Raw genomic sequence first — 272278 nt, forward strand, 5'->3', positions numbered from 1 at the left:
GGTTGGGCCCGGTTCCAGGAGAGGAAGGCCTGTGTTCGTGGCCCCTCTTCCTCGCCCACTCCTGCAGGATCCAGGGGCAGCCTGGTTTCCAAGCCCCGCCGAGCCCACGCCCGCGAGCCCACGCCCGCATGCCGTGGTCTGGAAGGCTGGTCACCCGGTGCGGCCCCCACCCCCACCCCATGCAGACCCCCCCTCCTCCCTCCAATAACAAAGCGAGCGTGGCACACAGACGACAGTGTGGGCCGAGGGGAACGCACAAGTCTTTATTAGGACAGTCTGACCATGGACAGGCCTCGCAGACATCGGCGAGTTTGCAACCTGGCGCGGAACCTCTGTCACCAGCGGGGGGCGACCTGCAGCCGGCAGCCGGCTGCAGCAGGAACTTTCAATAGACTGTAGCAAATGTCAAGGGATTTCCAGGGCGCTTGTTCTTGGACCACATGCTACCTTGGGGGGAGCGGGGAAGGAACCGGATAAGCTGCAGGGCGCTGCCAGGATCCCGGCCCCATCTGCTTCTAGAGCCTGAAGGCCACGGGGTGCGGGGACCTGGCTCCCATGCACTCTGGGCCTGACCAGGTGGGCAGCTCGCCCCAGTGGCTTCGTCCAGGGGCTTGGGGGCCACCGGAGACAAGACCCGGCCCCCTGTGCTCACCCCAGCGCAGCCTCACTGAGCATCCAGGGTGGGCTTCTGCAGCAGAGCCGCACCTCCCCAGGCTCCCCAGGACAGTGCGGGGAGAAAGGGGGAGTCCCCACCCTGGAAGCTGCATTCACAGCAAAGGACAGTGAAGCGGGGTATGCTTCTGTCCCATTGTCTGGTTCCCTGGTGGGGGCAGCACGGGCAGCCGGGGACACCGGGACCAGCTGCCTCCAGAAACCACCTCTACCGACAGACCCAGGCCCTCACCCTGGGTCCCCATCACAAATGAGCCCCGAGTTGTCAGTCTGAGGTGAAACGCCGAGAGCAGCCCAGGGTTCCGGAGCCTTCCTGTGATCCCCAGGATGGGGCCGAAGCGGGGGCTGGGGAGGAGTCGGCTCCAGCACTCCAGCACCCCAGCTCCCAGCATCTCCTGGAGCCCCTCCCGCCCTTTCATTTCTAGGCCACAGCCCCTGACTTGCAGCTCCAGGGACCAAAGCTGGGCCCCGATGACAGTAACAAGTGGACACAAAGGCCCCAGTTAAGGACCCAGGAAGTTAAGGAGCCCTGGTCGTGTGAAGAGCCTGAAGTAGATGTTTCCTGGTTGTGACATTATTCACTGGAACCCAAACAACTTTTCTGCCTCTTTACACATCTGGGTTTCCAAAGCGGCTGCCTCTCTTCCAGGCACAGATACACCCTCCACAGGGATGGGGGCAGAGGCAGGGGCCTGTGGGGACACCTGGGTCACTCAGCCCGGCGGGGCCCACAGGAGTGTTTTTCCAAACAGCCTCACAGAAGGTGTGTTGAGGGATGCGTTCTTCCAACGCACAGGGGCAGGAGAGGGTCTCTGCAAAGGGAAGGGACTTACAGACTGGCACCAAGTCACACGGCCCGGGTCTCGGCTTCAATTTTCTGCTCCCCGTGTAAGCTCTCTGGGTCCTGGAGCTGGGCCACACTCTGTCGGATGGCGACCTCCGGGCCACCACCATACAGGTTGTTCAGGTAGACCCAGGTCTCCTCTGAAATCTGCCCGTAGTCGGCTCCTGCAGGGCCCAAGAGGCCACCTGGTTGAGGCTGGGCCTGTGCTAACCTGCAGGCCCCCCCTCAGTGAAGTCAGGGTCCCTGGCAGTGGGGGGGCTCCTGGAGGTCCAGGCCCCAAAAGGGAGGGATGGCAACCTTGCACCTCCCCGCACAGCTGTTAAATAGCACTCTCAGGATGCTCCAGTGGGACATCCATCCTCTGAGGACCCGGGAAGGCACATCTCTGGCTGCTGCCGTTTCTGGGGTGTGGGGTTCACGCAAAGGACAGGCAGAGGCCGGCACAGGGTATGGGTATGAGCAGCGGGGTCCCTGGGCCTGTGACTGGCGGCCTGGAAGGACCGTGGGGAGCCTGGTGGGCCTGGGAGGTCAGGGCTGGCGCCGGCGAGACTCACCCTGCTTCAGCTGGATGTGGCCACTTCCTTTGACCTGAGCGATCCTGCTGTTGTCAATGGGCCCCGGGGGCTCTGGAACAGACGTGGCTCAGGCTTAGTGCCTCTGGGCCTCTGCAGCAGCAGGAAGAGACTCCAGCCCCCCACCACGGCCCTCTACCTCTCCACAGGTAAGAGACAGCCTCAAGGTGGGACCCCTACACTGTGACCCTGGAGGGGCTGTCCGGGGCCCAAGGGGTCTGTGTAACGTCCTTACAGGGACAGGAGCTTGGGCACCAGAGGCTCATCCACAGAAGTTGAAGAGCCAGAAGGGACTCGGAGTATCCCTGGAGCCTGCAAAGGGGATTTCTGGGACATGTGCACTAGTTTCAGACCCCTCACTGCTGATGGCAGTGGCCACTCGCTGAGCACCCTTCTCCAGACCTCATGTCATCCTCGACATCACATGACTCGAGAGCTGTTTCCAGAGGCAGGGGACAGGACTGCCCAGGGAAAAGCTGGCAGGAGGCCATGCCAGGGCCCGAGGGCAAGGCTGCGACACCACAGCCAGGCGTGACCGCCTCCACATACACTAGGGAGCCCTCGGGCACCCCTGTATGGGGCTGGATGGCAGCGAGGCCCCTCTCCTTGCCCTGAGGCCAGGCTAGGACTTAGGCCCTGAAGGGCAAATGTCCCCTGCAGAGCCTGCTGGCCCTGCCGACCCTGCATGTGGGGCTTGGGGGTGGTGAGGCAGCCGCTGGCAGGCCAGAGCTTGAGCTCCGTTCTTTCTTGCCGGATCTGCGGGAGGCTGCCTCCGCCTCTGTAAGGCCAGAGGTCAGAGGACACCATGTCCATGTGCTTTCCTAAGAGTCTGAAGCCGTCTGTCCACTTAAATCTTGATTTAGGTCAAGAGACCCCACAAAGGAAAGGGCCCAGCAGGTGGAAGGCAGCCCTGTCTGGTACCATGAGGGACAGTACGTGAGGGAAGGGGCAGAGCAAGACGGCTCCTATCCTACTGCAGCAAGAAGGCCTGGCCCTGGGGCATGGGGTATGGGGTGACCTGGCCCCGGGGCGTGGGAGGCGGCAAGGGGGTGGACAGGGCCCTGGGGCCAGAAGAACACCTGTGCTCTCTGCTCCTGTAGGAGGCAGACACTTGCCTGAAGGGTGGCACCTAAAACCTGCTGGGCAGCCACAGACCCAGGGCCCCCCACTCCCCCAGCACTCCCGGCAGATCTGAAGCCTGGTGGCTCTCTTGGAGGCGGTGTGCCAGACGCATGCTCCACTCACCATTGTCCTTGCCCTTGACAAAGGCCTCCCACTCCCGAAACCACTGCATGCTGATGCAGTAGATGACGCTGGGAGACTCCTCCGCCTGGAAGGCTTTGTTCAGCTGGGCGGCCACCAGGGGGAGCAGAAGGGAGGGTCAGCTCCAGGGCCCCAACACCCCTGCCCTCCCCCCTCCCCTCCTCCCTTAGAAAACACCGGATCCTCAAGGAGCTCCCAGACAAGCTCAAAGAAACCTCTCCCGTGGTCCCGCAGGTAACATGTTGGTGAATCTCTTGAACTGAGATTACAGGCAGGCATGGTTCCCTCCACTTAACAGGACACACTGATCTGCTCCCTCATTAACTATACTGACGCATCCTTTTCTCAGGGGCACAAAGCTCCACGTTTCCAACGGTCTTTTACCCACGCTCCACTACTGACTGAATGGCGGGTGGTCCCAGGTCACCCGGTTCTGAGCAGCCCCAGGCCCAGGCGGGGTCATGCTCAGGACCCCCCACCCACCCTGGCCTCACACACACCTACTTCCAGTGCAGAAGCCCCTTTCCTAAATGGGATCATCCTGGGTCCTGTTTTGCCACTTGCTTTTTTCACTTAATATACCTGCCCTGTTGGTTTGTAGAACCCCATGGTTCTCACTGGGGCGTGGTGGGGACACTAACTGTCCTATCACACACAGGACAGTCCCCACGATAAAGAATCCCCCAGCCCCAAACAGCAGCACTCTGCTCTTTCCACAGTGGCTTAATAGCACACCAAGCAGAGAGACCTCAGCCTCCTGAACCCGACCCTCCTGCCAGTAAAATCTGAAATGCCTGGTCACTGTTCTCCCACAAGACAGGCCCTGCAAAGAGAGCCTGACTGCACATGGCTCTTTGGCCCCCAAATCCCCATGTGTCCCCAACAGAGGCTGCAGGCATGACACCCTCCCGCACCCACACACACCTTAATGAAGGTGTCGATCTCGATCTGCCTGCGCTTAGCCAGTGCCTCGATCTCTACCTGGCAGATGGAGCACACGTACAGATGGTTCACAGCAGGGCCGCCCCCAAACCTGCACCCAGAGGGAGGGCAGGGAGAGAGAGGGAGAGAGAGACACAGCCCTTGAGGGGAGCGTTCCAGTAGGGGAGGCCTTAGAGCTGGCCAAGAACCTCCAGCCAGGTGGTGAGTTTCTCCTCCTTCTTTTCCTTCTCCTCCTCCTCCTCCTCCTTCTCCTCCTCCATGGCTCCTAGATGCTGCCACCCGCCCCCCGCCCCCCGGGCAGCTCTGGGTGCTCTGTGCACAGCCTGTTTGCCTTTCTGTCTTCCTCACTAGACTGGCAAGGGGACCTGCGTGCTGGTGTGCCCCAGCGTCCAGCACAGTGCCTGCCCCAGGGCAGCTGTGTCACAAATATTTGTTTAAAGGCCAAAGGACAGATGAGCATTCTCGTTTCCTCTCCGGGCTACTGGGCATGAGCTGCTGTGGCCAAGAGCCCACATTCACAGGGAGGCAGAAGGTTGTCTTGTCTGCAGATAGGAGGGTGGATGCTCATGGGATATGGGGACACAGCTCTCTGTGGGGCTCTGACCCGCACCCCCCCCCCCCCCCCCCCCCGCCAACTGACAACCAGGCTGAGTCTGCACCTGACCCGCCAGAGGAGGTGGCAAAGCCTGTCCTAGGAGGGGCCCTCCCAACCTGTCTGGCCACTCTCCCGGCATGATGCATCCTGTCTGCCCATCTGCAGAGCCACCTGGGCCTAGGCAGGTCCTCAACACGAGAGCCACATGCTTCTGGTCGTGAGGGACTTGAACCTTCTGGAAGACCCACGGCCACAGAGCCTGGGCCGCCCCGAGCCGGCACTCCCAGGACTAGCTGGAAGGGGAACTTGCTTGCTTTTGCTTGGGCCGGTCTCTCTCCCTCCCGACTGTGAGGATCCCAGGGACGCCCGCACGTGTCTCATTTGCTGCAGTCACATGCTGCTTTGCTGCCTGGGCGGGGGTGGGAGGGTGGGGACCATGGTGGCATTTGCTCCCCAGCTTCCCTCTCTACCCCACTGATGTCTGGCTAGGACAGGAGCCGGCACGACACCCTACCTGTTGTAGAGGTGCTCCCATACGTTCTGGGGCAGGATCACTACCAGGTCATCGATGTAGTGGTATTTGTGGGGCGGGATGCCTGTGGAGGGAGGCATAGGGATGGAGGGCTGGGGGGCTCGGCCGCCCGTCCCACACCCCAATCCCAGAGGAAGCGCCCTCACCTCCATGGGAGCAGAGGAAGGTGTGATTCGTGATGGGCCCTGGCTCAGCAAACGTGTTGAACTTGTTGAGCCATTCTCGAGACACGTAGAACCGCAGTAGGCTGGGCTCCCGCATGGCAGCCAGGGACACCACTTGCTGCCGCTCCCGCACAGCCTCCTCACTGCTCTTCCTGCAGCAGGGGATGGGACAGGGGTGGGGCACAGGTAGGCAGAGCAAGGGGTACGGCAGGGTAGAGCAGAGATGGGGCAAGGATGGGACAGGGGTGGGACAGGGGTGGGGCAGGAAAATCAGGAGCTGCTGTGTTCAGACTCTCTCCATGCTGGGGCACCAGCCACACCTGCCAGGGGCGTGTCTGGAGCCACCTATCACTGCCCTCCCCAACCCCTCAGCGACCCAGCAGCATCCCAGCAGCCTTGCCACCCCTGCCAGAGTTCTGGCCATATCACCTTCCAAAGGACCCCCACAGAAAGCCCAAACTCAACTTCCTGGGTTTCCCACTTTCCCCTCAGCCAGAAGATTCTTTCTTACAAACTGAAACCCTAACTGCCCAGGCCTAGGACCCTCCCAGGCACCACTTGCCTCCACGCACATCCAGGCCCCCAGGTCACCGGTCTGTTCCTTAGCCAGACCCAGCCCTACCACGACGGCCTGCCCAGGGTCCCACCTGTAGAAGAGAACGTAGGCCTCAGCGCTCTGCACCACCGTCTCGTGGACCTCAGTGACATACTGGTCGTCGAACTCATACCACTGCCCGTTGATCACATTTTGGCAGTAGGCGATGTAGTGGCCACCTGTGCCGGGAGAGGTAGGCTGGTCACAGATACCCTAGGGGGCGGGGATGAGGTAGGGGTGGCTGGACTCACTGCCTGCTGTGCCGTGGTGGCAGATGACTGACAGGAGATCGTAGGTGGTGATCTGTGACGTGCACTCCTTGGCAAGGAAGGGACGCAAGTCCAGTCCCTCGAGGGGGAAGGAGACATGGCTGCTGATTTTGAACGAATACATGACCTCATGCCGAAAACGCTTCAAGTGGATATACAGGATCTGGGGGAGGCGAGGGAGGTAGAGGTCATTCCAGGCAGGGCTGGCCAGGCCCTGTGGCCCCTGCTAACCAAGCAGGGTCTCAAGGCTGGACTCTGGGACCCCCACTGGCCCACTGTGGGACCCACCCAGATCTCATCAACCAGGTGAAAACAGGAAACTTAGCAGCTAGAGCCTTCCAGAGGCTGGGCCAGCTGAGGGGTCACCTCATGTCCCCTCACAGAGACGCACGTGATGGCAGGGCCACACTGACAGCACTGGCTGTAGAGACAGGCTGTCCCCGAGAGCTGCGCTGGTTGGTACAGGAAGCTGGCTGTCAGAACTCTGACAACCAGTTCTGTGGCACTGACTTTTAGACAGCTTTTTCCCACGGGCTTCCCAACCCTGCTCAGCACCACCCCCAGCACCTGCTGTCTTGGGCCAGTCTCCTTTGCTCCAGCCACACAGGCCTTCCTGGGTTTGGCCAAGCCCGTTCCTGCCTCAGAGCTTTGCCACTGGCTCCTTCCTCATTCTCCCCCCACGAGGCTGACACCAGTCCCTGGGGGCCCAGGGCTCATTCAGCCCCACTTCCACAGAAAGGTGTTCCCTGACAGGGACAGCATAGTGGCCACATCCCTCCCCACACACCTGCCTTCCTCCAAGTGGCACCCTCGGCCCACACCTGCCCCACACCTGCAGAGCATAGGAGGCACTGAGGGAGAGTCCTAAGCCACAAAGTGAAAGATGAAACCCTCCACCTGCCGGACCCTCCCCTCCCTGTAGGTCTCTCAGCCAAAGCAGTAGACTCCCCCCAGCCCTGGGCCTCTTCAGCTCAGGCTCCCTGAGGCAAAGGGGTTTCCCTCTGTCCTACACTCCACCACATGTCAGTGGCAGGCAGAGACAACGAGAGGCTGCTCTACTCACCTCGGGCAGCCGCAAGACCTTACAGTACTTCACCCCATTCCGCAGCCTGGCAGGGAAGAACGGGTGAGAAGTGGTGAGCATCCCATGTGGGGGCAACAGGGCCCAATGTTGGTCACCTTCCCAACATGGTCACCTCTGTGAGGTCAGGATCAAACTCTCTGGAGGAACCAGAGAAGTACACGGGACACAGATAGACAGTGGGGTCGGGACGGGAAGTTGGGGAGAACCCCCAGAACACACATACTTACTTTTTACACCGTTCACAGCTGTACATATTATCACCTAGGGCAGTAAATGCAGACAACAGTGAACGGTGACAGGAAATGGGAACAGAGGTGAACATAATGATTTATGCTTACGAAACATAACCCAATATGCTGCCTGCAAGAGACTCACTTCAGCTTTAAGGGCACAGAGGCTGAGAGATGGGGACAGAAGGAAACATTCCCTGCGGATGGAAACCAACAGAGCAGAGGTGGCTGTACTGATACCAAATAATAGAGACTTTCAGTCAAAATCTGTCACAAGAGACAGAGAGGGTCACTATATAGTGATAAAGGGGTAATTCAACAAGAGGAGGTAACCATTGTAAATATATGCATCCACCACCGCAGTGCCTAAATATTTAAAGCAAATATTAACACAATTGGAGGGAGAAATAGTAAGCACTACAATTAATAGTTGGGACTTTAATTCCCCACTTTCAACACCAGGCAGATCGTCCAGACAAAAAATGAATAAGGGAACCAGACTTGAATGAGTATAGACCAAATGGACCTAGCAGACATATACAGAACACTACATCTAACTGCACCAGAATGCACATTTTTTTTTTTGTTTGTTTTGTTTTGTTTTAAAGATTTTATTTATTTATTCATGAGAGACACACACAGAGAGAGAGGCAGAGACACAGGCAGAGGGAGAAGCAGGCTCCATGCAGGGAGCCCGACGTGGGACTCGATCCCAGGTCTCCAGGATCACACCCGGGGCTGAAGGCAGTGCTAAACCACTGAGCCACCAGAGCTGCCCCAGAATGCACATTTTCAAGTGCCCATGGAACATTCTTCAGAACAGCTCCAGGAGCTGGGTCACAAAACAAGCCTTAATGAATTTGGGAAGATGAATGTCATATTGAGTATCTTTTCCAACTACAGTGGTATAAAACCAGAAACCATTAACAGGAGGAAAACTTAAAAATTCACAAATAATACACGTCTCAACCACCAACAAGTCAAAGAAATCAAAAGGGAACTCAGGAAGTATCTCAAGACAAGCAAAAATGAAAACACAACATACTGGCACATATAGGATGCAGCAAAAGCAGTTCAAAGAGGGAATTTCATAGCAATAAATGCCTATATTAAGAAAAAAAGAAAGATCTCAAATGAACAACCTGATTTAGGAAATGAAAAATAAACTAAGCCCAAACTTGGCAGAAGGAAGGAAATAATAGAGATTGGAGCAGAAATAAATAAAACAGAGATGAGGAAAAGAACAGAAAAAAGGTCACTGAAACTAAGAATTGGTTTTCAGAAAAGAAAATTGAAAAAAACTTTAGCTAGATTAGCAAAATGACAGAGAGAGAGAGAGTGAAAGAGAGAGGGAGAGAGGACTCAAATAAATTATAAATGGAAGAGGACTCTTATGCCTTTTATGCCTGATGCCACAGAAACACAAAGGAGCATAAGAAGCACTTTGGCCAATTAACTGTACACCAACAAACTGGACAACCTAGCAGAAATGGATACATTCCTAGAAACATACAACTTAGCAAGACTGAATCATGAAAAAATAGAAAATCTGAATAGACCAATAATGAGTAAGGAAATTGAAGCAATAAAAAACAAAACAAGCAAACAAATAAAAAAAACCTCCCAACAAACAAAAGTCCAGGACCAGATGGTTTTGCTGGTGAATTCTACTAAACATTTAAAAAAGAACTGACACAAATCCTCAAACTCTTCCAGAAACTGAGTAGGGTGCACTTTCAAACTCATTATGAGGCCAGCAGTACCCTGATACCAAAGTGAGATAAGCACACTACAAGAAAACTATGAGCCAATATCCTGATGAATATAGATGGAAAAATTCTCAACAATATTCTAGCAAACCAAATCCAGCATCATATTAAAAGGATCACACAAAGGATGACTAAATGGAATTTAACCCTGGGAGGCAAGTATGGTCTATCATACACAAATCAGTACACATGATACTCTACATTCATAGAATAAAGGATAAAAATCATCTGATCCTCTCAACAGAAACAGAAAAGGCATTTGAGGGATGCCTGCGTGGCACTAACAAAAATAGCTGTGAGACTATAGAAAACATAGCCCAAGGTTCCTGGCTCAGAGCTCCTAAAGTCGTTATACTTTCCTAAGTGGTAAGAGTACTAGGAGCACCATTTGTTCTGATATTTGCTCTTTGACCCTGCTTCCTGACACAAAATTCCTAAGCCCCTCAGAATTCCCTAGGTGATGGCAGTTAACTTTTGGCAGTTAACTTTCATTCTAACAAGATGACCTGGGGGTGCCTGGGAGGTTCAGTGGGTTAAGCATCCAACTCTTGGTTTTGGCTCAGGTCATGATCTCATGGGTCGTGAGATTGAGCCCAGCATCGGGCTCCCTGCTCAGTGTGGAGGCTTTTGGGGATTCTTTCCCTCTTCCTCTGCCCCTCCCCTTGCTCACATGTGCACCCACTCTCTCTTTCCCTCTAAAATAAAGTTAATAAAATCCTAAAAAAAAAAAAATTAACACGATGACTCTGGATGGCTCTGGAATCAGAGCTAGTCACCAAAAAGACCAAACCATGATTAGAAATTTGAAATTTTCAGGGACACCAGGGTGGCTCAGCAGTTGAGCATCTACCTTCGGCTCAGGGCGTGATCCCAGAGTTCCAGGATCGAGTCCCCCATCAGGATCTTTGCATGGAGCCTGTTTCCCCTCTGCCTGTGTCTCTGCCTCTCTCTCTGTCATGAATATATAAATAAAATCTTTAAACAAAAAGTTTGGAATTTTCAGCCACATTCATGTTCTACACAGAGAGTTTATAACTGATCCTGCCTACATGAGGAAAAATCTCAATGGCAAGGGGTTTGGAGACCTTCCAAGTTGGTGAACATAATGGAGACAGGGAAAGTAGAGAGCTCAGAGAATGTGGAAGCTCTGTGCCCCTTCTCTATAGCTTGCCCTGTGCTTCTCTTCCATCTGGCTGTTCCTGAGTTACATCCTTTTACAATAAACCAGTAATCTAGTAAGTAACAGCTCTAGCAAATTACTCAAGCTCAAGGAGGAGGAGGACCTTCAATCTATAGCTGGTCAATCAGAAGCACAGGCGACAACCAGGACTTATGACTGGCCTCAAGTTGGGGAGGGGAAATCCTGTAGGACTGAGTCCTTAACCTGGGGGATCTGATGCTGTCTCCAGGTAGACAGTGTCACAATGGAGTTGAATTCTCAATACCCAGCTGGTGTCACGAAACTGCTTGGTATGGGAAACCACCACACATCTGGTGTCAGGAGTGTTGTAAGAGTGATAGGACAAAGACAGAGTTGTTCCTACACAATGACCAGACAAATGAGGAGATACCCTGCATTCATGGGTCAGAACAATAAATACTGTCAAAAAGTCCATATTACCCAAAGCCATCGATAGAGTCAATGGAATCCTATCAAAAGTCCAGTGATATTTTTCACAGAAATTAAAAAAAAAAAAACCTAAAATTCATATGGAACTACTAAAGATCCTAAATGGCCAAAACAATCTTGAGAAAGAACAAAGCTAGAGGCATCACAATTCCTAATTTCAGACTATAGTACAAAACTACGGTAATCAGAACAGTGTGGTACTGGTATGACAACAGACACAGACCAATGAACAGAATTGAAAGCCCAGAAATGAGGGTCCTTGAGTGGCTCAGTGGTTTAACGCCTGCCTTTGGCCCAGGGTGTGATCCTGGAGACCTGGGATCGAGTCCTGCATCAGGCTTCCTGCATGGAGCCTGCTTCTCCCTCTGCCTGTGTCTCTACCTCTCTCTCTCTGTGTCTCTCATGAATAAATAAATAAAATCTTTAAAAAAAAAAAAGAAAACAGGGAAAATGCTCTTTGACATTGGTCTTGGCAATGATTTTTCGGATAGGACACCAAAGCGTAGGCAACAAGAGCAAAAATAAACAAGCAGGACACCAAAGCGTAGGCAACAAGAGCAAAAATAAATCAAACTAAAAAGCTCTGCACAACAAAGGAAACAACTTACAAAATAAAGAAGCAACCTACAGAAATGGTGGGAAATATCCGGAAACCATATATCAGATAAGGGGTTAATATCCAGAATAAATAAGGAATTAATTCAAATCAATAGCCAAACCCTGCCCCCAGATAATCCATTCAAAAAGTGGCAGAGGACCTGAATAGACATTTTTCCAAAGAAGACAAACAAATGACCAACGGGTACATAAAAAAGATGCTCAACATCACTCATCATCAGGAGAAACTCAAATAAAAACCGTAATGAGATATTACCCCACATCTGTTAGAATACCTCTAATCAAAAAGAAATTTTTAAAAAGTGAGAGAACAGGTGCTGGCAAGGATGTGGAGAAGGGGATCTTGTGCATAACTGCTAGAATGGAAGTTGACATAGCCATCGTGGAACACAGCAGGGAGGTTCCTCAAAAAATTAAAAATAGGACCACCATACGATCCAGCAACCCCACTTCTGGGTATACATCCAAAGGAAATAAAATCAGTCTAGAAGAGACAGATGTAGACCCATGTTTGTTGCAGCATCATTCTCACAAAAGCCAAAAGGCAGATGCAACCCATGTGACCACTGAGAGTTGAACGGATAAGTAACACATGGTCTACCAGTGGAATACGACGCAGCTTTAAAAAGGAAGGAGATTCTGACACCTGCTACAACACGGATGAACCCAGAGGACATCACATTGAGTGAAACAGGCCACTCACAAAAAGACAAATACCACATGAGTTGACTTAGATGAGGTGCCTAAAGTGGTCAAGTTCTTAGAGACAGGAAGTAGGATGGTGGGCGCCAGGGGCCAGGGGAGGGAGAAAATAGAGAGGTGCTGTCACAGGGGTAGACAGTTTCCATTTTGTAGAATGAAACAGTTCTGGAGATTGATTGCACAACAATGTGAATACCATCAATGTTACTAAACTGTATCCTTAAAAATGATGAAGATGATAAATTTTAGGTTATGTGTGTTTTATCACAATTCATCTGATTTTTAAAAAGAGCTTTCCCAAAGGTTTGAAAGATGCCAAGCACTCAGAAAAATAGGAAAGGGACAGGAATGGGGAATTTCAAAATAGGAAATCAAAGAGTCAAAACACTTATGCAAACTGTCCAAGCTCATCAGTAACCAAGGAAATACAAAATGAAAGCACAGTTATCATTTCTGTCCACTAAATGGGTAAGCAAAAGAAAAACAGATGAAGCCCTAAGAGCTCCAGGTGGTGGGACTGGGCGGATATGCAGTCCCAAGCCCAGCAGGACATGGGGGCGGTGAGGGGGGCTGATACTAACAGTGAGTTCCAGAAACCAGCTGCATGCTCACCCAGCAATCCCCTACCCAGCCAGCACATACCACTTACCCTTCAGTTCATCAGCAACAAAGAAAGCAGCAAGGCAGTCTTCCAGTGTGACGACTGGCCCCCAAAACCAGCTGGGGGTACAGGATACCAAAAACCTAGGGAGACAGAAAGCAGGTGGCAGGGTACTGCCAGGGTCTGGGCGAGACAAAGACTTGGCCACTTTGGGCCCAGAGAGGCATCTCAGCCTGGTGGGTGGAATGGGCAGAGGTCTGGAGCCAAACACCTGGGCCCACCAGCCAGCAGCCCAGTGTCCTTGGGAGAGTGACATCACCTCTCCCTGAGCCTCATCTTCACATCTGTGAAGTGGCTCTGGTCGCACCGGCCCATCCTCTAGGCCGATGGGACTCCCCTGGCCATCTGCAGGCCTCGTGGCACACAGTGGGGGCTCCGGAAAGCTGCCCACCGCTCTCCCTGCCGGGCTAGGCCTGCTCTCCAGCTGCTGTCATCCTTTCTAGCTGCCGCCTGGTGACTCCCCTGACATTCCCTCCCTTCAGATAAGGCCCACCCAATCCAGGCCATCCCAGTGTGGCTGAGGAAGCTCCCGCCCCACTCAACCAACATCCGCACATCGTGTCTCCAACAGGCAGGAAGGCAGGCCTACCTCCGGATATATTCCATGATGAAGGCGAGCCAGCCCTGGGCGGCGTAGCTGTCCCCACAGGCACCCGGCTTGGCCGGCGCATTCTGGTAGATGGCCGAGTGGAGCCTAGCCAAGTCCTCCTTGCCAGGAATGGGCAGCGACAGGTCCTGGAATGTCTCCACCGTGGTGGACACCTGTGAGGTTAAAGGTCAGCCTGGGTTTCCACCTTCCAGGGTGCCGCCCTGCCCTTACCAAGCAGAGTCTGCAGCCCGAAGCCCAGCCACCAGATGGCAGGTAGAGGACAGAGGGTTGGCTCCCCAGCCCCTGGACATGGGAGCCAGGCCATCAGGGCCCTCCCCATCCAGAAAGGCAGGGGCCCCCTGGTGAAGAACCCATTCACCCACCCCAACCCATTCACCCACCCCCAACCTGGTCACCAGGGCCACTGAAGGCTGGTCTGGGCCTCTCTACTCCCAGGGCTCACCCGGTCACAGGTGAGACACTGCACGAGGCTGAGGATGGAGCCGTCGAAGATGTCAGAGATGACGCTACGGTAGCGCTGCTCCTTCCGCCTGCGGCTGCCTGCACTCAACACCTGGGCTGGGGGCACAGCACAGGACTAGGCCCAGCCCCACCAGCTAGTCTGGGGCAAGGAGTGGCACTGGGGTTTGCTTGGCGGGGACTTGGGGTCATGTCTGTGTCACATGGTGGGGTATGCAGCTCTCTCCCAGAGCCTGGAACACTGTCAGTTAAGATGGGGAGCCCCCACTCGCACCCCTGTGGATGCCCTGCTGACCCGCCCTCCCTGCCCCACCCTGCAAACCTTTCTTGAGCACGTACGATGGCCCCATCCTCACAGGGCTTGCCCGAGGAGGGCTGCTGGCCAGCTTGGTGTGGCCCTCGTGGTGATGTACGGGGCTGCAGGGACGGGAGGTGCTCCACATGTGGGCCTCGTTGTCTGGCTCTACGGGCAGACAGGAGACCATTGCTGGGCCTGGGGAGCCACTCCAGCTCCGTGGCCTGATCAGGAAGGGGACCTGCCAGCATCTACTGTGGCCCGAGGCCAGAGCCCACCAGGTGTCCTCTGCCTTTTGACCCCCGCCGCCCTGGTGCCCACCAAACCTGCAGGACACATGTCCTCGTGTCCAGTGGGGGCCACAGAGCAGGCTGAGCCACACCCCTCCTGAGTGAGTCTGCACACTACGTGGTCCTCGCCCCAGAGGGGCTCTGATGGGGGGCCCTACAGGGAGGGACAGGCCAGCGGGCCAGCACAAGTCGGTGCCTGGCACGTGGGACGTGCTGGACAAAGCGGGTGGGGATCCCCAAGCAGCTGTCTGGCACCTGGGGTCCGGCAGGGGCTGGGGGACTGCAGCGATGGTGGCTGGGCCTCCGATGGCTGGTCGTCAAGGGCAGCCATGGCCGTGTCCACGTCAGCGTCCTCGTCCACTTGCTCCGAGCTGGTGCGCTGCTGGCCCCAGGAGAACTTGCGGTCCTTCATGCGCTCCTTCTCCGAGATGGCGCGGCCCGCCTCGTCGGGGATCAGAAGCTCCGCCTCAGCCTGCGAGCCGCCCCCGCCGCGGCCCTGCCCGTCACCCTCGCCCCGGTCGCTGCTCGAGTCACAGGACAGGAACTCATCCTCTGATGGGCTCCGGTCGCCCTCCCGCTTCTCGTCTGTGTCACTCGAGTCTGAGTCCCGTGTTTCTACCAGCGCCGCGGCAGCCGCCACCACTGGCTCCTTGAGCTCCTCATGTAGCTGGTCCATCAGGCAGCACAGGAACTCCTGGGTGTCCTGGAAGCAGGGGCCGCGTCACCAGGGCTTCCCCGGCGCAGAGGAACCTGCCGCAAGCATCCCGCTGCTTCCTGCGGCCAAGGTCACCAGTGGATCCATCCTGCATGTGCAGATGCACTGGGTGGCCCTGACAGTGGCCTCCATGGCAGCTCTGTCCCAACCCCTGCTCTACTGAGGATGTTGCGGCCTCGAGAGGGTAAGTGACCCCTCCTCAGTCATGCAGCTGTGAAGTGGCAGGTCCAAGATCCCCACTGGGTCCGTGTGACTCCCCAGCTCATGCTAAGCACTTATAGCCCTGTTTCCACTCAGTGTGAAAGAGCGGAGGGGTTTGCATTCGGCCTCGGAGTCACCTTGCTGCCTACAGGAGGGGACCCTGGGAAGGATGAAGGTGACAGACCCATGTATATGTGACAGCTCAGGTAACTTTTGCAGGGGTGATGCCAGGCAGCAGGCCAGGGGCCTGCACCCTCCACCCCACCCTTCCTCCGGTCCTCCCTGCTCTCCCCACCCTTCTGCCAGTCCGTGGGCCCACTCCTTCCCTCACCATTGTGGCTTGTGTGGTATGGGGACAGGCTCTGGAGGCAGGATGGCACCCTTCCAGAGACATGAGCATGACCTATTGAAGCTGACCCTTCAGGCTGATTGGGCCTCGAATCACAGCAGTGGCACTTTTATTATGACCTCTGACTAAATCTCCACACCGAGCAGAAAGCCTGGGTGGCAAGGCTGCCCACACCTGTTCACGGAGCCCAGCCAAGAGGTGCATACACACAGGTGCTTCAGAAGGCCAGGAGCCAGTGGCGGCGGCTGGTCTCCAATGGCTGGGGTAACTGGTGCCATGCTGGGCCACTGGATTCAAGGCCCTGCCCCTCACGGTGCCCGGCATCAGCAGCAGTACCCCCTGCCCAACACCTGATCAACACCATGTTGGATCACGGAGTAGCTGCACCCAGCCAAGCCTCCCCAGCCTTCCATCAAGGGTATAAAGAGAAGGGCCTCGTTCTCTCAGTTTGGGTCAGGGAAAGGAGGGCTCTAGATGATTTTCCTCAGGCAAAATGTCCAACTCAAAGATCAGAAAAATTAATCACTAGCTTATCCTGCACTGGGGAGTTGGGGGGAGGGATTCATGGGTCCTGTGTCAGGGGCCCTGGAAGGTTTAAGAAATGGGCCATCGAGGGCAGCCCAGGTGGCTCAGCGGTTTAGCGCCACCTTCAGCCCAGGGCCTGAAACTGGGGACCTGGGATCGAGTCCCACGTCAGGCTCCCTGCATGGAGCCTGCTTCTCCCTCTGCCTGTTTCTCTGCCTCTCTCTCTCTCTCTGTGTGTCTCATGAATAAATAAAATCTTAAAAAAAAAAAAAAAAAAAAAGAAATGGGCCATCGAAATGTCATCTACTTTTCTTTCTGGTTCTTCCTTTTGATAATGGTACTGTGTTTGTTGCTAAAATCTCAAGCCCTGTGGAAACGTGACAGCATGCTCTGGTCATTAACAGAGGTCCACAGCTGCATCTACGTTTCAGACTCAGAAATATGTTCCCTGTGTTACATGTAAGAACCAGAGACAGGGATGCTTCTGGAGCCCGGTGAGTGTCAGGCAACAGCCTGCTCCATGGTGTCCTCATAGAGAGCCTGGGGAATGGCTCAGCTCGGCCTGTGTCCCACCCTGCTGCTCTGTGCTGTGTAACCTGAGCAAGCTGAAGAACCTCTCTGAGCTTCAGCTCCTTACCTATAACATGGGGGTGATGACAGGGCCCCCCTCAGGAAAGCTCTGCAAGGATAAACAGGGCTGTCCCTGTGTGGCAGGAAGTGACAACCTAATAAATGGGAGATGGTGAACTGTGATCATGGAGGACACGGTCACTTTCTAAAAAGGGTGGTGTTCGGGTAGTGCTAGCTTCTCAGTCAGGAGCCTGGTGTTCATCCAACTGAGGGTGTAGGGAGAGGAATGCCCAGCAACCCTCATCCTGGAAAGGGACGGCAGGCAGGGTAGTGGGGGCCAAGGGAGAGGATGGAAGGCATCCCTTGTCTGACCGCTGCTCTCTTCCTGGCCCCCACCTTCAGGCTGCAGGGACAGCCACCCAGACAGACCCAGCTCTACCAGCAAGCCTGCAGTGAAGCCCTAGGCCGTGTGGCATCTGACCCGGGGACCAGACCATCTGAACTATCAGCTCAGCCTGGGACCAGGGTAAACATGTGGCTGCATTCTGCTTCGTCTTGGTCCTGAGTTTATGCAATAGAAAGTATCACTGATTTCCAAAGGGTCCCCTAGATTTATAAAAACTTGTAATCAAACATCTTCCTTTAATAAAAGTGAAAGTCTGCCTGTGATTGGGGAATGAGAAAGCATGTGCCATTTTGCACGCAGTCAGACTCTGCAGCCAGCCTGCTGAGGGTCCAATCTCCCCTCCGCCATGTACCAGGCACGTGGCCAGGGCAAGTGACTCAGCCTCCATACCGTCAAGTAGAGAGAACACCCAGAGGCTACCGTGTCCTCACACACACGAACGGCTCAGGCAGTGTGAGGAGACCTGCCCTGTAATGCCGAGCTGCCCTGCTGTCTTCCATGCTGGTCTGGGCTTCAGAGTTGGCCCTGGTAATGGCCCTGGGTATCCCCTGCACAGCTCGGATGGCCTACCTGCTGAGCATAGCCTCGGAACATCGGGTTGACCAACTTGATCCCGTGAGACAGGCTGGTGGGAACCACATAGCTTGGGCTGTAGAAAGACCAGACCTGTTAGCGCAGGTGGCCCACTCGGAGCCACATGATCCCATGAGGGTTGGTAAGCAGATGGACCAGGGTGGCTGCATCAGACTCAGTGAAGTGTCTCCTGAAACTCTGGGACATCCTAACTCAGCCAGAAGTCCCTGCCAGCTCCCATATCCCCACAGTCAACAAGGAAAATGTCAAGTCACCGCTCAACCAGGCAAAGAACTCTTGACTGGCTCAGCATCATTTCCCCTTAGTCGAGGACAAGCCTACTTTAAAACTGGTTTCTTTCTGAAATACTTATGGTGTTTTTTTCTAATTTCAAAAGTAATACATGTTTATTATTGTAAAATCTAAAATTTCAGAAAAGCCCAATAAGGAAACATCACCACTAATAGCACCACCCAGAGATAAATACCATTCAGATTTCCAGATTTTGGGGCACCTGGATGGCTCAGTCGGCTGAGCGTCTGCCTTCGGCTCAGGTCACAATCCCAGAGTACTGGGATCAAGCCCCAAGTTGGGGTTCCTGCTCAGGGGGGAGTCTGATTCTCCCTCTCCCTCTGCCCCTCCTTCTCTCTCTTGTTCTGCTCTCTTTCTCCAATAAATAAATAAAATCTTAAAAAATAAAAAAGATTTCCAGATTTTTCCATATAAACAGACACAGGTAGAAAACAAACTTGGGGGGATCCCTGGGTGGCTCAGCGGTTTGACCCCTGCCTTTGGCCCGGGGTGTGATCTTAGAGACCCGGGATCAAGTCCCACATCGGGCTCCTAGCATGGAGCCTGCTTCTCCCTCTGCCTGTGTCTCTGCCTCTCTCTCTCTCTCTCTCTCTGTGTCTTTCATGAATTAATGAATAAATATAATCTTAAAAAAAAAAAAAAGAAAGAAAACAAACTTGGCTTCTAACAGAACTGGAATTATATTCCATCACACTGTTTTATCATCTGCTTTTACACATGGCATATTTATTTCTACGCTCTCATTTTAAGCTACTCCCAATTTTCCTGGAGAAACAGGTTTACTCCAAACTTCTAGTCTTTAAATTCAATTCATACTGGGATCCCTGGGTGGCGCAGCGGTTTAGCGCCTGCCTTTGGCCCAGGGTGCAACCCTGGAGACCCGGGATTGAATCGCACGTCGGGCTCCCGGTGCATGGAGCGTGTTTCTCCCTCTGCCTGTGTCTCTGCCTCTCTCTCTCTCTCTCTCTCTGTGACTATCATAAATAAATAAAAAACATTTAAAAAATAAATAAATAAATTCAATTCATACTGAACTAAGCCCCTGCCCCGTCAGCACCAGCCACCACTTGTGCGAGTCTCTCCCACATGCATGGTGGTGGCTGGGACTTGGGAGGAGTCACGGCGCATGTCTCTGGGCCTTGGTATCCATATCTGGGAAGTGGCCGCAAGCTCTAGGAAATGTCACATTCAAATTCTAGCTCCATCTTTCACATGCTGGATGACATTGAGCCAGACACATAAACCTCTCTGCACCTCAGTTCCCCCAATTTGTAAAGCAAGGTTGCCATGAGAATCACACATGTGAAGTGTGGCCAAGTACACAGCGAGGGGCCAAGAGAAAAATCCCCAGCCCCACGTACCTGCCCAAGGTCAGGGGCTCAGTCACTCACCGTCTCCTGTGCCAGACCTCAGAGACCAGCTTCTGGTAACTTTTGCACAGGGCTGGCTTCTTGTCTGTGCGCACCAAGCCTCCACACTCCAAGAAGAACTGGGTCAGTGGAGGGCTAAGGGCAAGGGAAAGAGCCGGCTCAGAAAAGGAGGGGCACGTAGCATTGGTGAGAAAGAACTGGGTAGAGAACCAAAAGCCTCTGGGGGGGAGGGGGATACTGCTGCCTCTGAGCAAGAAATGTCTGCAGATGACCTGTCATGGGGTGAAATGTGTCTCCCCAAATTCACATGTTGGAGACTTCAGAAGGTGACTGTATTTCGAGACAGGTCATTAGGTTCAAATGAGGTCCTCAGGGTGGGCCCCAGTCTGGTATGACTGGTGTCCTTACATGAGGAGGAGATGGGACATAAACATGCCCAGAGAGAAGATGGCATGAAGACACAAAGAGAAGGTCGCCATCTAGAAGTCAAGAGAGGCCACCCCGAGACACTAAACGGCCCCCTTCCCTCTCTCAGGACTGCCGAGTTGTCCACTTCAGGGCCCGTGGGGTCAGGGGATGGACGGCTGCTGCCCAGCCGTGACAGGATCCAGTACCTGCTCCTCCCACCAGCCCACTCTGTGGAAACCTTCCCCTACCTGAAGATGGGCAAACAGTAAGGGAGTTTAATCCTACCATGTGAAGACAACTACTCTGAAGATTTGAGGCTCATAGCCTTCCAGACTTTCCTAGGCACACATCCTCTCCCTCCTACACATATGCAGGTACTGAATCCTTACCAGGTGAGACGTCTGTGTACCAGGCATAGGAAATGCCCTGGCCTCGCGGAGCTAGCAGCCTATCCTAGAGAGAAACTAGGCATTTCTCCCCCAAATGGGACTGCGCCACACAAAGCTTCATGACCTCCTTCCTCCCCTCGCCATATTCTGACCCCCTCCAATTTAGTAAATACTGTCCTGCACTCACTGTAAAGCTGGCCTTTAAATGTGGACCATTGAGGGCAGCCCGGGTGGCTCAGTGGTTTAGTGCCGCCTTCAGCCCAGGGCATGATCCTGGAGACCCGGGATCGAGTCCCACATCGGGCTCCCTGCAGGGAGCCTGCTTCTCCCTCTGCCTGTGTCTCTGCCTCTCTCTCTGTCTCTCATGAATAAATAAAATCTTAAAAAAAAAAAATATGTGGACCATTGGGGCACCTGGGTGGCTCAGTCAATTGAGCGGCCAACTCTTGATTTAGGTTCAGGTCATGATCTCAGGGTCCTGGGATCAAGCCCCACATCGAGCTCCCTGCTCAGCAGGGAATCTGCTTCTCCCTCTGCCTCTGCCCCTCCTCCTGCTTATGCTCTCTCTTTCTCTCAAATAAATAAATAAAATCTTAAAAAAACTAAATGTAGACCATTAAACGGTTCCCCATAAACAACAAGATAGGAACATCCCCCCAGGGCGTGCTCCACTTCTCAGATGACCTTCCCAGGATTAATTCTGACAGGAGGGATTGCTGGGTCAAAGGGCATGTGTGTTCTAAGGGTTCTGACACACAACCGTATACATGCATCTGTGGGAAACACACACAGCACAGCCTGGGGGCTGCTGCTACTTCCAGGGCGCCGGGCGGCAGCTCCTGGCCTCCAGCTCCCAGACGATGTAACAACCTACCAGTTGGACAGGGCCTGCAAGGCAGCATTCATGTAGCAGGAGTTTCCGAGGTTCTTCATCCCCGTGAGGCCTAGGAACCAAGGCACATGGAGGACAGAAGGTGAGGGTCCTGCCCCTCCTACATGAGCTGTGGCTCCTGAGCCACCAGGCCCCAACCAGGGGAGGACATGGGAGGCTGGTGTTCCACCCCCGACATCTGCCAAGTGAGTTAATGTGCTTCCCGCTCACAACAGCTGTGGGTGCTTGAGTGTTTCAAATAGGCGGACTCCTTTGCCTTCCACCCAGCCCGGCCCACCATCCACACTGCACAGGTGAGGAGGCCCAGAGCAGAGGGGCCAGCCTGCCCACGAAGCACACAGCTGAGATGGAGGATGAGGATGGCAGGCTGCTAGGACTCAGCTGGACGGCCAGCACTCCAAGGGAAGCCACCTTGCTCTACAGGATATCGATCGAGCCACGTTTCCCTGCCCATTCGGCGCAAGGCACACCCACAGCTGAGGCCCCCCCGTCTGGCCCAACAACACCCCCTTGTTCTGGGGTCAGCTACCTCGAGGCTTCAGGTCATCATCCTCTGACTCGGACTCTCCTTCATCGGCCACAGCAATAGGGACAGCTTTCAGTGGGTGGGAGGGCAGTGGAGAGTCCTGTGTGAAAGATGTAGAGTGAGGAACACTCCTTAACACAGGTAAGGAGGTAAGGAGGGAGGGGTGGGGGTCAGAGCCCCATGCACTGCCCGGCCCCCTGCCCCTCCCCCACCACCCACAGGGGAAAAGGAAGCCCAGCCCCTAGCTACGAGCCTGCACCAGTCAGCCCATCTGAGCAGAGGACACCCCAGAAAGAGATGGCACCGACGGCCTTACCCTGGGAACGTGTATTTTATTTACAAGAATTAAAAAATAATCTTATTTGTAATAGATTTGGCAAAAAATAGAAAACAATAGCAAAAGACAACGCAACTTTCCTGAGACAATCACTCTACATCATATGCATAGACAATCATATACACGGCTATGCAGATTTTTAACTGTTAGCACACACAGGCCCCCAAATAAAATACTGTACACATACTGTCTTATAGTCTTTTCTGTAAAAAATCATAAACATCTACCATATTTGCAAACATATTCCATAAACACTCATGGAGTGCCTAGTAGGTGATGGTGGCCATGTAAATGTTGAGTCAGGGCACACACACACACACACACACACACACACATGCACAGGCCTCCCTGAGCTCCCACTCCAGCTGGCCAATCTGACAGCCAGCATACTGACCCTAGCCCGAGGCTGGCCTCCAGGCGTGGGCTTGCTGGGCCCACCACCTACAAGTGCTGCACAGGGTCCTGCTTGGAGCATCGTTAGGAGGGTTTCCAGACATTTCCCACATAGAAACATGCCGTGGTGACCACTGGGGGTTCCCGTGGGATATATCTTAGAGCTGGGGTTGCGGGGGCTCTCCACAGGCCCCAGGCCAGAGCTCCCACAAGCCCTGTACTTGCCCACAGCCTCCCCATGGCCTATGAACTCCCAAAGGGAGGCCCTTCCCAAGAGGACCTTTGTGTCCTCAACCCCCAACGTGAGACTTAGCCCAAAGTCAGGGCTCAGTACGCATTTCCTGGCACCTGAGAACACTGCCCAGGAACAGATGCCATCTGGGACCCACCAATCCCTGTTCTACCAACACCTGGGTCACAAGGCCCTGCCCTCGACATGTGTCATCACCACCTGCACTGACCCCACTGCACCCCCTTTACCTGCTCCGAGAACCTGGGTGAGGGGCCTGCTGGGTGGGCTGCCAGCCTCTGCTCCAGGAACACCTCCTTCTCACAGGCGTAACACCACACCCGGAATGTGGTCAGGTTCACCGTCAGGTTATGCTTTTTTGCCTAGAGGGCAAGATCCAAAATGAGGTTGAAGACACACTGGCCTAGTAGCAGGTGCCCTGAGGCTGCAGCAGGGCAGCCTCAGTAAAAGGCCCTGCTGGGACAGACGCCTGGAAGCTCAGAATCTGCTCATCCTCCAGCCAGGAACGCCAAGGGCCACCACTGATCAAACACATGCATATGCTATAAGCTTGCACCTGCATATCAGCACTTGCTCCTTTATAGGAACCCGGTTATGCTTATTCTTATTTTACAGACATAGCCATTGAGGCCCAGAGGGGGCAGATGGAGCTCAGAGGCTGCTGGAGCCAGGGCCTGAATTCGGGGCCAGCTACCTGCAGGGCCCACGCTCCTGGCCACAGCACTCACCTGAGCATGAATGGTGCTGTGGTCAGCGAAGGATTCTCCGCAGCCAACATAGGGGCAGGCGACCTGCAGAGAGGGAAAGGGAGAGGCTTGGGGCTGGCTCATCTCTGCCATCAGGACCCACAAGTGACTGAGGCCCTGCCACTCCATGGGACAACAGGTTTACACACCTGCAGTTCCAGCTGGACAGGATGGCTACCATAAAAGCTGCCCCTGACCTCTGAGTGAGGTGGGCAGGGTGCTCTGGGCTATAGGCCTCCTGCAAAGACCCCAGGTGGGGTCACAGCTAGATGCGGGCCAAGCTGAGGCTTGGCTATGTGGCACCCAGCACTCTCCCACACTTCCTTTTGGGGCAGTAATTAGGACCCACAAACTGGACCACAATTGTGGCCCACAGAGGGGCCTGTATGTTCCTTATGACCTCGCCTTTGGCCTTGTGCTCCCTTGTGCCGAACTGCAGGCATCCAGCCCAGTGATCAGCCTGCTTCTCCACAGATCAGCACTATACAGGCTTGTAGGACCTCTGGTCACAAAGGATGTGTCATTTTCTCCTAGGGGAGAGGGCTTCCAGAAGGCAGGACCATGTCTCACATTTCTTGCTGTCCCCCGAGGGCCCAGGCTGTACCCTGTGATCTACTTTATAACGGAGTGATAGATCCTAGAGGATGAAACCAGAGTGCCCTGGTGGCTGGCCCCTGTGTCTTCTGCAAAGACAGACTTGATCTGTGATGTCCTTACCTGCTCAGGTCAGGGTTTTTTGGGGTTTTTTTTTGTATTTGTTTTTAAAACTTTTTTTTTTTAAGATTTTATTTATTTATTTATTTATTTATTTATTTATTTATTTATTTATTTATTCATGATAGACACACACACAGAGAGAGGCAGAGACCCAGGCAGAGGGAAAAGCAGGCCCCATGTAGGGAGCCTGACATGGGACTCGATCCCAGGATTCCAGGATCATGCCCTGGGTTGAAGTCAGGCGCTTAAACCACTGAACCACCCAGGCTGCCCTTGTATTTGTTTTTAAAGAAATTTTAAGTGGCAGTCATTTTTGGCATGATTATAAAATGCAATAAATACATACTTTTAGAAAATTTGGAAAATACTACAGAATTACAGAAACAAAATGGAAACTAGCCCAAATTCCACCCCCCTACTACCCCCGACAGAAAACTGCCATGCTTAGATATCTGTTACTCTTTTTAATAAGCAATAACAATGAGACGTGACCAGATTTACTGGGCATGGTCTATGGGCCATGCACCCCGCTGAACCCATCACAGGCATCATATCTCATCAAATCTCCCCTAACCCCATGCACAAGGCAGGGACAGTTGCCCAGCATGTGGCCCCTCCTTTACAGGCTGGGAGACAAGACCCAGGCTGGCCCAGGGACAGGCTGCTACTAAGGAGAGCCAGGGCTCAGAGCCAAGCCGAGATGCCTACAGCAAGTCTCACATAGATGTGCGAGTATAGATGTTGCCTTTCGCGCAGATGGGATCATTTACACCAGGGTCTTCCACAACCTCCTGTTTTCTCTTGTTATTTGTAGTGGCTGCCAGGTGGCCAGCTGGGGGATGTGCGGTCTCTGGCGCCCTCTTGGTTTGGGCCATGCACCTGAGACATCCAGGCCCCGTGTCCCTGCCTGAGGTTTCCAGGAGTACCCACCAGAGACAGACGCTCCCAGCCCAGAGTCTAGACCAAGCTCCACACTCCCAAAGGCGACAAGGATGCCTTACCTGGAGACAGGCCCACAGGTTTGGTCCAGTAACACCACACGACTGACAGGCTCCCTGTGTGAGAGGAAGGGCCAAGAGTGAGCAGCCTGAAGGAGCCACTCCAGCCAGAGGTGCCACACACCCCCACCATTGCCAACGGTTGTACCCCAAAGCTCTCCACTTAAAGGCTTATTTTTTGCCTTGAAAAGGCTTTCACCCACCTGCCAATCTAAATGTCCTTCCTCACAGGGCACTTTACACTTTACTGTTTGAATTTTATTTCATCATGTGCTGCAAAAACATTTTCCATAAAATCATCTGAAACTTAAAGAGACCTGTTAATATGCTCTTTTATCGCGCCCTCCACTCTTCCTTTGATGACCGTGTAAGCCTTTCTCCCCATCTAGACTCTGGGCTCCATGAAAGAGGGATGGTCTTTGTCTACCCTCGTGACTTCACAGAGCCTGGTACAAACTGGGAGATCACTATGTTTGCTGACCACAGAAAACACTGAGTGCTCTGGTCTTCTGGGTGGCAGAGCCTGCTTCTTGTCTACCAGTGTCTCCCCTTCTCGCTTTAGTAACAGAATGCATGGCTCTGGGCTGAGCACACAGCCAGCCAGCCGCAGACTATTTCTCAACCTTCACTGTGGTTACCAGGCTTAGTTCTGGACACAGTGACAATGGAAGTGATATGTGCCACTTCTAGGCTGTGCATGCACACACACACACACACACACACTCACACGCGCGTGCGCCCCCCCACCCCCAATGCCTTCTCCTTCTTCCACTGGCTGGAAGGCAAATGCAAAGGCAGGAGCGGAGGCAAGCACTCTGCACTCAGAGATGAAAGCCATGTGTTAAGAATGGCAGCGCCACCCCGCCTGCCATCCCACCTAGCTCTGGACTGTTCCAGGAGAGAAAAGGAAACGTCTACCTCATTAAAGATACTGTATCTCAGGGTCTCATTACAACTTAAAATGTGCCCTAAATAATCTTGTCTGCACATGTGTCAAACAGCAATTCCCAGGTAAGCCTCCACAGTGCCCAAGGGGCCTCAATCAGTGGAGGTGGGTTCTAAGTGCCAGCTCTGACAGCAGTTACATACAGCATGGGGCTCAGTCAGAGCAAGAGGGACACCTGCTGAGGATGACCATGGCCAAGTCCTTCACACATTGCTCACATTATTCCCGCCACTCTATGCTGCACTCCTTTTGGACAGATGAGGAACTGAGGCTCTGAGGTCCTGCTGGGCTACAGAGCAGGCTTGGGAAAGGGAAGCTGGGGAGGCTGAGTCATCGAGCCCCCACCAGCAAAGCAGACCTCCTCCTCCCATGCTTCCAAGGGGAACTTCTCATTCTCATGAAGCACAGTTTATGGCTCTGTCGGGTTGAGGTGAAGAAAGTTGGAACAGAGGTTCACAGCCTGACAGGGTCTCCTGCTGAGGTTGCCATGGGCAGCAGGAGACCCATTTACTTCATGCCCTTGAAGCAGTAGCCCCTAACCTTCCTGAATTTGTTATCTCTTGTGATTTTCTGATTTCAACAATTCACTTCCATCTTCCAGGGCGTCCTTTTTGCTTCAGTCATTTGAATGACAACAGTATCAAGCACTTCTCTTTTTTTAAGTAGGCTCTGAGTCTCTGTGGGGTTCAAGCTCAAGACCACGAGATCCATAATCACGTGCTCTACTGACTGAGCCAGCCAGGCACTGGGTATGCTTGTTCTAATAGTCCAGATGATACATACACACGATACACAATTTGAAGTAGAGAATATAAATGCAGGGGGATCCCTGGGTGGCTCAGCAGTTTATCGCCTGCCTTTGGCTCAGGGCGCAGTCCTGGAGTCCCGGAATCGAGTCCCGCGTCGGGCTCCCTGCATGGAGCCTGCTTCTTCTGCCTGTGTCTCTGCCTCTCTCTGTATCTTTCATGAATAAATAAAATATTTTTTAAAAAGGAGAGAATATAAATGCAGAAAGCATCTATGTGCTGGAATAATGTAAACCATGTCCCTTCATACTTTCTTCTGATACAGATGTATATGCACATATTTAGGGCAAGGGGTGTGATTTGTAGGAAAAATAAGCTCATACTATACGTATTCCTCTGACTCATGCTTCTGCCACCTTTTTGTGGTCACCTTTCCAAGTCTGTACACAGACACCACACCTCGTCCTTTGCAATGACCACAAGGTGCTCCACCCTGTAGGCACAGCACAATTGACCCCCTCCCTTCTTGATGAATATTCAGACTGCTGCCAGTTTTCTCTTACAAATGATGCTTGATAAAGACTGCTGCATTTGTATCTTTATAACTGGTGCTTATGTCTCTGCTGGATAAACTCCCAGAAGTGGAATAGCATCTCCGAATGAACAGGAATGCCTACCTAGCCCAGCATGTGTGTGGTCTCCTTCCCTCCATCACTGTCAGCGCTGATCGCATCGGCCTGTGGTTCACCCGGCAGATGAAAATGCCATCACCTTGCTATCACCAGCAATACCCCTGGCCACTGGTGAAGTCAAGTATCTTCTTTTAGAAGTTTCTTGGCCATTTGTATCTCCTCCACTGTGACCTGTTCCTATCCCTACCTCTTCCGGTATTTTAAAAACAACCATGGTTTCATTTTGTAGATTCCTGGATGCTCAGAGAAGGGTGGAAGACACGCTCCCAGAAATACAGGCCTGAGACATCTCCAGATGTTCTCAGTCTTCCAGGTCCAGAAGCACTAACACTTCCAAAAGGCTGTATGACCCAGTCCAGATCTTCCCTCCTTGCTCCCTTCTTTGCCCTCAGGTCCCCCTATTCCTGTCTCTTCTGGAGGAAAATGCCCTTGGCTTGTCTCATTTATTCCTTTGTGCAGACTCAGAGAGAACCCAGCGTTAGTGCAATACACCACAGCCTCACTCCACCCCTCCTCCAGACCACAGAGAAGCGAGAAACTACTTCAAAAGAAGCCACAGGTACTTTGAAGACCTGATCCTGCCTGCAGGCTCAGATGAAGCCAGCTCAGGCCAAACCCAGGACCTGTGCCCGGAAAGAAGAGCTGGCAATTTGTCTAGGAATCTGACCCTGGACCCCATTCCCGGGGAGTGTGTCCTCCACATGTTCTACCCTCTGATCTGTCCTCCCCACCACCCCCTACACATAATGGCATTTCCAGGAGACCCTTCATCACAGCATCATATCCCCCACATGAGAAGAAGAGCCAGAGTGCCCACCCATGGAGGCTCAGTTATGGGGCTCATACAACGAGATACCATGCAATTCCAGGGCAAAGACCGAGAAAACTGTCTATGTACACAGGGTTGGAAGAGCTCCAGGATACACTGTCCTGTGAATAAAGCAAGTTACAAAAGTATCTGCAGTATGCTACCTTTTAGGTAATGAAGGGGGAAATGAAAAAATCAGCATATTTGTATTTAAAAAGTCTGAAAAGGAACAAAAGAAACTAAGTGGCTCCCTAAAGGTGGGACAGGGAGAGTGAGCACTAGGGTGGGAGGGGGATTTCTCGACATTGATATTTTCATATTGTTTGATTTTGAACCATAGGAAACCCCAGTCAGAGAGGCCCACCTGCGCTTTGGGCCTCTCAGGGCCCTCCTCAGGTCACAGGTGTCAAAATGCCCATGGACTCTCAAAACATGATTCATTCTCTGCCTTGGAAAGGCTCCATGCTCCCACTCTGGCAGCTAATGCACTGAGCATCGGTGGCTTCCAAATGGAGTGGGCTAAGTGATAATTAACGGCTATTAAGACACAGCCCCCGGAAACAGACGCCAGCCCTTCCATTTACACAAAAGGCTAAGCAGAGACTGTCGGGAAGCCAGATCTTCCATAAACCTTTGGAAACACCTCTACCTCAGGACTGCAGTGCCCCAGGTGTGGGCCCCAGCCCTGTAAAGCCTGACCCTTTACCTTAGATTTGAACAGCAAGTCTTCCTTGGTTACCTCCCCTATAGAGTCAAGGTGAGGACAAAAGTCCCTGGAGTCCCCCATTCTGGCCTGGTCTCACCTACAAGAAAACACAGGGAGCCTGGGTTAATGGCAGCCACTGCTGGAGGGAGGCAGGGGCTACTGGTTCACCACATTGACTTCGGTCTTGAATCCTGGCTCTGCCACATATCATCTGGTGACTCGAGGAAGCTACCTAACTTCTCTGAGCCTCAGTGTCCTTCTCTGGGAATTGGGCCTGACAGTGACATTGATCCCAACGGGTTGCTCAAGGACTCGCAAATGGCTACATGTGAAACTGGTGAAATGTGAATAAGCCCTGTGGGTTGTACCAATGTCAACTTTACTGGATGGAATGCTGTACTATAGACATATCAAAGATATGGTACCACTGGGGGAAACCGAGTGAAATGTATTTAGGACCTCCCAGCACATTTATGGCAACGCCCTGAGAGTTACTACTATTTCAAAAGAAAATGTATAAAAATGGAATTCACTTTAGCCACTCAAAACTTCAGCAGAAATCACACCCCCACCTGACTGCTGATTCTAGCTCCAAACCATTGCCACAAAAGGTCCAAACCAACCAAGGACTGAGTGGCATCAAGGTGGTTCAATCAAAGCCAGAGGGTCTGTGTCCACCACAGGAGGTTGACCCCTACCTCTCCTGGAAGGCCCCTCCCAATCAGAAATGGTCAGCCAGGGGGCAACTAGCCCAGGCTCCCAGCCAGAACAGGTGCCACGGGTGCCATCAGGTTCCAGGTAGCACATTGAGTGGTTTCCATGCATTATTTCATTACAAACCTCCCCAGCCATCTTCGAGGCAGCTGTGGTTCACCCCATTTTACAGATTAGGAAACAGGGCGTCCTTCTTAGCTCATGTCTCACAGGAAGGAGTGCTACAGCCAAGGCCCTGCCCATGTTCGCTCTCTTTTTAACTTGGGAAAATGTAAACACGCAGAAGCAGACAAAACTGCACAGCTCCCTCCCATGCACCCGTTACCTGGCTTCAACCATGAGCCATTCATGGCCAACCCTGCTTCAGCCCAACCCCCCACTTCCTCTTTTTTTTGGCAGGAGATTCCCAGATAAGACACCATTTCATCTGTGCACGTTCTTCTAAAAGATAAGGGTTTGAAAGAAGAAAAAAGATATAACCACAGTTCCGTTATTTCACCCAAAAGAATTTCTTCCTCAGTCCGTGTTTAAGGGCTACCCTGGAGACAGGAAGGTTGTGGGCCTACCTCTGTGTAAAGCGACACCCCCAGGGAGCAGCTGACATCTGCATCCTCTGTGGACAGTGGAGAGCCAACAGTGGTGGCCGCGTCAGCAGGGGTGAGTGGAGGCCTCAGGCAGGGCACCTGGGAAGACAAACCAGCTATACTTCATGCAGCTCTATTATTTTAAAATCCCTCTTTGCACCGACCAGAGGCTGAAAATTGGCCCAAATTCCTCCGGGGGCGGTGGGGGGAGGCAAGTGAATTTTTGGATATTTGGGCAACCTATAAGCTGGACAATAAAAACACACCACTACCTGGATAGCGAAAGAAGGCTTGTATAGAGCTGGCAAATAGAGCCAGCCCCACCTTGAGGGTGTGCAACCCTTCAGTAGCCACTGCTGGGCATTACTTTTATGATCCCTGAGAGCACTGACCTTTAAGGGTCTATAAGAGAGGCCAAGGGCCTCTCCAGCTACTGCTCCCTCTGGCAGCCACAGCACATTAACCCTCCAGGCAGAAGGCTCAGCCCCTCTCACGCATGCCACTGGGACCCTCAGATCATTCTTTGTGCCTCTTCCAAGGATCCTGTGCTGCTCAGAATCCCCAACCTTCAAGTCTTAAGCAACCCCAGGTTAGAGGCACAACGGAGCCCATCCATATGTCACCACTGCCCCCCACCCCACTTCCCTACTGGGCCACAGTCTCCCAGATGTGGGCAGTTCAAAACGGGAGAGGCAGTTAGAAGCTAACACTTAAAATAGTCACATGACAATGATGGGTTCAAGGTTCTAAATTCCAAGCTTCCTCACTTGAAGCCAGATTTTTAGGGTTTTGGGTTTTTGCTTTTTTTAATTTTTTTCCCCATTTCCACTGAGGTTAAGTGCACGGGGTTGGCAAGCTGCAGTACATGTGGGGGATGGGCAGAGTGGGGAGGGAGGGTCTTTGGTGTGTGCCCCATCTCTCCAGCTAGATCACAGAGCCAGCTTATGAGCTTGATGCCCAGAGCTACAAACGATGCTTAGGACAAGGATGATGGTGACAGGCCCGTCTTGATTCACATGTGCAATCAGACTACTTAAGTTCCTCCAAATCCAGATGGGGGGGAAAAGAGCCCTGTGGCCAACAACCCTCCAAATACCCTCATTGCCCCTGTCTTACAGAAGAAACAAAACTAGAGCTTAGTTAACTATAGGACTTGGCCACAGTCAATCCTTAGCTAGTAAGTCATGGGTGGGTATTTGATCAGATTATCTGGTACAGAGCCATGCTCTGAATCAGGGCTTGGCAAATCTTGTCTAGGAACTACCAGGCAGTAAATAATTTAGGCTTTGTGGGCCATGTTAATCTTTATCACACATTCTTTGTATTTTTTTAATAATGTATTAAAACAAAAAAAAATGTATTAAAACAATTTTTTAAAAAAATTCTTTGGCACCTGGGTAGCTCAGTGGTTGAGCACCTGCCTTTGGCTCAGATCGTGATCCCCGGGTCCTGGGATCAAGTCCCGCATCAGGCTCCCCACATGCTTCTCCCTCTGCCTCTCTCTCTCTGTGTCTCTCGTGAATAAATAAAATCTTTAAAAAAATTCTTAGCTTGAGAGCTCTGCAAAATAACCTGGGCTTGCTTCCATAGCTTACTGCCTCCTGTTCTAAATTACTGTGCTGTTGGGATCTCACCAAAATGAGCCTGGCTCACGGACATTCCACGTTTCACAGCAAATCACCATCTTAAATAAGGTAAATAGCAAAGAAGAGTCCAGAGGTTTAACGTGGCTCCAGATTTTTTCCAAGTAAATATTCAGGGTGTGTGCAAAGACAGAATGATAAAAGATATGTGCTGTTTATAATGGGGGGAACTGGACATAATCTAAGCTAATGACAACAGGTATCAGACAAATAATGACACACCCACACTCTGTTGTACTGTGCAGCCACTAGAAATGTAAATATTGAATCTTCCTATCCACAAAATTAAACTGGATCTAAGTATATAGAGAGATACACCATGTTTGTGGATTGGTGCACTCCATATTGAGATATCCATTCTGCCCAAATTGGTCTACAGATTCCATGCAATCTCGGTCAAAATTCCAGCAAGCTTTCTTGTAGAAATTGTCAAGCTAGTTCTAAAATGCATACAGAAAAAAGTCAAAACAATTTGGAAAAAGCACAAGGATGAAAGACTTAGACCATCTGAGTGAGGACTTTCTATAAAGATTCAATCATCAAGTCAGTGTGGCATTAACTCAAACACGGACACACAGCTCAAGAGAGTAGAAGCGAGCGTCTGGAGTTAGACCTGCACATATGTGGTCAAATGATTTCAAAAAAGGTATTGATAGCAGTGCCTGGGTGGTTCATTTAAGCATCTGCCTTCAGCTCAGGCTATGATCCTGGAGTCCTGGGTTCTAGCCCTTGCATTGGGCTCCACATTCAGTGGGCAGTCTGCTTCTCCCTCTGTCACTGCCCCTCCCGTTGCTCATTCTCTCCCCTCTCCTCTCTCTTAAATAAATAAAATCTTTTCTTTTTAAAGGTACGGATATAATTCAACAGGCAAAAGACAGTCCTTTCAATAGAGGTTCTCTATATGGGAGACAAAATTACCTTTAACCCCTACCTCACATCATACACAAAGCTTATTTAGAAATAGAACACAGACTATGTAATTGGTGGCCAATAGAGGTTTTAAAAGATCTTCTCTTTCTTCTTATTCTTTTCCAAGGTTCTCAAATAGTCGGGCTATTCCAATATACATCATTGAGATGCACAGATTGCTTTCCCATTTTCAAATTGATGTGACATCTTCCCCTAATTCTTTTTCCTCTAGTTCTTCGTTTGCTCATGGCACTGCCAGAGCTCAGCTCCAGAGTCCTTCAGTTTTTCCCCTTTTTCTCTGGCCTTCACATCAGTCATCTGCTGCATCTGCAGATCCTCCCCAAGCCACACACTCCCTTCTTCCATTTGTGCTGGAGGGCTCTGGGCATGCTGCCTGGCTCCTCCATTACCAGACCCCGCTGCTATTTCCTGCTGCTGCCCTTCTCAGAGCATACGTGATCAGTGACATCTTTCAAGGCTTATGCATGTGTTTTTATCAACATACTTCTTAGAATTGTAAAGCCCCAATGTTCACCATTCTCAACCCCGGCAGCACCCTGCCTTCCTCCAACTCTTCTGCCTCTCACTTCATTCACATGATTGCTACCTGCCATAACGAGGGCTAAACAGTCATTTGTGTTTTTGTTTTTGTTTTTGTTTTTTTTTTTAGTCCTTTGTGTTTTTTTTTTTTTAGTCCTTTGTGTTTTTAACAAGCCTTCTCTCTTCCTCACCTTCTGTTTCCATAAACTCAGTATGTTTTCTTTTTCTTTTTTTAAGATTTTTATTAATTTATTTGAGAGAGAGAGCATAAGTGGGAGGTGGGGGAGGGCAGAGGGAGAGGGAGAAAGAGAAGCAAATGCTGCACTGAGCAGGGAACCTGACGTGGGGCTTGACCCCAAGGTCTCGGGATCATGACCTGAGTCAAAGGCAGATGCGTAACTGACTGAACCATCTGGGACCCCCAATATATTTTATGTGCTTGTATTTCTTTATCTGTTTTTTTTTAAAACCATTGGCAAGCCTCTGATGTGAGTGAGCATGTCTGCTTTGGCAATAAGTGAGATGACATTCATTTTCACATAAACTCAATGTCCAACGGTTTAAGCTTATGTCCTGAAGGAGCAATGAAGTAGAGCAACACCGCACCTTTATCAGGCTTCTGATGTCCGTTCACCGGAAATTCTGCACTTAGTCTTCAAATTTACTAGCAATGTGGTCAAAAACAGGCTGCCAGCAATTACATTATGGGCTGTATCTCCAAATCCTGGGGTATCAGCTATTGTGAGCAGCAACTGAACACCATCTCCTTAAAAAAAAAAAAAAAAAAAAAAAACCCAGATGTATTTATTTGAGAGAGAGAGCATGAGCAGTGAGTGTGTGTGTGTGTGTGTGTGTGTGGGCGGTCAGAGTGAGAAGGACAAGTCAACTCCCTGCTGAGCAGAGAGCCCGATACGGGGCTTAATCTCACGACCCTGAGATCATGACCTGAGCCAAAATCAGACACTTAATGACTGAGCCACCGAGGTGCCCCAACATCACCTCCTTTGATTAAAACTCTGTACTGTTCTACCTGTGCAGTCTTTTTTACCGTGGGAAGTACCTGAATGCCCTGGAGACTACAAATCTGTGAAGAATAGGAGTTGATTAACATCCACGTTCCCAATCCAGATTAACCTATAGTCATAATGTGACAGGTAGCCCCTGTCCACCAATTTTCTGTATACTTGGTTTGGGAGCTTTGCAAATGCCACAGAGCCTTCAAGGTCCATCCATGGAGCTACCAGGGTGCTACTGCAGATGCACCTCCCTCAGTAGGGGTGGATCTGAGTGATCCCACATCCCTGATTCCCCCATGACAAGCCCTGGCATAGTCCAGGTGGCCAGTTCTGGTCTCAGACTTCACAGCAGTAAATATTTAAACTCTAGAACTTCTAGAGGAAATCATAGGAGAGAACCTTTGCAAGTCTGGAGTCCGCAATGTCTTAGGACACAAAAGGTCTTCATTATAAAAGGAAACATTGAAAAACTGAGCTTTTTCAAAATTAAACATTTTTCTTTTCAAAAGATGCCATTAAGGAAATGAAAAAGCAAACTACAGACTTGGAGAAAATGTTCACATTACATGTATCTAACAAATATCCAAAATATATACAACCAAAGGAGGATAAAGTGTTCACTTCCTCTGTGGAAGGATAAACTGTCCGATTTTGTGAAATAGGTGAAGGATTGTGCAAGTACTTCACCAGGTAAGAATGGCCAACAATCACATAAAGGCATGCTCAACATTGTTTTTTTTTTTTTTTTAAGATTTTTATTTTTATTTTTTTAAATTTTTATTTATTTATGATAGTCACAGAGAGAGAGAGAGAGAGAGGCAGAGACATAGGCAGAAGGAGAAGCAGGCTCCATGCACCGGGAGCCCAACGTGGGATTCGATCCCGGGTCTCCAGGATCACGCCCTGGGCCAAAGGCAGGCGCTAAACCGCTGCGCCACCCAGGGATCCCTCAACATTGTTTTTGAGATAACATCTCACAACACCAAGGACATCTAAAACTAATAAAATCTATAATACCAGGTGTTGCTGAAGATGTGAAAGAATTTCATGAATAGGACTGTAAAACAATGTCAAAAGCTGGAAAATAGCTTGGCAGTTTCCTACAAAGTCAAGCATATACTTGTCACATGTCCCTGCAATTCCACTGTTGGATATTTGCACAGGAGAAATGAAAACATACCTCTACACAAAGACTTGTATGCAAACATTCATAGTAACTTTATAAATTGCAAAGACCTCCCCAGGTCCAACAACAGGAGACTGAAGCCAACTAACAGTGTATTCATAGAATGACATACTACTCAGCATCAAAAAGAACCCAGGATAGGGCATCCCTGGGTGGCTCAGCCGTCTGTCTGAAGGCAGGCACTTCAGCCCAGGGCGTGATCCTGGAGTCCCTGGATCGAGCCCCACATCAGGCTCCCTGCATGAAGCCTGCTTCTCCCCCTGCCTGTGTCTGTGCTTCTCTTTCTGTGTGTCTCTCATGAATAAATAAATAAAATCTTAAGAAAAGAAAAAAAAAAAGAGCCCAGGATATACAGCAACAGGGGCAATTCCAAGCACATTAAACCGAGTCAAAGAAGTCAGTTACAAAAGAGTACATAGTCTATGATTCTCTTTATATGAAATTTCAAAACAGATAAAACTAATCTAAGGCATTAGAAACTGGGTCAGTGGTTGCCTGGGGCAGAGGGTGAGTCCATACTATAAAGAGGCAAGAGGGAACTTTCTGTGGTGTTGGAATGTTCTAGATCTTGACTGGGGTGGGATTTAGCCAGGTCTCTATACCTATGAAATCTCAGGAATTGCATCTTTAAAGTGCATGCATTTTGGTGCATGTAAATTATAGCTCAATAAAGTTGATCAAAAGTCCCTTTTTGTTTAAAGATTTTTTCTTTTACTTTATTTGTAAGTAGGCTCTGTGCCCAATGTGGGACTTGAACTCGTGACCCTGAGATTAAGATCCACATGTTCTACTGACTGAGCCACCCAGGTGCCCCCCACTTCTTGGTATACACCCCAAAGTACTCAAAGCAGGGACTTGGATATTCATACACCATGTTAATAGCAGCATTAGTCACAAGAACCAAAGGAGGAAGCAATGCAAGGGTCCGTCAAAAGACGAACAGATACAAAAAATGTGCTATATCCATACAACAGAATATTCTCTAGCTTTAAAAAGATAGAAAATTCCGACTCACACTTCAACAAAGATGAACCTTGAGGACATTATGCTAGGTAAGATGAGCCAGACACAGAGATAAATACTATACAATTCCACTTCTAGGAACTACCTAAAGGAATGAAATCTATAGAGACAGAAAGTAGAATGGTGGTTGCCAGGGAGAGGGAGGGGTCATGCTTAATGGAGACGAAATTTCAGTCTGGGAAGAAGGGAAAGTTCTGGAGATGGATGGGGGTGATGGTTGCACAACAGTGTGAATGTGCTTTAATGCCAAGAGGCTGCACACTAAAGATGACCAAGATGCTACATTTTATATGTATTTTAATGATATTTCAAAAAATTTTCAAAAATAAAAAAAATTTCTGAGGTTGCATACACACACACACACACACACACACACACACACATATTCCCCCCAAGGGCAGGGACTTGTTTTGTTCACTGCTACAGCCCAAATACCTAGAATGGCATCTAAAACAGTGACTTCTCAGTAAATACTTGTTGGATGGATCAAAAGTATAAAAAGCCATAAAACACCACCACAGAAAAATTCCACTTTGATAAACTAATCTTGCTTTGTGCCTACGATGATGTTATCATCATTCCAGGGGGATGGAATCAAAGTGATTTTTGTCTCCTTCTCTTTTGCTTGTCTGCATTTTAACAATGAACTGATGTTGCTTTTGTAATACACAATACACAACCTGATAGGTTACTTGTAAGTATCTTTAAAGTTTCCAAAATAAAAAGAAAGTCTGTCTGGCCTAGTTGGTACATAAGTTGTCCCTCCTGGGCCCTTGCTTTTCCCCAGATCCCTGAGAGAACACTGGGGAAGCTTGACCTCCATTCCCTGGGGGCTCTCCAGACCCTAAACAGGACACCTGAGGTCCATTTTAGAGAGGGGGCAGCACCTGAGTGGTCCCAAAATACCTGACAGAGGAAGTGCCTCAGCTGCTGAGTGGCTTGAAAGTCTAACCCTTCACCATGTGACTCATTCACTTGAAGATCCTCTCTTAATGCCTTTGTTTTTGTCTTATTAACTTCCGTGTTAGATTATAATTTTTCATCTCCTCCCGCCTATCCTGAAAATAGAAAAAGGCTTTTTACGTGGCTTCAATAAAATTAATATACACCTCTGTAGAAGCTGGAGAACACTGACAAACATAAAATGGCATAAAAATCACCTGGGATCCTCAGGGGTGTGGTGGTGGTGGTGGTGGTGGTTACTGTGTTAGTTACTCTTGTTCATGTGTATGAATGAAACTAGAATGTAACAGATACAGTTTGTATACAAGGTTTTTCTGTTTATATCATGTAGATTTTTCCTGTCACTAAACTTCTTTTCAACAACTTCATTTCTAATGGCTGAATAACATCTCACATACAATTTAAGCTATACCTGGGATGCTGGGGTGGCTCAGTGGTTGAGCTTCTCCCTTCGGCTCAGGGCATGATCCTGGGATGAGTTCTGCATCAGGCTCCCCGTGGTGAGCCTGCTTCTCCCTGTGCTTATGTCTCAGCCTCTTTTTCTGTGTCTCTCAAGAGTAAATAAATAAAATTTTTTAAAAAAGAAAACAATTTAAGCTACCCCTTACTTGGCTGCTTTCCTACTCTTAGCCACTTAGGATATTTGTGTGTGTGTGTGTGTGTGTGTGCGCGCGTGTGTGTGTGTGTGTTACGATTATAAAAAAGGCAGTGAGAAATATTTTGGGATATAAATCTTTGACTACATCTTTGAACCAGGAAAAATTACTGGGTCAAAATGTATGTTCTGAAGGCTCTGGATACATATTGACAAAATTCCTCCTAGATCCACTATCTAAATTTATCTGCCTACCAAGGAGCACGCCCAACAGAAAAGTTTGAAGTTGGGATCCCTAGGTGGCTCAGTGGTTTAGCACCTGCCTTTGTCCCAGGGCATGATCCTGGGGTCCTGGGATCAAGTCCCGCATCAGGCTCCCTGCATAGAGCCTGCTTCTCCCTCTGTCTGTATCTCTGCCTCTCTCTCTCCCTCTCATGAATAAATAAATAAAATATTAAAAAAAAAAGAAAAGTTTGAAGTTGATTAACATTTTTTTTCAGAGCTGATGGTTAAAAACATCAGTGTGTATGGAAGGAAAAGCTGAGTGGCAGTACCGTAAACCGTGGGTGTTTACTGTTCTGCACACAGCACCTGAAATGTCAGAAGCACCTGGTCAACAGGCCTGTGTTGCATTTATCTCCACTGCCTAGAAGCTTTCACTTCGTTTTATCTTGGTACCCAACTGGCTTGGCTTGGGGTAATGGGACACATGCCAGGTTTGGGCCCTGCCCTCATGGGCACATAGGCCTGTATTTCAACACCAGGGTAGCTGTTTGCAGCCACTGGGGATGTGATCGTTACTAGTGGCAGCCACCTTTTCCTGTGCTCATACCCCATGCTGGCTGCTTTCACATACGTTAGCCTCAGGGTTGACCCTAATTGAAGGAGGCAATGAGACAGCTAGCCCTGCGTTCAGCAACTTGCTCTGAACGCTTGGCCTCCTCTCCTGGGGCAGAGAAAGCTGCAGGAAAGAGGCCCTGGCAGGTCTGGCACAGAGCCCACCCATGTCAGGCCCCAGTGAGGCTTCCGATAGGGTTCAGCATGAGGGGAACCTGCAGCAAGGAAGGGGGGAAGTGCTCCAGCCAGGCAGACAGGCAGCACCTCTGGGCCGGGCACCAGCCACTCAGACCAGGCCTAGGGTGCCCATTACTCATCGTTTTCCTGGCAGTTCTGGCTACCTCCTCCTCCCAGCTGGGAGCCCAGTTCCTTAGGACGGGAGATGGGATGCTGCCAAGCCCCTGCCAACACGGGGACACCTACCTGCCCTGATCCTTATCATACCAGCCATCTCACACTCCACACACCTGCCCATACCCCTCAGACCCTCAGAGTATGATCCCTTTTCCTTCCTCCTGCCCTCTTCTCTCTCTCCTATTTCCAAGCAACTCCATTTCCCCTAAAGCCCAAATACATCCCTTCCATCAACCCAGTCCTAATTCCCTAGAGTTCAACATCCTCCTGACACCCAAGCAGAACCCACTGCCTTGGGAGTGGCCTTGACAAGTCTTGCTTCCCCCACACCTCCGTTCTCATTTGCCTTACTCACCTCGCCCCTGCCTAGAATGGCCCCATGCAGTGAAACTGATACTAACGGCACTCACTGAATCCTTACCGCTGTCCTGGAAGGCAGGCAACACCGGGTGCTCAATCCATCTCCACCTCCACCTCCATCACTAAAGGAGGAGAGGCTGAGGGTCAGAGAAGTGGAGTAACTGGCTGGAGGTCACACAGCTACTGAGCTGCTGATCCAGGTTTTGAACCCAGGACTGCCCTCCCTGAAGTCAGTGTTCTGAACTGTCAGCTCCACATTCTCCCAAACAGCTCCAGCCAGCCTGAAGTGGGGACGATCTTTACCTCCTCCCAGCCAAAACCCTCATTCTAAGGGCAGCTTCCTCTGGCCTCCTTCACAGGAGCCATTTCTGAGTCATGATTCACAAAGCACTTTTCTTCTCAACTTAAACTCCTGAAGTCAAGGAGAATACCTCTGAAGCCTGGCACTGCAACTTGTTCCAGGCTCTGGAAGAAGAGTCAGTTCACTGGAGAGGGCATGGGTTTGGGGCCACCTCAGGCTGGCAGTTTTGTGGGGTTAGTAGGCTGGAAGCAGTGACTGGTCCCTGGCCACTGAGAAGCCACAAACCCTGGAGTGCTCAAGTAAAAGCAGAAATATAGACTGAAAAACCCTGAAACCGCAAAGCAGGAGAGGCGCAGAGGGGTTCATGCCAAAAGTCTCATAGACAGCAAATGGCAGAACAGGGACTCCAGTGGGGAAAGAGGCTCAGAGAAGGGAAGGGTCATGCCCAGAGTCACATGGTAAATTGGCAGAGCTGGGGCTTGAACTGAGAGTCAGGACCTAGAATTCACTCTACTGTTATATCATGTTACCGACCTAACCACAAATGAGAATATATCAATTTAAATTTGCAATTCGGTCCCACCTCCTATTCGTGATTCCCTCACCTCACTCTATTTCCATACCAGTCATCACCCGCTAATATACTTTACATACTTATGTTATTAGAACCTAACGTCCATGGTGCCTGGGTGGCTCAGTTGGTTGGGCGTCTGACTCTTGATTTCTGCTCAGGTCATGATCTCAGGGTCGTGGGATAGAGAGCCCCGCCCTCAGTGTGGAGTCCTCTTGTCCCTCTTCCTCTACTCCTCCCCATTATCCCCTCCTTCCTCATGCTCTCATTTTCCCTCTCTCAAATAAATAAAATCTTAAAACAACAACAACAACAACAACAACAACCTAAAGTCCACTAGATCAGGGATCTTTCATCTCTTTTGTTCCCTGGCATACTTCAAGCACCTAGAACAGTGCCTGCTTCATATAGTAAAAGCTCAGGAAATACCTGAATAAATAAATTAGTCCAACAAAATTTTATTGAACACTTACTGCAGCCAGGCTGTGAACTGCAATGGCTTTGCTTCATCCCAAATCTACCTAGACATTAATGTTCACTGAACCCTGAAACAAGTCTGACTCCAGAAAGGAGCTGCTAGCAAACCAACCCAAAATGAGCCAAACCCATACATTTCCTTAAACCACCACTGTCAAAACCAAAACATGACACATCTCTAAAGAGAACCCAAATTTCCTGGAGGCTCCCTCTGAGAAGCACTTTCATCTCACCCCCCAAAAAGGCCCAGCAACACTTAAAGAGTCTGCAGCCCCTTTGCCCAGCCACCCACTGCCAGATTCACAACTGCCACTTTCCAAGCACTGCTTTTGCTAAACAGATCTCAGACCTGCCACAACCCAGGAGGGGAGTAGCACGGGGCACTCTGGCCCTGCCAAGCAGGGACAGCTCATTGGTACCAGGTGCTCCTGCCTGGGATGTCAGAAGAGAAGAGGGGTCTAGAAATGTCCTTGGCCTTCTGGCCCTCTCCTTAGTGCTGTCCAATACCTCCTAGTAGGAGGGTTGCTGGGTGGGCAAAATCAGAGCCACCTCTGAAAAGCGTGACGTCTGCAGACATGGAACTCCCTGGGTTCCCGCAGCAGTGCCCAGGGAGCCTCCCCTTCAGCCAGCAGGGACAGGGTGTCCAGTGATTCCCAGGTGCATCTGGGGCTCGATGAACCAGACTGCAGAAGGCAAGACTTTGAGATTTTAATATATGGCTTTTGACCAAAGCCAAAAAGCTGTTCCAAGAAGTCCTGAGTCCATCTGTCTCGGTCCAAGGAAAAAGAGCAGCAATCTCGAGAGACTGTTCCAGAGAAAAGGAAGGCATTCCAGAAGTGCTGCCCTGCTTCTGAATGGTCTTCCAGAAGAGGAAACCAAAACAGTCTCCATCAGCGCCTCCCCCCAACCAACCATCACAACAGCTACAGCAAACATTTACTGAGCTTCTACTGTGCACAACCTGCAGCAGAGGTGGGCCTGCCACTGATCCCTGTTCCACCTTCGCGCTGGGTAACCTTAGGCACCTATTGCCTTTCTGAGCCAAAGTCTCCTCGCTTGCGAAATGAAAAATAACTCGATCTACTTCATAGGATTGTGGGAGTTCACAGAGACGATGCTTAGCCCGGTGCCTGCCACACAGCAGTGCTTAGTAAGAGGCAGTGCTTTCGGGGTAAAGGACCGGCCTATACTGAGAAAGGGAAAACTATTTAAGAGGTTTCTAGAAGTCCTGTAAGCCATCCTCGATACATTTAGTTATCTCCTAAGCGGTTCGTTGATGCCTGTTTGCCTGTTTCTTTTCAAATAAACGTAATCCTCACAGCATCCTCGGGGTGGAAAGGCGGAGGGCAGGGCGACAGTCGTCGTGACAAAGGACGAAAACAAGGCCCCTGCAGGTCCGGGGAGGCGGCCGGCAAGCACACGACAAAGGGCCCTCTCTCTGCCCTCAAACCCCCCGGAGTGGGTTCGAAACCTCGGACGCAGGGATGAAGTGGCTGGAGGCCCCCACTAGCGGGGCAGTCGGCGCCAGGACCTTAATCTACCATTGCTAAGAGGCGGTCATCTTTTATCCCTAAAGAAAAAAAATGCACGTCAAGGCCCAGACCCTGGGGGAATAAGTCAGCGCCCCCAGACGCCGCACTCGCGCTTTCAACTCGTGCTGGGTCGGGCGCCGCAGAAATAGGAGATGGCGGCCCCCAGTTCCGGAGCAGCAACGAGCCCCCCAGGGTTGCAAGTGGGGCATCGGGGCCCCGAGGGCACCCCCCGGCGCCGCCGGAGGAGGGGAGAGGGCGGCAGCGGCCGGGGGTCCCGGGCTCCGCTCACCGGGCAGCGGCGTCCTGCGCACCCGGCAGGGCCAGGCCCCATCCGGCCCGCAGCCAGGCCAGGGGGGCCCCTGCCGGGAGAGGCCCGGCCCCCGAAGCAGCCGGCTGCGGCCCGGAACTCACCTGCCGTCGCAACCGCGCCGCCGCCGCCTGTCAGTTAAGCGCACCCACAGCCGCAGGGCGCAGGGCCGTGGGACCCGCGGACCGCGCCCCGCCTCCTGCCCCTCGGCCGCCCAATCGGAGAGGCGGACGCCACGGCTGGGGGCGGGGCCGGCGGGCAGTGTGGGCCGGGGGCGGGGCCAGACGAGCGTGGGGCGGGGCCGGGCGGGGCCGGCGCTGGGCTCGCTGCGCTCTGACCGCACTGCTACGCGCCGGAAGCAGCCCCGGCCCGGGCACAGGGGCGCGGCGGCGGGACCGCGGGGCCGGCGCTACCATGCCGGTCACCGGCAAGAGTTTCCGCCGGCGCCGGGCCGACTCGGAGTCGGAGGAAGATGAGCAGGACTCAGAGGAGGTTCGGTGCGTTTGGGATGGGGCTTTCAAGGGGCAAGAAGAGAGAGCCGCCCGTGGGACTCCGCCCCCGCGAGGCGCCTCTTTGTGAGCCGAGATTGTTGTCCCTTTCTGCAGACAAAAAAACTGAGGCTCCTAGGGTTGAGGCCCCCGCCGCAAGGCCGCACGGTTGGGAGAGGTGTCCCCAGGATGCACAGTGGATCTGACACCCAGTGGTTCTAAGCGCGGGGTCGTCTCCTGGACCATTGTGCCGGCCGTTCGGCATCTGGGCCGGGCACCCGTCGAAGCCGCCTTTTAAGGCTGGGTTCCGCCGAGGGTCTCTAAGTCTGTGCGTTGCCTTTTTTCAGATTAAAACTGGAAGAGACTCGCGAGGTGCAAAACTTGAGGAAGAGGCCCAACGGGGTGAGGTGGGTACCACCGGGGGACCCGGAGGAGGAGGAGGAGGAGGCGGCGGCGGTGGTGGCAGGGATACGCCCCCGCCTGGGTCGCCGTCGCGATGACCTCAGAGCCTCTTCTCTTGACACACTGTAGGGCGTCCACTGCCCTGAAAGGAGTGCAGCGTTGTTTAAAGATGTTTAATCAGGAGATGGTCTCAGCTGTGTGGTCTTGAGGTTTGCTCCAGAGCTGCAGAAACGGGTTATTAACTCGTGGTTTTATTGCACCCGATATATTAACTCATGTTTTTCTTGGACCCGATTGTGAAATGCACATTTACTGTTAGAAGTGTGGAAAATTTAGAAAAGTGTAATCAGAAAAATAATCGGCGCCCATACTTCTCCCATCCACAGGTAACCAGTGTTAGCATTCAATGTTCTGGCCAATCTGTTTTGTCTCTTTTGTAGAGATTGTGAGTGCTTTCCTTCTATGCTGTTTGCAACTCATTTTCACATTTCGGGCATTAACACTGTGGGTTATTTTTCCAGAAAAACTTTTTAGGGGCAGCATAGTATTCTGCCACGTGCATGTGCCATAATTTGTCAGTTAATCCCCTACTTAGTAGGGGCCAAAACGTAAATGATCACCAAATAAGGGTGCAATAGGTATTTTTCTACATCTGCCTTCAGCTTCATTTTGCCCAAAGGCTAATCTTATTAATGAGGTTTCCATGCCAAGATAATGTCAAATGGCCTTGTAAGAGAGTGGTACACTTCACCCTCCCCGCCCCCAACCCAGTGCTCGCGGAACTCCGTTTCATGCTTGTAGGCTTTCCCATCTGGCTTTGAGGCCCACTCCTCAGATCTTGCCTTTGCTCTAATGTTGCAAACGTACAAACTTCCTAAGTGTTTTTTCTCATATCTCGGTTGTGCCATTTCTCTCTCACTCTCACTCTCTCACTTTTCCTTTTTTGTTTTTGCTCAGTGCTGTGGCCCTGCTGGTAGGAGAGAAGGTACAAGAAGAGACTACCCTAGTGGTAAGTTGTGGGGTCCTCCTTGGGTAATGGGAAGCTGTGGCTGCTCTCCAGTGGGTGGTTGTGTTTTTTAAAAAAGAAGGCTACTGCCAATTATATAGATGCTTCCTTTTAATTGTGTTTGCTTTCTGCAGGATGATCCCTTTCAGATGAAGACAGGTGGTATGGTGGACATGAAGAAACTGAAGGAAAGAGGCAAAGATAAGTAAGTGCAGGCATCACTGAGATACACATTAACCTATAGGCCCTGCCTGGGTCTGTGTGACCCCAGAGAGCTGGGGCCTGCAGCAGCAGCTTTAGTGAGACATCCTGAAGTTTCCTTTGTGCTTTGTAAAGGGTATGTAGCTTAAAAACAAATGAAAGCAGAAACTTTTTTTTTTAAGATTTTATTTATTTTAGAGAGTGTGTGTGTGCACACACATGCGCTGGCGGAGGGGCAGAGGGAGAGGGAGGGAGAGAATCTCCAGAAGATTCTGCTGAGCATGCAGCCCAGCGGGGGACTTGATCCCACAACCCTGAGATCTGGACCTGAGCCGAAATCAAGAGTTCGATGTTCAACCAACTGAGCCCTGCTGGCACCCCAAAAGCAAAAACTCTTGAAAAGTTAGCTTAGTGTGCTACAGATACTCTCCTTTCATAAAGGTGCATTGTTTAGTGTGTTTCAAATCCATGTAGAAGTTTTTTTTTTTTATGTCCTAAAAAGAACATAAAAACACAATTATAAAAATAGTAGAAAAGTAAGAAATAGAAGTATCTACTCATTCCCCAGAGAAATCTCCAGAGGCCAACAGTTTTGCTTTCTTCTGTTTCTTCTACTTATGTATCATATATATATTTTTTCCCAACCATAAGCACTTTTTTCCCCAACCATAAGTACTTTTTTGAGCACGTTTTGCTTGTATAATATCAAATTTGGCCTCACTGAGTTGTGACTTTAAGACTGCTTCATTGCTTCTCCTTTCAGGATCAGTGAAGAGGAAGACCTCCACCTGGGGACGTCATTTTCCGCAGAAACCAACAGAAGGGATGAGGATGCCGACATGTGGGTATCAGTTTGCTGTGAGTGATTAGGGGTTGACTCCAGCCAGATAGAATCCAAAATATTTAGTCACAGATGACATTATCCAGAATTATCCAAAGGCAGCAAAGTTGGCCTGTCACCCCACCTAGGCTTTCCTAAAAATTCATTTTTTTTTTAAGATTTTTAATTTATTTCTTCATGAGAGACAGAAAGAGAGAGAGAGGCAGAGAGACACAGGCAGAGGGAGAAGCAGGCTCCATGCAGGGAGCCCGATGTGGGACTCGATCCCAGGACTCTAGGATCACGACCTGAGCCGAAGGCAGATGCTTAACCGCTGAGCCACCCAGGCATCCCCCTAAAAATTCTTTAAAAGGGTGGTTCTTGGGATTTTAGATTCCTTGACTAGTAATATTTTCCTGAACATTGTAGGAAGAAACATCGGACTTGCCCACTTTTTTGTTAACAAGACTTAAACAAATGACTACATCTACCATTATCATTCTGTCTTCAATGAGCCTTACATCTATTAACATCAATAGATTGGGAGGGCATAATGTCATAATAGAGGTTACTGCTTTAAGTTGAAAAAAGTTTGCTTGATGAAAAAATTCAAGTTATTTTTCTGTATCTCATTTTTCCATGAACTGATGAAAACTTCATGGACCATCACTGCCCTGTGGGCCAGTGTTGGGGATCACTAATTTCAAAGACATGTTTTGTGAACTTCCTGCCTCTCCCTGAGGCCTGTGGCTTTCTCATTTCAGGATGAAGTACATTGAGACAGAGCTGAAAAAGAGGAAAGGGATTGTGGAACATGAAGAACAGAAAGTCAAGCCAAAGAATGCAGAGGACTGTCTCTACGAACTTCCAGAAAACATCCGTGTTTCCTCAGCAAAGAAGACCGAAGAGATGCTTTCCAACCAGATGCTGAGCGGCATCCCCGAGGTGGACCTGGGCATCGAGTACGTTTCAGACTCCTGGTCTGGCCTCTCTCCTGCCCCTAGCCCACTGAAGAGCTCTCTGCTTTCCAGTTAAGGGGACTGTCTCCTTGGAAACTCACAAATAACAACTATATTTTCTCTGGCAGGTTGAGATGTTTGTGCCCACAGTGTCTCTGGAGGATTAGTTGGTGTTATGAGACTTAAGGGACAGTCTCCTGAAAGCAAAAGTGTGCTGTTTTGTTTCTTGAGATACAGTAGCATTATATTGGTTTCAGGTATACAACATAATGATTCGATATTTGGGTTTTTTGTTGTTGTTGTTGTTTTTATTTATGATAGTCTCACAGAGAGAGAGAGAGGCAGAGAGAGAAGCAGGCTCCATGCACCGGGAGCCCGACGTGGGATTCGATCCCGGGTCTCCAGGATCGCGCCCTGGGCCAAAGGCAGGCGCCAAACCGCTGCGCCACCCAGGGATCCCTGATTCGATATTTGTATACAAGTGTTTGCTTTTATTCTTTGTTCACAGCTCTTCAGTTCTATTCAGACCCTTGTATTCCTCTCTTTTATTCTAGCAGGAGCAATGTTGAAGGCTTACCTACCCCATGATCCTCCTTTTTATTTTTTGCAAAACCTCTGCTCTAACACAGGATTGTTATGGAAGAAATACGATGGTCAGAATCCTCTTTGGGTGCTGTAGGAAGTTGGAAGACATCTAGATTCCCTCCTCTTTTCTGGACTTCTAGCTTTGGTAAACTGTAGAGCACTGTGCTCCAAGAAAGTGGATCTCCTTATGCACTGGTGGGCTTCTAGCCTGACCATTAATTCTGTCTGAGGACCAAAGGTAAGGCAATCTAACACATGTGGTTCCTTTTTCCCCACAGTGCTAAAATAAAAAATATCATTTCCACGGAGGATGCCAAGGCCCGTCTGCTGGCAGAGCAGCAGAACAAGAAGAAAGACAGTGAGACATCTTTCGTGCCCACCAACATGGCCGTGAATTATGTGCAGCACAACCGATGTAAGCTCTGGGGAAGTAGCCCTGCCACATTGGTGTGAGGTCCCCTCGTTCCCATACTTTGTCTGACACATTCCCTGGTCTCTTTTGATCCAGTTTATCATGAGGAGCTCAATGCCCCCGTACGGAGAAACAAAGATGAGCCCAAAGCCCGACCCTTGAGAGTGGGTGACACCGAGAAGCCAGAGCCTGAGCGTGAGTGTATCAGAGGCCTAAGAGCTGCCTGGAGCAGTCATTGGGGCCCGTGGAGGCAGGGTGGACTTTGGCTGGGGTAGAGCCTGGGCTGTGGGGCCAGGGCACCTGGGTTCCACTCTGTGCTCTGGACCATGGCCATGTGCCTTCCCCTTTCCAGGCCTCGGTTTACTCATCTGTAAATGGGGATAGTAATAAAACCACACATTTGGGGTTGCTCCGAGGATTCACTGGGCTATCAAATACAATAGAGAATTAAAAAACTAGGACATTTCAATGAGCAAAAATAAATTAAAAGTTACTCACAGTTTCACCCAAAGATATGCGCTGCTAACATTTTTATGTATAACCTTCCAGACTTTAAAAAAACGTGTATAGAAACATATACTGTATACATACAATAGGATCTCATAGATTTTTACTCAGTAGTGTGCCCTCCATGTCTCTCTATGACAGTAGATAGATATTTTACTGTTGAGTGGCCATCTCATGTTCTACTGTAGGGATATACTGTAGTTCCCTCTGGCTGGACACTTAGGTTGTTTCTCATCTTTCCCTTTTATTTATTTATTTATTTTTTCATCTTTCCCTTTTCTTTTTTTTTTTTTTAATTTTTTTATTTATTTATGATAGTCACAGAGAGAGAGAGAGAGGCAGAGACATAGGCAGAGGGAGAAGCAGGCTCCATGCACCGGGAGCCTGATGTGGGATTCGATCCTGGGTCTCCAGGATCGCGCCCTGGGCCAAAGGCAGGCGCCAAACCGCTGCGCCACCCAGGGATCCCCTCATCTTTCCCTTTTAAACACTGTTTTTGCCTATATCATGTCCTTAGGCTCCAGGCCAAGAAGTCACCAAATGCTCCTCTAAAAGTGGGGTGATTTGTTCCCCCACTAGCAACATCCAGCTGTGTCCCTTTCCCTCTTGCTAACCAGCACCAGTGGGAGGAGGGGGGATGATCCTAAGGAAAAGCTGAGCAGGCTATTGTTTTCCTTTCCCTCCTACTTGGGAAATTATTTTCTGTACCATCTTGGTTGCATAGTCTTTGATTGCCAGAGTTTTGTGTTATTCACACATAGTAAGCAAGGACTTTGGTGTCACCAGACTTGGGTTCAACTCTCAACCTACTTTTGCTTTCTGAGCGACCCTGAGGAAGTCACTCTGGACAGTGATGGCAACATGCCCCTGTTCGAATTGCTGTGAAGGTTAAAAGAAGTCATATCTGAAAGTGTTAAGCACCAGGCCTTGTACATAGCCAGATTCTCACTGCAGTGAAACACCGACTGTCTGGCCACCTAGTCTGCTGCTGACATCTGCATATACCACCATACTATCACTTGACTCCACCCTATGTTAATTTTCATTCACTCAATAACAAGTATTTACTGAGGCCCTACCAGGTTCCTATTTACCAAGGTAGGCACTGGGGCTCCTGTGGGGAATGAGACGGGCTTGGTCCTAGCCTAAGCAGAGCTGAAACCCATCAGTGGCTTCCAACACGGCAAACAGCTTTTTCTCTTCCTTTGCAGGGTCCCCTCCTAACCGCAAGCGTCCTGCTAATGAGAAGGCCACTGACGACTATCACTATGAGAAGTTCAAGAAGATGAACAGACGGTACTAAGGGTGGGAGAAGGGAGAAGTTGCAGACTGGGATGTAAATAGTGTTGTCCCTCCCATACTCCCTTGACGAAATGCTTCTTGAACAGAAGTTTGCTTCTGTTCTATTTGCTAGCAGACCATTCCAAAAACAGACAGTCCTGCTGCTTACCTGCTGGATTTTTCAGGCACTGCATTTATAACCTTCTGAAACAATGTGTAGTTTCCCTATTTGGGGACAAATTCTATTCTTGTGAGCGTTATTAAATCTTGTTTGTAAATATGTTGACTTTCTCTTAATATTGGCCCTGAGTCTGGAGGAAACAGCTGTTCAGAGTGAGATAAACTCTTTAGGTTGTGCTGCTAATTATTATATATGCAATCGTGTCTTCTACTTTCAAATACCTGGAGTTCAGAGATACATCCTTCACTGTTTATGATGGATCCACCTGACAGCAGGAAAATCTAGGATGGGATCAAAGGGACACTGATATTTTTTGACTTTTACAGTCACCTGTTTTCACTAAGAAAGAGAAACAGTTTCTATCATTTTTAGGACTTAAGTATTAAATATGAAATGAATCCAACCTTCTTGTTTGTATTGTGTCTCCTTATACTAACACTAGGTAATGTGTTGTGAGCCTGGAGGTGGGGGTTGGTAGCTCAAAAGCAAAATTTGTTTACTGAGAGATTTTCTCTTCGAGTTTAAAAGACTTCGGCAGGCTCCAATCAGCTGGCTGTTGGGGGCAGTGCCCCCTGTGCTTTCATTTACCTGAGCACTTATACAAGTTGAGATGAGAAAAGAGCCAGTTTGGTTGACCTTTGGGCTGATTTTTAGAGTGGATGTTGTGGTTAGAGACTTTGGCTTGGAGTCTGAGCTGAGCCCTGTTCACAGCCTATTTTGCCCTTGGACAGATCTCTTTCCCTCTGAGCTTGTTTTCTCATCTGTAAAATGGAGACAGTGTTTTATTTTTGTATTTTTTCCTCCATTAAAATGCATGGTCAGTGAAGGCAGGAATCACATCTACCTCATTTTCTTAAATCCCCAAAGTCTAGTCCATAACCCGACACATGGGGAATCCTCAAAACCCTGAGTGAATGAGTGTAAGTAATTTTTCTGGAGAAATCTGAGGAACACGACCTCATCGAGGTGGTGAAGGTCAATAATAGTCATAAATCATGTTGCTGTATCATTCATATCATGTCATGAAAATAGCACCGTACCCACATCTAGAATGTTCCTCCCCAACGCTGTTGTCCCCAGTCTAATAATGAGAAAAACATCCCATCCCAACAGCGGGGTATCCTACAAAAAATTTGACCAACACTCCCCCAAAACTGCCAAGGTCATCAAAACCAAGGAGAGCTTGAGAAAGTCTCAGCCAAGGAGGAGACTAAGGAGACATGAGAACGAAATATAATGTATCGTGGATGGGATCCTAGCTCAGATACAGGACGTCAGGTAAAAACTTAAGGAAAACTGAACAAATTTTAGTTGTATCAATATAGGTTCATTATTTTAAATGAATATAACATACTAGTATGTTAATAAGAGAAATTACGTGGGAGGGCATACCTCGCTGTACTTACTCAACTTTTCCATATAGCTAAAATTGTTCCCAGAAAATAGGCTTACTTTTAAAATAGTGCCGCCCCCACCCCCGCGGCCTCCGGCGCTCAGGTGCTCGCCTCCCGGAAGCGGGAAGAAGGTTCCGCCCCACCCCGCACAAAGATGGCGACACGAGGAGGCCCGCCCCGCACAAAGATGGCGGCCGCGTCGGGGAGGAACCGGAAGCGCGGTCTGGCCGTAGCGCCGGTCCGCGGCAGCGCCAGAACGCGCGGGGCGGCGCGGGTCCGGGCATGAAGCTGGGCCGGGCCGTGCTGGGCCTGCTGCTGCTGGCGCCGTTGGCGGTGCGGGCGGTGGAGCCCATCAGCCTGGGACTGGCCCTGGCCGGCGTCCTCACCGGCTACATCTACCCGCGCCTCTACTGCCTCTTCACGGAGTGCTGCGGCCAGAAGCGGAGCCTCAGCCGGGAGGGTAGGGCGCGCGGGCGGCCGCGGGGCGGGGCGGGGCCGGGCCGGGGGATCGGGGGCCGCAGCCGGAGCGGCTCCCGGCCACGACTGGGGACGGGCCAGCGTTGGTCGCAGACCCGAGCAGGCGGGCTGCGGGCCGGGCCGCCTCCTCCGCCGAGAGTTTCGCTTCTTCCCAGCTGGGGCGGGAGGGGTGGTGGGAAGTGTCCGGGCGGCCCCCTCCTGCGCGGCGGGGCGGGGCGGGGCGGGGCGGGGCGGGGCGCGGCCTCCAGCCTCCAGCCTCCAGCCCCCCGCCCCCCGCGGCTCGCCGGGTGCTCCAGCAGCTTCTCCCGCCTCGCCCGCGGCCCCACGCGCCCTGTACGCGCCTCGGCCAGCTCGCGCCAGACACAGACACCCCCTCGCTGACTAGCTTTGTTTTTCCCAGCGCTGCAGAAGGATCTGGACAGCAAGCTCTTTGGACAGCATCTCGCAAAGAAAGTCATCTTAAATGCTGTGTCTGGCTTCATAAGCAACCCGAAGCCGAAGAAACCTCTCACCCTTTCTCTGCACGGGTGGACGGGCACGGGCAAAAATTTTGTCAGCAAGATCATCGCGGAGAATATTTACGAGGGAGGTCTGAACAGTGACTATGTCCACCTGTTTGTGGCCACGCTGCACTTTCCACATGCCTCCAACATCACCCTGTATAAGGCAAGAGCAGAATTTTGGAATCCTTCCTGGATGATGCAGGGTTGGGGGTTTCTTTGTTGTGGGGTAGGATTTGGGGATTGTGAGTTAGAATGAGTGAGCCCTGGGCAGCCCCGGTGGCACAGTGGTTTAGCGCCGCCTGCCTCCAGCCCGGCGGTCCCAGGCCTGGAGACCCAGGATCGAGTCCCACGTTGGGCTTCCTGCATGGAGCCTGCTTCTCCCTCTGCCTGTGTCTCTGCCTCTCTCTCTCTGTAACTATCATAAATAAATAAAAATTTTTAAAAAATTAAAAAAAAAAAGATTTATTTATTTATTCAGAGAGAGCGAGAGAGAGGCAGAGACACAGGCAGAGGGAGAAGCAGGCTCCATGCACCGGGAGCCCAATGTGGGATTCGATCCCGGGTCTCCAGGATCGTGCCCTTGGCCAAAGGCAGGCGCCAAACGGCTGCGCCACCCAGGGATCCCTAAATAAATCTTTAAAAAAAAAAAAAAAAAAAAAGAATGAGTGAGCCCTGAAGACGTCTACACGTGTGGGTTCCCCCTTTGAAAGGTGTGGAAGTTAGGAGGGTTTGACATGTATGGGGCGGTTATACCATCCAGGCTCTGCGGTGGTTGCTGAAAACGGCCCGGTATGATTCTCAGTCCAGTAAGTGGGGTTAGAGGTGAATGTCATTACGTCCAACCTAAGGAGCATCACATTTCACTCAGTGTGTAAAAGAGGACACATTTCTAGAAAGGCCTAAGGCTGTTTAGTTGAAGTGTTACAAACTGCTTTTACGGTTTAACTCACTGATTAATAACCTGGACTTTGGCGGCAGACACACCAGGTTGTGAGTCCTAACTCTCCCACCTGCCAGCTGTGTCATCTTGGGACTGAAGAAGCCTGGTGTGCACACAGGATACGTATTAACATCGCCATTTTAATGAGAAGGACCAGCAATTCAGTGACACGGCATCACTATGATATCCGCACAGCACAGGAATTATAATCAACGTGGGGCTTTGGAGTCAGGCAGGGCAGGGTTCAGATCCCAGCTCTACCACGTACTAATTTTGTAATCTTGGGCAAGATGATGAAGCTCTGTACCTCAGTCTCCTTATCTATAAAATGGGTATGATAACATGCGCTGCATGGAGTTGTGAGGAACCAAGGAGCTTGTGTGTAAAGTTCTTAGTACAGTGCTGAGCACGCAGTGAGCCTTCCGTAAACACGGCCATTGTGGAAACAGTTGTAGCGTTGACGCTTATGCCAGTTGTTTTCCATTGTACTTGCTGAGAACTTTGTGTTGGCTTTTCCCCTTTGTCACTCAAGGACCAGTTACAATTGTGGATACGTAGCAACGTGAGCGCCTGTGCCAGATCCATCTTCATATTCGATGAGATGGACAAGATGCATGCCGGCCTCATAGATGCCATCAAACCTTTCCTAGACTATTATGATCATGTGGATGGGGTTTCCTACCAGAAAGCCATCTTCATATTTCTCAGGTAAGGTCCAGGCCGGGACATGATTGAAGAACCCTGAGCCCAAGTCCGTGGGCTTCGGAACAAAGCCCAGTCCTCACTCACCGGCATTCTGTTGCAGCAATGCTGGAGCAGAAAGGATCACAGACGTGGCTTTGGACTTCTGGAGGAGTGGAAAGCAGAGGGAAGAGATCCGGCTCAAAGACATGGAGCCGGCCTTGTCTGTGTCAGCCTTCAATAACAAGAACAGTAAGTGCCCGCTTTTACTAACCTCTCTCATTCATGACTCTCTGTCACTAAGCTGTAGATCATTGGCATCACCGTGGCCCGGGAGCTGGCTAGAAATGCCACTTCTCAGTCCCTTCTTCAGACCTACTGAGGCAGAATTTCTTTTTTTTTTTTTTTTTTAATTTTTTTTTTAATTTTTATTTATTTATGATAGTCACAGAGAGAGAGAGAGATAGGCGCAGAGACACAGGCAGAGGGAGAAGCAGGCTCCATGCACCGGGAGCCCGACGTGGGATTCGATCCCGGGTCTCCAGGATCGCGCCCTGGGCCAAAGGCAGGCGCCAAACCGCTGCGCCACCCAGGGATCCCTGAGGCAGAATTTCTTGGAAGAATTTGTGTTAAGCTCCAAGTGGCTTTTATATACCCTAAAGTTTGGAAAGTGCTGTTCTAAAGAAAGAGGGACGTTCTTGATTACCAAGGTCTTAAAAACTAGTTCCTTGTTTTCTTTAGCTATATCCTATTTCTTTGTGGAAGAAAAGCAGGCAGCTGAGCAAAGAAGGGCTGCTGTAGTTGTGCCTCCAAAAGAGAGGACCTCTCAGGTCCCTTTCTTTTCTGTGTTGCCCAGGAACTGAGGTTCTGTGCACAAGAATAACAGCCAAGCAGTGGGTGGGCCCTTGTTCTGCACTGGACACCATGTAGAACGTTCTACCTGCAGATATCCTCTGATCTCCACAATAACTTTGTGGGGTAGAAACTGTCCCTGTCCCCAAGGAAACTGAGGCACAGAGGGAGCCACTTGCCCTAGGCCGCCCAGCCTGTTTGGTGTCTTTGATCCCAGAGCCTGAGCCTTTCACTGCCAAACTCCTGGTTTTCCCAGTGTACTCACACACCTTTGACCTTGAACCCTTAGAGGGAGGAAGACCCCACAATGCAGAATGATTCACCAGGTTACCTGGGAGCCATGCAGGCTGTTACCATTAAAGTCTGCTTTGTTCAGTTTCCTTCATGAGCTTAGAAAACAAAAATTCTCCTTTGAAATAAGGAATTTGTGGTATTGCAGAAATATGTGAACAGTATGGGGTGTTTTTGTTTTTTTTATTATTATTATTATTTATTCATGAGAGACACAGAGAGAGAAAATGGCAGAGACACAGGCAGAGGGAGAAGCAGGCTCCATGTAGGGAGCCCGATGTGGGACTGGATCCCAGGTCCCCAGGATCAGGCCCTGGGCCGAAGACAGCGATAAACCGCTGAGCCACCCAGGCTGCCCAGTATGGAGTGTTTTGTATCTGTTTGTGTAGCTGGAGTATTTACTCTGAAAGCCAGGATATTTTGTAACCTGTCGGATGGTTTCCTGGCATGCAAGCAGTATGAACACATGCACTAGAAGCCTTAGCCTAAATGCTGCAGCAAGATGAGGCCAGTTGCCTAGAACCCATGTGCTGGGAGGTTACAAAGGGTTCCAGAGAATAAGCTTCAGAATTGACAGACCTGGCCATTTCTGATTGTGGCCTCAGGCAGATGGCTGAACTCATTCATTCATTCATTCCACAGATGTTTATTGAGCACCTACTAGGTAACAGGCACTAGTCTAGCTGGGGATATCGCAGTGAACAAAAGCAAATCCTTATCCTCAAGGAGTTTATATCCTAATGGTAATAAATAAGGAAGGAAGTGGGTCGGATGATGGGATATGTGTATCTATGTAGAGATAGAGATATGTTTTCCTCTCCACCCCCAATAGGTAAAAAGTAAGTTAATAAAGAGGGCTTGAGGGTACTGGACTAAGGATGGGCTACAGTTTTAAATAGAGTGGTCAGGAATGGCTCACTGTGAGGGTGACATTTGAGCTGTTCCAAGGATGAGGGTGTGAGCCATGTGGATACCACAGGGAACAGCATTCCATCAGAGGGAACAGCACATGCAGGGCCCTGAGGTGGGGGTATGCCCAGGATTCCTGTGGGGGTCCAGGAGGAACAAAGGAGAAGAGGGGGTCAGATAAGAGGTGAGACTTGCACTGGCAGTACTGATCATGGAAGGCCCAGAGAGCCATTGAGAGGCTTTGGGTTTGACTCCTAATGGAGGAGGGAGCCCCTAGAGTGTTTTGAGCAAACAGTGACATGACCAGGCTTGGTTTTAAGTGAACAGACTGAAGGCAGCAGAGGCAGGGACACAGGCAGGAGCTGTCCGACAGTGTAGACAGTGTCCTTGTGCCAGCAGTGGGATCGGGCGACATGGTGTGATGAGGATGCATTTTGAAAGGAGAAACATTTAGAAGGTGCAGTCACATTTCCTGAAGGATCGGTGTGGTAATGAGAGAGCACCGAATCAGGGATCCGGCTTGCTCAGTGGAAAGGGTGGCACTGCCATTTCAGGGGACAGACTATGGAATTGCAAGTTTGTGGGGCCAGATGGGAGATGGAGACAGTTGTGGACGGTGAGCGAGGCACCCCTGTAGAGATGCAGGGTAGATGTTTGGCTGTTCAGTGGGGTTCCCCAGGGGTGCTCAGCTAAGGGTACAGATTGGGGAGTGGTCGTCTATAGGTGATTTCTCAAGAGACTGAGATCCTTGTCCTGCCAGAGCACTTCCCGTGGTGCTGTTCTGGCCGTGTGGGCTCTGCGCGGAGGTCACCTTCTCAGCTGGGCCTTGGCTGCCCACCCTGGCCAAGTAGCCTGTCCTCCTTGCCCACTCGCCCCATTTCAGTGCTCACAGCCCCGGTCACTATCTGAAATTGTGAACCGGCTTATCAGGGTGTGAATCCCTGAGGGCAGCATCCATGTCTGCCTGGCTCCATGCTCTCTCCCCAGGGTGTAGGGCTTGCCTTGCCTGACACAGCAGGCCTTCAGGAAATGAGCTGTCCCACTTGTTAGCCACTAGCGTTCTTTCCCATGGCCATACTCCACCCCATCCAGGCAGTGAGATCGTTATTGAGCACCAGTTCCATGCAAAGCACTGCTAAGAAAGGAAAGAGTATGTTTTTTGTGATTTATAAGAATAAATATGTATTAGCTCTTTGTCACCATTTCTGGTACAATTCTCCTAAAACACTCAGAATTTCCTAAGTAACAAGAGCCATAAAGAGGTCTTGATATTTATAACAAACTTGTTAACCAAACCTGAGTTTGTGTAAATAAGAGGACTTTGGGGAAGCATCTAAGGGGCATGCTCCGGTTTCCAGGGGAACCAAGCATTGTACCTGGAGGGTTGGAACTTTCAGCGCCATTCCGTGACCCCTGGGGAGAGGCCAGGGGCTGGAGGTGGAATCAGTCACCAGTGGCAATCAGGGATTTGATCAGACATGCCTATGTAACGAAGCTTCCATAAATATACAAAAGAATGGAGGTTCAGAGAGCTTCCAGATTGAACGCATGGAGGGTGGGGGGAGAGTGGTCCCCTGGGAGGGGGCATAGAAGCCTCACATCCTTTCTGCATTCCCTGCCCTCTGCGTCTCTTCCATCTGGGTGATGATGGGCTTTTACTGAACTGAATTGTAGCACACCCAGCTAGTATTGGAGAATTGCTTAAAGGTGTGAAAAAAAAAAAAAAAAAAACCCTCCACATGTCAGAATTGGTGTCAGAGTGAGACCAGAATTAAGGCACCAGAGTTAAGCAGCAAAGCGGAACAGAAACTGTTCCAAGTGTGGAAGTGCTGGGTGTGATCCAGCAGCAGGTGAGCTATTGTCAGGAGGGAGTGTGTGCTGGGTCCCCCCGGGAATCCAGGAGGGGATGTGACTGGGTCAGTGGGTGGGTGCACATAGAGCCAGCACTCATCCTTGGTGAAAACACGCAGCAAAATCTGTACCCTGTGGCCGCACCAGAGTGCTGTGTTCACACAGTATGGTGCTGAGGGTTCTAGTTCTCGGTCTCTCAATGCCCCATGTGGTTTGGATGTGCTGTGTTTTTGCACGTGCGGGCAGCGGTGCCGGTTTCTGCCCTGTTGCTGATCCAGCTGCCAAAAGTCCAGTGAGTCCGGGTTCCCCAAGTAAAGGAGTGGCTAGTCCCTCCCTGGGGACTCCCTTCTCCTTGAGCTTTCTCTGAAACCCTGCCAGCCTGGAGACCTGGTCCCCTCCGTACTGCCCTCTGCCTCTGCTTGTTCCCAGCAGCCTGGGTTCGTTTGTCTCTCTCCCGCTTCAGATCTGTAGGTCCATCCAAGAAACCTCCCCTGAGCCCGAGGCATAAGGAAGGTGCCACGTCACCTGTGCTTTACTCTCATGAAGGCATCACAGCTTGATTGTGCCCATGGACAGGTCCCAGGTTACTTCTGCCTCATTGGATCGTGGGCCCCACCTCCGTGTCTGGCGCCTAGTGGATGTGTGAGGGATGGATGGGTAGGCAGGTGGACAATGGATGAACAGCCCCTTTTTCTTTTTCCCAGGTGGCTTCTGGCATAGCAGCCTAATTGACCGAAATCTCATTGATTATTTTGTTCCCTTCCTCCCCCTGGAATATAAACACCTAAAAATGTGCATCAGAGTTGAAATGCAGTCCCGAGGCTTTGATATTGATGAGGACATTGTCACCAAAGTGGCCGACGAGATGACATTTTTCCCCAAAGAAGAGAGAGTTTTCTCTGACAAAGGCTGCAAAACCGTGTTCACCAAGTTAGATTACTACTACGATGACTGACACGGCACTGGAGTTGCTTCAAGTTGGAACACTCTGCTCTATTCCCATATCTCCCCCAGCTCCATACACTGGAAGAGGACTAAAGTGAATGCTTCCTGTGGGACAGGACAGGCATTGCCCCAGGCAGTGTTCATCCAGCAGAGCCTTGCCAGTGTCCTACCCTACAGATCGTGGACTTCGAAAGAGCCCCCAGAGCGTTCAGAGGAGGAAGCAGCTCCCAATCCACTCGGCCCAGGGCTCATGATTTTTTAAAAATCATGTTTTAATCTTAAGTGTTTCTGTTTCAAGGAAGGACGTCTAAGTTTTATTGAAAATGTGGTAACTTTATTTAAAATGGTTTTTAACATTATGAGAAACTTTTCAGGCTCTACATTGCTGGCTTTGTGTGTTTTTTTAAGTTCCTGTCACCATATCATCTAATGTTTTGTCTTTACTGCAAAAAAGCACAAGCCTGGGTCCTTGGCATGTAGTCCCTAAGATGGCATACCCGGGGACGAAGGCTGGAGCAGTGGTCAGACCTGTCACGGGATGACCATCGCGAGCAAGGGGCAAGGAAGTGTTTAAATAAAAGGACAAGTGTATAAGAGAACACTCAGGCAAGTCACAGATAAGCCTTAAATCCCCTTTCCAACTTCCAATCTCAGTAACATTGTGAACTATGGGAATGATCTTAGCAACATTGTGAACATTTGTTAGAAACAGTTTCCTTGAAAGAAAAGTCTTTCTGGGCAGTCCTGGTGGCTCAGTGGTTTAGCGCCACCTTCAGCCCAGGGCCTGATCCTGGAGACCCATGATCGAGTCCCACATCAGGCTCCCTGCATGGAGCCTGCTTCTCCCTCTGCCTGTGTCTCTCATGAATAAATAAATAAATCTTAAAAAAAAAAAAAAAAAAAGAAAAGAAAAATCTTTCCAGCTTGTCACTTGCCAGTCATTCAGCTTTGCAAAGGAAGACCCTTCTCTGCTTTCCATTCCTGAATGAGCCATGTGTTGTCTGGCAAGTTTTGCCATATTTTTAAAAACTGCACTCATTATTAGCCTTTGTAATTTTGTTTTAAAGACTTTATTTATTTAGGACATTTGGGTAGTTCAGTGGTTGAGTGGCTGCCTTTGGGTCAGGTCGTGATCCCGGGGGTCCTGGGATCAAGTCCCACATGGAGCTTGCTTCTACCTCTGCCTGTCTCTGCCTCTCTCTCTTATCATGTCTCTCAGGATCGATCTTTCTTTCTTTCTTTCTTTCTTTCTTTCTTTCTTTCTTTCTTTCTTTCTTTGACCTTTTTCCTTCTAAAAATATTTTATTTATTTGAGAGAGACATCGAGAATACAAGTGGGGGGCAAGGGGCGGGGAAGGGGAGGCAGATTGCCCACTGAGCAGGGAGCCTGACACAGGGCTTGATTCCAGGACCCTGAGATCATGACTTGAGCCAGAGGCAGACACTTAACTGAGCCACCCAGGTGCCCCATTAATTTTTGTTGTTTAATGAGAACCCCCAAAACCTCTTAGAAAAGCTTAACTGCCCCCCATCCACCCCGAGGATGCCAAGAATAGTGTTTTTTACTTACAACTTCAAACAGCTACTATTTTACAATAAAATTATAATTTGTGAATACACCTTTGAAGGAGAAAAAAGCCCTCCAGTATAGATCTTCTGTGCCTCAGCTATGAAGTAAGACCTAACCGGTGCAGTGCAGGCTGGAGTGAAGTCTAGTGTAGGGACTCTGAGGATCCCTACTTGCTCTTTGCTCCGCTGCATTGGGCTTCATGGCACTCTTGACACCCAGCTGTGGAGTCAAATCTAGAGACATAATCCCACCTGAGATGCCAGGCGGAGTATAGACCACTGTTAGGAGGCTGCACATACCTGTATGTAACATCCACGTGTGCCTGCAGGCCGAGGACCAGCTGGCACCTCGCTGCCACAGGACCCCTCTGCCTCGTGGTACCTGGCCTGCAAAGAGCCTCCTTAATCTTTTTTAATTTTTTTTTTTTTTTTTTTATGATAGTCACAGAGAGAGAGGCAGAGACACAGGCAGAGGGAGAAGCAGGCTCCATGCACCGGGAGCCCGATGTGGGACTCAAGCCCGGGTCTCCGGGATTGCGCCCTAGGCCAAAGGCAGGCGCTAAACCGCTGCGCCACCTAGGGATCCCCAGAGCCTCCTTAATCTTTAAGGGCGTCCAGGCCTCCTAAGGACAGCTGCAAGTGTTGGGTCTTTTTTTTTTTTCTTTTTTAAGATTTTTTTATTTATTCATTTGAGAGGGCGAGGGCATAAGATAGGAGGGTCAGATGGAGAGGAGGAAGCAGACTCCCTGATGAGCAGGGAACCCCATGTGGGGCTCAATCCCAGGACCCCAGGAATCATGACCCGAACCGAAGGCAGAGGCTTAACCGGCTGAGCCACACAGGTGCCCCAAGTGTGGGAAGGTTTATATAGAGCAGAAGTTGGCCTGTTGGCCTGTTCCCAGGAGTCACAGATGGGGCTAATTGTTTTGAGAGGCAGCCCCAGCACCTGAGAGCCCCTAGTTAGGGAACACAGGAGTCCCCTGACTTAATTCAGCAAGTTCAGTCTTTGTAGATGAGGCAGTACAGGGTGGAGCAGAAACTGCACCAGGCTGGGAAGCAGACCCGGAAAGTTCTGTCTCAGGACTTGAGCACCTTCAAGTGACAAATGAGGGGAAGAGGTGAGATGTTGAAGAGGGTTTGAACTTTCTAGAAAGTAGCTGGCTCATCCTCAGGCCTGGAATAGAGGGTTGGTATTAACGATTCACTCACAGGTAAGAGGCCAGGTGGAGTGCGACCGAACTGATACCTGGTTAGCTTCACTAGGACTTCACTTTACCAGTTCTAATTTTTTCGTCTGAGCCCAGCCTTGCTTGGGTTCAGAATGTCAGCAGGAAGTCATGTTTTCCCACTGCCTCAATTTCCTTCCTGTGTTAATCTTAGGAGAAAAAACTTACTAGGAAGAAGCTCCACGTGGCATTTTCATCCATGGAAATATGGTGAACCCATCACCTAATCCAATGTAACTGTGTTTGGCAATACCAGCCTTGAAGGTAAATACTGACATACAGACTACCTGCCAGCATATCCGGGGCGTGGCAAGCCTCACACCACACCCTGACAGCCTTTATCCCAAGCTCAAACTTTTCAGAGCTACCAAATAAACTAGAGGGAAAAAATGTTTGCAAGGAACGTGTCACATGATAAAATTTAGGCTTTATTTTACAGTAGGTCAATTCAAGTTCTTGTCTACCTCTTACATGGGGTGAGGGAGGCTGGGCTGTCAGCCATGACCTCTTCGGGTTACAAGTCCAAAGGTGGCCCACACGTGGTGAATTGCGTCACTATGAACAGGGAAAACCTGGTCTTGCCTGACCAGATACTCACAGGGTTACGAAAGAAAGTAACCCGGCTCCAATGTAAGAACACGTTCTAAAAATTTTAAGCCTGAACTTGGCATTTTTAAAAGACTAAATGTGACCCTCTGTAAGGCACTCCTGTGTCGTAAAGATGTGCCTTCTACATCTTACATATAAACACACTGCACATTGTTCTGTGGTCACATCACAGCTGTGACACGTAGACAACAATTCACATGGGCTGGAATCCATTTTATTTCTGGTGACCAGGGCAGTCCAGCCTGCCACTGCCATAAAGGGTGTTCTCAGCAGAGGACACCCAGGACCCGCTGCTTCACACTGACCTTGTTCAATCTATAACAGTGACCAGGTATTACCACGCATTTAACGATAAAAATGTATAGTGTTTCTGTTAAAGAGTTTCTGATAAAGGAATAGGCAATTATTCCTTTTTTGTGTATGTCCTTCACATGTTTTAAAATAAGCTATGTCCTGTATTTTTCTATTATCTGAGATTCACAAGTAAAAACATTATAAAAAAACAAACATATCCTTGAAAATTCCAGCATTTGTGGTGTACGATACTTACACTTCTTTGGCAATGCAGAATCTGCAAGCTGACCACTCAGTGGCACATGTCATCCATGAAGACTGAGTGTGTCCTATGGATTTCAAATGATTCTCTAAAGTGAGAGATGGCCCCAGGCATAAATTATTACAGACAATTCATCATGGGAACCAAGACTCAAATTCAAAACCAACAGTCCCATTCTGATTTGACTCTTAATAATGATGACAAGTGGTTGGGGGCAAATCTCGAAGTGACTGAAGTTCAGGAGAAGTGGTACAAGGAAGGCTGAGATCAAAACCAAGGGAGAGTCGGCAGAGGAATTCCAGGACCAGCCAGAGCAAAGAACAGACAGGCCTGCTGCAGAGGCCTTGGATGGAGACCCCACAGCACAGACAGACAGGTCACCTGGTCGAGAATGCTCTGTGTGCAGCCCACATCCCCACCGGACACTGTCCACCTGAAGGTGCCACCGATTTCAACTGAGATACGTCAAGCCAGTGAACACTCTCTGTGCAAAGAAACAGAGAAGGTTTTCAGTAGATGCAAACTGACTGCTCCACGGATTGCGGCAGGGCCCTTGACTCCCTGAGTTAGAGCAGCAGCTTCTGAGGTGTGGGTACTGTGGGGTCAGAACCAGCTCTACGTCTCACACAGCTTGTTTGCAAGGCACTTCCTCAAGGTCAGCAAGGAGGTGTGTGTGTGGGGGATGTGTTTTTAAAAGTTCATCTTCCACCGCAGTTAACAGACGGATTGCTGTCAGCTCCAAAACACTCAATAGATTAGTGTCTTTTCAAAATTCAACTCTTAGAAACTTCTACATCCCGAAAGTCCACAGGTGCAAATGTGCAAACCCCAAAGAGGGCTCCAAAGTGCTTCCATAAGGCAAGACTCTCGCTCAGCTCCCAGCGGCCTCTTACTCCACTTGAATGAGGTCAGTGAAAATCCAACCGTGACTGCACAGTCTTGCAGCCCTTGTCTGAGTAGATTTTCTCGCTTTTGGGGAAAAATGTCATTTCCTCTGCCACTCTGGTGACAACATCCTCATCTATGGCAGAACCACGGGCCCTCATTTCTGCCCGTACACACATCTTCACATGTCTGTACTCCAGGGGGAGGAAGGGGATAAAGTAATCGATGAGGTTCCTATCTATCAGTCCGCTGTGCCACAGGCCACCTGCAAAGCAAGACACAGCTGGGTCTTCCCATCATTGTCGCTGTCACCCAGCCAAGCTCACTGCTCTTACAGGGCCCACTCTGATCCTGATCCACAGTGCATTCTTCATGCCTATACCCCTCCAGATTCTCTTTTTCTCAAGTGTGTAACAAGCCTGGTAAAAGGACTGTCAGTTACCCCCTGCTAACTGGCTTCTATTATAGAATGCTGGAAGATTAAGTCCCTACTTCAGTGAAGACAGAGGCACATGGATTCGGTGGCTTTGTGGAAGGTTTAAAGAAAGAGGTGACTCTGCAGGGAGGGCTAGGGGGCTCCTCAGCCTGGGAGACTCACTGTGTTTATTGTTGAAGACGCCGACAGACAGCACGGGTTCCAGGTCCTTCAGCTGAATGTCTTCCCTTTTTCTTCCCGCCCGCCAAAAGTCAAGGGCAATCTTAGTTATGAGGTCCCCACCTGCATTGCTGAATTTGCCAAAGTAGCAGAGTAAGATTACATACTAAGATTCTGTGTCTGATCAAGAATCATACCTGCTCTTGGGTTTATTCTTAACTGAGGAATATTTACTAAGTGTTCCTGGAAAAGGACAAAGTAAGCATCTGCCCTTACAGAGCTTGAAATCTGCTTTTCCAGGAGCACCTGGGTGGCTCAGTCTGTTAAGCGTCTACCTTCAACTCAGGTCATAATCATGGGGTCCTGAGATGGAACCCCACATCAGGCTCTCTGCTCATTTGGGAGCCAGCTTCTCCCTCTCCCTCTGCCTGCTGCTCACCCTGCTTGTGCACCCTCTCCCTCTCAAATAAATAAATATTTTTAGAAAAAGAAATCTGCTTTTCCAGAACTTGCCGCATAATGCTGTCTTTTGATAACCCTCAGAGGCATGTGCAGGTAACAAAATCGCCTGTTACCAGCAGTATCTAATGCATTTTCTCCTGCCCACACTCCATGCCATGCCAATAATAGCAACCCCAAAGTAAAAGTCAGCAATTCACTTTTGCCAGCTACCTTTGTCCCTGGGCAACAGAATGCCAGGACCTCCTTCTAGCACCGGGAGAATGAATGGCTTCTGTGCCCCTGAGAAGCCACATCCCGCTGACCTGAGAAAGATGAAGATGGCCTTCCGGAAAGACACGCCATCAACCTGCTCGTAGTAGTCTAGAAACGGCTTGATTGCATCGATGATTCCAGGGTGCAGTTTGTCCATCTCATCAAATATGAACACAGAGCTCGCACATGCGCTCACGTTACCCCGAATCCATGCTTGTAACTGGTCCTAGACCAACCATAAAAGAAAGAGGATGCAGAGGCTCAAAGGCTGTGGCTAGGGGAGAAGCACAGCACGGTTCCTCATGCTCTGCGAGATGACAAATTCGAGCTCTCTGGGATTTCAGTAAGAGCTTGGAAAATGCCCCCTAACGTCCATTCACTGGGTAACAGCTTTTCCGGAACTTTATCTATAAAAAGTGGAAACTGGCAGATAGGTGCTAAAATGCAAAGTTGTTTTTTTTCCCCACCCTAACTCAAATGGTTTGCTAAATGTTACTTTTTAAAGGTGTAAGAGCAAGAAGCATGGATATTCATCAGTTCACTGTTAACCAGCCCATAATTTTAGCTCACTGTGGCCTGAAATCTCAAGTTCATTTTAGCAGACAGACTGAGGAATAAGAAGCTGGACTCAGGCTTGCAGTGCCCTCAAGCTGTGCCTATACCGATGCAGGGAACAAACTGAGCTGGCATTCCATGGAAAGCATTTGTTCCTATGCTTTCCTGAGACAAAGATATCCAAGCAACAAGCCCTACACCCCAACACATGAAAGGCTCCAGAGGCACCCTCATCTATTTACTGTTTTCCTAGAGATTCATGAAAGAATTCAGGAAACCAAAATTATTTCTTTTCAGCAATTTCCCAGCTCAGTTTGTGTGGCAAATAGCCACTGTCATTTCCTTGTTCAGTTCAGTTTGTTTCTTATCTAGGTCCCCACCTAACACTGGGGCTATTAACCTTTATAAGAACGAAGGCCACTGAAACAAGAACCCTACTAGACAACTTAATAGAAATTAAATGTAGAAATAATATCTCAAAAGGAAGAATGATCATAAAGGGTCAATTCTGCGAGGCTTTCATTTGACAAAAGAAAGCAAAAAAAAAAAAAAAGAAAAAAGAAAGAAAGCAACACCAAGGATTTGGATGGGAAGAACAAAGGAAATAACAGCTACTGAGGGAAAAAAAAATCCTCTAGTCTACAGTGCTAAATGCAGAGTGTTAACTACAGACACTGCATCATAGGTGGGAGGCTTTCATGAAGCCATGTCAGAACAAATCATTTAAGACTGCTCCATGTCAGGGGCACCTGGGTGGCTCAGTGGTTGAGCGTCTCCCGTTGGCTCAGGTTGTGATCCCGGAGTCCTGGGATTGAGTCTCACATCAGGTTCCCCACAGGGAGCCTGCTTCTCCCTCTGCCTATGTCTCTGCCTCAATCTATGTCTCTCATGAATAAATAAAATCTTTAAAAAAAAAAAAAAAAAGGGATCCCTGGGTGGCGCAGCGGTTTGGCGCCTGCCTTTGGCCCAGGGCGCGATCCTGGAGACCCGGGATCGAATCCCACGTCAGGCTCCCGGTGCATGGAGCCTGCTTCTCCCTCTGCCTGTGTCTCTGCCTCTCTCTCTCTCTCTCTGTGACTATCATAAATAAAAATAAAATAAAATAAAATAAAACCTTTAAAAAAATAAAATAAAAAAAAAAGACTGCTCCCCTTCCTTCATCAAGGGCTGGGACAAGAAATCTGAACACGTTCATTCATTGTAGAACGTGGTTACTCTGCAAACCCAGAGTTGGTGAGCTGGGCCCAAGTTTCTGATTTCCCACAAGGCCAGAGGGATAAGGAGCAAGTGCCCTCGCCTCTCTTGGCTCAATCTTTTAATGGAAATAAATTCACCTGTCCCACTGTATTATTTTGTAATCAAATGGAAAAAAAAAAAAAAGTCGTGGGAGAGCTCTGCAAATAGCAATACCTGTCCCACTGTATTATTTTGTAATCAAATGGAAAAAAAAAAAAAAGTCGTGGGAGAGCTCTGCAAATAGCAAAAGGTTACTGGGGGCAAGTGTGCCTTAACTCAATGGGGCCTGGGACTACTGCAGTGCAAAAAGAAGCAGCAGAGGCCGGAGTTAGTGAGCAGGTGGCCCAGACCAGTCCAAGCGGCCTGTGGATAGGATAACACGATTCTCTTGCCTGGTACAGTTTTATCTGTTGCTCGTGAGGGAAGTGCAGAGTCGAGACAAACAAGTGGACAAAGTTACTCTTCAGGCCTTTTGAGTGAAGATTTTCAGCCACAATTTGGCTGACAAAATTCTTGCCCGTGCCAGCCCAGCCATGTAAGGAAAGAGTCAGCGGTTTCTTGGGATTTTTGTTGTTCTTGAAGCCAGTCAGCGCCTTGAGAATCACCTCTGTGGCCAGATGCTGCCCAAAGAGCTTCTCCTCTAATTCCAGCTTGAGGGCTGCAGGAGCCAGCCGGAGAACAGAGAGAAAAACACACATTAAACAGGCACCAGAAAAGCAGCACTTTCCCCAGCTGGCCAAAGCGAAAGGCACATATTAGTAAGCAGTTCAGCAGGGTGCCTGCCAAACCCCAGGGCTGGCCCGGAGGCAGATGCCACTTCCACGGATGTCCTCCTTAATACTCCAGTGTCTGATAAGGAAGCTAAACGTGTTCATTCATCCAGGGATGAGCCCTCTCTTGAGTGACCTGCATGCTATTCCCCAGACACCCCTGCTGGCTTGTAAGAAAACCAAGGGCCACGTGTGGGCTTTCTGGGCAGCCGCTGCACGTCTGAAAACTACTTAATAGGACTGCCACGGTGCAGAGAGCTGGGCACGCTGCTCTCAGCTTCTTCTTACTGTACTCGCAGGGAATCCGAGGCCTGCAGGAAGGAGGCTGGGCGGAGCCCCACGACCGGGAGCATGGATCTCAGAGGGCACGGCTTCCAGGGCTGCAGTCCGGACCGAGGCCCCGTCCGTCCTCCCGCCCGCCCGAGCTCCGGGGGAGCGCCGCGCCCCTCGCGGGCCGACCCGCCCTACCCGACGCGTTGAGCCGCTGCTCCTCGAGGCAGCACTCGGCGAAGCGGCAGAACAGGTCCGTGTAGGACAGGTAGCCGGTGAGCGCCGACGCGGCCGCGATGGCGATGCCCACGCTGATGGGCTCCAGCCCCGCCACCGCGCGGGCCGCCAGCAGCAGCCCCACCGCCGCCGCACGTCCGGGCCGCGCCGCCCGCCGCATCGCCCCGCTCGCAGCCCGCCAGCCTCAGCGCCGCGCCGCCCGCTCACCGAGGCGCCGGCCGGACTTCCGGCCCCGGCACTTCCGCCCCGCAGGCCCACCCACCCCTCGGCGCGGCCGCGGCCTGGGGGCGGAGCGGGGGCGGGGCTGTGCGCCGCCATCTTTGTGCGTGGCGCGAGCGCGGTCCAGGGCCTCGGCTGTCGTGAGCCCGGCCCCGCCCCCTGGCCCCGGCCCCGCCCCTGGCCCCGGCCCCGCCCCCCGGCCCCGGCCCCGCCCTGTTCTCACCGCTCTGCGCCCTGCCTTCTCCGCGCCCCACGCCCGCCTTTGCCAGCCCTTCCCCTGGACCGTAGTGACCCTCTCCACGAATGCCCACCTGCCTGCCTCCTTGAGACAGCTGCCCTGCGCCCTGGGCACCTGGGCCCACCCCACCCCGGGAGGCACCACGACTGCGGTCCCCGGCGCACAGTCCGGCCCAAGCCCGCTGTGCCATTGCTCCTGCTGCGAGGCCCGCCCCAGCCGGTGCCCGGGGGACAGGGGGACGCGGCGGTGAAGGAGGGGGGTGGGCCCTGGCCGGCTGGAGCCCCGGGGCCGTGGAGCAGCGAAGGAAGGCTTCCGTCTACACTGGGGATCCAAGGAGTCGGTCAAGAAGTGAGGAGTGGGCCGTCTACACAGAACAGAAAGTGCAAGGGGCGCCTGGGCGGCTCAGTGGGTGAAGTCTGCCTTCCACTCAGGTCTTGATCCCGGGGAGGCCCTGCTCAGCGGGGAGCCCGCTTCTCCCTCTCCCTCTGCCTGCTGCTCCCCCTGCTTGTGTTCTCTCTGTCTGTCAAATAAACAAAAATCTTACAGAAGAAGAAGAAAGAAGGAAAAGTGCAATTGGGGGAAGTATTTCACGTGCATGAGGCTGATGAGAATGAGGATGCGGAGCCAGCAGATACTGGAATGGGAAGGCTGCAAGTGCTGTAAGGAGTCCGCCCCCTGTTCTGGGGACCATAGGGAGCCACAGAAGGTTTCGCACAGGGAGCGGCGTCTCACACAGAGATCCCTCTGGCTGTTTTGTTCAGTAAGGAAGCTGGCCCAGGCTTTGCTGAAATTAGCTGAGTTTACCCATCAGCTAACCTTTCAACAGACGTTTAATGAACACCAGCTCTGTGTCAGAATGCCATATGCTGGGGATACAGCAGGAGCAGGGCAGACAGAGACCTGTCTCCACAGAGCTCTCGGTCTGCAGTGAGGAAGCCAGACGAGCAGCAGATGGGTTACATCCAGTGTGGTCTGTGCTGTGATGTAGGATGCACAGAGGAGGCACCTCACCCGGTCTGCAGCCTGGGGAAGGCTCCCCTCCATGTCTCAGTGTAGACCTGAACAATGGAGTAACATTGCTGTGGGGTTAGATTCCATTGAATTACACTAGAAGAGCAAAGTAACAGTATCATCTTAAGATGTTGATACAATAGACAGGAAATCGGGTCTTCTGTAACCATTTAAAGTTATGATGAAAATTTTCAATGTCAGTCTAAAAATGCACAGGAGTATGTGTGAGCAAAAAACATGTGACAACCCCTTCTGGAAAGCATACCCTGCTTGGTAGTCATTGGCTCTTCATCCTTCATGTTAGCTCTGCATTGAATTTATGTAGTTGGTGCCTCCCTTCTGGATTAGCAGTGGCTAAGAAAGGACTTATGTATGGATCCAGAGCTTGGTTCTCTGGCCAGATGGCCTCCTTCCTTTCCACCATCAGCCTCTTTGTTGCCACATCTTCCCTGTCTCCCCACTCTACAATCCTAGCCTGCCCTGAGGCTCTCTGCTAGACCCCTTCTTTCTCCCTCCTCTCTCCCTGGGTGAAAGGCCCCAACTTTCTCCCTCAAGACCCTGCATCTGGCTGCACACTGGATATCTCCATTTGGCTATTCCCCAGACATGTCAGCACCCATAGAGTCAAACAGAAGCCTTAATTGTTTTCTGCAAACATGTCCCTCCCCCCATGGTCCTTATCTCAGGAAGTGGACTCATTTCCAGCAGTTGCTTAGACCCAAAGCTAGCACTTGTCCTGGATTCTTTTCTCCCCCAGCCCCCACTTCTAATCCATCAGCAGGTTGCTGACCTCACGTCCAAAACCTATCCAGAGCTCCTCAGTCACCATCTCCATCTTCTTGGCCACTCCTAGTCCAAGCCTCCATCATGGATGGCCACAGTAGCCCCCAGGGAGTCCCCTGCCTCTGCACTTGTCCTCTCTGATCCATACTCCCCATGATAAAAGGGACCGGTGGCGTTTTCACAACAAATTGGATCTTGTCACTCCTTTGCTCAACCTGTCAATGGCTTCCAAAAGCCCTTAGGAAAAAAAACACCCTTTGTATTCCGATCTCACAACCCCTTCCCTCTCCTGAGCAAGGAGACCCCTGTCCTCTCTGCCTGGACTCTTGCTTCAGAGTCTCACTTGGTAAAGAACTTTCAGGCCTCAGCTTGAAGCCCACCTGCCTCATCTAAAGGAACCCCCACTTCCACCACCAGTGGCCTACTGCCCCTATCACCCCAGTTGTGTCCTTTTCTATTGTCTATCTCTCACTCTGGACTAGAACTTCAGGAGGACAGTATCCGTGTGTTCTGTTTCTCTAATTCTCAACTGTGCCACATACACAGTAGGTGTTCAATAAATATGTTTAACATTCAAGTATCGCATACTCTCTAATAGGGCAGACTCTGATCTGAGGGCTTGGGATGCCACTATGGACTAAATGTTCTCATCCCCCAAAATTCATATTCTGAATGTGATGGTATTAGGAGGAAGGGTCTTTGGGAAGTGGCTGGGTCATGAGGATGGAGCCCTTAACAGGAAGATGTTAATAATACAGGAAATTGGGTGGGAGCTGTATAGAAATTGTCTGTACTATCTGCAGATTTTCTGTAAATCCAAAATAAAAGGTTTCCTTTCTTAAAAAAAAAAAAAAAGCAGTTTTGTGTGTGCTCCTATCTGACCATCAGTGATATTGTAAAAAATCATCATCACAGAAGCTTTAATTCTTCTTAAACTGAAGTTGGTCTGTGAAAGTGAGTAAATTGCACTTCATGGGCAGAAATGCTCAAAAGACCAAATGCAGCATATGTGAAATGGATAAACTATTTTATATCCATGAAAAGAAGGGAGGATCCCAGGTGTGGGTTGTGCAGGACACAGTGGCGGGAGCTCTGGGTCCTTGATGCTCTGGCACTGTCCTCATGAAAAGAGAATCTGATTGGCCCAACCTGGGTCAGGTATCTCGATCTTGTGTCTACTAACCATGGGCAAGGGTGTTGTTGTGCCAGAGCAGCCCCCACTTTGTACTATTTTACATATTTCTATGACATTATGTTTCCCTAAAAATGTGAATATTTCCTGACTTGTCCTTTGGTCATTTATCATGAAGTTGGACACTGGAATCCATCCATGGCAAGTGGGAAGATGGCCACAAGAGTAATGGCCTCAAAGCCCCCTCCCAAAGAGCTTGCTGGGGTCCAAGATGCATTGGAGCCCCAGGAGTGGATATAGCAGAACCCCACAGTTGCCCCCCAACTAATAACCATGCTGATACTGCTTTGCATTCCACTCCTGCTCTTTTAAAAAAGTTTAAAAGTTTTTTTTTTTTTTTTAAGATTTGATTCATTTATTTGACAGCAAGAGAAAGAGCAAGAGCACACACGAGCAAGGGGAGCAGTAGGCAGAGGGAGAAGGAGGGAGGAGGAGGGAGCCACATGCAGGGCTTGATCCCAGGACCCTGAGATCATGACCTGAGCTGAAGGCAGATACTTAACCAACTAAGCCAACACAGACACTCCAAGAAATTTTAAATTTTTTAAGTTTTATTTTTTTAAGATTTTATTTATTTATTCATGAGAAACAGAGAAAGAAGCAGAGACATAGGCAGAGGGAGAAGCAGGCTCTCTACAGGAGCCTGACATGGGACTCTATCCTAGACCCCAGGATCATGCCCTTAGTCAAAGACAGACACTCAACTGCTGAGCCACCCAGGCGTCCCTAAAATTTTTTAAGTTGTCCCATAAAATAACTTATGTAGGTTGCCTAAGTGGCTCAGCAGGTTAAGTGTCTGCCTTCACCCTGGGTCATGATCTCAAGGTCCTGGGATCAACCCCCACATTGGGCTCTCTGCTCAGGAGGAGTCTGTTTCCCCTTCTCCTTCTGCCTCTCCCCCTTGCTCCTGCTCTCTCTCAAATAAATAAATAAAATCTTTTTTTTTTTTAAGATTTTATTTATTTATTCGTGAAAGACACACAGAGAGAAAGGCAGAGACATAGGCAAACGGAGAAGCAGGCTCCAGGCAGGGAGCCTGATGTGGGACTCGACCCTGAGCAAGGGGCAGGTGCTCAACCGCTGAGCCACCCAGGCGTCCCTAAATAAATAAAATCTTAAAAAAAAATAAAACAACTTATATATTTCAAATGGACAAAAAAATACTATCATATACTGTATCTTAGGATACATTCCCTTAGAATGGGAACTTCCAATGCTCTGAGGTCTGTAAAATATACCTAGAAACTTAGCTTCTATAGAAAATGAAGACTGTGTAACTCAGATCAGGGGGAAGGTAGTGGAAGCTTATGGTTCTTTTTTATTAATTGCTGTAATACTGTCCTTCGGTGGCTGAGGGAGTTCCATATTTTTTTAAGACATCAATAGACACCAAAGCTTTTGTAGGATACCTTTGATGCTACGCGAACTCTGCCATTTTGCTGGCATTGATATGGCTCTTGGGTGGCCACTCCATTAGAACTACTACTCCATTCATATTCATTTTTGTTACAAATCTTACAAAGGGGAGTGATTCTGGGTATTTAGATCCTCGTTCTATCCTAAGGCTGTATGTTCTGTTTTCATAAATTTCCCAAGCCTGTGCTGGCTGCCATTTCATGTCACTGTAACTGGAAGCCGGCTGCCTTCTTCACCCTCCACCCATCCCCTGGCCCTCATGTTGTACCATTCCCTTTACTCTTTCTGTCATCGATCTGTTGGAGTATTGCCTTCAGTGTTTAAATTGTTGGTCAAAAGCATTCAAAAGCACCAGTTTGACTCCTACAGGCTGTCATAAGTTGAAAGAGCGACCAGAAAAGCCTTGGAAGGTGATTCTGCTGGAGGCAGGGCTCGGCCCTCTGGTTTCCCCGCGGGCTGAGATTTTCAGGACCACAGACAGCGTCCCTGGTCGCACCTATTTTTCCAGAGAGTTTTGGGTTTGACTGCCCAGAGAGGTGTCCCTACCGGATAGACTGGGTGGGGCTCGGCCGGGCTCTGGGAAGACCTGGGGAGGGAAGCACTAGAGGGTGCTCGTGAGCTGCTGGTCTGAGGACTCAGAGAGGCCCATTCAAATCTTGACTCTACCACTTACCACCGCTTCGACCTTCAGAAGGTCACAGAAAATAATGACAACCAAAAGAGCTCAAAAGCCCAGATTATTTAAAATGCCAATGTTTACATTAACCCTTGTTCTCATCCAAGTCTTATCAGTGTATATAGTGCACAGTGTTTTGTTGTGCCCAAGATTGCGAATCCGAGAAACCACCGAGGAGCCGACACCCATGCAAGTACACAAGGGTTTATTAACAAGCTCGAGCTTGGGTCCAAGTGTACCCGACACAACGGAGCAGGGACTTGGACCCCGAGGTGGGTTCCAGCTTAGTTTTATGGGCTGGTCTAGGGGAGCTCCAGAAGGGGTGGAGGAATTTCTCAAGTTCTGTTTACATTCTGATATGGGGCTTTCAAGGGCATTAAGCTCTGTTCTCATTCTAATATGAGGCTTCCTGCCACTGGCATTGAGCTGTTCTCATTCTAATATGGGGCTTAACTGAGGTAAAGTTCAGGTCTTATTCACTAGGGCCTGAGATGGCTGTACCTGTGCTAACGATGAACTTAAGGTGGAATGGCCTTAATTTTCTCGGCCTCCACAGTTTGGTGTGCTCCTTCTCTTGTTTGTTATTTTGCATACAATGATACCCATTTTGTTTCTAGGAAATCTTACAGCTATAGAACATTACATATGCTTTTATTTTTTAATTTTTTAATCTTTAGAGATTTTATTTATTCATGAGAGACACAGAAAGAGAGGCAGAGACACGGGCAGAGGGAGAAGCAGGCTCCATGCAGGGAGCCCGATGCAGGACTCCATCCCAGGACCCCAGGATCACAACCTGAGCCAAAGGCAGATGCTCAACCACTGAGCCACCCAGGTGCCCCTGCCCTGAGCTTTTTAAAGGCCCAGGTGCAGTTTGATGAGTTTTAACATCTGTATACTCTCACAAAACTATCACCACAATCAAGACTGGGACCAGCACCCCCAGAAGATTCCTCTTGTCGTTTTGTCATCCTTCCTTCTCATCCAGCCCCCCATGTCCCTCCCCTGTCAGCCACTGATTTGTTTTCTATCACTGTAGATTAGTATGCTTTTCATAGAATATTGCATGTTTTAGAAATAACATGATGTATTATTTTGTTTGTTAAATGCTTTACACTAAATGCCAGGTTCCGGGTACATTAAGTTATTATCTCATTTAATTCTAAAGCAACACTGTGGGACACCTGGGTGGCTCAACGGTTGAGCATCTGCCTTTGGTTCAGGGCATGATCCCGGAGTTCCCAGGATCCAGTCCCATGTCGGGCTTCTTGCATGGAGCCTGCTTCTCCCTTCCGCCTCTCTCTCTCTCTCTCTCTGTGTGTGTGTGTGTCTCTCATGAATAAATAAATAAAATCTTTAAAATAAATAAATAAAGCAACCCTGTGAAATAGCAGTGGAAATCTCCATTTTATAGGTGAAGTTGAGATCCAGAGAGGTTAGCTAATGTGCCTGGGATGCTTACTATAGGAGTAGAAAGTGGTGGAACCAGCATGGACACTCCACTCATCCGGAGCTCCCTTCCCCTAAGCTCCCACCCACCGATCTGCCCCTCTCTCTCCTTCACCAAGCAGGAGACAAGCTACCTAGGTTCAAATTCTGCTTCTGCTATGACCATGTGTATGACCCTGGGCAGGTTACTGAGCCTCTCCAGGTGCAGGTTCCTCATTTGTAGAATGTTTGTAACAATAGTGTCTTCTTTACAGGGTTGCCCTCAGGGTCACTTGAGATGATGAGTGTGGGGGCACCGTACTTGGCTTGGGCAGGATGACTGAATACGGGGTCATGGTGTGGGATGTAAGTGCAGCCAGACAGCCGTGCAGTGCACGACAGGAACCAGGGAGGCAGTAAGGAGGCCTTGGTGTGGGAAACAAGACTTCTGGGAAGGTATCTCCTTGATATCTTGAACTCCTGGACTGCTATTGTCTGTTCTGCTCATGTTGGAAATGTGCTCTTTTCATCTTCTAGGGGCCAAAATCTTCCTGGGCACTGTGCCTGCCTCCTCAGGATTCCCAGTGAGTAAGAAAGACTTGGTGCCACCCAGCAGGGCTCCCATCTGGTTGTGGGAGTCGGCACATCCCAGCAATTATAATTTAGCGTTGTCTGTACCATGGCAGGGGTAAATATTTCCCGTTTCCCATTTATAATCCCTTGAAACTTTTATTTTATTTTATTTGAGAGAGAGAGATCAGGAGAGAACACAAGCAGGGGAGGGGCAGAGAGAGAGGGAGAAGCATGCCCCACAAGGAGCAGGGACCCTCCCGCCCCAGTGCAGAGCTCAATCCCAGGACCCTGAGATCATGACCTGAGCCGAAGGCAGATGCTGAGCCACCCAGGCACCCCCACCCTTGAAACTTTTTTCCTCCAAGTTCTACCAATGTCACTTAAGACCAAACAATTGCCCCATGGACAGTTCTTTATGAACACAATATTATTGAAAAACACCCAAGGTGTTGCTACTGCTACTACTGAAGCTGATCTGAAGCTCTGTCTTCCTTGTGCTTACACATACCACTCCAGCTCCTCACTATAGTTCCCTGACCAAGTGCCACCTCCAGTCCCCCAGTCAACCACAGAGAGATGACCTAGGGCTGGGCTGTAGAATGACTGGCCTGGCTTGGAAACCCAGCCACACCACTGGAGGCTGTGTGTCCTCCGCACTTATTTCCAGTCAAGTCTCAGATATTTACTCATGGGTTCTCTGCAGAATGTGTTTAACCCAAAGCTGGCTTCTTCTCCCTCTGGGTCCCCCTTTTGACCTCCCATGGATGTGGGCTCAAGGTCTGCCAACCTTTTGTTAGGCAAAACATGACAGGCAAAGGAAATCTGCTGCCTAGATGGATCACGCACCTCTGAGGTCCAAACCCAACGTTAGAGAAGATGGTTCATGGATGGCATCCATAGGGGCTATCGGTGTCGAGCTAAAGAAGACTCCAGTGCTGGTTTAAGCAGCAAAAGGAACTGGATCATCAGGCTGACGGAGACTCACAGGACCTCCCCTAACATGCAGAGGTGCTCAGGGCCAAGGGAGGGACTTGAGTCATGTCCAGAGTGCCTGCCTCTCCCCCTCCTTCTTTTTCATCACCTTCCTTCTGTGCATCTGCTTCATTCTCTGCATAGCACCTGGCTTTGTGTGTGCTGTTCCAGACACCCAGAGACCACACACTCACTGACTTCTTCTCTCCTCTCCACTCACAACCCCAATTCCAAATTCTCAGGGAAGAGGTTTGATTGGCCCAGCCTGGGTCAGATGCCCCCCAATCCAGCCAGCTGTGGTCTGGGGTGGGGACAGCATCCCCTGGTATGGCCCATGCAAGTGAGGAAAGGACTGCTCCCGAAAAGGGATCCTCCTCTAGTGTGGATCTCCTGGTGCCCTCCAGCACGATCCCTATGCCTGCCAATCATTCTCACTCTGTCCAACAGCCCTGCTCAGCACCATTCCAAACCTAAGTCCTTTCATTCATTCACTCATCCAGAGGATTCTTTCTTACTCAGCCTTTGGTTCTACTCAGACCCTCAACAGATTAGATGAGGTCCACCCACATGGAGGGGGGCAATCTGCTTTACTCTTTACTCAGTTTACTGATTCAAGTGTTAATTTCACCCAGAAACTCCCTCACAAACACACCCAGAAATAATGTTTAACGAAACATATGGGCACCTCATGACCTAACTGAGCTACACATAAAATTAACCATCAGACCCTTCAAAATAGACCAAGGGTGACCCTTCTCTTTGCACCCTTCGGGCTTATGATAGTGCTTTGCACATGGTGGGGAAGGGGGTGTCTTGTCAAGAATGGCAAAGGGGCTCAGATTTCACCCTGCTTGCAAGATCCCATGCTGGCCTTCCAGCTTCATAGGGGCTGTCAAAGACATGAGCTTTCTAGGCCAGAGATGGGGACTTAATTACTCATGGCACAGATGCCAATAAATATATGTGAAATGAATGAACGGTTGGATGCTCTGCAGTTCTCAGCTACATAACCAGGAAATAGCAATCACCCCGATCTTTTTGGGGAGCAAGAGCTCCCCTCTGAAGTCAGTTAAAGAGATAAGAGAGAGGACAAGACCAGTTTGGCAATACCTGGCAAAACTGAAGATGTATGTGCCCTGTGACCCAAAAATTCCACTCTTCAAGCTTTCATCATGTTATGGCACATGAAGAAAATGAAAGAGGGACGCCTGGGTGGCTCAGCGGTTGAGTGTCTGCCTTCAGCTGAGGGCGTGATCCTGGGATCCAGGATCGAGTCCTGCATCGGGCTCCCTGGATGGAGCCTGCTTCTCCCTCTGCCCGTGTCTCTGCTTCTCTCTCTATCTCTCTCTCATGAATGAATAAATAAAATCTTAAAATGAAAAAAGAAAGTGAAAGAACGAGTACATCCCACTGGGATCAGTGGAGGGGCTGCTGGATGAGGGGACTGGGGTCAGGGCTCTGGCTGCCAATTGCCCACCTGCAGCCCATTCATAGCATGGAGTCCCAAGTCCTAATGGGACTCACACCTGTGCACAGGAAGCACACTTGAGGATATTTGTTGAGGCTCTGTTTATAATATTAAAAATTGGAAGCAAAACTAATTTTCCATCACTAGGGGAATGGATAAGCAAACCATTGTCTAGTCCTACAATGGAATATTACGTGGCAAGTAAAAATGGATGAGCTTAAACTATGTGTACAAATGTCTGTAAATCTCAGGAACTAGAGTTGAGTGAAAAAGTAGCAAAAGGATACAGCACAGCACGCCATTTATTTACATATTAAAAATGCACATGTGCTCCAACTTCAAGTTATACTACAAAGGTGTAATAAAACAGTTTGGTACTGGCACAAAAATAGACACATAGATTGATAGAATATAAAACCACAATTATATGGTGAATTAATCTTCAACAAAGGAGGAAAGAAAATGCAATGGTAAAAAGATAGTCTCTTCAACAAATGGTGCTGGGTGAACTGGACAGCTACATGCAAAAGAATGAAACTGGACCATTTTCTTATACCACATACAAAAATAAACTCAAAATGGATTAAGGACCTAAATGTGAGCCCTGAAACCATAAAAATCCTAGAAGAGAGCACAGGCAGCAATTTCTCTGACATTGGCCATAGCAATATTTTTCTAGATATGTCTCCTGAGGAGCAAAAATAAACTATTGGGACTACATCAAAATAAAAAAACGTCTGCATAGTAAAGGAAACAATCAATAAAACTAAAAGACAGCCTATAAAATGAGAGAAGATATTTGCAAATGACATATCTGATCAACGTTAGTGTCCAAAGAACTGATACAACTTGACACCCAAAAACCAAATAACCCAATTTAAAAATGGGCAGAAGACAGGACCAGACATTTCTCCAAAGAAGATATCCAGAAGGCCATCAGATACATGAAAAGATGCTATTTCAGCAGCACTCATTACCAGGGAAATGTAAATTTAAAAAAGTGAGGTATCAACTCACACCTGTCAGAATGGCCAAAATCAACAAGGCAAAAGATGACAAGTGTTGGAGATGTGGAGAAAAAGGAACCCTCATGCACTATTAGTGGGAATGCAAACTGGTGCAGCCACTATGGGAAACAGTATGGAGGCTCCTCAAAGAGCTAAAGATAGAACTATCCCTACAATCTAATAATCATACTACTGGGTATTTACCCCCAAAATATAAAAACACTAATTCAAAGGGATACAGACAGCCCTATATATGTTGCAGCATTATTTATAATAGCCGAACCACAGAAGCAGCCCAAGTGTCCATCTATTGCTGAATAGATAAGGAAGATGTGATACACACACACTGTGGAATATTATTCAGCCATAAAAAAGAATGAAATCTTGCCATTTACAACAATCTGGATGGATCTAGAGAATATTATGCTAAGCGAAATAAGTCAGAGAAAGGCAAATACTATATGATTTCACTCATGTGGAATTTAAGAAACAGAACAAACAAGCCAAGAAAAAAAGGAAACGGGGACAAACCAAGAAACAGACTCTTGACTATAGAGAACACACTGACGGTGACCAGAGGAGAGGTTGGGGTGGGGTGGGGTGGGGAAATAGGTGATGGGGTCAAAGAGAACACGCATCATGATGAGCACAGAGTAATGAATTGTTGAGTCACTATATTATACACCTGAAACTAATATAATGCTGTATGTTAACTCTACTGGAATTAAAATAAAATTGTAATAAAAAATGCACATGTGCTACACATTGTTTATGGATCCAAGTACATCTAAAATAAAAACAAAAGATGACAAGGAATTGATACACTCCAATCTCAGCATAGAGATGACTTTTGGGGAGGAAGACCAAAGGGATGGGGCTTGGAGCTTTCCTTTTATGAAAGATACAGAGAAGGGGCACCTGAGTGACTCAGTGGTTGAGCGTCTACCTTTAGTTTAGGTCGTAATCCCAGGATCCTGGGTCTGGGGTCACTGCTTCTCCCTCTGCCTGTGTCTCTGCCTCTCTCTCTGTGTTTCTCATGAATAAATAAATTAAATCTTAAAAAAAAAAGATACAGAGAGCTGAGGGAACTATGATGGTATAAAGTAGCATCTGTTACATCTGGGCTGGTCTGTTCTTTCCTTCGATGAAATAGTTCATGATTAAATACGAGAGTTAGAGTGGCCTCCAGAAAGGCAGCCTGAACACAGCTGGAGAATCTGGCAAGCTGAAGAATGCTGCTCTTTCTGCCCAGGAGGGAAGGGCTAGAAGGAGTGAATTTCCTCAAACCCTGCCTCACCTGAAGGGAGGCTGAGGGAGGCTGGTGTAGTTCCCAAGTCTGGCCACCAGATGGCGCCAGCAACCCAGAAGGGGGAAGAAGCAGCTCTCCCGAGCCCGCCGCGGAGGGAGGCGGGGGACGTATCTGAGAGCAGGAGAGGCAGGTAGAGGTAGAAACCCGCACCCAGGTAACAAAAGGCCTGCTGGCTGACGCAGCAATACCACTCAGACTTCTGACTCCTTGAAATTACCCAAGATGCAGTTCTTCGGCCTTACAGGTGTCAGGTCAGCAAGGGGTCCAGCTCCCACCCCCATGCCTGCTGGTATCATCTCCCTCCCATCCACTGAATGATCCAGAGGTGTATAGGTACCCTCTGGAAGGTGGAATGATCCGCTTTTAGTCGCAAGTGTCTGGACTTTGGCATAAAGGCCCTAAGTCCACATCCTGGCTCTGCTTCTGACCAGCTGTGTGACCTTGGCTGATTAGTCTTAACCTCTCTGGGCCTCAGTTTTCCCATCTGCCAACTGGGGGCAATAATAGTAGCTACCCCGGACTGTTATATGGGTTAAATGTGATCACACACTCGGAGCCCCGGGCACATAGTAGGCCTTTACTGAACGGAAGAAACATTAGGTACTAATGCTCACACCATTCTAAAGCAAGTCGTCCCTGGGAGCAAGGACGGGGTGTCAAGCCAGCAACACAGTGGACAAAGTTTAATGCTTTCTGGAGGGGTAAAGATATCCCCAAGCACCCAGCCGGGGAAGGAAAGTCGTTGGATGTGTGATGATCATGTACAAGGAACAGCTGGAAACCCTGCACTTCTTCGGGGCGGGAGGTGGGGGTGGTGACACCATTCTCTCCTTTCACTCCTTACACAAGTGTTTAGAAGCCAGCTTCCTGTGTAGGCCCTGGGACACAGTGGTGAGTAAGCCAGACTCTGCCCCTCCCCCCCCCCCCCCCCCCCCCCCCCCCCCCCCGCCCACCTCCCCGCCCCCGTGATGCATGGCCCAGCTGGGGCAGAGCAAATGTGTGAGGCTTTGGGGGCAAAGGATGTGAGGTTGAGGATAAGATCATGAGTCCGAATCATGAGGCCCTATATGACAGGCAGGCCTTTCAAAAAGAAATCTCTCTGAAACAAAGCAAGACAAAACAAAACAAAACAACAAAACACAATTAGTCAATATGACCCAGCCCAGTGACATTTTAAAATAACATCAGTGAGGCGTATTTGCATACCAAGTTCACCCTTTTCCTGTGTGCAATTTAGTGATTTTCAGCAAATTTACCAAGTTGTGCAACCATCCCAGTGTTAAGTCATTTTATCTCTTCAGTATGCTCCCTCTTGCACATTTTCTGTTGTTTCCTGTCCTCACCCCCAGGCAACCGCGAATCTACTTTCTATCTTCATAGCTTTGCCTTTTCTGGACATTTCACGTAAATAGGTCAATAACATATGGTCCTTGGTGTTCAGCGTCTTTCCCTGAGCACACTATTTCCAGGGGTCATCCACGTCGTAGCATGTATCTGTCGATTACTACTCTTTATTGCTGAATAGTACCCCATTATAAGGACATTTAGGTTGTGTCCCATTTCTGTCTGGTACATCAAATTTTAACCCTGGGGGTGTGGGGGGTGCCTAGGTGGGTTAATCAGTTAAGTGTCTTCCTTTGGCTCAAGTCATGATCTCAGGGTCCTAGGATAGAGCTCCTGGCTCAGCTCAACTTCCTTTGCCACTCCCCCCACTTGTGCTCACGCTCTCTCTCTCTCTCTCTCTCTCTCAAATAAATAAATAAATAAATATTTTGCAAAAAAAAAAGTTTAACCTAAGGCCAGTGAGTGGACTTCACACAATCTGTCAGTTTCTTGACACACAAAATGAGTGTGTGTGATTTTTCTGGGAGAAGTTCTATAATTTTCAGACTCTCAGAGGGTACCGTGACCATCCTCCCATATAGAGAAGCACGACTCTGGACTAAGTGAAGTTGCTTCAGTGAGGTCAGTCTAAATTAGGTGGTGTTCTTTATCATTCTGGTCAAAGAATGTGGGCCTCTGTGTGGGGACCCTGCTCAGAGTGTTTCCTGGTGGAAGCTGGAGGACAGTGGCCAGCAATGACCAAAGTGACATGATCCTGAACCAATGCCCAGGCTGCACCAGCCCAGTAAGGATGCAGGTGGGTGCTTCTGGAAGTGTGCTTGTACCAGTTCTCCCTGGGAACAGCATTAAAAAAAGAGTGTCAGGGTTGGGGATCCCTGGGTGGCTCAGCAGTTTGGCGCCTGCCTTTGGCCAGGGTGTGATCCTGGAGTCCCGGGATCAAGTCCTGCGTTGGGCTTCCTGCATGGAGCCAGCTTCTCTATCTGTGTCTTTGCCTCTCTCTCTGTGTGTCTCTCATGAATAAATAAATAAAATCTTAAAAAAAAAAAAAAAAAAAGAGTGCCAGGGTTCCCAGGCTAGCCCACCACGTATGTTCACACCCAACTGTATGCCCCAGGGTGATACAGGGGAAAGAGAGGAGAGTAAAGCTCCCAACACCATCCCAAATGCAACAAGAAAGCAAGAGCCTCCTTCTTAGAAAATTGGTAGCATTTTATTTTTGGGGAAAAATCTGAACCTACAGAAAAATAGAAAGAATACTACAGTGAATGCTCACGTGTCCTTCACATGGATCCACCCAATATGAATGCTCTGCCATTGGGCCACATCTCTATTCCTTTCGCTGACCAGTTCGAAAGCGCTTTGCAGACATCACTAAACTTTAACCCTGAATCCTTCATTGCATATTTCCTACTTTTTTTTTTTTAAGATTTTATTTATTTATTCACGAGAGACACAGAGAGAGAGGCAAAGACACAGGCAGAGGGAGAAACAGACTCCATGGAGAGAGCCTGATGGGGACTCAATCCCAGGACCCCTGGATCACGACCTGAGCCAAAGGCAGATGCTCAACCACTGAGCCACCCAGGTATCCCACATATTTCCTGTGGTTAAGGACAACTGTAAAACCATAAACCACTACCCTACACAATTTAATTTCAATATAATATTATCAATAATGCAACCCACATTCAGATTCCCCCAATTACCCCAGTACTGTCCTTTAGAGGTTTGTTTGTTTTAATCCCAAGATCTAGGGGATCCCTGGATGGCTCAGCGGTTTAGCACCTGCCTTTGGCCCAGGGCGCAGTCCTGGAGTCCTGGGATTGAGTCCCACATCGGGCTCCTGGCATGGAACCTACTTCTCTCGCCTCCTGTGTCTCTGCCTCTCTATGTTTATCATAAATAAATAAATAAATCTTAAAAAAAAAAAAAAAAACAATCCCAAGATCTAATCAAGGACTAAGTCTTGCATTTGGTTGTCATGGGAAGCCAGATTTGGAATTGAACCAAAATTAATGAAAATTGCTAGCTTGTGTGAGAAGTTGAAGGAGCCAGGCACCTGAGGGAAGAACTGTGCACAGAGCATCTCGGGGAACTCTTGGAACAGCCAGGTGGGGGCTGCTGCCCACATTTAGAGGACAGGTGGGGGGTTGTGTCCTAATCATAGAGCTGAGCTGCTATCACCCCAGTGTAGTAGAGCCTTGCTCCGAGTCCTCAGGCTTGAGAGTGGGGGAGCCCGGATTTGAACCAACTCTAGCCAACTCTGAGCACTGCGACGCTGAAGCACTGGCTTCACAGCTTGCTTTGCTGACCCTGCATCTCTGTCCCATCCGGGGTGCTGTCCTGTGCCCACTGTGCTCCACATGGCACCAACTTCCCTCCAGCCCAGCTCAGGGTTTGCAAACACCAACACCTCTGTGACAGGTGGGGGTGGGATCAGGCCGGGATGGGGGGGCATCCGAGGCGGGGAGATCGCAAGGGTAAATACAGCAGGTGGGACGCCAGGACTGAGAGCAAACCAAATGCATGATCCAGAGGCACCGCTGGGGCGAAGCCAAGACGCAGGGCCCCAGGATGCATGGTTCTGGGCACAGGGCTTGGGCCCTGGCTCCTTGCAAGGTTTCCTAGGGGTGGTAGGCGGGCATCTCTCCTCCATCTCAGACCTCACATAGGTTTTTGGAAAGACCCTGAACAACAGAGAGAAGGGTCTAACCGTGGAGATGCCTTAGGCTGCCACACATCATTTCCTTTGACTTGAGAGCTTTAAAAAATAAAAAGTACAGGGACGTCTGGGTGGCTCAGTGGTTGAGCATCTGCCTTCAGCTCAGGCCATGATCCTGGAGTTCTGCATCGGGCTCCCCACAGGGAGCCGGCTTCTCCCTCTGCCTGTGTCTCTGCCTTTCTGTGTGTGCCTCTCCTGAATAAATAAATAAATAAAATCTTAAAAAAAAAATAAAGTACCATAATGTGTGTGTGTATTTTAAAATATTTTATTTATTTATTTATTTATTTTAAAGCAGTTTATTTTATTTATTTATTTATTCATGAGAGAGAGAGAGAGAGAGAATGAGAGAGAGAGAGGCAGAGGGAGAAGCAGGCTCCACGCAGGGAGCACGACATGGGACTCGTTCCGGGTCTCCAGGACCATGCCCTGGACTGAAGGTGACGCTAAACCGCTGAGCCACCTGGGCTGCCCTAAAATATTTTTTATTTTTATTTTTTCCTAAAATATTTTTTAAATCACAGAAACAGGACATGTGAGTGAAGAAAATGAGAAAATACAAATAAACAAGCAAAAACAAACAAAAATGTCACATCGCCACCACCCAGACATGGCTGTTCAAATACCAGAGACTTCCAGATCTTTGACCAGGTAGGTGTCTACCCAGTCTAGGGCTTTGTTTTCCTTCCTGAGACCTCACACGACCAGATCACTGGATGAGGGGGTGCTGTGGATAGGAGGATGTCGGGGCCAATGTAATGATCTTGTTGTGGTTTCATCTGGGGGACTGAACAAAATATATTGTTTTATGACCTGCTGTAATCTGTCTGTAATCTGTCAGAGAGATGGGGCCAGGTGTTCCAGGGAAGCCCCAACCTCCGGATTTGTCCCTTGCTGCCTCTTGGTGTGATCTAACTTATTCCTCCATCCCTCGTATTTTCTCTAAACTGGAAGTTAAAGTAAGTCTGGATGGTGTGAAAGATGAGCCTGTGATTAAAATCTCCTACAATTCTGGGGTGCCTGGGTGGCTCAGTCAGTTGAGTTGGTTTTAATCTCGGGGTCATGATATCCAGCACCATGTCAGGCTCTGCGCTCAGCTGAGTCTGCTTGAGGATTCTTTCTCTCCCTCTCCCTCTGCCCCTCACCACTTCTCTCTCTCTCTCTCTCAAATAGGTATATAAATCTTGCTTAAAAATTTAATAAAATCTCCCACAATACAGAAGTGTGTAATTAAGGAGACATGTCAGACCCCCACCTTTCTGGTCCTTCCCCCCAGAGACACCCAGTTACTGGCTGACTGTTCCTACTTCCAGAAATTTTTCTCTGCTTTTACAAGTGGAGAGGGCAGCCCGGGTGGCTCAGCGGTTTAGCGCCGCCTTCAGTCCGGGGCATGGTCCTAGGGACCCAGGATCGAGTCCCACGTCAGGCTCCCTGCATGGAGCCTGCTTCTCCCTCTGCCTGTGTCTCTGCCTGTGTCTCTGCCTCTCTCTCTCTCTCTCTCATAAATAAATAAATAAAATCTTTTAAAAAAACAAACAAGTGGAGGGCTGTTTAGGGACGGCTGGGTAGCTCAGTGGTTGAGCATCTGGCTTTGGCTCAGGTCAGGATCCCGGAGTACCGGGATCGAGTCCCACATCGGGCACCTCTTGAGGAGCCTGCTTCTTCCTCTGCCTGTGTCTCTGCCTCTCTCTGTGTGTCTCTCATGAATAAATAAATAAATAAAATCTTTTTTTTTTTTAAGTGAAGGACTGTTTCTATGTGTGGATATTTGCTTTGGTTTGTACCAAAAAAGGATTTGACACAACAGCTATTGTTCTGGAACTTAAAAAAAAAAAATGTGACCATCAAAAAAAAAAATGTGACCATCTCTCCATGTCTTGACAGTGAACCTCTGTCAATATAACCTAACATCACACTAATTTTGCTGACTAAAGGCCATGCTTCTTTTGTGAATAAGCTGCCAGCTAGCTAGTGGCAAGTGTGGAGGACCTCAATGCAAATTCTGCTGTGGACAAAAGAGCATCTAACTTATTCAACACACTTTCCACTCCTCCCCCCACCCCTATCCCTGCCAGCTCTTCCCCTAATGCAGTCAGATGATCTTTTAAAAATCCAAGTCCTTTGGCTGCTGAAAATCCTCTTGTGGCTCCCATTGCTCTGGGGATGAAGCTCATACCTCTTGCCTGGCCCTGCTTCCCTGCCCTATACTCTTCACTGCAGGACCTTTGCACATTCTGTGCTTTCTTACCCCTCCCCCGCACCCCACCCAAGCCTTCTCTAATATAACTGTCTCTCTCTGGCTATAGAAGAAAAGCCACTACAAACAGCTGATGACTGGTTTCAGGCCAAGGCTGTGGGCAAGCATATTTCCAATGTGTGCACCCATTCAGAGTTGAATGGATCCCTCTGAACAAGAGGGCCCTTCTTCCTGTCCTGTTTCCCATCCCAGGTCGGGAGTTCCAGGGAAGAGGATGGGCAGCAATCTCCCTGTCTCCTTTGCCACCACGTGTCTAGGACCCAGAACAGGGCCTGGCACTCATAGAAGGAATGGATGAACAAATAAATGAACGCTGATAGGAATGCAAATTGAGACAACCTCATTGGCAATGGGAAGCCAAAGTCTTAAGGGCACACTTTGATCCAGAAATACGACTTGTAGGAATTCATCTGAATGCACACAGATGCTCATCTTGGCATTGTTTATCCTGGGGAATGCACTGGGAACAATTTAGATGTCCAGCGATTGGTTAAACACAAAATGGAATGCTTAATCTTTTCTTCAAGTCAGCATTTCTTCCAGGCCTTCTCCCTGCAGTAAGTGGCATCCCTTCCTACTTAGCTATTCGAGTCAGATCTGGGCCACTGGGATTTTATTTCTTTTCTTTTTTCTTTTCTTTTCTTTTCTTTTCTTTTCTTTTCTTTTCTTTTCTTTTCTTTCTTTCTTTTTTTTCATGAAATCCACCCAGATGGAGACAGAAATCTCTCAGCACCCAAGAAGTTCCTTAGGGTCCTATCCCAGTCAATCCCCCTCCTCTGCCCAGAGGTAACCACTATTCCAACTGCTACTGGCATTCTGTTTTCATCTCCCTCCCATTTCTTTTCTTTTTTTTTTTTTTAAGGATTCACCAGGTGCTTTTTTTTTTTTTAAGATTTTACTTATTTATTCATGACAGACACAGAGAGAGAGGCAGAGACACAGGCAGAAGGAGTAGCAGGCTCTGTGCAGGGAGCCCAACGTGGGACTGGATCCGGGTCTCCAGGATCATACCCCGGGCCGAAGGCGGCGCCAAACCTCTAGGCTATCAGGGCTGCCCCCTCCCTCCCGTTTCTAAACCTGACAGCCAGCCGGCCACTGACGTCTGCCACTTCTCTCTGTTCCAGTTCTCCTCGGGCTCCATCGCCTCGCATCCGGGCAACAGCACCAGCCTCCTCACTGGACCCCTCTCTGGGGGTACCTCCTCCCCCTGAGCCCCCGGATATGACAAAACACTGGCCTTGACCTCAGCAGAAGTGAGGACCTCTATCTGCCCAGCATCTGGGCATACCGACGTCAGAGGGCTGAGAGGCAGGCGGCTGAGAGACAGGCAAGAAGAAAGCGGTTGCATAAAAATGGAGAGTCTTACCACAGCCTGGGGCCTGTCCCTGCTGAGTCATGTTAGAGAGAGAGGGAGGGGAAGGCAAGAACCCAAAGCCCCTCAGACATCAAGCCGGCCCAGGCCTTGGGTGTGACATCTCTGAAGTCATCACCCATGAGTTCAGGCAGCGGCTTCTGAGAACAGGGAGGGCTGAGGCTGGCCCAGTGGAACTCCAGGCCTGGGTTGGAGAGAGGTCATGGGGTGGAGATGTGGTTGGAGAGAGGTCAGGAGGTAGACAGCTCCAAACCACTGCCAAGGTCAGGACGCCTCTGACATGAGTCATGTGTCCCTAGCACCCGGCACCATGCCTGGCACACTTTAGTGCTCAGGGGTCAGGGGTTGAAGGGATGAATGAGCCAGAAAGGCACCTCTGCTGGGTGCCCTCCCCTACTTTAATTCTATAACCCCCAGAAATAGCTGGGACCTCACACATCCCTGGTTCTCACCAGGACTCACCCTGGCATTGTGGTCACAAGCCTGCCATTTTCACAGACTCAGGTGTGTGGCTCACTCTGCAGAGCTGAGGGGTTACTGAAAGAGGGGCTTACAGTGAGGATGCTCGTGGTGCAAGGGGAACCTCTTGGACTGGGTGTGGGAACACAGATGAGGACCCCAGTGCTGGCCAGGACCAGGTACAAATTCGACATCCAGCCAGAAGGAAGAAGCATTCCCTCCCCTCCAGGATAATGTTGGGTAATTCAGAGGCCAAAAACTACTGTCCCCAGGATGGGATGAAGGGCCAGGGCCTCCCAGGACCATCACACTGGGTCACCTGGGTTCCTGGGGCCTGGTGAGGACAGCAGGGGACCTATCTGGTCCTTTCTAGGCTCTGAGTTCAGAACAATTCCAGGACACCTTCCCCCCAGCCCAGTGCCCGGGGCTGAGCACTCAGATGACAGCACAAGTGTCACCACCTGCAGCTCTGAGATGCACAGTCAAGATGGAAACCTGGTGGCCCTGAGGGAGGTCAGAGCATCCAGCTGGGCCCAGGGGTGATCAGCCTGAGGGCTCTCCACACCTGCTCTGGGGAACGGCCCCTTCCCAACCAAGTCCTCCGCCCCTGGGCTCCCTGATGGGTCTTCACCACATACACCTATCACGTATGTGTCCCTGGCACTGTGGTTTAGCACAGAAACAGATTCACTCTTCTAAACCTCGGTGTCCTCATCTTTAAAATGGGGATAATAGACCCACCTCCTAGGACTGTTATGAGAAGACACTGAGCTCATATGTATAAAGCACTGGGCACGGTGTCTGGCAGGTAAAGTTTGGCAATATCGTTACTTTGGTTATATGATAATTGTTATTTTATCACCAAGTTTTACTGCCCAGCTCACGTTCCCCGCTCCAGCTGAAGCTCTGTCTCTCAGCGGCCCTGTCCAGAAGGGGAAAAACCTGTTCTCTTTCACCAGGTCCTATGTGTGTCTTAGACAAGTTTGTGCCTGCCCAGGGAGCCGCTGCCTCTGACATGCTCGGCATGACAACCCCAGCCTCCCACCCCAGAGGCCTTTGTTGGGTCCAGGTAGTCAGAACTGTGCCCAGAGAAGAGTCTGGTAAGAAATACAGAGTGCAGAGAGGGTTGCTGGCTGCAAGGGGCTCACCTGGGCCAATACTGTGCTCCTCTGAGCCAGGGAGGATCTGGCTCTTGAGACAAGGTGAGAGCAGGGAGGCCTTCACAGTGGTGGAGTTAGAGTTGGGGAGCTGGCTTGCATAGAAAATGTTGTCTCACCCTAGAGTGCCCAGAACACAAACAGGATCCAAAAAGGCCTTCGGAGGGGCTTTGGCTCCTGGTGGAGCCCCGCACCCTGTAGAGCAGGTGTTGGACCCATGTCAACCAGCTCTGGTTAGTGGTAGTTGGCTCCTTTTGTTGTCCCGAGGGCAGAGCCCTCTGAGCATTCTGGGACAGAGGGGCTTACGGTGAGGATGCTCGTGGTACAAGGGGAACTTCTTAGACTGGGTGTGGGAACACAGGTGAGGACCCCAGCGCTGGCCAGGACCAGAAGTGGATTCACAGACGGGTTTTTCTGTCAAGGTTCTCTGCACTGCAGCTGCTGCTCAGAGCCCCCTGCCCCCCCCCGCCCCAGGGGTGCTCTGCTCAGTCTCCTCCCACGCCCATGTGCACCCTTCCATCTCTCTCCGGGTTTCTTCTGTTTACACCTGAGGAGCATCGGGCTGCCTCATCCATTGGCTGTTGGCTAGGCCTCCGCACCGGCTGCCTGTGGCCGGGTGCTCTGCACTGTCCAGTCAGCTGTGGCTGTGGCGCTCAGCCCCAGGAATTGCCTGGGCTGCTTCCTTGCTGGAGGTGTGTCTCGCTGTGTTAGTGTTGGGGGTACGGGGGACTCCTCACGGGGGCTCAGGCAGGGCTCTCGTTCTAGGCCCAGTCCCGTATACATCCACCCTCTAGCCTCCAACCAGCTAACCCGCTTCCCGGAGGACCCAGCAAAAGCCCCTCCTCCTCCCCCCAAGCTTCTCACCTGATACACACACGTCATTATGATCCTTATCCTGCTGTGAAGTAATTAGTTCTTTACCAGACTCTACGGGCCCTGGACTGATAACTTCTTGGAGCAGGGGTAGGGGACGGACCCTCACACTCGCATCTCCAGCCCCTGGGGTCTGCCTCTGGAGAGACTCGGCGTAGTTGAATCTCAGTTATTGAAACAGCAGCAGCTCTGATAGTTTATGTTTAATGCTAGGCACAATTCCACAGGCCGCCTAGATTATTTTAGTCATCCTCGAAGGAAGATCTACCATCGCGCCCATTTTAGAAATGGAGAAAGTGAGGCTCGGAGAGGGGAAGTATGGGGCTCAGTGAGGAGGCAGTGGTACCTGACAGTAACCAGGCCCTGGTTCCGGGCTCGTGCTCCTCCCTGCTCCTCAGCTGCCTAAGTGGGCATTATCACACATGGGAAGAGGAGTTTTGCTGTTCTTTCAGCAATAAATCAGGCTTTGCAGACTTGACCTATAAGTCCATTCCACCCATGGTTTGGGCACATACCTCAAGGACAGCTTTGACATCTTGATTCCCCCATCTTAGGATCTGAACTGAGGCATGCATTTCATCTGAGAGTCTGATCACATCTGTGCCCTTTGTGCCACATGTCTTAAGGAAATAAAAAACCAGAAAGTCCTAGAACACTTTATGGCACAGCAAGAGGTAAATGGCATTAGCCGGCCTCGTATGTACAGGGGTACTGTCCACGGTGGCAGCCACAACCAGATGTGGTCCTCGAGCTCCCCAAACCTGCTGAGTCCAAACGGAGATGTTCCCAGCCTGCAAAACCCATGCCGATTTTTAAAGACTTAATGCAGAAAAAAAAAAAAAATCTCATTAATAATCTAAAAGTATTAACTACATGTAAAATAGTACTTTTGGCATATTGGGTTAAATAAATTACATTATTCGAGTAGGCTGAATAATATCCCAAAGATACCAGTTTCTAATTTCTGGAACCTGTAAGTCTTACATTGTATGGAAGAGGCATCTTTCTTTGCCATTGTGATGCAGTTACAGATCTGGAGATGGGGAGATTATCCTGGATTATCCAGGTAAATGCCAAATGTGGTCACACGTGTCTTTATAAGTGAGAGGCCGAGGGAGATTTACACAGACACCCGGAGAAGAGGAGAGAGGCGTGTGGAGCCAGAGGCTGGAGTGATGTGGCCGCAAGCCAAAGAATGCTGGCATCCCCAGGAGCTGGAAGAGGCAAGGAGCAGTGTCTCCCCTTGATGCTGTGGCAGGGAGCACACTCTGCCAGCACCTTGGTTTCTGGATGTCTGGCCTCCAGAATTGTGAAAGATTACATTTCTGTTCTTTTAAGTCACAGATTTTCTGGTAACTTGTCACAGTGGCCACAGGAATCTCCTACCGTTACTGAAATTAATTTCATCTGTTTCACTTATTTTTATTTCTTTAAAGATTTTTATTTTTATTATTATTTTTTAAGATTGCATTTATTTATTCGAGACAGAGAGAAAGCACAAGCAGGAAGGAGGGGCCGAGGGAGAGAGAGAGAGAGAGAGAGGGAGAAACAGGCTCCCTGCTAAGCAGGGAGCTCCATGCAGGACTGGATCCCAGGACCCTGAGATCATGACCTGAGCCGAAGGCAGACACTTAACTAACTGAGACACCCAGGTGCCTCTGTTTCATTTTTTTTTTTAAATATGGCTATGAGAAAATTTCAAATGACCTGTGTGGCTTGCACTTGGGGTGTGCATTCTGTGTCTGCTGGACAGCACTCTCTGGAGCAACAGGAGTCCAGAAGGGCTCAGCCCCTCCTTGTTCTTCTGGAACCATAACAGGGAAGCCACTTCCCCTCTCAGGCTCCTTGTTTATAAACAAGTTGTTGAGTCAGGGCCACAGCTCCAATCTGAAGTCCTCAGGTCCCTGAGAGTCCAAGATGGAGTCTGTAGATTTATTTTCAAATCAGCAGTATCAGTTAAATGAATCTTTAGTGTTTGGCTGAATTATACAAAGGAAGCTTTCTCTGGAGATCCAACCAGGAGGTACCCATGTTCTGTGAACATGCAAACACCTCTAAAAACACAAGAAGGAGTGTGCGAGTGTCCTAGGGCTGCTGTAGCATATGTTTTAAGCCACAGACTGTGTGGCTTAAAACAAATAGAACTGTATCCTCTCATAGTCCTGAAGGCCGGAGATCTGAAATCAAGCTATTGGCTTGGGTTGGTTTCTTCTGGAGGCTCTGAGGGTGAGCTCCACTTTATGGCTCTCTTCTGGTGGCTGCCTGCAAGCCGTGGCATTCCCCAGCTTGTGGCCACATTGCTCCAACCTCTGCATGTCCGAGTCTCCCTCTGCTTCCTCTTATAGGGACACAGATCATTGGATTCAGAGTCCACTTTCAGAGGTGGTCTCATCTTGAGGTCCTCAACTTCAGTATATCTGCAAAGACCCTGTGATGCTTAATTTCATGTGTCAACTTGACTGGCCACGGGGTGCCCAGATTAAACATTACTTCTGGTGTGTTTATGAGGATGTTTCCAGATGAGATTAGCATTGGAATCAGCAGACCCAGAAGACTGCCCTCTTCGGTGTGGATGGACTTCATCCAATCTGCTGAGAGTCTGAATAGAACAAAGCGGACTGCCTCACTGTGGAGCTGGGACATCTTTTATCATTTTCTCCAGCCCTCGGACTGGGATTCACACCATCCACTCCCCTTGTTCTCAGGCCTTTGGACAGACTGCTTCGTGCACCTCCAGCTTGCAGATGGCAGAGCACGTGTGTGGGACCTCTCAGCCTCTATAATTGCACGAGTGATTGTATATGTTTGGTTTCTCTGGAGAACCCTGACTAATACAGACCCTCTTTCCAAGTAAGGCCACATTCACAGATATCATGGGTTAGGACTTGGACACAGCTCTTTGGGGGACACTATTCAGTACACTACAAGCCTGTTACTTGGTCTTTGGCAGAGGCCAGACTGCAGAGGGTGTGGGCCTCCCAACTGTGTGGTCCTGAGTTTGATCCCTCCACTCATGACCTCTTTACTATGGTTGCTTCCTCTCCCAAGAGGCTCAGGCATCTGCTCTGAAAACTGGAGGTAAGGGCGTTATGAGGACCGACCCCACCGTGTTGGTGTGAGACCAGTTATTAGTTGTGTGACTGGGTGCGTTACTCAACTGCCCCATATCTCAGCTTCCTCATCTGTGAAGGGGGAAGAATCATCATACCTACCTCAACTGGATGTTGAAGATTGTTATCATTTCCCAGAAACATCATGTGTGTTATATAAGTCTTTCTTTCTTCCTTCCTTTCCTTCTTTCTTTCTTTCTTTCTTTCTTTCATTTTTTCCTTCCCTCCTTTCTTCCTCTTTACTTTTTTTTGGTCAAGTCACCTCTACCTACAACGTGGATCTCAAACTCATGATGCTAAGATCAAGAGTCACATGTTCCACCAACTGAGCTAGCAGGTGCCCACGTACAAGTGTTGTTTAAAAAAAATAAAAATAAAAAAGTACTGCATGTTGCCTGAATCTTGGGAAGCTGCTCTTGTTCACGTTGTTATTTATGATAAAATGTTGGCATCTATTATATTAGACAGAGGTGATGAAAAGTTCTATCAAGCTTTGATGTTATTCTTTCTCTGGCTTTGAATCAGACACGCCTTCCTTACTCATCTCATGTTGAGTGACCCTGAGCTCAGAATCAGGGCCAGCTCATGTAGTCACACAGGGTCCCATGTGCCCAATTTAATGCTCCACTGTCAGCAGCTTGAAATTCCCAATAACTTTTGAACAAGGGGTTTTGCATTTTCATTTAGCATGGGGCCCCACAAATGATGTAGCCAGACCTGCTTGGCGGCACAGCTTGTCCTGTGCTTGTAGCAAGGAGGAGTCTCCGCAAGGGGTGGTGCTCCCCCTCTGGCCTGCCCATGGCCCATGGCACGCAGGGTCATGGCCCCTCTTAGAGGGACTTTTACAAACTAGGTCACGGGGGCTGGGAAAACATGGGGTCCAAGGACGAGCTGATTGGGATGGCATTTGTTTTGCCTGGAAGAGGGGATTTAGGGTCAACCTGGCGGTGTCTTCCAATTTCTAAGGGCTGGGGGGGGGGATCCCTGGGTGGCGCAGCGGTTTGGCGCCTGCCTTTGGCCCAGGGCGCGATCCTGGAGACCCGGGATCGAATCCCACATCAGGCTCCCGGTGCATGGAGCCTGCTTCTCCCTCTGCCTATGTCTCTGCCTCTCTCTCTCTCTCTCTCTCTGTGACTATCATAAAAAAAAAAAAAAAAAAAAAAATCTAAAGGCTGTGGGGAGGAGAAGCGAGCATGCATGTCCTCTGTGGCCCCAAAGGGCAGCTCCAGCTCAGCATGAGTAAAAAGTTCTTTCTGCACAGGAGTTGTGCAAGAAAGGGAATAGCTGACTTGACTTCAAACCTCAACTCTGCCTGGGAGTGAGGAGCCCAGGCTCTGGCTGCAAACAGCTCCACCTCTGCCCAGATCTGTGACCTTAGGTCAAGTCATTCACAGTCCCAAGCCCATTTTTCTACCTATAACAGTGTCTTGATAAGGCTCCATGATACAGGGTGATGATGCTGAAGATAAAATAAGGTGAATTTATACATAAACTACATAAACGTGGGACTCCTGGGTGGCTCAGCAGTTGAGCGTCTCTTTGGCTTAGGGTGTGATCCTGGGGTCCTGGGATCGAGTCCCACATCGGGCTCCCTTCGAGGAGCCTGCTTATCCTCCCTCTGCCTATATCTCTTCCTCTCTCATTCTCTTTCTCTGTCTCTCATGAATAAATAAGTAAAATCTTGGAAAAAAAAAAAAGCACATAAATGTGACTACCTCCATGATAGCTGCCTGCTGTTGTTCTTGTTGTTACTGTTTGTGGTTATTACTGTAAAGTAGTGAGTCTCCTAGATTGGCAGGGTTCAAGTTGAGATGGACCATCGTGGGGCTGCAAGCACACCCCTTGCCCCCTTAACCATCTCAGCATCTGGCATATTTGGATGATTAGCTTAAAAACCCGCAATCATAAACTCCTTTTTTTGTGACAAAGACCCAACGGAAAGACGGTGGTGCTTCTGGGGGAACTGAGGAAGTTTGGAGTTGAGGAGCAGGAGGGCTCCCATCCTTCCTGCACTTGAAAGCCCCGTCCAGCTGAAAGTCCCCTGAGCCAGGACTGGCTGAACTGTGATCCCAGGAATGCAAAGCTCCCCTCCTGGGGTTTCCTAGGAAATGGGTTCCTTCTGTGTCCAGAGCCGGACGCTGGTAATGCCCCGGGAAAGCATCCGGGGGCGATGTGCGTGTGTACACTGGCAGCCTGGGCCTGGGAAGCTCTTGGCTCTCCCTGACCCCAAGCCTCTTGCCTCTCGAGCCACACTCAGAGGACTGCAGCTTCTCTGGAAATGTCTTGGCAGGGATTTGTGCTGAGACAAACATTTCTCTCATCTCTCGTCCCCCACCCGCCTCTCCTGTCAGCTCTGTGCTGTCCCCAAAAAGCATCCAGGAAATGCTCCTGCCTGACCGCAGCTCTGCGCATCAGTAACAGGATCTGAGGCCTGGGGTCAGGGAGCAGGGAGCAGCAGATGGGCTCCGTCAAGGGCTGTGCTAGCTCAAAGCACGGAAGAGCCACAGTGTGTTTCTCCCTGCTGGGACAGGAGGAGGGTGGCCCAGGAATTCACAGCATCTCAGGCACACATTCAGGTGGCCCATCTTTCAACAGATACTTAGGAAGCACAGCCCCGTGCAGACACCTCACCAGGCGCCATACACACAGCTGTGAATAAGTCAGGGGCCCAGTTTTTCTTTTCTCTTTCTTTTCGACATAGGAGTAAGCATTTTAAAGTGTATCAGTTTAGTGGCACCAAGTGCATTTACACTGTTGTGCAACCATCAGCATCATTGCTAGAACTTTCTTGTCTTCCCAAAAGAAAGCCTCAGCCCCATATGCCTTAAATCGTCACTCGCATTCCCCCTCCACCTTCACGCTGGCAACCACCGATCTGCTTTCTGCCTCTATGGATTTGCCCATCCTGGACATTTCTTATAAGTAGAATCACATGTTAAGCAGCCTTTTGTGTCTGGCGCCTTAGCTTGATGTTTCCCAGGCTCATCCACGTTGTAGCGTGTGGTGATAGTAGGTGCTTCTGAAGGCTGAACGATGTTCTACTGGGTGGCTCAGTGTTCTACTGTGTGGCTGGCCAGGCTTTCCTCACCACTGGGCTTTCCAGCTGAGCAACCTTGTTATTCCTCACTCCCAAGAGGAGAAGAGCTCCTTGGGAGTTTTCTGACTCGGGGAAGAATACTGAGAGTAGAAGAACTTTATGTTACACATAAAAGATTGCTGCCTCTTGAGTGCTTACCACATACCAGTTCCCCCAGGCTGGAGTCCACAGCCCCACAACTAGAACAGCACCGCCTCTGTGACAAGAACATCCACCTGGATCAAAACCCAGCTGTGGGCCCCAAGGTGAGTCCAATCACCCACCTAGGCCTTGGGCCCCATATCTGAAAAATGGGTCCAAGAGTCTTATCTCGCTCAGGAGGATTAAATACGATGGCATCTGTGATTAGGCCAGTGCTGAGTGTGAGAGCATTGCCCAGCGATCCTGTGACCAAATGACCCCCATCTTAAACAAGATGTCCTTGTTTAAGTATCCTTAAACAAGATGACACCATCCCCCAAGGCAATCTTGGTGGTCTCAGGAATGGGCTCAGGGGCCAGGCGGAGCTTGAGAGCCCAGGGAAGCGGCCTGGTACATATAGCCTCTAGTGTTCACCGTTTATCCTTGTCAGTAAATGTCAGCTACTATGTTTCTGCCCTGCTGGGTGAGAGATTTTGCATGTAACTGAGCTCAATCTGAAATTGCATTTTCTTTCCGGCACTACTGACTGGGTACCAGAGGCGGGTTATGTTGTTCTGGTCCCAGCCTGCCTGGCAGCTTGTCCCACTCAAGAGACACAGAGGCCTCTTCCCTGGCTCTGTGCCTGTCAGGGGAGGGAGCCAGGCTCCCCCAGGCATTCCAGGAAGTAGGCGGGCAGGAGCAGGACCCAAAAACAAACTCAGGAGCTTTTTACTTATCTTGGTCTGGACTCTTTCGGTTACAAAGAAAGGAATTCTAACCAAAGGAGCTTAATTCAACTCAACAAATTACAGTTGGGCCTCTATGTCAGGCATGAGACCCATGCTTGTGGTTTATTGGCAAACAAAGCCAATCCTCCTGCCCTAGGAAAGCCAGGTGTTAGACAGTAAGGACAATACATGAATTATATGGGGTGTCATTGAGTGAAATGAGCTATGGAAAGTAAAGGGAAAGCAGGGGCACGGAAGTGGCAGCCAAGGTGCTGCGGGTGGGGTGAGGGTGCACCGGAGAGCATGAAGGTGGTCAAAGGGGCTGGAGGGGCTGACATCTGAGCAAATATTTGAAGGTGAGGTGTCTACACAGCAAATACCCAGGGTGGGGAGGGAATTCCAGGCACAGGCACCAGCCAGAGTGAAGGCCCAGTCAAGGCCAGTGTCTGGCATGCATGAGGTCCAGCAAGGACAGTGCAGTGAGGCTAAGTGAGCGGAGAAGGAATCCAGGGAGAACCAGATGGAGACCAGATGGGATGGGGCCACGGGCCATCATCCAAACTTTGGCTTTTCTTCAGAGCGAGATGGGAGCCACTACAGTTTGGAGCCAAGAACAAGCGTGATTTGACTGATGTTTTGTTTAAGCAAAGAAGGAAATTCCTAGACTCCCAGGCCCCGGGGTGAGTCAGAGGTTGGGGCCTTGCTGCCTCCAGGACACAGGCTCCCGGCGCGCAGGGAGCAGGAAACCAAGAGCCACTAGCAGCTCCAGGAGACCACGGCCCCGGGGCTCAGTCCTGGAGCCAATCGGGGTCTGAGGGCCGCGTCGCCATATAAACTCCTGGGGAAAGTCTCTGATTGGCTCTGCTCGGACCAATCACAGTAGCCCGATGTCAGGGACTTTGTGATTGGCTCCCCGTGTCACGTGGCCACCCCTCCCAAGAAAAGGCGTCCTCTGATTGGCTGTGCCACTTAGCATTACAGGCAATGGGGGTCCGGTTCCTGAAAGGAAAGTTGCGATTTCCCAGAAGAAGGTAGGAGGGAGAGGTGAGCTGGCCGCGCAAAACAACAGCCCTCCGCGGGGTTGCTGCTCCTGGACTCCGGGGGGGGGGGGGGGGGAAATATCTGCCCCCGCAGGGGCTGCGCCGCAGGAAGCGCGCTGACCCGTGTTTGCACCGCACCCCTTCCGCACCCCGCAGGCCGCGTTTCCCAAACGCCCCTTCTCCAGGGTGAGAAGCGGTGGAAGCCGCGCTGACCGCAGTAAGGATCCGACTTCCGAGGTCACTCACTGCAGCCACAGTCACTTTCTTTGATCGCTGCATTTCCCCATCCCTGGCTGGAGAAAGCCCCAGCACCGCTCAGCCGGGTCAGGAACCGGTGGCCGAGGTGGGGCCACTTCCCTTCTCTCTGAAGCTGCTCTGAAGTCCCAGACAGCCCGAGAGCTGGGCCTCTGATGCTCAGGAAATGCCGGGCAGGGTGAGCTGGAAGAAGCGGCTGCTCTTTGCTCGGGGGTTATAGCCCACCACCAGAGAACTCCTGTGGGGGTTGTTGTGCGTCAACACAGGAAAGGCACAACTTGTGCAGATACATCGGAGCGAATCTTTACAGTCACCTGCATGACCACCACCCAGGGGTGGTAGGAACACCTTTTGTTGTTGTTGTTGTTGTTGTTGTTAAGATTTTATTTATTTATTCATGAGAGACACAGAGGCAGAGACACAGGCAGAGGGAGAAGCAGGCTCCATGCAGGGAGCCTGATGTGGACGCGATCCGGGACTCCGGGATCACACCCTGAGCTGAAGGCAGGCGCTCAACCACTGAGCCACCCAGGCGTCCCACATATGAACACCTTTCTGACACCCCAGGTGTCTCCTCCTGGGCAGCCCTGGAGCTTCTCTTACCATCACTGTTGTATTTTCCTGGAGCCCCAAGACCAGGGCCAGGCCAGCACTCCCATCCCCACCCAGTGCTTCGCTGGCCCACCCTGCATGTCAGGGGCACTTCTCTTAGGGGCAAAGAACCTAACTGGAGCTCAGAGAGAAGTACCTGCCCCCCCATTCACCCCATCACCACCAAAAACAACAGCAGGGGGTTCCACTGGCTGACAGAGGCTTTAGGGAAATTCTTGCTAGAGATCAGAGGGCTGTCCTCACTGCCAGGCCCTGGCTTAGTTGGTTCATTCCAGCCTACGACGAGGAAAAGATTCCTACCATGAAGTCATGCTTATCAGTCAGAAGGGCTTCCCCACAAGGTCCCTCTGACTTTTGCTCCAGGTAAGGGTGGGTAATAATCCACTCTGCCCACACTGGTTTTTCCTAGCCTCTGCTGGTGATGTTTCCATCGTGTTTCAGAAGACCAAGCAGGGCAGAGCCTGCTGCCTAGTCCGGGAAAGGGTGAACACCCCTTTTGGGCCATGTCTGGTCCACGATTCTGGGGGTGGTGCAGCCACCAGACCCCAACCCCACAACTGAAGTTTTTGAAAGGGCAGACAGCCATCTCCGGTGGTTTTCCCCATCCAGAGACAAGATAGATAGGCATCCTCTGTTCTCAGAAACGTCAGCAGGGAGCAAGCTTGCACGATTTCTTCAAACATACAGGCAGGGCTAAAACCTAATTCAGGACACCCGATAGTTTCTAGGTCCCGTCCCTGATCATGACCTATCATTTATCTTGCGGAGCTGGGACAACCCTGGGCTGGCAGCCCATGTTCCAGAAACATGGGTGTAGATTTACAAGCACATCTTTTATCCAGATAATGGAAGGCTGGGCTCAGAGCAAACAGACAAGCAATCTTCCCTCACTCCACTCCCTACCCCAGCAGCAAGGACTAGGGTTTCCAAGAGCCTCCCTCCTGGCAACCCAAGCATTATCCCCATTTTGAGGAAGAGGAAACTGAGGCTCAGAAACTCATACAGATGGGGGCTTACTCTGTGCCAGTTGCTTAATACCTAAATATGACTCCCTTCAGTTCTCTCAACTGCTGTGCAGAGTGACAATCAGCGGTGTGTTACAGCCGAAAACAAGTGTTCAAAGAAGGAACCTGCTTGCCCGGCGCCACAGCCACCAAGGGCTGGCTCTGGGATTGAGCGTCAGCTGAGTCTGGCTCGAGAGCCCATGGAGGGGTCTCTGCCCTGTGGCCAGTCCTTCTCTGCTGCTGCCTTGGACCCAGCCCAAACTGACATTTCCATCCCTCTGGACAGGCCCAAGGGTGAAGAAGATACTGGAGACTGAATTCTCCCTCTTCCCCACCGCCCTAGGGCACCCCCCCCAGCAAAGCAAGTGATGCTGGGAAAACAAAAGGGACAAGATTCCTGCCTTTTCGGAGGTCCTGCTGCAAACGCAGGAAAAAGGAGTGGAGGGGTGGGGGACACAGTAAGGTGAGGATTTTGAAGCCAGAGTTTCAAAGATCTTAGGGCACAGACTGTTGGCGTTTTTTGTTGAAGAGCCGATGGATCTTTGGGAAGTTCCTGTAAGTAATAAAACCATTTGCCCGGGAGTCTCCCAGAAAAGTACAGGGATTCTTCATTTCATTGCGCTTTGCTTTATTGCACTCTGCAGATACTGTGGGTTTGGAGTTGGTTTGGTTTTGTTTCTTTCTTTCTTTCTTTTTTTTTTTTTTTTTGGTTTTGTTTCTTTCTTCTTTTTTTTTTAAGAAATTGAAGGTTTGTGGCAACCCTATGTTGAGCAAGCCTGTCAGCCCCACTTTTCCAATAGCATTTGCTCACTTTGTGTCTCTGCTGCATTTTGGTAATCCTCACAATATTTCAAACCTTTTTATTATTATTATATTTGTTATGGTGATCTGCGCTCAGTGATGATGACTCAGTGGAAGCTGGCATGATGGTTAGCATTATATAGAAATAAAGCAGTTTTAAATAAGGGTATGTGCCCTATTTTCTTTTTTTTTTTTTAAAGATTTTATTTATTTATTCATGAGAGACAGAGAGAGAGAGAGAGTCAGAGACACAGGCAGAGGGAGAAGCAGGCTCCATGCAGGGATCTCGATGCAGGACTTGATCCCAGGACTCCAGGATCACACCCCCGGCTAAGGCAGGCACCAAACCGCTGAGCCACCCAGGCGCCCCTGTGCCCTATTTTCTAGAAGTACTGCTCTCACACACTTATCAGATTACAGTGCAGTAGTAAACATAACTTTTACACGTGCTGGGAAACCAAAAAAATTCATTTGAGCCGTTTTATTGTAATACTCCCTTTATCACCATGGTTGAGAATGGAACCCGCAACATCTCCAAGGGATGGCTGCCCAGAGATGCTACAGAACAAAGGAGAATGGTGTGCTAGTTTCTCATAGCGACTGTAAAAAATTACCACACATGTCATGGCTTTAAACAACAGTATTTTACAGTTCTGGAGACCAGCAGTCCCAAACCAATTTTAGTGAGCCAAAACATCAAGGTATCCCAAGGCTGATTCCTTCTGGAAGCTTTCAGGGGAAATTTGTTTCCTGGTCTTTTCCAGTTTCTATAGGTCGCCTGCATCCTTTGGGTCATGGCCTGCCCCCTTTATCTTAGAAGTTAGCAGTATGGCATTCTTCTCTCCGCTCTGACCTCAGTTTCTGTCTTTTCATCTGTTCTCTCGACTGCCTCTCTCTCTCTCGGAGGACTCTTGTGATTTTTTTATTTTATTTTATTTATTTATGAGAGACAGAGAGAGAAGTAGAGACACAGACAGAGGGCGAAGCAGGCTCCATGCAGGGAGCCTGACGTGGGACTTGATCCCCGGACTCCAGGATCATGACCTGGACTGAAGTCGGCGCTAAACCGCTGAGCCATCCGGGCTGCCCAGGACTCTTGTGATTGAATTGAATTCACCCACGTCTCGAGATCCTAACATAATCCCATCTGCAAAGTCCCTGTTGTCATGTATGGGAACATAGTCACAGATTCCAGGGACTGTAGACATCTTTGGGGTGCCATTAGGCAACGCACTACAAAAAGGCAAAGTCACATCAAGGTATCTATGGCTGTGGTTCAAATGTCCAGGCTGAGAGTGGGGACAGATGGCTCAGTTCTCATGCCCACCACCTGCCCTGACCCTCTGGGAAGCACACACAGATCAGCAACAACTGCCACCTGGGGAGCTCCTGCCAGATGTCCAGCTTTGTCACACCCCCAGAAGGCAGGCACTGCTATACACCCCCATTTTACAGATGAGGAAACAGAAAATCTTTAAGATTTGGCCCCCCGGAGAGGGTAGTCTGGGGGCGGAGCCTGGATCGGGGCCACCTCTCAGCCCTCTGCTTCTCCCAGCATCTGGGGACAGAAGCTGCCTCTGCCTTGAGAGTGGGCGGGGGCTGAGTGCAGACAAGCCTCCTCCCGGTTCTCCCCGCCTCCTCCACCTCCCCACCTCCTGGAGACTGAGCCACACGCCTGCTGCTCCGCCGTCTCTCCCAGAGCTCCCGCCTGCGCATCGACATGCCTCCCCCTGTCCTGGCGCTGGTGAGTGGCCAGGCGCTCCCAGCCTTCCTGCTCTGCAGCACACTGCTGGTCATCAAGATGTACGTGGTGGCTGTCATCACCGGCCAAGTGAGGCTTCGGAAGAAGGTATGCCGCCCCGGAGTCCCGAGCCCCACCTCCCCACGTGGAGGCTCTCTGGCTGCCCTGCTGGGAAGGTGTGGGGATGGGGAGCTTGGCCACCGTGTGTTCAGGGCCAGGGTGTGAGGGCCGGGGGGACCCAGGTGCCTCTTCCAGTCCTGTGAGATGGCCGGGCCCACACCTTCTTGTCCTCTGTTCCAAGGAGCATTTACTCACTGCTGTGCCACCAGGTAAGTACTGGCACGGTGAGTGCTGCTGTGTCTCAAAGAGAAGCAGGTCCCTGAGTGTGGAGTGAGACAGGACGAAGCCTCCATCCAACCTGGAAGCTTCTCAGCACAGGAGATCTGATATTTGGTTATTTGGGTGGAGTGGGAACTAATGACACAGGAGCTGAGAAACCTTTCTTTAAAAGTGGAAATTCCCAACTCAGTGGCAAGGCTGCGTACAAAGCCACCGCAGCCTCCAGAGGCCGGGTCTCGCCAGGCTCCGTTGGAATTTTTTTCTTTTTAAAAAGATTTTATCTATTTATTTGAGAGAGAAAGAGAGAGAGAGCACGAGCCGAGGGAGGGGCAGAGGGAGAAGCAGACTCCCTGCTGAGCAGGGAGCCAGCCCAGGGCTCCAGCCCAAGATCCTAGGATCATGACCTGAGCCAAGTCAGATGCTTAGCCCTCAACTGACTGATCCACCCAGGCACCCCTCCACTGGAATTTTCAAGGAGGAATTTCTCCCACTAATCCAAATCCCAGAGCCAAAACAATAAAGAGGTTGAGATTTGAGCCGGGGTGAGCCGGTGGGCGGGACGACCCATTCAGAACAACTCGGCTCGCATTGGACAGCCCGAGCCCAAGAAGTTTCAGGCCAAGCTGGCCAGCAGTCCCATTATTCAATAGAGGAATCGTTTCCAGAAGCTGTGCCCCTTTGTCCAGTTCAAAAGCAAAGCAAGGCTAGCTAGCTCTGGGGGGTGGACACCGGGGAGCCCGGATCTTACTGGGAAGTCAGACTCAGCCCATGGCACAGGTGCAGGCAGGGTTCAAGGCAGAGCAGCTTCGTGGGGGAAATTATGCCCAGAGGCAGAGGCACAGGCACAAGGATGGCCTCTGCCCTCCCCCTGCCTTGATCCATCCTGGGTGTGGGATACAGGCACCCACCAGGCACCCAGCAGGGACAGCTGCATTCACCCACTGAGTCCTTCCTTGGAGCTGAGTGTTTAATCCACACCCTGATTCTGGGGGAGGAGGGGGGGAAATTACTTCACCTTGTTTTCAGGTGAGGACCCTGGGCTGAGAGGAGACTCTACCTGTGGAGGCCACAGAGCAGAGGTTGAAGTAGGGGTGGGGGGCAGTGTCTGGCTCCATAAACTTGGGGGCATAGAGTTCTCAGCACAAGCTGCAGGGGCCAAGAGCTTCCTTTTCATTGTGAATTCAGGGATTGTAAGGGACGACTTGAGACTGCCTTTCCCCAGTGTCCTGGGGAGGAGCAGAGAGAAACCTTCCCAGCCCCTAGGCTGTCCCCTGAGGCTCCTTACTATCTGAGAACTTCCCTCCCGTTTCTGCTAAGGAGTCACCCTGCAGGGAGATGATGGATGTGGGCCTCTGGCTCCTCCGCCCACCAGTTTGGACTGAGGGCGGGAGCTCAGTTTCCTCATCTGGAAACAGGGTAGTCATGGTAGAGCCAGAAGTCAGCACCTGGCACACAACAAATGCTCCACCAAAGTTCTCATGACTTATTAACAACTGGAATTCAGGGACACCCGGGTGGCTCAGTGGTTGAGCATCTGCCTTCAGCTCAGGTCGTGATCCCGGAGTCCCGGGATCCAGTCCCGCGTCCAGTTCCTTGCCTGAAGCCTGCTTCTCCCTCTGCCTGTCTCTGCCTCTCTCTGTGTGTCTCTCATGAATAAATAAATAAAATCTTAAGACAACAACAACAACAAAAACTGGAATTCAGTTGAAGGCAGCAGCCACAGCTCACTCAGGGGGGTACACTGAGGCCAGCCAGCCTCTCTACACCCCCGGCCCAGTTAGAGGGAGCTCTCCAGCTTCTGACAGCAGGGGCTTGGATTCCAGTCCTGCCTTTAGGAGTGAGCAACCCCAGAACCCTGAACTTCAAAAGCAGGTCCCTGCTAAACGCTAGGATCCTTGGAAGGAAACCATGGCTGGATGGAGCCATCCAAATTGGCGAGTCCCTGACCAAAAGGCCAGTGGAGAGGACTTCTGGGTGTGGGGGTTCGGATCCTGGCCATGACAGGCCTCAGGCATGGGCCCGTTCAGCTCTGGGGTGGGGCAGGGGCAGCCCCACCGGGTGGGACAGATCAGCGCCTTGGGGACAGAGGTCACCAGGGCTCCAGAGTCCGAGGCAGCAGGATTTGCCCTGTTGGATGGGTGCTTGAGAAAGCCTGCTGCTGAGATTCGGGGTGGCTGTGGAGTTGGGGGGCTGGCCTGCCAGAGGCACGTGGGTGCGGGGTGTGGGCCTCCAACGACTTAAGTTTCACCTTAAGTCCCTCCTGCCCACAGACCATTCATGGAACCCCCGCCTAGTGCCAAGCGTCGTGCAAAGGCCTCTCCAGTTCTCTCCTTTACTCTTCACGTAGGAAAGGACCTCCATTGAATCCAGAGTTCACAGATGAGGGAGCTGAAGCTCAGGCGGTTGAGCACCTGATTCTTGATTTTTGGCTCAGGTCATGACCTCAGGGTCATGAGATGGAGCCCCATGTTGGGCTCTGTGCTCACGGGGGAGTCTGCTTGGGATCCTCTCCCTCTCCCCCGCCCCATCTCTCCTCCCATCTCTTTCCCCCCTCACCCTACGCCCCCAGCCCCCATGCATACACACATATATGAACTCTCTCTCTCTCTCAAATGAATGAATCTTTAAAACAAATGTGCAGCTAGTCAGTAAAGAACTGGGGTTCCCTGCCCTTGACTATCAAACACTCTCATTGCTGTTACTTCAAAGTCCACATTTTTAAGAGTGCCTCCAGGACCCCAGCAACTTCATCTTGGGCCTTGCTCTCTATACTCCAGCCACACTGGTTTTCTGTCCTTCACACATGTCTATCTTCTGACCCTAGGGCCTTTGTATGTGCTATTCTGTATATCTTCAATGCTATTTCTCCAACCCTGCCTTCATCTGGTTAATGTTGGATCCTTCAAAGCTTGGCCACAGAAGTCTTCTCTGACCCCCAGACGTGGTCAGGTCTCCTGTGAACATCCTCAAGGCCAAACTTGTCTTCTCTCTTTGTTTTTTTTTTTTTTTTAATTTATGATAGTCACAGAGAGAGAGAGAGAGAGGCAGAGACACAGGCAGAGGGAGAAACAGGCTCCATGCACCGGGAGCCCGATGTGGGATTCGATCCCGGGTCTCCAGGATCGCGCCCTGGGCCAAAGGCAGGCACCAAACCGCTGCGCCACCCAGGGATCCCTTTTTTTTTTTTAAAGGTCTTCTCTTTTTGAACACTCACCACCTGGTCTTCCCCGGTTCATAGGCAATTTCCCAATACACGGAGGCCTCCAGTGTTCATAGGCAATTTCCCAAGAGCAGGGGCAGGAGGGCCTTTGCTTTAGTCTGTTCTGGCTGCTATAACAGCAGACCGTGGACGGCGGGGGCTTACAAACAGATTTATTTCTCATGGTCCCAGAGTCTGGGAAGTCTGAGTCCAAGGTCCCAGCAGATTTGGAGTCTGGTTGAGGGCTCCCTTCTGGGTTCACAGGATGGCCATCTTCTCACTGTGTCCTCCAGTGGCAGAGGGGCAAGGGAGCTTTCGGGGGGGTGGGGATGTCTCTTAATGGGCACTGAACCCATCTGCGAGGGCTCTACCCCCAAGGCCCAATCACCCCACCTCCTTGGAGTTTACCTTTCAACATATGAATTTGCGGAGCATATGCATTCAGTCCACAGCAGCCTCGTTCATGACAAGTGCCAGCACCTGGAGCTCAAACAGTAATTCTTGGCTGATACGTTCCAGGCTTTTGCCAACCCTGAGGACGCCCTGAGACACGGAGGCCTCCAGTATTGCCGGAGTGACCAGGATGTGGATCGCTGCCTCAGGCAAGTACTGATGGGGCTCCATCTGGCCTGTTCTGGGCCGTGGGGCTGGGGACACCCAGAGGACCCAGGTCTTCTGCCTTCCTGAGCCCCTCAGACAGTGCTGATTTACTCATGGATTTAATAACTAATTAATTGTGGAAAAGTAATACATGCTCATGACTCAGGAGCCCAGAGTTGGAGAAGGATGCTCAGTGAGAACTCAGTCCCCACCTCCCCTCTGACCTCCAGGCCCCACCCAGCTCTACCCTCTGGGGGGCAAACACAGGGCGTCTCTGCATCTTCTCAGGGACTCATTCTGCTTCCTTTTTACCCCCAAAGGGTAACCTTCACCCACTGGTCCATTCACAGGGGGTGTTCCCCATCAGCTCACAGCAGGGTCTCACCTACTGGGTCAGCGCTGTCAGACTTAGGCCATTACCCTGCCGAAGGGATGGTTCTTAGCTGTCTGGCCTGTTCCCCTCCAATGGGCATTAAGGCCGTTCTCAGGCTTTCTCTGTGGTGAAAGTCGATTTGTGCACCATTCAGCAATATTTCTTCCCGCTTAAATGCATCCTGCGGTTTTGTTCACACATACACACTAAGGCAGTGCGAGGGCTTTTGAGGCACTGTTCATAACAGAGCAAGTGTTTGGCAGTTTGCTGCAGTTCATACCAGTGGGCTAGAGAGTGAGGCGGCAGCGTTTCCAGGGGAGAGGGACCAGCATCGGAGCTGGGGGGAGAAGTGGGAGGCTGGGAGGCTGTCCAGGAGGGAGGCAGGAGGCGAACAGTCTGATAATTCTCAGTGTATTCCCATGCATCACGGGCAGATGGGTGGGACGCTGTGCTATGAATAATAGAGATTCTTTTATTGAAAGAGAGTGGGGTGTGTTTTTTTTTTCTTTGCGTTTTCTTGGCCATTGAAAATAATATACATACCTGTGGTTGTTAAACATTACAGAAATGTGTAAAGTAAATGTGGGAAGTAAAATTCTTTGCTGTTCCACCCTTTTTCTTTTCTTTTTTTTTTAAAGATTTTATTTATTTGAGAGAGAGAGAGCACGAGCAGAGCCAGGGGCAGGGGGAGAGGCAGACCCTGTGCTTAGAAGGGAGCCTGATGCGGGGCTTGATCTCAGGACCCTGGAATCTGAGTTGAAGGCAGACACTAAACTAACTGAGCTATCCAGGCGCCTCGTGTTCCATCCTTTCTAATAAAACTCCAGTGTGTAGTTCTTCATATGAGGTTCATCCATCCATCCATCCATTCGTCCATCCGTCCATCCAACGTGCAATGAGCACTTAATGCAAGGCACTGTGCTAAGTGCTGGTTGTACATTAGTGACCAAAGCCTTACCCCTACATGAAGCCATACTGGTGACCCTTATCTCACCCTCGCCCTGGTTGGCTTGACTCTCCTGGGCAGTGGAGAAAGGCATGAGTTGAGGCAGCAGGCTGCCTACTGTGGGGTACACCCAGCTTCTCCCAGGGTTCGCGGATTCTGTGCAGCAAGCTTACTTGTGGCACAGAGCGGTTACAGGAACTTACAGGACCTTTAGTTTCTTTTTAGCGACTGTAACCAACAGACCCACATGGTGCCCAGATGTTTCCACCCACCCAATGCAATTTTTCCTTCTGATCCAAATGACCCACTCTCCATAAGAGTGATGCTCAAATGGCTGGAATTTCAATTCAGCACTTTTCGAGGACCTCTTATCAAATAACATTTTATATCCTTTCGGCAAGTGTCTATTGGTGGGGGGAACCTGCTGCACAGGTATTGGGGACTCATCAGCCCAGACCTGGAGGTTCCTGGTCCCCTGGCAGTCCCCTGGCACTCCTCCTCCTCCCCCTCCTCCTGACTTCACATAACATCATGGCACCTCCAAGGTGCAGAGCTCAGAACATCACACATCCCATCATCCACTGCCGGAGAAGCTGGAACCTGAGGAGGACTTGCCCTAGAAGCAAGCTGGTTAAATATTAGCCCAGAGTGTGTGATGCAGTCCATTCTTCTTCTGCACAGACAGGAAAGCCCTTAGGCCTTGGTCTTTGGAGGATAAATTTGCCTTGCAGATTAGCAACACCGCTGGAGCAGAAACTCTGGGAGAAGTCAGAACCAGGTTTCAAGGGAAACGATGAAATCCAGCATCTTCCATGATCGCTCTCTGAGTTCCCTGGTGACATGGATTCAGGCCAAATCCTGAGCCTAGGTGTATGAAAGTGCAGTGAGGAAGTACCTGAGTGGCCCCAAAGAAGGAAGACACACACCTGACTCATGCTTTGCAAAGTTTCCACCTAAATTTGGAGCGTGCAGCCTTAATCCTTAATCTGACTGAACCAGTTTGTCAGGAGATTGGGCCCTAAACCACAACCCTAGAAGGCCCCTAGACATCATCCATCCAGCAGGTTCATTTTGTGGATGGTGACCTGAGGCCCAGGAACAGACTGCAGGCTCCTGCCAGGCCTTCCTTTCTCCTGCTCCCTAAGGGACTTTCATTCACCTGGCCAAGGCGCCCCGGGGGCGGGGGGGGGAGGGGGGAGGCCGGCAAGGGTGGAATGAGCCTTAACAGTCACGTCCAGGACAAGGCTGGCAAGGGCAACAAGGGGGATGAGGAGGATGAGGAGGATGGCAAGTTAATCAGGCACACAGCCCCCTGGGGGCAGCAGTGTTCCAAGCACTTCGTAGACATGTCCCCAGGAGGGGCTGGCCCAGGCCGTCTGACCCCTTGGCTCTGCAGGAATGAGACTTTAGGGACACCTGGGTGGCTCAGTGGTTGAGCGTCTGCCTTTGGCCCAGGGCGTGATCCTGGAGTCCCCGGATCGGATCAAGTCCCACATCAGGCTCCCGCATGGAGCCTGCTTCTCCCTCTGCCTGTGTCTCTGCCTCTCTCTCTCTCTGTGTCTCTCACGGATGGATGGAAAAAATCTTTAAAAAAATAAAATAAAAAAGAATGAGACTGTACTCTACTTGTTACCTGCCTTTGAGATTGAGCAACCGTGAGGCCTGCATTTAACCGCATGGCTGTGTGGGCGGCAGGGGGACCGGGGAAGAGGACAGACCGCAGTGGCCCCTGCCAGCTGCCTGGGGGTACCCGCAGGTCTCCCTCTCTCCACCCGTCACCTGCACCCCTGCAGCGGGTGTGTTGCAACATCTGGAGAGGGGGAGAGGCGGCCTGGTGCTGCGGGAGGCCCAGCAAGTCCAGTCTAGCAGGGACTGGCTTTGGGTGACTTTTACGTTAAAAAGTGGTTATTATTGGAATGACACGTTTTGCTGAGGCGTCTCTCCTGTACGTGACTCCCTCCATGTCTGCCAGTGTATATCCAGGCCCCCAGGGAAGGGAAGTATTTTCTTGCCTCACTTTTGGTTTCCCCACAGCCTCCTGCCCTTGGCACCACTTGTGGCTTCGTGGGGGCCTCCGTCTGTGGTTGGAGACCTACCCGAGGGAGGAGGGACGTGTGTGCCAGCCTGGGACACTGAGAGTCAGAGCCTCAGGGCTATCTCAGCCTCATGGCCACCTCTCCTCCCTCACTGGTGACCCTTGCGCCCTTGGGTCCCCGGAGCTAGGAGGTGGGCTCAGCACCACTGCTTGGTTTTCTGCGAGGGGAGTGGGGGGGTGGGCGGGGGATATTCATTTCCTGGCCTCTCTGTTCTGCCCTGAAGAGTGGGGATGCCCCTCACCTGCCATGAACCTGGCTCATCTTACCCTCCTCTCCACCCTGCTCCCCCTCATCTGCTCTTTGGAGTTTGGCCCATGTTTCTCTCTCTCTCTCTCTCTCTCTCTCTCTTTTTAGATTTTATTTATTTATTCAAGAGACACAGGCAGAGGGAGAAGCAGGCTCCATGCAGGGAGCCCGATGTGGCACTTGATCCCGGGACCCTGGGATCATGCCCTGAGCTGAAGGCAGACACTCAACCGCTGAGCCACCCAGGGGTCCTTGGCCCATGACTCTCTTAACAGCGTTCTAAAAACTGACTCACTGTCTTAGAACAGGTTTTCCAAAAGTGTCTCTACTAGTGTATTGGGGTATGCCGGGGTACAAAGCCCCATTTCCTTCAGGAAGAGCCGTTTTAGGGGAGCTCCTGCTGTCCCCTCCCCCAGTCAGACCACACAAGTAAGGTAAGGGACCTGCTTGCCCAGGGAGCTGGGGTGGCCCCCAGCCTAGCCTCCCCGTCTAGTTCTTTCCTGTGGCCAGGGCAGGGACGGGCAAGCAGCAGCCTTCCCCCGAGCTGGGCGAGATGTGCCCTGCTGCAGACTTGCTCTCCCCGGGGCCGGGTCCCACAGTGGAGACTCAGGAGAAACTAGGGCTCCTGTAGACTCCAAGACAGGACAGACGCCAACTATGTCCTGAGTCTGACCTGAGGAAGATCCAGACCCCCTGGGATTATGGAAGCTTCTATATAGTACCCAGGCTCCAGTACCCCACTCACAAGACCTCTCTCCTGCCCTCATCCTGCCTTGCTCCCTCTCATTCCACCACTCTCCAGACGCTTGGGTCACTGTGTGCCCTGAACAGCTTATGCTCATCCCCACCTCGAGGCCTTTGTGCTTGCCAATCTCATTCCCTGGAAGTTCTTCCCTTGTCGGGGCAACCTGTGGATGACTCCTTATCCAGGCTTTAGGGCAAATGTCTTGCTTGGACCACACCTACCGCAGTCTTGGGGCTGAGACCCCAGCAGCATTGGGCTGCCTCTGAGGAATGCCTCCTCCTGCCCTGCCCTGCCCTGCCCGGCCCAGGTCAGCCCTTGCCCCAGGCTCTCCTTGCAAGTGGGAGGGAAGGCCCAGGTCAGCCCTTGCCCCAGGCTCTCCTTGCAAGTGGGAGGGAAGGACTCTGCAGCAGGCCCAGCACCTGGGAGCTGTGGGGCTGGGCCTGGCCTGCTGGCACCGTATTGGTGAAATGCCTTCCAGCTGGAAGGACCTGAAGAAAGTGCTCTGGTTCCAGCAGAGTCCCCAGGCCTCAGTACACATGGCCTGTCCTTGGGGGAGGTCACAGCCCCGGAGCCCACTTCTTGTTTATCCTCCAACGAACCATCTATGGCCTCAATCGCTGGCTCAGCCTCTAATTTATGGGACTTGACCTTCCCCACCTCTTCCCAAGGAAACTGCCTATTAGCAGGAGTCATGGAAAATGTGAACCTAACTCTTTGCAGAAGTGGATGAGTTTTCTTTCTTGGTCATTTATTTATGGCGGGGTTATGCACAGCCCTCCCACTCCGCCCCCCACCCTGCACCCCCCACCACCACACATACTCACACGCTTGATCATTTTAAACAAAATTAAAACAACAACAACAACAACAACAACAACAGGGATAGCATGATGAAAGGAAGAGCTTCACCAACGACCAGCGGTGGGTCAGCTCCAGCGAGTGGAAGTAGCTCTGTTATGGTCCCCGAAAGGGGAAGGAGGGTTTGCTGGTATTCAGGGGCAGAATAGAACAATCAGGCAAGTGTTTCAGATGCACGCTCTTAGGCTCTAGCCCATGCCACTCAGGAGTGCCCAGGCACCTGCATTCAGGAGGGTGGCCTCAGAGAAGCCCTGCTTGGCGGTAAAGGGCACAGGCTCGAGTCGGACTCCACCCAGCTCTCAAACCCTCAGAGCCCCACTTTTCCCACCTGGTGTCCAAGGCCAGAGGGGAAGACGGTGGGGAGTGGGGGGGGGGGGGACCAAGTCCTGGAGAGCTTCCTAAGGAAATAAGGAAACCCCAGCCTGCTGCCTGTCCTGGCTCCTAGCCTGTAAGCGGGGCTTCATCCCTCAGCTGTGGCAGGTGCCAGCTTGGAGCTGCTGTCCCTCCTGCCTCCGTGGTATCTCTTTGTCCTGGCCGTGAAAGGACTTGGCATGTTGAGATGATCCCGGTGGTGCGAGGCCTCTCAGGGCAGGGGGCTGCAGCCCCCATGATGTTATCAATGCCGACACCTGACTGACCATGTGCTCTTGCCTTCCCAGAGCCCACCGGAATGACATGGAGACCATCTACCCCTTCCTGTTCCTGGGCTTCGTTTACTCCTTCCTGGGGCCTGACCCTTTCATCGCCCAGATGCACTTCCTCGTCTTCTTCCTGGGCCGCATGGTGCACACCGTGGCCTACCTGGGGAAGCTGCGGGCACCCACCCGCTCCCTGGCCTACACCGTGGCCCAGCTCCCCTGTGCCTCCATGGCCCTGCAGATCGTCTGGGAAGCAGCCTGCCACCTGTGACCTGCAGCTGACACCGCCTCGGCCACCAGACCACTGGCCATGAGCCGCTGTGACTGTACCTGGGGGACTGGGCATCCCTTCAAGATTGTGATAGGCTCCCAGGACCTGGCTTCTTGGCAGCGTGCTGAACACAGGATCCCGGGCACCGCAGGCCTGCGTGTGTTGGCATGAACGTATGCACATGTATGTGTGCGTGCTCCTTGGATTTCCGGGTGAAGTGGCTGATTGGACCACGTAGAGATGTCAGGATTGCTAGAAAATCCTTCCACTCAAATACCAGAGCATTAAAAACCACATTCTTTCTTTGTTGCTAAGAATCGGAGGAGACTCAGTCCAGGTTCCTAAACCAGACGACCATCCAGATCCAGGGCTATGATAAATGCAAATGTCTAAGAGCCACCCCAGAGATTCCAGTTTAGCTAGTTCAGAGCAGGCCCTGGGCATCCACATTTTTACAAAAGCTCCCCCCGTGTCCCACTGATGGCCAGGCCTGGGAGCCACTGCTGCCAGGTCCCTCCAGAAGCAGGGCCCAGGATAGGGTGGTGGGAGTTTAGCAAGGTGAAGGTAGGGTTATGTTCCTCTGTGTCTGGTTGACCCCCCTTCGGCTCAGTCCTCATCCTTCCCGGGATCATCTTCTAGGTGCAGATGCCCATAGGAGGGGCCCCCAGTACAGTTGGCTTCTCTTTCCGAGGAGTCAGTGTCCCCTAAAGGCTTGTCAAGCTAGGACATTGGGCCTTGAAACACTAACAACTTAAAGGAAATTTCCAGCTCCTTTAGTAACTACAAGGTTTGAAAACCCACAAATGAGCACCCCCGTGGGGAGTCTGTGAGTGTGTCTCCCATACTCTTGTTCTGAGATATATGTGGCTTTCGTCATTAAAAGGAGTCTGTCCAGCTCGGCCCACCACCGTAGGACATCCCGGCTGCCTGTTCCTGGGGTCCACCCCCCAAGTTGGTAATTTTCGCTGGATAGTTTTGTTGGTATGTGTGTGGGGGCCAAACTGACAGGACACCGTCTCTGGCAAACACACAAACACACCCTGACTGGGTGTGTTGAGCTGTGCAGCAATAAGCTGCTCTGACACCTGACCCCTCCTGCCTCCTGTGAGTAAAATGGTCTATCAACTCAGTTTTCACAGATGAGGACACTGAGGGGCGGACCTGAAGCACAGGGCCAGCCGTGGATCCAGCCTGTTGGGCTCCCACGCCCTGCTGTGGCTGCTGTCCCCCATGGCCTCCGTCCCCCTACTTTCCTCCCCAGGGCTGCCCCCTTTCCCCAGGATCTGGGAAGCCCCCGGGCGTGTCTCCCCACAGGCTGCAGCCCCTGGACTGCCCTGGTGGGTTGATGGGCCTGCTGGGTGGGGGCCTCATGGGGGCTTAGGGGACCCTGAGCCACTAGCCCCGCGCTCCAAGCTCCGCGCTCCGAGCCAGGAATGGATGACACTCCCCCCTGGTGGCGAGACGGGCCTCTAGTCTCCACTGCGGCTGCGGAGCCTGCTGTTTGCTAAGCCCTGGCTCACTTGATCCTTAAATCCCCCATCCCTGGAGAGGGGCATCTCTGTGTTTTGCTGAGGGAAGGAAGGCTCGAGGGGCGGAGAGCAGTCATGCCCAAGCCCAAGGTCCCTGAGCTGGGATATGGTTTAGGCCAGAGGAGCAGACCTAGGATGTATTTTTATGTTGTAATATTTTCTCTCCTGGGGAAAGGGGCTGAGGGGGCACAGCGCCTAACTCGGAGCCACCCGGCACCACAGAAACCTTGTGAACATGGGACCGGTGTGAAGGGGTTGGCCCGGGGAGCCCCTGTGCAACACCATTCATCTCTGGAATCCCCCTAGATGTTGGGGGAGGCAGCTGCAATGTGTGTGGGGGCAGCAGGACAACAGACAGTGACAATCCCAAGTGCCAGCACCCTAATGGGGGGAGATGGAGCAGTGGGAGCACCAGGGAAGTGGACGAGAGGTGGAGGGTGGAGGGTGGAGGGGTGTGGGGATGGAGGGAAGGTGGGAGGATGAAGGGGAAATGGGAGGTGGGGGCATAGGAGGGAGGTGGAGGGGAGGAAGGGTCCAGGGAGGTGGGGGTGGAAGGGAAAAGAGGAGGTGAGAATGAGGGAAGGTGAGGGGTGGAGGGGAGATGAAGGGGGTGGGGACATGCAGGGAATGGGGCTGAAGGGGTCGGCAGCAGTGGGGCTCCCCTGAGGCTTTGGGGCCATGTTGGGGACATTGGAGGGGGGATCAGCGTAGCTGGGTTTGTGTCCTAAGAGCATCTCTGAGAAAGCTGGCAAAGTGGGGTTGAGAGCCAGGCAGGGGCCCTTGCTCCCTGGGTGGCGCGGACAGTACCCTGCTCGCCCAGGAGAGGCAGGTGTGAGCAGAGAGCAGGGAGGGGCCAGCCCCGAGAGCTGTCAGGGGGCAGAGGGCAGGAGCTGCAGGGTTTTTCAGGGAAACAGATGACCGGGGGCCTGATCTGCTCCTACGCCCCAGGGGGACGTAGTCCGGGATGGGGGAGGGCTGGGAGCGGTCCCCTGGCAGCAGCTGCCCCCTCCCCCGGGGCTGCACACCCAGGCCCAGGGAAGCCAGCACCTGTTTCCTAGCAGGGGACACAAGCCGGGCAAGGTCCCCAAGACCAGTCCACATCTGCTGACCTGGCCAGAGGCAGCGCACTCGGCCATCCCCGAGGCCACCTCGGGCACAGGGCACAGAGTGCGAGTTGTCCAGCCCTCGTCTCTGCAGTGCAAATGCCCACCACCATCCGCCCGGATTTAGCCCCACGCGTTGGGGGTGGTGTGATGTGTGAGTGGTGAGCAAGGACTTTGGGCCCCAGCCCGGGCCTGGAAAGCTGAGCTGCCCCTGGCTGGGATGCAGAGCCTGGGGGCATCTTCTTGTGGTCCCCAAGTAAGCCGGAAAGGCCAGAGCCAGGCTGGGGTGTCACAGACACCCCAGGGTCAGGGTGCTGGGCTGCAAGTTGGGACCTTCCCCTCAAAATGTTGCCTACTTTGTCTGATGCTATAGAACCTTTACCTCCCACCACCTCTCTCCAGTACACACACCCTCCACGGAGGAAGCCTGGGACAGGTGATGGCTGGTGGTCTCTGTCCCATGATGGGCCCCGCCAGGAGCTCCTGGGGCTCCCTCCTCCAATGGATTTCTTGGCTCAAGGCTTCCAAGAGCTTCCCTGGTGTGAGAGGGACTTAGAGGAATAGGCAAGTGTTGAAAGGGCAAAGAATCCTGATTTCACAGAAAGACTGACTTCTGCTCCCAAGCGGGCTGGGCCTCGGGCAGTCGCGGAACAGGGCGTGTCTGCCTGGCAGGTGGAATCCAGCCAGGCTTCCCAGGACAGCTGTCCTTTGAACTGGAACCCAAAAAAGGGGTGGGTTGTTTTTGTTTTTTAAACTGTACGAGTAAGGGTCAACGTCGAAGGTTTAGAAACTACAGAAAAGCTCAGAGAAGAAAATAAACACCTTCCATACTCTCAGCACACAGAGGCCATCCTGGGTCACCTTCCAGGTTTGTGCCCCTTGCCATGAGGGCCTGGGTCATTGTAGCGGCTCCCCATCGGGATTCCCAGCCTGTCAGCATCCCCTCGGCCCCACCCCACCATGCACTCCCCACGTTGAGCCAGACGCTTCGCCTGCGTGCTGAGCCTTGGTGGCTTCCAGCAGCCTCCTCCCCGGGAGGCTGGCATCTTCTTCATCTTCTCGATTGTTGGTCTTTCCCTCTAGACTGTGTGCCTCTGGGAGTCAGGGGTTTGGGTCCTACGGTACCCGTGTCCCCAGGTCTTGGAAGAGCACCTGGCTCCTAGGATGTCTCTCAAAGTGAAGGAGTGGTGTGCAAAATGTGTGTGAGTGTGTGTGTTGTGTGTGCCTATGCGCTTGTGTAGGTATAATATGGAGATACGGATTTAGGGGCGCTTTTACCCCAGCGTGTGATTCCACGACAAAAAGTGTTTGTCATAGGTTTCTCAGCGCTGGGGAGACGGTGTGTCACAGATGTGGGTGGCATCTGTGGCTCACAAGCTTGCAGCTATAGGTCAGATTGGCTCTTCTGTCATCGTTTGAGATCCTCCCTAACGGCACCTCTGCGTTTCCTCCCTGGGCTTTTGATGGTCGGTAACGTGAATTTTAACAGCTCCCTGATATTCCAATATCCTGGGTAACCTCATCTTTTCTTTAATTTGCCCTTATTGTTGGAGAAATTAAGGATGGCTCAGTGGTTAAGCATCTGCCTTTGGCTCAGGGCGTGATCCTGGAGTCCCAGGATCGAGTCCCACATCGGGTTCCCTATAGGGAGCCTGTTTCTCCCTCTGCCCGTGTCTCTGTGTCTCTCATGAATAAATAAATAAAAATTTTTAAAAAGAGAAATTAATTTTCCAGGATGCGTCAGCATTAGCAATGCTTTCACGAGCATCTTTGCACAGAGATTTCTGTGCAGGTCCGTTTCTTGAAGGTCCGTTTCTAGAAGTAGAATTACTGAGAGTTACTTAGTAAAATTCTAGAAGTGGAATTACTGAGCACATTTTTAGTGTTTGTGGTATATGTTGTCCTCCAAAAAGATGGTTCCAATTTGGATGGGATTTTTAAAAGAGTTTTGTCAAGTTTTAGTACCCAAGTAGGGAAATTTACAAGTGTATATATAAAGAATGGAGACCACCCACAATCCCATGTCCCCAAGAAAATCATTGTGCATATTATGGCTTATTACTTTCCAGATTTTTTTACTATGCATATTGTATATATGCATATTGTATGTAATGGGCATGGTATGTATTTTGTATCTGTGCATATTAAATACATATAATATGCATATAATAGTTATATGTATTTAATACGCATATATTTATATACACTCTATATTAGTGTGTGTGTACATATATATGTCTCCAAAGAGATTGTGAGGTATGCCATGGTTCTTTACCTCTGCTCCTTGGGGGCCCGCCAAGTGCCACCCCCGGGACAAGGCTTGCTCCCCTCAGCACCTGTGCCAGCCAAGAAAACTTTGAATAACTTCACTTCTTAAAGTGTGAATTATGAAAATAATAGGGTTTTTCTTCCCATTTCCAAATACAAAATTATAACACTGAATTATTCTTTTTTCAAACTACACAGAACTCCCCAGACACGCAGAGGTATCTGCTGACTGTCTAGAATTTGACTTTGTTTTTAAAAAAGTCGACCCTCTTTTGTAACCCCTGTTGGAAGGCATACTCACGGCCATAGGGGAAATGGCCTGAGGAAGGAGCATGGCAGGGAAGAGGGACTGTCTGGAGGGTCTGGGGTGGGGGACAAGGTGAGGGCTGAGGCTGGACAGGGAGAGCAGAGCCAGATGGTGGAGCCTCAAACACCTGACCTGGGTGATGGAACATTGCTGAGAGAGCCCTAGGGAGACACAGGAGGCTTTGGACAGCAGAGGCACATGATCAAAGCCGGGTTTTAGGGTAAGAAATCTGTCAGCTTGTGCTGAATGGCCTGAAAGGAGATAAGACAGGAGGCTCTCCCTGTGTCTTGGCAGATAGTTTGAGCACAGGCTTCGTGTCTCCTCTGTAGTGGGTCTGGGGTTGTTGGGTGTGCCACGGGCAGAGGAAGGAAGGCCAAGCGCAGGTGGACGTCCAAGCTCCATCTCCACCTGAATTCATTTTTTATGCTGCTTAACAAGCTGCCATAGTCGTAGCAGCTTAAAACAACACCCACTCATGATCTTACAATTTCTACAGGTGAGGAGTTGGGGCACAGCCTGACTGGTTCCTCTGGTCAGGGCCTCACCAGGCTGCAGTCAACAAGGACTTTGGGCTGAGGCCTCGTCTGGAGCTCAGCATCCTCTTCAAGCTCATTCAGATTATAGGCAGGACTGAGTTGGGTGCGGTGGTTGTCAGCCTGAGGCCCTCTGCTGCTGGGGGCCGCCCCTCCACAGGCAGCTCGCCACAGGGCTGTTGGGTCATAAGGCCGGCGGGCAGAAGAACATCTCTCTGCTCTGGATCCCTTCTTTCAGGGAACACCTGACTCTCCTTTAAAGGGCTCACCTGCTCAGGTCAGGCCCACCCAGGAGCATCAGTCTCCCTTTTGATCAAGTCACGTCAACTGATGAGGGAACTTAGCTAAACCTGCTAACTTCATTTTTGGTTAGAAGCAAGTCAGAGTTTCCACCCACACTCACACAGGACAGGGGTTACACCGCACTGCAGCTCCCTGGGTGAGAACCCAGGGCCGTTGCAGAATGATGCCTACCACCCCACCTCTCCTCTGAGTGCTCCTTCTAATCTCAAGGTGCCCGTGCCTGACCCCTCGTATCTCAAGCTCAGTCCTTCCACGGTGTGGCCTGAGGGTTAAGAAGCCCCCAAACACACTCTCTGCAATGCAGAAAAGAGGTACTGACGACCACACAGCTTTGAGACTTGCAGGAGTGAGGGCAGAGTAACAAGCAGCGGAGTGCCCAGCTCTGGAGGGGGCCGCTCCTTACGGGGGCCACAGCACGAAGCAAGCACATCTTCCATCTTTATTTTTTCTTTATTTTTTCCCATCTTTATTTTTTCTAAAGATTTTATTTCTTTATCCTTGAAAGACACACAGAGAGAGGCAGAGACACAGGCAGAGGGAGAAGCAGGCTCCCCACAGGAAGCTAATGTGGGCATTTTCTATCTTTAAAGAGCTCTCGGGACACCTGGGTGGCTCAGCGGTTGAGCCTCTTCCTTCGGTTCAGGGCGTGATGCTGGAGACCCGGGATCGAGTCCCACGTCGGGCTCCTTGCGTAGAGCCTGCTTCTCCCTCTGCCTGTGTCTCTGTGTCTTTCATGGATAAATAAATAAAATCTTTTTTTTTTTTTAAGAGCTCTTTATGAGGGGCGTCTGGGTGGCTTAGTGGGTCCTGGGATCCAGCCCCACGTAGGGTGGGGGAGTCCACTTCTCCCTCTCCCTCTGCCCCTTCCCCCTGTTTGTGTGTGTGTGCTCTCTCAGTCTTTCTCAAATAAGCAAACAAAATCTTAAAAAAAAAAAAAAAGGAGCTCTTTATGCAGTTGAGATTACTACACAGGCCTGCTCGTTCTGTTTCTCTATGAGGATATTAGCCACATCACAGAAAATACACAGACAAGCGGATTGCAAGCCAGTATAACAATTTAAACTATAATATTTATATTTGTGTTTGTGCCTTCCCAGAGTTTCTACATCGCGTGGATGAGATGTGTGCTTAACAGGTCAGCACATACTGGCTTTTTACCCCCAATTTTGGATTCTTTCTCCAAGTGGGGCTTAGAGATGGAATTCCTGGTGACGGCATGTGAACATTTTCACGACTGTCGGGACATTTTCTGGAAGGCTGGTGCCGAGTTTTATGCTGTGACCCCTGCTGGTGATTTGGGATTTGCTTGTTTCTCTGAAGAGAAGGCTGGGTGGACCCAACTCTGCGCCCAGTTGCGACCTCACAGCGCCCTCCAGGGGCAGATGACAGGGGTACAAGGGCAGGGAATGCCACTTTGCTCTGGTCCTCAAGGGCGCTCCTGGAGTGTGGGCATGGAAGGGACGGGACAGAGCCGCTGAAGCGCGTGTGCTGAGTCCTGGGGTCAGGAGAAGTGCTATTGCACCCCAGGACGTGGAGTGTTCTGACTCCCTCAAATTCTACTCTGTGCCCCTTGATCATAAACACCCAAGTGTCCATTTATAGAAAGTAACTGTGCGACAATCCCGTGAGGTGTCTTGGGTGCTTGCTACCTGTTGCCAGGCCCATTTCACAGAAAAGGCTTGCAGAAGTGCTGTGCCCAAGGTAAAACTGGTCTCTATTTCTCAGGTTTGGGGTTTTGCAAGAGCCAGACTGCCTTTTCTCTTTCTTTCAATCAAGTTCTTTTATTTCAAACAAAAAACTAGCAGCAAATGCACACAATGTCCTCTCCCAAGCCTGCTTGGCCAAATGGGCAGAAGGAGTCGGACAGAGGAAGATTCCAAGTTCTCCCAGCCTGGGCCAAGGCCTTGGGTACCTTATCCTCATGGAAAATTCTATCCTGGGACGGGTGCCCAGGAGGCTGCCCACACAGCCCTGCAATTAGGGCGACAATAGCGACAGCCTGTTGCAGGGAGGGCTGCTGTGTCCCCTCCCTCGCTCCCAGGAGGAGCATGTGTAAACGATTAAGCCGGTTTGTTTTCTCCAGCATGCTTGGGAGGAAGTGACATTGACGTCCTTGTGGCCCAATGGCAGGGCCAGTGCCTCCGTGGGAAACAGGCCCCCAGCTTTTTCTGAAGCTGGTGTTCTTGGGACCTACCTTCTAGGCCCCAACCAGAGCCTTCTTCCCAGGGTGACCCCATCCCTGCTGCCGGCAGCCCCAGCCTGGCGATGCTCCATGGCACCCTCCCTTTGGATTAGAAAGACCGCTGTGCCCCCATCTGAGCTCTGGAGCGCTGGCCAGTGCCTGGGCTGGCCTGTCACTTGCTATTGGTTGAGTGCTTCTGGGGAAGAAAGAGGCCTGCTTGGCTGCCCTGCCCGGAGGGCTGCTCTGGCCCGGTAGGCCGGCCCTTGGCTGGTGCAGATTCCTGGGGTAGGGGGAATGGTGAGCTGCTCACGAGGGAGGCCCCAGCTCCTGTCTGGGTGGAAGGGCAGGCCAGCATCTTCCCGACACCTCTGCCCGGCAGGTCCTGCTTCCAGGGTCTTCTTCCTCCCCGGCACTTCTGTGTGCCTAAGCCCAATCCTGGTGCCCCTAGCCTCCCTTGGCTCCCTCAGCTCATCATCCGATCATTACCTGTGCCCCTGGTGTGTTTGGGACACCTCCCACATCTGCGCTCTCTGTCCCCATCTGGTCCAGGCCGTTGCCGCCCCTCCTTGGACATCTGCCCTGGCCTCTGCAGGAGTCTCTTTGCCTCTGCTCCTAGCCCTATGGCCACTCCTCCACACAGAACCTGGGGCGGGGGTGTCCCTCCACCCAGCCAATCCCCTCCACGGCTCCCCACTGGCAAGATGACATCCAACTTCTAGATCTGGCCACGCAGGCCCCACAGGAGCCAGCCTCTGCTTCTCTCCACCTTCATCCTGCATCAAGAGATCCAGCCCTGCAATTATCCCACTGGCGCAGAGAAACAGCTTTTGGCTTGCTTCCCCCAGGGCCTTCACACACACTGTTCCCTTAGCCAGAAACAATGTTCTCCCCCACTCTCTTTGTGCGGCAAACTCTTCACCCTTCCAGGACTCCTCTTCCAGGAAGACTGCCCAGATGTCTTAGACTAGCTTTGGGGCTCCCCGTGTTTGGCATGGCCTCTGCAGCAAGGGACCCCAGGTCAGTTCTCTGCTCTCTTCTCTAGGCCCAGGGCAGAGCCCTGGCACACAGCAAGCATATCATATTTGTTCACAAATATGTCACAAATTTGTTCACAAATTTGGCACACACATGTCATATTTGTTCAGTGAATGAAGGGTAAGCGGGGGCCCAGAAATCATTTAGCCAAGGCAGAGGCCAAACTAATATAGCTCTGGCTGCGTCCAAACCACTCACCACCCTCTGCCCCCCACCCCAGTCCAGGGCACAGGTGTCTCCCCCTCTCTGGCTCTCATAGTCAGGCAAGCCTGAGCCCCCTTCAGACAGCAGAATACCTCCTCCCCACGCCTTCACCCTCATCGGTGCCCCATACTCTGCTGCTGACAGAGTCCCAACTGTCCAGCCTCAAGGAAGTCACGTGGTGAGCGTCCTGGGGCTTGTTTGCACATCTGGAAAGGGCAAAGCTCAGCTCACAGGAACCCAGTATTCAGGGTGAAATCACAGACAAAGTGTGGAGAAGAAGATATGGGGGGGGGATGGGAGGGATGGGGGATGGGGAGGGGTCCTCACTTCACTCATAGTTAGAATTACCATACCTCCTAAAACAAAAAAACGGGGACTGTCCCTCACACAAGGACCATGATAAGGCTTTGAGGTGTTTGAGGTCATCTAGGAGATGTGGCCACAGTGGGGAGGGCTGACACCTTGGGGCACTTTGCTGCAGCATGGGCAAGGCAGACCTTGGGAAAAGGTCCAGCTGATTGACTCCATCGGGTGTGATTGCTGTGTCAGTACAGGGCCCTCACCGGGAAGGGCTGGTCATCTGTGCTCTCTGGGGATCAGGGAGTGCTGTCCTACTTCTTAGGGGCCGGTTGAGGTCACTATCCAGACAGAGATGACTCTGAACTTCCCCCAGAGGGTGTGCACCCACAGAAGGAGTGGTATGGGGGCAGGGGGAAAAGGCTGACTTCAGACCACTCCCTTACCCCAGCTTCCTGCAAACTCCCTGTAAGTGATGTCATTAGCTGGTGGCGTATGTGTCCTCTGTCACCCCCAGTTATCATCTACCAAAAGGCGGGGGGGTATTTGGACAAGGTCTTCTGGTGTCCTTGGCTGTTAGGAGCAATCCTCTGTCCTGGGAGGCCACCTGGGACCCCCACTCTGCACACCCACTTCCTAGACCATCTGACTAGGGCCCCCTACAGTCAAGTGCCCAGGAAGGTCCCACACCCTCTGCATGCCCAGAGATAAGAGATTTCATTGCAGCATCTGCACCCTCCTCCCACAGTCTGGCCAGCCCAGAAATCCATGGTCACCTGCCCTGCCTCCCACCATAGGGCAGAGGGGACACCCCCTGTCCAGACAGGGAAGGGATCCTGTCCTGAGTCACACAACAGGGCTTCTCCCAAACACCTAGGTGTGGGTCTCTGTTCTCCTAGCCGACTTCCCATGTGTGGGGCTCTGCAGGGCAACCCAGGGCTTCGTTCACAAGAAGGCTCAGACGTGAGGGCATCTGGCCCTGCCACAGCTGTGGGTCCGAGCCGGAACCAGAGCAGTTCCTGCGGCTGCTGCAGGCTAGGGCAGAGCCCCAGAAGGCCATCCCTCACTCAATTGCTCTGCTGCCCTCACCCGCCCTCCCTCAAATTTTGGGGGGCTTAAAATTTTTTTTTTTTATTTCTTAAAGACAAAAGCTTTTCGGTTTTAATACACAAAATCGATGCAGTCCTTGGTGGGCTCCTGTTCCGCCTCTGGCCAACTCCTCCAAAGGTCAGGGGCCAAAGTCTCCCACGGCTGCAGACCAGGGGCTGAGCCAGGCTCCTGGCATCCCAGCAGCCTCTCGGGCCCAGGAGTCTGGATTGGAGAGAGGGGGCAAGAGAGCCCAAGCAGCCTGTCTCAGAGATGGCGGACAGGAGAAGGTCGCTTCCCCGCACGTCCGCCCTCTTGGCCATGGTTAGGCCAGGAGGCAGCTGGGTCCTGGTGGCCTGGCCATCAGTTCACCGTGGGCACCTGGCTGTGGTGCAGGCTGAACTCTTTGGCCTTGAGACGGAGGCTGGCAATGCTGTTGGCCATGTTGACTCCTGGGGTCGCAGGGCCCGAGCCTCCAGGGCTGTATGGTGGCACCGTGCTGGGGGTGACAGAGGTAAAAGGACATGCAGCTGCAGCTGGCATGCTGCCCAAAGCTGACTACTTCTGGCTGCCAACCCCGGACCCTGGCCTCTGGTCCCCCTGCCTCCCCACCTCAGTTTACTTTCCTGGGAAGCCCTCCCCCCAGGGGCAGGACATAACTTGGGGGCTGTAGGATTTGGGTAGGAGTCAAAAACACCCACAGATGGCACTGGGCCACAGGACAGCCCCTGCGGGTTTGTAGGCCTCCCTCCCTAGATTAGGAGCCTCCTGAGGGCAGAGCCTGGGTCGTGTTCACCCCCAGTCTTGCGCTGGGCCCTGCGCACAGCGGGGTGGAGATGGTGTGAACATGTACAGAGGATGCTTCTCAGTGGTGCTCTTGCTCCAGGTAAGGACGGGGCAGGAGAGCTGGCCACCACGGGCAGCATGAGGATTCTGACCCCACAGGCCCACCTGCTGGATCTTGCCTCCCACAAGACCAGGGCTCCAGCAGAGTGCCTCACACAGATAAGGGACTGGTGGTGCCCCCTGGAGTTGTGGGTACAGAAACAGAACTCCCTAGCACCTCTTCCCTCTTCCTGCCCTGCCACCTTTATCCAGCTTTGACTGTGGCAAAACTGCCCCAGACCTTGGCTCTGGACCCCAGCCATGCCCTCTGAGATGGGGAGGCCATTCCCTCAGCCCTCCTGGCTGAGGAGGCCTGCACAGGGTGCTGGGGCTCTGTGCCAGCCCAGAAATCTTCCTCCTGGTTTCCAGTGTCCTCAGGGTGACATGAGTTCTTTGCTTCCCGTCCAGACAGGCTTTATCTTCTTGCCCCTACACATTCACATGCACATGCACAATCATGCACATGCATATTCATGCACACATAAGCACGTGCATGCACACTCACAATCACACACTTGTGTGCACATGCTCATGCTCCTCCAATACACACACACGCATACACTCATGAGCACACACGCACCGGCTACACACTGCTTGGTAGGCCCTGGCTTCAGGGGTGCCTGGGCACCACTCACAGCTCCCTCCAGAGCCTCCAAGAAGTCTGGACCCTGAGTGGCCCCGGGCCTCCCTGCTGGAAGGGGCTCCGCTCTCACCTGTAGGGGGACGAGGTGGTCCAGGACAGGTAATCTGGACTCAGGGCTGTGGGCCGGGGAGCCACAGGCTGTTCGATGGCGGCCTCCTGGCTGTAGGACTTGAGCAGCGTGGCCGAGCGGTTGGCCAGCATGGCCCTCTCGTTTCGGCGGAACTTGGCCCTGCGGTTCTGAAACCAGACCTGGGGGCGGGGGAGGCGTGTTGGACGGGGTGCAGCAGGCTGCAGAGGGGACCCACACCCTGGTGGATGTGGGATGTGCCCCCTGCGCCACCAGCTCTGGACTGCCAGCTTCACCTCGGCCGGGGGGTTTCCTTATCTGTAAAAGGGGGATGACCCTGCTGCGGGGTGAGCAGCCTCAGAGACGGGGGAGGAAGGAATGAGAAGGCAGCCGAGCACTTCACCTACAAAGCACTGGCTCAGGGCCGGGGCAGAGCAGCATTTAACACTTTAATGTGACTCTGATTTATCAAAACCCTTCGCCAGGCACTGTGCTAAGCACTTGACAAATATGTTAGCTCCTCTCATTCTCAGAAGGACTCTATAAAATAGGCCCACGTGATCCCCACTTGACAGGGAGGATACTTTCACCACAGAGAGGTTGAGGGACCCGCTCAAGGCACACAGCTGGCGAGGGGCCGGCCTTGGATTTGAACCTCAGTCCTATGGGGCTCAGATACTCCTGCTCTTAAATGCCTCCCCCCACCCCCAGCAGCTCCGTTGCCCCAAGTGATAGGTGGCGGTGCGCTCCCACGGGGTGGGGTGGGATGGGGTGGGGTGGGTGGGGGTGGGATGGGATGGGGGTTTGATGGGGTGGGGTGGGATGCCCCAGTGCGCAGCGCTCACCTGCACGCGCGCCTCGCTGAGGTTGACCCGCCGGGCCAGCTCCTCGCGCACGAAGGCGTCGGGGTAGTGCGTGCGCTCGAACACGCGCTCCAGCGCCTGCAGCTGGCTGCTGTTGAACGTGGTGCGGTTCCGCCGCTGCTTCTTCTTCCGCTTGGCGGCGCCGCCGCGCCCTGGGCTGGGGCACTCACCTGCGGGGCGGATGGGGGGGCCGTGAGGGTCAGCAGGTTGGTTGGCCGCAGGCGAGGCCCCTGCCCTGAGCCCCAGGGTGCGGAGGTGCCAGCGCCCACAGGCACTAGCCGGGCAGTTTGCCCTGAGCGCTGTGTGTCTCCCCCACTGCAGATGGATGGTGCGGCTCCCAGAGCAGGAGCAGATCCCTGGAATCCACTCCTTTCATCCCTTCATTCATCCCTTCCTGCACTCCTTCAACACTTATTTTTTTAAAGATTTTATTTATTTATTTATTTATTTATTTATTTATTTATTTATTTATTTATTCATTCATTCATTCATTCATTCATTCATTTATAAGATTTTATTTATTTATTTATTTATTTATTTATTTATTTATTTATTCCTTCATGAGAGACACAGAGAGAGGCAGAGACACAGACAGAGGGAGAAGCAGGCTCCATGCAGGGAGCCCGATGTGGGACTCGATCCTAGGACCCCAGGATCATGCTCTGAGCCCAAGGCAGGTACTCAACCACTGAGCCACCCAGGCGTCCCAAAGATTTTATTTATTTATTCATGAGAGACACTGAGAGAGAGGCAGAGACACAGGCAGAGGGAGAGCAGGCTCCCCATGAGGACCCCATGCGAGACTCGATCCCATAACCGGGGATTGGCCTGAGCTGAAGGCAGATGCTTAACCACTGAGCCACCCAGGTGTCCCCCTTCAATACCTATTAACTGAGCAGTTACTATGTGGCAGGCGCAGTGCCCACAAGGAATGTAATAATGAACAAAAACCATCGGACCTCTAACCTGAAGCCAGGGCACAAGCTGCCCCCTGCCAGGAGGGACGACTGACCAGGTCAGGGAGGCCCAGGAGGCACTTGAGTGTCCTCAGCACCTGGCCTGGGCTCTGGGCATGGTAAGCCCTCTGTGGATATTTGTTGTGCAACTAACATAACACATGACAAAGAGCAGTAGGAGTCAGTTGCACCCGGCCACGGCTCACAGGCTCCCTAGCACCTGTGATCATTGCTCACAGCAATCCTATATAGACAGGGGGTGCCATGCTCATCACCCCCAACTTACAGAGGGACAAGGGAGAGGGATTCAGGGAGGCCAAGGCCTCTGGCAAAAGTTCAAGCACCCAGTGGTAGAGAAGGGATTTGAACCATCAGCTTGGCACCAGAATCCTGGTCCTGTTCACCAAACTTGCCAGCTGCTGACAGCACAAGGCAGAAAGACATGTTAGAGCACCCTGAGCACCCAGTATGGGCCAGGGGCTGTGCTGGGTACTGGGGAGAGATGGAGCAGATTGAGGGAGGCTGGCCCCAGGATAAGACACTCAGTGGCTTGCGACAAAAGTCACACCAGGGTGGCCAGGGTGCGGGAGGATACTTGGCTCTGGTGAGCGAGTGGGAGATGATCAGCGGAGGCTCCTCAGAAAGGTGGTGCTTTGAACTGGATCTTGAAGGAGGTACAAGAACTTTCCAATCAGATCAGAGAGAGGGAGGGAGGAGGGCACTTGAGGCAAGGCACAAGAGGTGGAAATGACCAGGGGGTGAGTCCCAGCGGAGGAGCTGACCACGGGTCCGTGCTGGCCTCTGGTGCAGAGTCAGCAACTCAGGTAAGGATGCCCAGCATAACCCTGGGGAAGGCCTGGGGTCAGCAACTATTACCTTTTAGACCCGTCCTCTCCCTGGAGGGGGCAGGTCGGGAGAGCTTACAGACACTATTGCCACATTTCAAGTTTATTGAGGGGCAGAACTTGACTCTTTGTCCCCAAGGGCCCAGGTCATTGCCCACTCCTCCAGGAGGCCCTCCTGACCCACCTGGGTCCTCCTGGCCCACCTGGGTCCGCGTGGGATCCCCTCCTGCACTCACCCAGCACGCATGCAACACCGCCACGTTCAGCACTTCCTTATGTATCTGATTTTATTAAAAATGTATATTTTAATAACCAAGTAATGTCACTGCTTGTCACAGTAATGGATTCATATACCAGAGAAGGGTAAAAAGTAAAACAAAATACTCCCCTCTCCCCAGCTCCACTCCCCATGCTTTACAAGATTACAAATGCACATTTTAAAAAATTTACAAGCATGAGATCATGCTGAACACATTGGTGCTTCAACTTGCCTATTTTCGCTTGATAATATTCCAGATACCATTCCATCTCAGCACAACAAACGTAACCTTCTTTATTTGGATTGTTCCCCACACTCTCTTTTCTGTCGTGTTCCCTCCCTCCACCTGGAGGAATTGATTTTTTTAAGGATTTTATTTATTTATTCATGAGAGACACACAAAGAGAGGCAGAGACACAGGCAGAGGGAGAAGCAGGCTCCCTGTGGGGAGCCCAATGGGGGACTCAATTCCAGGACCCCGGGATCACCCCCTGAGCTGAAGGCAGATGCTCAACCACTGAGCCACCCCGGTGCTCCTGAAGGAACTGATCTTTTAAAGCAATTCTTGCTTTGTCCTCCCAGCCAGCATAGCTTTTTTGCAAATATAATAAAATACATATAATATTTTCTCCCCCTCATCTATCAGAAAGGAGCATACCATGTACTGTTCCGCACATCACCTTTTCCTACTTAGCAGCAGAACCCAGGGATCCTTCCATCCCATGCATAGAAATCATTCACCCTCCTTTCTATAGCGAGTGGTTTATATGCCAGCCGTGTATGGGAAGGTCTGTTTTGCTTAGTTAGGACAACAGAACATATTGTCAAGCTTTTGGGATTTAGTCCATACCTTGTATTTTTGCTTTCCCAGTTATACATTCCCAAAGCACTTGGCTGGGGGATCGCCCCGTGGTTTGTTCCACTGGAGTTCTATTGATGGGCACTTGCAACATTTCCAATCCTTTGCAACTGAAAGGATGCCAGTGGAGAACCTCATGCAAACATGATTTTCTATTTTTGCCAGTGCATATTTGGGACAGATTCCTAAAAGCGGGATTGCTAGGCCAGTGAGAAAAATACTAGAAATGGCCAGAATCTGCACCCCTCCCCCCCCAGGCTTCCCACCAGTGGTGTATGGGAAGGTCTGCTTCGCCTGGTTTGGACAGCAGAACATATTGTCAGCCTTTTGAAGTTGAGTCCATACCTTGCATTTTTGCTTCTCCAGCAACACATTCCCTTAACACATCCAATGTTCTTTGCACAATGCTGGGCATTTGCTTTGCTAAGCCTCTAGAACATTCCAGGCCCCACGGTGGATACTCCTCAATCCCTGCTTTTAAATAAGGTCCCACATTAGCAGGGTTAATTGACCCTTGAGCAACCAACTGATTCAGTTTGAGGCGGAAACGTTCCAGGAGACTGGTAAATAGTGATCATGAGAGCAGATGGGGGGTCTCGTCAGGCAGGACTCAGGGCGGTGCCTGGGAAAAGATGACTTTACATCTGAGTTTGACCCAGGAGTTCTCAACTGGGGGCAATCTGCCTCCAGGGGACACCTGACAGTGTCTGGAGACATTTTTGATGGTCAGGACCCTGGGGCTGGAGGTGCTATGGGGATCGAACGGGTAGAGGCCGGTCAGCCCTTCAGGACAATGACAGGCCCCCACACCGAAGAATCATCTGGTTCACGATGCTCAGAGCTCTGGGCTAGCAGGATGCTCAAGAACTGTTGCAAACACAGGATGGGGTGTGGGGGCAGTGGCAGGGAATGCGAGTGGCCCCAAGGGAGGCGCCTCGTCCCCTGGCTGGGCTCCAGCCTTCTCTCCTCACCCCTTTCCTCCAAGAAAAGGCGAAGATGGATGAGAATGTCTGGTGCCTGCGAATGTCTCTGCCCCGCATCCCCGTCCCCTGGAGGGAGAAGAGAGCTAAACCAAAACAACAAGGGCCCATGAGCTGAAAACCGGGTGGTGGTCAATAGCCCAAAAGCAGGACGGAAGTTTCTGGAACACTAGCCATCCCAGAGACGATTTCCGTCCCCCTCCAGGCAATGCTGTTTGGGCACGCACCCAATGCGGGAGGCATTTCAGCCAAAAAAGGAGACTTTTTCGAGAAGTTTCTGAGCAATTCAAAACTGAGGGTGTTTAAATGAAAACCATTTCACAGCCTTCGCCCCGCCAAGTGGGCGCCGGAAGAAACAACCCAGCTCTCTCTGCCAGTTAAACTGTGTGACTTGGAGCCGAAATCTTCACGCAAAGGCGTTTATCACCGAGGCCCCCCCAACAAGCCCAGGCCTCCCCCACGAACACCAGCTAGGCTCCCCGCAGGTCTGGGGTCCGCTCTCTCTGGGGTCTCATCAGGGCAGCTCCGATGGGGGATGCTCAGCAAACACTGATTTGGCTGGCCCACGAGCGGTGCCAGGTGCCACACATGCTTCCACCCACTGGATCTCTGCCCCCACCATATGAGGTGTTACCCCACTTCACACGTTGGGAAACTGAGGCTGAGCTTGTACCTCTGGGTGGGAATTCTTGTTTGTCAGAAGGCTCAGCCGGCTCAGGCTGTGGGGGTCTCCTCCCTCACCCAACCTGCTCCTGGGGGAGGTGAGACAGTCCTGGCTCTAGGAGGCCTCCAGCCTCACAGCACCTCCTGGATGCAAAAATGCCCCTGGGCCCCCATCTTCAGCACCTCTTTGTTCCAAAGGAAGACCTCCCCTCTGGGAGCTGGGAGGGACAGCAGCTTACCCAAAGTCACACTCATGCCCAAAGAGCAGAGTTTGACTCCGTGCCAAGAGCATAGTAATTGCACAATAAATGGTCACTGCCCTTAGCATCGGTGCTTATGTGCAAATGGCTTCATGGCCGAGGTCAAGGGTCTTTCTCCAAGGGCCCTTGGGTCCCCTGGCCCCAGCCCCGTCGTGGAAAGGCAAATCCAAAGTCTCTGCTTCAGCCAGAGGCTGAGATGCAGGCGAGGCTGAGGACAGCTGGAGCAGCGTCCTCACAGTGACCCGGGACTCGAACCCACGGGCTGGCCTCTGCTTCCTGGCGGATGTGCTGGCCATTTGTGACCTGAAGTTCCTGCGTCACCTCCTGAGAAATGTATCCTGGTGGGCGTGTGTGTCCCCCTGGGGGCTCTGGGCTGGGACTTGAAAGCATTTGGAAAAGAAATAAATACTCACTAAGCCTCCGGCCAGAGATTGCTGGGGCTCCACTCTTTCCAAGTCAGGCTGTGCCCCAAATTTCCTTTTGTTCAGGAAAGAGTCCTGCTTTTCTCCTGGGGTTCAAAATAAAGCCTGAAACCGCCTGCATTTTCACAGGCTGCTCAGGTGCCGTGGTGAGGGGCTGGATGGGGCCCGGCCTGCCGTCCTCTCTCCCTTCAAACCAAATTACTTCGTTCCCGATTACATTACAATACAAAAAAATGACTTGTGCACAGTTTTCTGCCATTAAATTATTTCACACATACCATTTATTTGGCTGACTGCAAGCCAAAGACGTTTAAAAACCCTGCTCTCGGCCAAATGATCAAGTGTTCCTGGCTCCTCTCCCCTGCACCCATGGTTTTTCTTATTCCATGTGATTTAAGGGTCTAAATAGTCTGGAGGGAATTAACTGCAAATTCTTCCTAAGACAAATAAACCCGGCCTCTTCATTTCTGCCTTTCTCAAGCCGTTGAGAGACACTCTCTGTTTGTTTTTGCTTCAAATAGTCAGTTTGCGCCTGACCCCGGGGCCGCGGCGAGCTCCAACCCAAATAAATAACTTTTATTAATTAGCATCTATTCTGACCAAATAAGCAGCCCCCTCACCCCCCTCCAACGTGATCTCTGCCAACACGTTCACAAAAATAAACAACGGGTCCCCGGGACCTTGATGTGGATTTAACAAATTAACACCGGGCCTTGGTCAAAGGAGCTCCAAGCTGCAGAAATATTTACAGCCAGGAAAGTCTGAGGAAGGAAGTGGAGGTGGAGGGCCCAGAGGGGCCTGCAAAGGCTTCGGCGCCCACCCCCAGGTCTTCTGGAAGAGACGAGGGTTCCTTTGAAGGACCCCTGGTTCTCCTGTGTCTCGGGCTCAGGCAGGAATTCTGGAAACCGTCCTCGGGCTGCCACTGAGTGCCACCCGGAGGGACCTGAGGGTACTAGCTCTCACCTCTTGGGGTGAGAAGAGAGAGGCAGTACTGCCCAGTGGTTAAGAGGCCCCCCAATCACCAGCAGAGTGGCTGAGGGCAAGCCTTTGAACAGCTCCCAGCCTCCAGAATCTCACTGAAAAACGAGAATAACAGAGGCTACCTCATTAACCTACACAGGGGCTCTTAGCCTGATGTTACAGATAAGGAAACTGAGGCTCACAGGGTTAAGCAGCATGTCAAAGCTGTATGACTGGTAAAGGCCGGGGCTAGGATTTGAACCTGCGGATGGGCAAGGATCCCAAGCTTGTAACCATCTGGGCACAGGGCACCCGGTCCTAGGAGGGCCTGCATCCCCCGACCTCCATTCCTTCTTCAGGGAGGTTCTGAGGGTCTCTCTGTGGACTTAGGGTGAATGGGACCACCAGGAGGAGGAAGGCCGAAGGCCACGGAGGTGTTTCTGGAGCTGTGTGGGGTGCATGCTGGAGGCAAAAGCGTGCAGGCTGCCCAGCCTGTGAGACCTACCAGGGCCAGGGTGAGGCATGGCACCGAGTCAGGCCAGCATTCGGAGGAAGAAAGGAAGGAATGACAGGAGGGAGGAGGAAGGAGAAGAAACATGGTCCCCAGAGCCTTCTGGAGAAGAGCTTCCCTAGGCGGCCAGCCACACTCCAGCCAGGATCCAAAGCAAGGGACATAAGAGCTGGTTTCATGTCCAATCAAGCTGGCCTTGGTCCCTGACACTGAGACCCAAAGGAGGGGCTCAGGTCCTCTAGTGAGATCACACAGGCAGGCTTCCCAGCATCACCTCCCTGGAGGTCCCCAGCAGCCTCGGAGGGGCAGGCAGGTCTGTCTCTGTCCGAGAGAGAGAAGACAGAGGGAAGCCCAGAGAGGATTCAGGACCTACCCAGGGTCACACAGCAAGGAAAGCCCATCCCCTAGCCCTTTCTTTTCTTGATACATCCCTGGTAACCAGTTGCCAGGGATAATGGAGAGAGGACGTAGCCCCAGCCCCCACCCCCAGCCCCCAGCCCAGCCCCGGAACAAATCTGATGGTGAACACAATGGAAGGATGGAGGCTTTCTCTACAGGGCCTTTCTGGCTCTACCCCCTGGATGGGCCCGGAACTCAGGAGGGCTCAGGACTGCTGTCCCGAGTTTGTGACCTCCTCGAGGTCGGTACTTGCACTGAACACGCACATTCCTCACAAGTGGACTTCTGTGCATACCATTCCTGGGCTTGCAACTCCTCCTCTCTCCCTCCCTGACTCACCTGCGTGTCTCAGTAGAATGCCACCTCCTCCAGGAAGCCATCCCAGAACCCCCGTCGTAGCTGTATCATACTGTAGAGTAAATGTGGGGTCATTTGTCCAACAGAGACTGGAACTTACTGGTTCTTTGGTCTCTCTGGAACCCATCCCGGGCCTGGCTTAAGGTAAACTCCTCACAGATATTTTCTGAGTGTTGAGTAAATGCATGAATGAACAACCTGGGCCTGTCGCACCCACACACCCCCAGGTCAGTGACTGGTGTGGTTACAAGGGGGACTAAGCAGGCTTGGGCTGGCCCTAGAGTCTGGAGGAGGCTAAAGGAGGCTCCCACAGTTCCTTAGAAACTTCAGTAGAGCCCTGCTGGGTCTCTCTGGATCTTTCCATGCACAAAGGCCATGGTGTGCTGCACACACTTCCATAGGATGACTGGACCCCCCAAGAAAACCCAGTGGAGGGGCCAGACACTGGTGGGATCTGCTTTACTAGACAGCATGAGCTCCTACTCACCTCAGGGCCTTTGCTCATGCTGTTCCCTCTGCCTGGAGCACTGCACCACTTCTGTCTGACTCAGGCTTACCCAGGTTTTAGTTTGAGCCTAAATTCCCTGCCTTGAGAGACTTTCCCAGCATCCAGGCCAGGCCAGGCCAGCTCTCCCTGTTACAGGCTCCTGGGCCCTCTCCCTCTCCTACACAGCTGTAATTAAGCCATTCTTCTGTTTTGGTTATCTACTCTGTGCTATTTCTTCCATTTAACTCAGCTCTTAGGAAAGCAGGGGCTGGGTTTGCCTTGTCACCTCCTTATCACCAGGACCGGGCAAGAAGTTTGGTTTCAAAAATATTTATGACTGAGTGGTTATATAAATGAAGGAATGCCTCATTCCAGAAAATAATGGGAAGTCCCGACTTCCAAAGCCAGTTTGCCTTCCCCTCCCAAAGGCCAGACAACGGTTACTTAAATGTGACACCCAAAGCATATGCAACTAAAAAGAGAAAGATCAATCAGACTTCACCTAAATTAAAACTTGGGTCAACACCAACACGAAAGTAAAAAGACAACCCACAGAATGGGAAAAACGGACACAAGTCATGTTTGGTAAGGGACTTGTATTTAGGAAATATTAAGAACTCTTAAAAGCAACAATAAAGAAACAAGTCATCCAATTAAAAATGAGCAAAGAGTTGGGGTGCCTGGCTGGCTCTGTCACTTAAGTGTCTGCATCTTGATTTCGACCCAGGTCATGATCTCAAGGTGGTGGGAACGAGCCCCTTGTTGGGCTCCATGCTCATCACGGAGTCTGCTGGAGATCCTCTCCCTCCCCCTCTGCCCCTCCCCTCATGCATGCTCTCTCTCTCTAAAATAAGTAAAATAAGTCTTTAAAAAAAAATGAGCAAGGCATCTGAATAGACATTTCTCCAAAGAAAATATATCAATATGCCAACGGGCATTGGAAAGATGCTCATCATTAGTCATCAGGGAAATGCAAATCGAAACCACAATGAGACAGCACTTGACACCCAGCACCATGGCTAGAATCAAAAGACGGATAATAACAAGCGTGGGCAAGAATGTGGAGAAATCGGAACTCTCGTGCACCACTGGTGGGAATATAAGGTGGTGGTGCAGCCACTTTGGAAAAGATTTTGGAGGGTCTTCAAGATGTTAAATATGGTTACCATCGGCCGCAGCGATTCCACCCACAGGTACATACCCAAAAGAAGCGAGACACAGAGCCCCACAAAAACTTGGATACGAATGAATGTTACTCGTAATGGCCCAAACTTGGAAACACCCCAAATGTCCATCAACGGATAAATAGGTAAACAAAACGTAGTCTGTCCACACAAGGGAATGTTTTTTTGAGTGTAAAAAGGAATTAAGTGCTGACTCATGCTACAACATAGACAAACCCTTAAAAACATTACTTATGTTTAAAAATATCATGCTAAGTGAAAGAAGTCGGTGCCATCCATGAAAGGTCACATGATGCATGATTCCAATTTTAAGAAATGTCCAGGGGTGCCTGGGTGGCTCAGTGGTGGAGGGTCTGCCTTTGGTTCAGGTAGTGATCTCAGGGTCCTGGGATCCAATCCTGCATCAGGCTCCTCCCCTCAGGGAGCCTACTTCTTCCTCTGCCTGTGTCTCTGCCTCTCTCTGTGTCTCTCAATAAATAAATCAATAATCAATAAATAAAATCTTTAAAAAGAAAAGAAAAGAAATATCCAGAACAGGTAAATCCATAGAGACAGTGGCTGTTCAGGCCTGGGGCTGGGGAAGGGTGGCATCGGGGAGGAAGGATGATGATTAAGGCTGGCAGGGTTTTTTAAGGGGGGCTGCTGACGGAAATGCTCTAAAATTGTGGTGACGGTTGCACAACTGAATATGTTAAAAATCACTGACGTGCACACTTTAAATGGGGGAACTGTATGGTATGTGAATTTTATCTCAATAAATTGTTCTATAAAAAGAAGTAGTGGCAGACAGAGCCACTGGGATTGGCAGAGATGGCATGGAAAGGAGCCCCCCCTGGATATGCAAAGCCCTTCCCAGAGCTAAGGCCCAGATGATGGCTCAGCACGGCCAGTTTAGCCCCAGAGCCTCTCTGGGTCTCGGTCTTTGGGGAGACCCTCAGTGAGGAAGCTGCTACCAGGCGGGGTTCTTGGGACAGAACGTCTCCACTGTGGGGGCTGCCATAGCAGGCCCCCCTGGGGAGGCCTGGTGATGGATACAGGGGAGGACAAAACTTCTCCGGCCCAGGAGCCTTTGAACAAAGGGGGTCATTGGGCCAAGGCGGGAGCAGAGACAGGATATCTGTGTCCTATTCTCAGGCCCAGAAAAGGGCCAGGAGGTCAAGGCCAGCTATAGCTGACCACCTCAAAGTCTCTGGATTTCCCGAGCCTCCCCTTGGGCCTCCCAGGCCTCTGGGCTCTGGGGCCTGACCGCCTCTGGTGACAGCAGCCCGAGAGCCACAGGTTCAAACTTCCAGGCTCCTCTGGCCACATCTGTGGTTGGCCCAGCCTTCTCCCCTCCTCAGACCCTGAAACCACCTCCAGAGAGTTGGGGGCCCCTGGCTGAAGTGGGGGCTCAGGGAGGAGATGGGGATCAGGAAGTCACTCAGGAGGAAGAAGAGCAGCCCTCTGCTCAAAAACTGGTCTAAGAAGGAGGTTAGCGTCTGTCCGTCTGGTTTTAATCTAAGGCTGGTGGCCAAATGCCAAATTTATTGTAAGACCTACATTTTAATAAGGGGTTGGTATTTGGAGGAAAGCTGCCCTCGTTAACCATTTCCAGACCGGAGTGAGGTTGCCGCTCGGGGGCCAGTGTGGGGTCCACCTCCCAGCGAGGCGCCTGCGAGCCTCTCAGGCCTCTCAAGGCCTGGAGCCAGCACCTGCTGGGAGTCCGGGAGCGCGGCTGGCCAGGGAGAGACCTGTTCCGATTTCCCCGCAGCTTGGTTCTGAAGCAAACCCGCAAACAGCTCTGGGGCTCAAGCCTGTGACTCTTTTGTCTTCTCAAGGACTCAGACCTGAAGGGACTTTCCAGACCATCTGTCAAAGCCCTTTCTTTTTGCAGATGGGGAAACTGAGGCAAAGAGGGGACACAGTGGCTGGCCCAAGGGCTCCCAGCAAGGAGGGGGGATCCCAAGTTCTGCCCACTGTGGTCCCACCCTTGAGGATTTGCCTCCTCTCTGCTCCTTCCATCCCTAGGTCCCTGGAGGGGGTGAAGGATGGGGGAGGACCCACAGCAGCTGACCTTTGACACAGCAATTTGCATGCTTGGGAGCTGAGGGGGACGGGCTAGCAGCAGCCCACCCAGAGAGCAAATGACTGCTTCCCCCTGCCCCTCCTGCATCTGAGAATGGGGAAAACCCCCTCCCCCTTCCTCTTGGGCCCTCACTTTCCCCATCTGTGCAATGGGGAGACCACAGTTACAATCCCCCCCAATTCAGGGTGACACAGAGAGGACCAAACAGTCTAGGGCTTTCCCGAGTACATGCTAAACACGGTGGGGCTTCGAGTTCTCCCCACTATTATTCTTTCCCAAACGAAACCCAGGTCCTGGCTCACTGGTCCTTCCCCTCTTTCGCGCGCGAACCCCTTAAGGAATCTGAGGAATTCTATGGGCCCCGGCCCCAGAAAAACACAGGTGCACACGCAGTTTTGCCTGGAACTTTGGGTGATTCATAGACTCTCTGAATCCCGTCCACAGACCTCACCCTGTAATGTCAGCCTGATGGAAAGTCACATTTCTTCTGCCCCAGGAGAGCCTGCCGCTCTGCCCCCGTTCCACCTTGGGGTCCCCACCGGCCTCCCTCCGGACAGGGAGCAGAGCAGCCAAGAGCAAGGCCAGGCCCAGCAGCCCCTCCTCGGAGGCTGGCTCTGGGACCTGCTGTGCTCCCACAGAGGCTGACCTTTAAAGCATCGCTGGAGGGTTTTTACGACCCGTTTGAGTTCCAGGCACGCTGGAAAATGTGTTTGAGGCTCCGAGGAGCTCTAAGGGCCGTCTTGAGTGTTCCCGCCACAGCTGGGCCTGTGGGTGAGGACAGAGGACTCCTTCCTCACTCCCCCCCCCCCACCTTTATTTCCCTGTTTGGCTCCCATTTACTAAATTTTATGACATGCCTGGCACCGGGGTATAGAGTCCTGCCTTTTGAAATGCGGAAGGCATAGTCTGTAGCCTTACCCAATGGGGGACAGTACGGTTCAGAGAGGCGAAGCAACCGACCCAGGTCACACAGCCAGGCTGCGATGAAGCAGTGATTTATGCCCACTCCTGTCTGTCCCCAAAGCCATTGCTCTCTGGAGGAAAGCAGCCCTTGTTAACCATTTCTAGACCACAGTGACATTGCTGCTAAGGCCCCATGTGGGTTTTCTCTCTCACTGTGGAGCCCGAGAGCCTCTCAAGGGCGGCAGCCTGCACCTGCTGGGAGTCAGTGTGAGCACTGATGGCTGGGTGCAGAGATGCCCTGGATTTCTGCAGCCCGGTTGGCCTCTCTGCTCCTTGAGCAAATCTGATCCCTCTGCCCACACCTGCCCACCAGGCTCCCAGGTCCTGGTGCCCTCGAGGGCCTGGCGATCCCCTGACATGTGTCACAGGGTGGTGCCTGTCTGCATCCCAGCACCTACCAGCCTCCCCAGCAGCATGCACTCTCAGAACCTGGGCACAGAGCCATCTGGGACACGCCTAGTGTGTTCCTGGTCACACCCTCGAACAACCAACCCTGACTCCAGAAAGGTCTCTGCTATGGTGAGCCATAATCCATATCCCTGGGGGTCCCCCAGTGGTCCGGGGTTCATGCTTTGAGGGCAGCACATGGGGACCCTTCTCCAGCAGGGCTGCTAACACTTGAAGACAGTTTTTCCAGCGCCTTTATGCTCGACTCTGGGAAACTCCCTGCCCCTCTCACCACCCCTAGGGTGACACCAGCTCGTCCTAATTTCTCAAAGGGGTGTCCATTGACCATTTGCTTCAGAACATCAGGGAAGCTTGTTAAAAATGGACGTTCCTGGGGGCACCTGGGTGGCTCAGTCGGATAAACGTCTGCCTTTGGCTCAGGCCATGATCTCAGAGTCTTGGGATTGAGTCCCACATTGCATTGGGCCCCCTGCTCAGCAGGGAGTCTGCTTCTCCCTCGGCCCCTCCCCTACTCGTACTCACTCTCTCTCAAATAAATAAATACAATCTTTTTTTTTTTTTTTAAAGGACATTCCCATCGCATCCTGTGGGATTCCAATCCAGCAGGCCCCAGGCAAGCTGGGAATCTGCAGCAGACTTTCACCCACGAGTTTAGCAACTGTGAGCATCAGGAGAGCAAAGGGAAAAACATGGCTCGACATAAAAATATCAAAAATACTGATTCACGCTCTAGCTCTGCACCATCCCAGGCAGCTACCCACAGCCGTCTAAATTTGCATTGATTTGACTGGAATGACAATATAAATCCCGTTCCTCAGTCACCCTGGCCACATTTCAAGGGTTCGATAGCCACAGGTGGCCAGTGGTTCCCGCACCAGACAGCATAGATAGGGAACATTCTCACCATTGCAGAAAGTCATACCGGATGGAGCTGCTCTAGAATTCCAATTTTTCTTCTTTTTTAATGGAAAGGGAACAACCACAACAAAGATCAACATTAAAGGACATTTGAGAGGAGAAAAATCATCCCTAAATCCCACCACGTCAGCATATCTGTCTAATTTTTTGTGGACTTTTTGGCCTATATCCACATGTACCCAGCCTGCACGTGAGCCCACTTACAGGGTGCATGAATATCATTTTCTTTTTTGGATGGGACATTGATGAAAAGGCCAGGATTAAGATCAGACATACCAGGCGACAGCATGTATGGTTTCACACGTTGTGCACTGCACAACGCCAAGGGCACCATCCCTATAGATAACAGTGTAGCTGGTGCCCCCTATAGTTATTCAGTGGACAACCCTTTAGACTCTATCTGCTTTCTAGAAATAGCTGCATTCAGGTTCCGGCTTCATGTTGCACCAGCTATGTGAGCTCTGTGGACAAGTGACTTCACCTCTGAGTCTAGTTTCCTCGCTGTAAATGGAAACAGCAGTCCCTAAAGTGCTTACTTAGACAATACCTGGCACCTAGGAAGCGCACGAGTCGCTTTGCTATTATGTTGGCGACTATTACTACCTCATGATTTTTTTTTTTAAGATTTTACTTATTTTATTTGAGATATAGAGAGAATGAGAACACGCGTGGGGGGCAGAGGGAGAAGCAGGCTCCCCGCTGATCAGGGAACCCCATGTGGGGCTTGATCCCAAGACCTTGGGATCATGACCAGAGCCGAAGGCAGATGCTTAACCGACTGAGCTATCCAGGCATCTGTCTACCTCACGATTTTATGGAGCAGATCCAGTGAGCCCTTTGCTGGGAGTGGCACCAATCAGGGCTCAGCACATTGTTGCTTGGTGCTCACTTAATCTCCACCCTCTTCCACAGGATCATTGTGAGTGGCTGCCTCATTTCACCTGGTGGGAATACCGAACCTGCTTAACTGGTCCTTCCCCTCTTGGACATTATGGTTCTTTGCAATTTTTCTCTATTGTAAATGATGTGGAAATGGCTTGTTTCTTTGTCCTTCCACTGGATTTTCAAGCCCCACCTACTTCAGTAGAAGTTCTCACAACCACAGCCTCATCTCTGCCAGGACCTTCCAGGCTCTTTCTTGACACCAAGTCAACCAGAACAGGCTCCCCACACAAGTATAAAGGCTGATTCACCCGGGTCAATGGTTAAGAGCTGGACTCTGGAATTGGCCTGCCTGGGGTTCAAATCCCAGCTTCACAGTTGTGTGATCCTTTCTCTGTGAGTTTTCCAATCTCCCTCATAGAGCTAGCTGAGGATTAGATGAGCTACCATATATAAAATTCTTAAAACAGTGCCTGGGACCTGGTTAAATACTAAATCACATTAACCACTAGTATATTTATTTGGAGTCAGATGGGTCTAGGTTTGAGTTCCAAACTCACCATATATTGCCTGTGCAACCTTCCAGCAAGTTACTTAACCTCTCTGAACCTCATGTTTGTATCTGTGGAGTGAAGACTTTGACTATTGAGAGTATCTTGGGCAACTGTGTGCCTGGCACACTAAAGTCTCACTCCTAAATAACTAGGATGCCTTATCTCCAGAGCCAGTGCACACACACACACAAAACAGAGGCTGCCCTGAAGCTGCCTCAGGAATCTGTCTGTCATGTATGCTTCCAGAGAAGTGCGGCTGGATCCAGGAGGAAGCCTTCCCAGTCACAGACTGAACTTGTCTCTTTATTCTCAGCACCCTGGCACATAGTAGGTGCTCAATAAATACTGAAAGAAAAATATATGAATGGCTGAATGTATGTATGAATGAATGAACGAGATTTGGGTCCCAGGGGAGGTGATCCCAATTCTGTGCCCGCCCAAATATGTGAAGACTTTTTTTGCACTATAGATTGGGATAAAGTGTTAGAAGCTCTCCCACTTTCCTGACCCTCCTATCTATAGAATCTAATATATTTATTGTTGCTCTAAATTTAAGGGCTAGAGCATGATCCAGAGAAATGCCCCTCCCAAAGGGAAAGGCTTCAGCCTGGCTCTGCTGGTGCTCAAGGTCAAAGGAACAGGAGCATTCCTCTTCTTGTAGGGGAGCTGGGTAGTGGGGGGCTGGAGCCACCTCTCCCTGCCCTGAAAGGTGAGGGATGGCGGGACTGGACTGGAGGTACAGGCAGCTGACTACCCCGATGCCCTCTCCAACTGGGTCCAGCATCCTCCCTTCCAAAAGTCAGGAACTGCCTTGTTCCTTGAGCCTCCAAATGCAAAGGAGATTTGATCCCAATCCCAAAGTTTGATCTCCAGAGTCCAACAGCCTGGGATGGAATTTATCCCACCTCCTCTACTTTACAGCTCTATGACCTTGAGCTTGTCTCCTCTCTGGGCCTCGGTTTCCTTGAGAGCAATGTGATGTGTTCCAACAAGACGGCAGTGTTGCACAAGGGAGCATCCACTGCAGCACTGCCCAACTGACCAGAGCTTTGGGCCTCTGGGTCTCGCTTCCTCCATGCCATCCTGAGCTCCTGGAGGCGGTGCAGGGGTCCCCACCCCACAGGCACCTAATGGGGATTCACCTTCCAGTGTTGATTTTTCTGGGGCTGACACTCCCTTCTCCCACTCAGTATCCTGGCTCCCCACTTCCAGAACAAGGAAGGCAGCAAGGCCAAGAACATCCACTCTTTCCACATATCTTCAAAGGTTTTCTATGCAACACTCTTCCCACAAGTCCGGGAAGGACTGCAAACCAAGAGGACCACCCCAAACCCCATGGCCCTGGGTGAGGCTGCCTCTTCTGCAGCCAGACTGGGCTGGCTCACACAGCACCACCCTGTCCTGGCTCTCAATGGGGCCTCCATCTGGGGAGACCAAAATGCCCCCTTCCCACCCCGGCACCCCCATCTTCCCAACTTTCCCTCCTGGGAGTAGTCACTGTCAGGGCACTTCTGGGAGCCTGTAAGGTGAGAGCACTGCTGAGACCTGAGAGAGCTCAGGGCCTAGGTCCCTTGATCACCACACCATCACAGAGGAGGCCCAGGGAGGGAAGGAGGCGTGGGGAAGAGCACAGCACCCAAGGCACCCCAAGCTGCCCTGGAGGGGGATGGGGCAAGAGGCTGACACACAGCCAGGGCTGAAGACCACCTCGTGGTTGATGCTGATTCGGTGCCAAGCTGGGACAGGCCTCAGAGAAATCCCTCTATTGACCCCAGTGGGTTGAAAAAGCTCCCTTACGAATCCGCCAACCCCTACATTTCCTTCGCCCCATTTCCTGCTCCCCTGCCCCCCTCTGGCATTTCTCAGTGTGGCCCAAAGTCCTCATCGTAGGGGAAGCTCTGACTCAGAACTTTAAAAATCTTACACACAAACTTAAGAAAACAAACTTTGGGGGGGAGGGAGGGAGGCGGGAAGAGTCCCGGGTCCTGGGGGTGGGGCCGGGCGTTCCGAGAGGCCACCCTTCCCTCCCCGGGGAAGGAGGCAGGCGGCAGGCTGGGCGCACCCCACCCACCCGGGGAAGCCCGGCGTCCCGGGGGTCGCTCTCCTCGCCGGGCGGGGCCCGGGTGGCTCGTACGCAGCCGCGGGGCGCCCCGAAAGCCAGGGGGTGCCCGGCCCGGCGCGCCAGCCGCCGCCCGCCCCGCCCGGCCATGTGCGCGCCAGCCCGTGCGTGCGAGCGCGCCGCGCCGGTGGCGGCCAGAGCGGCGCCGCGGCACATCTGGTTCCAGGCGAGCCCCTGGCGCCTGCCTCGCCGCAGACCCGCGGCCCAGACACACAGACGTTAATAGATCGGCGCGCCCAGCCCCGCGCGGCCCGCGCCCGCCGCCGCCAAGCCGCTCGGTGGGAGTGCGCCCCGGGCCCCGCGCGGAGGGGTGGGCGCGGGGCGCGCGGGGCCCCGGGCGCTGCGCCCGCCCTGTCCCCTCCCCGCCGCCCCTCGGCCCTCCAGCCCGACCCCCCCCCCCCGCCCCCCGGCCCAGCCTCCGCTAGGTCCCGGCTGGGAACCGGGACGGCCCTTCCCTGTCCCGCGAAACCGGAGTTCGCGGAAGTCCACCCCCCGTTGGTGACAGGCACGGCCCGCTGGCCCGGGGCGCACGGAGGGCCCAGTGCTGGGCCGGGCGCGGCCAGGGCGCATCGCCGCCCAGGACGCCGCGAGGCGACGAGACGCTGCCACCGTCCACAGCCGGGACACTGAGGCCGGAGCGGTCACTCGCCGCAGGCCGTCCGGCGACAAGGCAACCGAGCTGGCGTTCAACCGGGCCGTTGGATCCCGGCCCCCCAAGCAGATCCGCACCGGCTTTTGCCCCTTCCTCAACTCCGCCTGCAGGCAGCCACTTGGATCCCAGGGTCTCTCCAAAGTCGGTGGCCACACAGGCCCTTACCTGGGACCTGGGGCGCCCCCCCCCCCCCAGGGAACCTCTCCTCAGCTGTGCGCCCCAGAGCCGTGAGCTGAAGTCCTTTGACCCCAAGCCCCCGGAGGTGGTGAGGCTCCCGGGGGTACTCCCCCAATTTGGGTGGACCCTGACTCTTGGCAAGGTTCCAAAACGGCTCCTCCGTCAGAGTCACTCCCTGGATCAAACCCTGCACCAGAAGGGTGCACTCCGGGCCCACTCCCGCTCTGGAGGGGACCGCTCTGTCTTGGAAGCTCCTTTTTTATTATTCCAGGGGTGTCTGACACGATGCATTTTGCCTTTGAAAGGAAGCTATGATCTTTAGGAACTGTCCGGATAGGACAGAGGCCCCCCCCCCCCCCCCCCCCTCGATGGCTCAGTGGGTGAGCGTCTGCCTTTGGCTCCGGTCCTGGGATTAAGTCCCCATCCGGCTCCCTGCAGGAAGCCTGCTTCTCCCTCTGCCTGTGTCTCTGCTTCTCTCTGTGTGTCTCTCATGAATAAATAAATAAAATCTTAAAAAAAAAAAAAAAGGAACTGTCCAGATTAAAGGATCTCAATCTGAGTGGGCTAAAGGGATCAGTTAAGTGGTAGTGGGTTTCTCTCTGTCTTTATATATCCATCCATCCATCCATCCCCTTTAGCCCCTAAGGGTAAGCACGTGTGCTTGCAAATTGCAAGTAATTTGTTGGCTCCAGGTTAAATTTTAGCATTACCCCCCCACACACCTTGGAGGGGACTTTATAAGAAAATGGACCCACATCAAAGTACCACACTCGCCCTTAAACTAGAAGAAGAGCATTTTTTTTCTGAGCTGCTTACAACATGCCTCCATTCTGTTCAGAACTTTCTCATTAATACCCTCTGAATTCACTTGGGGGGCTTGTTAACTTGGGCCATCAGAAATTCTGGGTTTTAGAACAAAACCACACTTTTAAAAAGTTCCCAGCCTGAAGGTAATAGGCTCTGTAATGGCCTTGGTGAATGTGCCCAGGCGTCGTCAGAAGCGCTCTGGTTTTACTTTCCAGCCAAGTCCTATGTTAAAATCGGGGCTCGTGGGGCCCTGTTCCCCACCCCTTGCCGCCACCCAGAAGGTGGGGCTGGGAGCAGAGCAGCGCAGTGCAGAAAGGGGGGCTCCAGCAAACTGGGGGGCTCCTAACCCAGCTCCCAGCCCTTACTTCCCCCTCCCATGTGAAACACCCCCCCCCCCCCCCCCCCCTCATTCCCTGGTAAGACATGCTGGGTGGGCCTGGGAGCCTGTCAGCTCCAGGTGTAAAAACCAAGCCCCACAAACAAACTGGCCAAGTAGAAAGCAAGTGACAATTAACTTGCAGGGAAGCTGGCTCTGCACAAAGCATCTACCATTTCTGCATCCAGTCTCTCAGCGAAGGCAGTTTCTCCTGGTACTAGAGCTGGTGGCCCTTTCTGGTCACAGAACTCCATCCCCTTCCAGCATCTTCCCTTCCAGCTGGTGGCCTCCCCTCCCTCCTCCTCAGCCAGAAACTGATGGAGGGGATGCTGATTGCAGGTGCCAGAGTCCAGCCTCCAGGGTGGGGGTTGGAAGTGGGAGTTCTGGAACTTCCAGGCCCTGGGACTTTGTGAGGCCCTGGCCCCAACCAAGCCCAGCCTCTGGTCCATGAGGTGTTGAGTTCCTCCCCAGGCTTCCGGGTGACACCCAAAGATTAACTGGTGGGAGCTGTGGCCCTGCCCCTAGACCTGTCTGTGAGGCCTATAGCATGCCCCATTTCTTATGCATGCTGAGCCCCTTTCATCTGGAAGCTGCAGACAGGCAGAGGCTGGGGTGGGTGGCTGGAGAGCCGAGGGGCATTGAACTTCCCAAGCTAGAGGCCTGGCCCAGCTATGAGGACCGTGTGTAAACACCATACTAGTTGTCATGCTTCCGAAAGGGGCTCCCCCAGCTGCCCTCCCCTATGTGCCAGCTACTTTACACACATGACGTTGCAGAGTCCTCACACCTGCAACTCCAGAAAACAGACATATCATCATCAGCCCCTCATGCAGGTGAAGAAATACGATCTGAAAGGACTAATAAGTTCTCTAAGGCCACAGAGCCTATTCATGGGAGACTAATTAGGGACTCACAGCCTGACACACCAGACATCAGCACCCCCAGCTCTTAACCATTGAACCATACTGCCTCCTGCTGGGATGGGGTCCATGTTCCTGCTGAGTGTGGGTGAGTGTGTACACACGTCCTCCCCCTCCCCAGGCAGGAGGCCACATAGGTAGAGTCGAAAGGGGCTCTAGAGAGCACTCAGACCAGGGCTGCCTCATGGTGGGTGTCATCCCCCAACAACTTCTAAAGTCTAGCTAGTAGCTGCTTGGAACACTGCGTTAAAGGAGATTTTGAAGGGCCCTTGTTGATTAGTCTTGTTTGCTACGGGCTCAGGAAGAGGGTGTTCGGACATTGTCAATCCTGAGCCTGGTTCCAATGTCCTGGTTCTATAGATGCAGAAGATGGAGCCCAGAGAAGAGGCGTGACTTGCCCAAGGGTGCTGGGAGACTTCTGAACAAAGCCAGAGAAGGGAACATATGTTCTGTTCCCCTCTCTGGGCTCTTTCAACCTCAAGAGCAGTGTTTGCAAGTGCCACCATCTCGCCGCCCATTGACCCCTGACACATTCATTCGGGAAGTTCCACATAGGTCACAGAAATACACTTGGAGGGAGATATGTTCAGTTCTGCCTCTTTAAGGAACTAAAGGAGCAGCAATCTGGCATTGCCAGGAAGCAACCCTCATCCAGGGCTTCAGTGGTGGCAAGAGAAATCATCCTACCTCCTTTGACATATATATATACGAAGGACAATATTCTGGCCCTGGCACAGAAATATCACCCTGCTAGGTCATGTTGGCAAGGCAAGTTGTGCTGTGAGAGAACAATTATTTTTAAAATGGTACCATGAGGGGCATCTGGGTGGCTTAGTCAGTTAAGTGGCTGCCTTTGGCTCAGGTCATGATCTCAGGGTCCTGGGATTGAGCCCCATGTCAGGCTCCCTGCTCAGTAGGGAGCCAGCTTCTCCCTCTGTTCCTTACCTGGCTCATGTTCTCTCTCTTGCTTACTGTCTCTCTGTCTCTCAAATAAATAAAATAAAAGATGCCACCATGAGAAAGTTTTTTTTGACAAAACTAAATTATAATCAACCTGATTTTTAAAAAACTAGGTCAAAGACCTTAAAGGACACCTCACTGTAGAAGAGAGATGGAGATAGCAAGCAAACATAGGAAAAGATGCTCCACATTACATGCCATTAGAAATTTTAAGTTAACACAACAACGATGGGCAGCCCCGGTGGCTTAGCGGTTTAGCGCTGCCTTCAGCCCAGGGCGTGATCCTGGAGACCCGGGATGGAGTCCCATGTCAAGCTCCCTGCACAGCCTTCTTCTCCCTCTGCTTGTGTCTCTGCCTCTCTCTCTGTCTCTGTGTCTCTCATGAATAAAAAAATAAAATATTTAAAAAAACAACAACAAGATAACCACCACATGCTTACTAGAACAGTCAAAACCCAAAACACGAGGGGCACCTGGGGGGCTCAGTGGTTAAGCGTCTGCCCTCAGCTCAGGTCATGGTCCTGGGGTCCTAGCTCGAATCCCACATCAAGCTCCCCACAGGGAGCCTGCTTCTCCCTCTGCCTATATTTCTACCCCTCTATCTCTCATGAATAAATAAAAATAAAAACCTAAAACAAAAAACCCAGAACACTGACAATACCAAATGCTGATGAGGAGGTGGCACAGCGGGAACTCTTGTTCATGGCTGATGAGCACGCAAAATGATAGAGCCACTCTGGAAGACAGTGAGTCAGTTTTCTTATGAAACTAACCCTACTCTTACCATATGAGCCAGCAGTCACGCTTCTTGGTATCTACCCAAAGGAGCTGAAACTGTATGTCCATACCAAAAGCCACAGGTGGATGTTTCTAGCAGCTTCATCCCTTGCTGCCCAAACTGGGAATCAACCAAGATGTCCTCCAGGATGGGAGCAGATAAACCGTGGTCCAGCCAGGCAATAGGCTATTATTCAGTGTTAAAAGAAAAGAGCTATTGGGGCACCTGGGTGGCTCAGTCAGATAAGCATCTGACTCTTTCGGCTCAGGTCATGATCTCAGAGTCTTGAGATCAAGCCCCAAGTTGGGCTCCGCACTCAATAGGGAGTCTGTTGGAGATTCTATCCCTCCCTCCCCCTCTACCCCTCCTCCTGCTTGTGCTCTCTCTCTACCAAGAGGAAGAAAAAGGAGAGGAGGAGAAAGAGGATGAAGAGAAGAAAGAAAAGGAGGAGGAGAAGGAGGAGGAGGAGAAGAAGAAGAAAAAAAAAGAAAAGAAAATAAGAAGTGAGCTATCAAGGCATGAAAAGACTTGAAGGAACCCTAAGTGCCCTCTACTAAGTGAAAGAAGCCAATCTGAAAAGGCCACATGCTGTATGATTCCAACTATAGACATTCTGGAAAAGGCAAAACTATACAAACAGTAAAAAGGGGTTGCCAGACAGGGAAGGGATAACAGGTGGAGCACAGGATTTTGAGGGCAGCAAACTATTCTGTATGATACTACGATGGGAGATGTCTGTCATCCTCTATTTTTCCAAACCCTATGGACTGGGTGACAATGACGCACCAATTTAGGTTCATGAATTTTAACAGTCGTGTCACTCTGGCACAGGGTGTTGAGAGTGGGGACGACCATGTGTGTGAGGGGAGGGGTCATAGGAACTCTCTGTACTTCCTGCTCAATTTTGCTGTGAACTTGAAACTTCTAAAAATAAAATAAAGTATTAAAAAGGGAAAACAAAAAGGAAAATAAATTAATTCTAGCCTGTGGTGTGCTGCGAAATGGTAACAACTGGTTCTCTGTGAGGAGGGACCCTGGATTTATGTTTGCCAATCCCTGGGGTATAAATGCTTCCACCATGGCCAGGTTCTAGCTACAGTGTGACACTCATGAAGGTAAAATCAGGAGGGCATGCGCAGAAGCACACCTGGGTACAGTATTTGCACCGTCCAGATGCCACAGATGTGAATAATCCCAAGAATATGAATCATAGTAAATGTAGTAAAATGATAAGAGGTGAGTTTTTGAGTATATACTGCTTTCGTTTTAAATATAGCTTGTACAGGGACGCCTGGCTGCCTTTGGGTCAGGGCAGGGTGCTGGGATCAAGTCCCATATAGACTCCCCGTACGGAGCCTGCTTCTCCCTCTGCCTGTGTCTCTGCCTCTCTCTGTGTGTCTCTCATGCATAAATAAAGTCTTTAAAAATAAATAAATAAATATAACTTGTGCAATTGTAAACTTATATGATGGGGGGTCAAGCCCCCACATCCTGCTTACATGGTCGCCAGGGTTCAGATCCTTCCCAGTGACCTGACGCAATGCAGGCGTCTAATATCACCTGTTCTGAACACCTGAGCCTCTCTAAAGTGAGTCATTGCCTCAAACGTGTCAGAGGAAACTCAGGTTTCATACCGATTATCAGGGGAAGAGGGGTGCACGCCTCCAAAACAGAGGCCCGGGGGAAGGATGGGCTGGGTACAGTGGGAGGGATGGAGGCGGCCAGGTGGAACAGGGGTCCTAGCTGTAGGTGCTCAGCACAATCCCTGGGTGGGGATTTAAAAATAATGCGCCCAGCCCCACCCATCCCCCCACCCTCAAGAGTCTGACTCAGGGCTGGGGCCTGGCCGTGAGTGTTCATTGAGCACTTCCAAGTAAAGCTATTGTGCAGCCGGGGTTGAGAACCACTCACTGACAATGCCAAAGGCATGGTCTTGGGGCATGGTCTTGGGGCATCAGACCAGCCTCATGGAGCCCCGGACCTAGGGCCACAGCCCACTTAGCCAAAATGAGCCTATTTCTCCAGCTGCGAAGTGGATTGTCCCACACGATAACTTGGGTGCCCAAGCACCACGGTGCCAGGTATAAGGTGGGAGGACGTGAAATGATGGAATCTGTCCTCACCCATGTGTGGACCAATCCCCACGTGCAGGGCCCTGAGCCAAGCACACCATCCTGGGAGATAAACACCATCACTCATTCCCCTTTTACGGATGGGGGTGGCCCAAGTCTCAGGAACAATGAGGACCTGCCCAAGGTCATCGGCTAGCTGGTAGGCAGAGTCAGGATTCAGACCAGAGTGGGCAGGCTTCTGGCTCTAGACATGAGTGCCCAGGGAGCCCAGAGAAGACAGGAAAGCTGAAAGAGGAGAGATTTGGAGGGGAGATGGGGGTGTGGCAAGGAGCACAGGAGTGTCTCCCTGTGCCAGGGGAACAGCCCCCCTAAGCCATAGGCCTCTTGGAAAGCAACAACGTGCATACTTCACCTCCTTCCTGTGAGACCCTCATTGTCCATAATGTCTGGGGAGTCTCAGCAGAGCAGCTACTTTCTGTGCCATTCTATGAATGAGAGAGGGGTGGGGGGAGGTATGCTAGACCCAAAGCCACTCGGGCAGACAGCGGTGCAGCACGGAACTGTGAACTAAACACTCCTTGTCCTACAAGACCCTACATGAAAAGCCCCCCCTGATGCCCAGAAACCCCTCGTGCATATGTCTGCTTCGGCCTCCTCAAGACTCGTTTCTAGGCTTGGGCTCCTGTCCTGAGTCTCCTAGGCTGTGAGCTCCCAGCTGCCTTTTCGGGCCCAGAGTGACTGGACAGAGGTAGACAGAGCAGCAGCAATGTGGGCCCTGGGAGCCACACATTTCTCCTTCAGAGTCCATTAGACCCTGTCCTGACACCGACAGAGCTTCTTGGAGAAAACAGGAGGTTGATATGCTATTGTAGTTGTTTGGGGAGCAGGGAGGAAGGCACAGAGGGAGCGGCAGAGCAGGAGGTGGGCAGCTCACGGTCCGTGCCAACACATGGAGCCCGGGTGGAGGGTGGCTCTTCACATCAGGGAACCCTTCCAGCCCTCAAAACCCACTCTCATCCACCCTTAGAGATGGTGCAAGGGGGATATGGTCATGACCTTGCTTTGCAAGAGGGGAAACAGGTCCAGAGAGTCGATGTGGCCTGCTCAGGCTTGGCCAGCTGGGATGTGAGCTAAAGGCTACCTGCCCTTAGCGCCTGGGCCATATTACCCGTCTGCTTCCAAATCTCGAGTGACTATAATAAGAGTACCCTCCCCACCGGGTTGCTGTGCTGATTCCATGGACTCGGGTACGGTGGCCAAATGGGGCTGCAGCAACCAGGCTGCTGGTTCTCAACCTTGGCAAATCATTTCACTGCTCTGTGCCTCAGTCTCCCTGTCTGGGTAACACATCACTCATGGATTGTTGTGAGGATTCTGCAGGGTGATGTCTGGAAAGAAGTCAAGATAGGGAACCCACAGGTGTCACTATGGCTGACAAGCATAAGGTTGGCCTCCTGTACACCTCACCTGTCCGGAGGGGGTGGGCTGGACAGGCCAAGCTCCCTGCCAGCCAGAAGGCCCATCTTGGCCCCTTTCTTGCACAAAGCCTCCCTGAATGCCCAGCGTAGCCCATGTCTACAGGCTCCCAGGACTGAGGAAGCAACCTGCTCCCCACCAATCACGTGCCCCCATCTCCCTCTGCAGGGGGCTGCGTGACGGGTGGCTGTCCCCCAGCCAGCATCAATCAAGAATGGAAAAAAGTTTGCAACAGGTTGGGCACATTTGCTTAATTCTACCCTAACTGGGACCTGGCCCCCACCTGGGCAGCTCTGATTTCATTAGCATTCTGCCGAGACCCTCCCCCTACCAGACCCACCAAGGCCCCCTGCTCAGAAAATCAGGCCGCTGGAGTGCTTTCAGAGAGGGGGGGAGGGGACCTCCGGGGGGGAGGGGCCACTGATTGTGAAGACAAAGTCTGAGGCTCCCGAAGAGCAGGGATCCTTTGTGAGTGAGCAGACGCCAAGCCAGGGTGAGGCACCCTCTCAGATGTCCACCCTTCCCTGGCACAGCCCCGACAGCGAGCACCTTCTGATGTTTTGTGCCTCGAATGCCTCACTCTCCTTACCCTGGTCCTGAGCAAGACCCAGAGAAGAGCCAAAACGCCAGACCAGTCTGGATCCCAGACTCAGGACCTGACTCCGTTCCCAATGGAACCTCATCTGGTTTCCTGCTCACCCCCCGACAAACCTCTCGCCAGCCACACTCTGTCACTTTCTGTCTTCACACTTGCTGTTCCCTCTGGCTAGAACACTTTTCCACCCTTGCCTTGAAGCTCAACCCAGGCTTCACCTCTCACCTTAGGCACCGCTTCCAATAGGAACCCCACCACACAAAGGCTTGGGGGCCTGTCTGCCACCCCCAGCCACCTTACAGTCATCAATTAAACTCCCCTGGACCAGACCAGCCTGTTTCCCTCTATCCTTCTCCGGGGTTGTTTGTGTTGACAGTGGTGCCTGGCACAAGGTAGGTGCTCAATAAACACTGAATGAATGCATGAATGACTCACAGCCCCGCTCTGTTTAGCCCTTAGACCCACAAAACCTAAGGTCCAGGAGCCTTTTACTCTTTTCTTTTTTTTTTAATTTTATTTATTTATTTATTCATGAGAGACACAAAGAGAGAGAGAGGCAGAGACACAGGCCCAGGGAGAAGCAGGCTCCATGCAGGAGCCTGATGCAGGACCCGATCCCAGGACTCCAGGATCATGCCCTGAGCCAAAGGCAGACATGAGCCACCCAGGGATCCCCTCTTCTTTCTTTTTTTAAAGATTTTATTTATTTATTCATGAGAGACACAGACACACAGGCAGGGGGATAAGCAGGTTCCCTGTGGGGAGCCTGATGTGGGACTCGATCCCAAGACCCTGGGATCACGCCCTGAGCTGAAGGCAGATGCTCAACCACTGAGCCACCCAAGCACCCTGGCCCAGGAGCTTTTTAAAGGCCCAGGAAAGTAGAAGACCCAAAATACATTTTTTTTTTATTGGTTCGAGAATACAATGTGGCAGGGTAATTAACAGATGGGTAATGACATGTTGGCCACACATGATGGCATGGCAGCTGGACAACCGAAATCCACCACCACTCTTGGCTGTGGATAAAGTATATTTGCCACGGAGGGTTTTTAAAGGGAGGGGGACGGGGACACTGCTCCTGGAAGGGGGTCCTGTGCCCAGCAAGACCCTAGCACGTCCAGCTCCCAGGCAAGGGCAGTGACCGACCTCTGCTGAAGCTACCTCCATAGCTTCCCGCCACCAGCCTTCAGCCCAGGATGCAGACCGCTCAGGTTCTTCGGGAGCTGGACAGACCCACAGGGCCAAACAGACACACTTAGCCCCAGGAACAGTGGGGTGTGGGGCCTTGGTGACACAACTGCCTGCTGCTGGTGGAAGGGGATAAGACGGCAGAAGGGTGGTCCCAGTGCCAGCTGCCCAGGCCAGCTGGATGGATGTTGGTTGCTCTGAGGGCCAAGGTTGAGACAGAGGCCCTGGAGTGAGCCCAGGCTCCTCCATCCACAAGGTAGGTGACCTTGGGAAAGTTACTTGACCTCTCTGAGCCTTGGCTGCCTCGTCTATAAAGCGGGCATATAAAAGTCCCCCTGTGAGTGTTAGGTGAGATACTATGTGGAAAGCATGCAAAGCAGGCCCCAGTGCCACTTGGGGAACTCTTCCTTATAAATGTAAGCTCTGTTATACCAGACAGTGACCCTTTGGAGAGTAGCCTCCCTCTCCGTCCCGGTCCATGGGGTTCAGGTGCAGGGCAAGACCCTGGGTGAGGAATATTGGCTGCTCCCTTATTTCAGCCCTGGATCCCGTAGTGCCTGAAGTCCCGCCCTGGATTTTTTTTAGTTAAGCACTTCACTATCTTACTTTTGCTCAAGCCACTGGGGGCCGTTTTCCTCTCCATTGTAGGTGACAGTGCTGACAAGCACACAGCTGGAGCCTCTCCTACATCCGGACCTCCGTCCTTACCCTGGCAGAACTAGAGCCATGTGCTCCCCATGGGGGCCACCCCCTCCCCCCAAGTACAGCACCAGAGGGCCCCACCTCTGGAACTCTGTCTCCTCTGCCCCCAGCCTTGCCCCTGCCCTGTGTGCTGCGTGTCGTGGGCCCCTGTCCCATGCATCTGGGGTGTGGCTCTTTGCAGCCTGTTCAGAGGGGCTCTCATCAGCCACAGCGCAGCACCATGGGGAGAGCAAGGATGAGAGGGCTCCGGGGTCCCACTCCACCTCTGCCAGGTGCTGGCTGTGCAACCTGGGGATGGCAGCTCCTGTCTCTGAGCCCGAGAGGGGCCCCCGTGCATCAAAACTTGGTGGAATTTACCGGCACTGCAATTCATCACCTGTCTGGGTCATTACCAGCCAATTCCCTACCTCCCGTTATCCGGAAGCTCCTAAAGGCTGATGGGTGGTTTCCGCCTGGTGCCTGCATTTGGTACAGGGCTCAAGAAATATCTGTTGAGTAGGGGAACCTCTACTTCTCACCTGTAAAATGGGAATGTTGGTAGGCGTCTGTAAAGATTGGCAGGGAGAGACTGTGCCCCGGGCTTAGGCCCAAGTGGGAGCCTCCCCAGGGGGATGATCTGTCATGGTACGAAGGGGGGTGCCACAGGGGTCCCTGTGGACAGTGACTTCACCCACAGAAGTGGTGATAATGGGGAGTGGCAGGGACAGGCAGGTGGAGGGGGGAATGCAGGTAATGGGCTGAGGTCTCCACTGCGGGCTGGAAGCTCTCACCCTCCCCCTGCCCCCTGGGCTGCTCCTGACCTGACCTGCTGTGCCGGCCCAGGTTCCTGGAGGTGCCGTGTCCACGGCTGGGTAGCACTGCGGACGGCCGAGCAGTCCCCCTGCGTGGACATGGCCCCTGCTGAGAGCGGGGTGGACACTTTGCTTGTGCCCCCTCCCCTCCACCCCGCCCCGAAGTGCCAGCAGACAGTGGGGATAAACAAGCCCATGCACCTGCCCGGTCCCTAGAGGGGCTCAGGGTGGAGGGAGAGTTGTCGCCTTAATACGGAGCTGATTTGGGCCGGGACAGTTTCTGTCTCTTGCTGGGGAGAGGAGGGACCCTAGGGATCAGCAGCTGCCAGGGGTGAGGCAGGGACCCTAGGGACCCACATGGGCAGTGATGAGGCAGCAGCTGGCCATGTGCCAGTAACATTCACCAAGTGCTTCCTCCTTCTGCGTCCTCACGACCCACTTGTCATTACCCTTCCTTTGCAGATGAAGAAACTGAGGCCCAAAGGGGGAAGCCCTTGCCCCAGGGAGCCACTTGGGCCTGCTCTGACTCACCAGCCCCACTCTGGACCTCCTCTCCCTGGGGCCCTCTAGACACACAAGGCCACCAGGACCCAGCCCTTGGCTATGAACTCCTCAGAACTGCTGCCTCCCTCACGGGGGCCAGGCCTCCTCCTCCTCCGAGACCTGCCTGTACCAGGGGAAGGTAGAGATGAAAACCTGTTGCGCAGAGGACCCCAGTTTGAAGAAAGCAGCGAACATTCACCATGATCTGTGGAGCCCAAGAAGCTGCTAGGGAGCTCTCCAGAACCCCAAGGTTCTACTGTGGGGGCTCTGGGCTGGCCCCTGGGTGCCAAAGGAGATACACCCCACCCCTGGCCTCTTTGGAATAGGGCTTGCTCGGCTTTTCCCCCTCCTCTCTGCCTGGGACTCCCTCCCATGCCGTCTGCCCTGTCCACGGACCCACTATTCACTTAGATTTCCATCTGGTTCTGGTTTTTGAGAGATGGAGGCGGGGAGGGTTTCGGGAGAAGCTGAGAGCCTGGCACCGGTAGAGGTAAACCTGATACCTTAACTTATTTTCTTGGCGCCCCAAGCTCTGTGCATTTCCCTCTGCCATCTGCCTCTACAAACCCAGGGCTGCTTGATCAACATGGAATCTGCTTTGGATGGCTGCTTGGACTTTGGGGTCATGGGCAGAGAAAGAAGCCAGCATCAAGAGCAGCTTTCCCATGAGTGCAAACACCATGTCGAAACCAGCTCTGCTGGAGCCTGGGGATCAGTTGAGTATGCATATGTGTGTGTGTGTGTGTGTGTGTGCGTGCGTGCACACGCGCACGCATACACACACGTGTTCTGGCTATGTGGCAAGAACCCATCTGTAATCCCTGAGGGAGCATATCTGAATATCTCAGCCTTTCTCCCCGAGCCACCATCTTATCCACAGACCTTCTAGAAGTTGCAATTAATCTCTAATTTGAATTTTTAACCTCAAATGCCACATTATAAAAATAGTTGTGTTGTGTTTTATAGGCAGTATTTGTCATGAAATTATACATGGTTACAATTTGTGCGGTGGAAAATAAAGCAAGATGCTCATTCTGCATGGGAGTAGCAGTCTGTACCAGCCAGGCTGGGGCAGCAGCAAATCAATGCTGTCCTTCCAGGGGACCCTAGGTCACCAGGCAGGGTCATTTGTGTGTGTGTGTGTGTGTGTGTGTGTGTGTGTGTGTGTGGTGGTGGGGGTGCCCAGTGCTAGATAATCTGTCCTCTCTAGAAAGCATAGTTAGGTACCAGCAAAGGCCACTAGAGCTAGTTCCTGGGACCCAGAGCTCTGGTCCTAATCTCAGCTCCTTTTCCTGCAGGGCCTTAGGAAACCTCACCCTCCTTGGTTTTTCCACCTGTGAGAGGGGTTGGAGGTGCTAAGCTGTGCATCTGCCTCCTACTCCCAAGCATCAGAGAAAGTAAAAGAGAAAACAGATTGGCCAGGTGGGCATAGCACCGAGCCCCTGTCTGCCTCGTTTCATCAACTCCTCTGAACAACCCATGCCCTGGGTGCTATCATGACACCCATTTTGCAGATGCAGGACTTGAGGCCAAGGAAATAAGACACTTTCCCAAGATCATCAGAAATCGGGGTGAGGTTGGCACCAGAATCCCACAGCCATGCCAGGCCCTATCAGCAGCATGTCCTGCTCCTGAGGAGACGGGGGGCTCACTGGAACTCTCTGGGGCCAGCCCTCTGTTTCTATACCAGGGTCACCATCGAGCTACACAGGGGACCAGGGAGGCTGCCCCTGTTCCAGGCTCCCAGCCCACCTGCCTGGGTCAAGCTGGAGCCTCTGCTCCAGCACCATGGCACCCCTTGCCCATCCCTTCCTAAGCAAACCTGGAGAGGCTGGGTGAGGCTTGAGTGAGGCTCTGGGCCAGCCAGGCTGGGGAACATGCCAAGGACAAGGACCTCAGACCTGGCACCCCCATGTTCTCAATACACAGTCTATCTTTCAGAGCCTCAGCCTCCGTGTCTGGAGAACAGGGCCAGAAGACTACCGACCTCCTAGAGGATCTGGGAGGAATGAATGAGATGAACCACGGAGGGTTTAGCACATACTAGCTGCACAATAAAAGGTTCTGACTTTTGGGATTTCAGTGATGATGATGCTGAAGGTGAACACACCCACACGTCAGCCAGCTCCACTGCCCTGACTCAGCCACAAGCATCCCACGTTCCCTCCATCCCTCTGGGGATGCACGATTTGTAGTCAGATGGCCTGGGGCAGCCTTCCTCGCCTAGTTTGCAGGTCTGCTAAGGAAGCTTCCATCTCAGGGTCATTGTGTCCCCTGTGGCACGAAGCCCTAGTGTTGGATCCATCTGGCAGATGGCAGGTTAGTGAGCCCCATGCTGGTAATAGGACCTGTCTCGTCTCTGGTTCTGAACAGCTCCTGGAGCCTCTCCTCCCCAACTTGGGATCTCGGATCTCAGGGCCACTGGACCCAGGGCAGCCAGCTGGGGCTTGTGATCAGCTCCTTTGGAGAAAGGGGCACCCTGGAGGCTCTGGGTAGCCAGGACTCCTGCTATTCCCAAGTTAGCCACTCATTTCCCACAAAACAGGGAATACTGGCTCACCGAGGCAGCTACCGGGAAGGCCTAGATGCTCTGCACACTCCAGACACCCACAGACAAGTAGAAAGTGCTCCCACAGCTCTTAATACAACAATGACAAGTCTTAGACCAGGCCTTGCTCACTGGATCACTCCCACGGTGCTCCTTCCTCCGCTCCTGGAACAGCCAATCTCTTTCTCACCTCTGAACCTCTGTATCTGCTCTTCCGGCCACCTGAAGCACCCTTCCCAACCTCTTCTTTTGGTCAACTCCACTCACCCTTTAGGTCCCATCTGAAATTCGGCTTCCTCCAGGAAGCCTTCCCTGAACTTCCAGACCACGTAGGGGTCTGATTCTCTGTTCTCATAGCAGCCGGGGCGTCTCCTTCATGGCAGGGACCACACTTCCCTTGATCCCTACCGGGATCCCAGTATCCAGCCCACACCTGCCATGGAGTAGGTGCTCAGCAAATATTTGTGGCAGGAAGGAAGGAGGGAAGCATTTGTAGGATGCCTCCCTCATTCTTCCTCCCCTGAGAGAAATCAGGCCCTTGAAAAGGCCGCTGTCTCGAGAGCACTGCTCAGCCCAGACCTGAGTTCACCACAACAGCAACAGTTGCCTGAAACAATGACCTCGCTTTCAGCCACATTAGATCTTCGCCTTTCCTTTATTCCTTCCCGGTGAAACCAGAGCAGTCCTTCTTGTCTCCAACAATTTCCCGCTTCAAGCCCTGACACTCTCCCCGCCTGGGGTTGTCGTGGCAGGGCAGCTGGCTCTGCAGGAGAGGCTGGCCTTCCAATTAAAACACGATGTCTCTTGGAAACACGAGATTCCCAAAGGCTAGGGTCCCTCCCTGTTCCCCCACCCCCACCCCCCCCAGCCCCAGCCCAGCCCAGCCCCAGTCTCTCCATCACAGCACAGCCCAGGGTCCTCCTGCCTGACTGCTATGGGGCAGGCTCTGCACCAAGGTGTCCCTGGAAAAGCAGTGCCTTCCTCAGGGCACTGCAGAGGTTTCCAGGTAGGAGATGGGAAGAACAGTCCCTTCCTGGCAGGGCCTGGGCTGCTTCCAACAAGAGATGGCTGCAGCTCCTTGGCTACCTGGGGTCCCAGCATGGAGTGGCCAGCCTTGTCCCTAGACTCTGGGGATCACTGCATGTGTCCTCTGTGGCTTTGGGCAGTCACTTTGCCCTTCTGAGTCTCAGTTTCCTTTTCTGTGAGATGCCAAGCTGGAAGCCAGGCAGATGTGAAAGGCTGGACAGAACCACAGGCAGCATGCTCCAGTCCCTGGTGAGGGAGCAGGCTTCGCCTGTCCCCTGGGGTTTTCCCAGCACGATGTCTCAAAACACACGTGTGCCCTGAATGAATGGGCTAATTAATGAATCCCATCCAGTGTTCTTGGAACTCCAAAGCAAGGTGTCTCTTGGAAGGGGCCTGGGGAGGTATGGAGTTTAGAAGTCTCTCGGGGGAAGGCAAAAGGCCTGTTCTCTCTAGCTTCACCACAAGGGGAAACAGGGGACACGGTGCCAAGTTGTCTTTTCTCCCACTGTTGGGATGTTTTTCTGGACGGCCCTTCCCTGGTGTGGGAGGCAGCCTTTTCTCCTCTGGGTCTGGGGCCAGAGGATGGTGCTCAAGGTCCCGGAGAGGCAGCAAGGTCTCCCAGCCCCCATCTGGGAAGACGTGGCATCTAGAGGCCTCTCTGGCTTCCAAGCCCATGGGGCGAGTGGTGGGGCTGGGAGGGGATGCAGGGCCTCAGGGAGGGCAGGCTCAGCCTGTGCTCAGGGATGAGCTGGTCCTCCGCCATCAGCTGCAGGGAGGGGACTGCAGCAGGATGCCCAAGGTGCTGGGCATTGTGCCTTTCACTCTGCATCGCAGGGTCTCGAAAAGGAAGGTAGACTTCTTGGGGCACCTGGGTGGCTCACTGGTTGAGCATCTGCCTTTGGCTCAGGTCATGATCCCGGGGTCCTGGTATCGAGTCCTGCATCAGGCTCCTGAGGGAGCCTGCTTCTCCCTCTGCCTGTGTCTCTGCCTTTTTTTCCGTGTCTCTCAAGAATAAATAAATAAAATCTTAATAAATAAATAAAACAAACAAGCAAACCTCGCTTCTCCACCCACCATGTAACTTGGGCAAGTTACTCAACTTCTCTTAGCCTCTGTTTCTCCAACTGTCATCATAACTGGAGATGCCCTTGCTAAGCATCACTCCAGCATCCACTTGCACTCTGCTTCAGCCTCTCCCTAAATCTGTAAAGCCACCCCGCACGGAGGCACGGTCTTCTCCTCACTCACTGGTCAACAAGGCGCTGAGAGAGAGGAAGAAACCTGCCTGGGCGACACGGCTGGTGTAGAGGACTGCAGTGCCCTGTCTCCATGCAAACAGACCCTCGGATGACTCCTTGTCATCAGCAAGAAGAGAATGGGATGGGAGGAGGGGGCCCCCAGCTTCCATTGGGTAGGGGGTGGCCAGGAGGCCCCGGAGGGCCGGGGGCGAGGGGCCGGGCTCTTCCCCGGGGCCCACACCCACCCTGGGAGGGGGCGGCCAGAACCCAGGCCCCCTGCCGCCCCGCTAGCTGGACCGGCCGCCTGTGGCCCCATCTTGAGAGCATTAGGGGCTGCTGTTAACAGATGTTTTCTGTTACGTGTTATTTGTTAGTCTAATGAAAGGAGGTGCACTGGCTTTCAAGACCTCGGGTTCTGCGGGGGTTTATACGGGAGGCGGCCCTCCCCGGGCGGTGGAGGAGAGGCCCGGGCCCTGCCAGGCACGCCCGGCGGCTCCCGCTTTGATTCGGCGGGTTGCAGCCATCCGCGTGGTAATTCCAGCTCTGGTTAAATGTCACTTTTAATAACGCCATCTCTGGTGTGGAAACGTCTGCGCCCACGGCAAGACGGGGGGATGGATGGGGAGGGGGAGCGGGTGGCATACAGTACCTGGGGCCAGAGCAGGAGCTATCCCTGGGGCCCCCCCGCCAGAGAGCAGCAGGTGGGCAGGGGACCTTCACAGGGATGGAGTGGCGGGGAGCCCAGCTCCGCAGAGGCTTCTGACCCCCCACCCCGTGCCCCCCTGCTGACAGCTGGAGGGAGTCAGGATGCCTGAGAGGGAGACCGAAGCCTTCCCCTGTGGCCACATCCCCGCCCCCCTCCAAGAGCCGCCTTGGGCTGGTGGTATTCAGTAGGTGCTCAAAGAATGCTGTGGATGGTCCACAGCAATGGCTTTCTCCTAGCCTCAGGTCAGGTCTCTGGGGACGCCCGGCAGCTCCCTGCCCTCCTGGACACTGGACCCTTTCAGGTGCTTCCTTGGCTTCCCACGGAGGCTCCACCTGGCCTCTCCACCCCCCACGAGTACCATCTTCCACTCAAGCCAAGGAAGGTGGTAGAGGAGCAGAGTTGGTAGAAAGGGCCTTTGAGAGTGCAGAGATGCTCACCCTGCAATGCCCAGAAAGGACCTGGTAAATGCAGATGCCCCAGCCCAGGCCCCATGGAGTGTCATTCCATGGGTTGCAGCAGAGCCTAAGAACATGCATCTCAAATAAATAAATAAATATTTAAATATTCAAATAAAATTAATTTAAAAAGAACATGCATTTCAACCAGCTGCCAGAGTGATTTGAATGCAGTGATTTCTGGGACCACCAGAAATTGTTGACAAACAGATGGTCCAAACCCCCTGAGACCAGCGAGAGGCCATGGCTGGGGCCCCACCTACTGCCTCCTGGGCAGCCATCTCACAGAGGTGACACACCTTCACCTGGTCAGGCTCCAGCAACCCAGGTGCTGGCTCAGCTCTGGGGTGGAAGAGGCCTCTGTGGAAGCCTCCAGGTCTCCCTGCCTTTTCACTGCCCCGCACCAAGGACCTTCCCTAGCGCCCACAGTATGCCCAGCGGCCCCTGTCCACCTCTTGGCCGCCAGGCCCGCGCTTCTCTAGAACTCCGTGCACCCACTGTCCCTCAAACCCGAAGGTCCCAGCAGCCCCTTCCTTTTTTTTTTTTTTTTTTATTCCAGCAGCCCCTTCCATGACAGAAAAGCAGAATGGATCACAGGAGGGACCAAAAATAATGCAGAGCCTGCTTCATCTTTTAGGATGCAATAAAAGATATCACCGGCTGTAAAGTACCCCATGTGGACGGCACCTGTCATCGCAGTGGCCCCTCGGAGCCAGGCTGGGGCCAGGCAGCTTCCCAGATGTGGAAGGGACACAGAGCAAGGGGCACTGAGAGCATCAGAGTGGTTTAGTGACCTCGTGGTCAGGACATCTTGCGGTGCCCTGACTCCTGGGCTCTGGCCAGGGTGGGCCCTGCCCCCGCTGCCACCAGCAGGCCCACGTTCCCAGGGAGGCCATGGACTCTTCTGGGCAGCAGCCCCTGGGTGAGGAGCACCTTGCCACATGCCCCTGGCTCCACGTGCCCCTGCTTAGCCCCGGGAGCATCCTGACTGCTCAGCTTGGGAGCTGGACGCATAACTTTCCTCCCTGTCTAAACAGGAAGCTCCCAGGGTGCTCTCCTACTCACCACCTCACAAAAGGCACTTAACCCTTGGCCTGTTCCAGAGCCTTATGGCTGCTCACTGCTCACTGGCCGCCTGCAGCCGCCCTACCCACTAAGAGCCTGGACTTGGTCATGTGGGCCAGACTGGAGCTCTCACAAGGAGTGTGTGGGTTTGGGTCTGAGTGTGAGTGTGTGCAGGTGCATGTGAGTGTGTGTTGATGAAGGGGTGTGTGTATGCAAGTGACTAGGTTTGTATGTGAATGTGTGAGTGGGGTTCTGTGTGTGAGTGGAGTTGGGGGGGGTGAAAGGGTTTGTGTGTGTGCATGTGTGCCAGTTTGTGTGTGGGTGAGTGGGTTGTGTGTACGTGAGAGGGCATGTGTGATTGGGATGTGTGAGTTGTGAGCAGGTTTGAATGTGAGTGTGATTGTGTGTGTGAGAGAGTAGGTTTGTGTGACTGTGAGGTGAGCGTGTGCATGAGTGTGTGTGCATGAGGGTGCATCTCTGGTTGTGTGTCTGGGAAAACGAGTCTGCCATGTGGTTCCCAAATGCCAGCCCATGTAGGTCTTCACTGACTACCTCAAAATGAGAAAAATAGGGGCAATTTGTGACTTTTTAAAGCTAGATAAGGTCAGTTTTGGGGATCAGTCTTTCCCCTGAGATGCTGCAGGTTTTTCTCTTGGATAAAAGGACCGGAGGCAGCAGGACGGTGGTTGTTGTGAGTACATGGCTTTTCTGGGCAACTTCGTGCTAGTCCCTCTCAGCCCCTGGAAACCTCACCACAAATCTTAAAGTCTAGGCAGGCGGCAGGACCTCAAGGCCTGACACATAGTTAGCACTCAGGAAAGGATAATGGAGTGAGTGAGTGAGCAAGGGGCCTGGGCTAGCCTGGGAAGTAGTGAGTGAGTGAGCAAGGGAGCTGGGCTAGCCTGGGAAGGAGTGAGTGAGTGAGTGAGTGAGTGAGCAAGGGGGCTGGGCCAGCCTGGGAAGGAGTGAGTGAGTGAGTGAGCGAGTGAGCAAGCAAGGGGGCTGGGCCAGCCTGGGAAGGAGTAAGTGAGTGAGCAAGGGGGCTGGGCTAGCCTGGGAAGGAGTGAGTGAGTGAGTGAGCAAGGGAGAGAGAGAGCAAGGGGGCTGGGCCAGCCTGGGAAGGAGTGAGTGAGTGAGTGAGTGAGTGAGCAAGGGGGCTGGGCCAACCTGGGAAGGAGTCAGTGAGTGAGTGAGTGAGCAAGGGGGCTGGGCCAGCCTGGGAAGGAGTGAGTGAGTGAGTGAGTGAGTGAGCAAGGGGGCTGGGCTAGCCTGGGAAGGGAGCCATCCTATAGATGTTCCTCAGGGTCAGGGACCTTCCACTGCTCTCCTGGGTCCAGGAGACTGGAGCCGGGCCTGCGTAAGTGAGGCAGGTCATTCTAGATGTTTGTGGGCGGGAGGGGTAGAGGACCCCCCACTTACTTCCCACCTTCCCAAACCCAAGCTGGGCAGCCCCCAACACTGCCAGGCCTGACCATCTCCCACAGGCCTGTGACCCAAGGGACCCCTCCACTGAGTGCAGCCCACACCTGCCCAGGGGTGGGGGGCATCCCCGGCCAGACCACCCAGCATCCCAGGGGCTCTAGGGATGGCTTCCAGTAGTGGCAGAGAACAGGGGCCTGGAGCAGGACAGACCGGGGCTGGAACCCTACATTCACAGGAAGATGTGACCTTGGCAAGTGGTTTGTTTCCCCACCCGCATAAAACGGGGATGATAAAAGGACCCACTTCCACGGTGGGATGACAACAGGGGTGAGGCAAGTGGCGCCCTGAGTGGCGCACAGTGAGCACTCGGCGAACATGCCTGTGAGGGCCGCTGGCCACTCTCACGTCACTGGCACGTCCCTCTCAACTCCCACAGCCTCCAACCCCACCACAGCTCCTGGCCAGGTCCCAACGCTGACGTGCCATTTGTAGGATGTGTTCAGGGGACCCACCGGCTCCCCCTTAAGTCACCCCCAAGACTCACTTCCACCTAGGGCCAGACACTGTTTTGCCTCGTCCATTTGACCTCACATTCCTGCTCAGGACAAGCCACCACAACCCCTCCTTCTTGTCTTTACCTATTTAGAAACCCTGAACATGGCACAACTGACCCAATGGCCCCACTGTGTGCAGCCCTCAAGACCTATCCCCTCCTGCCTCTTTGCCCCCTTTAGTTCCCCAAACAAATCCCACGCCTCCCTTCCTAGCGGGGAGACCTTGGGCAGGTTGCTTTGCCTCTCTGGGCCTCCAAAAAATAGGGATGGCAAATCACTAGCCCCGCCTGATGCACAGGGTTGCTGTGAACATCTCAATGAACTATAACGGAGCCCCTTTACTGAGCACCTGCTGCGTGCCATCTCCCACGCGAGGGCTCAGCTCGCCTATAACAGAGACATCGCTGTCCGTGGTCCCATCTCATGGATACCAACGCTGCGCCTCGGGATGCTTTCTGGGCCTCGCGTGCACCATGCAAACCGGCATTATCGCTACGGCTCCAAAGCTACTTTTCCAGAGTCTTCTGGGAGGGAACACCTCCAGCCCTGTTGAACTTCTGCCCATGGGGCAGGGCCCTCGTGGGGCACTAGCTGGTCCAAGGTTCCTGTGCCACACCCTCAAGCTCCACGCAGATGATCTACTAGAGGCATGAGACCACCCTGGAGCTGAGAACAATGCACCAAAGCAAGAACCCACCCTGCTGACAAAAAGCCAGAGAAGCAGCCCTCCCACCAGCCACCCTGGTAGGCCCAGCAGCTCTCAAACTGAATTTCCCTGGGCTCTCAGCTCCTGGGCCTGGCTCCTCAGCCTCTCACTCAACCTCCTCCTCTCTTCCTGCACAGGGCATGTGCCAAGGGCTGCCCTCTCTAGGCCCTGCCAGGACCCAGACCCCGGGGACTCCACGTTCCCAGGGGGCATTCTCCCAGCCTGGATCAAATCACAATGAAGGACAGGAGGGGGCCTCTCTGAACATCTGTGTCCTGCCTCCCATTGTTCAGGTGGCAACTGAGCCCAGAGAAGGGATGTGACATGCTCAAGGTCACACACGGAGGGGGCAGCAAGAGCCAGGGCCCACAGCAGATGGCTCTGCTCCCCAGCCCCCCAGAAATGGAGGCAGGGAAAGCAAGGGGAAGAGGGAAGAAAGGCTCGCTCTGGGCTCGCTCTGAAGAGGCACGGCTCTGGCGAAACCCTTCTGTCTGCCCTGCACCAGCCCAGCTCCTGTCCGGGTCACTGGCTTCCGCCCCACGGGCTGCGCTGCCACCTATCACAGCAAGCTGGGGAGGGAGGCGGCTGAGTCCTGAGGTCAGCTGCGGAGAACAGTGCGACAGGTCCTCAAAAAAACTAAACATAGAATTACTGCATGACCCAGCAGTTCCACTTCTGGGTATAAACCCCAGGGAAGAGAAAGCAGGGGTTTGAAGAGGTATTTGCACGCCCACATTCACAGCAGCATTAGTCACAACTGCCAGAAGGTGGAAACACCCAAGTGTCCATTGGCAGATGAATTACAGTCGAAACATGGCACACATGCGTATGCACACATGCACACACACACGCACACATGCTCCCTGGAATATTACTCAGCCTTCAAAAGGAAGGAGCTTCTCACACCTGCTGCCACGTGGAGGAACCTGGAAGATGTCACGCCGAGTGAAATCAGCCAGACACCAAAGGACAAATGTTGTGAGCTTCCCCTTACACGAGGTCCCTAGAGTCGTCGGCTTCATAAGGGACAGAGAGGAGAGCGCTGGGTGCTGCGTGGAGGGAGGGGGATGCAGAGTCAGGGCTTCACGGGTACAGAACTCTACTCTGGCAAGATGAAAAAGTCCTGGAGACAGACGGTACTGAGGGTTGCACAATAGCGTGAAGGTGCTTTGTGCCCCTGAACGATGCACTTAAAAATGGTGAAAGTGGGAAATCTTCCATTGGGCATATTTTAGAATAAACATTTTAGAAGCTGAAGGCAAGTCTGCCGATCCTAGAACTCAATGGTCCCTTCGAGTCCTCTACTCAGACACTGGGCCCTTCTCGCCCATCACTGGCAAGGGGAAGGGGCAGGTCCACACCTCAAACCAGGTTCACCCTCGGCTTCCTGTCCCTGCATTAGCAGATGTGTCTGGAGGAGCAGCTCCGAGAAGGGTTCCCCAGCCTCCCCTGCCCAGGGGCTCCAGCCTGTGCCTCAGCTTCCGAGCACCAGGCTGCCCTGACCCTCTGGGAAGTGTATCGCTTGGTCCTGAGGTCTCTGAAACAGGTACCAGCCCTGCAAAGGCTAGGGGGTGGGGTGCTCCCAGGCCGGGGGGCCTCTCCTGCCTGGCTCCAGGGGCTTTGTTTATTTTCCCAGTGTGTCCGCATCCCTGTTTCCGCCCTGCCCACAGGAGGGAATGCTTTAAAGAAAATCTCAGTTATTAATGTGGTTTCTTTTGTTGTAAGTCACTGCAAAGGCAGCAAACGAGGGTTTATTTTCCTAACGTGCTTGGCATAGCTCAGCGCCCGGCGCAGACTTCAGCGTTTGATTTGGGAGGAACGTGAGACCCCGGTTTGCTCTGAGTCACCAGCGGAGCCACAGCCTCCAGGCCAGTTCCGGGGGCGCCTGCTCTGTGAAAATCATTGGCAAGAATGGGCTACATCTACTGGTGGCTTTGTGAAAATAAAAGAGAAAAAAATATTTTAAAAAACATTTTTTGAGCCTTGCTATCCTGGCATATTTGAAAATGTATCAGTTTTCTAACTCATGAGTTTCCCCATTAGCCCCTAATTTTTAATAAGGGTCCCTTCTCATCTCTCTTTGGTGTCCATTACTTTCTTTGGACCCAGGAACAGCTCCAGAAGCCACAGGAAAACCCACTTCTGAGCATGTCCAAATCTTCAGCGAGGCGCCAGCACACCTGGCAGGCCCAGGACTAGGGGACAAGGTCACAGCCCAGGACCTGTGCCTGCTGGCTTGGGGTCCAGAGTCCCGGCACTCTGAGGTTTAGTTGCCCCATTAGGGAAGGGGTCCAGTGACACAGGCTGGGCCCACCGAGAGGTTCCTTCTCTCCCACTTTGGAGACTTCAAGACTCGGGAATCCACACTGAGTGGCAGTGGGAGTGGGTACCTGGCAGAGACAGAAGGATATGGAAAGAGAGCAGGGCAGCTGGCCTCTGCCGTCTCTCTGCAGGCCCAGACCCAGACAGTGGGGCCGACGGATTCTCGAAGGCCAGGGCGGCCACACAGTGCCCCCGCCTCTGCCGCCCCGCCTGCCTCTCCAGGGGAACTCTGCCTGGCAGCGGGCACCCCTGGAACGCGCCCAGTTGGCCTTGGGGAGATGCTTGACTCTATATAAAACATTTGGATTTCATGGACTAGTGATTTGCTTTCAATCTAAGGAATGAGTATAGGGTTACCTCCTTTTAATTTTGCCAAGTAAGGACATTAAAATAAAACAATCTCTAGTTATGATCCCTGGTTCATAAAAGGAAGGGCGTTTTAACACCAAAAGCCAGGAAGAAGGATATAATCCCAAACACACAGAATCCTTTAAACTGAAACATGCAGCTTCCCCAAGAACTCTCCATATTGTCCCGTCTGCTTCACTTTTCAGAAGCCTTGGAGAAAATCCCCCCGTGGGCCAGAAGCATTGAGCTGGATGGACTGCACATCTCCAGGTGGCGCTGGGCGGGGGTTCCAAGGTAGGAGGCAGCCCTAGGTGCCCTGGGTGAGCTTGGCCCGACTCTGCCTGCAGCCCCTCTGTCTCTCCCAGATGAGGGGAAGGAGATGCCCACCTCTGGGGCGGATCAATGCTGCTCTCATCCAGTCCCACCTGACCCCACACCCAAGGCCTTCTCAGTTCTCAGTTGCCTGCGTGCCCTGGGGGGGGGATGCAGAAACCTCACCTCAGGAAAGCCCCACCAGGGCTCCTGTTGAGGGTGGCTGGGCCCCAGGGGGCTGCTGGGGAGGCCCACTACCCACAGAGCTGCTTGGGGGCTGCCAGTGGCCCGGTCCAGGCGCTGTGTCCCCAGTTGACACAAGCTGTTTTGGAACTCCCCAGAAAAACCCTGAATTTGGAAACCTTCTACGCTGTGTCCAAGAGAAGCAATGCCTTCCACTGTCTTTCCCCACGGCTGGGGGCCAGGGTGGAAAAAGGCACCCAGCCCCTGGCCAGGACTGAGTACAGAAAGCCTGTGCCTCCTTCCCTCCTCCCCCCATCACTCCTGCATGCCTCTCTTCTCTCCTCTCCTTCCTTTTCTCCCCCGGTTCTTTGCTTCACCTTCAGTTTGCTCCTCCTCCTCTCTCTACTCCCAAGGGGGCCCCCCAATTGTCAGGGAAAAACCAGAGACCTCTCCTCTACCCTTAGGGGAAGCTGGCTCAGAGCCAGCCCCTCCTCTCAGGAACAAACTCAGGCTGACAGAGCACCTCTCCTCTTGCACCAGGAGGCACGCCACCTGACCCTGATCCACTCTTTTCCACTTCCACTTTTCCATCAGGGAACTCCAACTCCCAGGACTGGGTCTGCCCACTTCGTGCTCACCCTGGAGGGTGCAGAGAGATCCCAGTCCGCTGTGGCTGCTGGGCAGTGGGCACCACTGGGAGGGGGCCAGGCAGCACTGGATGCAGCTGGCACCAGCTGGGTGCTCTCTGGGGTGCAGCTGTGTGTCAGACATGCCTCACGTATGCACGTGCTCCTGGACAAGGTTTCAAATGAGGCTGAAGTTACCTCAGTTTTCCCCTGCATCTCCTCTCATCTGCAAAGCAGGGCATGCAGCCAGCTGGGGCTTTCAGCTGAGACCTGGCGGCTGGTGCTGGAAGTGGGGGTCCCCGGGAGCAGGTGGGAAGGCCACTAGAGTCAACTGGGTGACTTTTTTAGGGGCCCAGAGCCTCTGGTGGCAGGCCAGCCTACTCTCCAGAGCTAAGGCCGGAGCTGTGGTCTCAGCTACCCCACCTCCTCTGCAGGCTGTAGGGGAGCTGTGGGGACTCAGGGCTCTCCTCTGCCCCCATGAAACTGTCTAGGGAAGGGAACCTCCGCCTTATCTTTATCTTCTCCTGCTCTAGCTTCCCCTCCCCCTCCTCACCAAGGGCTCTGGCCCCTGTGATCCAGTGTGACTTTCTGGAAAAAAAAAAAAAAAAAAAAAAAAAGCCACTTGGGTGGGTTGTTTGTTTTTAAAGCCCTTTCCTTTCCTGATGACCTTTCACCTCGGCAGAGGAGAGAGGCCTAGCTGACTCCTTGAGGTTGGGCCATTCCACCTAGGAAGCTGCTAGGGGGGCAACCTGGGTCGGGGGGGGGGGGGGGGGCAGGCATCGCCACTCTAGCCGAGGAACCCATCGTAAGACCTAGCAGTCGCTGGAGTGGGATCGGAGGAGCCGGGCCGAGCTCGAAACCCAGCTGCGTGCCTCGGCTGCTCTGCCCCTCGGAAGCCTCGGTTTCCCCAGCGGCGACGCGGCAGTCATCACACCCACCTCCCCGGCGGCGGCGGCGACTCGGCAGCGCCGCGAGGGCCGCCCGGACCCGCACAAAGGCAGCACGCCTCCCCCGTTCCCACGACTGGCCGCGGTGTCCCGGCCGGGCCCCTCCCCGCGTCGGGGGCCCACCCCGAGGGTCACAGACAGACGACCTCCAGCGTCCGTCCGCCGCCGCGGGGCCAGCCCGGCAGCCGCACCCCCGCGGGCCCCGCGCCAGCGCCCCGGCCCCCGCCCCACCCCGGGACCCCGGGACCCCCCGGCCCCCGCCCCACCCCGGACCCCGGGACCCCGGGACCCCCCGGCCCCCGCCCCACCCCGGGACCCCGGGACCCTAGGACCCCCCGGCCCCGCCCCATCCCGGACCCCGGGACCCCGGGACCCCCCCGGCCCCCGCCCCACCCCGGGACCCCGGGACCCTAGGACCCCCCGGCCCCCGCCCCATCCCGGACCCCGGGACCCCCCGGCCCCCGCCCCACCCCGGACCCCGGGACCCCCCGCCCCCGCTCCACCCCGGGACCCCGGGACCCCCCGGCCCCCGCCCCACCCCGGACCCCGGGACCCCGGGACCCCCGGCCCCCGCCCGCCGCGGGCCCCGCGCCTCGGTTCCCACGCCGCCGGCCCCGGCCCCCCGCGCCCGCACTCACCGTCCTGCGGCGCCGCCTCGCTGCCGCTGCTGCCCCCGGACGGCTCCCGCGCCGCGCCCTCCCGCGCCTCGGCCCTGGCCGCGGGGCGCGCCGCCAGCCGCCCGGCCGCCGCCACCTCCTCCAGGTCCAGGAGGTGGCTCACCGTGAAGTTCTTGCGCGCCTGGGCGCAGTCGCCGGGCCCCAGCGCGGGCGGTGGCGGCGGCGGCCCCGGGCCCAGCGGCGGCTTGTCCAGGGCGAAGGCGGCGGCGGCGGCGGCGGCGGCCGCGCTGTCCATGCCCGCGAGGGCCGCGGGGTCGCGGGCGCGGGTGGCAGGCGCGGGTGGGAGCGAGCGCGCCCCGGCCGCCCCGCGCTCGGCCCCGCTCCCGCCGCCTCCTCGCCCCGGCCGCCGCGCGGCCCGCCCGGCGCTGACGTCGGGGAAGCAAACTTTCTCCCTCCTCCGCCGCGTCGCCCGCCCCGAGTTGCTAGAGCGCGAGCTCCTCGGGCCACACGCCCCCTCTTGAAGCGGACCTCGCCCGGCCTCTCCGCCTCCCTGCGCCGCGCCTCGCCCGCCCCCACCCTGCGGCCGCCGGGAGGGAGGGGGTCCTGCGCCGAGTCCGGCGGGAGGCTGGGGGCGGGGAGAGCGGGAAGGAGGGGGTCCTCCCTGCGCCCTCCCCACCCACATCGCGAGGAGGGGAAAGCTCGGGGTTCGCGGGTTTGCGGAGTCCCCCAACAAGTGTCGGGGGAGGCGGCAGTGGAAGGAGCGGCCGCACCCCCCCTCGCCCCCCGCCCCCCCCAGCGCCCCTTCCGTTCACAAATTTCTCCTCGAGGGTGAAGGGGGGCGACTCAGAGACGCTTGCCGGGGAAGAGCCCAACTCCCAGCTCCACCCTCGGGCCCCCGTGCACCCCAACTCCTTCCTAAGCTGCCGGAAAGAAGCCGAGGTGCACTTCCTTCGCTCCACCTGGACCCCACTCCGGAAAGCAGCACATTCTCAAACTTCTGGGGGGTAGGCATTCCCCGCCCCCAGTACACCCCTGGTACCCCACCTCCGGGATACTCCAGGCCCTCCCCAAGGAAGACCAAGCCCTCAGGAAAGAGTTTCCCTCCAGAGTTCCCAGTTTACACACAGAGGATAGACAGCCAGACGACAGCCAGACTGACAGATGGGTGACAAGGTAAGAGGGAGAGGCAGGCTTGGGTCTCTGCTCTTGTTTTTGTTTTTCAAGGAAAAGATGCCTCCGGTGGCAGAGCTGAGACTGAAAGCCCTCAGGAGCCACAGCTCTTTCCCCAGGCTACTGTGGGGGGCCCTGGCCCTGTCCTCCTGCCATCCCCACACCACCAAGATGTCCCAGCCACAAAAACAAGCCCATCAGGAACAGGCCTGAGAAGCTGCAGACCAGCACACTGCATCCTGCGTGAATCATTTTCACCCCAGAGACAATGGGCAAACCCCTAAAATGAGGCTGAGTGTCCCCCAAGTGATGTTAACCAGGGCAAGTCCTGGAGGTACGCACATGGGGAGATTGAGGGTTTGGAGATAACGGGGTTTTTCTTCTTTGGAGCGCTGCCCCCAGGTGTGCCCAGTGAGAAAAGCTGGCGGAAGAGGTGGCAGGACACATGGCGTGTGTGGCTCAACAACTTCCTGACAGTGGAGCAGAGTGGGGCTGTGAGTGGGCTCTGGGAACTCTCCGGGAGGGCCTCCCCACCCTGCCCGTGGCCTAGAATACAGGGAGGGCACTGTCAATATGGGCCTGTGGAGCTGGGAAGGGCCTGAGGGACTGTATATATCCTGTTCCCTTGGATGGGGAAACCGAGGCAACAAAAGCAGAGGCTCCTCCCAGAGCTGTGAGAACCATGAAAATTGTGCGGTCCAAGCCCTTCCATTGAACAGATGGATAAACTGAGGCCCAGGCCTGAGAATTAGAGTGGTTGGGTCTCCATCACAGTGGCTTCCTCCATCAACTCGGTCATTCATTCATCCTACATGCAGAGAAAGACAAAGAGGTAATGTCCTGGGATGCCTGGGTGGCTCAGCAGTTGAGCCTCTGCCTTTGGTTCAGGGCATGATCCCAGAGTCCCAGGATCCAGTCCCACATCTGGCTCCCTGCATGGAACCTGCTTCTCCCTCTGCCTGTCTCTCTCTCTCTCTCTGTGTGTGTGTGTGTGTGTGTGTGTGTGTGTCTCATGAATAAATAAATAAAATCTTTAAAAAAAAAAAAAAGTAATGTCCTGTATCTGTGTACGATGATGGTGCTCAGGCCCCAGGCTTCTGGATTCAAATCTAGATCTTGCACTTCCTAGGCATGGATCTTAGAAGTGTCCTTAGACTGTTTCTTTCGGTTAGCTCATCTGTAAAACGGGCTGTTAGAAGGATTCAGTAAGTTGATATACATACATACATATATAGTGGGGCACCTGGCATATAATGAGCACTCAGTGTCAACAATTATTATTTTTAAAACATTTATTCCAAGAAGCAGTGCTGGGCAGTGATAGCAAATTCAGACTCTGGAGCTGAGGGGATAGGGCTTTGAATCTCTTCCCTGCCACTTACTAGCTGTGTGGCCTTGGAGAGGTCACTCACTAGTTCTCTCTGAGGCTGATCCATCATCCGTAATAGGGATAATAAAGGGACCAACCCAAATGAATTTTCGCGAATTTGACATTATTATTATTATTGTTGTTGTTGCTGTTGAGTTGTTACCACCCTTGCCAATCCTGGAGCTGGGGGCCAGGGTGGTACGGGGAGGGCAGAGTGGGGCAAGAGCTCCAGGCCTGTTGGAGCCTGGAAATGCACCCAAGGAAAGGCCAGGTAACCCCAAGAAGACAGAACTCATTACCCCAAAGAGATACAGCTAGAAAAGAAATAATAATTTCTGTGATGATTTAGATCCATGCTATTATGTTAACCCAGAGCAGGGAATTAAGGGTAAAAGGGACCCTATTTGGGAACCTCAGTTCAAATAGGACTTCCCGAACCAGGCCCTGCTCCAGGCAGTGGAGATGAGGACAAACAGAAGGGGCCAGAGATGGTCCCTGCTCGCCAGAGAAGATTCCATGGAGAAAGAGCTGATCCTTAATTGGTGGCTCCATTGGAGGTTAGATCCTAGGTCTGACCATGAATGGAAGTGCATATTTGCCTGAGTCTCAAAAGCTCACATACTTAAAAAAGAGAAAAGAAAAGAAAAGAAAAGAAAAGTTAATTTTCTTATCACCGAAATAAGATGTTTAATGTGGAGATTTTAGAAAACATAAGTAAAATTAAGAAAATAAAAAATCAGGGTGGCCCGGGTGGCTCAGCAGTTTAGCGCTGCCTTCAGCGCAGGGCATGATCCTGGAGACCCGGGATCGAGTCCCACGTCGGGCTCCCTGCGTGGAGCCTGCTTCTCCCTTTGCCTGTGTCTCTGCCTCTCTCTCTCTCTCTCTGTGTGTCTCTCATGAATAAATAAAATCTTAAAAATAAATAAATAAAATAAAAATCACATATATCCCACTCCCAGAGCTCTCTGACACATAACAGGTATTTAATACATTTTTTGAAAGTTAGTTTAATGAAAGAGATTGAGGATAGTCACTATATTTATTCAATAGTAAGGCCAAGGAAAGCAATAAGACAAGGAAAAGGAATGAGCTAAAAATAATTTTACAATATATCTTTCTAGCTTATATGTACCTTCTAGGCAGACAAAGATATGCATATTTTAAAAGTCAAGCTACAATTGGGGCACTTCAGTGGTTCTGTCAGTTAAGTGTCTGCCTTCAGCTCAGGTTGTGATCCCAGGGTCCTGGGATGGAGCCCCAAGCTCGAGCGGTAAGCTCCCTGCTTCTCCCTTTCCTCCCTGCTTATGCTCTCTCACTATCTCTATCTCTCTCACTATCTCTCTCTCTCTCTCAAATAAATAAATAAAATATTTTCTAAAAGTCAAGCTAACAGGATGCCTGGGTGGCTCAGCAGTTGAGCGTCTGCCTTTGGCTCAGGGCGTGATCCTGGTCCCCGGATGAGTCCCATGTCAGGCTCCCCACATGGAGCCTGCTTCTCTCTCTGCCTGGGTCTCTGCCTCTCTCTGTGTCTCTCATGAATAAATACATAAAATCTTAAAAAAAAAAAAAAGTCAACTTTTTATGATTTGCTCACTGTGTCTTGTCCACCACTATTTTTTAATACTTTATTATTTTATTTTTTTAAAGATTTTATTTATTTATTCGTGAGCATGCACAGAGAGCAGAGAGAGAAGCAGAGACACAGGCAGAGGGAGAAGCAGACTCCATGCAGGGAGCCCGATGTGGGACTCGATCCCGGGACTCCAGGATCATGCCCTGGGCCAAAGGCAGGTGCTAAACCACTAAGCCACCCAGGGATCCCCCTCCACCACTATTTTTAATGAAAGCCCAGTGATACATCATTCTCTTTTTTTTTTTTTTTTTTTTAATTTCTATTTATTTATGATAGTCACACACAGATATAGAGAGAGAGGCAGAGACACAGGCAGAGGGAGAAGCAGGCTCCATGCACCGGGAGCCCGACGTGGGATTCGATCCCGGGTCTCCAGGATCGCGCCCTGGGCCAAAGGCAGGCGCCAAACCGCTGCGCCACCCAGGGATCCCAATACATCATTCTCTACTGCTGTACATCCATACTTCTTTTCTTGATGATAAATACCTAGGATATCTGGATGTGGTCGGCAAATAATAGCCTCCCCAAAGATGTCCATCCACATCATAATCCCCGGAATTTGTGGATTTGGTAAAGCTGAATTAAGGTAGCAGATGGAATTAAGCTTGCCTGTCAGGTGACCTTAACACAGGAGATGCTTTTAGATCACGGCATCATCACACAGGTCCTTTAAAGTGGGAGAGGGAGGATAGGAGAGCCAGTGTCAGAGTCACACCGTGTGAGGAAAAACTCAACTGGCCGGTACTGGCTTTGAAGGAGGAAGGCAGAAACCAAAAGAGGTAGGTAGCCTCTAGAAGCTGGGAAAGGCAAGGAAACAGATTCTTCCCCAGAGCCTGCGGCCAGTGTGCCCTGCCCAGCCCTGCCTTGATGTTAGCCCGGGACTATCTGATCTCTAGATCGGAAAGTTGGTTTCAGCAGCAAATAGAAAACTCACAAGCTGAGTCAAAGATTCTGCAAAAGATTTAAGACTTTTGATCACATTGCCATGTAGCCTCCAGAAAGGTTGTATCAATTTCTACTCCTGGGTGGTGTCTCTGCATCCCGGTTTGCTTGAGCTATTTTGTTTGCTTGCTTATGGCAACAATGTCTTTCTGGTTTTATTTAACACAAATAGGGGCACCTGGGTGGCTCAGTCTGATTTGAGCATCTGCCTTCGGCTCAGGGCATGATCCCGGGGTCCTGGGATCGAGCCCCACACTGGGCTCCTTGCTCAGCCGGGAGTCTGCTTCTCCCTCTGCCTCTGCCTGCTGCTCCTCCTGTTTGTGCTCTCTCTCTCTCTCTCTCTCTCTCTGTCAAACAAATCAAATAAAACATGCACATGAGTTACCTACTCATGTTCTTCCCCAGGCAGCCTGGTGTTGACGACCCCCTGTACAATAAGATCCATTGCTCACCAGCATTGTTACTTCAAGCTCCTTGATGTTGTGAGCCAGAAATTTCTGGAAGCCACTGGGTGGCAGTCACTCTTCTAACCACTGTTTGGCATCAAGAGCCAGCTCCTGAATCTCCTCTGCATCCTGTGGTCAATGCCAGTCACGGGCAGCGTGATGCGGCGGAGTACGTGGCTGTCCCTCTCTATCGGCAGCGCTGAGCTGGAATGGTAATAATAATTTATTTTAAAATTTGAAAGGCATTTCCTGTTTCAACCTGCATATATTGAATTATCGCGGAAGGTAAATATATTTTTTGGTATTTAATGACCTTTTGCATTTATTTGCAAGATGTTGGTTTAATGGTCACTACCCATTTTCCTCCTGCAGTGCTATTTCTTCAGGAGTTACACTGATGTCATTCTTTGGTCACAACAGCCTCTGCAGGACACTTGGCTGTCAATCACTCAAGTACTGGGCCCATTTCACAGACGGGTAAGCCAAGACCAAGGATGACACAGAAACTTGAGGCTCTTCTGGGTCACCTGATCAGCCCCGGTGGCCACGTACCCAGGAGCCTCTTTCAAAGGAGACGATTTAGGAGGGACGGCACACAGTGGTACACAAGCTAAACTGTGTTCACCCTCGCGCGTCTAGGGAATCGTAAACACTGCAGGCTGATGTGACTCAGACGTGACCAGGCATGACCATGACAGATCACAGGGTTCTGTAAATATTGTGTCAGGCTGCAGTCACAGCAGGGCTCCCCGCTCATCCCGGATGCCGGTCCACCCTGTGGGAAGTGGAGTCGAGCCCAACGGGGCAGGACATCTGGCCCTCTCCCTCCGCTCACTGCCCCAGACTTTTCCCAAGTCTCGGTTTCCTCCCTGGGGATCTCCTGGCCTGGATGTCCCGCTGAGTGGCTGGTTCTTACCTCTTGGCAAGGGTTGAAATATTCTAGCTTCGAAAAATGTTTCTGCCTCACCTGCAAATCCAGAGATAGAGATGCGCTCAGTGATCCCAGGGGCTTGCAGTCCACGAGTGTTACTGTGAGCCAGGCGATGCGCCCACCATGCTGTCTTGCAGCATCCTCACAACTACCGTGCCGGGAGGGGAAACTGAGCCTCAGAAAGCATACGCTCCGTGTCCCACTAAGTCTGTGAGGCCCCGAACCATCATGCCAAATTGTTCTGTGAGAATTTAGGACTAGGAAGTTCCGTGTTCCTCTGGAAGAATTATGATCACTACTTTAAAAAGAAAACAACTAAATAACAACAATAAAAAAAAAAAAAAAAAAAAAAACTAAGGAGACCTGGTCAATTGTGGCATTTCCCTTTTTGCCTTGCTAACCAGGAAGCCCAGAGCTAAGGTGAGGACATAATCACAGTAACTTTATCTGTCCCGATGGCAAGTCAGTGTATTAGCTTCTCTTTTCTTTCCACGTGGCTTTTTTTTTTTTTTTGAGATTTTATGTATTTATTTGACAGAGAGAGAGCACAAGCAGGGGCAGAAGGAGAGGGAGAAGCAGGCTGCCCATCGAGCAGGAAACCCGACATGGGACTCGATCCCAGGACCCCGGGATCATGATCTCAGCTGAAGGCAGCCACTCAAAGGACTGAGTCACCCAAGTGCCCCTTTTTTCTTTTCTTTTTCTTTTTCTTTTCTTTTTCTTTTTCTTTTTGTTTTCTTTTTCTTTTTGTTTTCTTCTTTTCTTTTCTTTCCTTTCCTTTCCTTTCCTTTCCTTTCTTTTCTTTTCTCTTTTCTTTTCTTTTCTTTTCTTTTCTTTTCTTTTCTTTCTTCTCTCTCTCTCTCTCTCTTTTTCTAAGATTAGCCCAATGTAGTCATGAGCAGAGAGGAAAGATCAGGACAAGGAGCCCCATCTGTAACTGGCTGAAATTGAGATAACCCACTACCTTCAGACCAGCCTGCACATGGCCCTTTCTTTTCCCATTTCGGTTTTGGATTTTTTGGATGCAGCGACCTTGTGTTTGACACTTTCCAGTGGTGGGAATGGGTCCCTTCAGGTCCCTCTCTGGATTTGTTTCCTCACCTGTCAGCCGGAGGTAACGACAGGGCCCACCTCATGGAGTGAGCCTGGCACGTGGGAAATGGTGGACGAACGTATGAAGAAAAGGTATGAAGGTACGAAGAAAAGTCTCTGATAAAGCCAGGAGAGCACACGGAACCTGACCTAGACGGGGGGAGGACTGGACAGGACTTGCCAGCCCCGCCCCGCTGTGCACCTGCTGTCACTGTGAGCACGGGCTTCCCACTGTGCCTCGGCTTCCTGTCCTATTGGCAAACTGCCTGCTCTCCTCCTCTCTCATCATTGTGTCCCCAGAACCTCGCATAGAAGGGAAAAAAGGAGAAGCCGATGCAGGCCCTGCCTGCACACAGTAGGACTCATACATGGTTTTCCTGAGCGTGAATGGCTGGTTGCATGGGAGTGGAGCGGGGGGCCTGAAGCCCCACCGCCCAGGAGATGCCCAGCCAGCACGGTAGACTGCGCATGGGCTGGTGCCAGGGGGACACTAAGGCAGGTCTGGAGTCCTGAGGACCCAGTGGGGCCAGAATAGGCCAGTCTCCAGGCCTAGGGCCTGACAGGCTCCTGTTGAATACCTAGTGTATGCAGGGTTCCCAGAGGGCAGGCTCCAGGCCTGCAGCAACCCTCTTGCTACCCTGTGGGGTCCCCCCACTTCCTGGGGGAGATAGGGCAACAGGAAACAGTCCTGAACAACTCATTCCACAGTGATTTATTGAGCACCTACTGTGATCTTGGGAGAGCACCAGGCCGTACACACTGGCAGGACTCTGAATAGGTGCTGTCCGCCTTCGGAGCCTGAGCATCCCAGACTAGACTTCACTGGGCTGGCCACCCTGTTACAGCAAACCTGCCTGCCAAGCTGTGGGCTTCGGGCTGCTGGGACCCATGTAATAACCAGGACGACCCCTGCTGGAGAATTCCCTCTTGTCACAGGTAGAGAAACCGAGGCCCAAAGGGGAAAGGACCAATCCCAAACTGGGGACCCGCCTCACAATGCAGGTCTCCAGGGCCGTCTTCTGGAAGACTGCTCCTACCCACTGCAGCCTTGCCTTCTCTGGGAGTCTGGGGAAGGATGCCAGGGGCCAGGGGCCCAGGCTGAAGCCTGGGGAGCCCTGAACCTTCACAAAGGCTTCCGGAGCCCTCCGGGCCTGCCCCAGCTCCCTCCTGGGCCCTGCAACATCTTGCTGTGATTACGTTGTGGTGAGTGGGGTGGGGCTTGTGGGGCTTCTCATTGCACACAGCATGGGGGGGGGGCTGTGCCACGAGGTGGGGGCAGTGGCTGACGACAAGGCGGGGATGGAAGCGGGGGAGGGGGGAAGAGGCTTTCAGCTCACCAGCTTAATTGAGGATATAATGGTTATTATTATTTATAACTTGTTCTTGAACTCACGCCAGGCGAGTGTGTTCACAGCCTGCACAATCCAGGCAGGCGTTAAATAATTAAACCAAGGGCCTAATCGGCAGTGAAACTCCCCATGGGCTTCTACTTCCTTAGTTCGCTGATTGCTGATATTTTGGGGGTGAAATATGACCATTTTTACCATCAAAGGGATCAGAGTTCCAAAGGCAAGAAACGGAAAAAAGGGTGGTGGCGGCGGTGGGGGGGGCTCCCCCAGTTTTCTTTTCCTCTGACTTAGTGGTCTGGTAAAGTTTCTTTAGACATGCAAAGATTTACACACCTTTCTGCAGGGAGCCTTAAATTACTCCCCGATCCCTCACACATTTCCCCGAGCGCGGGAACAGTAAGTCATTGAAGAATGAACAGGCCTCCCCATAACCGCTCCAGCAGCCTTTGAGAAGGAGAATGTCTAATGACTTTTTTTGAAGTGGAGGTCAAGGTTTTTTAAATAAAACAATCTGTATTAATGCAATTTCCTTTTTAGCTGCAGCATTGGATTTTTCCTCCTCCCCCCACCTTTTTTTGGGGGGGAGGGGGAGGGGAGGCCAGGGTGGGAAAGGGCATCATTTTTCTCCTGCCAGACAATATGTCCCTAATGAGATACATTTATTTAAAACTCTGTATATCATCACCCTGTCAGGGCCTACGAGAGGGACCCTGCGTCTCCCTCTGTGTTTGTTTCGGGTTAGCGGGGCCGCGGATGGCCCGCAGTCTGGTGGCCCCTGGTCTCCTGCTCACCCGCTTCCTGGAGGCTTGATCATTGCATTTTGTGCCCCTGTCCTGCACCCCCCACCCCCGACCCGATCACCCAGGTCTTAGCACAGCCCTTCGGCCTCACGCCCTCTTCCTTCCCCAGAGCCTACCTACCTCTTGCTGCTCAGAGCAAGTCCCTCGGGTCCCTCGGATTCCTGGAGGCCTTCCTCCCTGCACCAGGGGGATGATGGCTCTGCCCCAGGCTCAGCCTTTCAAGCTCTGGGCTGTGGGCCAGCAGCCCAGTTTCCCCAAACTTTCACTTCTTTATCTGCCAAATGGGGCTAATAAGAGTGACCCACTCTCCCTTCCTGGGGTTGCCATGAGGCTGTAAGAAGGTTCTGTCTGGGCATCCCTAGCACCTGCCTGGTCCACAGCACATGGTACATGTCCACTTACGGCCATAGCCACTGTCACCACCGCTGTTCCTGGCCTCCCCAGACATAGAGCAGAGCCTGCAGGCAGGACCTGACCTGTTTCCCTGCCTCCCCCAGCTCACAAGCCAGGGGCACCTGAATGCCTGGCTCATTACCTCTATCCACACATTGTCATGGACTGCCTTCCAGTTCTGGGGCCGGGCTGGGGCTCAGGGATGGAGTGGTGACCCAGACAGCCCAGAGAGAGTAGAGAAACAGTGAGAAGATCTGGGGCTCATGGGGGAAGGGTGCCAGGAGGGCTTCCCTGAGGAAGTGGCATTGAGCTAACTCCTGTGGTGGAAGCAGGATTCAGCAGGTGAGAGGGGCTGGGGTCTAGGGTGACTGGGCAGGGGGCCCAGCATGTGCAGAGGACCCACAGAGCCTCCTACCTGACTGGATCCAAGGGGCCTGCAGTAGCATCCTCTCTGGCCTCACTGTGACTCATTTTCCACTCCCTGCCAAGCTCTTGAGCTTCAATTACATGATTATCTGCTCTGTGTGCACCAAGGTTGTGAGACACCCATTCCACAAATGTGTGCCTTACTCCTTCCTGTGCCTGCTCTTGGGGCTGGGCCTGAGCCTTTGCTGGGCGCTGCTTGGAGCCGGCTCGCACCCTCAGACCCCTAGCCCTCACAGCCTGCAGAGGGAGGGGGAAGTGGATAAGTGGATACCGCATGTGAGTAGGACTTCAGCATCCTGGGGTGGGGTGGGGTCAAGAAGGCCTCACCCCCTCATCCACCCCCCTTCCTGGCTATGCGGGCTGCAGAGTGGGAGCTGGGCTTTAGGAGAAGTTTGCCTGCCTGGAGTGGGGACCGTGTCCTCCCCCTACAGCCCTGGCCCTTGGGAACCTTGTTTGGGCCCAAGGGGTCTAGGATCTTAGGGGACAGGGTAGGCTTGGAGACCAGGGACAGGATTGCTATGTGGCTGCAAGAGGGGACTAGGCCCTTGTCAATGGCTCAGCCAGGGGAACGAGGCTGGGAAGCTGTCCACTCATCTCCACCCCTATGGGTACCCACTCTGGCCCAGTGCAGGGCAGGGGCCTGGCTGTGAAGTTGTCAGCCGTGACAAAAGGTAAAGGCCTACTTTGTAGACCAAGAGAGTCATTCTAGAGGATTCCAGAAATCAATGCACCTGGGTCCTGCTCCATGAGGGCAACAGAGAGACCCCAATGCCTCCATTGCCACCTCCTCCCTTTGCCGACTCCCATCCAGGCACAGGACCCACATTCACCGCCACTGACTCTGCCTGGGTGAGGTCCCCTTGTCCTGGTCCCTGTCAGTACCCAGCCCCTCCCAGACCTGCTGAGCTTCCTGCCTCCCCGGAGCCCAGCCCAGTGCCCGGCAGTGGCAAGCATGAAACAAATAGCCACCGAGTGAAGTAATAACAATCAGAGTGACCCACACGGCTGTCTAGACAGCATCCAGATAGGCCCGAGATCTCCACCACCACCACCACCACCACTCCCGCACTGCCATTGTGACTCGTGACCTTAGGCAAGTAACTTCCCTCTCATCTGTAAATGGGGGATCTATGCCTCAGGGTATGGGGATGAGTCACCCCACCATGGGTGTTTCAAGCAGTTCAAGGGCTTGATAAATGCTGGCTGCCTGACCGACTCTTGGCCAGGTGCATTGATTTCTGGAATCCTCTAGAATGACTCTCTTCGTCTACAAAGTAGGCCTTTACCTTTTGTCACTGCTGACAACTTCACAGCCAGAACCCCAGGCGCAGCCAGGCCACACAGCCCTCCCTCCCCGGCTCTCTCTCCTCGTCTCTGTCTCAGACTTCACCTCTGTTCTCCCCATTCTGTGCCTGGGTCCCTGCCTGGGGATTCTCTCTGCCTCTGCCAGGAATCCTATCCCAGAGGAACCAATGCTCCGGGGCTCTACTGTGTTCCCTTTATGCAGTGAGATGGGAAGAGGGAAGGAGGGAAGAGGGAGAGAGAGAGGGAGAGAGAGAGGGAAAGAGAGAGAGAGAGGAGGAAAAAAAATCAAAGCCCACATATTGGTTCCAGATGTGGTCTTCTCATAGCTTTCTCCAGCAATTTAATTAAATTCCCCCAGACAGCCAGGAGGGTTTCTTAATGATCAAATTTCCCGGCTCCCCTCCTCGAACGGGCCCACTCTGTCTCCCTGACGGATGGCGGACCAGATTCCTTCTGTGTCCGCTCTGCCAAGCAGGGCCAGTGGGGGGTGGAGAGGAGGGCTTTCTGGGGAGCACAAAGGACCCTCTGCCCGCCTCAGCCCTCTCTCCTTCCCCGAGGGATCTGAGCCCTCCCTTGGCACAGCCTGACCAGGCCTGGCTACAGTGGCTGGAGGGGGCCCAGTGGTCCCTTCCTTTGAGCTTTGCCTCTGGGCTGGCCTGCCAGGAACTGGTGCCAACGGGGTACCAGCGGCTTCAGGAGGGAGAGTCTCTGGAATCAGGACTCTGGGTTCATGGACCAGCCAGAGATGAGGCAGGCTCAGACCTCCCAGGGACCCTCCCCACACCCATTTGGCTCAGAGAGGGCGAGGCCTGGGCTGAGACCACATGGCCCTGCTTGCCAGGGACCAGAGAGACAGAGGCAGGCTGACCAGGATTTGGGAGGTGAGACGATGCCAGGGAGAGGCCTGGGCGCTACATCTTGGGATGGTTCCCCCACGTGCGGCTAAAGGTCAGTCTCAGGAGGCCCCCTGATTTCTGGAGCAGGAGAGCATGTGGGCAAGCCCCCAAACCACCATCCTCTTATATAGATGGGGCGGTAAGGTTGAGAAAGGGCCAGGCCAGAGCCTGAGCCCCAGAAGCCCTCCTGTCTTGGGGCAAGGGGCTGAAGGGCTGTGTAGTGGACTGAATGTTTGTGGCCCCCACTGCCCCCCTTTGCCAAGTTCATATATCGAAGCTCTAACCTCCAAGGTGATGGGAGTAGAAGGTGGAGCCATTGGAAGGTAATTAGGTTAGATGAGGTCATGAGCATGGAGACCCCCCCAGAAGGGGATCCCCCTTTGCACCCCTCTTGCACTTCTAAGAAGAGGACCAGCCCCCAGCATACCTTTTCTGCATGTGGATGCAAGGAAGAGGTGAGCACATGGGAAGATGGTGGCTACCTGTTAACCAAGCAGTGAGGCTCAGGGTGAAGTGTCCCTTGCCAGCACCCTGATCCTGGACGCCCCTCCACCTCCAGCCTCCAGAACCCTGAAGAATAAATGGCCCTTGTGTAAGTCCCCCCCACCCCCCGCCCCAAGCCCATGGTATTTTGTTGTGGCAACCAGAGTAGCTAAGGCAGGCTCCAAGCACCTTCGCAGCCTGTCCACCTGGGGTCAGCACTCACGGAGCACCCCTGGGACTTGCCTGGTTGAGGGAGCACCTGCTGCATCCGTGTGGAGCAGGGACCGTGTCCGGGGGAGGCTGCCCTCGGAGCCGGCTCTGGCCAGCCGACCCGGGGGGTCTTGGGTGTCAGGGGCATCTTAGGAGAACAGATGGAAGGCGGGAGGGGCAGGGAAGTCTTCCCTGGCCTCAAGATCCTACCGTCCCCTCCTCCTCCCGGCCTCCTTGTCCCTCAGTTTACCCCCTGAGCCCACAGAGGGTTGAGCTTCTGGGAGCAGAGACTTGAGGCCTTGTCCTTCCAAGCAGCACCCCTGCCCCCAGCAGGCTCTGGCCATGAGAGTCAGGGGTCAGGGTGGGGTCAGGGTGTGGGGGAGGGGAAGGGGAAGGGAGAGGGGGAGGAAGAGGGGGCCGAAGGAGGGCAGACCGGAGGAAGCCCCGGGGGTGACCTGTCCCATGACTGTGGCCCCGCTCCCATCACCAATCCTCCCCACCCTCCATCTCTGTGCCTCGGTGCCCCTAGGACATGCCAGGGGCTGAGGCTGGCGGCAGCCCCAAAAACAAGAGGAGGCAATATTCCTGCAGACGGGTGGCCACGTGTCCAAACATCTCACTTTACGGAACCTCGGCCAAATCAAAAGAAATGAAAGGGGGGCCTTTCACCCAATGTCCCCATCGAGGGCCTTAAAAGGGACAGACCTGGCTGCTGACACCCCTCCCTGCTGTGGGCACAGGAGTCTGGGTAGGTGAGGGTCCTGGGAATGGAGCAGGCCCAGCCCCTCCCCGGAGCTGCCCACCCTGTGTGTGCGAGTGTGTGCACGTGTGTGCACGTGTGTGATAGAGAGAGACCATGTGAGCGAGGTTAAATAGAGACCAATAGAGACCAGGCTGAGGAAGCATGTGCCTGTGTGAGAAGATGTTGGCAAGAGTGTACAGGGTGTGAGGATGGCTCGTGAGTGTGGCCATCGGTTTGCGCACACGTGTGAGCCTTCAGGACCATGTGTGAGAGTCCATGGCCCAAGTACATGCGTGAGTGTGAGAGAGTATGCGTGCCTGAGCGTGTGAGGGTCTAGGAGTGTGTGAGCCAGAGCGTGTGAGCAGGGCAGGGGCTGGACGGGTGGCTCCGGGGAGAGGTTAAGAGCCAGGCTCCGGGTGTGAATCCTGATTCCTGATGGGGCCCCTCAGGAACTCGCTGGCCTCTGAGCCTCGGACCGCAATGTGGGAATCCTGCTGCTCCTTCCTGCCTGGGGTTTTATGACTAGTCGGTGAGATCGTGCACATCGAGCCTCTAATCTAATTCACGGGACACGGGACACTCCACCATGGCTGCCATTGGCTGGGGGGCCACCAGGGCAGGTGACCTGCATGCTGGGAAGGATGTCACTTGACGGCATTGGGAGAAGGATTTTGTGGACAGAGCAGGGCCTGGCTCTGGCGTTCAAAGCCTTCTCTTCGACCCTAGGTACAGGAGGAGTGTGCAGGGCCTGATTCCCCGCCTGTGGCTGATTCAATGTCTTGAATCTCCCGCAAGACACTCATTGATATAAAGGAAGAAAATACACAGAAACACAAAAAGAGATAAAAGTTCCTCAGATCCCAGCACTGGAAAGAGCCACCAACATCCTAGCATAGGGCCATCAACAAAGCCCTGCTTACGTACCCACGGGTACACGGGTGCACACACGCACACGCCAGTTCTTCCTAAGTGGAAATCACATAGTACCTCCTTTCTCTGACTGGCTTTGTTCAACTGCTATAGAGCAGAGTCTCACGTGAGCTAAGTCCCACATCAGCTGTTACCCCTGCTGATGTCAGCCAGAGAGGCTAAACTTCTCGAGGTTAATAGTTTTTCATCCTTTGGGACTCACCTGTGCATGTTTTTCTGTTAGTGTTTCTGCCTTCTTCTTATTGATTTTTAATAGTTCTTTATATATTAAGGTTAGCCCTCTCTGTACACCAGACAGTCAGAGGGACTCCCAAATTCCCTGGGGCAGGGGGCAGACCCAGCCAGAGTCTGAGCACCAGGGGCTTGGCTCCAGAACCCCCAGGCTGCTCAGGAATCCTGGAATTAGGCGGGAGGAAGTGGCTAGGCTGGCAGGGCAGTGAGAGGCAGTGGCAAGGAAAGAAGAGAGAAGGTTCGGAACTTAAATCAGAGGCTCTGAGTGACAGAGCCTTAATGGGAGACAGATGGAGGAAACAAGGTTGCCCTTGCTGACAGGAGGGAGGTCAGAGGTCAAGGAGTTTTCTAAAGACAGGAGCCTGGGCGACAGGCAGGCGGCGGGGCCTGGCTCCACAGTGTGGTGCCCAGGGGCCGTGACAGAGCAGGGATCAGCTCCTTACCCCTGCTTCTGCAGACCCGCTCAGGTCCACACCCAGAGGAGCTGCGGGGTCACTCCACTCCTAAACACCAGATGGAGGGAGGAGCACCCACGTCCCTCAACCCAGCTGTGCAACGTCAGGGGAGCCTCCAAACCTCTCTGAGCCCTGTTTTCTTGTTTGAAAAATAGTACGACACCATCATTTACTTAATGGAGTTGACTGAGATTAGCACAGAGCTTGGCACATCAGAAAGTGTCAGTAAGTAACCTGCTAACTCATTACTGTTACTTTATTGGTCACAAGATAATTAGCTTTCTTGTTGGCAGAGCCCACCAGCAACACCAAGGACCTCTTTATGGGCTGCAAGATTGTCAGCTGAAGGGCCTTCAGTGAGGAAACTGAGACCCGAGACCAGAGGGCCATGGAGGGTGGGGGTCCATCCATCAGAGCCTCTGGTACCTTTGCTGGTGAACTTATTGGGAAATAGGGTATTTTTGCAAATATAATCAAGTTTTTTTTTTCTTTTTAAAGATTTTATCTATTCATGAGAGACACACAGAGAGAGGCAGAGACACAGGCAGAGGGAGAAGCCGGCTCGCTGAGGGGAGCCAGATGTGGGACTCGATCCTGGATCCCGGGATCTCGTCCTGAGCTGAAGGCAGACAGTCAACTGCTGAGCAACCTCAGGCGTCCCAAAAATGTAATCGAGTTAAAATGAATTTGTACGAGATTAGGGTGGGTCCTAAATCCAATGACTGGCGTCAGTTAGAAAGAACAAGATCTGGGAGACATGGGGAGGAAGGCCACGTGAACACAGGAGTAGAAATGGCAATAGAGCTGCCACAAGCCGGGGAAAGCCGGGGGCCTCCAGGAGCCAGCAGAGGCTAGGAAGGAACTTTCTCTAGAGTCTTTGGATGGAGCTAAGTCTCTGCCTGCTGACGCTTTGCTTTCAGACTTCTCGCTCCAAGAACTGGGAGAGAATACACTGCTGTTTCCAGCTGCCCAGCCTGCGATGCTTTGCTATGACGGCCTTAGGAAACCAGCGGAGCCAGGTAGCAGTGGGCCTCAGCCCATGTGGTCCCCCCAGGTCTGTGCTGGGCCCCATCCGAACAGGCCTCCTCACCACATTCCCAGGGACAAGTCAGGCCCCTGACCTGTGCCATGGAGCAAGTGACCCTGAATCAAATGGGAAGGGCTGAGAAGCCTCTGGTTGCCTATCAGCTGCCACACCACTGAGGACCTCAGGATGGAGAGGCAGGGTGTGGACACTTCAAAGAGGGGTAGACATTCCCAACCCCCTCCCCTGGGGGGCGGGGACTAACACCTGGGGAGACTGAGGCACACTGGAGCAAGTGCCCCACTCAGATGCTTGTTGTTGCCAGATGGGAATTTGGGCCCAGGTACCCAATCTTCTGATTTTATGGGATAAGATGGAAAGCTCCAGATCAGTGTGAGCAAAATTTCTCAATGTCGCTCACAAAGACACTTCTTGGGGTGCCTGGGCTCAGTTGGTGAAGCGTCTGCCTTTCAGCTCAGGTCCTGATCCTGAGGTCCTGGCATCAAGCCCTGCATTGGGCTCCCTGCTCAGCGGAGAGCCTGCTTCTCCCTCTCTCTCTCAAATAGGTAAAATCTTCACACAGACACACTTTCCTGGAGTGAGAATCAAGGCAAGCGTGTGCTGGGAGGCATGGACCCGGTGGTCTGGAGCCCCTCCAGCCAAGTCCAAGCTGCCCACCCCTCCCACCCCTCCCACCCCTCCTTCTGGCCCTTCCAGGCAACAGAGGCAGAGGCAAAAAGGTGTTTTGAGTGCCAATGGAGGTTTTGATAGCTTGTCATTTGATCTGTGCAGCAACCTTGTAAACTTAACGATAACAGCAAGGATTAATTATGCAGCCCCTGCCGCAGACTGGCCCCTGCTGGGTCCCTGTAGCCAGACGCTTAGGATTGGGTTTCCCGGGTGAATCTGTTCTGCCCTTGGTGGGGGAGGAAGACTGTCTTCGAACGGCTCCCTAGGCCTCCTCTCCTTCACCGAGGCAGGTGCCGGATGGGCGAGAGCCCAGGGGCGCGTGGCGGGGTGCGAGGCCGGGACCGCGACCGCACAGCTCTCGAGGAAGGACTCTGGGGTCCCGGAGGGCGGCCGGGCTCCGATGTGGGGCTCCAGGAGGTGGAGGTCGCAGCGATGACCTAGGGCAAGAGGCCCCGCCCCGCCCTGACACCCGCAGAGCTCCCGACCCAGCCCTCGGTGGGTACGATTGCGCGTCTTACGGAGGAGAAATTCGGGTTCACGGGGTCCATCGAGGCGGAGAGTGGAAGGAGCTGGCGGCCTGCAGGGCCAGGAGCTGCGGGGGAGAGTCCGGAACGGGGCGGGGGGGGGGCGTCCACCTGCGCCGGGAGGCGAGCGCCAGGCCCGCCGTTAGGAGGTGTGACCCGGGGGCGCCGCCCGGGGTCCAGGCACCTCTACGCCCGGGAATTTGGGCAGCGACCGGCCGGGGAGCGCAAGGGGCGGAGCTCGGGCGGCGCCCAGCGGCGGGGGCGGGATCGCAGCGCCGGGCGGGGATCCGGTGTGCAGGCAGATCCGCGACCCCCACTCGGCCGGGGCTGCAGCCCGGAGGCCCCGGCTCGCGCTCCGGGGCGCGCCGCGGCCCTCCCAGCCCGCAGGGGGCGCTGTCGCCGCCCGCCGCTTCCCTAGCCGGAGCGGGCCGGAAGTGGCCCTCGCGCTTCCGCCGCGGAGCAGCGGGGCGGGCGGCGGGCCGGCGGGGCGCGGGGGCTGGTCCCGCAGGAGCCAGTGGAGCCCGCGGCCGCCGGGACGCGCCTGTCGGCCCCTCGGCCTCCGGGGAAGGTGCGGCCGCCCTGCCGCCGCCGAGGCCGCCGCGATGCCGTTCCTGCACGGCTTCCGGAGGATCATCTTCGAGTACCAGCCGCTGGTGGACGCGATCCTGGGCTCCCTGGGGATCCAGGACCCCGAGCGGCAGGAGCCCCTGGACGGGTAACTAGCTTCCCTGCCGCCGGCGGCCGACCCGGCGCTGCCCCCCTTAATGGTCTCCACAGGCGTGGCGGGGGGGGGGGTGGCTGTGTCCCCGCTGTACGGATGCAGAGGCGGGCGGAGGCCGGGGTTGCGTTGCTTTGAGCTCCTGCACCTGGCCCAGGTCTTGCCCCTTGCAGGGTGGAGCGTGCTCCAGGCCCGCGCAGGGAGGCCGGGAGGGTGGGGTGCCGGCGGGGCCTCCGCCTCGATGCCCCACCCTCGGCCCTGCCTGCCAGTTGCAAGGGAGCAGGGAGGAGTCTGCGGGCCTCAGTGTTTACCCGAGAGCCGTGCGAAACTGAATTCTGCAGCCGAGTTTGCATCTTACATAGACGAGCAGGTGCGAAAGGTATTCGGGGATGCATCAGTGAGCTAAAGGAAACCCCCAGCCTCGGGGATGCTCATACTTCAGAGGAGAAAGACTGACGGTCCCTAGTCGGGTGTGTGTCCGTTCGGTGTAACGGAGAGAAGCAGGCATGTTTCTGGGATCCCTTGGGATTTCAAACCCAGTGGGTTTCATGCGTCTCCCTGGGGACTTCGGTGGAAGCAGGCTTGCTTCTTCGCTGCTGTTGGCTTTGAGGCTTGTTTTGAAAACAGTGTGAGATGTTTCCTTAACTTTAAGGCTGCTGTGAGGGTGAGGGCGGGGCAGCAAAGGGCCTGCTGTGTGGCCTTTCCTAGTACCAGAATTTTTGCTGTGTATCCGTCCAGCACCGGGCATCCTCCCAGGCTGGGGAAACAGTCGGAATCCTGCCCAGGTGGGGGGTCGGACTTTGATTCTGACAACTGAAGGGTCCCAGAGGGGTGAGGCTAAGGGCAGTAGGGAGCATCGGTGAGGAAGCGAGGCCTCACCCAGAGGTGGTGGCCTGTGAAGGAGCTGCCTGCAGGCCTGAGCTTCTGGAGAAAGCCACAGCAGCTCTTGGAGGTCAGTGCTGGAAGACAGGTTGGGTTGGTGCTGGGGTGTGAAGGGCCACGTGTGCACTCAGCCTTCTGGGGCCTGGGGGGTTAGACATCTGAGTGTGAGCACAGGAGGGCCTGGGCTGCCCTGGCTGTGGGGGTTGCCTGGTCTGGCCTCCTCTGCAGCTCAGGGACAGTCAGTGTCAGGGGAAAGGGTGCCAATGTCTGCTTCTTGCACCTGGCTGCAAAGGCTCCCCTTCAGGCCCAGCACCATAGCTGTGAATCTTTGTACTCAATCCAGGGACCAGACTGTCTGGGCAACTGGAGAGGAGGCTGGAGACAGCCCCAGTTCTTAGCAAACGCAAGGAGTCATCTGAAGTTAAAAGATCCAGCTTGCTATACCACGGGCCTTTTTCCAAAGAGACTTCCTGCCCTCGCAGAACCAGGATCCTCCCTGGGGGTGGGGGATGGGGGTGATGACAGCAGACCACCCACCCACAGGGTGTGCAGGCTAGCTAGTCCTACAGCCATCCCCCCCCCACACCCCAACTGGTCCACCTCTCTCCTGCCCCAGGCCCAGTTATGTTGCCAGCGAGGAGAGCCGAATCCTTGTTCTCACCGAGCTGCTGGAGAGAAAGGCGCACTCTCCATTTTACCAGGAAGGTGTGAGCAATGCCCTGCTGAAGATGGCCGAGCTGGGACTGACCCGGGCCGCCGACGTTCTCCTGCGCAATGGGGCCAACCTCAACTTTGAAGGTCAGCTGGAGCCCAGAGGGGCTGGGGGTGGGGTGGATAGGTGGCTTAAGTGGGGCTCTGCCTTGGGTGGGGAGCCAAGCCTTCAGGCACTGCTTCTCCTGTTCTCCTGGGAGCCACTTTCCTTATTTCTTCCATGGGTGGTGACTAAGGAACCCCATCCCCCTGTGGGCTTTCAGATGGTTCTTACCACCTCTGCTTCAAGGGCGAGTTGGTTGCTGCTTCCACCATGTGATTGATCAGCACACTTGCCCAGCTAAATCCTGGGTTCCATTAACATGAAAATGTGGTTGCTGGCACTGTGCCCAGAGCTCAGGGAGAGCAATTTTCTGCCACTTATTCAGAGCCATCTCGCATTTTTGTTCATGCCACAGGAGAGGGAAAAACACGGAAGTGACACTGGGTGTAAATCAAGACAGGGCTGGGTTAGCTTCTAGCCCAGAGGGCCAGGGGATGGGGATGGAGCCAGTTTACTTCTCTGGCCTTCTTACCAGGGTGGGCAGGGTCAGCCAGGAGACATACAGGGCTGACTTGCGACTGAGTTGGTCTTTGAGCCGACACAGCACATGGCCAGGCACGCCTCCCCTCCCCGTCTGAGGACAGGCTCAGAGGGTGCTAGGCTCCTGGAGGGCTGAGGAGCTGAGGGGCACGGGGCCTGTTAGGAAGTCAGTCATTTGGAGACTGGCTTCGAGGATGTGGCTGTTACTACCAGGCTTCAGAAGCTGTCACTCCGGGTGCTTCTCCTAGCAGCCTGAGAAGAGGCCCCCTTACAGTTCCATTTTACAGAAGAGACTAAAGCCCAGACAGGTGAGGTGCTGCGCCCACTAGGATGCCCCCAGGATCCTGACCTAGGTCTGACTCCAGAGCCTGTGCGCTGGCACCTGATGAGGATGGCTCTGTCCTGACCCCTCATGGTGACAGAAGCCTGGGTCTCCTCAGGAAAGAGGGCTGGGGCCGATAGGACTTAGACGAGCTGTGTCTGTGCCTGCAGACCCTGTCACTTACTACACGGCCCTGCACATCGCCGTCCTGCGAAACCAGCCGGACATGGTGGAGCTGCTGGTGCGCCACGGGGCCGACATTAACCGGAGGGACCGGGTAAGGGCTGGGTCCAGCCTGCTCTGAAGCAGGGATGTGGTGAGTGGGGGGCTATGGGCAGCCTCACAGGCCCCCAGGCCCATTCAGCTATGCTTTCTTGGCTCAGATCCATGAGAGCAGCCCCTTGGACCTGGCCAGTGAGGAGCCCGAGCGCCTGCCCTGCCTGCAGCGCCTCCTGGATCTTGGAGCAGACGTCAACGCGGCTGATAAGCATGGTGGGTGCCTCCCACAGGAAAGCAGGGCACCTGGCACCGGGTGCTTTGCGAGGGAAAGCCAGAGCACCCCAGGACAGTGGCTAGGTGTGCAGGCTAGATTTTGCTGCATTTTGCTGACCTGCAGAAGCTTTCAGGAAGTGGTGCAGCCATTGGCCCCACGCCAGCCCCTTGAGGTCTGTCTGCAGGAGGAAGTAGGGCATGCATGTGGTCAGATTCTGAGGCAGAGTTAGCACTTCTTGGCAGAGACTAAGCCCGGGTCTCAGGTAGCAGCATCTGCGTGTCCAGAAATATCCCACGTCTTCTGGCCACTCTGCTCTTGGTTCTGTGTTGGTGGAAAGGGAATGACTAGAAACCGATCACCCTCCACCTTGGCTGAGAAGTTGGTCCTTTTTAAAGTTTGCTTTCTGGGGGGTGCCCAGCTGGCTCAGTTGGTAGAGTATGTGACTCTTGATCTCAAGAGTTGTGAGTTCAAGCCCCATGTTGGGTGTAAAGATTACTTAAAATCCTTGAGGACAAAACAAAGTCCACTTTCTCATCCTGTGGTGTCCCCTGCACCTGAGGGGTGGTCCTGACCTTGGTTTCCTGGTCCACACTCCTCATTCTCTTCCTTCCATAGGAAAGACTGCTCTGCTCCATGCTTTGGCCAGCAGTGACGGGGTGCAGATCTATAATACTGAGAATATCCGGCTCTTACTGGAAGGAGGTGAGGCTGGTCCACAGGCTGTTCCCAGGCCCTTCTCTTTCTTCCCACCATTAAACATGAAGCATTACTTTGCAGGGATTTAAGACCTTCTCCTGTTTTCTCTTTTCCTGACTGGCTCTTGTAGGGGCAGATGTGAAGGCTACCACCAAAGACGGGGACACTGTGTTCACCTGCATCATCTTCCTGCTTGGTGAGACGGTGGGAGGGGACAAAGAAGAGGCCCAGATGATCAGCCGCTTCTGCTTCCAAGTCACACAGCTGCTCCTGGCCCATGGGGCTGACCCCAGCGAGTGCCCAGCCCACGAGTCCCTCACACACATCTGCCTCAAGAGCTTCAAACTGCATTTCCCTCTCCTGCGCTTCCTGCTGGAGTCTGGAGCTGCCTATAACTGTTCCCTCCATGGTGCATCCTGCTGGTCTGGCTTCCACATCATCTTTGAGAGGCTCTGTTCCCACCCAGGCTGTGCTGAAGATGAGAGCCACGTGGACCTCCTGCGCAAAGCTGAGACCGTCCTAGATCTCATGGTGACGAATTCCCAGAAACTCCAGCTGCCTGAAAACTTCGATATCCATCCTGTGGGCAGTCTAGCAGAGAAGATCCAGGCCCTTCACTTCTCCTTGAGGCAGCTGGAGAGCTATCCTCCATCCCTCAAGCACCTATGTCGGGTTTACATCCGGCTCTATCTTCAGCCCTGGCCTGTGGATGCGAAGGTCAAAGCCCTACCTCTGCCTGACAGGCTGAAATGGTACCTCCTCAGTGAGCATAGTGGTACCGTTGAAGAGGACATCTGACCACTCCCGGATGGAAGGGTGCAGGGTCTGGGCAGCTCAGCCTGCTGGTGGATTTTGGTACCTGTGGCAGCCTTAGGGGAGAACCTTCTGGCCATCTTCCGGAAGGTACAGGTTGGGAGAGGAGACTTGATCCTAACTGTGTACCAAGAACACAGGTGGAGCCCAGCAGCTGCGGTCATTCCTGTGGGAAAAAAACTCTGTCTTCCAGGGGGACTGCCCCCCCTTCTGTCTGCCAGAACCCCCAAGTCTCAACCACATTGGGAAAAGGGACAGGGTGTAGATTTGGGACAAGTGTACACCTCGTCTGCAGGGAGCATCAGGCAGGGTAGCTTTGAGTCTCTGTCCTCCTGAGAACTGTAGGAGGCTGGTCTGTCTTGCATGGGGCCCAACTAAAGCCAGAAGGAAGCATGGTAGGCTTGTGGGGGACAACCCTGCAAGGCCCTTCACTCCCAGCCTCTCCTCATGCTAGATTATGTCACATACAGAAGTGCTTTTGGTGGGCTAGGGAGAAAGCTGAGCTGACCCCTGCCACCTTTGGCCGTTCTGGGACCAGGTCACCCACGGCCCAGCCACCAAGGCACGGGACTGGACTCTGGTGGCAGCTGTCTGTGCCAAACCTGGGACCTTGGGAGACCATGTCTTCTGCTAAAAGCAATTCTGCATGACCAGAGACAGTCCTTTCCAAAATGTCTCACAATTTTGTGAGGGGTCCATCTGATGAAGAAAGCTACACTGCTGAAAGCTGACTGTACTGCCCAGGCCGAGCCCTCACAAAGCCGAGTCCCAGGCACATGGGCCCTTATGAATTGTGTAAATGCTGGGGAAGCAAGCTGAGGCAACTAAAGATACATTATAAAGTAAAACATTTCTCTTGGCCTTCAAGGTGACATTTTGGCCCCTCACCCTTCCCCAGCCTCAGATAAAGGCTCCCACTGCAGCCATTAAGAGGTGAGAAGCACTAGGGGACGGCAGCATCTGGTGGGGACAATTAACACAGCACTGCTGTCCCAGTTAAAAAAGAGTACCACTCCACACTGGCTAGGGCCTTCCCATTACAGGATTCACCCTTTTATTTTCTGACTGAAAATGCTCACCGAGGAGGAGCTGCCAGGCCCAGCCAGGAGTGAGGCTGCAGACTTGTAACGATCACATTAGGGACACCAGGGCTCCATCACCACACAGGCCTCAGAAAGCAAACATCCCCAGCAGCTGCAGGAGGTAGCAGGCCTGCCCAGGCTCGCCGTAGCAACAGGGTGACAGTGCCAGCTCCAGGCCCGGCTCCTCTCCTCCCCCCAAGGGAAAAAAGTCCTCTATGACCGAGAGTTCTCTTCCTCTTAAGGCAGCCAGGCCTACAGCTGGAAGGCCAGGTGGTACAAGGGAGATCCAGGGAATCTCCACTTCTGATGGGATCACTGTATTCCCAGTGGGGAGCACCAGGGGCCCTGAAGTCACGCGAGTCTGCACTGCCCAGAGAAGCAGCAGAGCCAGGCTCCAGCCTCACTGCTCCGTTCAGGGGCACCCTTCCTCACTGGGTCCCATTATGTCTTTTGAAAAAGAGTCTAGTGATGGACGGCAGACAGGTATATTTAGCGGTCTTGCTCAACACTCCCAAACCATCGTCATGGAGCCTCTGGGTCTTGCCCGGCTGCCAGTCCCCACCCCACACTGGTCCCTTTTTCCTGCCAGCCCCCGCTCATCTCAGGGCTAAGCTGTAGACGTGGTAGATCTCATCGGGGAGGTTCTCCTGGCGCTCCTGGGCTAGGAGGCTGAGGCCTGCACTGCGGACGATCCTGTGGACCACCTCGAGGTCCCGGCACACACTGCTGTCCACGTCATCCAGGATCACACCCTCCTGGGCCATGTTGTCTTTGATGACAATGATGCCATTGGGGCGTAGGCCCTGCTTGCAGCGCCGCAGGAACTCAGCCAGGTGCTGATCAGTCAGGTGGCCTGGGGACAACAGAGGCTGGGGTCACTAGGGAGGGAGTGGTGCCAAGCACGTATATGTCACTGGCCATACATGGCTCTCCGCCTCCTCTCACTGCCTTACTGAGCTGTCTAAACACACAGGGCCTCCCTGGCTCTCAGCAGTCCAGAGAAGCTTACCAAATCCCATTCCATGTAAGAGGAAGCTGGCTCAGAAGCCACTCACCAGAGAGCAGTCACAAAGTACACAGCTGGGATTTCACCCTGAGTGGACGACTTCTGGGCCCTGCCTGACACCTACGCTCCATGCCAATCCCCCTGCTTTGAGGCCTGGATTAGGGGAACATACCAAACTGTTCCCTTCCCTAATTAGAACTCCAGACAGGCAAAAAAACAAAACAAGAAAAACACCTCCAGATAGGCTTTTAGGGACCACAAAATATAGGGCCAGACCCAGTGTGTCCCCAGCAGGGCTGTGGTATCTGTTATGGAGTATGTAGTGGGTGGCCAAATGCTGGTACAGTGCCCTCCCCCCCTCTCCCCCCCGCACCTGCTGCCAAGTCAGCAGCCCAGGAAGAGTGCCTTGGGTGTGCTGCTAGGCTAAGTAGGTGCAGGATGGACGGTAAAGCACGGCTTACTCACTGTGAACAGCAGGAGCAGCCAAGGCTTCAATATTTCCTTTAATAAAAAACATTTACTTATAAAAACTCATTTCCAAGTTCTTTGAATGCAGTAAGTTATTGTTCATTTCCACTTTTTCACCAAAAAACTGCACCCAGGGATGCCTGGGTGGCTGAGCGGTTGAGTGTCTGCCTCCAGCTTGGGGCATGATCCTAGAGTTCTGGGACCAGTCCCACATTGGGCTCCCTGCAGCGAGCCTGTTTCTCCCTCTGCCTATGTTTCTACCTCTCTGTGTCTCTCATGAATAAATCTTTAACAAAAAAAAAAAAACTGCACCCAAAAGGGTCATAAAAGGTACTGATAAAACATGGAAGGTGTACTTTAAGGGAGTGCCTTCCACAGTCGTGGCGAGCCCTGGGAAGACTAGAGAAACCCCTGCCATCTTGCCTGCTGCAGGTGCCCTGGGGCGGTGGCTTCCAGGACTCCGGGGGGACCACCTCTGTGGCAGGAGGTGTGTGGAAGGTGGAGAGGGCTGGGGAAAGCTCACCTATCACCCACTGGATCCAGATGACATCGTAGGAGTTCGGCTCGGGGCTGAAGTCCTGGAGGCCGCAGCAGAAGTAGTTCCTCACCCTCTTGCCCTCTTCCCCCAGATACGTCTTGGCTTTAACCAGAAAATCTTCTGTCACGTCCACCATGTCTACCACTCCAAAGAGCGGCAGCAGCAGCCTCTTGGTGATCCTGCCTATGCCGGCTCCGCAGTCCAGGGCACAGGAGGTGCCCGTCTTGTTTGGGCCTTCCTAAGAAGCAGAGAAGGCACAGACTCCGTAAGGAAGGCTCAAAAAGCCCGAGGGACCCTGTCCCTAGGAAGGGCTGTTCCTCCCACGCTCCCAAGGTCACTCCAGTAGGACCAGGCATGTAGGCTGTGGGGTCGCCAGTGGGCAGGAGCACACCTTGTGCCTGTCCTGGGCCACCTGTCTAAAAAGCCGACTTCCACTTAAAGATGGGTAATTTGAATAGGCGCATTGATCTCCTCTCACTCCCAGAGCCCCGTTAAAACAACAGGATGGAAAAAATTTAAGCAGTGAAAGAATGGAAGACGGAAAGTGGGCAGAGAGGCATCAGGTAGAATGAGGAGCAAGCACCAGCCTCTGACGCTCACCAGGGGAGGCCACAGCTGGGCACACGCCAGCCTGGCACAGAGGAGGGCAGGGCAGGTGAACAACTAGGAGCCGGCCTTCAGCAGAACAGCCAGCACCCACAGCCCAACAGCCCGCAAACATGGCAAGAGAGTGAAGGATTCAATCCAGACAAAACGGAACGGTTAAAGTGAGACTCCGTGCTGGTGCCGGAAACCCTCGCACAGTGACCAGCTCCCATCTGACAACCCTGAGACAGAGGCCCCAGTCACATGCTGCCCCCGCCCCAGCCTTCGAGGCCTGGGTGGTCGACGCCAACAGATAACCAAAAACCCTGCGGTGATCCGTGTGAAAAGTGGCGCCCCGTGCAGAACAGGGAGGGCCACCAGGGCCACATCCTCTGCTCCTGGACAGCACACCAGACCTGCCTACCCTCAAAAACCTCTGCAGGAACTTCCGGGAGCTGCTGATGTCGATGCTGGAGATGTGGCCATACCCCCCGAGCATGCCGTCCACTGTGGGCGGGACTTCCTTCCAGTACGTCTTGGCCTTTGAATAGAACTGTTTCTCATCTTCTATCACCTCACTTGTCATGCTGTCACCAACCGAGTCAGCTCGGGCACCAAACCCAGCAGCAGTGCCTCCTGAACAACAAAAAAAAGCAAATCAGCCAAGTCAAGGGCCCCAGTCTCACCCCACGCTTCACTGGTCATGCAACCCTGTCCAATGCAGAGAGATGTCCAGTGTCCCCAAAACTGCTATTCCTTGGATGACAGTGCTGTCTCTCGTATTCAAGACATTTTGCAAAGTTACCTCTGTATCAGAGGAGAAGACCCAGAATCCTGGGCTTCTAGTCCTTTCCTTACTATACATGACACCTGACCCGATGGCTTCTAACTCTAGGGTATCGAGAACCCCCAGTCTACACTTGAGGAAAGTGAAGCAGGGAACCCCACCTTCCACAGTGGATGTTCCAGCTGATTGTGGGAGGGGTCTGGGGAGTCTGCATGCCTCCCCTCTCACTCTAGAGCACAGAATGAAGCTCACTGTGGGGTCTGGTCCTTTGTTAAGGTGCCAGGACTCTCTATAGCTCCATGCACACAATGGCAACTGTGCAGGGCTGCAGACAAGTACAAGACATAAGCACAACACACCCCAGAGGAAGTGCTTCCCTGAGGAGTGACGACCATCAGCTAAAACTAAGGATGAGGAAGGGTTCACTAAGCCAACCAGGCAAGCCTGCTCCGGGAAGAAAGGCATGAAAAGCACATAGAGAGCCCCTGCAACTGGAAATACATAGTCAGGGGAGCACATCTGTAGATTAGACTCCTCGCTAAAGAGCAGGGAGCTTAAACTACTCGAGAGTCAAGCAGGGAAGTGACAAGAGATGTGTTTCTGGAACTCAGTTGACAAGCTGTGTGGACTCCAGGGCGAGAGTGAGAGCAGATGCAACAAGAGGGTGTTTGTCAGAACAGGTGGAGAGGCAATGACAAAGCAAGAGCCTGGGCCTGGGAGAGGGGAGGGTTTGGCAGCTCCACACCCAGCCAGCCCAGCCACTCATGCCAGGGAGGGACAGAAGGGTCAGATCTCTACCCTGAGGCATCTGCATGCATCAAAATGGGTCTGCACTGAGCCAAAAGTACTATGGAAACTTAAAGAATGGAGGATTCCTTTCCAAATGGCAGACAGGGGAGCGGCTGAGAGAAGGCAACCTGAGCTAGTCCCTGGAAGACAAGTAATGCTGGGGGGGGGGGGGGGGGGGAGGGCAGCACAAAGAGACACAGAGGGGGCAGGGCACGTGTGTCACCCACAAGACTGTTGTGATGGCCTGGGCTGACTGGAATGCAGAGGAAGAGGGTTATTATGGGGAGATGAGCTTAGATGGGCAGACTGGTCCTGGGTACAAGAGGCTCCAGCAACAGGCTGGGGGCCATGGGTCTAGCCTGTTGGTAATGGAAAACCAATGAGCTGAGAGTTTCTGAAGGGCCCAAGGTATGCTGGGATATAAGCTTGGGTGGGACCAACTGGCAGAGTGGGAACAGCAGGAGCCACCCTGGCAGTTGGGATAAGGAGCAGCAGCGCTGTAGGAAGATAGCAACAGGGGCACATTCCCATCACAGGCTCTCAGCTCAGGGGTCACATCCCCAAAGGCCCTCCAGGAGCAGCCCAGCGAGAGTGGCTTCCTCCAACACCTCGATCCAATCCCCACATTTTCCTGCCATCAGAATGTATATTTCTATATTACACTGTTTACTTACTGTCTAGCCTCCAGTGGGATGGAAGCTCCAGAGGCATGACCTTGCCTTTTCACCACTGTGTCCCCAGCACTGAGCCCACAGGAGTCCCTCAGTGCACGGGTCACAGGACTCCTGGAAGATGGGGTTAACACAGAAAGCTTCATGTGGAACCCCAGAATAGTGTTCAAAAACAAGTAAAAAACCCCGAGGATGCACGAATGCTTTAAGAGTTTCAAGAGAAGTAATCAGATGGGAAACAGAAAAGTGCCCTAAGGACAAGCATACAGCCCTCAATACATTCTGACTAGAAGGACAGAATTTTCATTGGCCATGTTTGTTACTAGTCCCCAATGCACAACTGTACTCTGAACCTGTCCTAGAAGACAAGGAGCCTTCCAGAAGCGGCAGGCCCAATTCCACCCAACAACTCAGGAATGCTCCTCACTGGTGCAATCTTGCTTCCATCAGGTCAGCCCTTTCTAGGGAACCCAGCTAGCCAGTAGGGGCATCAGGGGAGGGTCCTCCTCCCCAACCCCTGGCTTCTTCCTGAATTTGTATGTTCCTCAGGGACAAGGCCACACACTAGCCCTCTAAGGAATCAGAAGAAAAGCGACAGCATCCACATGCCCTAGCAGGTCCAGTTCTTAGATCTGTGATTGTCACTGTTTCCGTCCTCTGGAGCCCTTCTGCTGTGTGGAGAGTCCTTCAATCCCCTTCAGATTCTTTTTTTTTTTTTTTTTTTTTTTTGTGCCCCTTCAGATTCTTGAATCAGCTCTCAGATTGATGCTCTAGCTTCTTCGTTCAGGTACAAGAGTCTGGGACTGCAGTGAAGGCAAGTTCCAACTACTGTGTCACTCGAAGAGCCCTTTGGGGTAACAGGCTGGGGGGCCCTGGTTCTAAATATAGCATCCCCTCACCCTGGCTCACCGCCATGTCCCACACCAGTGTCCTAGCACCCGAGGCTATTCCTCCACCCCCTAGAGAGAAAGTGGCACACAGCTCAACAGGAATGAACTTCCGCTCCAGCCCTGAGTCACATGGTAAGCCAGAGAACTAGAAACCTGCCGACACCCAGAAATGCCAGCTGTGGTAGAATGAAGATCACTGTACTTCCCGGACAGCTGACAGGAAAGAGGGCCACCAGCCTGAATGTCACCACAAAGCTCAGTCTGGGGCTGCCCAGCCCCCATCAACAGGACCCACAGCCACCATGTCACAGCCTCTCCACCATTACCCAGGACAGATGGCATCAAAGCCAGCTCTTTCCACAGCATGCCAGCAGAGCTCCTACTCAGCACTCAGACGGGAGCTCGGCAACACCAACTCCGTCCCCATCACTGCCCGCCAGTCTTGGCAAACTGCTGGTTTTGTCTTCATATCTGTCTCCACCAGCCTGGGAGCTCCTTAGAAAAACAGTGGCAATATCCTGAGATGCATCACTGTTATTTCTCTCATATCCCATGTAGCATACAGGCATTCAACAAAAAATTCAATCCCCACTAAATGAACAGAATAAATGTGGGCCCACTCACCTGGCTGTACTCTCTTTGCCTGTCTGCCTTCCCTTCCAAGGAAGCAAGCTTCTTGGGGACAGGGACAGGACCTCATACCCCATTAGCCCAGCACCTGATACAAGGTGGGGGTTTGCTAATTGTTGAAGGATTCAAAGAATGAGCTTTCTGTGGTTACATTCTCCACTTCTGAAAAAGTCTTATAAAAATCCAACCATTCAAAACTGGTAACATTGAAAGCATTACCGACAATGTAATTTTTTGCTTTACCAAAAGCCTTACAACATGATTTCTTTAAATGTCAAGGTCCTCTGAATAATCTAATTTACAAGAACTCCACTTACAGGCAGATTCTAGGAACAAGCCAGGGGAGGAACATCCAGGATGGGAAATGGCAAGTATAATTTTGACATTTGTTCCAACAGCTGATTAATTAGTAAACATGACTCCTTGGGGCCCTGTCTACACTTTATCTCCCAGTGTCCAGATCAGAGTGGGAAAGAGGACCCTAGGAGTCCAAGGGAACAGTGGGGTTGTCAGTCAAATAGCAGTAAGTCCTCCTTTACTCTGCCCAGGTTGTGGTGAGGAGCTATGTGGCTGCAGGGGTGGGAAAAGGCCTGGACACAATCTGGCTTTGTGTGCATCCTCAGCTAGCTTGGATGGGAAGAGAAGCCTTTTGTTCACAGTGGACTATGCTCTTCAGCAGGTAGAACGTGTTGTCCATCATTCATGGTCATGCAGCCACCTCCTCTTTCCCTCCAAGGTGTTTAGGCAGCCGCCCCAGCTACTACTTCTCCCAGGGTCCATGGAAAAAAATGGTGTTTGAACTGTCACCATCAGTGCTTTGGGGAGGCATCACATCCTCCTCATTTACCAGCCTCTAAGAAAAAACCTGGAAGCAACAGGAGGCAAGAGCCTGCTTGACATTACTTCCTCCCTCTTGCAGCCTACTGGACAGGGCCTGTTCTCCCTGGATCTGTGACAGCAGCTGGACATATGGGAATGGCAAGGTGCTCTATGAAAAAGAAAGGGAAGGAGGAAGTAAACAAGACGAAAAAAGGCGTGACGGAGGAGGAGAGATGGGGTGTTTGAAACCAAACTAAGGCTCTGGTAGAGTCAAATGAACCACATCTGAATCCTGGCTCTGCTTTTCTCTGGCTGTCTAATCTCAGATAAGACACCTAACTTCAGTTAAGTTTATCTATAAAATGGAAACAGCAATGTTGACTTTACAGAAACGCTGTGACAATCGTCACAGGTCGGTGTGAAAGCATCCAGTGATCTGTACAGTGGCAGGTACATATTATCTCAAGTTCAGAAATCTCTGTCAAATGAAATTCTCATCAATTCTCTCTGCCAATTGTAGAGATCAAATGGGAAAAATGCAGTGATGTGCCCTATGAACTGTAGAGTGCTGGCAACACCTAAGGGATCACTACTGTTATGCTGGGGGGTCGGTCCAGCAGACAAACAGCTCTGCAAACCTGCAGTGGAGGGGAGTGAGCTTCCCATCTGTTCCAGCACAGAAACAGTGCAGAGATTCTGGAGATGCTACCTCTGTGACCCTATGGCTTCTGGGCCCCACCAACGCATTCTGCATGTACCTCCAACCCTCCCCCAGGCCCCAGCTGACCGACAGAAAGCCATTCCACTAAAGGGGTGTTGTGCCTTAACACAAACACACACAGGAAACCAAGAACAGCCAAGGAGGGAATTCAGACCCCTTAACACAGTCAAGGGCCCCATCCCCCAGGGGATCATCCTCTCTCTCTGGGCCATCATTCTACACATTCAGACCTTGTACAAGACCGACCCGCCCCACTGCCAGGGCCTCTGACACCGGCTGTTTCTATCCCAGAGAGATCCCGCTGTTGATGGGCAGCAGAGCCTGGGCCTCTGGTTCCATCTGGCAGCCCCTGGGCAAACAGGCTGACCTTGGCTCCAAGGGCTCTCGCGGGGAGCTGCCTTCTGAGTGGCACCAGTGGGGAACTGGAACGGGAGCTGGGTCCAAGGTGAAATACGATAGCGACTCCCATGCAACGGGCACTACTGTGCCCGGCTCTGACCTGAGCATTTTACTGAATCCTGACACCTCCCCTCCGAGTGCGTGCTCTCCTTAATCCCCGTTTCTCACAGGGGAAACTGAGGCTCAGATGGGAAAGGGCCTAGCTACGGTCCCCGGACGCACCCCCGGGGGAGTGCCCCGTCCAGGGTCCGGCCGCCTCGACCTTCCTCCCCCACCCGCCGCCACCGGTGGCCCAGGTCCGACCACCCCGGGGCCCGCACGTGGGGCTCGGGCAGCTCGCGCCGGGTCACGTGACGAGCCGGGGCCTCAGGGCGCCGAGGCAGTTGGGGACCGGGGCCTCCCCTCCCCCGGCGGCCACGGCTCCCCGCTCCGCCGCGCGCTACTCACCCCGGGCGGGGGCTCCCGGGACCCGGGAGAAGAGGACGGGAAAGAGGATGCGGAAGACGGCGGCGGCGGCGGCGGCGAAGACCCCACAAGCCCACCACCAGCTCCGACAGACCGCGGACAAACGCGACACCTCGCGGCGCGCGCTGCCTTTGTCCCCACACGTCACTTCCGGGAGCCCGGGGCGGGGCCGCCGCTAGCCCCGCCCCGCGGCCGGTTCGCCCCGCCCCGCGGGCTGCTGACCTCAGTTGACTTCTGGGTCCGTGCAGGACCTCTCGGGCCTGGAGCCTCCGCGCCGCGCCTCTCCTGCCTCCAGCACGCGCACCAGTGCGGTTAGAGGCTGAAGGCTGGACTTTTGAAAGCGAACGTTCTGTAGGTTTCCACTGGGTAAAAAGAGGCGGGGCGAGGGGGAGGAGGTGCCTTATTACCCAAATTGCACCCGTAATAATTTGCATTAAAAAAAATATGCATGGGGATCCCTGGGTGGCTCCGCTGTTTAGCGCTTGCCTTTGGCCCAGGGCGTGATCCTGGAGTCCCAGGACTGAGTCCCCCATCGGGCTCCCGGCATGGAGCCTGCTTCTCCCTCTGCCCATGTCTCTGCCTCTCTCTCTCTGTGTCTCTCATGAATAAATAAATAAAATCTTTTTTAAAAATAAAAAATAAAAACATACAGATCAAAGGAAGGAAGGAAAGAAGGAAAGAACAGAGAAAGAAAGGAAGATATCCCTGACAGTGCCAAGGGGCTGTTAGCCCAAATACACAGAACTAGTTCTTGAAGTTTCCATTCCAAAAAACCTGCCCTCCCATAGGCTCCTCCCATATATAGAAATTTTGGAGGAGTCCCTGAAACAACCTTGATGGAATGTGAGTTTGCAGGTGGGTAGGCCTTGTGAACCTCTCCAAGCCTCAGTCTCCTCTTCTGCCAGTGTTCAATGTGTAGGATAGCCCAGGTCCAACCTTCAGCCCTGTGCCTGCAGGGGGCTCTCAGTAAATAGTATTTATCATTAGTTCATTTTTCCCAAACTGATGCTCTGGTCTTAGATTTACAGTGCCTTCCTCTGGGCTTTGCACACAGGAGGTTCTTTAAAAGTGTGTTTGCTCGCACACCTGGGTGGTTTAGTTGGTTAACCGTCTGCCTTTGCTCAGGTCATAACAGGGTCCTAGGATTGAGTCCCACATCCGGCTTCCTGCTTCCTGCTTAGTAGGGAGTCTGCTTCTCCCTCTTCCCCTTCCCCCTGTTCATGCTTTTTCTCACACACATTCACTCTCTCACAAATAAATGAATAAAATCTTTTTTAAAAAAGTGTTTAACGAAGTGAAAGCTATGGGAGGGGGAGCTGCTGACTGCTGTGGAGTCCTCCAAATCCGTTTATGTATATATTATATGGCATCCTCTCCAGAGTACTCCAGGTCAGACTTGGTTTCCCTGACCTGGGCCCCTGTCCTAAGCTTCATTTTCCATACGTTAAAGAGAAGGGGATAAATCCTAAGCAATCTCAAATGCTAGGTGCATCTATAATTTTCCTTTGGGGGCAGCTCTGAGCCCGGCTCTTTTAGGGGTGCCTAAAAATCCACCCCCACCTTTTTTTTTTTTTTTTTTTTCCTGTCAATGGATGAGAAAGTCCCTTCCCTACACCTGGTCTCTGAGGCCTTTCCAGATCTGGACAGCTCCAACCTCAAAGCCTCTTGCATCACTGAATTCCCAAGCCTTGCACACAGTAGTTGGTCAAGAAATGTTTGCAGCATGCCAAGGGCTGGAGGGCTCTTTAGAAATCATCTAGTTAGTGAGGTGCTCCTCATCCATTTTCTAAAAACTCATGTGCTCTTAGAATAAATATAAAAAAGGTTCACCTTCCCCACTCAATATTCCAATTTCCTGAGGAGGTATGCCCTTCCATCCCATTGAGTATTTGCAGAAAATGGGAATACATCAGCTATGATGCCTCCTCCAGGCTGACTTACAAAATTGTAAAATGATATCATTCCAGTGAAATTGCTGGTCCAAACAATCCTCCCCCACTCATGTTTCACAGAATAAGCTTTTCCCCTGCCCTTCCTAGTCAAGAGTCACAGATGGGGCCCAACAGTCTGTTTTACTATGGAGCCCTGAGAACAGACAGACTTTCCAGCATTACACAGCAAACAGAAGCAGAGCCTGGATCTGAAATTGGTTCTCTTCATTTCCAGGCCTACTATATTCTTACTGCCCAGGATTCTGGTTGAAATTGTACTTCCAGAGCTGCCCAGCTCAAACTTGACCCACCTGGGCCTCCCAGATCCAGAGAGGGAAGTGGAACCCTGAGCCCTCTGCCCCTGGCTTGGGCCTGGCTGCCCTGGTCAGGAGTTCCACCAACTCCCTTGTGAATATAGCCTTGGCTTCCTGAGCACAAAGCCCCACCTTCTGTCTTCAGGCCCAAAAGCCCACTGTTCCTCACATGGCCTTGGGTGAGGGGCAGATCACAATGACCCTGAACAGGCCCTTGAGGCAGCAGGGAGGGTGCAGCAGAGAGACCAGGCTGGGAAGATGGGATCTCCCAAGGACCAGCCCACCGATTAGGGGGCTCTAAACTCAAGGGACCTTCTCTGGACCCACTAGAAGCCCCACTAAGGTAAGTGTAACACCAGGAGCCAGCTCAGAGATAACAATCTGGGAGGAGAGTGTGGTAGGGAGGCAGCAGGCTCTAAGACACCCCCCCCCCCCCCGTGTCAAAAGCTGGGAGCAAGTGTAGGACTCTGTCTCCCAAAGGGCAAGTTTGTTAAAAATATGTGTCTTGGAGCGCCTGGCTGGCTCAGCCAGTAGAGCTTGTGACTCTTGATCTCTGGGTTGTGAGTTCGAGCCCCACATTGGAGGTAGAGATTACTTAAAAATAAAATCTTAAAGAAAAAATATGTATCTTGGCTCCAAACCTATTGAATCAGAATCTGAGGCATCTGTACTCTCAACAAGCTCTCCGCCCAAGGGGCCCTAACGGCCCAGCAGGACTGGGCAACTGCTAGGCAGGTGTCTCCTTTCAAACCTGGTTCCAGGTTTCCTAATTCCCGGTGGAGTGCTAATAGATAGCATAATAGACCTTGAACACTCCAGTGTGCTTAGTCACAGAGGAGCAGGTGCTCTGTTATCCCCATTCTACAGATAAAGGCATGAGAGAAGTGAATCAATTGGCTTGTCCAAGGTTGCAAAGCTAATAAGTAGTGGAACTGAGACGAAATCCTAAATAACAATTTTAAAGTAATTATAACAACAATAGTAGCAGCTAGCTTTAATTGAGCATGCACAAAGTGCCTGGCACTATTCTATGCCATTTACACGTGCTCACTCACCTAAACGTCACAGCAACTCAGAAAGGCATGTACTCTGACGTGACCATTTTGCAGGTGAGGAAACAGAGGCTGGGCAAGCTCTGGCCTGAAGCCACTGGCGGCCAGAAGAGAGACAGTGGCGTTACCCCCTAACCACAAGTCCCTCCCCACCCCGGGCACTATGGCTTGGGGGCTGGCCTATGCCCTCCTCTCCACTTCACACGGCACCCCCCGCCCCCCCCTCTGGCGTGAGAATGCCCTGAGCTGAGCGCAGGGCCAGACAATGCCCAGGCGTCTCCCCAACCCCGGGGCCCAGCAGATGGCGTTCAAGGGGCTCCCCGGCGACGGCGCTCGCGGAAGGGGAGGCCCGCTGCTGCCCAGCCTGCCCCTGCCGCAGCTCCGCAAGGTCTCGGGCGCGGGGGTCCCCGACAGCTGGAGGGCCTCGGGGGTAGGCGGCGGCGGGTGGTGGCCGAGCGGGTCCTCGTACCCGGAGATGGGCGTGGGCGTCAGGAGCCCCTCGCTGCGCCTGCCAGCCCTGCCCACCGCGGCCCAGCGGGCGGCGCAGAACCGGACAAAGCTGAGGTCACTCCTGCTGCCGCCCCCGCTCCTGGCCAGGGCGCCCCGGGAACCCGCGCCCCCGCGCGCCAGGCCGGGGGAGAGCGAGGATCCCTGGCGGGGCGCGGCCTGGGAGGCCCCGGATTCGCTGCGCGGTCTCCTAGGAGAGCTCCTCCCCAGCAGGGTCCGCGAGTTCCTGCACCAGCGGCGGGCAGAGCGCGCAGGGCCGCCGCCGGGTGAGGCCCCGCCCGGGTCGGCCCCGGGGGGGCGGGGCGGGGGCGGGGGCGGGGCGGGGCGGGGGGCGGGGGCGGGGCGGAGTCATTTCCGGAGCGAATGGAGCTACTACTGCTAGCGGAGTCCGCCCGCCGAAGTCCTGCCGACCACCCCTGGAGGGCGGGTCTCCCATTGCCCCCCCCTTTTTTTTTAAGATTTTATTTATTTATTCATGAGAGACAATGAGAGAGAGACAGAGACACAGGCAGAGGGAGAAGCAGGCTCCATGCAGGGAGCCCGATGTGGGACTCCATCCCGGATCCCGGGATCACGCCCTGAGCCAAAGGCAGACACTCAACCGCTGAGCTACCCAGGTGTCCCCCATTGCCCCTTTTGTACAGTTGAGGAAACCGAGGCCCAAGGCCATATAACTAGGGAGAGCCTCGTAAGGACCGTCCCCAAGCAAAGGCTCATGGCTATCTCCACCTCCTCCTGGCTAGCATCCTCAGCATCACGACCCAAAAGGAGTGTGTCAGAGCAATGCCACAATTCTCCCCAGTGTCCCCACTGTTCTTTCCTTCCAGACCTGAGGTAAGTATCCATTACCTGCTGATGGGGACAGGGTTGCTGACAATGATCCGAAGGTGGGGAGGACCCTGACCACTCATGCCAGGTGTGGCTTGTTTATCTTCAAGGGGCCAGTCATCATACTTCCAGGATAGTCTTAAGAAGATTTTGCTCCATCAGATACCTGCCGCGGGGACCCTGAGGAAAGATCGTTCACAATTCACCCTCAAGAAAGGCAACCAGTGAGTTACAGGAGCCTGGCGGTAGGGGGTGGGGAAAAGGAGCATTCCTTCTTTTCTTTCCTATTGTCTTTTGCCCATGAATTTACCTATCTGTCCACCTATACATCCATCTATGTGTCCATCCACGAATCAGGTCTTCTGCCAAATCCATAATCCGTCCATGCATCCACCCAGAGATCTATCCCAGAGCAGGTCTCCTCCCAACCTATCCAAGGATTATCCATCAACATCTATGAATCCATCCACCCATTTATTCATCAGGCCTCTACCAACATATTCATAATCCATCCATGAATCCATTCAGATATTCCTGCTCCCATTCACCTATCCATCTTTGCATACAGCTTCTCTGCGAACCAGGTGTTATACAATGCATCCATGAATCTCTCTCCACCCACGCACCCATCCATCCATCTATCCATCCATTCATCCATCTAGCCAGTCATCTTTCTATCCACAAACTCTACGGTTCTATCCATCCCTGAATCCAGTGATTAGTCACCTACAAATCCTTCCATGCACTTGTAAATCCAGGGTACTGTCCATCTATAATCTTGTCATGAAGCCATCTACGAGTCCACATACCCATATACAGAAGCATTCATCCACTTATCCATACATCTACCCATCCCTCTAACATCCAGTCCTATTCAGACCTTTTCATTAACTCATTCATGAGTCCATCCATCCATCCACCCACCTAATCTTCCATCCTTTTACTCATCCCACCATCAATTCGTCCATTTCTTCCTCTAGCTTTTATTAGGTTTTGCTACGTGTCAAATGTTGGGGGAAATAAGATAAGGAATGGAGGTAGAAGAGCCTGGGCAGTATAGCTTACCTGGATCTCAATGCCATAGCTCTAATGGAGGAAAAGAATGTAGAAAAAAAAAAAAAAAAAAAAAAAACTCCTCCAGCATAAACAGGCTTAAACAGAGGTGAAAGGTGAAGAGCATTGCCCATGAGTTTAAAGAGCAAGGAAAGTAAATGCACTACATACATGCCATCCCTTCTCCTTTTGGACCCATGGCTGACAGTATTATTTGACCCCAGCATTTTTCCCCCACTGGGCCTCAAACCCTTCCTGACACAGTGTTCCAGGCAGACGCTACCAGTGGATCAGAATAGGTGCCAGAAGTGAAACACATTTGCCAACCCAGGAACTTTAAATCAATCACCCCAAAGAAACACACTACTTCTCCTAAGACATAATAAGTACAAGTATGGAACTCATTATCTCAAATATGACAAACAGCAGGGATGGACATAATCACAGTGTTTCACATTTAAGAGCTAATACTTGAGCACTTCATGGTGTGTGAGATTGTCTGGTAGGCCCTACAGGGGACACCGGGGTGCCCTGGAATGGGCTCCAGAAGCCTTTGACAGGAGAAGCTGAGACTTCAGTCCTCTGGGCAAAGCCAGGATGCACCTGGGTCTGGCCCTGAGGCTAGCACAGACTGGGCCTTGATAAGCAGGCAACTATCGGATCACTAAGTAGGTCCCAACACCTGTAGCCGTCTCCTGTCTGCCTGGCTCTTTAGTGGGCTGATGAAAGCATCCTTTACGTGTCCACACAGACATAAAGAAGTAGTCAGGGGGATCCCTGGGTGGCGCAGCGGTTTAGCGCCTGCCTTTGGCCCAGGGCGCGATCCTGGAGACCCGGGATCGAGTCCCACGTCGGGCTCCCTGCATGGAGCCTGCTTCTCCCTCTGCCTCTCTCTCTCTCTCTCTCTCTCTCTCTGTGTGTGTGACTATCATAAATAAATTTTAAAAAAATTAAAAAAAAAGAAGTAGTCAGATAAATGGATGTAGATACATCAATATGTGTGTCCTTAAGGTGGAACGTGACATTTCTGAATAACAGAGCCACAGATGGATCAAGCAGGCCCTCCTGCAGGCTTGCCCTTGAGGCTAAAATTAATAAATGTAACAACAACAGAATGCCCTTTATTGAGTGCAGGCCCCATGCCAGGCCTTGTACTAGACGCCTCCCATAAGTTATTTGATACTTTCCAAACTCTTAGAAGGAGGCTATTATTATATTGCTCTACAATATATAATACATAATTTAAAGAGGAAAACTGCAAAATGGAGACCTGATTGTGGTCTGCCCAAGCTCATGTGCCTGAGAAAGGGCATAACTGAGACTAATGATTATAAAAACAGTTTGAGGGGCACCTGGGTGGCTCAGTGGTTGAGCGTCTGCCTTCGGCTCAGGTCGCGAACCCGAGGTCCTGGGATCAACTCCCGCATCGGGTTCCCTGCAGGGATCCTGCTTCTCCCTCTGCCTATGTCTCTGCCTCTTTCTCTGTGTCTCTCATGAATAAATAAAGTAAAACCTTAAAAAAAAAAAAAGAGCAATTAGAAGTTAGAAATGATTACTCTGGGCACCACACATCCAGGTGGAGTGCTTTGCCATCCGTTTCATCTCACCACCCCATGTGGTAATGAGCCCCATTTTACAGATAAAGAAACTGATGCTTCAAAGAGTTAGGCTGGAAACCCAGGATGACTTGACTCTCAACTTCCTCTCTTTCTTCTCTCTGCTGAATTGCTTGATATATAAGCATGCCGGCTCTGGAACTAAGATTCAGATCTTGGCTCAAAAATAACAAAAAATCGGGATCCCTGGGTGGCGCAGTGGTTTGGTGCCTGCCTTTGGCCCAGGGCGCGATCCTGGAGACCCGGGATCGAATCCCACATTGGCCTCCCAGTGCATGGAGCCTGCTTCTCCCTCTGCCCGTGTCTCTGCCTCTCTCTCTCTCTCTCTCTCTGTGACTATCATAAATAAATAAAAAAAAATAACAAAAAATCTTGGCTCTACCTTTTACGAGCTGCATGACCTTGGGCAAGTTGTAAAACATCTCTGTGCCACAGTTTACTCATCTGCAAAATGGGGAGAATAATCATACTTCCCAGAGCTGTGTGGGTTTGGTGGGCTGATGCATGTGACAGGCCTGATCCACCTCCTTGGCAGGCAAAGCGTTCCCTGAAAAGGCCAGGTATTGTGGTTGTCAGGATACACAGCGAGCTCTGGTTGAGTGGATGTGTGCTGTTGGGGTGGAATGTGGGGCTGGGGGCTCAGACCCTGGCCCTCCCTTGCCCTTCTCACCTCTCCCAGCAGGTCCCACAATATACAGGCTCCTAAGCTCAAGACTGTGCTCACCCACAGCTCCTCAGGGGAAGACTCAGGGCGGTGCAGGCGGTTTTGCCCCTTCCGAGTGCGATTTGCTGATGAAACCCTGCGGGACACAGCACTCCGCTACTGGGAGCGCAACTGTGCAGGTAGGCAGACAGGATGGGGAGCGCCAGGACTCCAGAAAGTTCCAGCTTGGAGCCCAGAGAGCAGAGGCTATGGCCCTGGGAGTAAGGGCCGGCCTGCAAAGGCCAGGAATCCACTGACGCTGCCGAGAAGGCTTCTCCAGAGAGTGTTAGGAGGACCTCGAAGACCGTGTAGAGTGTCTGAGGTCCTGCAGAGGTGTCTGAATATGGGTGGCACCAGAGAGCAGCCACAGTGCAGGAAACAATGGCTACCCAGGCTTGGTCACCGCTGCAGGACTTCTTGCTGCCAGGGGTTCTCAGGAAGTGCCATATCTGCCCACCTTGGAACAGGTGGCACCCATGGCCTCCCGACCCCTGTCTGGCCCCTTCCATGGCTTACAGGGGCTGAAGAAGGTGGCAAAGGCACTTAAAGCACCTTCTGCCCATATCCATGAAGGTATTGCCCAGAAAGGTCTAGAAGACCTGGCTGAGGAGTTGCCCAGAGAGGCTGGCTGTCTGAGGAGTTGCCCAGAAAGGTCTAGAAGATCCAACCTTCTCTCTGGGGAAGGCCAGAAAAGAAGCTAGGAACCACCAGACCTGGGTTTGGGAATAGAAGTTTGCTCTCAGCAATTTGGGAATGGATGTGATGGTGTCTGCTTTGGCACGGTTTTCAGTGTTTTCTGAAAAGGGTGTCAAGAGGCAGATGGGAAGAATCCGTGTCCTTGCTCTGGTATAACCTTTACCAATCCTCCTCCCACCCCTTTCTCCATCAGCCCGGCCTCTTCACTTCTCAGGATATAGCAGCCCCAGGGCCTCCAAGAGCTTCCATCTATTTATTGACCACCTCCTGTGTGCAGTTTCAGGAAACGGCTGCTCCAAAGCCTAGCTGTGGGTAAAGCCCTAAAATCCAGGACCTTCACTGACTCAGGAGGGACCCTACTCAGGCCCCTTAAGGTCATAGGAAGTTGGAAATAAAAGCTGCAGTTTTGTCTAACTTCTTGGTTAATGGGGAAGCCAAAGCCCAGAGAGCAGGTGACACGGCGGCCGAGAAGAGAAGCCAGAGTGTCCCCAGACAAACACTGGAGAAAGTTTCAGGCCAATGGCAGTTAGCTGACACAGGAGAAGCTTCTTTGTCCGCCGTGGCCACGGGAGCTGTGGTCACGTCCCAGGGCACCAGAGCGGGGCCCAGCTGACTGCTTCCCAGCCCTTTCCATCCTGAGGCAGCCATTGGGGAATTTGGGGTCCCTGACCAGCCAGAAGGGCAGCTATTGGGCAAGAAAGACTCTCAGCCCTTCCACCCCTGCAGGAGGCTCAGCATTGTCTCTGGGTTTCCACGGTGGCGTGACTGGCCTTCCCATTATGGGAAAGAAGGCCCATCTGGGGCTGCAGCAGGAGGGGGTATGGTGTGTGTGGGGGCACAGTTTGGGTCATAAAGGCAGAAACAGTCACGCAAGATAGTTTTAAAACCTGAGCCTTCTCTGGAGGCAGCCAGACGGCACGGGGGAGCCTCGGGTTGCCATGGAGACAGGGTTCTGCCCAGCCTTGCCTGCCAGAGAGGGAGGAGGGGAGAGTGGGGGTGCCAGAGCCCCGCCAGGTAGAGATCTCACAGGAGCCCTCTCTCCTCCAGTCCGGCAGAGCAACATCGAGAATGGGATAGCCACCCGATCATCGACATCAGAACGGGTGTCCGGGAGTGTCGGGAGATGGCTGGAGAGTTTGCCCAAAGCCCTAAGCCCCAGGGCCCAGGAGGAGGCCATGGCCAGCGTCTCGTTGTTCTGCTGGGAGTGCCCCGGCCTGTGAGGCTTCGGGGAAGGGGACAGGACTCCTACGCATTGCCAGGGCGCCCTCTCCTCACCCTGTCGACTACCCCACCCAGTGGCGGGCAGGCTAAGGGTCGGGGCCCTTGAGGGCCCTGCCAGCCATGGGTGGACCTGGAACTCAGAGTCCATGCAACTCACAGGCTCCTGTCCCCACCCTCCCCAGGCCCACCCAGGAGCCACAGAGTCACCTGTCTGAGGATGCCTTCATGAACAGCCTGCCCTTCATCCCCAGGGCCAGCACACAGAGGCAGCAAGGTGACCTCAAAACCTTGCTGGACACCGACCACACTCTGGAGCCAGTGGGCAAATCGCCCTGCTCCTGGAGCCAGAAGCTGGTGAGCACCTGCTGGCAGCCAACCACCCAGAGCACTCCTGCCCAGGGGGTGGCTGGGGTACCGAGTGAAGCCTCCCTGCATGTGGCTGAGGGCTGGGGTCTCGAGCTGAGCTGGGTTCAGATTCCCAGCTCCATACTTGCAGGTGCTGGGGGCTTTTTGCATTTGTTTCCTCATCTGTACGTTGGGGCTGACTCCAGTGCCCACCCCTTTGGACTGGGGGTATAGAATCCCCCTGGGATCTCCTGCCCAGAGGCCCCTGGAGCGTCCAGTCAGTCCTCCTTGTCTCTCTAGGAATCCTTCCTGCCCAGCTTGGTGCTGCACACAATCCTGAAGCGAGGCCGCCCTAAGGGCTACCGGCTGCTCCTGCCCTCCACGAAGTCACAGCAGGCTCCTGGGTGAATGGCTACTGGAGCTCCAGCCCATGTGTGGACACGGGCCAGGGGGTGAGGAGAGGCCTCTCTTGCCCCACAAATAAACATGCATTTCAAGTGGCTGGGACCTGCTATGTCTCACCCTACAAGTTGCTGGGCTCCAAGGCTCCTGGACCTAGGAGAAGGAGAGGACAAAGTCATGGCTGAGATGAGGCTGAGGGGTGGGGGCAAGGCATCCTCATGGGGCCAGGGCTTGTTCCAGGTGAACCCCTCTTCTGGAAGGCGAGAAGCCTTCCACACACACTTCAAACCTGGGACCAAGCCTCTGTCAACCCAGATCAACCCACACCTGAAACAGACACCTGCCCTGAGGCCCCGCCAGCTTCCATCTTTGACTGGAACCAAAGGCCACTTGCTGACCTCCACCATGGGATGAGGGTGTCCAGACTCCAAAGGAGTGGACAAACCTTTGTCTTCCGCACTGCATTCCCCAGGCCAGGTTCACACCATCTGGTCCCTGGAGGGCAAGCATCCCGGGTGGGTACCAGATGTTGCTTTCCTAGTGGTGGGGGGAGGAGGCATGGGCAGTGTTCAAAATCACATCGAGTGGTGGCAAAGGACCAGGTGGGTTGATCTGACCGCTGCACTGGCCTCCCGGGCAAAGTTGAAGCCTCCTGTCCTCCCCTGTGTCCAAGCGGCCGGGCCCCAACCTCTCGCCAAGCCCAAGATCCAGGTCTTTATCGCCACCTCCTGGCCAGTGAGGAAACAGCCACGGAATCCACACCCAGGCGCCCCGCAGAAAGGATAGGTAGCGGGGTGCTGGGCTGGGGGCCGGCGGTGGGGATTTAGGGCCAGGAGGGTAGTGGATGGGGAGGATTTGCATGCAACTCACAGGCAGGGGTGCCCTGCCTCCAGAAGAAAGGTCACAGATCTAGGCGGTTTGGAGAAACCCTGCGGGGGATGGGATGGGGGCAACGCTTCAACTCCCCTTCCCTGGGCACTGGATGAGGCTTCCCTGCCTGGGATGACGCCCTTGCACCCTCCTTCCTGGGCTTTCACGACACCCCCACCCCGCCCTAGGATTTCCATTTCTCCGAGAGCTTGCGGGCCTCAGAGGAGGCCTGATTCTGCCGCGCCCCCTCCCCCGTGACCTTGCGCCGCCCACCTCCCCCCGCCCCCCGTCTCCGAGCCTCAGTTTCTCCCCAAGGGCCGCGGCGGGCCCTCCCCCGGCTGCCCGCTGCAGGGCCGCGCCGCGCCCACGCGGGGGCAGTGTTGGCCTGGCTTTGGCGCCGCCCGGCGCGGCCGAAACTTCGCAGCCTCCGGCTCCGGGTCGGAAACTTTTCCCCTCGCGCCGCGCCCGCGTCTCCCGCCCGCGCCGCGCCGCCTTCCACCTGCCCCGGGTTCGCCGCTGGCCCGGGCCCCCCCTTCTCTCGCTGCTTTTTGTTGCTCTTGAGCCAAAAAGTGCTAGGCTTGCAGCGGCGCTGCGGGCGACCAGGCTGGAAGTCGAGGCCCGCGAAGAGCTCCCGGGGGCTGTGGCGCCGGGACCTGAGCCCGCGGCGTCCGGGGCGGGGAGGGGCGCCCTGTCGCGCCCCGCACCCCGGGCCCGCCCCGCCCCGCCCCGCCCCGCCTCCCGGCGGCCCCGGTGCCCTTCCCGACCCGGTTCCCGCAGAGCGCTCTGGCTTCTGCTTTCCCCTCGGACCGGCCGGCTCTGCTCCCCTCTCCCTCCCCCTCCCCCTCCCCCCCCCCCCCCCCCCCCCCCTCCCCCTCCCCCTCTCCCCCCCCCCCACGACGGGGATTCCGTGTCCAGGGGCCTCGAGCCTCCCATCCCGCCCCTCACAGCGCGCACAGACGGGGACCCCGGCCACAGCCCCCCTGCAGGCCCAGCCCGCAGAGACCCCGCACACGCACACACGGGCCACAGCACACGCAGGCGGCCCCTCCCTGCGGCCGGCCCCACAGGCCCCACAGGCCCCACATGCGCGGCTGCGTTCCTTGCTTGGGTCCCACCTGCCTCTGGGCGACATCGAACGGGAAGGGAGCACGCGTGGGGGGGGGGGGCTGCATGGGGATGGGGGCACCCAGGGTCCTGGGGGGCACAGTAGGGTCCCCTTCACTGGGACACTTCCACTCAGGGCTGGCCACCTGGGATCCAGGCAGCCTCATGCCTGGAAGGACCCAGAAAGCGGCCGTGGTGGCTTCTGTTCTCCTGTCACCCCGGACCCACCCGTAGGAGGGTGCAGCATGGCAATTGTATCCCTGCCCCCACTCATCCCAGTCCTCCCAGTTCCGGTCTGCCATCTCACCTGGAATAATCACACCCCCAGGTCCCATGCCATCCCCGCACCAGTGACCCTGTCCTGGGCCCTGTGCAGACCTGGGCCAGGCCGGGTGGGGCCTGGGTCTAGCTGGTGGGTGGCAGACTGGGAGGAATGACTCTACCCAGGGCAGAAGGCAGTGATGGAGAGGCAGGAAAATCCCTGCTCCTTTCCCCTGAATGCTCCCTCCCTCCCCGGTTGGAGCCCTCCACCCTGTGAGAGCATCTCCTGAGCACCATTTGCTGATAAGGACTCCAAGGCCCAGAGAGGTTAGGGGGTCCTGCTCCGGCTGGCACAGGCGTGGGAGCTGGAGCTGAGGCGAGGCCCTCAGCTGTCCTACCCCAGCGCCCCGCCTCCAGCTCTTCTCTCCAGCTACTCAGTACAACCATTCCTGGTGGGGGTGGGGGAGGGGAACCAAGGCCCAGAGAGGCTAAGCTGGGGGCCAAGGTCACACAGACTAAGTGTTGGCCAGGAGACTGACCCCAACATGCAACTCCCCGTGTCAACCGCTGAAAGCCTTGCCATGTGGGCTCCCTCTCCTCAAACCCCAAAATGGGGTGATCTGGAGGACCGTCCCTTCCTGGGTATCTATACTCTAGCACAAGGAGCACCAGGGTGAACCGAGCAAGGTCAGGGGAAGAGAGAGATTTGTTCAGAGCAGATGGAATTTGGGGAGGATGTGAAGACAAGATAAGCCTAAGTGCAATGCAAGAGCCCAAGCCCCCCCCAACCCCCCCAGCCCCCCCCCAACAGAGGCAGGGAGCCTCAAGATTTCCCAAGGGAATGGAGCAGGAAAGGCAGTGCTGGGGGCACCCAGAGAGGGGCTCTGTAGCCATGGGGAGCCACTGAAGATGGGAACTGCAGGTGGAGCTCTGGGGACACGAGCTGCCCCGTGGACTCCCACTTTCATTGTGCAGTTTGTTGAGCACCTACCGTGTGCCACACACATGCTGGGCCCTGGGCACACAGCAGGCACCCGCATGACTGACTCTGCTCTCAGGAGGTCACAGTCTGGGGTCTGGTGTAGGATGTGGACTCAAATGGGTGATTCCAGGATGGAGTGGCAAGTGCGAGGGTGGGAAGCCTGGGGATTTGGGGGCACAGAGTGGGGGACCTGAGCCATTGCGCAGGGCAGGGGGTGGACACTGGGACTCTCCAGGGCCATGAGGTGGGGGCGTGATGAGACCTGGACAGAGGACAGAAGCCAGGATGGGGGGTGCGGTGACTGCCACAGTCTCTGCAGCCAGGCTGGTGCCACAGTTCCCAACACGGGCAGGGGGCTGGGGCCAGGGGCTCAGGAGGGCTGTTGCCTGGACAGAGGGAAAGGCCAGCGTCCCCCAGCCCAGAGGGGCTGCCCACTGCTCCTCCCAGTCCCTCTGCCTTTGTCTGCCATTATCTAAATCCCCCTCCCCAACATTTCTGCCTCTTTGGGTCCCTTTGTCATTCTCTTCTAAATATGTCCTAAGTGACAGATGGTCTGCATCTTCCAGGGGACCCTGGTGAAGGCCTTCAGAGGCCTCCACGGAGACAGTGCACGCTGCCACCTCCAGGCAGCCCCGTGTAAGCCTCAGCGTCCCCTATAAACAGCCTCAGGAAGCAGGGGCGACTGGTGGTCAGCCGCTGGTGGTCATTGTGCCACTGGGACCCATGGGAACCAGTTTTGGGTGCCAGGCAGAGTCCACCCCAGAAGCAGGGATTTGACCCACCAGGTTGGGCTCTGGAACCCTCCTGAACGGTGGCACTTGGACCCCAAGAGCAGCAACCAGGAGCAGCTTGCCTGCCATCTCCCATCACGAGGCACAGGGGACCACTAATGACTCACTCACCAGGGTTTCCTTGGTTTATTGTCTGCACCTGGCAGCTCTGGGGACTGCGGTGACACCCCCAAGTGCCCAGGGAGCCCCCCACTGGGCTCTGGGCAGACTTCCAGCTCTCCTGGCTGCAGAGCCAGCAAACCCCCCAAAGAATCTTCTACAGGAACCTGCTGGCTCAGGTACTTCGTAGGCACCCTGAGGACCCAGTCTGTGTCCCCCAGGGGAGGATGCCTCCCCAGGTCGGCTCACAGGTGACTTCCACCAGCCACAGGCTTTCTGTAATATTAACCAGGGCGAGCAGGAGTCCACAGGAGCTTAGAGTGCAGCCAGGAATCACCGAGGAGTAACAATGGACATGACTGAGCCGGTGCCATGTGCAGATGGGGTCTAAAGACTGCCAGTTTTAGAACTGACTTCTCCACGAAGGAGGGCACAACTCTGTGATGAAGGAGGCACCACCCCTAGCCCAATATGCCCTATAAAGAAACCAGGGCACAGAGGGTAAGTCACTTTCCCAGGGTCACACAGCTAAGCCCCAGAGAAGAAACCAGTGGTAAGTGCTGTGATGGGGACAAGCACAGGCAGGTGTGCCGGGAGCACAGGGGCAGATGCCTCCTCTGAGGCTGAGCTTTCCTCCTCCTGGAAGCTGGCTCAGGTTTCCTCCAGCCAAGAGGGCAGGGCTGTAGCCAATGTACACAGGCTGGCCGTGGCTGGCAAACTTTGCCATTCCTCTGCTCTACTGCTCTACTGCTCCTTCCTTCCTTCCTTCCTTCACAGGACACATTAATTGAGCATCTACTGTGTACCAGACTCTGTCCTGAGTTCTCTGAATAGGGAGCCCATGTCTTGGTGAGGGAGATACAGATGGGGCTGGCTTCACAGAGGTATGGCCCCTGCAGGAGAATACGCCAGGCTTATCGGTCTTCTAGTGTCCTCTTGAAATTCTCAATTTTTTAAAAGACTTTATTTATTTTAGAGAGAGAGAGAGAGAGAGAGAGAGAGAGAATACAAGAGGGGGGAGGGTCAGGGGGAGAAGCAGACACTCCCCCTAAGTGGGGAGCGCAATGCAGGACTCCATCTGGGGACCTGAGCAGAAGACAGATGCTCAACGGACTGAGACACCCAGGTGCCCAATTCTCAATCAATTTTAAACAAGGGGCCTTGTGTTTTCATTTTGCTCTGGGCCCTGGCAAATTGTGTGGCTGGTCCTGGACACAGATACTAATCGGCACAAATGGTGTATGGGGGGCCCACAGACCGCCTGGGAGAAGGGGGTTGGAGACACTTGCAGGTGGACTGGCCTGAAGGCAAGGCCCTGTCTGGCTTGTTTGAAGGCTTGTGAGGAGTTCCAGCTGGTTGGGCCAAGAGACAAGAGACCAGACTGAGGACAGGGGAGCAGATCCCAGGAGATGACATCAAAGAATGGGCTTTGCTGTCACCCCAAATCCCTGTCATGGGTCCCTGGATCCCCCAGAGCAGCTCCTGGGAGTTGGGTCAGCATCAGGCAGGAGTCGGGACCATCAAACCTCCAAAAGGACTTAAAAAAAAATCCACCTGCATGTCTGTACTAGATAATGTCCATGTGTGGCACGGCATTGGCAGACACAAGCCCCAAGCCCCTCCCAGCCCCCCCCCCACCTGGCCATGGTCCCTCCCACTTGGTAACCCCATTTCCTGGGCACCTTCCAGAGGTATTCTGTGCACATACAAGGAAGTACAGACATGCCTATATTTTAAAAGATTTATTTATTTGGTTGAGAGAGAGGGCACAATCGAGGGTAGGGAGGGGCAGAGGGCGAGGGAGAGAAGGAATCCCAAGCAGACTTCACACTGAGGATGGAGCCTGATGGGGGGCTCGATCTCCTGACCCCCCAGAGATTACAACCTGAGCCCAAACCAAGAGTCTGACACCCAACTGACTCTGCCACCCAGGCGCCCCAACATGCCCATATATTTATTCTGTAATATCAACTGTATGTACATTCTGTATGGTACATGCTAGTTTATTTTATTTTTTAACTTTAAAAAAGATATTATTTATTTATTCATGAGAGACAGAGAGAGAGAGGCAGAGACATGGACAGAGGGAGAAGAAGGCTCCATGCAGTGAGCCTGATGTGGGACTCGATCCCGGGACCCCGGGATCATGCCCTGAGCCAAAGGCAGACACTCAACCGCTAAGCCACCCAGGCATCTCACTATTTAACACCTAATATGCTCGCATTTCCCAATCCGAGATCTCATAGAAGGATCTTTCAAGATCATTCAATTTTATAGATGGAGAAAGTGGGACCGAGTGTCACACAGTAAGTGTGGGTGTTCTGGTCACCCATGCTTGGGAGCTGGCCTTGGCCATACACCCAGGCCTCCCCCACAGCTACTCTCCTGTCCTCATTGCAAGGATTGCCATGAAGGGGGTGCTGTGTCATTCCCATTTCTACAAGGCTCCGAGACCATCTTGGGGTCACACAGCCCAACCCAGATCAGAATCCTTAAAGCCACACTGCCTCCTAGGAGCAGGTTCCTGCTCCCCAGGGCGGCACTGCCAGGTACCATATACTCACAGCCTCCCTGATATCAGCCAGACAGGGAAGCCCCTCACTTCAGCAGGTAAGAATTGGGCAAAGGACCCTTGTAACCCGACAGAGCGACCAGAATAGAGCTGGTGGGAGTTCCAGCAAGGCCTGGAGGGTGAGGCTGGGCAGGATGGCCTGCTGGGAGGTAAGGCAAATGAGGATGCCTGGCCTCCTAGGCCCCAGCACGAGGGCCTGTCCCTGTCGTCAGGGAGGACTGGCATCACTGGCTTAGTGTGCCTGGGGCTGTGATTCAGCATTTGGGTTCCAAGAGTTATTTTTATTGTGTTTTGTTTATTCAAAGCTTGCCTTTGAAGTCTGTTTTTGAGCCTCCCCATCCTGGAGAAAGGAGCTGGTTTGGGTACAATGTGCAGTGTTTTCTCAGCCTTAAAAATAATTCCTCTGGAGTTAGGGGCTCAGTGTCCCTGCGCACACATGGCCCCCCATGTGTGGGTGCCAGTGGGGTTCTGCAGGACAGCTGAAGACCCACCTGCCCGGGCTGACAGGCAACAGGCAGCCCCTCAAATGTTGCGTGAAAATGGACCCTCCTGGCACGGGGGAGGCTGTCAATGCTGCCTCAAGGTTGCTCAGCTTTTGAGGGGGTCATGAGACTTTGTGATGAAAGCTAAGGACCTTCTCGATTCCGAAAAAACATACCTGCACACAAAGCTTTGTAGTTAATTCAGGAGCTTCTAGAACCTTCTGAGACCCCCTCCCTTCAGTTTAGAGCCTTTTCCTGAAGGAATCTTATTGTCAGCCTTTTAGTAGCTAACATAGAGCACGTACTCTATTTCAAGGGCTATGCTATGGGGTTTCTCAGATTAACTCATTACCTCCACATAATTGGGGCACAGAGAGAGGTTGGGTCACTCACCCAAGGTCACACAGATCACAAGTGGCTGAGCCAGGATTTAGGCCCAGCCAGTCTGGTCCAGTCTGCACTCCTAACCTAACATCTGCAGATGCGTGCTCACACACACACACACACACACACACACACACACACACACACACACGGTGCCGGACAGCTGTGGGTGAGGCCCCGAGAGAGACCGGGGTGCAGAGTCCCAGGTTAGGTGCCCAGGCTTGGTGTCTGGCTGAGCAGGGTGACTGGGGTCCAGACCTCTGTGAGGATCAGATGAGGGCCTGGGGCCAGCACAGCCCCCCACCCCCTCGGCGGAGATGCTGTTCCACCAGGGAAGGAAGGGACAGTGTGGGTCCCAAGAGCAGACGCATCATGGCAGTGACTGCTACCCAGCATGGGCCTCTCCTTCCCTTCCTTCTCTCTCCTTCCTCTCTGCCCCTCTTCCTCCCTCTCCCTCCTTCCCCCTTCCCCACCCAGGGACAAAGATAAGACTTGCCCCCACCCCACCCCACTCATCAGCAGTTGGGCATCCTATGGTCCAAACAGCCCAACTGTGTATACAGCACCCTTCTGAGAAGCCCAAACCCAGTCTGGGTAGCCATGGATTCTCCTCGGCAGCTTCCTGTTGGCCCACATTAGCTGAGCCCACAGGCCAGGCAGTTGCCCCATCCTCCTTCCTCCCATGCGGAGGACAGGGCCTTCCAGGCTGGGATTTCCAACATTTGTGGAATTAAGACCCTAATACTATTTTTCAACAGCTTTCGGTGCTTTAATAGAATTGAGGGTAAATCTAACTTGCAAATTTTACCTTTTGATCTCCCCTTTTCTTTCAGGAGCTCAACAGAGCAGGATTTAAAACAGGACTAGAGACAGCTCCCTCCTCTCTCCTGCTCCCAGCCAGGGTTCTCCTGACGTTGGTCACTGTGGGCTGGATTCCTAGTTGTCAGCTTTGACTCCCACTGCTTGCCTCCTCTCCCTCCATCCAGCACTGACTGGCCTAGGCAGGCTCCTCCAAACCCCCAAGGTCCTGCGCCCTCTGCCTTCTCCCTGGCTTCTCCATGCTTGTGCCTCTCCCCCTCACTCTTGCAACAGTCTTCCAGCCTCTTTATTCTCCTGCGCCAAACTCCTTCACACCCCAGGGCCTTTGCACATGCCTTCCCCTCTGCCTGAACTGTGTTTCTCACCAGCTTCACTGACTCCTACTTAAGATCAGGTCTCAGCATGGATGTGTCCTCCTCAGGGAAGGCCTTCCTGGATCAGAATTGAATAATGGTAACATTACTAGCACATAAGGAACCAGTCTCAGCACATTTCCGAGCTCAGGGAGCGCAGGCACTGAATAGGTTCCAACACACAGCTGGCCACAAAGGAGGCCCTCGATAGATGCTGCTGTGTCTTGTGCCTCAGTTTCCCTGCCCGTAAAACAAGGAGGTGGGTCACACGCCTGCACTTGCCATGTGATGATTTTCTGATGCTCCCTCTGGGTTTCTGGCAAGGATCACACTCATTTCACGGTATTTGACTTCCTTGATTATCTGATTTTCCAGGGAGGAATTTTAAATCTCTGGGTTGGGGTGGCATCTGCCTGATACCCGGGCACCGGTCCCATCCCACCAGCCTGAGTGCACCTGGCATCCTGGGGAGGCCCATTAAAATTGCCCCCTCTTGGCAGACAAGGCCCTGCCCAGAGAAGCCCTTCAAGGGCTCCACAACTGAGCGGCGTGGCCGGTGGGGGTGGGGGTAGGGTGGCGGTGCTAGTGCCCCTCTCGCCACCACAACTATCAAGGCAGGAGCCAGACAGGCCGTGTGCAAAGCCTGACTGTCATTTCCTGGCCGCTGTGGCCCATGCTTCACTTCCCTGTGTCTGAGTCCCTCTGCTGAATAGCCGGCATAGAGCAGCACCCCCCACACACCCAGCTGAGGTTCATGGGCTGACTCAGCTGATTCCTGGCCTGGGGCTGACAGACAGTAAGTGCTCTGGGGGCTCTGCTTGTCTCACCCTCCCTCAGCGGTGGCCAAGCCTCAAGTCCCTGGAGCCAAAAACTAGGTCAACACCTGGCCCTGCTCCTTAGCTGGCTGTGTGACCTCCTCGTGTCTCGGCTTTCCCGTCTGTAAAATGGGGGTGATAGATACACCTTCCTCTTGGGGTGCTGCCAAATCAGTGTCTGCTGTCATTGTTCCCAGCCCGGCCTCACCCCTACTCCATGCCTGTGTTGTGATCAATCCGGGGTGGGAGGGGGGGCAGCAGGCAGGAACAGTGGAGGACAGAGGCCACAGAAACCAAGTGCATCCTGGCCACGGAGCCTACCTCTGGCTCCAATTTCCTGGCTGTGTGACCCCGGGGCAAGTCAAGTCCCCTCCCTGAGCCCCAGGCTGCGCAGCTGAGAAAGGAAGTCCTGAGTCAACCACGCTGGGAACAGCGGGGACAATGTGTGGCCCCTGTCATTCTTACTGTTGTGACATCAGAAGGCAGAGCCGTTTCGCAAGAAGGAAGGACGAGCGAGGCCCGCTAGGGAGCCGAGGCCAGAGGCGCAGAGGCGGGGAGCGTGGGATCCTGCAGGGGACTCTGCGGCCGCCCCCCCCCTCCCCGCGGCCTGGGCGAGCAGGGCGCAGGTGCACCCCCGCCAGGCCCTGTCCCCGCCAGGTGTCAGCGGTCCAGACTTCCCGCGCCTCCCGGAGCCGCTCCCCAAAGGCGTCTCCCCGCCCCCCGCCCCGCCCCCACCCGGCCTGGGCTTCCCGGGGCGGGGAGGGTGCCCGAGGCTCGGAGCCGGGCCCGGCCCCGCCCGAGGCCCCCCCGCCCCCCGCCCCCCGGCCCCGCCCGGCCCCGCCCGGCCCCGCGGCGCGGCTCGCGGCCCTGCGCGGACTCGCCCAGCAGGGACGTGCGGGGCCCCCGGAGGTGCGCGGCCGCCGAGCCGGGGGATGAAAGCGGAATCCGCCGAAACCTGCCTCCCTCCCGGCTCGCCCGCCCCTTCCGCAACCGGATCTGGCCGGGGGCGCCGGGCTTTGATGTCGGCGCAGCGGCCCCCGCGCCCGGCCGGCTCGGGAGCCTCCGGGAGGCGGACTTGAAAGGGCGCCGCGGCCGTCCATAGCCTTCCCCGGGCCCGCCCGAAGGAGACGGAGAGGAGGCGGGCTGGGGGGGCACAGAGGTGGGGGGCGCCGGTGGGGGCAGGCCCCGCCCAAGGAGCGGGAGGGCGCGCTGTCCTCGGCGTTCAAGGCCCTGCCCGTGGGTGCCGTGCCTCCGCCACCCAGTGCCTCGCTAACCCCCAGAACCCTGGGCCGCGGACAGAATAACTGTGGTTCCCAGGTATTGCCCCATCCCGGGCCCTGGCATTTAATGTTCCTCCTGCCAGAAACCCCCTTCCCGTCTTTGGCTATTTGCCTTAGGGTCTGGGCTTCCACTCTTCTTGTGGGCTTTCCCAGAAACCACCCCCCACCCCCTCCCCGGCTCCACGGCCTCAGCGACCCCCATAGGGGCACAGACTCTGGTCATCCGCAACCTGCAGACTCCTAGCCCCAGAGTTCCAGGAGGGCACCCTTGCAGCAGCCAGCCTGGACCTGGGTGGGTAGATGTTGGGGGAGAAAAGGACAATACCAATCGTGATAATAATAAGGCTTTGGGGCAAGCCAATGTGAGGGTGGCGGCAGCAAGAATTTAGGCTCCTCGAGGACATCACAGGCTCCAGCTCCCCAGAGCCAGGTATTCGGATACCAAGCTGGGGAGCCCTTCCCCTATCTCCGGCCAGAGTCCTGCCCTCTCTGCACAGCGCTCCAGCTGCTGTCTCCGCTCTTGAGATCAGCCGCTGACAGCCCCCAGAAAGCCCCGGCCTCTGGATTCCCTGCCCCAGAATCCCATGATGCTCCGCAGCTGCTTGCTCAACCCTGTGCCGAGTCTGGTGATCCAGGCGACCTCTCCCAGTGCAGTGCCAGGGCTCAGGAAAGAGCCTTTCCTTTCCTACCCCTAGGTTACACTCCACCCTAGGACTCTGTTCAACCAAGGTGCCTGGGAGCGTGAGCCGGCCCAGGCCCAAGCACCATCCTTCGGTGGTGGGGAGGCTTCCCTAAGTGAGACACAGGAGCAAATTGGCAGGAACCTCAAGTAAATTGCAATGTCTCAGGAACTAGGTTTTCATACACGCAGTCTGCATAACTGGCTGTACGTGCACACAGACCCAAGGGCGGCCGTGAAAGGGGCCTCTAGTGCCTCCCCGGGAGGAGCAGGAGGGGGGTAGAGGGTGGCAGTGATGCAGGGATGAATGTGCTGCCTGCAGGAGCTGCTGCCTGGGTGGGCAAAGCCAGATATGAGCTTCAGCCTCCCCTCCCCACCTGCTCCAGCTTTTCTAGAGACCTCAGAGCTCAGCCTTCCCCTCCCCAGGGTGTTGGGTATTCTGTCTACAACCCCCTACCACCACTCCCGCTGCCGCCACTCCACCCCATTCTGTTGTCCCTGGGGATCAGCAGGCAGACAGAGAGGGAACAGAGGGCTGGCTGCCCTTGGGGGGCCGCAGGCTGAGAACTGACCCCCACTCCTTACCCCCGTCAAGCTCCTCAGCCTGTTGTCTCATGGTTCCTGAAGGGCTGGACTAACCCCCTCCTTCCTTCCTACCTTTAACAAATGTTTGCTGCACACCTACTATGTGCCAGCTTGTGCAAGGATGGATTTATCATTGAATGGGATAAACAGGCCCATAAATACAGGCCACGATGATAGAACTACAGGAAGCTCAGAGAAAAATCTCGAACCCAGCCACAGACAGCAGGGAAGGCTTCCTGGAGAAAGTGGCTAGGCTTTCTAAAACCAAGGCTAGGGTGGGGAGGGTGAGTGGTGAGAGGGGCAGGGGCAAGGTGAGAGGGCTGGATTGTGTCAGGGGGACAGAGAGGAAGGCTCTGTGGGAGGGAGAAGGACACAGGCGGGCGGGCGGAGGGGGGGAGCACCTGGGAGCTGGGTAGGTGGAACAGGACTTTGCAGGACCTGGGAATCCACAGAATCCAGCCCAGGAGGCCCCACTCTGCCCACTGGCCTAGAACACCTTTTCTTCAGAATACACTCTTCTTATAGGAGTAAAGAGCTCTGGCAGCCAGGGCAGAGGTCAGAATGGTCAATAGACAATAGAGGTCAGAATGGTCATCGCCATCATCATTGCAGTGGGTCACAGCGGACAGACAGATGTGTATTTAGTATTGTTCTTTGAAGTCATTCATTTAATCCTCACCACACCTCATGGTAGGGAAACTGAAAGGTAGTATTGGCCAGATTAGCTGCCCTGGCCCCCCAGGTGACAAGTAGCAAACCTGGGATTTGAACCTAAGGCCGTCTGGCTCTAGCACTGATATTTCTCTGCATCTCTGCAGCGCTTGCTTGCATGGATTTGCTGTAGAAGGAACAACTAACCCGATGGAATTTGCTCTCGTCTCTGTGTGCCCCATCAATGGACTGGGTGCCCCCCTCATCTGAGTTCCTCCTCCTGTCCTGCCTCAGGGCCTGGGCTGTGGCCTCCAGGACTGAGCCTGACCTGATCCAAGGGGACTCAGAGAGGCTACCTCCTGGAGCTTTTGAAGTCACCCATCCTCCAGGCTCCAGACAGGTACCCCCAAAGTCTCCCGGCCCAGCTTCTTGGCCACATATCCAAGATCCCAAGACTTTCCTGGGCAGTGCGAATGTCTGTGACTTTTTCCGTGCCACGGACGACTGGAGCATTTGGTGACACTTTCATACCTTGCCTTGTTTGTAAAAGCATAACAAATACATAGGATTGATTACACAGGAAGCCAGTTAACTTGAAATACAGCTATCGGGATTTTTAAAGATTACATTCATGATGTCATAATAAATGTGCTTCTTTATTAAGCATTAACAAGATCCAGCAGCAGGTCTTAAAAGGAGTAGTGAGGAAGGGTCCTGATAAAAGAGATACAGGAAGGTTGGAGTCAGAGAGAGAGAAGTTGGAAGATGCTTTCTTGCTGGCTTTGGAGAAGGAGGAAGGAGCCACAAGCTGAGGACGGTGGGCGGCCTCAAGAAGCTAGAAAAGACAAGGAAACAGATTCTCTTCTAGAGTCCACAAAAGGAACACAGCCCTTCAACACCTTGACTTTGGGACATATGACCTCCAGGCTGAAAGAGAACAAATTTGTGTTGTTTAAATCACTACAGGGGCACCTGGGTGGCTCGGCAGTTGACCATCTGCCTTCGGCTCAGGTCATGATCCTGGGGTCCTGGGATCGAGTCCCACATCGGGCTCCCCGCAGAGAACCTGCTTTTCTCTCTACCTATGTCTCTGCCTCTCTCTGTGTGTCTCTCATGAACAAATAAATAAAATCTTTTTTTAAAAAAAGAAAAAGCCACTACATTTGTGGTCATTTGTTATAGCAGCAATGGGAAACTGATACAGAGTGGCTGTACCACATCTTCTCCAGCTTAGCCGGGTCTTAGCCAGCTCAGAGTTCCAGAATGAAAAGAAATAATATGAGTAACCCTGCTGTATAAACGATTACAGGGCCAAGGGGCAGGAATGGGAGCTTCATGAACAGCCTAGTCATCCCAGGGTGCCTATCTGGGACTTTCCATCTCTAGTTTCCCCAGGAAACACACCCCAGCTGTTTGACGGGCTGGACCTTGGGGCAAAGCCTACAAGGCAAGCAGGAGGAACTCCAGCCTGTCCTTCCAAAGCAGAACTGCTGCTTCTCTCTGGGTTGCTCTCTGCCCGGTGGTCACAAGCACAGGCTGGAAGCCAGTTGTCCAGGCGTGGAGTCTCTGCTTTGCTGAGCCATCATGTGTCTCTCTGGGCAAACTCTCCACCTCTCCGACCCTCGAGCCTTGGTGTCGTCCTCCGTAAAATGCAGACACTAGACACAACCTAGCTGTAGGGCCTGACAGGGGGCTGTGTTTGTGAAGAGCTCTGCGCAGGGTCGGGCACACAGGTGGATCCCTGTGTGTGTCTGGCTGTGCGGGTACTTGTGAACAGGTACACACGTGAAGGCTGGTACAGGAGTGAGCAGGTGTATACATAGCCTGGATGAGCATTCTGAAATTCACCTTTGACCTATCACTTCCCTGCTCCCTGGCCTCACTTCCCAAGGGAGAAGTTCAAATCTTCACATGGCCTACAGGACCCAGCCCAGTCTAGCTCCTGGCTTTGGAACTCCTGCAGCCCCTAAGCCTTTTTTAAAAAAGATTTTATTTATTTATTCATGAGAGACACAGAGAAAGAAGCAGAGACACAGGCAGAGGGAGAAGCAGACTCCCTGCAGGGAGCCTGATGTGGGACTCGATCCCAGGACCCCAGGATCACAACCTGAGCGGAAGGCAGACGCTCAACCACTGAGCCATCCATGCGTCCCATGCAGCCCCTAAGCCTTACCCTCAACTTCCCAGTTTACTCCTCCAAGAACCAACCCTGACCACCTCCTCTCCATTCCTCAAGTGGGCATGGTCCCAAGGGAGTCCAGGCCTTCTATCATGCTCTTCCTTCTGTCTGGTTCACATTTCCTTTCTCCATCTTATTGACTAGCTCCTATCCAGTCTTAGGGTCTTAGAAAGTTATCACCTCCTTCAAGTAGCCTTCACTGACTGTCACCCCTGCTGGGGTGACTGTCTCTCCCGTTTCCTCCCTGGTCCCTCCCACCTGTGTCCTCTTCTGGTCTCAGCACGGCCTTGTACAATAATGGCTCATGAGCATCCTTCTTCCCTCTGAGCCCACAGGCATCTGATAGCAGGAACACAGAATGCTGCGTCCACCCCTGTCACCAGTACCCAGCACAGGGTCCAGCCCAGAGCAGGTACTCAAAGCTTTATTGAGTGAATGAAGGAGTGTGCATGTCTGGATGAGTGAGCAGGGAGGCTGCAACCACATACGTGTGCACATGCATGCTTGCCCAACCTGGGAGGGGTAGGCAGCACCAGTTACTGATGGAGGAGGAGGGACAGTGATTTGGCCCAGACTGTGCCTTGGAGAGGGCTAGAGCAGGGGGTGACCAGAGTGTGCGGCTCCCTACTCTGGTCCCATCTCCCCTGGGCTGAGTGGACTTACTGAGGTTGCTTGTTGTTGGAGGGGAGGAGAGCTGAGTGAGCGGGAAGGGGGACCTGCAGGCTGCAGCTTCAGTGCTGACACATTCTCCTTGCTTCCTTCCTGACCTCCCTCTGACCCCCAGCCAGCCTGGGCCCCTCCACTGAACGGGGAAGGGGCAAGAACCTCCAGTGTCCCCAGGGGAAGGCACTTCTGGATGCCCCTCTGTGCACCACCATCCCCCACACCCTCCCCCGCCCCCAGCAGCCTCAGGTCTGGGGCCCCAGGAGGACCTAGTCTGGCCAGAGGGCCTGACAAGGCAGGATCTGTGGCAAGGTGGGGTGAGGGCCTGTCCTGGCCCTCACTGGTGAGGTAGGTCACTCCACCTCTCTGACCCTTAATCCTGTCATCTGTACAATGGCCCAACAGCACTTGTTTGTAGCAATGTAGCAATTAATGAGATCATGTTTACAGAAGGCTTGACACAATGTCTGGCAATGGAAAATGCTTGGTAAGTAAAATTTTGTCATCATCATTATCATTTCCCTGTCTCTCCCTCCCCCTCCCGCTCCCCCTCCAGCCCTCAGGACCACACAGGTTTGGCTGGTGTGGCACTGGCACAACAGGACAGATCTGTCTTGCTCACCTGTGTGCTGTCCCCAGCCTCTAGCACAGTGCCTGGCACCCAGTAGGTGCTCAGTAAATGTCAAATGAATGAACCAGCAGAGTCACGTGGAGGCAATGACAGCTCCTCTCTGGGCCTCCATTTCCTCATGTGTAAAACTGTGTGTCCATAAACTGGCAATCTCCAAGATCACTCCCACTTTGAAATCAAGACTGGCTGTTTGTGTTACCTCTGTTGCTGAGTCCTGGTCTTTTTTTCTTTTTCTTTTTCTTTTCTTTTTTTTTTTAATATTCATGCCAGCTGTCATTTTCCCAAGGCCTCTTTCACCTGGACACAAGCCAACCTCTCTCTTTTCTACCTGCTTCTGTGCTTTGACCCTCTTCTCCATCACACAGAGCTGGGGCAAGGGTCTTCAAAACACAATTCTCTGCTGAATAAAGATGAGAGCCTTTAAGATGGCTCACTGGACCTTGCCTGGCCCAGCCCTGGGGAGCCCTTTTAACACCTTCCAGAAGCCTCCAGAGCTCCAGGGCACAGGCCTTCTCCTCTTCTCTGACCCTCCCTGTACAGGCCCTTTGCACATGCTATTCCTTCCCTCTTCATCTGATTAACTGTTACTCATTCTCCAGATCTGCTACTCCCCTCACAGACTGACTTCATCCCTCCCAGCATTGTTGAGTCAGAAATTTATATATATATATAAAATATATATATATATATATATATTATATATATATATATAATATATTTGAGAGGGAGCAAGAGCAAGTATGAGCAGAGGGGGAGGAAGAAGCAGACTCCCCACCAAGCACGCAGCAATGTGGGACTCACTCCCAGGTGATCATGACCTGAGCTGAAGTCAGCCACTTAATGGACTGAGCCACCCTGATGCTCCGAGTCAGAAAGTTATAGTTGCTAGTGGGATAATTGGGTGTGTTTTCTCCACTAGACCAAGCTCTGGGTTGGGGGGTGGTCAGGCCTGGCTTGGTTCCCCTTTCCATTGCTACAACACAACAAAGACCATGGCATGGAGGAGGTGCTCACAGAAGGTTGGTCATGGCCAGTATCCCTCCGCCTACAGCAGGAGTCTTTGAGGGTCTGTGTAGGGCACCCTTTTGCCTGAGGGGCAGGTGGCCACACAGGAATGATTGTGGACTGGGTGGAGGTTCATACTTGTCCTTTCGAGGAATGAGAATGCTCCAAAGGGGCAAGTGGCAGGCGCGGGAGGTAGGGGGGGTGACCTCTGGCTGCCCTGCTGGGTCCCTGCCCTCTGCCCCCAATTACAACCTGCTCTCAGGGAAGGTCCCATGTAAGCCATGACATTTTGGAATAAATTCCATTCTCTGAGTTTGGCCAGGATAAATTCCAGCCCTACCACTCTCTGCTGTGTATCCTGAGGCAGAGCCCTGCCCTTCTCTGGGCCTCAAGTCCTAGTGTATGAAATGAAGATGGTACCAGTCCCTGCTACAGGGGGGTGAGAGTCAATGAGACCATCTGTGCACATTTTCCTGGCGTGCTGCTCAGGCAGGAGGGGGCTCACAGGCAACAGGGGCACGGGGAGGAGCAGAGTGTGGTCTTCAGGGGGGTACCCCCAAAGCTGCTCTGCAGCTAGTCTGCAGCAGGCATTAGTGAAGGTGGTAGAGAGAGCCTCAGAGTGGCTGCCAAAGGGAGGTGAGAACTGAGTGTGTGTGTGTGTGTGTGTGTGTGTGTGTGTGTGTGTGTTGCTGTGAGTGAGCTAGCTGGTAAGGAAGAGCCTTCAGAGGAGGGGAGGAAGGGGATGAGCTGGAATAGCTCAGCTCTGCAGCAGCAGTGAAACCAGAGGCCCAGAGGCAGGGAGCTCCAGGAGCCTCTGCAAGAGCAGTGCAATCCAAGCGGGCATGTCTGGGGGGTGCAGGGGGAGGGCCAGGAAGGAAGGAGGGGCTTCTCAAACCTGCCAGAAGTGAGGAGGATTTTTTTTTTTTTTTTTTTTGAGGAGGATTTTTGAGCCAGATGGTCTCACTTGGTTCCTTAGTGTCAAGGGCTGGCACTCTGTCACCCAAAGATCCCAGTTTGACTTCGGGCTCTCTACTTACTAGCTCTGTGACCCTGGGTGAGTCCTTTGCCTTTTGAAGCCTTAGTTTCTTTGGCTATAAAATTGGGGTGATAACAGAACATATGTCTGGCAGGCAGCTGTAACACGGTAGCACACACTGTGGGTGGAGGTAGGGCTCAAACAACAGAAATTTATTTTTGGGGGGTCTGGAGGCTGGAAGTACAAGATCAAGGTGTGGGCCAGTTTGGTTTCTTTTGAAGCCTCTCTCCTTGGCCTGTAGACAGCCACCTGTGCCCAGCGTCTTCACATGGTCCTTCCTCTGTGTGTGTCTATGTCCTATTTCCTCTTCTTTAAGGATACCAGTCATATTGGATTGGGGCCCATCCTAATGACCTCACTGAACCTTAATTACCTCTTTAAAGACTTTGTGTCCAAATAGAGTCACATTCTGAGGTCTGGGGGTTAAGACTTCACCATATGGATTCCGGGGGGACATGCTTTAGTCCATAATCCCTGTTTTGGTCTGGGTTCCCTGAAAGCAGGCTAAAGGAAGGGCCTGGGAGTTTGTTTGCAAGCATATTCCCAGGAGCAAGAGTGAGGGATGAGGAGGTGGGTAGTGAAACAGGAAAGAGCAGATATAAACATACATTATTGAGCTCATTATTATGGAGGTCTGGGTGGCCAGTCCCCTGGGATTGTCTGAGATTCTTTATGAAGTATGTCTCAGGACCATCTGCCTGAAGAAGAAAGGGGGAGGCTTTTACTCTGTGGTTCCATCTCCACCCTGGATCAAGGGTTGGCCTATAGGGTACTGTATCTGGCCCTGTGTGGGTCCTGAGTGGGTTCCTGGGGCAGGGACGGGTACCCACACAGGACATCCAAAAAGCCCCAGGGCAGAAAGCGAGATGCAGTTTTCAGCCTGAAGCATCATCATCAGGCTGTGGCTGCCTCAAGCTGGCCAAAGTCGGCAGGGGCCGTCACCACGGCTGGCCTGGATTAAGGGTTTCAAGTTGTGTGCAAGAGATGTTCAGAGATGTTCATACAGTCTGCCCCTTGCAGCACTCAGCTCTGTCCCTGTCTTCCACGGGGTCCAGGCCTTTAATGCCCCCTTCCTGCTGGCTATCTGCAGGTCCTGCAAGACTTTATGCAGACAGTTTGCTACATCTGGGGTAGATTACCCGCGCCTGAACAGTCACTCCCTCCTTTGCCTGCTGATCTCTGGCACACGGATCCCAAAGTGGTCAAGGATGATAGTCACAGCTCTGAGCTCAGTGAGACCCATGCTGTTTGGGGCTTCCTGGCTTCCCCATTTCTGTCTTCCTCCCCTAGCCCAGGTAACCAGGACCTCTGAACTGACAAACCTAAAGCTGCAGGGAGAAGCACAAATCCTATGAGGGAGGGGAAGCATTGGGACAGAGTGGGCAATCCTGTGTCCGCTGCTTGGTTCTGGACTGTGGGTCCAGCTAACAGGGTACCAGAACACCAAGGTACAAAGAGGCCAAAGAGGCTGCCTAGGTCACCAGGTGGGCCTAAGTCCAGCCTTGACTCCCAATCCAGTGCTCCAAGAGATCCAATCCACACTCCAAGAGAAAATGTGGAGGTCATGGGGAAAGGGAGAGGCTGGGACAGTTAGGGACCTTATGCCTACTCCCCTCCATGGTGCCTCACATAGAGTTGGTACTTACTAAATACGTGCTGGATGACAACAAAAGTCTGGGTGGGTGGAGGGACGGACAGTTGGACAAGCAGGTGGGCGGGACCTCCGCCCCCCCCCCCCATTGTTCCAAGCCCCAGCCAGCCAGCCCTGCCCTCCCCTCCTTAGCTAGCCTCATCTGCTTGCTAGCAATCTCCCTTTCAATTCTGCGGAGTCACTGCTCTCAACCCCTTGCCGGCTTGGCGTGCCAGGAATTTGGAGGGAAGAAAGATTGACAGAACCTCAGAGCCTCAGCACCACCTGACCTTGTTCAAGATGAGAAAACGGAAGCAGGGGGAGAGTCCTGAGGTTTGCTCGGCCCTAGAGTGTCCCCCCACTCCTCCTCCCTCCAGTAGCCGTGGGCCCCCAGCCCTGCCTGGCTCACCGACCGCTGTGGGGAAAAAGCCTTAGGACTTCTCGGTCAGATTTTGGGAACTAGTCTGCCTTTGTCGGGGCAGGGCGGGGCCGGGTCGTGGGCGGGGCCAAGGCCTGGGGGGGCGGGGCGGGGGGGCGGGGCCGGGCGGTGGGGCCTGGACCGTGGGGCCTGGGCCATGCGCACAGGAAGGATCTGGTCAGCAGTAGGGGTTCCTTGAACCCCAACCAGTCATTCCGACTCCTCCTGAAGTTGTAGGAGTTGTACCAACACAGTCCGTGAAGCTCTGGCTTGCCTCAGAGGCCCGGCAAGGCTCCCCAGCATCCCCTGACCCAGCCCACGGGCCGCCGCCCACACCACTCCCTCTTCTCTCCGTTCTGGAGAGTCTTATCCTTCCCCAGGGTCTGGAGACAGGACCCAGGAGCCCACCTCAGTGGCGCAGCTGGGACAGGTCCCTTCTGACACCGACCCTCCAGGACGCCTTGGCCATCAGAACTCTGTCTTCTCTCCTCCCTCTGTCTGCACCCCCTTTCTCTCTGGCCCCTCTGGCCTGCCCTGTGCCCCTCTCTCCGCCCCCCCTCCCCTCACCCTGCTCCATATCTTGCCTTCTCCCTCCTCTTTCTCTCCCTCCTCCTGACCACCTTCTTCTGAGAATGCCAAGTCTGCAGGTTTCCCGCGACCTTGAGCAGCCAGCAGGTTGAGAGCAGAGCTGGCAGCTCAGAGCTTTGCGAGGGGGCCTCTCTCCCGACGAAGCCCTGTCCCACTTGCCCTGCTCTATTTTTCTCCATGGCATTTCCCATCTTCTCACTGTTCACTTATCTATTATATCTATCAGCCATCCCCTCATCCTCTTCTGAGAACGTCAGTTCCGCAGGGGCAGCGATTTCTGTCCGCGCAACGCCTAGAACAGCCCGGCGCACAGTAGGTGCTCAGTGAGCAAGCGATGACGTTTTTCCTTCCCACTCGCTCGCTAATGGGAGCTAAGGGGGGCCATGGCGTACGGGGCGCCTTCTTGTGCGCTGCCTCACTGCCTCTGATCAACAGCTGTGTGCCCAGGACTCTGCCGGGCCCCTCTGGGAAGATGCGCAAACAGGCTCACAGAGGAAGGGCTCAAGGGCAAGGACGAATCCAAGGTCACCGCGGTGAGCGCTGGACCCAGGACTCGAACCCTCGCGCCCGGCGGACCCCGGCGCCTGCGCGCTCAGCCCTTCCTCGGAGCCGCCAGGGGTGGCCGGGGAATACCGAGATGGGGCGGAGTCAGTCCTGCGCCCCCGCCTTTGGCCACCCCCCTACGCGTAGACTGGGGAAACTGAGGCACGCCCACGCCCACCCCGGGCTTCCTCGGATTCGCTGGAAGCCTCCTTCCCAAACCCGAGTCGGTGGGGGAGCCGGTCCGCGCCCCCCTCTCGGGACCCTCCCCGACTCCCCCTCGTCCCGCCCCTCCCAGCCCCCGGCCCGAGGCGGAGCTTAGCCCGCGCCCACCGGGAGCCGGGGAGGGAGAGAAAAATGAGTTTTCCTGCCGCCCGGTGGCGGTGTCAATTGATCGGGCGCGGGCGGGGGCCGCGCGCCGGGCTGGGGGCCTCGCTCGCAGCTGCCGGCGCACAATTATCGGGAAAAAACTGGGGCGGCTGCTGCGGTGAAATTAGTTATCGATCCCTCGGCGGGGCCGCGGGGCCGCGCTCGGCGCTGACGGCTGCACACCCGGGCCGGGCCCGCTGGGCGGGGGGCCGCCCTCCCCCTCCTCCCCTGCCCCCTCCCCCCCTCCCCCCGCCGCCCTGCTCTCCTCTCCCATTCATCCCGCCGCAGTATCGACCCACGCGGGCAGGCGCGGACCGGCGCCCCTTCCACTGCCCGCCCCCGCCCCCGCCCCCGCCCCCGCCCCCGCCCCCGGGGAGCCGCCAGCCCGCCGCGAGGAAGGACGGACGCCAGGGGCGGGGCAGGGTGGCTCCCGCGGAGAGAGGGCGGCAGGCGCCAAGCGCGGGAGCCTGTCCTGGCCCGACGAGACGGGCTTTGGGACCCTGCGGTCTGCGGAGGTGCGTGACCTCTCCGAGCCTCATCTATAAACCGGGGTAGTTCCCACATCTTGCGTGTTGAGAGGACGCTACGGGCAGGTTCAAGAGAAGTGCCTGCGCTTGCCGCTTCTCAGGAGCCTGCTGGGGGTTTATTTCGTCCTTATACCAGAGTCTCCCCAACGCCTCTAGGACGGGCGTCATATCCCCATTTTATAGATGAGAAAACTAAGCTCAGAGAGGGGAGAGGCCTCATCTATGGCCACACAGTGAGCTAGTGGCCCTAGACTCTACAGAGCCAGCTCTCTGAGGGGACACTGCAGGGGGGTCTTCTCAGTAGGCTGCTGACATATCCCAGAGCCTGGGAAGGAGGAAGGAAGGTCAGGTTAGGGGCCCCCAGCCCCTTGTCTTAGGGCAGCTTGGCCCTGCAGCCTCTAGGGAGGAGGGAAAGAGAGGGGAAGGGAAATGAGGAGGGAAGGGCCTCCCCACCCAGAACTGTCTGGAGGATGCGGAGGATCTGAGTTTCCATCCTGACCCTCCACACACCAGTGAGTGGCCTTGGACAAGTCCTTGTCCCTCCCCAGGCCTCCTGCAAAGAGGAGTTAGACCTTGTGCCCCCAAGGCTGCTTTGTGCTAATGCACCTTGCCTCTGCCATCCCTTCCCTGCCTGTCTGCTGCAGCCTCATCCACCCCTCCAGCACATCTCCATTGAGGACCCACTGTGTGCCCGGAACTGTGCCAGGCATAGCACACCCAGCTGAAAGCAAGACAGCCCCAATCCCTGCTCTTTCAGGGTAAGCTGGGTATTCAGTAAGTCATGACACAGCCACATATGGATACCTGGAGTCCAAAAGGCACTTGGCGGTCCATCAGGAAAAGACCAGTGTGCTTGTGGGCAGGGGAGGAGAGGTGAGGTTGGCAGGGTCAGGCTATGGAGGGCTAGGGATCTAGGAAGGTTTGTCCCCAGTGGAGGGCTCTGAGCAGGGGAATGCCAAGGTCAAGCTCAGTCCCTCACCTGGATGCCTGACATTCCAAAATCCTGCATGGGAGTCCTGGTTCTGTTCTTGGTCTCTCTGAGTCTCAGTTTCCTCATCTGTAAAATAACGGTAATGATCTCCACTGCTGAAGGAGCTATGGGGTTTGGAGTGGGTCGGCCCTGTGTTCGAGTATTTCCTTAAAGTGGGACCTTGGGTGGTATCAACAAGTGGCTCAGTGGAAGGAGCTGGGCAGTATAGGAACTCAGGCTCTGTTCTCCTTCCTGCTTCTCCACTCCGCCTCACGGAGTGGGGCTCTTCCCTGGCTCCCAAAGTGGGGCTCCAGAGATGTGCTCAAGATCTGAAACAAGATCTCCCCTCTGATAGGGGAGGTGGAGGCCCCTTGGCTGGCCACAGGAGCCCTGATCTGATGAAGAGGAGGGGCAGGGCCAGAGGGTGGGGCCTGGCTAGATCTTCTTGCCTCTTATCCATGTGGGTTGCTCCGACCCTGGCTAATGTGAGATGAGGGTGGGGTAGCCTGGGGCAAAGGGGTCTGCAGAGCTGAGTATCCCTTTGCTGTCTACAAGGGAAGACAAAGCTCCAGATGGACATGCTGGTCTGTGGGGACTGGGATTGCTTTATGTAAATACCCACTCTCCCTGGCTTCTGGGGAGTGGAGAAATATAGCTTATTTCTTGATTTGGATGTTGGTTATACAAGTGGGTTCACTTTGTAAACATTCAGCTGGTCACCTAGGGTGTGCTTCGGTGAGTTCCCAAGAGAACCAAATCCTCACCATATGACCTGCCTGTGGGTCCAGAGGGAGCACAGCTTTGTGACTACTGCTGAGGGCCCTAGCGCCACCTTCCCCAGGTCTGAAGAGCCCACCCTGCAGGTTCTCAGGGTCCCAGGACCACAGATTTGCTCCTGCTAGAGGGAGCACCGAGAGAAGACAATGACACCTAAGCATCAAAACCGCCTTCCTGGGATCCCTGGATGGCGCAGCAGTTTAGCGCCTGCCTTTGGCCCAGGGCGCGATCCTGGAGACTCGGGATCGAATCCCACGTCGGGCTCCCGGTGCATGGAGCCTGCTTCTCCCTCTGCCTATGTCTCTGCCTCTCTCTCTCTCTTTCTGTGTGACTATCATAAATAAAAAAAAAAAAAAAAAAAAAAAAAAAAACGCCTTCCTGCTAGCCAGGTAAGAAAACTGAGACACAGGGGCACTTGGGTCGCTCAATCCATTGAGAGTCTGCCTTCGGCTCAGGTCATGATCCAGGGGTCCTAGGATGAAACCCCATATGGGGCTCCCTGCTTAACAGGGAGCCTGGTTCTCCCTTTCCCTCTGCCCCTCCCCTTGCTCCTGCTCTTTCTCTTTTTCTCAAATCAATAAATAAAATCGTAAAAAACAAAACGAAACAGGACGCCTGGGTGGCTCAGTGGTTGAGTGTCTGCCTTTGGCTCAGGGCGTGATCCCGGTTCTGGGATCGAGTCCTACATCGGGCTTCCTGCGAGGAGCCTGCTTCTACCTCTGTCTGTGTCTCTGTCTCTCATGATTAAATAAATAAAATCTTTAAAAAATATATTGGAAGGAAGGAAGGAAGGAAGGAAGGAAGGAAGGAAGGAAGGAAGGAAGGAAGGAAGGAAGGAAGGAAGGAAAAAGGATGGAAGGAAGGAAGAAGGAAGGAAAGAAGAGGCACAGACGAAACCAGTAACCTGGCCAGATCCCCCCAAGATAGAGCCAAGATTTGAAACAAGACTGGCCTACCAGGCCTCAAGGCCATATATTTTCTATGACCTTGCTCCCTCCTGCCCTGTTTTGCCCTCCTGCCAATATCTGACTACACCTGCCATCAGTCCACACACAGGGATGAGCAGGTGAGTGTGAGTGGGGAAGGAGGGCAGGGGAAGGTGGAATGAATGGGTGACCTGGCCCTGAACACCCTCTCCCCAGCAGGCCTCAGGAAATCTTGGCCACCCAGGCTCATCCTAGCCTCACGTAGTCTCATGGGACTCCTGGCCACTCCTCAGACAGTTGGCCTCCTGCCTCTGAGCCATGGCCAAGGCTGTTCCCCAGTGTTCTACCCAGCAAACTGCTTGTGCACCAGGCCCCATGCCGGGCATCACGGATGCAGCTGTGAACCAGGGGACCATTCTGCCCTCATGAAGCTTTCAGGGTGGCGTGCAAATGTACATCTGTGTCTATCCGTAGGAATGTGCGGGAGTGCCCTCAGTAAGGCTTTCATAAGTGTGCAGGAACATATGGAGACCCGTGTATATCTGCAAGTGCATCTGTGTATGTGTACATGGGCATGACTGCATGTGTGCATAGATTGCTAAGTCTACATTGCTAAGTGTACATATGTGTAAGTGTGAGTAGCTCTGTATATGCATGAATAACTGCATTGCGACCCATATACACATATGCGCCTATGTGTGTGTGCATCTTTGAGCATGTTTGTATGTGCACCTTACATGTGCCTGTGCGTATCTGTTTGTACTTGGTTTTCAGTGCACATCTGTGTGTGGGGGGCTGAACCTCTCTGTGGATGCTTATAAGCACATGGAATGGAGATCTCTGTGAATGTATGGAGTTACATGAATGTGTATGAAATGGTTGTGCGCCTGCACATGGTATACATCTGCATGCTGGGTGCACAGTGTACGCACACGGGCATACTCGATGTACAAGCATGCAGGTGATCATACCCGCCTTTGGGGTTTCATTCCCTCCGTGCTGGCACGCAAACGTGTATAATTCCTCTGCACGCATGCACGTCGGCCCTGGTAGCTGCTCCCCAGTACTTGCACGTTCCTGAGGCTGCTTATGTTCTTGCCCGGGTCTGTGTTTGCCTCCACGCACATCCTGAGCATACACTCAGGTAATCCCACACTCACTAGGCAGCACAGGACACTGCCGTGGGGAGGTGGGTGCTTTTTGATGTTTCAGCAGAGCACTAGAGGACAGAGAGAGCAAGGCAGAGCTTGGCTGCTGCTTGCCTGGTGGAGGATGCTGGAGAGGGAGGCAGAAGCCAGCCAGGACTGCAGCTGCCCTCTGCACCCATCTGGGGTCCAGGGAGATGGCCTCCAGGGCTGGTGGGGGGCAGGAGACAGCAGGTGGCCTTGATGAACAGGCTGAGGGCTACCCCCCCTCCAGGCCCCTTGCCAGGTGAGGTTCTCAGAAGCCTCTGAGCTTACGGAGGCCAGCTGCTGCCTGCTTGGGCCTCTTACACCTGCACTCCATCTTCTGCTCAGGGCAGGAAGCTCCTGTGGCCAGGCTGTGGGTCTGGCTCGTCTCAACTTCTTCTCCATCCTGCAGCTCTGGCTTCAAGGCCCAGGCTGGGGCTGGGCCGGGGCTCTCCTCCTAGGCAGCCATAGCTGCCTGCAAAAGCAAGATGCACAAATCACCTTCCTCACATTGGGCGGCAGTAATGGAGCCTGTGTGCAGAAAACCAGCGCGTGCCCTCTCTCTATCTCCCCCCTCCTTCCCTCATCATGATTCCTAACCTAAGTCTGTGATGCCCCTCCACCCACCACAGCTGGGCTCCCTGTGCACACCACCCCCAGCCCGCCCCAGCTCCCTCACCCCGTTGCAGTTCCTACACCCCTGTCCCTGGGGTCGCTACTCACTCTGGGTACAACTCCTCAATCTCAGAAGACTTTATTTATTTATTTTTTAAAGATTTATTTGGGATCCCTGGGTGGCGCAGCGGTTTAGCGCCTGCCTTTGGACCAGGGCGCGATCCTGGAGACCCGGGATCGAATCCCACGTCGGGCTCCGGGTGCATGGAGCCTGCTTCTCCCTCTGCCTGTGTCTCTGCCTCTCTCTCTCTCTCTGTGACTATCATAAATAAAAAAAAAAAAAAAAATTAAAAAAAAAATAAAGATTTATTTATTTATTTATGATAGACATAGAGAGAGAGAGAGAGAGAGAGAGGCAGGCACAGAGACACAGGAGGAGGGAGAAGCAGGCTCCATGCCGGGAGCCGGACATGGGACTCGATCCCGGGACTCCAGGATCGCACGCTGGGCCAAAGGCAGGCGCCAAACCACTGAGCCACCCAGGGATCCCCCTCAGAAGACTTTAGATCTCTCAGGGACCAAGGCAGTCTCCTCTCCCTGCTCAGAGTATCCCTCCAGGGCACCATGAGGACCCCTGGCCAGCATGCTGGCCTTTCCTTTCCTCTGTCCCGTCTTTCCTGGGGACCACTGCCTGCCCCTGCACTGTGGTCCATCCCAATCTGGTCACTGCTTGCATGGCTGCACCTCTGAAGTTGGAAACTCCGTCTTCCCCACCTCCTGCCCAGTTAGCCCTCTCTCTCCTAGAAGTACCTTAGGCTTGCCACCCTCTTTCAGACCTCTCTGTCCTGCAGATCCCACCCCTCCCTGGGACTCCTCATGTCTGTCACTTTCTGTGCAGTATCCTGGGACAGTCCTGCCCTAGGGTCAGCCCAGGACCTGGAGGAAGCCAAGCCAACCTCAGCAGACTTCACCTTTCAGTGATGGCATTGCCACCTTAGACCAATGTGTCATCGTGACTGCTTCACTGGATCCTCCTGTACCCCTTTGGCTTCCCTGTGCCCTCTCTTTGTGTCCCATCTGCTCTGCCAATTCTCTTGGCTTTGCTTCTTGATTACCTGAGGGTGTGTCCTGGGGTCTTGCCTCTGACCCTCAGCCCTCCCTGGCAGTGCCCTGCCTCATCCATGGCCTCCTGGACATCTATCTCCACTTCTTTGCCTTCCTAATGTCAGACCCATTGTGTCTGCTGCCAGGAATGTCATTCCCTCCTGTGTCCCCACAGCCCACACAGGGCCTCCCATCCGAACCCTACCCCACATACCCCTCCCCCAGGCCTCCCCCTCAGCAGCGGTACTCTCACTAAGGTCTCCCAGGCAGGAAGCTGGGACATGACCCTTGCCCGATTCTTCCTCCTTACCTGCCATCACCGGCCAATCTGCTCAATCAAGTGTCTCGGGGTTAATTGAGCTTCTTGGACACTAGTTTTATTAAGTTTGGAGAAATTTCAGCCATTATTTCTTCTAATATGTTTTCTGTTCTCTTTCTCCCTTCCTTTGGGATTCCAGTTACCCATATATCAGGCTGTTTGGAAATGTCCTACAGCTCACTGGTGCTCCTTCCATTAAAAAACATTTTCTTTTCCTGTTTCATTTTGGTTTTGTACTGCTATGCCTTCAAGTTCACTAATCTTTTCTTCTGTCTTGTCTAATCCGCCAGGAATCCCATTCCGTGTATTTTTTCATCTCAGACATTGTAAGTTTCAACTCTTCAAGGTTCAATTTGGATCTTTTTTTTTTATGTCTTCATGTTTCTATTAAACATTTTGAAAATATAGAATGCAGTTAGAAAAACTGTTTTAGAATCCTTCTCTGCGGGCAGCCCGGGTGGCTCAGTGGTTTAGCACCTGCCTTTGGCCTAGGATGTGATCCTGGAGTCCCAGGATTGAGTCCCATGTTGGGGTCCCTGCATGGAGCCTGCTTCTCCCTCTGCCTGTGTCTCTGCCTCTCTCTCTCTGTGTCTCTCATGAATAAATAAATAAAATCTTTTAAAAATTTTCAAATACTTTCCATTAAAAAAAAAAAAGAATCCTTCTCTGCTAACTCTAACAACTGTGTCAGTTCTGGGTCAGTTTTAGTTGATTGATTTCTTTTCTTTATTGGTCAAGTTTCCCTGCATCTTTGTATGTCTTTCTTTCTCCCTCTCTCCCTCCCTCCCTCCCTCCCTCCCTCCCTCCCTCCCTCCCTCCCTCCTTTCCTTCCTTCCTTCCTTCCTTCCTTCCTTCCTTCCTTCCTTCCTTCCTTCCTTCCTTCCTTCTTGCCACAGGCTTTTAATTCCCTTTATTTTTCTTGTATAAAACATGTGGTGACCACAGCTGGAGCCTGGGTCCTCTGCATGGGGACTTTGATATGGGTCTTTACAAGGTGATCAGTGAATCCCTTATAGGGAGACTTGGCGAACACAGTCACTTTCCAGTATTGGGGAGAGACAGCTGTAGATCTTAGGAATGGCATCACATGTGGCCTTGGCATGATCGCCCTGGGTGGCAGTGCAGTCCGTGGCTGAGGTGTAGCCATCGTCAATATCAGCCATCATCAATAGCTTCTTGGGCAGAGGGGCTGAGACAATGCCAGTGTCCCTGGTGTTGGGGATGAGGAGCATCAGCACAGAGCCACAGAGCCTGGTCACCTTGCATGAAATAATGTGGGGCTTGCCAATCTTGTTTCCCCAGTAGCCTTGCCGCATAGGATGGTAGAAGGCTTGGCCAGGGTGATGGCCCCACCGATGGCGGTGGCTACCTTCCTGGAGCTCTTAACATCCAGACTGATGTGTTCATTGTAATTCCTGATGGCAACAAATACCTTGAACCTGGTCCACTGGCCAGCACAGATCTGCTTTTGCACAGGCATAATTTTCAAAACTTCATCCTTGAGGGTGCTCCCAGGAAAAATTCAATGATCGCAGATTCCCTGATGAGCAGAGAGAAGAGATAGATCTCCTCCAGGGACTTAATCTTCATGACTTTGACCAGGGTGGCCCAGCTTGGTGTCAGGGATCTACTCCTTGTCCTCAGCCTTGCTCCTGAGAGCTCTGTGGCCTCCCTGACTATGGCCCTGACTCTGGCCCCAGATGCCATTGCTGAAGCCTCCATGGAAGCCACTGGCCCCCCATTCTGGGGCACCTGGGTCCTCCAGGCCCTCCTGCAGCACCAGTATCATCTACTATTTGGTATTTTCTTGGAGAAGAAGATGTCTGGTAATTTCCTATTGGATACCAGACATCGTGAATTTTGGATCTTTTGTATTCTGATAAATCTTCTTGAGCTTTATTCTCAGAAGCAGTTAAATTACTTAGGAACTAATTGATCTTTTTGGGTCTTGCCTTATGATTTGTTAGGTGGGTTTTAGCAATGTTCAGTCTGGGGCTAATTCTCCACCTCTGAGGCAAGACCCTCCTGATTGTTCCACCCCCTAACCTGTGAATTATGAGTTTTCCAGGCATTATTCCCACCTTTGTGTGAGTACTAGGCACTGTTCTCCCATCCTCTTAGATAGTTCTTTCTCAAAAGCCACTAATTTATGTATTTTTCTTCTGAAACTTTTGGTTGTTTCAAGTGGGATAGTAAATCTGGCCTCTGTTACTCCATCTTGGTCCAAAGTGGAAATCAGTCACCAAGTTTGGTGATTCTATTTCTTAATCATTCTTGAATCTATTGACTTCTCTCCCAGCCCCTCCCTCTCCCTGTCATGGCTTCAGACCCCATTACTTCCTGCCTAGGGTGACACTCATAGTCACCTAGGGCTATGTCTCTGCTCCATTAAAATCCTTTTCCATGCAGCATAGCCAGAGTGATCTTTCTAGATTGCTCTCTGACTATGCCCCACCCCAGCTTCAAACCTGTTTGTTCCTCATTGTCTTTGGGTTAATTTCAAACTCTTGCCTATGGTTCATCAGGTTTTTTTTTTTTTTTTTAATATTATTTCATTATTTGAGAGAGAGAGTGAATAAGAGAGAGAAGGGCCAGAGGGAGAGGGAAAAGCAGGCTTCCCACTGATCAGGGAGCCTGATGTGGGGCTTAATCCCAGGACCCCCAGATCATGACCTGAGCTGAAGGTAGGTGCCCAAACAATTGAGTTACCCAGGTAGCCCTAGCTCATCAGGTCTTGATACAGCCAACCAAACCGAACTGCTTGTATTTTCCCAAGGGGCCACCTTCTTTCTGTGGATCCTTTGCTCATGCTGATCCTCCTGCCAGGGGCTCCTCCCTCTTCTCTTCTACTTTTCCTCTAGGCCTCAGCATCCATGACACCTGCTCCAGCATGCCCTCTCACCTCTCAGGTAGGAGAAGGCACTTCTCTGTAAACCTACCCCTTAGCATGAATTGCTCTGGATCATTGCTGCCTGGATCATGGCTGTGTCCCCTAGGTTGGCCTCCCTGGGGGTGAGACCCTGGCCCCTCCTCCTGAGCCATGCCCAACATACCTGCTGAATGAAGGCATAAGTGAATGAATGGATAGATGAATAGGATAGAATACAGGACAAGGACAAATAGGGAGGGAGGCCAGGACTGTGGCTCAAGAGACTTTTACCCTCTTCCCAGCCTTGCCTCAACTTGTTGTGTGATTTCAGGCCATCACTAGACACAAAGAAGTGGTCTCTGAGGTTTCATCTTGATCGGTCATGACACCCACTTGTGTCTGCAGTGTCGTGGAATGTGTTGTAGTCATGCTGAACCTGTCCTCGTTATTTGACTGGCAGGGAAACTGAGGCCTAGTGGTAGGGGGTGGGGGACAGCTGGACCCCAGGGGACTCAGTGCATCAGTGAGCTCAAGGCCCATGTATCTGTTCTCAGTTCTGTCCTTCTGCACTTTGGCAAAAAGTGGGGAGGAAAAGGAGTCCCTGCTCCCTGTGTCCTGGAAGGGCATGGCCTCATGGGTGGGAAAGGACACCCCAGGGTGGGGGCCAGGACTTCTCTGTGCCTGGCACTTCCCCAGGATTCAGAATGAACCAGTAGGGAAGAAGAGCAGGGTCACTCTGAAGCGGTCACATAACCAGACTGCAGGAAGACCTTAGAGGAGGCTCAAGGTAAGCCTGAGGTCAGACCCTGTCCAGCTTAATTATTCATTAACCAGGAAAGTCCAGGCATAGAGTTAATGACCAGCACAAGGCTGGGGAGGAGGACATTCCTCCCTGAGGGTGGGCATGACCTATAAGAATGGGGAATGAGCAGTTGGTGGAGGGGCTCTTCATCCATCCATCCATCCATCCATCCATCCATCCATCCATCCAACCTTCCATCCCTCCTTCCCTCCATCCATCCATCCATCCGTCCATCCATCCATCCATCCAACCTTCCATCCCTCCCTCCCTCCCTCCCTCCCTCCCTCCATCCATCCATTCATCCATCCAACCATCTACCTTTCCTTCCTTCCTTCCTTCCTTCCTTCCTTCCTTCCTTCCTTCCTTCCTTCCTTCCTTCCTTCCTTCCTTCCTTCCTTCCTTCCTTCCTTCCCTCATTGGCTCCTCTCTCTGTGTCTGTCGATGAGCAGAATGCTGGAGTCCCAGCTGATGCAAGGACAGAGCAGTGGAGACAAGGACAGCCCAGAGTGGTCAGTGTTGTGGCAGAGGCAGCACAGGGGTCTGGGGGAGCACAGAAGAGACCCCCAACTCAGCCTGGTGAAGTGGACAAAGCTGACTGGAGAGGATAAGACCACAGAGGACGCCTCAGATGGACCCGCAGATCTCCTGTGGCTGGAGCACATGTAGCAGGTGTGATGTGCTGTGGAGGGGCTGTCAGCCTCTCGGGGCCCCCCAAGCCCATCCATACAAGCTCAACCTCTAACATTCCCATCTGTCAGGGATGGCACCAGCCGAGCCCACCTCTACCCTTGCTATCTTTTCATAGAAACATTAGGTTGGGGATTTCCTCCAATGGGCTGGCCACCCTGCCGCCCACAACCCCAACTCCTGGCCCTCTCTCAGGCAGTCCTGGTGGCCTACAGGATGAGGAGGGGCTGTGGGAGGCCTGCAGTGCAAGCTGAGAAAGGAGAGAGAGGTCCCCTCTTGGGGTCCAGTAGGTGCGCAGCTGAGGTGGCAGTCCTGCCCAAGGGAAGGGGGATCCATGGCTGGAGAGGTTCCAGGAGCCATCTGGTGGTCTTGTCCCTGGGCTTGGAGGAGCCATGTGCTAGCACTGGGTGCCGATGGGAATTGGGAGATGAGGGCGAGGTTCCCCTGAGAGAGGGCAAGAAGGGCAGTGCGAGGCTGACAAGAGGGTTGGAAGGAGGTAGTTCTCAGGGTGAGGAGGGGATGCATGGAAAGATAGGACAGCAGGTTGGGACTGCTCCAGGGGTGGAGATGGGGGTTGGGGGGTCAGGATATCTCCTGGGGAAGTGGGAAGCCACCAGGGGGCTGGGCTTTTCAGGGGGCATTCAAGGTGGTCAACTGTTGGCAGCCCTGACCTGGGGGCTCTCTGGGGCAGGTGCACGTGCTCGTGAGTGCCTGTTTGTGTCATGTGTGTAGGTCATCGTGTGTGTACTACAGGTCAGTGCTAGGTCTGAAGGAGGAGGGGGCCTGGAGATCACCAATGCTCCTCCATCCCCCAGTTTTCTTGCTGGGAGACTGAGCAGCAGAGGCCACAGCCTCGTCCCAGCCCCACTGGACTGTGGGAGCTGTGGGAAAGCCCTGGATGGAGGTGGTGGCTCTTCTTACTAAGATTAAACAAAACCCACGCTGGGGCCAGTTCACAGCCCCTGTCTCAGCCTGTCCAGGCTTGAGAATGGAATCCTGGCACTGGAGCCACGCAAGCTGGCCTCAGTGGGGTGGACAAGGGGAGGAGTGAGCAGGTGGCAGGTCCCTGCAGGGTAGCAGGTAAGGGCACCCAGTGACCTCAGTCTTGGCCTCCCCGGGGCAGCCTCACCCAATGCAGGAGGCCCCTGGTGCCTCCAGGGCCCAAGCGCTCTGATCCGGGGACCCTCATCAGCTTGGGGAAGAGGTCCTGGGACTCCTGCTCTGGCCCCAGGGGAGCCCGAGGGGAGCAGCTCGGAGGATGGGTGCGGGGTGGTTTACGGTGCTGGCCGGGTGCCACCCCAGCCGGCGGGGGCCTGCCCCAGCCCCAGCTTCTCAGGCGGCTCAGGGCGAGCCCCCTCCGCTCCCAACCCCGGCGGGCGGAGGAGAGGGCGTGTTTGTTCAGTGCTGGGGGGCTGGGGGGAGCAGGAAGCGGAATTTCAAAGCGGCCTCACCCTTTGTTACCCCTTCCCGGCCCCGCCCCCACACCCCAGGCTGCATTCCAGAACCAGAGGGGGTCCTGCCCCGGGAGAAATCCGCTTACCCGGAGGCTCGGGTTACAGCCTCGGGGCTCGGGGAGGAGCCGGCCCTTCCCGGCCCCACATTCCGGACGGCGGGGCACGGCCACCCGATCCCCACCCTGGGACCCCCTCCAGGCCTCCGGCCCCAGGGGGGAGGGGGAGGAGCTCGGAAGAGGAGGGGATGGGGAGCAGGACTGACCCCTCCCTGCGGGCTCCCGTCAAGGTCGGAGAGAGGGCTTCGGGTCGTGTGCGGGGTCGGGAGCCCCGACTCTTGTTTTCTGCTCAGGAGCTGACCTCAGACAAGGCCTGCCAGGCGCCTCCTGATTTGATGAGGTGGGCTGGGCCGAGGTGGGGTCCTGTCTTTCCAGTTAGGGCGGCGGGGGGCCTTCTTACTTTCCAGTGCCACTTTACATGGGATCAAATGCACTAGTCTTACTGTACAGCTTCACGAGGTCTGGCATTCGAGTGACCGCCACCCGGAACAAGACAGTGAACATGCCACACTCCAGAAAGTTCCCTGGTGCCCCTCCCAGTCAGGCCCCCACCCCAGGCGGAACCCCTAGTCTGATCTCCATCACCTCCTTTGGGCCTGGCTCCCATCATTCATATCTTGGGGATCGTCCATCTCATTGCAAGCTGTCCTTTTTCGTGGCTCAGTTTATTTCATTGTTGTCCCTTCTGTCCCTGGCCATCCCAGTCCTTCTGGTCCCAGACTGAGGAGTGAAGCTGCTCTGGACTTCTGTGTACCTGTCTTCTTGTGGAGAGGGAGGGACTCAGTGGGACACTTTTGTTTGTTCCTTGATCCCTCATAGGAGCATACGAAGACACAGGGCCTTTGCATGTATTATTCCCGCTACTGGACTGCTCTGCTCCCTGTCCTTGGTGTAGGAGTTATTATCCTTTGGGTCTCAGCTTAAATGTCACCTTCTTAGAGAGGCCCTGGCCTACCACCGGGTCTACTCATGTCCCCCAGCCCTTTATTCATTGGCTTCATTGTCTTTGGGGTGCTTATTGCCATTTGCAACCATCTTGTCCCTGTACTTGCTTTTTGGGGTGTGAGGCCCCTACTGGAAGTTTCCTGCTCTCTGAAGGCAGGCACTTCTGCTTCAAGTATCCCAGTGCCCAGCATGACTCAGAGTGGTGACGAGTTAAATATTTGTAGGTGCATCTATAGGGTGGTGGGGACCCTGCTGGGCTCCTAAGTGCAGTCTCCCCTGGGGAGGTTTCCTGCAGCCATGACCCTTGGCCCAGGAGGCCTGCCAAGGAGGGATGGGAGCCAAGGTGGGATGGGAGCTGTGTGGGCCACATTCATACCTTTCTTATCTTCTGGCTAATGGTTTGCCAACGGTGTTGGGTGTTGCGCTTCTAGAGGAGGGGGTGGGTGGGGCCGCGTTCCCCCTCGCCCCTGACTCCTGCCTTGCCTCCACCTGCGCTGCTCAGCGTTCAACTGTTTTTTTTTTTTTTAAGATTATTTATTTATTTATTCATGAGAGACAGAGAGAGAGGCAGAGACACAGGCAGAAGGGAGAAGCAGGCTCCATGCAGGGAGCCTGACGTGGGACTCGATCCTGGGTCTCCACGATCAGGCCCTGGGCTGAAGGCAGCACCAAACCACTGAGCCACCCAGGCTGCCCCCAACTGTTTTATAATCATAGGTACAGGAGGCAAGTCTCTCGGCTCGGGAGCTTTGGAAACCACTGCTGTAGGTGATGGGGAGCCACTGAGTAAGGAGGGGAGTGATATGGAGGTAGCCGGCAGTGGCAGTTGAGCCTGGGTTGGTAGAAAGAAGGGCTGGACTTGGACCAGTTTGCCATCAGGCTGCCATGGGCTGGGGGACTGCAGCCCCTGTCTGCAAGGTTGCTTGATGCCTGAGAGCAGAGTGGGGAAGGACCCACTAGCCCTTGGAACTGGGCCAGTTCAGCCGTTTGGGGGTAACAGGTTGGGCTAATAGCAGGGAGCAACAGACCCCACTCTGAGCTGGGGAGTATGAATCCCCATAAAAGACATTAGTGTTAAAAGCAAATCCTGGCCATCATGTCTTCCAACAGGAGATGGGGGCCCAGATCCTGAGCTCTGCCTTTTTGGCCAAAGGATGGAGGACCAGGGCAGGAAAGGCAGGTGCTCATGGTCAGTCATTCATTCAGCTGGATAGAGGCAAGGACGGGTGAGAGAAGCTGGTGTCCCAAATCCAAGGTGAAGCTGGTTCCCCTCATGCTGCCCTTCCCCAAACCTGGCTTTCCAGCAGGGAACGCCACATGCAAGGCCTCGGGGCAGGGCTCCTGGGAGAGCTGTGGGGCAGGCTGGACAGAACTGGTGAGCTGCACAGGACTGGGACCTCACGGCCCCAAAGAGGCTGCCGTGAGCCAAAGTTAATTCTCACCAGTGTTCTCTGGTGTAGCTTAAGCCTGGATCACCTTTCTGTTCTGCCGCAGAAGCTCCTCACACTTCCCTGTGTGGCACTGCTGTGCAGCAGGAGGGGGAGGAAAGAGCTTGCTTAAAACTCAGTCTCTGGCCCTGCATTCAGAGCTTTTTGTGGGGGCAGTTTGTGGATGGGACCAGGCATCTGCATTTTAATTACCACCCTGTCTCTGTGTCCTCCAGCGGCTGTAGCAAATGACCACCAATTGGGTGGCTTGAAACAACAGAGACATATTCTCCCACAGTTCTGAAGGCCACAGCCCAGGCTGAGTCTCACCGGGCTAACATCAAGGTGTTGGCAGAGCTGGGTCCTCCTGGAGGCTCCAGGGGAGAGTCTGTTCCTGGCCACTTCAGCTTCCAGTGGCTGCCGGCATTCCTTGGCTGGTGGCCACATAACTCTGCCTCTGCCTGTCTTCACCTCCCCTTCTCCTCTTCTGTGTCAAATCTCCCTCCTTCCATTTACAAGAACACCGTGATTACATTCACAGCCGGTCCAGACAAGCCACGATCATCTTCCCATCTCAAGATCCTTAATTTAATCACATATTCCATGTCCCTTTTGCCTTCTAAGGGAATATTCTAGCCGTTACAATCTGGATGTCTTTTTTTTTTTTTTTTTTTTTTTTAAGATTTTATTTATTTATTCCTGAGAGATACACAGAGAGACAGAGACACAGGCGGAGGGAGAAGCAGGCTCCATGCAGGGAGCCCGATGCGGGACTCGATCCCAGGTCTCCAGGATCAGGCCCTGGGCCAAAGGCAGATGCCAAACCACTGAGCCACCCAGGCATCCCAATCTGGATGTCTTTAGGGGGGATTATTCAGTCCACTCCCGTTCCTGTAGAGATTCCAGTGTAGAAGGTCCTGATACTCTCATAAGAAACCCCGGTTGGAAGGATCGTCTATTTAACTGATGGCTGCTCTCTTGTGGCTCTCGGAGCTTACAGAAACAGGGCACCATTCAGCATTTATTTAAGAAGCCCTCGTGGAGCTCCCGCTCCGTGCCGAGCCTGTGCTGGATGCTGCGGACATTCAGGTGGGGTAGACCCAGCCCCTCATGCTCTGAGTCTGGTAGAGAGAGAGATCAGGCTCCTGCCTCCCCTACCCCTGCTCCTGCCATCCACCCCAACCTCCCCAGAATGTGAGGGCACTGTTCTGGAGCTACCCAAGCGCAAGGGTGGGCCTTGTCTTCTGTAAGCCAGCCCCTCACTAGTTGCTTGGTTCTGGAGTTCTGTTCTAAGCCACAGTGCCCAGCATCTCCTGAGATGGGGACCGCGGCACATTCGTAAGAGAGGGCCTTGGGACCAGTGGCTGTGGGATGCCCTTTCTCCCTCGTGTGGGACTCAAGCAGGTGGCCTCCACTGTTCCCTGAGGATTAAGCTTTTGCTGCAAAAGGGACAGCACTACCTCCCCCCCCCCCCACCCTGGACTGGCCATTCTGTTCTGGTGTCCTTACTGCTAATGCCAGCCTGAGTCAGGATGCCCACTGCTTGCAGCAGGGAGCATCCTCACTGATGCTGCATGTGGCAATGCCACCCGGTTGTCCAGCTGCCCTGCCTTGAGACTCCTCTGATCCTGGCCACCCTCTCCTCGTCAGCTCCCACCTGCCTATGTGCCGTTTCCTGGATGCCCCTTCACCCGCCACTCCCTTTGCTTGAGCCCTCCAATTCTTTGTTCTACAAGGTTCTGCTCAGTGGTACCTCCTCCATCCTATCTTCCCAACCTCCCAGGTTAGAAAAATCACAGTGACGAGGGCTCACCCACACTGCTGAGCCCTCACTGGGCCACAAACTGCCGAATCCTTTACAACGTGCTCTTATCATCCCCATTCTATAGCCAGGAGGTTAGAGCGCTTGCTGGAAACTAAGCACCCACCCTGGCTTTCTTCTTTCTCCCAGGCTCAGCATTTGGTTCCCCGGCCTTGGGCATCCTTTGCCCCTCATGCCTCCCACACCTCAGCCCTGGGGCATGGTGGGGGCTGAGGAAATTCTGCTGGGGACAGCAGCTCAGTGAGCAGGATCTTCTTATCACCTCTCTGATGGGTAAACTTGCAGACAGCACCCTGCAGGGCTGAGTACTGATAGACAGGTTCCAGGTGCTGGGGGAGCTGAGCCAGGAGGGGCATTGGCCGGTGTTGCCACAGACCCTTTAGCAGAGGATTGAGGCCACCCCTCACTGCCATCCCTGTGTATGCCCTGCAGCAAAAAAACATCCAGTCTAATTTTTGCCAAGTTATAAAAACCACTTCTCTAGCAACACTTCATTTAATCTGGCGACAGCGAACATCAAATTGAGTGCCTTCAGAGGGCTGGGAGCCCTCTGCTAAACACTCTGTGTCCTTGACCTCACTGGACTGCAAAATTATCCTCCTTACGAGGAGGGGGAAACAGGCTCAGAGAGGATGGGTGAATTACCCAAAGTCACCTTGCGTGGGAGAGGAGGACGCAGGGTGAAATCAGGGCTTCTGGTCTAGATAGAACATTTCCACTGCACACTTCCATTCATTGCTGCCCCCACGAAAGGCTTGCTAAATGATCTTCAGAAAGGGGTTCAGGGCAGGGGGCAAGAGGGGGACAGGGGAAAGTGCGTGTAGGGGAAGGCCTGGTTCTGGAGCCTGCTCTGCCCAGTCCCAGTGGAGTGACCCCACGCAGGCAGGAAGGAATTTTACTTTTCTAAGCCTCAGTTTCCTAGTCTATAAAATGGGCACATGGTAGTTGTGAGAATGACAGACCTTTTCATGGACTGTTCCTCTGTCTGGGCCATTCCTCTCCGGCTTTTCAGAGGACAGGCTTTTCTCAGACCCCTGACATCTCAGCATGAAGGCCCCCTCCTCAGGAATGCCCTCCCTGACTACTCCCACACAAAGGAGCTGGCACCCCACCTCCTGCCTTGCCCACTGGTTGCTGTCTCATTCACTGCCTTGCTTAGTTCATCCCCAGCCCTCATCACAGGCTATGATGTTCATGAATTCATTTGTTTGTCTGTTGCCTCTTCCCCAGCAGACTGTGTGCTCCACGAGGGCAAGCATGCTCTCTAGTAGTCTGTCCCCAGCATCTGGCAGGATGCCTGGCAAGAGGAGGGGCTCAAAACACACTTGTTGCCGTGGCAAATAAATCACGAGAGATGATGCATATAAAATGCTCAACACAGTGCCTCCTGCCCAGCAATCGCTGGAGAAGTGCTAGCCAATGTTCTTACTACAAAACAAACACAGACACATTTGCAGCCTGTTTACAATAACACTGGGACCTTTGGGTCAGTGGCTCTTTGAGCACCAGTGCCCTAGAGAGAGCGCAGGGTCTGCCGCAGTTGGGGAGCACCCCTCTCCCCCAGGTATGCCTTGCACACTGTTTATTGTTGTGAGAACAGAACGGGACAGGGCCTTGCCGTTGAGGCCGGTCCTGGGAGCAGGGAGGCTGGGCAGCAGGCTAAGTGCAAGGGACCTGTGAAGTCCTCAGAGACACCCTTGTCCCAGCCCAGGTTGGGCTCACCTGTCATTCCTGCCGCCGCTCACCTTGGCAACTTCCCAGCCCCAAAGTGCCAGGGGGAAAAATGACGTTTCTTTATAGAGGATCATCCTCCAGAGTTCATGGCTGCATCTCTAGGACTTAGCAGGCACTTGGCACATAGTAGGTTTCAATAAATATTTGTTTGGTAATTAATTGATGAGATGAATGGAAAGCATGTCTAGGGTTGTGAGTATTCATCCTTCCGAACCGACTTCTTTGAAAAACCCGTGAAACCTTTGGGTCCCTTCCCCCGGGGCCATCTGGAGTGGAATGTGTCATTTCAGGGATTTCTTGGGCTTCTCGGCGCCAAGGTCACCCAGAGAGCTCAGCTTAAGATCCGCCCGGGGGGACAGGAGGGCCCCCGAGATCCCGGGGAGCCCGTGGGGAAGCTGGTACCACGCACGCTGGGGCACACCCGCGACAGGCCGGCGAGGAATGGTGTGAGCGGACCTCTCTCCTCTTTTCTCGGACTTTGTGCTCCCCAGGAAGCCGGTAAGAGGCGAGCTGGCGGGGGGCAGGCGGCGCGGGAGGGGGCAGAGGGGGAGAAGGTGCGAGAACCGAGGGGCGGCGTGATGGAGAGGCTGGGCCCCTCGGAGGGCCGCGCGGGCGAGCGGGCCGGGGGCTCCGGGAGCGGGCGCAGCGGCGCCGGGAGGGAGCGGGGAGGGAGCGGGGCCGAGGCCGGCCGCCGGGCTGTGGCTCTGCCGTGAGCCGCCGCGGATTCCCGGGCCGCCTTCGGGCTCGAGCGCGCCGCCCCGCGTTCCTGGCACCGGCGCGCGGCTTCCTGGCGGAGGCGGGGCCTGCGGAAAGGTTACATTTGCACAAAGTGCGGGGCGCAGGCGGCGCGGAGGGGCTGCGCGCGGGGGGCGGGCGCGGGGCGCGGGGCTGCTGGCGAGCGGGGCCGCGCGACGAAAGGCTTTGGCGTCGCGGAAACATGCGTCTGGGGGCCGCGCAGAAAAATACCAGGTTACACGCCGGCGGCACACGCGGCTCCTCCGACCGGAGCCTCCCGCCGCGGTTCGCGGGGCCTCAGGGTTGCCGAGGGGCGCCCCGACTGCGCGCTCCAGCCCGTGCGCCCGGCCTTGCGCCCCACCGCGGGCGGCTGTGCTCCTCGCGCCCCGGCCTGTGCCCGTTGGGGCCTCGCCCTCGCAGCTCCCCTGCTCTGCCCCCGAAGGCAGGTGAAAGGGCGCCGTTTCCCCACGTCTTAGTGTCCCCCACCCCCGCGAAGGCCGGTGTGGGCTGGGTCGGGGTCGCCCTGACCGCGGAGGCGGGCTGCCGCTGGCATCCGTCGCCGCCTTCCCTCGCGCCTCGCCACTGTCTGCTCCGCTCTCGGCTCTCGAAGGACTGGGCTGTGGCCTCCAGCACCCGACTACACTGTGCTGCGAACAGTGCCACCACCATCCCCCCCCCCCCGCCCCCCTCGCATTGCGTCATTCTGCTTCCAGACCATCTGCGGCTCCCTATTACCGCCCTCACATTGTAGTTGACACCCTTGGGTCTTGCCCAGCGCCGGGGGTGGGGGTGGGGTGTGATGTCAAAACTCCCGACACCTGCAGTGCCCCCTGCCCCACTGTGGTTGGGGCTGGGAGTAGAAGGGCTTCTGACAGACACCCACCTACTCTGTTTTTTGCTCCCTCTCTCCTTCAGTCTCAGACTCTCTGTCTCTGTCGCACTGAACTGGGTCTGTCGGTTGACTCTATTCATTCTGGGCCTTGCACGGGGCCTGGGAGAAGCCTGTCCTGAAGCAGGAGCAGTCCCCATCCTCAGGGAACTCAGGCCATGGCAGGCAGAGTGGACACTGCCCAGTGGGAAGGTTAAGAGCTGAACTGTGTAGTCCGGTAGATCTGGGTTTAAATTTTGCTCCTTCATTTCCTCGCTGTGTGCGTCCTTGAGCAAATTGCTCTCTGAACCTCAGTTTGCCCAGCTGTCAAACAGGGATGGAAGAGCAGGAAGGGCCACTCATGGGGCTCGGCTGGTGGATTTAAAGAGACAACCTCAGTAGCTCTTGGCATTGTGCACCGTGGCACCCGCTCGCCAAAATATTTTATTACCATCAGGGCTATAGAGAAGGCCACAAATAACTGGAGCCTCATGCATGGCAAGAATTTCAACTGGAAAAGCCTAAGCAAAGGGGTTCAGGAAGCAGATGTTTAGCGTGGGGCTGCGGGGTGGACCCCAGCACTCCAGGAGCAAGCACATCTAAACATCCAAAGCTTGACTACCCAGAGGCACACTCCCCGCACCTGGATCAACCAAGGTCAAGGCTGCAGTACTCCTTTCATTGGGCCCGGGGAAGCCTGGCTCCCTGGCTCCCAGTGTGGCTGTAACCCGGGAGGGCACCACCCTCCACCTAGCTGAAACAGCTTTTCTCTGAACTCTCAAAAGTAGCAGGTGGGGCCTGCTTACTGCCCCCCCCGCCCCCAGGAAGGCTGGCTTCTGGGAGCCCCGAAATGACAGACCAGGGAAAGGGATAGACCATGGAGGGAGGGAGGCCTGTCATGCAGGTCCCTCCAGAGATTAATCATGCCCTTGCAGAAGCTTTGGGCCCATGGGGTCCTGGGCCTCTCAGAAAATCATCCAAAGACCGGACACCTGGGTGGCTCAGTGGTTGAGCATCTGCCTTTGGTTCAGGGTGTGATTCTTAAGTCCTAGGATGGAGTCCCCCACTGGGGTCCCTGCAGGGAGCCTGCTTCTCCCTCTACCTGTGTCTCTCTGCCTCTCTCTGTGTGTCTCTTGTGAATAAATAAATAAAAATCTTTTATTTTTTATTTTTTAATTTTGATTTACTTATGATAGTAACAGAGAGAGAGAGAGAGAGAGGCAGAGACACAGGCAGAGGGAGAAGCAGGCTCCATGCACCGGGAGCCCGACGTGGGATTCGATCCCGGGTCTCCAGGATCGCGCCCTGGGCCAAAGGCAGGCGCCAAACCGCTGCGCCACCCAGGGATCCCAATAAAAATCTTTTAAAAAGATCCAAGGGCAAATGGGGAAGGGGGTAGTTGAGAACATCCTGTGTTCACTGCTGCCTTGTTGTCACTCTGGGGGCCTCAAGAACAGGGTTGCCATCAGAAGGGGTCCCAGCTTTGCTTCTGAGCTGGGGACTTGTTCCAGGCCACTGTGGTTGCCTTGACCCCCTGGAGCCCTCGGCCAAACACAAAGTGACAGTTGACACTGAGTGGCCACTTAGCATGGGCCATGAGGTGTGGACTCTTAGCAATCTGAGGAAGTGGGTATCTGTTCAGTTATTTATTTATTTATTTATTTATTTATTTATTTATTTATTTATTTATTTAATTTTTTAAAAAAGATTTTATTTATTTATTCACGATAGACATAGAGAGAGAGAGAGAGAGAGAGAGAGAGACAGAGGCAGAGACACAGGCAGAGGGAGAAGCAGGCTCCATGCCGGGAGCCTGATGCAGGAGCCAATCCCGGGACTCCAGGATCACACCCTGGGCCAAACGCAGGCGCCAAACCGCTGAGCCACCCAGGGATCCCCAGTTATTTATTTTTTAAAAAAGATTTTATTTGTTTATTCATGAGAGACACACAGAGAGAGAGAGAGGCAGAGACACAGGCAGAGGGAGAAGCAGGCTCCATGCAGGAAGCCTGATGTGGGACTCGATCCCAGGACCCCGGGACCATGCCCTGAGCTGAAGGCAGACGCTCAACTGCTGAGCCACCCAGATGCCCCTGTTCAGTTATTTTTTAGATGAGGCTGAAGATCAGAGATCTTAGCTGCTTGTCAGGTAGTTAGTCATTGGTGAAGCGGGAACCTGAAGCCAGCCTTGCCAGACACCAAGGTCTGGACTCAGTTTTAGCTAAGTGGCCCTGAGCCACTTCCACTGGTGGACCCAAGAAACCAGCAAGCAAGCAGTGTGTTGGAGTGAAAATCCCAGTCTAGCTGACAGGCTGCCTCTGGTAATGTACCCATTTTATGGATGAGCTAGCAGGGGCTATGCTTTGGAGACTTGCCCAAGGACACACATCCATAAGGAGTGGAGTCCATAAGAAAAAGGAAATCTTAGCCTATGGGACTGGAAGGAGTCTTGGAGCTCTTCTAATCCAAAGTTCATTTTCCAGACAGGGAAAACTGTGGCCCAAAGAGGACCCAGGCCTGCCCACCCACTGAAGCATCATCTTAGACTGCATGCTCCTCCCCAGGGAAGTGATGATCCCCGACCCTGTGAATTCCACGGAGCATTTGAGAGGAAATGGAAGGTGGACTGCGGAGGGCAATGAAATAAATGGGACCGGGCTCTCCTCCAGAGAACTCCCTGGACTCTCTGGCCAGAATTTCCCCTGCTAGAATTCTCCAGGGGCGGGAGGAGGGAGGGCATGGGGGAGGGGAAGAATGCAGCCTGTCAGCCAAGGTCACAGCCTTTCCTTCTGGGGCCTCCCAAGTCCCAGAGCTGATTTGCCCTCGCTGGCCCTGTGGAGGGTATAGTGGGGTCAGGGCAGGGGAATGGAGGGGCTCAGGGGCCCTTGGGAGTGAGGGCCTCTATTGGTGTCCTCACTTTTAGGAGTTCCTTGCAAACCAGGAGAGAAGAATCTTCCCTCACCCTTTCTTCCTCCATTTGCTCTGCCTCTCTCCCTCCCCTCCAGCATCTGGAGGTGCTTAGTAGAACCCCCTACAGCCAGATACAGCGCCTCGCTTTGGCACCTGAAAAATGTGGGTGCTGCTTACCTTTCTGGGGACTTGGGTTCAGAAGCAGGAAGGCTAGCGGTCTGTGATGCTACCAATGAGGGACCGGGAACCTAATATTCTGATTAAGGGAGTCTAACATCCTGTCCTCCTTGACTTCACCGAGATTTATTAGGCTCCTGGTTGGTGCAGGCAGCCCTGGGCAGGGACTAGGGTGTGGCCAGGAGGAAGGAGAACCCTCGCTGGGGCCCCCAGGGAGCTCCAAGTACACTGTGGGCTCAGCCTAGGAGTCAAAAGCTATGAGTATCTGAGAGCCTTGTTCACACCAGAGTGGTTCTATAGGACCCATGACTTTTCTGGAAGGAGGAAGGAGGAAAGAAGGGGTGTGGAGAGAGGCAGGGGTCACACCAGGGCACTAATTTTCATGTACACTTTCAGCGAATTTAATCTTCTTGGATCTCTCACACCTATGAATACAAATGTCTTAAAATACTGCCCCTAACAGAATAATAGCACTTGTCCCTTTCAGCAGGCCGTGCACCCAAGCATCTCCAGTGCTCTGTGAACATCCATTAATTAAGGCCCAATTAAATAGTTATCATTGACTGAAAACATACTTACTGCACACATGCAACTGGCTATTGGTTTACTGATGTGGCTTAACCCCTGCTATCGCTGTGCTTGAAATACATGACCCGAGGGCATAAGAAGATGGGGTTCTTTTCTGTCGATGTGCAGGGAGCCGCCGGGGAGACTGTCTGCTAGGTGCATCAATTCTAAGCACCCTGAATGGGCCCTCAGGTCTTGTCCATTCCCTGCCCTACTGCCTCCTTCTATGCTGGGAGCTTATTCAGACAGACCATGCATGCCAGACTCTTCCAGAAGAAAGAGTTCTGGAAGTTCTCAGTCAGTAGCAGCCTGGTTACCACTCCCGTCATCTAAGTCTCACCCTTCTCTTTTCTCTCTCTCTCTCTTTTTTTTTCTCAGAGAGAGAGAGGCAGGGGAAGGGAGGGGCAGAGCAAGACGGAGAGAGAGAATCCCAAGCAGGCTCCATGCCCAGTGTGGAGCCCAATGAGGGGCTCCATCCCAAGTTCCTGAGATCATGACCTCAGGGTCAGACACTCAACTGACTGAGCCACCTGGGTGCCCCTTCTCTTTTCTCATTTGAAGAGTGGGTCCCTGTAATTATTTATTTTTTAAAGAGTATTTATTTGAGAGAGAGAGAGTGAGAGAGAACACGAGTGGGGGGTGGCAAAGGGAGAAGCAGGCTCCCTGCTCAGCGGGAGCTCAGAACCCTGAGATCCTGACCTGAGCTGAAGGTAGATGCTTAACCGACTGAGCCACCCAGGTGCCCCCTGAGTTCCCTTTAAACTCCGAATTCAGTAATGCCTCCAAGTCTCCTGTCCAGTGGCTTAGGGATCCTTCTTTGCTTTCTACTAGAAGACATTTCTCCCTGGAAGAAGTGCTGCTTGGCCAAATTCTGTGTTGCTGTCGGGCTTGGAGGAAAGAGGATGAAAGATGTACCATATACTGAGCAGGGGGCCTGCGGTCAGTGTGTCAGGCAGGAGCGGAGCCACCAGTGACCTGAAATTTCTCATCAGTGTTTCTCCAGGGAACTGGGGCCTAGGTGTTGGGTGGCTGGCACAGAGTTCTGTGATTCTCTGGCCATCCTAGTGCAGAACAGCAGGCAGGAGCAGAAGCCCCCACTCCAGGACTGGGGTGATGTGGCACAAGGAAAAGACCAACTAACTGGTCATCAGGGACTCTCTGGAGGTATCTGAGAAGGAGATAGAAGGGAAGTTTGTTTTTCACGGTGGCCACAAATGTGGAATTTGGATGAGTGCCTAGGTACAGGGGAGTCCTAGGACGGTGTGAGACATACTCCTATGGGATTTCCCAGGGCTTCTATTTCTTGAAATTTTACTGTGACATGATTTGAGTTCCACAAATGACAGAAACCAGACTGAATTTGCTTAGGAAAAAAAGGGGAATTCATGAGCTTGCATGAGAAAAAAAAAAAAACAGTGACGGGGCAGGAGTGGAGCAGACATCAGTGAGGACTGGGGCATGGGAGTCAACTTCTTCCAGATTTCTAGCTATTCTTGCCCTACTGCTTCTGCCTGTGAGGAACAGCTCACTGCACCTGGGGTTTGAGGGGAGCTCACCGGTGGAGAGGGGTGCTTTATAAAACACTGATTTATCTTCTTTCCTAGCCATTGCTTTATTTAGGTTTTTTTGTTTGTTTTTTTTTTGTTTTTTTGTTTTTTTTTAGTGAACTTTGATCATCTCTATTTCATATATAGTAACATAAAATCACTCATGGTATTGAGTCTTTTATTTTTTTATTAAAGATTTTATGTATTCATGAGAGAGAGAGAGAGAGAGGCAGAGACACAGGCAGAGGAAGAAGCAGGCTCCCTGCAGGGAGTCCTATGCAGGACTCTATCCCAGGACCCCAGGATCACAACCTGAGCCAAAGGCAGATGTTCAACTACTGAGCCAGCCAGGTGCCCTCTTATGAGTCTTAAAACTTCAACTGTATCTGTACTTTACTTTCTTTTCATTCTTAATATCAGATATCTGTGCCTTTACTCTTCTTTGTGTTGATTAATCTTGCTAGATGGTTGTCAATTTTATTGTCTTTTCAAAGAACCAGCTTCCAGCTTTGTTGATCATTTTCGTGATTGTTGATGTCCTTTTCATTTATGCTCTTATCTTTACTGTTTTCTTCCTTCCAGTTTTTTTTGAGCTTCTTTAGTTAGTTGAAAGCTCTATTCATGTGTGTTTAAATCACTCCTGTTTTAGAGTAAATGCACTTAAGACTATATATTTCTCTATAAATGTCAGTTTAGTTCCAATCTACAAATTTAATTTTGCATTTATCTTTTTATCCTCAAGACCAAATATTTCATAATTTCCATTGTGATTTCTGTTGATGTCTTTGAGGGGGGCTAAGTAAATAATTTCCCTTTTTCTCTCCCGGATTCTGAACAGATAAGATAAAGGTGGGGGTGGGGGAGAGTCATCTTTTTAATTTATTTTTATTTTTTATTTTATTTACTTATTTATTTTAAAAATTTATTTATTCATAAAAAAAACAAAAAAAATTTATTTATTCATGAGAGACAGAGAGAGAGAGAGAGAGAGGCAGAGACATAGGCAGAGGGAGAAGCAGGCTCCACCCAGGGAGCCCGATGTGGGACTCGACCTGGGACTCCAGGATCATACCCTGGGCCGAAGGCGGCGCTAAACCCCTGAGCCACCCAGAGATCCCCTATTTTTATTTTTTAAAGATTTTTATTTATTTATTCATGAGAGATACACACACACACACACACAGGCAGAGGGAGAAGCCAGCCTCCTGCAAGGATCCTGATGCAGGACTTGATCCCGGATCCCGGGATCACGCCCTGAGCTGAAGGCAGACGCTCAACCACTGAGCCACCCAGACGTCCTGAGAATCATCTTTCAAAAAAAAAAATTTTTTTTTAAACTGCTAAAGGTGGAGGGCCTGGCTGGCTCAGTCAGTAGAGCATCCCATTCTTGATCTCAGGGTCTTGAGTTCAAGCCCCACGTTGGGCATGGAGCCTATTTAAAAAACAAAACACCCCCCCACCCCCCGCCCCGCCAAAACCTGTTAAAGGTAAGGTTGGCGGATGAGAGTAGGTGTGACAGCTAAATTGGTGTCCTAACACTGAAAATGGGGATTTGGCAGCCTTAACCCCTAGTCACTGTGCTGCTGTGTGTGGCGGTGGTCTGGTGGTCAGGGAACAGAGAAGGACCACTGCCTGCAGGCAGCTCACTCCAAGAAGAGAAGAGAAGTTGGTCAGTGGAGCAGCCCACTTTATCTTCCCCACATCGACCCATCAGCAGTCGCTTCCTTCTCTGGGCGGAGAGGCTCAGTGTGTTACACTAACTCAGCTCCCTCTGCGTGGAAGGAAAGGTCAGGACAGGAAAGAACTGTTCCTGCAACCATTTCCTGATGAACCCATGAGATCGTTGGGAACATGCTTTTTAGTTTTCAAAGATACATCTGTTGTTGTGTTAACTCTGACTATCTTGTTGTTGACTTATTTTGCGGCATGGTGGGAAGAGAATGTGGTCTGCCTTGCATCCACTCCAAAATTCGTTTAGGCTTTCATTTATGACCCAACACAAGTCAGTTTTGTTTCTTTTTTTAAGATTTTATTTATTTATTCATGAGAGACATACACAGAGAGAGGCAGGGACATAGGCAGAGGGAGAAGCAGGCTCCCCGCCAGGAGACTGATGTGGGACTTGATCCCAGGACCCCAGGATCACAACCTAAGCCAAAGGCAGACGCTCAACCACTGAGCGCTGTGGCACACCCAGGTGCCCCACAAGTCAGTTTTTCTAAGTGTGCACATGCACTTGACCATCATGTGTTGCATTGAGTTGGCTGCAGCTGTGGACATGGGAGTCAAACAACAGAGATTCCTTCTCTCACCGTTCTAGAGGCTGGAAATCCGAGATCAATGTGTCAACAGGTTTGGTTTCCTCTGAGGCCAATCTCCTGAACTTCTCCTATGTATTCACACACCTCCCTCTGTCCGGCACCCCTGGTGTCTGTCTGTCTGTCCAGATTTCTTCTGCTTGTAAGGACACCAATCAGACTGGAGTAGGGCCCCCAAAGGGTTTCATTTTAACTCAGTCACTTCTGTAAAGGCTCTGCCTCTAAATACAGTTATGTTCTGAGGTACTGGGAGTTAGGACCTCAACATGTGAATTTGGGGGATCACAGGTCAGCCCCACACGTGCATTCTCGGTTGGGATAGGTGCATGGATTCCTGCAGGTTCTGTGTGTATTCACACATCAAACTTGTTCATTCTGTCGTTCACATCTTTCATATCTCATGTAAATTTTCTTTGCTTGCTCTGTTAGTTTCTGGGGAGCATCAAAATCCCCATTCCTTTTGTGGATTTCTTGATTTTCCAAAGCAAATCTTCTAGTTTTTGCTTTTCTTATTTTGAGGCTGTGTAGTGAGGTATAGAAAATTTAATTTTTGTTGCATTCTTTTGGTGGGTTGTTACTTCAATCATTCTATAGGGTCCCTATCTCTTAACGTTTCTTGGACTTACGTGTATTTTGTCTGATACTGGTATTACTATATTGGCTTTCTTTTGGCCCATATTTGCCTAGTATATCTTTTCTCTTTGTTTTATTTTCTGCCTTTCTCTTTTCTTTTGCTTTAGAGTGTTTCTCCTAACCAGCATAATATTGTATTTTGTTTTGTTTTGATCCAATATGACATTCTCGGTCTTTTAAGAGGCAAATGAAATCAATTTACATTTATAATGATTGTTGATATATTTAGATTCACATCTACCATTTTATTTTGCTGTCCTACTCACCCTATCTTCTAAAGTTGTTTCTCATGTTCTATCATCTATTAAATCTGCAGTGTTCTGTACTCTCCTTTTTGCTTTGATAGTTTGGAAACTATAGATATGCTTCTGTTGTTTCCCTAGTTGCCCTTAAATTTTTGTTTGTTTGTTTTTTAAAAGATTTTATCTATTTATTCATGAGAGACACACACACAGAGAGAGGCTGAGACACAGGCAGAGGGAGGAGCAGGCTCCACACAGGGAGCCTGACATGGGACTCGACCCTAGGTCTCCAGGATCACGCCCTGGATTGAAGGTGGCACTAAACCGCTGAGCCACTGGGGCTGCCCATAAATTTTTGTTTGTTTTTAAAGATTTTTTTATTTACTTATTTATTCCTTATGATTATTTTTTTAAAGATTTTATGTATTTATTCATGAGAGATACAGAGAGAGGCAGAGACATAGGCAGAGAGAGAAGGAGGCTTCCTGTGGGGAGCTGGATGCAGGACTCGATCCCAGATTCCCAGATCATAACCCAAGCCAAAGGCAGATGCTCAACCACTGAGCCACCCAGATGCCCCTCTTACCAATGTTTAAAGCAGTGCTGTCCAATAGAGGAATAATGTGAGTCACACACAGTATTTTAAATTTTCCTGTAGCCATATTAAAAAGCAAAAAGAGGGGCACCTGGGGTGGCTTGGTCAGTTAAGCCTCTGACTCTTGATTTTGGCTCAGGGCATGATTTCAGAGGTCATGGGATCAAGCCCCCTATTGGGCTCTGTGCTGGGCCTGGAGCTTGCTTGGAATCCTCTTTCTCCCTCTCCAAAAAAAGCAAAAAGAAACAGGTGAAAATAATTTTAGTAATATGTTGAACTTAACATTATACATCAAAAATAGTATCTCAAAATGTAATCGTATAGCATTATTAACGAAACATTTTGTATTTTTGGTGCTAAAATCTTGAAACCTGGTATGTATTTCACACTTAACAGCACATCTCAATTGGGACCAGCTGCATTTCAAGTGCTCAGTAGCCACATATGGCTCATGGCTGCTGGATTGGACGGTGCACATCTAAGATACTCAGCCCCTCTGCTCTCCTGGAGGGTATCCTCTGAATGCCTCCTCCCCTCTGCCTTGTTAACTTACTCTTTTAAAATATCAGTTTTATTAATATATAATTTACATATAATACTCATGCAATTTTGATGAGTTTTGAGAAATGAATATACCCGTGAAAGCTCCACAGGAGTGAAGAGAGAGAACAATTGCTTTTTTGCTTTCTTTCACTCCAGATTAGTTTTGCCTTTTTCCGGAGTTCATCTAGATGGACCTACACCGGATATGTTGTTTTGTTTCTGGCTTCTTTCACTCACCATAATGTTCTTGAGATTCATCCACGTTATTGCACGTGTCAGCAGTTTGTTACCTTATTACTTGTGTTGCAGAGTGGCGTTGGATTGTGTGGATCTACCACTGTTGGTTTCTGCATTCGCACGTTGGAGGACATTAGGCTTGCTTCCATCTAGGTCAGAGCTGTCATGAATCCGGTTGCTATAAACATTCATGGGCAAGTCTTTGTGTGGACATAGGTTTTCATTTCTCTTGGATAAAGAAACACCTAAAAGAGAACTGGCTGGGTTGTATGGTAGTGATGTTTAACTTTATTTTTATTTATTCAAATTTTTTTAATTTTAAAGATTTTATTTATTTATTTGAGAGAGAGCAAGAGCATGAGAAAGAGAGAGATCACAGGCAGGGGAAACACAGATAGAGGGAGAGGGAGAAGCAAACTCAGGAGGGGACCCCTTTGTGGGGCTCAATCCCAGAACCCCAGGATCATGACCTGAGCCAAAGGAAGATGCTTAACTGAATGAGCCACTCACATGTCTCTATGTTTAACTTTATAAGACCCTGCCAAATGGTTTCCCAAAGTGTTACATCTCTATCAGTATTGTCTGAGAGTTCCAGTTGTTACAAATCCTCTCTCACATTTGGTATGGTCAGTCTTTTTATTTATTTATTTTTATTTTTAAAAAATTTTATTTATTTATTCATGAGAGACAGAGAGAGAGAGAGGGAGAGAGGTAGAGACATAGGCAGAGGGAGAAGCAGGCTCCATGCAGGGAGCCCGATGTGGGGCCTCGATCCCAGGCCTTCAGGATCATGCCCTAGGCTGAAGGCGGAGCTAAACTTCTGAGCCACCCAGGCTGCCCAGTCTTTTTAAATTTAGCCTCTCCAGTAGGTGTAAAGTACTAGCTCATCGTGGTTTTTATTTTTTATTAAAGATTTTATTTATTTATTCATGAGAGACACAGGGAGAGAGAGAGAGAGGCAGAGACACAGGCAGAGGGAGAAGCAGGCTCCATGCAGGAAGCCTGACGTGGGACTCAATCCCGGGTCTCCAAGATCACACCCCAAGCTGAAGGTGGCGCTAAACCGCTGTGCCACCGGGCTGCCCCATCGTGGTTTTTAAATTTACATTTCCCTGATGGCTACTGAAGTTGAGCATCTTTTTCATGTGGATGAAAAAATATACATATTTTCATAGGAATGAAAAAATACACATTGGAAAATCTGTATATCTGGTTTTGCAAAATATCTGTTCACATCTTTTAATTGAGTTATTTGCCTTTTCTCTTACTGAGCATAGCAGTTCCTTAAAGTATTTCAGATACCAGCCTTTTTGTTAGATATTTGTGTTGTGAATATCTTCCCCCAATCTGGGGCTTGTCTTTTCATTTGTTTCACTGGCCTCTTGAAGGGTGAAAGTTTTAAAATTTTCTCCCTCACTGTGTGTGCTTTTATGTCTTTAAGAAATCTATATTTGCCAAGATGGAGAAGATTTTTCTCCTATATTTTTGTCTGGCAGTTTCCTTGTTTTGCCTTTTAAATTTATAGCTATGACCTATTTCAGTGTAGTTTTTGTGTAAGGCATGAGGTAAGAGTGGAGGCTCATTATTTTTCCAGGTGGGCATCAAGTGATTCAGCACCAACTGTTGAAAGGTGTCTTCTCTATTGTCTTACTCTGACACCATCACTGATATCAATCAACGGTGTGTGTGGGGTCTGTTTTTGGAATCTCTGTCCTGCTCCAGTGACCTGTTTGACCTGAGGCCAACATCCCATTGACCCAATTTCTGTAGAATTATTGTAAGTCATGAAATCTATTCTTTGTTATTCTTGTCTGGAATTTCAATGCCATCTTCCCCCCTCCCCTCAAAATTCATTTATTCATTTTAGAGAGAGAGAGAGAGGGAGAGAGAGAGAGAAAGCACCAGCAGGAGGGACAGAGGGAGAGGGAGAGAGAATATCAAGCAGAAGCCATCCTGAGTGTGAGTGTGGAGCCCGATGTAGGGCTTGATCCCACAACCTTGAGATCACAACAATGAGCCAAAACCAAGAGAGGGAGTCTTAACCATCTGAGCCACCCAGGCACCTCACCTTTTTGGTTTTTAACAGGTAAGTGATATATAGGTTTATGGCATATCTGCTGAATCTGACTTGACATAGCCCATCAGCCTGGTCCTTAACATCGTCTCTTGTTTTGTGTTCCATCTTTGTGGAAGGTCTTTACTTGCTCTGTCCCAGGTGGAATCTCTTAAGTTTAGATGGAAATTTCATTCTTTTGTAGATACCTGACAGTGAGTGAATGTGTGTGTCAGTTTCAAATTGTGCACATTATCACTTCAAAACAACTTATTGCAGGCTTTTTTTCCCCCTGGAAACATTTCCTTCTTGATGTAATTTAATTTTTTGTTTTGTTTTTAAAGATTTTATTTATTTATTTGAGAGAGAGAGAGAGAACGTGTGCAAGAGCAGGGGGAGAGGGAGAAGCAGACTCCCCACTGAGCAGGGAGCCTGACCCAGTGCTTGATCCCAGGACTCCAGGATCATGACCTGACCTGAAGGCAGATGCTTAACTGACTGAGCCACCCAGGCACCCCTTAATTATATATATTTTTTAAAGATTTTATTTATTTATTCATGAGAGGCAGAGACATAGGCAGAGGGAGAAGCAGACTCCATGCAGGGAGCTTGATGTGGGACTCGATTTCAGGACCCCAGGATCATGACCTGAGCTGAAGGCAGATGCTTAACTGACTGAGCCACCCAACCACACCTTAATTATATTTTTTAATGTAAAAATATTTAGTTAGGATTATATGGTTTTTCTACTCATATGGTGGAGTTGCTGGTCGTCACCCAATATCTGTTCTCTCTATTTGCAATGTAATAGAACTTGTATCTGGGCTACAGACTACTGTGTTTCAACTTATCTTGAAGCTAGCTGTGGTCAATGGGATGCAAGTAGGAGGGGCATGTGTGCAGTTTACAGATCATGCTCTTGAATGGAAACTGTGCCTTGCCCTTTCCCTGTTTCTGCTACCAGGGAGTAGATGCAATGGTCAGCTATCCTGAATTCTGGGTACCAAAGCACCACGGGGATCATGAAGCAACAAAACAGAAGGAGCCTGGGTCCCTGACACCTCAAAGCTGTTATATGAGCTACTTGTGTCCATACTGTTACTTAGGGATAAATAAGATTCTATCTTTGAGAGATCCTGGTGTTTTGGATCTTGGTCAGATCAGCCAAATCTGTATCCTAATACAATAATTAGATTTACTAACATCATTTACCAACTTAGTTTTTGATACTCCTTCCCTTTTGGTTTATATTTCTTCTTGCAGAGAACATCCCTCAGGAGTTTTTTTCACCAAGAGTTTAGGGGATGAAATATTTTTGCCTTTGAACATTTTTTTTAAAATTTTTATTTATTTATGATAGGCACACAGTGAGAGAGAGAGAGGCAGAGACACAGGCAGAGGGAGGGAGAAGCAGGCTCCATGCACCGGGAGCCCGACGTGGGATTCGATCCCGGGTCTCCAGGATCGCGCCCCGGGCCAAAGGCAGGCCTTAAACCGCTGCGCTACCCAGGGATCCCATATTTTTGCCTTTGTAAGTTAGAGTTTTCATTTGCACTCTTCAGTGACACTTTAGCTAGGTATATTATTCTAGGTTAGTAATTAATTTTTCTCAATACCCTGAAAGTATTATTCCATTCTTTTCTTGCCTCTCTTGTGGTTGAGAGTTCTCCTACTGGCTTATATATTATTTCTTTTTTGGATAATCTGTTTTCCCCTTTAGGACTGCTTTTAAGATTTTTCTCTTCATCTTTGATATTCTGAATTACAATGTATCTAAGTGGAATTTTTGTTTTTATTTATTTAGCATGGTCTTTCTTGGTCTTTATTTTGAGAGAGGGAAAGCTCTCTCTGTGTCTAGTCAAGAGTTTTCTCCATATCTTGAGCTGTTACATCAATAGTTATCATTTTCTTATACCCTTTTCTTGATTCATATCCGCTTACTTATATGTTCGGATTCTTTGGGTTATTCCTTTCCTTATCTCTTTGGGGAGTTTAGCATGTTAATTTAAAAGCATTCCTTTTTTAATAAAGATTTTATTTATTTATTTGAGAGAGAGAGGGAGAGAGAAATCACAAGTGGGGGAGGGAAAGGAAGAGCAAGAGGGAGAGAGACAGGGACAAGCAAACTCCCTGCTGAGTGCAGAGCCCAATGTGGGGCTTGATCCCAGGACCTGGAGATCATGACCTGAGTCAAAGGCAGATGCTAAACCATCCGAACTACGCAGGCACCCCTCTTTTTATTATTTTCTATACATTTTAGTATTTGCCAAGTTTTAAAATATAATATATATGCAAAATAGCCAAAACTGTTTAAACATTTTATTAAAGACTAACAACATACGCATAGAAAATAGCACAAATCTTAGTTTCAGTTTGATGATTTTTTACAAAGTGAACACATTTTCTGTAGTCACAATCCAGGATGAGAAATAGAATGTTAGCAGCATCCCAGAAGACTCCTCTCTTGTCCCCTCAGTAAGCAACTCCAAAAACATAATTATTAGTCTGGTTTTTATTACTGTTGCCTTTTATACGTGGGATTCAGTGTATTCATTTGTGTCTGACTTCTCGCTGTCTCTCTTTTTTTTTAAGTAGGTTCCATGCTCAATGTGGGGCTTAAACTTAGGACCCTGAGATTTAGAGTCATATGCTCTGCTTACTGAGCCAGCCACATGCCCCATGTGTTTGACTTCTTTTATTCAATATTATGTTTGTGAAGTTTATACTGCTGTCTTGTGTAACAATAATTTGATCATTCTTTTTTTTTCATTTTTTTTTCATTTATTTATGATAGTCACACAGAGAGAGAGAGAGAGGCAGAGACATAGGCAGAGGGAGAAGCAGGCTCCATGCACCGGGAGCCTGACATGGGATTCGATCCCGGGTCTCCAGGATCGCGCCCTGGGCCAAAGGCAGGTGCTAAACCGCTGCGCCACCCAGGGATCCCATAATTTGATCATTCTTAACAGTGGTTAGGATTCCATTGCATGAATATGCCCCAATTTAGCTATATATTCTACTGTTGATAGAAGTTTGGGACTTCCAATAAAGCAAGAAAAATAAATTTAAAGTATAACATTGGAAATAAAGAACTGTCATTATTCACAGACACGATGGTATAGATAGAAGATCCACACAAAATTAACAAAAAAATTATTAAAATTAGTGAGTTTAGCAAAGTCCCTGGCTAAAATGTCCACACTAATTATAATAGCCTTATAGAAAGATCTTGAAATCTAGTGTGAGTTCTGAAACTTTGTTCTTTTTTTTAAATTTGTTTTTGTTTTTCTGGTTTCTTTGTCTTTTCATGTAAGTTTAAGAATGAGCTTGTTGGCTTTTACCAAAAAGCCCATAAGGGTTTGTTTGGAATTAGATCAAATCTATAGATCAATTAGATCTAGACAGCTTAATAAAATTGAGTCCTCCAATCCATGAACATGGTATATCTCTCCGTTTATTTTGGTATTTTAAAATTTATTTCATTAGTGTTTTCTAGTATTCAGCATACAGATATACCCAAGTATTTTATTTTTTTCCAGGGATTTTTTAAAAGATTTTATTTATTCATTCATGATAGAGAGACAGAGAGAGGCAGAGACAAGGCAGAGGGAGAAGCAGACTCCATGCCGGGAGCCTGATGCGGGACTTGATCCCAGGACTCCAGGATCGCGCCCTGGGCCAAAGGCAGGCGCCAAACCACTGAGCCACCCAGGGATCCCCCGCTATTTCTTTTTTTTTTAAAGATTTATCTATTTGTTTGAAAGAGAGAACTGGAAGAGAGGCAGAGGGAGAGGGAAAGAGAGTTTTAAGCAGACTCTGTGCTGAGCACAGAGCCTAACATGGGGCTCAATCTCAGGACCTTGAGATCATTGAGATTCATGACCTCAGCTAAAACCAAGAGTCAGATGCTCAACTGACCTTGAGATCATTGAGATTCATGACCTCAGCTAAAACCAAGAGTCAGATGCTCAACCACCCAGGCACCCCTCCAGTTCTGTTTCTTAATTCTAATTTCCAGTCATTTGTTATGAGTGAGTATATAAGAATACACTTTTTTAATATACTGACTTATGTAATCTTGCTAAACTTATTAGTTATATGGTATTTTTTACTTAGACACTTGTGGTGAAT

The 272278-nt window shown here is 52.8% G+C and overlaps 9 protein-coding genes, 4 long non-coding RNA genes and 1 pseudogene across 41 annotated transcripts in view; 8 read left to right on the plus strand and 6 right to left on the minus strand.

Annotated features, from left to right (window-relative positions):
- Positions 1 to 240: 240 nt before the first annotated feature.
- On the minus strand, positions 241 to 43509 carry USP20 (ubiquitin specific peptidase 20). 7 transcript variants are annotated; one of them, XM_038549071.1, is made up of 27 exons: positions 43388 to 43509; positions 34368 to 34527; positions 30652 to 30768; positions 29372 to 29468; positions 25477 to 25530; positions 23741 to 23803; positions 23243 to 23374; positions 22036 to 22132; positions 21489 to 21558; positions 19839 to 19952; positions 18133 to 18211; positions 15052 to 15499; positions 14534 to 14674; positions 14195 to 14310; positions 13732 to 13904; positions 13131 to 13225; positions 7760 to 7793; positions 7512 to 7557; positions 6431 to 6611; positions 6232 to 6358; positions 5567 to 5736; positions 5403 to 5484; positions 4276 to 4384; positions 3334 to 3436; positions 2071 to 2142; positions 1506 to 1680; positions 241 to 443 (listed from the first exon to the last, which is right to left on the minus strand). In XM_038549071.1, the coding sequence occupies exons 4-26, from the start codon at positions 29450 to 29452 to the stop codon at positions 1520 to 1522; spliced, it is 2748 nt and encodes a 915-aa protein (XP_038404999.1). In that variant the 5' UTR covers positions 29453 to 29468; positions 30652 to 30768; positions 34368 to 34527; positions 43388 to 43509; the 3' UTR covers positions 241 to 443; positions 1506 to 1519. The 7 variants fall into 7 exon arrangements, with proteins under 7 accessions (XP_038404999.1, XP_038404992.1, XP_038404995.1 ...); XM_038549064.1 differs by having other exon boundaries at positions 241 to 447; XM_038549067.1 differs by having other exon boundaries at positions 241 to 447; positions 43266 to 43388.
- A 105-nt stretch (positions 43510 to 43614) lies between these two features.
- C9H9orf78 (chromosome 9 C9orf78 homolog) lies at positions 43615 to 50528 on the plus strand. The gene is made up of 9 exons (XM_038549073.1): positions 43615 to 43780; positions 44119 to 44178; positions 45131 to 45182; positions 45314 to 45384; positions 46144 to 46221; positions 46965 to 47162; positions 48023 to 48159; positions 48253 to 48351; positions 49875 to 50528. Exons 1-9 carry the CDS (start codon positions 43698 to 43700, stop codon positions 49964 to 49966), a joined length of 870 nt encoding a protein of 289 aa, XP_038405001.1. The 5' UTR covers positions 43615 to 43697; the 3' UTR covers positions 49967 to 50528.
- Positions 50529 to 51743: 1215 nt separating this feature from the next.
- Positions 51744 to 59350, plus strand: TOR1A (torsin family 1 member A). Its single transcript, XM_038549072.1, has 5 exons — positions 51744 to 51979; positions 52397 to 52662; positions 53972 to 54147; positions 54245 to 54372; positions 58728 to 59350. The coding sequence occupies exons 1-5, from the start codon at positions 51802 to 51804 to the stop codon at positions 58976 to 58978; spliced, it is 999 nt and encodes a 332-aa protein (XP_038405000.1). The 5' UTR covers positions 51744 to 51801; the 3' UTR covers positions 58979 to 59350.
- Positions 59351 to 62170: 2820 nt separating this feature from the next.
- Positions 62171 to 68350, minus strand: TOR1B (torsin family 1 member B). Its single transcript, XM_038546059.1, has 5 exons — positions 68152 to 68350; positions 67306 to 67571; positions 65173 to 65348; positions 64412 to 64539; positions 62171 to 64078 (listed from the first exon to the last, which is right to left on the minus strand). The coding sequence occupies exons 1-5, from the start codon at positions 68348 to 68350 to the stop codon at positions 63837 to 63839; spliced, it is 1011 nt and encodes a 336-aa protein (XP_038401987.1). The 3' UTR covers positions 62171 to 63836.
- Positions 68351 to 98679: 30329 nt separating this feature from the next.
- On the plus strand, positions 98680 to 101368 carry LOC119873360. Of its 2 annotated transcripts, none has more exons than XR_005364899.1 (2): positions 98680 to 98752; positions 98918 to 101368. It is a non-coding gene; the product is annotated as an uncharacterized LOC119873360 (long non-coding RNA). The 2 variants fall into 2 exon arrangements; XR_005364900.1 differs by having other exon boundaries at positions 98702 to 98765.
- A 1734-nt stretch (positions 101369 to 103102) lies between these two features.
- PTGES (prostaglandin E synthase) lies at positions 103103 to 113796 on the plus strand. The gene is given in 3 exon segments (NM_001122854.1): positions 103103 to 103282; positions 107232 to 107314; positions 113236 to 113796. Coding segments are annotated over 3 exon segments (462 nt in total). The 5' UTR covers positions 103103 to 103153; the 3' UTR covers positions 113486 to 113796.
- Positions 113797 to 120455: 6659 nt separating this feature from the next.
- PRRX2 (paired related homeobox 2) lies at positions 120456 to 173562 on the minus strand. Its single transcript, XM_038546060.1, has 5 exons — positions 173509 to 173562; positions 170978 to 171581; positions 126773 to 126960; positions 125931 to 126109; positions 120456 to 124831 (listed from the first exon to the last, which is right to left on the minus strand). Exons 1-5 carry the CDS (start codon positions 173560 to 173562, stop codon positions 124696 to 124698), a joined length of 1161 nt encoding a protein of 386 aa, XP_038401988.1. The 3' UTR covers positions 120456 to 124695.
- A 15946-nt stretch (positions 173563 to 189508) lies between these two features.
- Positions 189509 to 195079, plus strand: ASB6 (ankyrin repeat and SOCS box containing 6). 2 transcript variants are annotated; one of them, XM_038549087.1, is made up of 6 exons: positions 189509 to 189712; positions 191214 to 191395; positions 192384 to 192490; positions 192597 to 192705; positions 193322 to 193408; positions 193533 to 195079. In XM_038549087.1, exons 1-6 carry the CDS (start codon positions 189600 to 189602, stop codon positions 194198 to 194200), a joined length of 1266 nt encoding a protein of 421 aa, XP_038405015.1. In that variant the 5' UTR covers positions 189509 to 189599; the 3' UTR covers positions 194201 to 195079. The 2 variants fall into 2 exon arrangements, with proteins under 2 accessions (XP_038405015.1, XP_038405017.1); XM_038549089.1 differs by lacking the exon at positions 189509 to 189712 and adding an exon at positions 189833 to 190085.
- A 160-nt stretch (positions 195080 to 195239) lies between these two features.
- On the minus strand, positions 195240 to 204427 carry NTMT1 (N-terminal Xaa-Pro-Lys N-methyltransferase 1). Of its 6 annotated transcripts, XM_038549090.1 has the most exons (5): positions 204048 to 204209; positions 201358 to 201526; positions 198319 to 198530; positions 197295 to 197547; positions 195240 to 196150 (listed from the first exon to the last, which is right to left on the minus strand). In XM_038549090.1, the coding sequence occupies exons 2-5, from the start codon at positions 201395 to 201397 to the stop codon at positions 195894 to 195896; spliced, it is 762 nt and encodes a 253-aa protein (XP_038405018.1). In that variant the 5' UTR covers positions 201398 to 201526; positions 204048 to 204209; the 3' UTR covers positions 195240 to 195893. The 6 variants fall into 6 exon arrangements, with proteins under 6 accessions (XP_038405018.1, XP_038405021.1, XP_038405020.1 ...); XM_038549093.1 differs by lacking the exons at positions 201358 to 201526; positions 204048 to 204209 and adding an exon at positions 204288 to 204427; XM_038549092.1 differs by lacking the exon at positions 201358 to 201526 and having other exon boundaries at positions 204048 to 204208.
- A 3007-nt stretch (positions 204428 to 207434) lies between these two features.
- Positions 207435 to 214832, plus strand: C9H9orf50 (chromosome 9 C9orf50 homolog). 12 transcript variants are annotated; one of them, XM_038549078.1, is made up of 7 exons: positions 207444 to 208135; positions 208514 to 208703; positions 208808 to 208921; positions 212046 to 212209; positions 213813 to 213981; positions 214238 to 214340; positions 214632 to 214832. In XM_038549078.1, exons 1-7 carry the CDS (start codon positions 207628 to 207630, stop codon positions 214737 to 214739), a joined length of 1356 nt encoding a protein of 451 aa, XP_038405006.1. In that variant the 5' UTR covers positions 207444 to 207627; the 3' UTR covers positions 214740 to 214832. The 12 variants fall into 12 exon arrangements, with proteins under 12 accessions (XP_038405012.1, XP_038405011.1, XP_038405010.1 ...); XM_038549076.1 differs by having other exon boundaries at positions 207447 to 208135; positions 212097 to 212209; positions 214169 to 214340; XM_038549074.1 differs by having other exon boundaries at positions 207448 to 208135; positions 214169 to 214340.
- A 10596-nt stretch (positions 214833 to 225428) lies between these two features.
- LOC119876616 lies at positions 225429 to 228305 on the plus strand. The gene is made up of 2 exons (XR_005364080.1): positions 225429 to 225837; positions 227628 to 228305. It is a non-coding gene; the product is annotated as an uncharacterized LOC119876616 (long non-coding RNA).
- A 15531-nt stretch (positions 228306 to 243836) lies between these two features.
- On the minus strand, positions 243837 to 244603 carry LOC119873194 (annotated as a pseudogene).
- A 2313-nt stretch (positions 244604 to 246916) lies between these two features.
- Positions 246917 to 248588, minus strand: LOC119876668. The gene is made up of 2 exons (XR_005364921.1): positions 248414 to 248588; positions 246917 to 247137 (listed from the first exon to the last, which is right to left on the minus strand). It is a non-coding gene; the product is annotated as an uncharacterized LOC119876668 (long non-coding RNA).
- Positions 248231 to 272278, plus strand: part of LOC102151699 — a 90996-nt gene continuing 66948 nt past the window's right edge. For 4 of the 5 annotated variants that reach the window (XR_005364903.1, XR_005364910.1, XR_005364909.1 and 1 more), the window contains exons 1-2: positions 248231 to 248364; positions 255013 to 255220. This is a non-coding gene — a long non-coding RNA (uncharacterized LOC102151699). Of the gene's footprint in view, positions 248365 to 248801; positions 249135 to 255012; positions 255221 to 272278 lie in introns of those variants that run through there. The other variant, XR_005364904.1, reaches the window with a different exon arrangement.

This window comes from Canis lupus, chromosome 9 (assembly GCF_011100685.1).
Source record: "Canis lupus familiaris isolate Mischka breed German Shepherd chromosome 9, alternate assembly UU_Cfam_GSD_1.0, whole genome shotgun sequence".
In the NCBI taxonomy this organism is placed as follows: Eukaryota; Metazoa; Chordata; class Mammalia; order Carnivora; family Canidae; genus Canis; species Canis lupus.

What these genes read in the sequence shown, in the direction of transcription:
- USP20 (XM_038549071.1), bottom strand. Translation starts at nt 29,452, where the DNA reads ATGGGGGACTCCAGGGACTTTTGTCCTCACCTTGACTCTATAGGGGAG. An exon ending in TCCGAGGCTATGCTCAGCAG is followed by an intron (nt 15,500 to 18,132) that starts GTAGGCCATCCG and finishes CCCTGCTTCCAG; the next exon opens with GACACCCAGGAGTTCCTGTG. An exon ending in TGTTGCTGATGAACTGAAGG is followed by an intron (nt 7,794 to 13,130) that starts GTAAGTGGTATG and finishes TTACTGCCCTAG; the next exon opens with GTGATAATATGTACAGCTGT.
- C9H9orf78 (XM_038549073.1), top strand. Translation starts at nt 43,698, where the DNA reads ATGCCGGTCACCGGCAAGAGTTTCCGCCGGCGCCGGGCCGACTCGGAG. An exon ending in AGGGATGAGGATGCCGACAT is followed by an intron (nt 46,222 to 46,964) that starts GTGGGTATCAGT and finishes TTCTCATTTCAG; the next exon opens with GATGAAGTACATTGAGACAG. An exon ending in CGAGAAGCCAGAGCCTGAGC is followed by an intron (nt 48,352 to 49,874) that starts GTGAGTGTATCA and finishes CTTCCTTTGCAG; the next exon opens with GGTCCCCTCCTAACCGCAAG.
- TOR1A (XM_038549072.1), top strand. Translation starts at nt 51,802, where the DNA reads ATGAAGCTGGGCCGGGCCGTGCTGGGCCTGCTGCTGCTGGCGCCGTTG. An exon ending in GCGGAGCCTCAGCCGGGAGG is followed by an intron (nt 51,980 to 52,396) that starts GTAGGGCGCGCG and finishes TGTTTTTCCCAG; the next exon opens with CGCTGCAGAAGGATCTGGAC. An exon ending in AGCCTTCAATAACAAGAACA is followed by an intron (nt 54,373 to 58,727) that starts GTAAGTGCCCGC and finishes TCTTTTTCCCAG; the next exon opens with GTGGCTTCTGGCATAGCAGC.
- TOR1B (XM_038546059.1), bottom strand. Translation starts at nt 68,350, where the DNA reads ATGCGGCGGGCGGCGCGGCCCGGACGTGCGGCGGCGGTGGGGCTGCTG. An exon ending in AACAGATAAAACTGTACCAG is followed by an intron (nt 65,349 to 67,305) that starts GCAAGAGAATCG and finishes TGGTTGGTCTAG; the next exon opens with GACCAGTTACAAGCATGGAT. An exon ending in GCCATCTTCATCTTTCTCAG is followed by an intron (nt 64,540 to 65,172) that starts GTCAGCGGGATG and finishes TGGCAAATTCAG; the next exon opens with CAATGCAGGTGGGGACCTCA.
- PRRX2 (XM_038546060.1), bottom strand. Translation starts at nt 173,562, where the DNA reads ATGGATCAGCCTCAGAGAGAACTAGTGAGTGACCTCTCCAAGGCCACA. An exon ending in TCTCCAAGGCCACACAGCTA is followed by an intron (nt 171,582 to 173,508) that starts GTAAGTGGCAGG and finishes CCCCGCCCCCAG; the next exon opens with CCTCCCGCCGGACTCGGCGC. An exon ending in ACCACCTCGTCCCCCTACAG is followed by an intron (nt 124,832 to 125,930) that starts GTGAGAGCGGAG and finishes TGTCACCCCCAG; the next exon opens with CACGGTGCCACCATACAGCC.
- ASB6 (XM_038549087.1), top strand. Translation starts at nt 189,600, where the DNA reads ATGCCGTTCCTGCACGGCTTCCGGAGGATCATCTTCGAGTACCAGCCG. An exon ending in CGGCAGGAGCCCCTGGACGG is followed by an intron (nt 189,713 to 191,213) that starts GTAACTAGCTTC and finishes CTCCTGCCCCAG; the next exon opens with GCCCAGTTATGTTGCCAGCG. An exon ending in CAACGCGGCTGATAAGCATG is followed by an intron (nt 192,706 to 193,321) that starts GTGGGTGCCTCC and finishes TTCCTTCCATAG; the next exon opens with GAAAGACTGCTCTGCTCCAT.
- NTMT1 (XM_038549090.1), bottom strand. Translation starts at nt 201,397, where the DNA reads ATGCTGTGGAAAGAGCTGGCTTTGATGCCATCTGTCCTGG. An exon ending in TCCTGCAGAGGTTTTTGAGG is followed by an intron (nt 197,548 to 198,318) that starts GTAGGCAGGTCT and finishes TCTGCTTCTTAG; the next exon opens with GAAGGCCCAAACAAGACGGG. An exon ending in CTGGATCCAGTGGGTGATAG is followed by an intron (nt 196,151 to 197,294) that starts GTGAGCTTTCCC and finishes TGTTGTCCCCAG; the next exon opens with GCCACCTGACTGATCAGCAC.
- C9H9orf50 (XM_038549074.1), top strand. Translation starts at nt 207,628, where the DNA reads ATGCCCAGGCGTCTCCCCAACCCCGGGGCCCAGCAGATGGCGTTCAAG. An exon ending in CTGGGAGCGCAACTGTGCAG is followed by an intron (nt 212,210 to 213,812) that starts GTAGGCAGACAG and finishes TCTCTCCTCCAG; the next exon opens with TCCGGCAGAGCAACATCGAG. An exon ending in TGCTGGGAGTGCCCCGGCCT is followed by an intron (nt 213,982 to 214,168) that starts GTGAGGCTTCGG and finishes CACCCTCCCCAG; the next exon opens with GCCCACCCAGGAGCCACAGA.